The sequence below is a fragment of the Platalea leucorodia genome (assembly GCF_965183815.1).
Source record: "Platalea leucorodia genome assembly, chromosome: 2".
Classification (NCBI taxonomy): domain Eukaryota; kingdom Metazoa; phylum Chordata; class Aves; order Pelecaniformes; family Threskiornithidae; genus Platalea; species Platalea leucorodia.
In genome coordinates, this window is record NC_138824.1 from 30,421,314 (window position 1) to 30,679,990 (window position 258,677).

The window sequence follows — 258,677 nt, forward strand, 5'->3', positions numbered from 1 at the left end:
TCTAGATTGCCTTTGGGAGACCAACCAGAGCCAACCAGGTCTCTCCTGTGTTTCATAGTCCAACTGTAGCCCTGAGCTGGGTATACTGGCTGGTTTGCAGGAGCTTCAGTACCTCTGGGGATGACAGGTCATGGGCACGCATCCTGCCAGCTGGCAGGAGTAGGCTGTGACAGCAGAGCTGCCCATCCACTGCTGAACCTCACCAACACCAGGCCTGGCTGGCACACCCAGCTCCGCATTGTCCACCTTGTGCACACACTGCGACCACACCGAAATGTGCAGTACCATCACCCTGCTGCAAGTGATGCTGATGAGGTCTGACCACAGAGGATTGCTCCAAGCTCACCCACAGTCTCCAAGGTGAGGCCAGATGGTTCGCAGCAGCTGGATCCTCCTCATGCTAGAGCTTACAGGCTGAAATATGCACTGTGGCTGATGACAGTTGTCCCCACGGGCCCAATGGCCATCTCCTCATAGATGAAGAGCAGCATTCTTCAGCTGGGCCCATGAGCTGGGCCCATCTCTTGTGGGATGGAGTACAAGGGGATTGGGGTGGCTAATCCCAGAGCTCCAAAGACAGGCTTTCGCCCGTCCGCTGTGACACTCTCCGCCTCACTGCAGTCTCCACAGCTTGCACAAGGGCTTTGAGCACTCCTTTCACCTAAAGGATGCACAAAGACAGGGTTTCCCCAGTGATTTTGTCACAGCCTGGCACTGCCACGGCTGATGGGCCTGGTTCCCTGGCCAGGAGGGACACCTGGGAAGCCACACATGATCAAACGGTTGACACAGGGCTACCTGCACCATGCCCCCAGGGTCACAACACAGGGACTTGCACCACCAAGGATATCACCCAGGAGCCTTGATTCTCCCCTCCTCTTTGCCATGACACAGAAGTAACCCTCTCCTGCTCCAGAAGGTCAGGAATGTGTTATCCCATGCCCTGTGACTAGCATGTTTAAAGGAGATCTTTATTACCTCTGCAGTTTCCCAAATAGGAAGACATTATTTACCTGGTTGCAGACCACTTCTGCAGTTATTTCCCTCCCAGACATGCTTCCCTCTTGCTGTCTCCACTACTGTATTCTGTGCATCCATAACGAAGAGAAGAAAGAAAACTCCTAATTATGCCAATTAAATTATCCACTTTGAAATATAAACTAAGAGAGCCATCCCACGGACAGTCACTCCCAGGTCCTCAGGGACCTTTCCTGTGAACTGCATCCCTTTGCTGTCTCCTTCAGGCACAGGTAGTCTGTGTCAGGGATTTCCTCGCCCTTTTTGTCTCTGGGGCTGGGCTTCAACTGGTGCATCTCTGGGTTGTCTGTGCCAAAGGCTCTGAGACATGGAGCAGACCACCTGGAACTGTTCCTATCAGGAAAACCAGTGAGTCCATCAGATTTTGATGTTCATGGCACAGGCCAGCCCAGCCTCCCGAGCACCTGCATCCCAAGGCCAAAGCCTAGGAGGCTGGTGGATCCACAGCTATGCAAACGGTATCTCAGGAGCTTTGCTTGGACTGAAGCTCTGGGCAGGATGGCATTCTGGCTGCTGATCAGCATCTGCCTTAAATTTGGGAGAGCTGGCCATGCCTTGGTGTAAGTCTCTGTGACCCCTTTGGTTCCATGGCAGCCTGGAGCTCAGGAGAAAGGGATGTCTTCAGCTCCAGGTGGGTGCCTGGGCCCTGAGCACATCCCCCTCCTCCTGGGCTTTGGGCTGCCTGGGCCCGGGGCCAGCTTTGACAGTGCAGCTGGCTGGCCTTGAATCAAAGAGATTTCTGTTTGAGAACAAGCTGTGAGGAGCCTCAGCGGGGACTCACTCCCCTTATCTCGGGAACTGCTTCTACGCAGGGCTCTTGCCCTTAGTCTCTGCCTGAGCTACGTTGCAGCTATGCCTGTACCTGGCCATATAACTCACCAGTCTGGACCCTGAGGCGACCTGGGATCTCCCTCATCACTGTGGTCTTGTCTGGTGATTAGCCTTTTGACTGACCTCAGCTACCGTCACCCAACCAAGCTCTTCTTGCTTGGGTACCGTGGCAGCAGGCCCTTGTCCATAAAGCCCCTACCCCATGCCCACCTTGCTGTCACCCTCAACCCCAGTTCACCGTCTCATATGGAGCTGCCTGACAGTGGGAAACAGCAGAAGACGAGGAACCAGTGTGTACTTACTCTGGGGTTTCTTGTGAGAATAGTGGAGGAGGAAAGTGATGCTCTGTCCCAGGAGGAGCTTCCCCTAATTCTCCTCCCAGTCAAAGTGTGGACAAAGATGCTGAGACAGCAACTTGGCTCAGACTGAACACAGAGGGCCTATGAATAACCAGAGGTTTTACGGTTCCTCCTTCACTAGCAACATCCCCCAGATTCTGGAAATGCTAGCAGACCAGCCAGCTGCTTCCTCAAGGCTTCTGTTCCTGGTCTGCAGATAATGAGGCATTTATAAACCCCGACTCTAGGCTCTTCACTGGTTCTTCCAAAGCCAGCCTCACACAAGCTCCTTCACCAGCTCTGTGTGTTGCCCCCAAACACGACTTCTCCCAGTAGCAAGGGCAGCCCTCTGGGAGTGGTCCTGGCACAGATGTACTGAGGATGGTCCTCGTTTCCCTAATGCTCTTCATTTACCAGGATTTACCTCACATTCATTACTAAGCCTTAGTTACCATGAGGTAAGAACATAGCTCTTTTCCTATGAAGACAAATTTTTACTTCAGTGGTGGACAGACCTGTGAACATGCAGTAATAGTCTCACTGAAATGATGCCTTTATCTTAAGGGAGAATGAGTGTCAAAGGCATTGTTTGTAGGGGACTTTGCCTTAGTTTGCTTTATGTGTTACTCACCCCTTTCTGTCAGAGAGCAACACCCAATGAGAGGCTGCTCAGCTGGTTGCTGGAGAGTTGTACCTGCAGTGGGGGCAGCTGCAGACAATGCAGGCAAGGACCCTGGCCGCACACATTTGAGCCTGCACCAGTCACGCTGCCTCTAACAGATACGTGGTTTAAATCAACTTAAAGGCTTAAATAACTGTCCTTGTACCTTTCTGTGATTACAAGGTGCATGATTTTACAGACTGTTCTTGACAGGTCACCTATAGCCAAGTCAGCAGTAGTGGTTTAAGATGATACCACCTCACCAGCTGCCCTAGTCCTCTGCTGGGAGCAGCAGGAGGCATCCACACCTCCTTCACCCCATAGGTCTCAGCTTCAGTTGCTTGTGGCTGTGATCAGAGAGACTGACGAGCTGACACATCTTTTATTTGCCTCTCCTGACTAGTCTTCTAACATCCACTAGCAGGGTGGGACTGACAACAGGTAGCGTCTTAAAGCACTGGACCTAAATCTCCCCAATCCTTCTTGGAGGGACTGCCAGCAAGAGCTTGACTCAGGTTCATTACATTTCTGTTACATGCTGCTTTTCTTGTAGCTTTATTGACTGGTGGATATAGACAAAATCGCTGACTTGAAAAAGAGCAAGTGACCATCTACCACAGAGTGAGTAGCCTCTGACTCTGGAGCTGTAGGTGGGGTCCAGAGCTGATCACGTGCATTTCCCAAAATATGGCAATATCACCTGCTGGGTTAATTTTGTTTTGCTGAAGCCAACAGGTCATCCCAGAAACAAGCACAGCTCAACTCTGTTCAGCAATGGGACACCTGAAGAGTTGTTATTGTCCCACACCTTTGAATTTTGAAAGATCTTTCTTCCCCATAGCTCTTTAAGTGATGAAGTTTATGTTGTCAGGGCACTGAAGGCACCCACAGAACTCGCTGGCCCTAACCAGACTCTTTTCCTCCCCTTCATCCCTTCCCACCTCCCAGGAGCCCCATTTCAGCCCAGACAGGACATCAACCTGCACATCAGGGCTAGGGCTGCGGTGGCGTTGGAGACCGGCACTGCTGCAGCGTCACTGAGGCAGGGACTGACAGCCCCAGGGGGCTGAAATGGAGTGTGGGGAGGATGCTCAGGGCCAGTTTATTATAATATATTAGTATTAGTGTGCTCACAGTCCTGACATATATCTTGCAGGTCTTGGTGACAAGAACACATTGATATGAAGCTCATATGATGAGGAAGAATGGCCACCCTGAACCACATGGTTCGTTCAGCTTTCAAAGTAGAAAAGTACTAATTCCTTATATTTTAGTAGTGTTTGTTAATTACAGTGCTAAAAACTAGTATTTGCTGAACTACATCAAAATGTTTTCTCTCTGAATACATGCAAGTTTAATTATCTAGTCAAGGGCTCCACCAAGAAGCTTTATTCAGGCAGTAAAACTAATCAACCTTCCATGTAGCTCTGTCTAAGAGGCGTTCAATTCCTGAGTGTCTACTAAGACTAATGAAATGTACTATAGAAACTCTGAAAGGCTTATACCATGGATAGGAAAAAAATGGGAAAGAAAAGACATCACCACCATTGTATCTATAAATCCTATCTAGTGGAATGGGTGTAGATTTATGGATTGGTAAATTGAGTTGTCCCAGTCTGGAGACACTCCATTTTTTATTGGCAAGTTTTCCTTTTACCTCACAGATTACCCTGGATGGAGCTGAACAAAGCTCTTTTGTTCGTGGTAATGGTGAGCAGCTCCTCCAGAGGATAACTGCAACACCCCTGCCTGGCAGAGACAGGATCAGCATTGCCCTGATGCCCTAGCAGGCCTGAGTAAGCCACAGCTGGCAGTTGTGGCCACCTTCCTTGGTGGGTAAAACAAAGTTTTCAGCTTCTGAATCTGCTTTAGCAGCTCTCTTGAAGACAGCCGGACAGCTGGATCCAATTCCCCTTCAAAAGAGCAAGTGTCAGAGCCTAGAAGCCATCTCTGACATTAGTGATCTTGACAAATGCTGGTACATCGGTCATGCCATTTGGGCTTCGCCTGTCTCTGGCTCCTTCTCTTCCATTGCTAGCAATAATGGTGCAGCACGCCCAGACAAAGCCATTGGGAAAAGGCACGGAGGAATGCGCATAGGGAGCCGAAACTACTTGGATACGAGAGGGATGGAAATGCTACATTGATCCCTCAGATAAGAACATTTGGCACGCAGCTGAACGACAGCAAAGAGCATTAGTCTTCCAGATTTTTATTCATCTCCATCAGGCTGCAAGCTTTATTTTGCCAGAACTGTGAGTTACAAGTTACAGTCATTTGAATGATACAAAAAAGGGCTGGGGGAAAGCAATTAAAAAGCCGAGCTGTCAATTAGAGGGAGAGACTCTGAAAGAGGTCTGTGAAAAGCTTATATATAGCTACAAGGGTCTGTTGCAGAACCTGATGTGGTATAAGATGAGCTAGATATGAACGTTACATGTTTTTGTTATTTTTGATTTTGGTTTTCTTGGATGATTTTCTGCCAAATAAATAATACTGTGCTTTATGGAAGGTGTTAGATCACTGTTTACCATTGTCTACAGTTACCTTACATCACCCCTGCACATCCTCTTTTCCAGCCTGCAAATACTGGGTGTGACTTCAAGGTGCTGTATTTGACCCAGCCTGCTGTGCCCAGGCTACTGTTGGCCTGGAGGTCCTGGTTCTGTTTGCAACGTATACAATTACCACGCCGCTGCACTAATGACTTGGGGGGGTTGCGGTCATTTTGACAGTTTGGGGACAATTTGTTGGATCTGCAGAGACCATTTGTGCTCTGCGTTACGGCAGATACAACACCCCCAGAGGCATGCAGCCGCCATGTGCACGCGTGGTACGAAGGGCGTGTTTGCAAAGCGCTGGATTTGCTTTCCACGTAGGGCTCGCTTGCATGGCGTGGGAGCTGAAGGAGACTCGGGGCTTCCCAAAACATCTGGATTTGCTAGATGCTTGTTGGGCAGCATTCCCCAGGCGACATACAGTGACGTTAGTGCGGTCGTGGGGAGCAGAGGGAGGTGTGGAGCGGACCCCCGACAGGCCCTGGGCTGGCAGAGCCGCCCAAGGCCAGCTTTGCGGGTGAGCCACGCTGGGGAGGTCACCCCACAGTGCATTTGGGGGACAAAACCGCAGCTAACAAGGGCGCAGGGGCTCAGGGAGCTTCCCGGAGGTCGGGGCGGCCCTGAGCCCGCCGCAGCTCCCCTGTCAGGGTTGATCCCGACGGGGCAGGTAGGCACCCGGGCCCCCTCAGAAGCGCGAGGCCACGGAGGAGCGTATGCGGCCCTCCCCGCCGCCCTCGGCGTTTCCCGGCGCCCCACAGCCTTCAGCATCGAGCTGGAACCGCGCCCAAACCGGACCCGCGCAGCCCCGGGCCGAGGCGTGGGAGCGGCGCCCCCCCCGCCCGCCCTGCAGGGCGCGCTCCCGCCCGCTCCACGTGCGAGGCCGCCGCCCGCCGGGCCTACACCCCCCAGAATGCACCGCGGGGGCTCCCTCCGCTCGGGGCGCGGGGCGGGGCGAGGCGGGAGGGCAGCGCTGCCATTGGCGGAGCCCGCCCGCCGTGTCACGTGCGCCGGCGACCGCTCTCCCCGTCACTCAGCAACGGCGCGCGCGCTCGCGCCCCCCCCTCCTCGCGCTCGTCACGGAGCGTCCCGCTTCCCCCCGCCCCCTCTCCTCCCCCCCCGCCCTCCCCTCGCGCGAGCCGCCGGGAGCCGCCGGAGCCGCCTCGCAGGAGCTGGGAGCCGCCGCCGCCGGGAGCCGCCGCCGCCGCCATGGCCGAGAACGCCGCCGCCGCTGCCGCCGGCCTGGAGAACCACCGCATCAAGAGCTTCAAGAACAAGGGCCGCGACGTGGAGGTAGGTGCGGGGCCAGCGGGGGCCCCGGCCGGGCCCGGCCTCCGCCTCCGGCGGGCGCGAGAGGAGGGGCCGGGGCCGGCGCCGGGGCCTGGCCGCGCTCGCGGCGCCGCCGGCGGGCGGCGGGAAGGAGGCGGGGAGCGGCCGCCCGGGGCGGGCGGGCGGCGGCGGGGAAAACGCCCGCGGGGGTTTTTTCTCCTCCGTCATGCGGGCGCGGCCGGCGGGGGGCGGAGGAGGCGGCGGCGGCGGCGGGGGGAAGGGTTGGCGCGGCCGGGCCGAGCGCGGCCCCGGCGGGCGGGCGGGCCCCGCCGCGCCCCCCTCCGCCGCTTTCTCCCCTCCGCGGCTTGGCGGGGTGCGGGAGGGCCCGGTGGGCCCCGCGCCGGCGGCTGTGGCCGGGCAGGGCCGGCAGGATGCACCCCGCCCCCCCCCCCCCCCCCCCGCAGCGGCCCTTTCCCCCGGCCCGGCTGCCTCCCGGCCCGCCCCCGTGCTCGGCGGGATCGGGGCGCGGATGGGGTGGACAATGGTGCCGGCCGCCTTTTGTGCCAGCCCCGCCGGGCGGTAGTAGCCCTTCCGCCGGGGCGAGGGGCTGCCCTGCCCGTCCTCCCCTGCCCCGCCGTGCCGCTGCCGCGCAGGGAGGCCTGTGCTGCTGGCAGGGGCCGCTCCCAGGCTGATCAGCCTTTTTGCAGTGTACTGTGCTGGGCCATTTTCCTCCCTGCGCTGCCTTAAATCAACCTTTTTTTTTTTTTTTCTCTTCTTTTTTGAAAATGCTGGTAGGCACACAAGTAAGCGTCTGCTGGGCGTCTCCATCTGAATCGAGAAGGAGCGTGGTGCTTATTAAGGCTTATGTGCTAGTAGCTTACTCCCCCGAATTTGAGAGATGCTGGGTGATTAGAAGCTTATTCCCTGGAGGTATTCTGAAGGTCTTCTGAATCTGTGTGTCGTTCCCGGAGACATCTTCCATGCTAGTCGCAATCGAAAAGGGAGGAAATCCCAAATCTTGTGTTTAAGTTTCTGTAATAGGAAAGGAAGGAGGAGGGAGTTGTTCTGAAATCAGAGTAGGATTGAAATCGGATTAGGATTCGCTAGGGTGAAAACCTAAATATGAGTCAGATTACTTTGACTTCACCCGAGGGTGTTTTCCATGCTTCTGTTGACACTATCACTTAATTTCACTTCTGTGATCAGTAGGGCTGGAATTTTAGTCCTTTGAAAGCATATTTTGCGTTTTAGCAGAATTCACACCTCTGCTGCTATTGTTTGGGTGGAGACAATTTTATGCAGGTCAGGCTTAGCAGCAGCAGTGTCTTTAAGATGACATTCACGGTGTAAACTAATCTTTATCTTAATTTTTGTTGAACTTGGTGACAATGAATCTTTCTCACAGAAAATATTGTATATAAGGAGTATGATAACTTCAACACTTCTGGCTAACATTAGTAAATGTTAGAAAGTAACTAAAAATTGCCCATCCTTCTGTTTAGCAGTTGCTTTTCAGGGTAAGGAGGAGGCGTGGTGGGTTTCTTTTTCCCCTTCTCATCCAGTGAGACTCTTCCTGCTGCTCCTCATTCATTTTCTCCTTGTCTCATCTCCCCGTGTTGGTTACTGGCTTTGTTGCTGCTTTCTCAGTCACTGGCCTGAATCCATCAGAGTGCTAAACAGGGAAAGGTTAGGTATGTTCATGCCTAGTGTGAACTGATCTGTCATCCATACTTGCTTATATTATAGCATGCCCGAGACTAGGGGAATTAAATATCTGCCTCTATGGGGGGGAAGAGGGAGATTGACTGCCTAAGCTTTACTGAAATTAGTTATACCAGACCAGCTAAGGTAGTTTAGCTCTCGTTTCTTCCTGAAGGGGAGTAATTATTTTGGAATAGGGTATTTGCTGTTACGGGGAAGTGTATCCTCTAGGGTTATCCTCCAGTGTGCTGACTGACTTCCTTTTGTGGCTGAGCCTAAGACCGTTTGGCAGATAGCTCCAATAATGTTAATGTGGTTAAAGCTTTCATCCATGCTTTTGAAAAGGGTTAAAATCTAAGAAGCGTCTTTCTTTTGAGGGCAACAAACAGATGAAACACAGAAGTATGTAAAAATTGTCTACCCATGGAGATACTCTAAAATGAAATGTAGATTCATTTAAAGGACTGTAAAAGATTAGAAATGTGTCAGCGTCTTTCAAAACAACTTAATTTGTATTAAATGTCTGAAATTTTCTACTACACCTCCTTTTTGACTCTTTTCTGCTCATGGTACTTAATTAAAAGTTCATGTTAGAAGTACCCTTCTAAGTAAACTGTATTTAACTTAAGTCTCTAGAAGTGAAACAATGCGAGTTAAGTTTGTAGTGGAAAATGAAGGAGCACAGCAGTGCTATATGATTGCCATTACTTACTGTGCTTTTCTTGAGATACTGCTACACAGACTGACCTGCTGATTGGACAGTTTGTCTGTATTTAGTGAAAGTTATCAGTTCTCCACAAAATGTTTCTTTTCTAAATCAAACATGGTATGTAATTCCCAACTGTCAGCAGTTAAATACACTTGTTTTGGTCCCTGTGCTTCAATAAGGAGTTTTACATAGAGATCCTGCCTCCAATTTTCTGTACTTAACTTCGGAAACCAGGAGGCATCAGTGCTATCGTTGGTATTGATCTGCATCTACACATTATGTCAAATTCCACCAATGAGAAAATAAGTGGTTAGGATGATGGAGTAATAAATCATGGTCTGATATCTAGATTCTATCCTTTGGAAACTCTAAAATGTTCAAAGCTGTACGCTCTCAAGTTCAGTTTGAAAACAGTGACGTTTGAGTCACCTTCTGCCTGGAGACAGTCAGTGCCTTTGAACTCATCAGGCTTGAATACATTCTTTAGTCATCTTCCTTTGGCTTTTAATAAATACTGATGAGTTATTATTGATCCCCTCTGGGTACAGACTCTTCTGGCAGACCAAAATACTTACTCCTTTAATTTGTAGTTAACTCATATTTTATTACTGGGTTTGCTAGGCCATATAATTGTCTTTGCTTTTTGTTAATGCAACTTTAAGGGAAACAAAAGATGAGTAAGTACTTTTGTTTTATCTTAAGACAGACCTCAGTACCCCATGCAACTTCTCACTGTGCTCCTTTGCTAAGAGCAAAGAAACTGATCTGTTGAGCAGAAGTCAAAGCTTCTGAATCCTTGACCTGCATAGGTTCACTCTACTTTTCCTAGTTTCAGGTTTGGGTGGAAGTTTCTTACCTTTTTGTTTGCTTCCTCTGTTAAGGAGGTAGAGATGTGTATATAGAACTGGAATTCTGATTTTGAAGTATTAGTACTTCCAAAAAGTCTTTAGCCCCCAAAAGGGATAATAGTGAAATCAAATGCCAGAAACAAAGTGTTACTCACTTCATACGAGTTTGTGTTCTTGCTTTTATTAGTGAGACTCTTCTATTTTTATAGGTACTGACATGTGATTAGCAGTAGACAGCTAACCTGAACCTGCAAAGCTGACCGATAAGAAGCCAAGACACTAGTGGCTTCATCTGGACAAACGACTGCCAGAACAGTTTCTCCTCACAACCCTCTCAATTTTATATTCTTCAGAGATGTGAAAGGGCTTTTAAAATTGTCCCATATATGAAGAGAAAGCTTTCCTGTGTCAATCATAGGCATGTAGTCTTAAGTCTCAGTGGGTTTCTTCTAAATGTATGGCACTGATTATTCCACTAGAATTAAAGCTTTACAGGACAAGATTAGACAGTTGCAATCACTTAATTTGTAATACCCCTTGTAACAGCTGCATTTATTTGTTTACATTGACATCTAAGCTAACCTAGCTTTTAGAAAACCTAATTTGAACCTTCTGATTTTTCTGTTTGCAGTTCTCCAGCTTCATTCTCTGCCTAGTAACATCCTTCTTAGACTTTTTTACTTCTCCAGCTTCTCGGACCACAAGCGTTTATTGCAGTAGGAGGGACCTATATGTTGGCTCACTGTTCTGATGTTTAAGGTGACAGATCAAACAATTCAGTTCATTTCTTTTTGTCAGGACTAGCAGCATCCCTGACTAAAACTGAGGAAAAATTCTTGATGAGCAGAGATGTTATAATTTGTCGGGCTGTCTGCATGACTTACTGTTGGTTTTGTGTGTGGTGCAATGAGGCTATGTGGGCATGTAATTAGCAAAGTGCATACTGCATCAAAAGTAAAGCTCCATGTGCACTCATTTAAAAAAAAAAACAATAACTAGAGAGGAGTTAGTGCATTATCATCTAAGTAACTTTCTGTAAAGACACTTCAATGACTGGGATTAAAATTTCCTTTTTGTATACTTGTCATACCCCTAATCATAAGTCAAAAGAATACAAGTCTTTGAACTTCTGTTGCTTAGGCCATAGGATTAACCTCCTGAAATCTGTTGAAGGCTATTTACCAAAAGGAGACATAGCGACTCGGTCATCTTTCGCCTACTGCTGCTCTATTTGATTTTAAGCTTCAGAGGTCCTGGCCACTGATGTCTTTTCCCCAGTTACAGTTTTTTTGGGGCAGTTGTATCACCTTTGGGTCCAGGGACTTTGAAGGATCCATTTTTATTCTGTACCTTCAGCATCCTGACCCCAGATGAGGCAGAGGAAGAAACTGGGCTTAGCCCAGATGTCCATCATCAGCTCTGGCAGCTTCAGTGTATTTACTGTTGCTGCTTCGCTAACAGTGTGGATCTAGTTCTTGAGGATTCTTGAATTTATTCACATTTTTCTGTCATGCTGCCATGAATTTTTTTGCAAGCAGAGGAATATCATTCTGGGGAGGCCAAATCTGTACAGTCAGATACAGGTTGACTTAAAGCCATGTTCCCGTCAAATGTCAAAGGCTTATTGCAGTGGAGGTACCATAGCTGCGCAGTGTTAACGAATGAGCAGATATGCTGCTACCAGCTCATTTCTTGATGCTGTTTTGTGCACTGACTAGTGTTTTGGCTGTCTCCCTGTATTCCTCTCAAACACTGCATGAAACAAATCAGGCTTGTAGCAATCCCAGAAAGCCCTTTGCTCCCAGCTACTTTACAACAACCCAGATTCTTTCAGGAGCTCACTTTTACAAATTGATCAGCTTTCTGCCTTTCGCTTTGCTGGCACAGGAACTGATACTTGCAAAAGAAGAGATGGGAGGCAATAAGGCTGTAACAGCTGATTTAGGTTGGCTTAGGGTACTGTGGACCTGCTCTCTTGTTAGCCTCACTGGCTCTGTGAATCTCAGTAGTTTAAGTGAAAACACAGGTGGCAGGTAGCTTCCTGTTGGGAACTGGATTTAATATAAGATCAAGTACTCTCGTGCAGAGTTTCTAAGCTCTGACTCCTGCAGCTTCTTTATCACCCTTTCAGGCCAGTATACTCTTGGGAGAACACAGGTGTACATGTTTGTACCTTGGAAAGAATTACATGGGTAGGTAGTACGAGGTAGATGTGGGAAGCCTCCTCGGTTGCTATTGCTACAGAATTCTCCAAACTTCAGTTAGTCTGCAAGTAAATAGTACAATGCTGTGAAATGTTTGTGACTCTTGGCAGAAAACAAACACCTAATAAGTCCACTTACATATACTGTCTTATATTTTCCTTGTGAGGTTCAGAATCGATTGAATGCATTGCATTTTAGAATGTTTAAAGACACAGATACCTTAGGAAGTCATTGTTTATTCTAGAAATACCTGTGGAGAAAACAATTTGGAGATGGCATCTCATGATGAACATAATCTTCATAAGCTGATTGGGATCTCTGCTTGCTGTATTGAGGCCCAATTATTGCTGTTTTTGTGATATACCAAGCCTTAGCTAATCTTCCTGTAATTACAGAATTTGTTTTTCTTCATTCTTGTGTATTTCTAACACTACAGCAGTTGCTCTGGTATCTCTAAAGCTGCTTCTATTAGAGGATTGATTTTTAAGTTGTAAACTGTCAAAATCTGGTCAAAGTTGATAGCAGCATAACTATCATACTAGTTTTAAGAGCTCTCTAACTATTTTTACATAAGTTCTTTGAAGCTTTCATAATATTTATGCAGTTCCAGCACAAATCCAAGCAGGACGTTTTGTCCTCTAAAACTGTGTTATCTGAAAAGACAGCGATTAGGAGGATGTACCAGCTACAAGTGAGTGATCAGATTTGTATTTATTGTGGGATTGGAAGTGGAATGAGGCATCTAATTTATAAGATTAGGCTAGAAGAGGCAATGAACTGGTTGAAGCTGATGGGGCGTGTCATCAAGTAGTAAAGACAAATTGCCAAGTGAACTGACTTGAAATGAAAAAGACATGTAAAACCTATATGTTTTCCAAGAATAGAGTCTATCAATTGTTTCCAAAATACCCAGCACTGTGAAACTCTGATAGTGAATTGGTATTCCTCATTACTTCTGTAATAGCAGAAGCTGTGGGCTTTGCATTCCATTTCACAAAATTTGACATGGGTAGTCAAAAGAGCTGGTTTCTTCCAAAAAGTTAGTCCTACATCAGAACTGTCTGTGCCTTGGAGTGAATTAGTTGCAAAGCTCTTCATGTTTCTTTAATTTTCTGCTCCCTTAGCTTCCTGAGCCAGCTCTTCATGTCTGGAGAAGACCAGCGCTGGCTCAAAGAGGTCAGTGTGAAGGGGAGAAGGTATACCTTGTCTAGTGATATTTAACTGTTGGATCGTTATCCCTTCACAGTCAGATTGACACCATTAAATCTGCTGGGGAAGCTCCATATCATTTCTTCTGGGTCAGCTGGTACTTGTCTCCTTTCTCAGGTTAAGCAAATGTTATAGTCAGTTTTAAACTTGACTTTTTGTGTGTGTGTGTTTAATAAATACAGCAAGTACAAAATAGAAATATATACTGTATGAATGGCTGCAGAACAGGAGACAAAATTAGTATCTTCCCCATTCAAACACTTATTACTGATACTCATTTCCCTCATACTCCATCATGTCTGACCAGCTGAGGATCCCTTCTTGCACAGTTTTAACCTTGGTTGTTGTCAGATTCAGTAACAGGTGGACTTTGGAGGTAGTGATAGAAAAGCTGATTTGCAAAATCAACTTGGAGAAATGGCTTCCTCACAGTTTGACTTGTTAGCCTTGATGGAGATGTATTTTAATGAGTGCTCAAGCTCCATTGCAAACTTGCTGGCGTGGAACATAGTCAAAGCTCATCTGTATGAGGAGCAGGTGGTTAGAAGGTGGTCAGACAGGGTGCTATGGTGACTCGTGGCCAGGTTTTCAGAGATGCAATAAGGGATTCCTGGCCATGTGCAGTGTGAGGTTTCAGGTTTGCAGCTCTCGGAACATCCTAGTCCTTGCTTTTTCTTAGTCAACTACAGTGTAAGTCAGAAAGTTGATGAAATTATGCAGAGAGACATTGTGCCTCTCTCTCAGGTAAGCTAAGGTCACCCTAACCAGCAGGTAGTGTCTTTGCATGCAGCTTTTTGGCATCAGGTTCTCTTGCTTCTTTTCATGCACACAAATGTTAGATGCAAAGTCAGTGGTAGTGGTTTCTCTGCACCAAAAATCTGACTTGCAGCCAGATATAGAAGGCTTTCCACATGAAGAGAGAATCCTGAAATGAGAGCGCCCTGCTAAGAGTCAGCAGGATCCTATTAACCACTGTTCATCAGGTGTGCCAGAAGAACATAGGCTGCTAATGGGTACTGTTCATAACGCTGAACAAACAGCAGTGAAGAGCAACCTTCCAGACGAGAAGAGACGTTTAAGGAGCTCTGACACAGGCAATCAATGTGACGGTGCCTTTGAGCATCACGAGCTGCCAGTGGCAGTTCAGAATCTGGCAGTACCCTCTTCCCATGCCCATCGCTTATAGGGATATGGCCCACTGTACCTCTGTGCTCAGTGTTTTGGTGGCCCTGTAGCTGTGAGGTTCAAAGGAGTTCTGTATTGGTTCTTGTCCATCAAAACCAGACCACTTTTGATGGTGTAAGTGACTTCTTAGGACTAGCTGATACCCTTTTTATGGAAGGATGTATAAATTGGGATTTTGAGAAACGGAAGGTATCCTCAAGGAGAGAAGTATGATACCCAAAACGTTCAAACGGCAGAAACATGGAATCAGGGCTTATGTTGCATTGAAAAGTGAGGTAGAAGCATCTAGAATTCATGATACTGAAATGATTAAATCAGAAGGGTTGCTGACAGGGTTCATAAAAGATCGTGGGATGTTGCCGGAGTGTATTTTCTAATTCCTAATGCTCCATCGTCTTCCTGGGTTGTCAGCTGGGTTTATTGTTTTCTCTTGCATCTTGAGCAGAATGATCTCTTCATAGATTCAGTTAGGCAGCTAGCACATGTTTAATCTTTTTTTTTCCCTTTTGAATATATCTTTCAAAAAATAGAAAAAAAAAAATCTGATTTCATTTGAGCCATGTAATATTATACCAAAAAAGCTTGCTGTGGTTGAATATAGACTAGCTCTCTAGGGACTTGATTTGTTGTTTTTTCATGGCACCCTGTGAATGTATGCAAATTGCAATTATTGTTTCCCATTTTATAGATGGAATAATAGGACTTTTTTTCCTCACTTCACAGGGAGGTGCTTATAAATACATCATAGAATCATAGAACGATTGTCTGAGGTACTTTGATATTACAGTTGAAGACTGTTTAAGTATCTGGAAAGGGAGTGTCTTTGTTCAAACATAGATTGCACAAGAAGGTATCTGGCTAGTATTTAGCCTAGTAAGTTCTCTTTTTTCTTTTTTTTTCTTTTTTTTTTTTTTCTTCCTAGGGGAAACTAGTATAAATATTTGGCAAGCTTAAGAATGTCTGGTCTTCTGTGGCATTTGCCCCAGAAGTCTGTGAGGCCTTTCTGACCAAACACTTCATTTTGTAATTAGATTCTTGAAAGTGGTTATCTACAATTTTATAAAAGCTTTTACATTAAAAAGAATTTATTTAAGTCTTTATGCTGATCTGAAGATCAAAATTTTAGTCTGATGTTTTTACCTAGTTACCATGAACAGTCATTTTAATTTTGCTCTGCTGTTTTCTGTTTTCATGTACTGTACACAAGCGAAGATGACATTTTGGCTGTGAACAATGGCATTAAAAGTGGTGGATTTGGTTTCTGCTAACATCTGTTAGAAAAAACTGAACCTATACCTCTGAATTGGGGTCTTCTAGACTATAGAAGAGGAACGGGACTCCTGTTCTTTTGCAGTGGCAATCAGCTGTTCTTCTTGAATAGACAGGTCAGCGTACTTTCCCTCCTCAGTAAGGGAATGGGAGGGATGCTCGCTTAGAAATTCTAGGAGAGGACAGAGGTGGTGTCATGTCTTGGGAGAGACGGAGGAGTCACGTAGGTGCTTCGCATGTTCTCCCTCAAGGACAGGATAAACTTCTGTTTCTAGGGGATTCTAAAGCATCTGCTACACTGTTCATGCAATACAGGAAAATAACAAATATCTTTTTAGCTTTCACACATCTGAATAGAAATTTGTGTACCGGCAAAAGCAGATTCCTGTAACATAAAACTGTACCAAATTTCAAATCCTTGTATGTATTTAGAGTGTGTCAAGAAGCCTTAATTGTGTAACTTTTAAAAAAAAGTGTGAATAGGAATCACTTGTAAATAGGCTGTCGTGGTTATCCACTGTTCCTCATGCTTATTTGGCATATCACAGTATTCAGATAAGGCAGAGCTGGCATCATTGTAAAATACAGTATGCCCTTCTGTTTCCAAAAAGTACAGGAAAAGAAGAAAGACTTGATACAGGTATCCTTCGACCAGTAATTTCTTCTGGGCTGTAGCACAAATGACCAAACTCCACAGTTAAGTCCTTCAGGGTGGGCCCTTGTCAAAGTGGAGGTAGCAGCGGCTGCATTGCCGCAGCTCTTTGGAACACTGCACGGACAGGTTCCTTGCCCTGTTAGGACCACAGGACAAAAGGAATACTTGGGATTAGTTGGTGAGCCTTGCTGCCTGCCTCTTGGTGTGCACAGACCAACTGTTGCGCAGTGACAAGTTAGCTTGGGGTGCTGTGGGATTACCTGGAAGCTTCAGTTTGGCTTCAGGTGGAGCCCATATGGCTGCATTGTGGTCTTTGGTCTGATGTCAGTAAAGGTGTGATTAACAGTGTTAAGATCTACATCTGAATGGAAATGCTGTAAAACTTTTGACTAGGTATAATGTCCTTGATTCACATAATAGCAGTAACTGGAAATTACTAAATTCTGTCTTCCTTCCCCCAGTTGAGTTTTGATGTTGAATAGAGAACTCCAGCTCTTCTTTTATTCTATATTAAAACAGCAGATAACATGTTGATTGTATTCTGGACTGCTTTGTCTCCTTCAATACTGGTGCAATTTGTGTTGAATGCAGCCAACTAAATTGCTTTAGGTCCAGTCTCCTGAGGATTGTTGATATGTCTGTACTTGTAAACTGGGTAATTGGTATATGGAAATTAAAACATGAGTGCTCACATCTCACTTCTTTGCTGGTAGTAGCTCAGTATGCAGGTGAAACAAATGCAGAGAGGATATCGGGACCTCAAAGAATATGCTTACAAAAGAGCTGGTAAGAAATAAACTTAGCGATTGGTTTTCGGCCAAGGTCTTTTGGAGCAGTAGAAGTAGGTAATGTGGATGGGCAGCTTTGTCTGCTTCCATAGGGCTTTCAGGTGAGTCAGCACCATGAGCAACAATAATTGGAGGCTTGTGGCTTTCCATATTGGCATGCATGTCTGACTTCGGTGAGTCATTACCCATCACTAACTAAAAGAGTTGCAGTGGATATCTCATGCATCCAGTTTGCTGAGACTAGCCAGGTTCAGATACTCAAATTATCTTGCCACAGACTGGCTAACAAAAAGCAGCTGGTATTCATTTTAGGGGCCCCAATCTGGGGATTAAAACAAACAAACAAACAAACCCAAAAAAAACCCCAAAAACCCACAAAAAACCAAAAAACAGAGTGGCAGCTCTGACTGCAAAAGAACTAGTTTTCCTTCAGTGGCCTTTTATTAACCCTGAGGAACATGAGTCCTAGACAGTTTATGGCATAAAATACGGTAGCGTAAATACTACACTCTGGTCCTAATGTACCTAGTACTGTGTTAAAGGTGACAAGCCAAAAGGAAACTTTATAGTAGTAAGGTTCTGCAGCACGCAGAGAATCTGAACCAAGTTCTAATACTTTCTGCAAAATAATAGAATGTTTCCCTAAGAGAGGAGTAAATACCTTTCAGGTCAAACAGTAATCAAATGAAATAAAACTCTCTTGGAGTCTCAGGTCAGGGTACAGGCACATTGTAAGTGTATTTGGCTGCTTTGGTAGATCTGTTGCTTGTACTGTGGAATCCATGCCCCCTGCCTGCATTTCTAACTGGGTCAGCATAATTTAATATGGAGCTATGATAACAAAGCCAGAGGTGAAGTTGTTCTAACTTTGTAGTCTATATGACTGAAAAAAAATGACTGTTTTTCTGAGAAGGACAATTTGGAGCTTTACGGGAGTTCTTGATAATTAGGAATTGGGTGTGGGAAAGAAGAGTCTGCCTAGAACATACACTGGGGGGAAAAAAAGGCTGGATAGTAGTCCATGATGCTTGTAACTAAAGGAATAAACCTAGCACGGAGGGTTAATTTTGATTAAACATTTGGTTTAGTTTGGCATGGATATAAAATCTTTTTGCATGTCCAAAAGAAATACAGGGGATCAGTGTGCACAGTGTCATTGATTTTAGTTCTTTTAGTTGTGATTAAGTAGCTGCATGCAGACCAACGTGATGCTGTCCCAGAATTTTGATTTAGTAGTCCCAGAATTTTTCCTTCATGTATTGTAATTTGCTTGCAATTCTTGGAGTAAGCTACATGCACTTTGAAAGTGTGAACAGGTAGAACAGCAGTATCACCTGCGATCAGTATCCCTTTGTCTCTTTGGTTTTGGCTGAAGCCAGCTGTACCAGAACAAGCAGAACAGTATCAGTCTAAGCCTCAACTTTACACATGCTAACAAATTATATTCCTGTGCAAATATGGAATATTTAACTTCTAATGTTAACCAAAGATAGACATCTGACAACCGTAATCATCTGAACTATTGTATACAAACAAGCACTTGAATTCTTTTTTTTTTTCTGCCCCAAACCAGCCCAGCTCCTGAGGCTTCTGCATTTTCATGTGCATTGCAGTATTTCATGCTCGTTAAAAGGTGTCAGAGAAGGAATAAGGAAAAAAGGCTAGTAAAGCGATTTCTAGGGAAGAGCAGTGTTTACTTCGGCAGTGCAAACACCTTCTCCTTTCACGGTATTGCACCCACACCTACGTTGTAAAGTATTTAAATTATACTCTAGGGTATGCTCATATGCAAGAGGGGAGGTATTAGTTAAATCCAATCCAGCTGTTGGAACTGGGCCAGTTTTTTTCTTTCAGTTAGGCAGGTGGAAGTAGTCTGGAATTGACTTGCAAATGCTAAGCTCTTCGGGTACACTGTATGTTCAATAAAGCTACTTTACTATCCCAGCTATGTATTCAGGGTAGCTCTTTCCTGTAAGCATGTATCTTCTGGTTTTCTGAGACCGGTTCTTGTAATATTGAGACGCAAGAGCAGAAATAAAGAATTTAAATGACCAGTTATCTTTTAATGAAGTTTGTAGATGCAGAGAAATTAGAATCAGTCAGTGAATTTGTTCTCTCTTTTCCACTTAAGAGCTGAACTTTCGAAAGCAACTAAATGCGCATCTTGCCAAAGTTCCTGAAAATGTATCTTTTGTATCCACAGAATAGCCAAAACTGACATTGGTGTGTGGTGGTCAACTTGTCAAGGTGAGCCTGGCTTTCCCACTTCCATGGGCTAGCTGGAGGCTGATGCATGCTGGTCGGCCTGCAGGAGAGCAGGAGTAGCCAGCTAGCTGCTTGTGGGGCAGCTGGCAGGCCAGCCGTGCTGGCAGTATTGATGTGCTGGCTGGCGTAAAAACATCTCTTTCCTGCCTCTCCATCTCTGATGTTTTCTGGACTTGCTCCTGTTGCAATGGAAGTGGTGTAAGTGTGTTGATTAAAAGACGACACTCCTCAGGTATCCCACTTAATGAGGTGGCTAGTCTGGGTGAGCACCACACTGAGCTCCAGATCTCCTTGTTACAATGGTAGGTAGATTTTTAGTCATTAAATTATGATTATGCTTTAATCTTCTGTCTGACACAATTGGTATAGATAAAAATGGTTAAAATGTTTAAAATTCATACCACTTACTCTTGTGGCATTTGATATTTTTTTTTCTGTACAGAGAATGTATGTTATTAAACACCTGGTACATGAAACTTACTTTTTTATTTCACTTAAGAAATCTTTATCCCAGCATAACAAAGGGAATGTAATGACTTGAGCTTCTCACTTGTTGTATCATTCACACATTTAAATAGTTTCGGTTTTCTGATTTGTACTGTAACTGGGGATGAAGTAATCTTGCCAAGCATCCAGAATTTCTTGTCTCTGAAAGTGATATACTTAAGGGACTTTAAAGTGCTTATAATCAATTAAGATTGATTTTTAGATATGAAGTAAAAATTTCAAATTAACAGAAACCCCAAGACTAGTTCCAATATTTCACTGTGAATGAGATATAACTTGCATAAAGTAGTACCAATGTTTTAAATCATTCTTTCATAAATAGAAGGTCTGTTCTGACTGCTTTGTCTCAGATGTGATTTTTATCCTTTTGAACTAGCCTGAATTTTCTTCTTGTAGTCTCTTATAGTTTTGGTAGGGGTTTGGGTTTTGGTCCTGTTCCATGCCCCCCCCCCCCCCCCCCCCCAACAAAACAAAACAAAACCAAAACAAAACAAATAAACAAAAAAACCAACCAAACAAAAAAAACCAAAAAACCCACACTACATCATGTGTTTGCTACAGAGGGTTTTGGAAAATGTTATCTTGTTCTGATGTACATTAGACAGGTACAGCTGATTGGTTTTGGGATTCCTTGAAGTTTTTTTAGTTTACAGAAGCTATATGAGTTGCCCTTTCAGGTAGTTTAATGTATTATGCAGTTAAATGTTTTTTTATGTTAAACAAAGGCTCAAGAAGCCAGAGAAGCTTGCAAGACTTAATTCTCTCCTTAGAATCTCAATGCTATTGAAAACTTCAAAGTAATCTTTTTTTTTTTTTGTTTGCCAGGAAGGTGTGCATGGGCCATCTTAAGACATCCAATGATAGTATTACAGCAGCGATACTTGCACTTTAACATGTAGTGAGCATCTTGTGCACCTTTGTACAGGGTTTCACAAAGAGTACTTGTGAAGTATGTGTGGTTGAGCCAGAGGGTCCCAAATATTTAGTCACTTAAAAATAATTCTTTGAACTTGCTGGCAGTAAGGCTTACTTATGCTGATAATTCAGAATTTCACAGGGTTATCTTTGCTTTTTGATATCAAGAGTTTTATGTACAGTTGTCTGTTCTGTCATAAACCAAGTATCAATTGAAAAATCTGGAAGACGTTTGCCTTCTCCACTGGCGCCTCTGAAATTGAGCTTTGAGTTTCTTGTCAGCTTCTTGTTGGAAGAGAGATACCAGAGCTGAAACGCTGATCTGTTGAGGATGGCTGTATTCTGTGTCACTTCTGCCCACTGAGTGTGTCAAAGGCAGTTTTACAAGGACTGTGGCATTCTTCGAAGCCTGATTTTGGGCAGTGACTTGAGGCTTGCTCTGTTTTCAAGGTCTAGTGTCTCTTAAATCTCTTGTCTTTTGTCAGCTTAGCATTTTTGTTTTGTATCGCCGTGAAACAAGGTTCCCTTGCAGCCCTTAACACAACAGCCCTAATGTGTGTAGTGATTTTTCTGTATTGGCATATGAAATTAATTTCAGTTTTGATACTTTGAGGGAACGAGGGATTATTTTTCTTTCAAGTGGAAGGTGTTAGGGAGGGATTCTTGGCATGTAATGCTTTGTATGTGGCTTTGGAAGAGTATCCAGAAATTCAGGGTAGAAGTGAGAACACTGATTTATCAAACAGCATCTAGTAGATCATCTGCGTTTTTTCTGGTTTATTTTATAAAATAACAGAATGCCGGGAAACTTGAAACTAGAAATACTGCTGAACATCTCCTTTTGACTTGTTACAAGACTTACAGTACTAGGTGCATTACTGTGGTTATGTCAGTGTGTCAAACACACTGGTAGGTAATTGTTCTTCACAGATGGTGAACAGGGGAGAAGAAATCTCTTGTTACAAAAGCCTTATGAACTTAAGTCTGACTTGAGTCATGCGTAACAATTGAGACGTAATGTTGTAGCACAACTTGGTAAGTGTTGAATGTTCTTGTTTCTTAATAGTACATGCTGGCTCATAGTTACTCATTTTTTACTTTCTGCACCTTGAGTAGGGTGCGTTAATACCCTTGTGTTTAGGAGCAGTCTCACAGTTCAGATTCTGGAGGAATAAACCGTCATCGTTTTTGTGATTTGTAGGATTTTGCCTGTGCCCAGTTTTCCCTTTCTGAGATTTGGAGTCTGATTTTATTCAGTGAAACAGTTCAGATTTGTCTTGGGGTTAGTTTTGAGATGTGCTGTTTCAGCATGACGTGAAGTTACTTCTTTGAGTACATTAAGCTGAGAAGTGACAGTAGTCAGATGCTGTGGATGTCAAACACTGTATTAGATCCATTGGTAACATCTTGCTAGGCTTCAACTAGTATTGGATATATAGACTTTAGCAGATGGTTGTTCTCCCAGCCTGAAAGCTGGTAATGAATCCATAGGGTTAAGCTGCAGAATAATTTGGTCTCTACTCTCTGTTTTAGCTGACCTGTGTTAGCTGGGGAAAATGTTTAACCTCTCTACTGCTGTATAAATCCCTTGTAAATGCCTATCAGTTCCCTGCTGGGGCTTGCAGGTCGTGTAAAAGTGTGGTATTCTGCTTACAGTGGTGATGCTTCCTTAAAGGGAGGCTGGCTTTAGTGCTTAAGACTGATTCTTTTGTATGCTGTTGGATTATAGTATGTTTGTTTATTCTGTGGCTGTAGGAAGGTGCTGATAACCTGCTGTATTTCTAAAATGCTTCATCTGAAACACAAGCTTTAAATACCTACTTTTTACAAAATGCCAAGTCAGGACAAAAAATGAACTGGATCACTTAAGTCTGTTTTTTGGGGAATAAAATTTGCACATACACGTGTTTTTCATGTACAGTCTGTAATTGCAACAATTGACATGTGTTAAGTGGAATTCGTGGTCTTAAATATATTGATGTATAATGGTCATCTCGTATGTTGGGGACATGAAGTGGAACACTAGTATCATCAGGTTAGAATTAATTTCAGCTGAGAGCACTGGTCATGATCTGACCATGGCAACCAAGTTTAACTGCCAGAATGCACCACAGGTTCTTTGGGAACTTCAGTCCCATGTACTTGTAGGAAGACTCTATCCCTAATGCTGTACTACTGATTCTTGGATGACCCTGGTGACCCCAACATGCTGAATTTTTAAAGATGCTGCACCAGCAGGAGACTCTGCAAGACTGGGAGCCCTTAGTTCAGTGGAGGCCAGATAGCACTCATCAGTTCTGTGAAGTTAAGGTTAAGTGATATCCCTGGTTATCAACTACTTGCTCTGTGAATGGAGAAGCAGCTCTGGACTTAGTGGTGAGTACTGCCTATTCTGCCTTTTAAAGGAGGAAGGAAAAAAAGCAAATGTACCAGAGCTGCTTTGAAAGAGAAACTACGTATAATAAGTTTGAAAGGAAATACAAAAGAACAGCTAAAAGGGTAAAACCCAGGTAGTACGGAGATTGCCTTAAGAAGAGTATATAAAGCTCAGAAAATGTATGCTAGTAGTCAGCAAAAACGTTGGCGTAGTTGATAACCTTTTGAAGAATCTTTCTAAAGAGTGGTAGCTCTCTAAATGGGGAGAAGATGGGAGAGTCTTGTACATCAAATGTAAAACCATAATGGAGTAGTCAAATATTTTGAAGATCAGTTTGATAAAAGCAAAAAAACTAGTAAAAAAAAATATCGAAACAGAATTGTAATAGGGTAGGATCAGTGGGGCTGAAATAATGGAAGTATGAAACAAAGATAAAACCCTAATTGAAAAGCTGAGTGAGTTATTTGCCTTTAGAAAGAAGCTTAGAGTCTTCCCAGTAGAGCCTTTATGGATGGATGACTCTGAGTAACTGTCTTTAGTCAAAGCATTGTTAGAGGAGGTTTTAGAGTAAATTGATGAAATGAATAGTAATTCCTTGCCCGGGACTGAACTGTATTTGTTTTTTTTTTTTCTAAACCAAAAATATTAAGCTGCTGAACTGTTGAACACGGCATATAGTCTTTCTGAAATCTGCCTTGCTTCCAGAAGAATGGTGGGTGGCAAATGTTATTGTTGTCCCCTAAGGAGCTTCAGATTTGGTCTGATTTTTCTGCTCAATAGAAACTATTCTAGAGTATTATCACATAGATAAATGAAAAAATGTAGGAGTAAATTGTAATTAAGGAGCAAATTTAAAAGTAAATTGTGCCTTGCATCAGTTAAATCGCTGAGATTTCAAATCTGGCACATACAATACTGGATTTTGGGGAGAAGATGCTAATGGACACTCAAGTTAACTGATTTGTCATGTGATGGAGTAGCCCTTAAAATTTAAGATAAGTAGGAATAAAAGATTAGATTTTAGGGGGAGGTGGGGTGGTGTTACTAGTGGGAAGTTCCGTAAAGGACTTTGGTCTGGCACATTCAGAATGATCAAGAAAAAGAGGTTTTATAGCAGAAATCTAAGACAGCCTTGTCTAACTACCTTTTTTCCATTGAAATGCAGAGTTATCATGGGGAAAGAAGTATTGAAAAACATTTTTAGGCTATTTAGTGCCCTTGCATTTGATGCAGTTTTAAAGATGATTCAAATATAAAATTCTAATATAACAAAAAACTTGAATGACTCGTCTAGTGAGTTACATGCAATGACTTTTCAGGTTCTTCATTTGTCCCTTCCCTACCTACCCAATGTTCTCCCGTTCCTCAGCAATCCAGTCCTGTCATACTGAGCTTTTGCAGCAGGCTCAGATGGTCACAATAATCAAATGGTTTAGCAAAATAATGAGGGGGAGAAGAAAGTGTAGCTCTGGTAGATGCTCTAACGCTAGCGTCCTCTTACTGTAATTTTGTTTTGTTTAAAATAATATAGTTCACGCCTGTAGATGTCAAAGGAGAATTGTGTCCATGTTTACTTGAGTGAGTTGGTTAATCAAGCAGCGGACAGGAAGACAAGCCTTCCTTACTCTCATGTCAACCTAAAATAATTAAATGAAGGCTTCTATGCAAACTGGTTGAGAACAGTGAAGCTAAGGTAGTGTTCTAAGCACTGAAACTACGTCCTGTATAGATTCATGGTGTGAAGTCTGCTCACTTCATTTACCTGTGTTTGAGCTTTAGCATGTTTGGTATTTCCTCTGATGGATGATGGGGAGTGCTGGTGTTCTCTCCATACTGCTGGTTTTCACTGATATTTTTGAGCTTAGGGAAGTTATTTGCCCTAACTCAAAAGGAACGTGATAGTAGCAGTGAAGGTCAGTAGCAAGGATAGGACATAGAAAGTATTTTAAAAGGCTAATTTTAGTTAGCGTGGGTGATCTTTCTAGGCTGCCAGCGGTCATCCAGTCCTGATTTTCCCTGAATTGCATTCTGATGGTACATGTCTTTTCCACTGATTGTAAAATGAACCTGTGGAGATTGCCTTCACTAGGCTAAAATTGTTCTTTCTCAATCTTTTGATCTCTTTTAGCTAGGAGGTATAGCAGCATTGTAGGGAATGTGTCCTGAGTGCCCAGTGTCTTAAAGGAGCTGAGATATTTATGGGCTGGTTTTCCTTTACAGTGTTCAGGCTATAGATCCTAGGTAGACTCAGTGCCACTGTACTACTTTGTTTCCTTTTGCCACAAGCCTAATCTGTCTTGTTTGCTTTGAGCTCAGTCATCTTCTGTCACTCATGGTTGATTTTGGCCAGACAACTGGCCTAGGTTACGTGTTTAGGCTGTGACTGTGGTCATGTGTGAATGTAAGACTGTCTAACCTGGAGAGTCATTCCAGTGAAGCTCCATGGGGAAGTCAGTGTTTTCTGCCTTTGGGATACTTATTGTGGTTTATGAAAAAGCTTTCTGTAAGGTGTATAATCTTTAAAACCAACCAATCAAACAAAATAGAACCCAAAAAACAACTTGTGCGTCTTGCTAGGAAAGATTGAGTTATAAATTACGCACACTGTTTTCCTTATCTTTTTGATGAACAGCTGCACTTTTCACCTAAAAACAACTGGCTCCAAAACAAAACACTTCTTTCTTTACATACAAATTTTTTTTTTATTTTTTATTTACAGACTATGAGAAGACACAGAAATGAAGTTACAATTGAATTGCGGAAGGTGAGTCTGCTTTTCCTTATCAACTGTGTTACTTTGCTAATAATGCTGTGGTGTCTTAGCTAAATATTTTACTGTAAGCTTTGCTTTATGGCCCCAAACTTATATAAAAGAGTTGTAAATTTGTAGACTATTAACTGTGGATTCTAATGTTTTACTCTCCAACTCCTTAAGCTCAGTACAGCAGAACAGTACTGCTTTACTCTAGTGTATCACTTGGAAATAACCCATATTCAGTTTCTGTACCAGTTCTCATATTATTACAGTGAAGCTGTCAGCTGTTTGAATGTTTAAAGTCTCCAAATGGGAAAAGGGAGAGTTTTAGCATTTAGAAGGTGCAGATGTTCTTGTATTTTGTTTTCTGGAAATTACTGCTTCTGTGCTGTAGAGGGAGTTAATTTAGGGTCAGATTATGGTTATATTGGGTAAATGCCAATATGGCTAGGAAGATCATGACCATCAGAGGTGATCCAGTTCAGTGCTCTGCCTAAATAGAGGATTTGTTACACCCGCGTTATTCATAACGCTTCCAACAGCCTTTCTAGGCACTTTAAAGGCTTGCTGCTGGAGGACATTTTCACAAGCTAAACTGCTCTTGGGCAATATGTGTAAAGAGAAGGGGTAAACTTTTATCTGCCTTTGGGTATCTTCAATATGTTTGAGGCCTGATACTGGCCCCTTTAGTTTTATCCTGTTGAGACAAATTCAGTTCTTCACCCTTTCCTTGAACATTCTGTTTCCTAGATTTGACTTGTTGCTGCTGCTCAGATCCAAATTGCCTGTATCTTTCTGGAAGCGTGGAAGTCTGGAAGGATGTAGACCACAGCTGAGGTTTAAATGGGACAGTGAAAAACAATTCTTAGCACAGTATTCCTATTTACATTGAGTATGTTCTTGACTCGCACTCAGTCTGTGATCCATTATATCCTTCGGACACTTCCTACAGTACCACAAAGCAAGGATAGTTGTTTACATTCTCTATTTGCATAGTTAAATAAATGCAGAAGTTTTAAACATGATTGCTTCTTGTCTTTTGAATTCCATTTGCTTTTTCCAGACTTTCTTAATCTGAATTCCCAGTGTGAATTCACTTGAGTTCCCCAGTATGCTTCAAGGCCTCCCCAGCTCGGTATCACCCATGTTTTCTAATATTTTCATTAATGACTTGATGGAAGTGTGTGCTTTGAATATTCTAGATATAGACCAAGCTCCTTTGGGTCTCCCATTTGATGCGTATCTCCAGTTTGTCAGTTGAACCATTGACAGTCTGAGTGGTGCTTGCTTAGGAGTGCACACCTACCCAATTCAATCTAATTTTTTTTTCATTATTTGCAAACCAAGAGGGAAGACAAAAGCCGTGCTGAAGTCAAAGTGAAGGGTTTGTAAATAGAAGTTATCTTGACAGAAATTAGCTTGACTTGTTTTCGAGAAATTTTGTCTGCACTTATCAATGGGTTTTGTAGGAACTACCAAAAATCTTGTGCTAGTATTTTCCTGGGATCCTTCTGCTCTTCTTAAAAAAGAGACTTCTTTTCTTTTTTCAGGTCTTGTAGAAAAACTTCTGTATCTCATTACAATATCAAAAATAAATATTTGTAAGATTCATCCTGAGACTATAAGAATTAGTTGAAGAAACCTAATTAGATCCAGATGACTAGAAAAAAAAATAATCTTAGTGCTTACATGAGCATGATGTGTCACCTAAAAATTGTTTAATGCTTTCATATTTTCCTAATCAAAGAAACTAGCTGAACATGTCTGAACGTGTTGTGTAGCTTAAGCTGGCTATGGCCTCATCAGTACTGGCAGATGACCGAAGTGTGGAGAAAGCTCCTTTTACATACAGTGGCAGGTACCAAGTGAAAAATGAAATTAGCCAGTTTTTGCTTAAAATGAGATTCGGTAATTAATTTTGATATCTGAATTATCAGCAGTTGAAGTTTATGCTGACATGTTAGAGGCCCTCTCTGTTCAGAATTAGTGTGTTGACTCAGTGTAAAACTCGCTGTATAACTGTGAAGTCTGCACTGTGAAGAGTCATTCATAGCACTTGGGCAGCCTATGCCTGCTAGCAAAGCAATGCTGTAAAAGGTGGCTTAGCTAATGCAGCATATCCTCATGCATCTGGTTAAATTGTGAGACTGCATGCGAGCATTCCAGTGCAGTCTTTGAAGAGACCTTTGCAGTGCAAAGTGAGAATTTTAATTTTATTTTAATTCTCATAATTATTTTTTGCAACAGATCACAATTTCAAGGCCATTTTATTACAGAAGCATGGTGGGGAGCAAGTTATATGTTTAAGACAAGGCAATGGATTGTCTGTGTGGAAGGAATCTTGTATGTGCCAGTAATACATGAGTGAAAATGAGGAAGAGGAAGCCTATGAGCTGCTGGTGACTTTTCACTGAAAACTGCACATGCACAGATCAGTTGCACGCTTAGAGAAGCCTAAGCGCTGGATGTAGGTCAGGCTGTAAATCAAGAGTGAGCAGCAGCTGCAGAACTCTTAAAATGTAGGAAGTTGTGTTCTTCTGGAATGTTTGCTGAACATCTTCCACTGCAGAGACCAGAAGAAATCTGCTTTAACAAGAGATGTGTCCGAGTTGTTGGTTTGCAGCAACTGAACTGGTGCTGGTGGTCAACTGGTTTGCTGTGGGAACTCTGTGGCAGTTGTGAGGCCATTGCTTCTGGTACAGCATTTGTTCAGCCTGGCGAAGAGAAGGCTCTGGGGAGACCTTACTGTGGCCTTTCAATACTTAAAGTGGGCTTATAAGAAATATGGGGACAGACTTTTTAGTAGGATGTGTTGCAATAGGACAAGGGGTAATGGTTTTAAAGTAAAAGAAGGTAGATTCAGACTGGATATAAGGAAGAAATTTTTTACAATGAGGGTGGTGGAACACCAGCACAGGTTGCCCAGAGAGGTGCTGGATGCCCCATCCCTGGAAACATTCAAGGCCAGGCTGGATGGGGCTCTGAGCAACCTGATCGAGTTGAAGATGTCCCTGCTCATTGCAGGGGGGTTGGACTAGATGACCTTTAAAGGTGCCTTCCAACCCAAACTATTCTATGATTCCACGATATTTTATTAGGATCTAGCAGTGGAAAGGATAACCTGTAATATAGAATCATAGAATTCTTTGGGATGGAAGGAACCTTTAAATCATTGCTTCAGTCTTCATCTTTATGGCTAACACTGCTACCCTAGCACGAGTATGCCAAATTCAGGAAATGTTTGTGTTGGCATGACCTCAGTAATCCACCAGTGCCTCTTCAACACAAGGGGGTATCTTCCTTTTATGCCAGATATCCAGATGCTGATCGTATACCTGGCTTTTGAAGAAAACAGGCAAATTGAGCATATTCTTGATCTGTACAGTAGAAGCACTGCTTGCCTTTTGAGTCACTTTCATATAAATAGTAAATGAATGGATCTGATGAAGTTGCTTACATCTGTTTTGTAAGATGGAATAAATAAAAAAATCACAGCTTTGAACAGTAGTAAACAATTTCTGCATGCATTAGTGTGAGGTGTTTATTCTTTTGAGATTACAGACATCAAGGTGCATTTGCAACGCATTCTGTGTTTCAAGGTATTATCTCTATTCACTGTCTTCGCAACACACCACAGCTCTTATTCAGAAAGAAATTTTACTTTTTTTTTACTTTTTTTTTTTTTTTCTTTTCCCAGTCACTTATTGTTTGATTAGGAATCGAGCTAACAAAGTTATCTCTGACATAAAAGGGTAGCAGCCGTCTGGCAGAATCCTGGCCAAGGCATGGGTTGGCACTGTGAGCTAGTCAGATGACACTCCTGATGGTCAGGTGCTCTTTTCTGATTCCATATTGGCCTTGCTGTACATCTGTTTTACACATTTTGGGAATGGACCTACTACACTTCTGGAAGATGGTCTTGGTCTCTGGCTATATTGCTAGTGCAGCAATGGGCTTAAGAGCTTAAAAAGTAGGCATCTGACTTTCCAGGCAGACAAGATAACGATGTCAGTTTTGGTGATGGAGGCTGTCTCAGGATTTAGAATTTAAACTTCAGTGTAGTGTCTTGGCGAAGTCTGATTTAGAATGTTTATTGCTTAATTTCAGCATCACAGAAACCCGAAGGCTGCTCTGTTAGCAGCAGGGACCCTGGAATTAATTGGCTAACCTAGCTGATTACTCTCACTCTAAAAGGGAGTGGGGTGGGTGAGCAGTTGTTAGGATTTAGTTTAAGGTTCCATACCTACATGAAGCCTGTAACTCCATTGCTGTAAGAGATCCTTCGGTTCTAGGTACTGGGCCTTCCATGCGGAGGAAGCTTGACTTAGGCTACTTGTGTGCTTTAGGAAAGGTAGTCCTTAGCCAGCTCAGTGCTATGGTCATTGAGTTAGATGCCACCCTTCAAAGGAAGCCTTAATACTCCTAGCCTCAGCAGAAACAGAGGATCCTGTCCTCCTTTAAGGCCTGCTAACTGGAATCCTAAGAAGTTCCAGGATCTCTCACAAGGTTTATTTTTGATTTTCTTAGCAAACTCAGCTGCCTCCGAGAGCTTGTAGACATCAGCTCATGAAAGCTCTAGTTGCCAATTAAGTTTGATGCAAGGCAAAGCAATTATTTGCTAAACAAGTGATGGATTAAGGAGCCATGGGCATGTGTCTTTTTTACCTGTTTCTCTGGCATACTCTACTTGTCCTTCCCCTGATCTTTCTTAAATAAGATTGCTTATGTCCACAGTAGCTCCTAAATAAAGTAGTGAGCCTTGAAGAAAGGAGTCTGTCTGCATCTTGCTGGGAGAGCTAGGGTGGGAAAAATCTTTTTCTGATTCTCAGGAAGTCTGAGAATGCAAAAGAAAAAAAAATGCACATTTTCTGCTTCAGGATAGTAAAACTTGCTTCAGTTGTAAATCTTTTCCAGTTCAATGTGAATGTACTTTTTTTTTTTTTTTTAGGCATAAGTCCACCAACTTTAAAAAAAAACCAAACACTACAGTCACAGGGAGACTGAAGCACTACTAGTATATTCTTCTAGAGGCTTCTCTATCCAGTGTTAGTAGCGCAAATTCTTGGGAAAGATATTGCATCTACCCTGCCTTGATTGATTCCTCAAAGAAAAGACCCTAGGAGGAAAATTATAATCTCAATATATTCTTCTGGAGACTTAGCTGAAAAGGACTATGAAGAAATTCCTTAGAGGCTTGCTTGAATCTATTTGAGTCAGAGCATGCTTTTTGCCGAACTTAACAGGCCTCAATCTTTGCGATCTGTGCGTGGGGCTATTGGGCCACACACCGGTGTACATGTATGTGGCTACTTATTTTTAGTCAACCTGCTCATCTCCTGAGAAAGATGTGCACTAGCCAAACAGGAACATTGCGACTACTCTTTGTTGTCACAAAGGTGAGTTAGCAGAACTCAAATGTAGAAAAGTTGCCTTTGTCTCCTAACCGCATATCTGTAGCTATGCTCTTTATCTGAAGAACAGTCTTGGAATCTTTCACCACCTTTGGATGCAAGGGACCCAGTTCGCTAAGCAAGTAGAATATGATTTTGATATCTGTGGATTGTAGGATCATCAGATTGACCTGTTCAGCCTTTTTACAGGTTTCTTTTAAATCTCTCTAGACGTTAATGAGTTCTAAGACAGTGAGTAGAGCCAACTAATGGTCCTTTCCCAGCCATTAAAGAAATGGAATCTTTCCCCAGGTTCGTATCCAGTTCGTATTACTAGAAATTCGCTCTGGCTAGATAGCCCACCTAAGAAAACTTTCATTAAGAGGGTATTCAGTAGAGGTTTTCAGAGCATCCCTTGGACTGGAGCGGTCGGCATTTTCTTTTTCTTCATGATGGACTGTGGCAGGTGCTCTCGCCTCCCAAAACCAAAATTGGAGATGACATGTAAGTGAAACCTGGAAGTTCAGCTCAGTCTGTCACAACAGTGGTAGCTTAAAAGGGATGTCCAGACACCCTCAGTCTACCTCCATCACTGGCCTGATCCTTTAGTCTTTCCTAGGATGTAGGAGCAGAGGAAAGAGCTGCTTGTTGTCATCTGTGATTATAGCTGATGCTGGCTAGCACTACAGTTCCTAATGCTGAGATGTTCTTGAAGTTCTGCTCTTTGTCCACAGAGGATTCAAACGTCTTAACTTGTGCCAAAAAAAGCTTCTTCCTACTAGCCACTGAGTTCCTAAACCTTTCCCTGACCTGAAGCAGCATTTTATAATGGCGTTTGTTACCTGAGGGCAGAGATTTTCTTGTTTATTTCTTTTCCCTTTTGATCTTGAGGCTTTCCAACAGAGTTGAGACTCTTCATAGAGTTTTCCCATGTGTCAAATGCTGAAAAGCCTGTATAAAGTTATGTTTAACACCTTTCACAGCTCCATTAGAGTATCCTATTGGCCATGTCCTATAGTACTGAGTGGAATGCAGTGTATAGCTTGATGGACATCCTCTTTACCCACAAGGATTCTTCTTCTGTTAATCATGTTGTCTTTGAAACTTGTTTGCATTGATAGGCACTTTTTTAAAGCCTGTGGCCATCTCCCAAGAAGATAAACAAGTACTGGGATCTGCAGGATTTTCATATTCACTGTTCATGCAGCCTGACCTTCCCACTGTCAATGAAGCAAACAAGATGGATATCTGTCATCAAAAACTCTTAACAGATCATCACACTGGACAAGAAAGTGCACTCGTGATATCATTACTGTTGTTTCTAACCATTTGGCGTTTTTTGCCTGGCATATATGTCCACAAACCTTTTGTTCATATGGAAACCTCTGTGTACTGTTGTGGTGTGATCTCTACCAGAATGCTGACAAGCTCATAACCAGCCGGTCAGCTGCTGTTTATAAACTTTCAGACTTTATTGTGCATAGCACATGTGTCTCAGGCAGTGTTTGAGGATCTTCCCTTTTGAAGGAGAACTGCTTAGATTTGTTGGTGGCAAGGTCTTACCCTTGATCAGGGGTTCCAGTCTGATGCCTCTCCCTTTGAAAAGTCTCTCACCAGTCTTCGAGCAGAGCAGCTGTATCTAGGTCTGCTCGTTTGTCTTCAGCTTCACCACAGGAGCCTACAGAAGAAGCTGGTGCTATGATTTAGACAAAAACTTTTGAGTATGTCACAGTATGACAAAATGCAAGCATTTTAAGGCCATGCCAAGGTGCAAATCATGTTCTTTTACCTTATTCAGGGGAGTGGTTGGTGTATCAAATGACAGTATACAGTGGTTTAGCTGTCCAGGAATTGGACACCTTTGCAAATGGACAGAGCTGTTTCAAATAGCCTTAGAGCCACTTTTTAGGACTGGAAGGTTCCACGAACACTTTGACTTTGTAAGAAATGCTAATAAGAATAGTTTTTCCTCGGTAAGAAATTTTTAGTGCTTCTCAAGAAGTACTAGGCTCTCTGCTTCAGGCTGCTGTGGAAGCTCCTCTTTACATATTCTTGGCTTGTTTTTCAGCCCAGCCATCTGCAAACAGTGAGTAGCTGCAGGAACATTCTTGCTTGCTCTTACTTTCCCTGGCTAAGGTAATTTTTTCTGATGCCCATTGCACCATATGACTGACAGCCTGAAGATGTTGCCTGCATTCACAGAAATTCCAGCGTCAACCTGTGGTCAGTTATGTCCTATGAAGTTCAGTTCTCTCCCTTAAAGAGGGTAGAAGAACATCTTGGCATTAGAATATACTTGCTTATTCATACTTATTATGGTTAGCATTAACATTAGGGAGCATTCTCTTAGGCATATTCATGCTGCCAAAGGAATTGGATAGTTGTGCATGCAGGTATAAAAGGCTCTCTAAGGAGCTATTAACTTGCTTGCTGGAACGGGTGAGAACTAGGCTCTTGGTTAGCTCAGTTATGGTATATCTTATGGCCATCTTTAACATGCAGCTACAAATGGAAGTGTTACTCAGTCTTACCATGCTAAGATTTCTAATTAGTCTGGTGAGGTTTTCCTCTTGTTTTTCTCTTGAGACCCTGTCCCATAGTGGAATTTAAACCTAGATTATGTATGTTTGATGGGCCAGAGTTTGGAATGTTGTTCCTTTGTTACCATCTTCACCATTGGTGGCCTCCCAGTGGGATGTCTGCATTCCTGATAGCTGCAGAACAGTTAGTTGAGCTCCGTTTTCACCTCTCAGCCTACTGCTGCCATTAGGAGAACAGTCCTTCAGTGTGTGTTCGTGTAGGGATTCATTGGATCCTTCTCCAGGCAAATGGAGTTTTTGTGAGTAGTACTATGTACTGTTTGGAGATACTCACTGCATCAATGTATGCATGGGCAATTGCTTGAAGGAGGGAGACAAGTTACTTACCTGTTACTGTTCTCCTGTAACCATGTGTTCATTCACAACCTGCGCTTCTTTCCTCTTTGTCCAAGTCCCTGAGAGATTTCTAAGGAATTGGAAGAACTTTAAAAGAAACATGTTCACCACCCATTTTCTGGCCACAAGCAGAGAGAATTTGTGCATGCCCTTCTAAATACTATTCAAGCAAATTATTTCCGCTAACGATACTTGTATAGAAGTGCACACACTGTGAATAAACATGAAGTGCGTATCGAATAATGGCTGCAGGCAGGTAGTTTTTCTGAAGTTCTTCAGGTGAAGTGGCATGGAATAATCCAGTGCTTTGTCCACTGGCATGCTCTAGACTTACTGCCTGGTGTTTGTGGAAGGTGATTTTCCAGCTGTTTGGCTACTGAAGGCCATTGCAGCTCTTTTGTGCCGCTCTGTGAGGACGCTGTTCAGTCACCTGCAGTGGGAATATTGCTTTGTTCCAGCTATATTCTCTGTGTTCCAGCTGCTGCCATCCTGGTATTTCAGGACGTTTGGGAGAGGGTCTCGATGCATCTTCATTCTTGCTTTCCGGAGTAACTGGATGCCATAGCCCTTATGTTACACATTAGTAGAGGCACAACACTGACAAACACTCATCACTCAGAATGATGCAACTGTATACGTTGAAGAGACACACACATCTATAGAGGGATACACATTCATATTCAGTATCACAGTTGTTGCAGTGTGACTTCGCTTTTTGCATCCAAAAACTTGTAGATCTTTCAAGCTAGAAAATGGATGATGTCGTTTCAACTGTTTCTGGTTAATGTCTTTTTGGGAGGAAAAATGCTGAGGGTGGAAGTAATGTGTGTGATAGATGCAGCCCACATGTATGTGAATATCGAATATTCTTATCCATTTTAATAATGTGATCTTCATTCTGAACAGGTGCCATCTATTTAATGTCAACACAATTGAGAAGGCTTTGGCCTTATTTAAGTTTCCACTTACAATAGCAGTGAAGTAATATGCTTTTAAATGGCTCTTGCATACCCTCTGCATTTTGGAAGGATTTCAGTCGAAGCTGTCCGAGGTGCATCCATTCTGTGCCAGCATAGATGCTTTTGTGGGGAGCAACATGGAATGGTGGTGTACCAGTTTCTCTCCCCAAATATGGGGACGGTTCCTTAAGGTCAGAGGATTCAGTAGTGGGGGAATCTGCTGCTACAGTGATGTGAAACACCTAAATGGGAGAATCTACTGTTCGAGCTCTTAAAAAGTTTTATCTTTTTTTACTGACAGAAGAAACGTGAAAATGACAAATGAGATAATGTGACATTTCCTAACTAGAATTTTCTGTTCAGTAAGTTCAATAAAAATAGTTTGTTTGCTAAGTTCTTGACTATTCTAGATATTTCATCATCTTTTGAATCAAAGAATCTGCAAGAGGCCTGCATCTAAAAGGCATTTTACAGAAATGTAAAAGTAAAGATCACCTGTTTTTATTGCAAGATCTTGCAAAACACATAGTTGAGCGCTGCTGATACCAAATCATTTGTTTGAAAAACAAGTACATATCACTAACTGAATCTGTGAATTACAATTCTTGCAACAAGCATATTTTCTGAAAACCCTGTAAAGCTCTTTCCCTGCATTTTATGAGCATGAGATGTAGAAAATCCAGCCAAACATTTCAGTAAGAACAGAATTGGAAAACCCTGCCTCGTACCACAGTAGTTTACTGCTAACGACAAAGAAACTTGGCCCTTCCCAGTAAATGATTTAATGTGAAACGTGTAACTTGTTCCAGCAGACAGTGGTGACAGTTCTGTGCTGAGACCCCAGTTCCTTCAGGCTGCACCATTTCAGTAGACAGGGAATGTCTGCTGGGCCAGCGTGGGCCACCCTCATAACTAAATACATCTCCCTGTACATTCACGCACATGTTGACTTGCTCACCGCCATGAGCTGTGATAATACCTCTGCGTGGGAAGAGAAGGACAGTAGGACGGAAGACATCAGGATGTTCCTCCAGCTTCAGTCCCTTCTCCCAGGATTGGCTTGTTTTACCATAGCAGCACAGCTGATCCTGTAGGAGCCGGAGGCCCTTCCTCCACGGGGAGACGTGTGTGGTAGCTGTGCACTGAAGAAAGGTGACTTGCACATGGAGAGGGCCTCTGGAAATCGGGTCCGGTCCCTGCAGTTGCCAAAGTATAAGCTATGGTTTAGACAAACAGTAGGAAAAGGAATTGTACTCGGAAAGCCAGATTGACTGGGGTTGAATGATGTTTGCTCTTTGCTTAAAATGGCAGTGCCAAGAACTTGGTGTGGAAAAATGAGAGAAATATATTGTAGGTCTTTATGGTGAATGCATCCTTCAGTGTGTACCTACCTGATGCAATTTATCTGCGTAACGCTGTTTTCTCAGCATTTAACTTCCTGCTCATTTCCATCTTCCGTCTCTCCAAAAACACTTGACAACAAAATACCTTTAGTGCTTGTCTATATGGACGTGCTCCGAGTATGCTGCCATTACTGTACAGCTCTGGTGAGGCTGCCGTAGCTAATCTAGGTGATCTTGTGTGCTCTTTGGGGATTTAGTTTCTGTACTTAGACCTGACAAAAAATTAAACTATGCTAAGTTTGTGGAATGTTGTCTTCTGCATTAAAGGGCTATTTAATTCTGGTGCTTTTTTATTGTTTTAGCATTCTTTTATCTGAAAAAAAAATCTTAATGTATTGCTTGCAAGCCTTTCAAACTGAGGCTGGAAAAGTTGTTTTAAATTCTTTTTTAAATGTCTAAAAAGTAAGCAAGTCACAAAAATTTTGGACCTGAGGTTGCTGTTTTTTCTGACATACAATAAAATAAAATATTGGGGACTCCTTCAAAACGTGATTCTATGATTCTGCTTAGAGGCTTTTTTATATATTAAAGAAAAGTATGACATAATACAATCTCTATAGTCAGTACTGTTTGGTTATCAGATAATTCTTTGGAGACCGAAAAGCCTGCCTTTCCTTGCTAGTATAATAGATTTGTTTTAGGTGTTACAGCTGTTTGTTACACCTTTTCAATGTCTTGCTTCATTAGAGATTGAAATCTTAATGTGCTTATTAAAAAAAAAAACAAAACAACAAAACCACACCAAAAAACAATACAAAAAGGTGTTCAGATATACATGCTGGATCATCATCTTCTGTTGCCCTTTCTATCTTTGATTGTACCTCTAGAAATACCAAACAAAAGATAAAGTCTAAAATTTAGAAAAGACTACTTCATACTTTTTGAATAATACTTTTAAGACATTTTAAATTTGTAAAAAAGTGCATTTGGATACAGTTACAATTGATGATTTGATTCCTTTCTTTTTAAATTAGGGTGTTAGGTGTTCAAATATTCTAATTAAGCAAGGAAGAAATGTCAATGGGTACTTTACCAATGAAAAGGTAATTTTTTTCTTTAGTAATTCCTTAAAGGAGCTAAGGCTGGAGGGTGCTTTGTTTTAAGTCGGAAATTAGGCTGACAGTGTGAGTGGGAAATATTACAAGTGTCAGTGTACATGGAGCATGCTACTTTACACACAAGATGAAAATACATGTAACCAGGGAACTTTGAAGTAGGTTGAGCTGAAAACTAATCTTACAGTGGAAGATAATTTCTGTTTTGTGTGGCTAAACATTAATGTCATGCAGATCTATGTGTGTTGTAAATGTCTGTTAGAAAATTGATCCCCAAACTCTAAGTTTTAATACATTCAAATGTCATGGATTGACATAATTCTGTCTGTGATTAGCAAGCTGCTAGATTTTTACAGCTGAAATACTGCAAATTCTATCTGCAGTTACAGATGCCTTTTAAAAAAACCCCAATATTATATGAACTTTTATTTTGAAAGGGGGCATTACATCATCACCCTGTACTAATAAGCACTAAATGTCTGTATTTTTCATCATTCCTTTACAGAACAAAAGAGATGAACATCTTTTGAAAAAAAGAAATGTTCCCCAAGAAGAAAGTTTAGAAGATTCTGATGTTGATGCTGACTTCAAAGCAGTAAGTTCCTTGATTCTGGAATTACTTTTAAAACTTTGGTGATGTCTCAAAACAATGTATTCTGTTTTCATTTTAACACTGGAAGTCTCGCAGTTATTTGAAAGCAAAATTATGAACTGATACGCTGTTAAAATTAGTTTGATTGTATTAAATGTTTAAAAAGAAAATAGTTTAGCAACAAAATTAATAAAACTTTTTTTTTCTTTTCAAGCAAAACGTAACACTAGAAGCTATACTGCAGGTACGTTACATTTAAGGTGTTTTTTTTTTTATTAGCAGTGCGTGTTCTGTGCGTTTTTAGTTTTTACTGTTGTTTTTTTTTTCAGAACGCCACAAGTGACAACCCAGTGATCCAACTGAGTGCTGTCCAAGCTGCAAGGTAAAAAAAAAAAAAAAAAAAGGCACAGAAATATATTTCCTACACATTTATCATGATGAAAGTTACTTATTTTACTTTTACATTTAATTTCACAGAAAACTCCTATCAAGTGACAGAAATCCACCTATTGATGACTTAATAAAATCAGGAATTTTACCAATTCTGGTAAAATGCCTAGAAAGGGATGATAAGTAAGTATACTTTTAAAAATGGTCACCTTTACTGAAAATCTGCATCTAAAAAAACCATCTCATTATTTCAAATGAAACTGAGGATTCATAGCACCATATGATCTGACAAAGTGGATCACATTCTATGATGATAAACTATAAATTTTCCAGGAGTATTTATTCTGCCACTGAAATGTCATTTTATTTTTTAGAGCTGGCATGAGCATATCCAGCTAATGGAGAAAACTTTACTAAATTTCATATTGGTTTTGAATATTGCAGATTTTTTTGTTATCTGTTTTTAAGAAACCTGTCTCAGACTTACTGTGTGTATTTGTGTGAAGGCAGAGAACATGCCTGGTTGTGAACAGGGCTCTTCTCTTTGCCAGAATATACTTGTCGTCTTTTTCGTTAAGGTTATTAGCTTAAGTTTCTAGCTGCTTTCATTCTCAGTGCAAGATGGGTTTTCTTCTGGCTCTGTGCGGCTCCCTCATGTGATGGTGCAACACAGTGAGCCTGCTCACTGTTACCATTCTTTGTTGGAAAACAAGAGCTTCAGTAAAGGAGGTAGAGAACATTGAGCATGTAGTTGCAAGAATTTAATGACATGTAAGAAAAATACCATATTCCACAATCTATGAGCCCCTTATTCGGGTAGATGGAGATTAACACATTTGAGGTAAATGTTTTAGTCTATCTTTGGTCTTAGGCAGCCATAGATGTATTTACAGTATTTCCGTTTTTAAGGTTAGAAATAACCAGCCATGAGGGCTGGAGACTTCAAAAATGCACATTGGCATTTTGGGTATAATTTGGTAGTTGCAAAAACATGAAGTATGTGTAGCTTTGTTTCTAGCTAGTTTAACAAAACAGTTCCTTAGAAGGCAGCTGGCAATCATGTTCAGATTGGGATAGCATTTTAAAATGGGTCGTGAATGTCCGTATGGTCTAGAAATAGATGGTTCAGTGCTGTGAAAATTCTTTTAATTTGAATTTCCTGTATAGTTTTTGTATGATTCACCTTTGTAAGTATTTCATAAGCCTTTTGAAATTGAGCTCAACATTTTCTTAAGCAGTGCTTTTAATTGTGATTGCTATATAATATTTAGTGGAGGTAAATTCTGCAAAGACTTTGTATAACAGATTGTTAAAGCTATTGTTCATGTTATAACTGAAAGCTTTTCACAAAAGGAAGAAAAGAAGGACTCACCTAGAACTAGAATTTTAATGCATTTGATCCTAGAATATGAAGGTGTATAGATAGCTGCTGATGGGTACTATTTGTTTTTACAAATCCTTATTTACACATCTTGGGCCCTCCTATCTAATTCATTTCCAATCCCATCCCCAATAAAACCTTAAAATGCTTTGGAAACTAATGCATGAAAAAAGCTTAAAGGAAGCAGGTGCTACGGCTATATATAAAACATAATTGATAAAGACCCAAAAAAAGCATGGAAATGAAAAATAGTCACCTAACAGTAAATATTCTCTGCTCCTCCCAAAGCCAGACACCTTAGTGTTATGCTAACCCCCATAAGCTGTAAACTCTTTTATAGCTTCTAGAACTCTTAACCTTTAGCATTTGCTTGAACAGTTTTCATGCAAACTGTTTTACTAAACTGCTGTTGGCATAGACAACAGTTGACAGACATCCTGGAAGAGATGTTCCCCCAGCTTTTGTAATATTTGTAACTAATTTTATCTGCATGTAGTAAGTCAATTTTAATACAGGTATGACGCTGTCTTTTGATACTGATGCTAGATCTTTCCCCTGTCCGTGATGGAGCAGAAAAATGTCTTTATCCCAGTACGCCAGCTTACGCTTGATCTGGGATGTAATGTTAGAAGGGCCAAGTTTTTATTAGTTATTGTCAGGCATGGTTTATTTATTGAGAACTACTAAAGGCAGCAAGACAGTTGCACTTTCTTCACTAAATATGAATGGTGTTTGGATCAGTTGGATGTGAAGAGGTCTCTGTTACCCATCAGAAAGGCATAATTAAATTTTATAATGAGGGGTGCTAGAAATCTTTCCTACAGGAGTGTTGTGGTTTAACCCCAGCCAGCAACTATGCACCACAGAGCCGCTTGCTCACTCCCCCTCCCCCTGCCCCGGTGGGATGGGGGAGAGAATTGGAAGAGTAAAAGTGAGAAAACTCATGAGTTGAGATAAAGACAGTTTCATAGGTAAAGCAAAAGCTGCACGCACAAGCAAAGCAAAGCAAGGAATTCAGTCACTAGTTCCCATCGGCAGGCAGGTGTTCAGCCATCCTCAGGAAAGCAGGGCTCCATCACGCGTAACGGTTACTTGGGAAGACAAACGCCATCACTCCCGATGTCCCCCCCCTTCCTTCTTCTTCCCCCAGCTTATATGCTGAGCATGATGTCATATGGCATGGCATAGCCCTTGGGCCAGTCTGGGTCAGCTGTCCCAGCTGTGCTCCCTCCCAGCTTCTTATGCACCTGGCAGAGCACAGGAAGCTGAAAAGTCCTTGACTAGTGTAAACTCTGCTCAGCAAGAACCAAAACATCAGTGTGTTATCAACATTATTCTCATCCTAAATCCAAACCACAGCACTATACCAGCTACTAGGAAGAAAATTAACTCTATCCCAGCTGAAACCAGGACAAGGAGCTAATTAGTTGACTAGAGTAGCAATCAGCTTCACTGGTTGATATGTGCTTCAACAAGTATTACTGCTTTTATTACTAATATGAAGTCAGAATGATAGGTGGTTTACAAAAGGTCATAGAATGTAAAATCTTTTTTTTTTTCTTATAGCTTTTCCTCTGAAATGTCCAGGCTTATGAGGGTTTTTTTTTAAAACTTTTAGCCCAGTGGCGCTGCTTAAATGTAGAGTGTCTCAGAGTGGATACAGCTTGTAATACTGAAATGAACCATAAAATAATCTGCAGATCATGTTTCAACTTATTACCATAAAATTATTTCATTACAGTCCTTCATTACAATTTGAAGCTGCATGGGCATTGACTAACATAGCATCAGGCACTTCTGCACAGACTCAAGCTGTTGTACAGTCTAGTAAGTATTACAGTTTGATTTTTGGGGGGTGGTGGATATTGTGGGGAAAAGGGAGAAGGGGATATTTGGATAAGAAATGCCATTTGTTATCAAAACCATTAAAATAATAAATGCATGTCTGTCCTCCTTCTCAGAAAAATTCTACATTTGCTCTTAAGCATTAATCTGTTTGTCACTAACAATTAATATTAAGGATCCCAGACCTGATTTTGCCATAAAGAAGATAGAGAATGACAGATGATATAATGAGTATGACAAAAAATGTTAGTCCTTTCTAATTCTTGGGTTGATTTCTGAAGTTATGTACCGTTAATTCCCCTGTGGCTAAAACTTATGTTAGGAAGTAGTTCTTTCTACCTCAAAGGTATGTTCATAAATCTTATTAAAGTTGTTAAATACATATGATTACGTAAGGTTGCCCATTTAAATACAGACCTAAGAAAATTACCATCCTTTCCTTGACCATATGATCAGTATCTCCTGTACACGCTAAGTTTGTTGTGCTGCATTCATTTCTTGCTTAACCAGCCAGTGACGCTTCCATTATGAAAAGAGATAGGAAATAAACTCTAAAGTCAATTGAAGATAAATTATTCAAATTAATTTTTCAGGATAATATATATAGCTTTTATGTATCAGCACATTTATCTTAAAACAATCACCTTTGTGCTAAATACAACATTTTGTTGCTAAACAGGAGGCTATAGATAAGCAAATATATAATAAATTGTCTTGGCTTATTTATATTCAGTGTTTTTGTATGGAAAAATGGTGACTTAGTTATTTGATTTCTTTTTTTTTTTTAAGTGTGTGAACCTGCCTTTCAAATCAAAATGCTGTTTTATACGTTTTAATAGCTAATAAAATATCTCACTAATTGTTAGATTCTGTATAGTTAAGATATTGGAGCAATAGAATAAGAATCCTTATCAAAATAAGCTTTGGATAAAAATCCAAAGCCTTTTAAAAAAAAATCAATGTCTTGAATTTGTTTCAAAAAATCGTGACGTGATTTGGGCACCTGTGTTCTTAGATGGCTTTTCTGGTGTCTTAAATATCTTTGAAAATCTATTCCCAAGTTTTTTCATCCTTTCCAACTTGTTCATTGGTTATTAATTGTTTTCTTCCTTTTTCAAGTCCCACAATGTTATCATATTTCAATGAATGAATCTAATGAAAAGGCTGTTTATAGTATTAGCTTTGCAGAAAAATAATCTGGAAAAAATCTTAAAGTAAAAATAAGAATTAGAATGAAAATATGTACTGCACAGACAAAAGCATTGCTGTTACCTGAAAAATTACTAGACGTTCAGGCTGGGATATGTCTCTCCCAAAATCTGTTTAGCTAATGCTTGAAAAGAAGAAAATGTGATAAAATGACTTTAAAGAAGCAAAAAGCATTTTCCAAGCTTTACTCTTGAAGAGAAAGTGGAAGAAGTTTAGTCTAAAAGTCTTGCTGCTTTGGCTGGGAGATGACTAAGGGAAAACAGCCTCCCAGCCCTACTCCCATTAGATAAGGGATGGTTTGAGGAAACAAAGCAATAGACCCTTGCAGCTATAGAAGAGGCTGGTGCAGCCTAAATACAAAAGAAGAGGGCCTCCTGCAATCAGGAGGGACAGATGGCAATTGGAAGGCCCAGCAAAAGAGGAGAAGTACTATATACACACAATAGATCTTGGCAGGAGCCAATTTAGAGCAGAAGTAATTAATTTTTTGAGAGCAGTAGATCAGATAACGTGCAACTCATGCTTTCTCAGACTGTCCTCCTGCTGGAGTGCTGATATGAAATAATTTCATTTTGTGCTTTTGAAAGCATACCAGGATTGCAATCTAATATAAACTACATACTTGACCTTCCTCTCTGAAATATGTTGAATACACATACGGCTGAAGTGTAATCTCAGTAGTCACTGAGAAGGAAGGTAGAATATTCCACTTGAGCTGATGGAAGTGGGGTGATTGTTACAAGAACAGAGAGAGTGTTCTTAAGCAACGGTGTGTTGCTGTCCCTCCTAACTTGTCAGTTGTAGGCAATTGCTGAATTACTCATCTAGGGTGGAGATGGAATTTTAGGTTGTCTTTATTCTTCATCATTCTGTATTTTTCAGGAAAATACATCAGGGTTTTTTGGCTTATTATCACACGTTAAATTATTAACAGAATATTGATTCACAGTTGCTCACAACTCGTGTTGCAATTTTTTTAAATTTCTGAAGCTATTTCTGAAGCTATTTCTACAAGAAAAAAATTTTCTTTCCTTTAATAGTATATAAGTTGAATTATTTTGCTTTGCTCAGAAAGACTATAGGACAAATATGATCATATATAGATTTTAAAAATTGCTGCAAGAATTGCTGTCTTTCAAATAGTATGGGTTGTCTGAAGGGAAGTAGTGCATGGGAATAGTGGAAGGATGGTTTCTTAGCTCTATTAAATTTATTTAATTCAGCAGAGACTGGTATCTAAAATCAGTACCACTTCCTTAATCTGGTATGTTGCCTGCGTTATATAAGAGCAAATTAAAACGTGTCTTAGGACTGGCAGATGGATATAAATCTTCACTGCATATGGAAACTAACTATAGCTACCTCTTGGGAGGAAGCTGTTTTCTTAAAGTCAAGATTTGAAGCACGTTTGCACGAGTAGGCATGTCATTCTGCTAGGTATGTATTGTGATCTTGGATAACTGGAAAAACTGAATTGCCAGGACATTAAACCTAGCACCTACATACTTGAGGCTTTTGCATATCACTTTGAGAAATATGGGGAAATGTTTAAATGTGGGGAGCATTGTTGTTTAATAGTTGCTTGTTCTCAAGTCTATTTTTTCCCCTCTCTAGATATGTATAGAAATGTTTAACTGAGGTTTTGTATGCTCTTCATAATAGAAACATGTATCTTAGTATAAGGCATGGTAGCGGAAGTGGTTTGTATTAATCAGTGAAAGTATTGTGCGTATACCACATTCCAGTAAAAACAAATCCCATCTTTGCATTCTATAGATGCAGTACCCCTCTTCTTGAGACTACTTCATTCACCACACCAGAATGTTTGTGAGCAAGCTGTCTGGGCTCTCGGAAATATTATAGGTAACTCTTGTTGTTATTATAACGATTTGAATTCAGGGAGCGTTTCATTTTAGAATTTGACTTTTTGAACATTGGCATTATCATATGAGACTATGTTTCCTCTAAATTCTGTGGCTTAATATAATTTTTCACGTGGCCAGAATGGCATATGTACATCCTATTTTTTTCTAAAGAATAGTATGACTTGCTGCACAAAATATTAACAGGATAAATTTTGTGTTTCGTAAAATATACATACATATCTGTACGTATGTATATTTAATTGAACACGAACTGTTAGCAGTAGACTATTGGTGAGGAAACATAGAATTTCAGTATCCCGACATGTCATTGCATACATTTCAGGATTTTCCATTTTTAATGTAATTTCTTTTACAACAATTTTCATTTCTGTAGGTGATGGTCCTCAGTGTAGAGATTATGTCATATCACTGGGAGTTGTCAAACCTCTTCTGTCCTTCATCAATCCCTCCATTCCCATCACCTTCCTTCGGAACGTCACATGGGTCATTGTAAATCTCTGCAGGAATAAGGACCCCCCACCGCCTATGGAGACAGTTCAGGAGGTAAATAAAGAATTAAGAGACAGATAATTTTTTTATACTCTGGGCTAGAGGCCAAATGTTTTACATAGTCATACTCTGAATTTTGCATGTTTTTTGCCGCTGTCTTGTGCCACTTAGCAGTTGTTGAATGAAGTAATTTGACCAATTTGATGCTTCTTATTAAGGCTGTAATAAAGGTATTTGTAACATCTGAAACTGAGTAAGACTGAAGACTGATGAGCCGTATATTAACATGGACACAACAAAAAATTTAACACGCTAGAGCATTTCATGTTTTTATCAAAAAAAGGCTACAAACGTGATTCTGTATATAGAAGTATTCAAATGTAATTATTTTCAGTAAGAGGAAAGGTAAACGAACCAGTGAATGTAGTATAGTTTGTGTTTTGACTAGCTGTGAACATGCAGTCAATGTCAAGTCCCCACTTGAGAAGCATCTGAAAATCCTTTTAAACTGGTGAACAGAGCAAATGCGGTGTTTATAGCATCACTTTACTAGCTGTGCCTATTTGACTAGAACTATAGTTGTATTGTACATAAAGTTCTTTATTTTAAGATAAATTCCAACTGTAGATACAGTTTTTGAAGCCACGTGAAGTATAATATTGTTAGCAACTAAACTTTTTAATGACATTTTAAAGTGAAGCAGAGAACAGGGGAACTTTTACAAGTAATACTTTACCAAATAAAAACCCTTGTTCTAAGCAGTCTTTATCATGGCTCAGTTTTATATTTTCTCCATACATGAATACAAAAAAAAAAATTACTTTAATCCAAGAGTTTTATATATTGATATTAGGCTAGTGATTTTTATTATATTGTGTGGTAACAAAGCTTTCAAAATAGCAGGGGGATGTCTTATCTCTGTTGTTGGCTTTTGTTTTGCCTTAAAATATAGTCTGCTCTCTGTGTGTCTTTGAAATACAGTACTGTCTTGTATTTTTACAAATTTTAAATATAATATATATGTATTTTTATGCATACCTTGAGGGAATGACCGGCTGCTGGGAAGTGTGTGAATGCAATATGCTAATGCAGTCTCAAGCTAAGCTTTGTGACTGCAGTACTTGGATTCATGATTGTACGGCCAATTTTATTCTACTGTAATGACTGATGAACTTCTTTTCAGATTTTGCCAGCATTGTGTGTTCTCATTTACCATACAGATATAAACGTGAGTAATTTCTAAAGTTTTGGATATTTAGATTCTTTGTTTTCTCTAGAGAGAAAATGCTGCAAGATTGTTTTAAGTGGCAAACTTTGAGTGTTAATTTATGTATAATTAAGTAGTAAATGCACAATTAAATATGAAGACCAATATAATTGTAGTCATTCAGAGCATGAAAAAGAAAGTGCAAACACCATTTCTGAAATATCTTTTCTAAAAGTTTTTTTTATCCTTTAGTTAGCTTCAGTTTAATTCTGCCCCAATTTGTAATTTTGCATAGATGATATATAATGCATGTGTAGAAAAAATATGTATAATTCTACATATCAGTCCAATCAAATATTGTGATCATATGGGTAAATCTGACTTTTGTAACCTGTTGGGTGCCTGACTTTGCAACCTCTTTCACTAAGAAAATCACATACGAAAATATACTTAAATAAACAGCAATAAACTATTGTTTTGTGGCACCTTTGACAACTTTTCTTCAGGTTTTCAATACTAAACCTTCAGTACTTCCCACGTTCCTCATCCATGGGTTTACATATATTTTCTGAATAAAGTCCTAGAGGGGTGGACTTACCTCTTGAAGTCTTATATTGGGACTTCAGGAGCAAAGGTCTGTGTAACTAAGGGGTACTGAGCTGCTCTTCTCCTCCTCCTCCTGTCAGGACTATGTAATGTCTTTGACTCTTGCTCCCTGTAGTGATCCTTCAATTTAGGGAAGCAGGAATTGAACCCCTGTGGTGGGTCTGGGGACAGAGCATAAGATTGGTGGAACTGTCTTTCGTTACTTCCATGCTGTGGTAGTGGTGTTTCTGCTGCTCTTTCAATGGTGAAGTGGGCTTGGCTCCACAAAATATTTGCAAACAGTTTCATTTGGGATTTTGCCAGGGTTTTCCCAGTGTAATGTGAGTGGGAGACAGCACATGGTGACTTTCCAATTCGTTATTTGGACAAACCTGAATGGTAATTCATAGCAAAACCAAACATACTTCTAACCTGTAGGCTTTTTCCCCCTGCCAAATTTGAAAGCTTTTGCAAGCAATGATTGTATGAGAGCTTCTTGAAGTAGATATGAGACTATGTGATGCCAGGTTTTGACTGATCTCAATTAGGGTGCCCGTCTTTTTGATCCTGAGAGTCAGGTGCTAGTTTGGAGGTACCAGTCTGGTCCCAGCCTCTCCAATACAGGAGCAGCAAACCTATCTTTGGAGATGAGTCAGTGATGCAGGTAGGTCAGCCAACAGTCCTGTGAGTGCTTCTGGCGGCTGCTGCTCTCGTCACCAACAGGGCTGTGGGGCAGCAACCTGGTGAGGCACCATCTCTCACTGCTTCTGCTGCGACTGGCTCCACTGCAGCACATTCTGCTGTCCCTGCGGCATTAGCAGGTGAGGGCAGCAGCAGGCTTTGTCAAGAAAGCATTACGTCTGTGCTGTCTGGTCCCTGGAGCTGTGTGGAAGCAGGCGGTGGGTCAGGACTTCAAAGCTCTTCCTGTGTTTCAGTACTGTAGTATTTAGCTGCCTTAATAGCTGGAAATTTTAAATGGGTCTGTTTTAAAAGTAGAGTAGATCTAGGCACCTCAACAGATGATGTCCTCAGTGGGGTCCAGATTTCTCTTCCTGCAGTTCCTAACTTCATCTCTAAGTGATGGGATATCCCTCTTTCTGCTGGCTTTGTTTCTGCTTCAGATACTTTCAATGACTGTAACTTTTGTACCTTTCTTTTTTTGAGGGCTCTCAAATCATCCTTATCAAGTCATCAATGACTTATTTTCTTTAAGATGCTAAGATTGCCCTGCATGATAGTCATTTCTGTGGGTTTTCGCTTTGCTTGAACAGTTGCCACCTTACAATAGTTGCTAGTCCTTTAGTTGGTATCAGAACTCCTTTCATTTGCTGGGGATTTTAATCTTAATATGAAGGCAAAAAAAGGCATACATCCACAATAGTTGTGGTTTCACTTCAGAACTGCACTGTGGATCAGAAATGCTAAGGTGTAGATGTAGATTAGAGACTAAAGGGACTTAGGTATTCTGTAATCAAAAGATAGCAGCGCTAACAAATTATAGCAGTGCTAGGAGGCTGGGTCGGTATTTTCTTCAGAAAGTTACTAGCACAACTGCTTCTATGAGCTGGTTGTCTATCTTTGAAACGCAAATCAAGCCCAACAGTTTACCTTTGTGAGATGCTATATGCTGTCACTTAATGCACCAACATGTGGTATTTAATTTAAAAAATTTTTGAGAGAGGACATATAGAAATTACTATTATGGAACAAATGGCCCCAGTTGTCACAGTTGTACATAATAATCTAACATTTTACTAGTTAGGTCTCATCATAATATTTGAGTTTTTCCTGTAACTAAATTGCGTGCTCTTTTTTCCCCCCCCAGACCTGTGGAACGTTGTAAATTAAGAGTCCATTACCTGGATTTTACTGTTCAATGTCTAAACCATGTTCTTTCCAATTTGTAGATTCTTGTGGACACTGTTTGGGCTTTGTCCTACTTAACAGACGGTGGAAATGAACAGATACAAATGGTGATTGATTCAGGAGTTGTACCTTTTCTAGTTCCCCTTCTGAGTCATCAGGAGGTTAAAGTTCAAGTAAGTCTGGTTCAGTTGCTATTGAATAGCCCTTTGTAAGCTATTTTCTAAAAAATGTGCCTTAGAGTATTTATTAGTGGACTACCGAGATGAGCATTTATAGCTACATTTGTTGCAGGTAAAACTGAACAAAAAATGCTACCTACGCTGGGGAAAAAAGATTATTAAAATGAAAGAAAACTCAAACAAAACAGTTCTGATATGGTTTTAAGTAAAGTGACAGGTTAAACATTAACTTCCATTGTGTGATTACCAGGGGTGCCTTCCTTTTGTAGTCCTAAGATACTTAATGACAACAGATTTTACATTTTCTAGAATTCAAGTTACATGCACTCTTTTCTGTTGCTGCATACATGGTTGTGCATATTCTGTCTGAATAGCTCATGGAAATCAATTAATATTAGGAGGCCTTTTGAATGTTAAAATATTTGCAGATGCCAAGTCCTTTTAGTAAAGTAAATTTCTAATTAGCTACAAAAGGTAGGTTAACTAAGCTTGTTTGATTAATTTCAAAGAAAAAGGGAAACTAAATTTAGTTAACATGTGATTGATTTTTATAAACCAACTGTTGTAATTGGAAGCTTTTTTATGTACCTGTGCATTTGTCGTGTTTGTTTAGTTTGTACTTCGGATGAGACTTGGCTATCTTGAAATTTGTTGGACCAGTTCACTTGATGAAAAGGAGTCTCTCCAGTATTCTGTCACTTGTAAAGCATTTACTAACCAATACATAAAGATATAAAGTCCATTTCTGAAAGTCAGCTGAGAATCAATAAGAAGAAAAGTAGTTGTGGGTTTTCTAATTCTGTAGTGGAGAGCTGAATGGAGAAATAAGCAATCTTGCAGACATAGTCAAAGCCTGGAAACAGTTAATGTAATTGTAACTCAGATCAGATATATGATGAATTAACTCTTCTATTGTTTCAATATTCTTTTAATTTCTAATCTTTACACTTTTTGAGTTGAGCTGCACTGCATCTATTCAGTAAAATGCTGTACTATGTGTTTCTGTTTTGGTGAAACAGTACCCATTTTTAGGATGTAGCTCAGAGGATGAAGTGCTAAATTGTATTTTGTGAAGTGTTTTTATAAAGACATGTCTTAAAATGATCTTTGTTTTAGCAATAAGTAACAGCAATGTCTTTAACATGCCATTTTTTTTCCTTCCCACTTTGGATATTCAGACAGCAGCACTGAGAGCAGTAGGCAACATAGTAACTGGTACTGATGAACAGACACAAGTTGTTCTCAATTGTGATGTTTTGTCTTATTTCCCAAATCTCCTGACGCATCCAAAAGAGAAGATAAACAAGGTATGATTTGTTTCTTCCTAACTTAATCTTTTTGTTTAAGAAATAACACAGTAGTCTGTAGAATATTACAGAAGAATTTCTTACAGCTATTATTTCCAGCATGTGAGCAATTTTGTATAAAGATGCAGCCTTTGAGGCTGGTGCTTAATTAGGGCTACAGCCAAACAACCATAGTGAGGATCCATGCATTGGTGTTGATGCCTAGTGCTTTTTGGGAGGACTGATGGTTTTTGCTTTGGAGCATGACGCTTTTTTTTTTTTTTTTTTATTTGCAATGTGAGTAACTGGCTAACTTGCATTATAGTTTTTTGGTTGAGTCCAGTGAGTTGAGTAAGATGGATATATTTTTTTTTCCACTCCACCTTTTCATAGTGGAGTTTGTCCTGTTGGCCATCTTCACCTTCAAGGAAGTAGGGAGTACCACTGTCCTTTTCTGAAAACGGTCCCTGTGTTTCCTCTCCTTCCTTTTGGCAGAGGTAACTTTGCTGCTGCAAGGACTGGATGGAATAGGGGGAGTTAGATGAAAGTGATCAGTGCCCTCTTTTCACAGCTGTATTTCATGTTATTTGTCTTTCTTTGGGGGTTTTTTGGGTTTTTTTGGTTTTTTGTTTGGTTGGTTTTTTATCATTGTGCCATCTTCCACTGCAAAGATGGGGCTGGCTGAGGAGGAGCCTTTTTTGTTTAGCTTGTGTGATTCCCCCATTTAGTGTACCATTGAGGGGAAAACTGTTTGTGAGGAATCTGTTTCTTCAGGCCCTGTCAACTGCCAAGAGGTCTGAAGAAGTTATCTTGGACAGTTCAAACTGCTGTGATTTGTTTCTGCCTGCCCTTCTAGCTCTCAGAAAAGAATGATGAAGCTCCTTTTGAATGCCAAGAAAGAAACTATTTTTGTATAAGGGGAATCTATAAACACTTTGAGTTTTGTTTTAAGTGTATTTTGTGAGGGGCAAATACAAATAAAAGCCAGATATACATCCCTAAAAAATGGAACCTATTATGTTTTTTTCCTGAAGTACTTCATAATGGGCTGCTTGCCACACCTGTTTGTTTTTTACTTACGGTTGGAGCCTTTTTAAGATGTTCTCGATTGCCTTGACAAGTCTCCCCCTTTGTAACCAGTAATTAGATAGTAATTAGATTAGCTATGCCGATGAGCCACCTGAAGGAGGTAACTGCTGAGTGAGGTCTCAGGACTCAGAGTCCTGTCCGATACTTAATGGGAGGCCTTGAATGAGATCTCTGAGCTTCACTTCATGTTTCAGGAAGAAAATGGGAGCTGGAGTTGGTCTTCCTTGTATCAGCACAGAAAGCTACTACTGAGCTATTCAGTCAAATATTACAGGATAAGTCCTTTTTTATATGAGGTTTTACCAGTTTTCCTATTTTCTTTGCAAAACTGATCTCAAGTTTAAAACACAGCTGTGACTCCAGCAGTGCAAAGTGGGTATAAGGTTTAAGTCAGTATTGCTCCCCATGTATGCTGACGCTCCTTGTGTAAGTAATGATCTGGCCCTGTGAGTTAATCCTATCAATTTTACATTGATCCCCTGTGTGTTTGGCTTTCACAGTGCAGTAAAAGTTTGTGTGCTAAAAGTGCTATTGCGGAGGAAACCTGGAGGCTCTGTTTAGTGGTTGGTCATGGTATGATTTTAGGTTTTGAGGTTATTTTGTTGGTTTGTTTTGGGTTTTGGTGTTTTGGTTTTTTTTTTTTTTTCATCCATTGACTATTTTTTTAAAAGTGTTCTGCTTTTTTATTTTGTCCAATTGTAGGAAGCAGTTTGGTTCCTCTCCAATATCACAGCAGGAAACCAGCAACAAGTTCAGGCTGTAATAGATGCTGGGTTAATCCCTATGATCATACACCAGCTGGCTAAGGTCAGTCAAACTATCAGCTATGCAAGTTGTCATCCGCTTTTTATAAATCTGACACGAGGAGTCTGTGATTTTTAATAATAAGCTTGACAGATGTTTCCATGCTGGTTTTAATAAGCTATTAATTTTATTTTTCAGGGGGACTTTGGAACACAAAAGGAAGCTGCTTGGGCAATTAGCAATTTGACAATAAGTGGGAGAAAAGATCAGGTATGTGTAGTGGGATTTCAAATTGTCACTAACACGTTGCATATGCAGCCATTTGTAAGAAGCACAATGTTGAAAGCATGTTTTTTTCGTTATTTAGGTTGAATACCTTGTACAGCAAAATGTAATCCCACCATTCTGTAATCTACTCTCAGTAAAGGATTCTCAAGTGGTACAGGTGGTGCTGGATGGTCTGAAAAACATCCTGATAATGGCTGGTGATGAGGCTAGCACAATAGCTGAAATTATAGAAGAGTGTGGAGGTAAGTGCTTATTAGACTTTTAACAAATTCATTGATATTATGGATGTGATTATTATGGATATTGGTCTGTTTTCCCCTTCCTGCTGTTGGTATTTACTACAGCATTTTTTACCATGGGCTATTTGAATAAGCAAGTGAGACTTTTGTACTGAGAGAAATGACATTTTTTTCCTATTTAGTTCAGTTTAGAGATGGTCATGTTGAAGGAGCTTTCTGTAGCTTAGGTATTTTTTAGGTTTAAATGAGAATTGTACTTCTTTTCATTTGATTATTCCATGAACTTTGTTCTGTTCTAAAACACACAATTCTTGCTTTAGTTCATTGCGTTGGAAGCAGTTGTTAGGATCATAATTTCATTACAGACCAAAGCAGGATGAGGAGTCTTGGATATTGCAATCCAAGTTTTAACACGTGCTAATGAATGTATTATAGTAAGATAGCAGTAAAGGGATGTTGAAGAACGTACTACAGTGGAAGTTTTTCCCTTGTATTATTTCATATCCAGTTTGAAAATGGGACTAGTGTTTTAAGCTGCTCTTGGTGTGAGGCTTTGTCACCTTGTTTTAAACTCGTATGCAACACACAAATGTAGCTACTTCCTTTTGGTGATATACAGAAAGCACAATGACTGAAACGAAAGCTTTGTAGTAGACAGAAGTCTTTAAAAAAATTAAATACAGAGAGTTTTATCTAAAAGGAGAGAAGATTCCATTATCCCTTGTTCATAAAATGGGATATTCCATGGCATGCAAAGGTTCGCAGACTACTTGTCTTTCCTCTTACAGACAAAGATAGCTACTGTGTAGATAATATTTGCAAACTGAGCTTCCTCTTTTCTAGTATGTTTCAGTAGTAATGTTTCATTATTTTTCTTAGTTTTTTCAAAGTAGTCAGTAACTCCAGTTTAAACTTACAAAACTCTTCTCCATTTTCTTTTATTCAGGGTTAGAGAAAATCGAAGCCTTACAACAGCATGAGAATGAAGACATTTATAAACTAGCATTTGAAATCATAGATCAGTATTTCTCTGGTGATGATGTAAGTATGCTAAAGATTGAAGAGTATATGTGCTATGCTGTTAGCTTAGTAAGTACATTGTCATTTTTCCTCAGTTCCAGTTGTCATGAACATAGGTTATCTGCAAAGTCAGTTTTCCTGCTTCTTTTTCAGTTCAGCTTCCCTTAATTGAAAGTCTTTGAAGAGTTTCTCAATACCAAGAATTTTCTGTAGCAACATCAAAATGACTGCTTTGGTTTTGCCTAATAAATTGATTGACACTGACCTAATTTTGTCACACTGACATATAAATTGAGATTTAATTACTTGTGATTAGAATCTAAACAGTTCTCTGGCTCTCCTTTTTACTTTCTCGTACATCAGTCTTTGGAGGGGGGGCTGGATCCTTACTTTCAGATAGGTCCCTGTATTTCAGCTCTAACTGCTCAGTCTGGATCCTGCATGGAAGAGTCATCAGAACTGTAACACTTTCTGCAACTGATTGATCTAGATCACCTGATATTTTGTTGCACCCTGATTAGGTATTTTGACCCTTTGTGTTCTAGCTTTTTCTGCTACTGGCTGCTTGTGAGTGCCTCAGAAGCACTTCAGCAAGCGATTTGAAGACAAATAATAATTATCTTTTCTAGGCCACCCAGGGTGTCTGTAGTTCTGCAGCCTAGCAGAACTATGTCTTCAGTTCTTCTCTTAAATTGAACTCTCTAGATACCAGCTCTAACTTTAGGACTCATTAATTTTCAATTCATGGGCCCATCATGTGATTGCGAAGTTAGTCACCAGAATTTAAGATATGTGAAAAGTTCGCTATGGTTGTAATGATTCTGCGAGCAGTGTCTAATAGTCTCCATAATGGCTCTGAGACTTCTGTAGCTAACTGAAGAGCACAGTCTAGTTGGTGCGGGTGTAAAAATAGCCCTTTTGAGGTTAGTACTCCCTTTTGTGCATTTACTTTTTACACAAACTAATGCAATTTAATCTGTGCCTTATTTGCTGAATTTACCTCCTTTACTCAGGAGTGAGACTTTACTTCAGATTATTTTTTATACTGTTACCATGTTTTCTGGGGCTTCTGAAAATTGAAATTGTAGAAATTCCATGATTGGGAGATAGGAGGTAAAACATAAAACCAGACAAATTTTCAGGCAGTAACTATAAGTAGGAAAATAACACTTGTCATTTGAGGACTGGTGGGGAAAAAAGAAAAAAATCCAAATTGCCCTAGGGAGACAAGAGACTGGTTATGTTAGCCTGCTTGGCAGTGTTAAGATTGACTGTCCAGGAGTATTCCCGCCTTCTGTCACTTCAGGATCTTCTGTATTCTCATGAGATATTGCTGACTACTAGATATCCCTTCACTGTTAATCCCATCTGCTCCTTTGCTGAGCCTTGTAAAGTGCACTTTAGGACCAGCACTAATGGCTTCCTGACTTCAGTTTCTTGTGTTAAAGGCATGCGAACTCAGGTAATGTTACTTTGTAGTACCCCTGCAGAAGGCAGAAGTGCTAATTTATCAACTCACAAACATTTTGCAAAGCAGTCTGAGACCAGATTCAAACGTCATTTGGGCATGACGTGCCCCACTCTTCCTCCTGCGGATTGTTGCTGTCACCAAAGGCCTTAACCTCTCCTCCAATTTAGGTATTGTCACCCAAAGTAAAGAGAAACAAAGATTTTAGGTGAGTCAGTTCTGACATCCGCACTACTCCAAGGCCAGGTCTCAGGAAGCTATTTAGACCACACACAAGGGCTCTTCCCTGCTTCAGAATGGCACGCGGTTTGAAACGAGGCATATGGTTCCTGCAGCCTGGTTTGTAGAGGTGGCACGTTCAGCGAATAGATGCAGCTGGTAATTTGGAGGAGGATAGTTGGGGTTTGAAGTTGTGCGTATTGATGCTGCTGACCATGTTGTTTGCTGTTCTTAGAGGCAGTAGATACCTGAATTCTAACAGCTCTGAGGAAGTTGGGTGAAGTTGGATGCTGATCCCTTTCATTCTATATCCATAGAGTAATGAAGTACTTTTGGTTTAAAAAAAAAAATTTCAGATTGCGTTTATGAGAGCTATATAAAACTGCTCTGAAATGCGTAATTCTTAAATCCTTCAGATTCTGATAGGAGATACTGAGTACTCTTTTCAGCTTTATAATAAGTATTTCTATCAGCTGCCGATAAAAACTATTTTCATATTGGAAGAAACGGGGAGAAAGTACAAAACTAATTTTGGAGTTCACAACTAGATTAGCCAACTCCAGCTGTACTAAAAATTGGCGTTTAAAATTAAATCGCACAGCTAAAATAACAACTGCTTTGACCAAGCAGCAACCCAGTCTCTAGCCATTACAATTTTCTGTTTCCCTAATGGTATTAGAACTGAGTTGATGTGGTGGTGGTGTTTTTAAACATATTTGAGGAATTGAATTGGAAAAGCTGATCTAATTTTATTGCAATAATATTTAAAAAAAAAAGAAAATAATCTCTTCTATGTTTACTGAATTGTGCAGGGAATTGGCCTCTCATGTATTTTTGTTGTATTTTATAGATTGATGAAGATCCCAGTCTCATTCCTGAAGCCACTCAAGGAGGTACTTACAACTTTGACCCAACGGCCAACCTTCAAACAAAAGAATTTAATTTTTAAGTTCAAAAAAGTGCAGCTTCTCTGTCCCACACCAGTATGAAGCACCACCAGATGGCTACCAAGTGAAGAAACAAAAGGCTCCAAGACACACATGCCTCTTCATTTTGATGCTTCTAAAGCAAGCCATGTATCGGTCACTTTGCAGTTGCCAAACGTCACTATCACATGGACTGTAAATGCATATGCATGATCTCTTAAACTGTTTCAGAATTCTTTTTAACAGTCCCAACTACCTTTTTTTGCCTTTTTCCTGGTGCCACATGCTGACAACCGCAATCTGCAGTTTTGTTAAGAATATTCCATAGTGGTGGCACATTGGCTTTCCACGGAAAAGTAGCTTCTTTGGAAAATGGTGCGCTGTGGATCAAGACACTTTGGTATGATGCGTACATTTTGGAAGACCTTACAGGGGCCCGGTTTGCTCTGAGCCTCCATCATCGTCCTCCACAAACATACTTTCATATACTTTATGTGGAAGAATAGATTCAAAAATGCAAGCCAAATGAATTTCATTGGTGAAACTGAAATAAAAGTAACTTAAAAAAAAAACACTTGGCAATTGATTAAACACTTAAGTTTAAAACAAACAAAAAAAACTACTTCAGCTATCAGTAATTGATGTGTGTTCATTAACTGCCTCAGAAACCAGGGTTGGAGAATGAACTGTAGATTTGGACTGGTAAAGCTTTTGCCATTATACCTAATTTTTGAGAACAGCGAGCCCTATTTGACCACTCACTTCAGCCTGTGTGTTCCTGCTGTTTTGAAGTAATCAAATGCTGTGCATGGTATTTTACCTGAGCTACAACCTGTTATGGACTTGAACTTCTGTTTAAGCTGAAAGCAAGAGTCCCAGACTGTAGAAAAAAAAATTCTGTCCAAAAACATATTAGTTAAAAAGAATCTTGCTTTCAACTTTCAGTAGTCAATATATTTTGTTTTAAATTGATAATTGGATATGGTTGATTTATATTGGGTTTAAACTGTGGAGCTTTCATGTTTACTGTAATTTAGTCTTAAACTATTTTTTACTTAGTAACCAGTGCTTATGATGATGTGGTTGGCAACAAACCAGCAACTACTTAGAAGCGTCATAAAAGCTTCATTCTTGGAGTATTGGAAGAGTAATGCAGAAATTAGTCTCAAATCTTATTCACATGATTAAAAAAGATACAAACTGGTTGATGTGTGAGGCTGTATGGAAGCTGCCGTTATTCAGCATAAACCTGATGTGCAGCGCACATTAAATAACTTTACCTAAGGTATGTGAGGTCATTGCTTTTGGAAAATCGTCTGACCCAGTCATTTTCAAAGGGATTTTGGTATTGCTGGGGTGAAGATCGATAATTTTGAAATTCTGTAAGCTATCACACAAACTGGTTTTGTTGCTGTTGTTTACTGGGTGTAATTTCCCAATGCATTGATGTGAAGGGATAGAAAAATCTAAACTAATTTAGTTATTGGATGTGGGTTGTATTTACTGTGATGAAGATAAGGACAGATGCCATCAGAGCTTTGTGGATCAGCTGTTTTTCCACTGATGAACAACGCATAGCAGGTGTGCATTCATTAAATATATATCTGCCAAGGTGGAGCCACTTTAAAGAGTGAGTTGTCTTGTATCTCAGCTGGATACAAGCGTATGTTTAAACTGCAAGATTTTTACTTGCTAGATAATCTGTTTTAATATAGTGGTTTGGCCTCTGATTATTTATAGGTTTTATAAATTTTAGAATCAATTTCTCTTTAAGGTGGCTCAGATTTTTCAACTCTTGTGCACATAAAATTGAGTTGAAGTTCATTGTGCCTTTTTTCTTTTCCCAAAAGTTGAGTTGAAGCTTCATATGGTAACTGCATCCTATTCACACACTATAGTCTAAAATCTTGAAACTGTGTGGTGTTCGCTAAAAAACTAAACAATAAAAAGTCAAAGTTAGGTAAGGTCACAAAGTTTTTGTGAGATTAGAGTTCCAGCGGATGTTATTGTGAACAAATATTTCCCCCCTTCTAATGCAATTTAGTCTCCCTATATGCCATATAGACTGACGGATACCCTGTTCAGCCTGCACTCACTGTTGTACTAGAGATTACATACAAATTGATATTGAAACAACAGTTTTCCAGTACTGTGAAGATTTGATCCTTTTCTTGCACTCAATGCATTACATTAAAAGTGAACATCGGAGAACTGGGTAAGGCAGGACAAAGCGTTTGCTCAGTTCTTTCTGTTGTGACCTTATCAGCTTTTGATTGGGATTGCACCATTTCATAGTTAATAAAGGAAACAAAGTATATTGCTGCACTTTTACGTTTTCAGAACAGTGTTTAAAATTGCATTGTTTTTATTATTTTTTTAAACTATCAGTTAAAATAGACTAAAACGTTCTTTCAAAGAGGCATCTAAATGTGTTCCTAATTTTGTATATGGGCTTAGGTTTTGTAACCAATAAAAAGCTGCTATCAAATACTATAAAAAAATTCAAGACCTTATTTTGAAGATTATGAAACTGCTTAGTCTTCACGGATTGACTTAGGGGTTTTTGTCTTTGACTAGATATTAGTTAGCAGAACTCCACATCAAAGTCTGATGTTACGAGAATGAATAAAGTAAGCTAATGCAGTCATCTCTGAAACTTTGCATACTGTTCCAATACGGAGTTTTATACTTTTTAAGGAGCTGTTTCCCAAACGTGTGCAGGAGGCCGTGGTAAGTGGGCTGCAGCTGATCCAGGTAACCGTTAAACAGGGGCTTCAGTCTGAAGGTGCACCGCAGAGTCAAGGAACTTTCACCATCTTTTTCTGCCTCCAGAAACGCCCTTTCCAGGCTGCCAGCGCTAGGCTGGTTGCTGATTCAGCACTAATTTTAAGCTGGGGATGCGGTAGGAGCAGGCCCGGCTCCTCCTGCCCGGTGTGCGTTGGGAGGGGGTGAGTTCCAAGACTGGCTTCAGGCGGGCGGCCGGCCTTCCCCCGTGGCCGGCCTTCCCCGGTGGCCGGCGTCCCTCCCCCCCCGGCGCGAGTGACCCCACTGCGGTGCCGCTCGCTCGGGGATGGATTGGAGCCGTCAAGAGAATTGCGTTGTCCAGCAGCCCCCTAATTAGTACAGTCCTGCTTCAATTACGTGACAGCACCAGTGGAGGAAACCCTCTTGAACTGCTTGAAGGGCGCCTGCAGCTCCGGCTTTGCCGTCCTTGCTCCGTGCCAGTTGGGTGACTCACCTGGGGAAGCCCCTCTCTCTCCATGGGTAGGCTGATGATGGAGATGAGCTTCCAGAGCCGTATTTAAATCTTTGCAAACGCTCTCCCCCGGGGATATAAAGGGTAAAGATTTCAAAAGAGCACAACTCACATTTCCAAAAGCAGTTTAATCTCTTTGGTTCCTTTAGCTTTCAGTTGACAAAATGAAACTCTTGAATCCTGTTGGTTTTTTGCAACCTGTTAATCATCCGGCAGGTCCTAGCTAGATGACTTGAAGGACACTACACTGGAATAAAGAATGCATTATTGTAAGAGACATCTTATTTAGAAAGAATAAAACCTAGAGGATAGCTTAATGTTCCCCATACTTCTAAAAAGATAGACACTTTCATTTTGTTTGGTTGGTCTGCTGAACAGAGAAATGAGTAAGAAGATCTACTGACAGACATTTTTTTAACTTTTTTAAAGATCTCAGTGGACTGAATTCAGGCCTGTTTTGTTACTCTAATCTGACCTATCGTGCCCTCTAGATTCTGAGTGTGTTTCAAACTAGTAATTTCTACCAAAGCAGCCTAGTTGTGTTGTGTTCCTTCTATTTTGTTGCATTAAAAATACTCCCTTTTGTGGCATAATTGCGCTTCTATTCAAACATATATAGGACAACAAATTAGGCCAAGCCATTAGAAAGCACTTTTCAAGAAGAAAAGGAAAAAACAGTGGAAAACCGTGGGCTCCAACAAGTGAAGCCTTGGCAGATTTTGCTGCAGGGGTTTGTTGTGATTGCCACTGTCCACCCCAGGGCAGCGTGGGCAGGGAGAGCTGGAACCGCCCGAGCTGCTCAGGTCTGCCTCAGGGTGGTGGGTTGCTTAGACTGCTCAGGAAAATGGCCTCCCGTTAAGCTGCGGAGTTACGAACTAGAGCAGCTTTGCGCTTTCCCGGTTGTGGTTTGTGTGTACGTTCCCCTGCCGCGGCAGCGGTAACGGGCAGGTCTGGGCTGTGCTGCTGGCTTAGACCCGGGGATCTCCAGCTGCCCCTGCAGCAGCACGAGCAGCATCCTTTTCAAATGCATTCGTGATATAGCTTTCTTGAGCAGCATACAAGTTTATAAAGGAACATAGGAGCTGTTTTTTTCCAGCCTTAGTTTTAAAAAAGTATGTTGGGGACATTACAGCCTTGTGTATCGCACCTAAGAATGTTAAAACCATGATTTTTATGTTTTAAAATGAAGGCTAAAGTCTTTGCTGCTCTCTCCCTTTACCCGTCAGCGGTAAAACAGGGTGAATGTCACCATGCAACCTTGGAGGAAAGATTTTATGAAGGATTTAGATACCCCATGGGAAGGCTCTTCCCTGGAGACGGTGAGGGAGCTGCAGGAGGAGGTTAGTTTTCAGTTTGCTCAATGTACATTAAGTAGGGCCCAGGGATGAACAAAGATGCAGAAGATGGATTAACCATCCTCCTGACTGAATGGGGTCCTGCAGAAGACGGTGGTGGTTGGATCTTTCTAATGTGCTGAAACAAAGCACAAGGTAGCTCATGTTTGCGTCTAAATTATTTGCAAGCTGATCATCTTTAGTGGCTTTTTTTTTCCTTTAGATTTTTTTTTTAGCCCTACCAGATGATCCTCCATACAAATTCTCTGTACATGAAAAGGGAGGATAAAATTGAAATATTTTGCCAGTGGCTTCAGCAAGTTGAGTTCTAGGTTTGTGCAGGGAGATGCTTAGGGAAGCTGCACCTCTTGCTCTGGGATTAGACCCATCGCTGTTCCTTTCTGTTTGATGTAGTTTACAGCTGGTTTCCCCTGCATTTTGTACTTCTACATCCTGGTAGGGCTCCCTGAAATCTAGATACTGCCTGCATTTTATAATATTGAAAATAAGGGATAAAGTACTTCTGTTCTCCTTGCTGTGGTGACGCTAGCTTATGGGAGAAATGACTGCAATGGGGTTTGGCCCCATCCCTGTAATTGTGAAAGAGAATATTTGACATCAGTTCTTTGGGAACAGTTTGTGTGGTCTTGGTTTTTGCTCTTTAAAGCATGGCAGTGCACAAGAAATCTCAGGGAATGAAATGTGTGTAGGGTGGGTCTTTGGACATGTCAAATTCTCATGTTTAAATCAAAGACATCCAAACTCTTCCAAAAATGTGTGGCTTCCTCAAAAATGTAGTCTTCCAGCTTTTGCATCCCTTGATCCCTGTCATTTTTCACACCTCTGAGCCGTTGCCTTTACTAGTTTAGAACAAATATTAAAAATAAAAATTAAAAAAATGAGAGTTTAACAACCCACCTTTTTTCTGCATGTTTGGAAGTGGAAAAAAAATGGTTCAACTGCTGCTAAAGCTCATGCTGATGCCTGCGTCTCACGTGGAAAAATTTCCGTCCAAAGGGCTTGTTTGTGAACGCATACAAGGAGCTGGATGTGCAGACACTGTCAGACGCTTAGCGATAATATTCACTTCCAGCTCTGTCTGTAATCTCAGCGTTCCAGGGCTCTGTGCTGCAACGTTTAATCCTCTGCTGAGAAAAGGGCGCAGTTCGAGGAGAGTATTTAGCAAGGTGGCATCTTGCTTCTGCAGCGGGAGCGTGTTCCTACGCTCCCTGCTGTCAAACTGCTGGGGTTTTGAACCCGACCTCACTGTCAGCAACACGGAGCCAAGGGTCTGCACTGAGCTTTGCATGGCTATCGATACCCAGGGAGGTGCTTCTGGGGGAGCTCAACCAGAGGCCTGCGCTTGAAATACTAAAAACTGATGGAAAGGGAAGAAATCACTGCTTGTAGCGGTCACAGTTTCTCTCTATTTGGTATTTTAGTCAACATATGAGCTCTTGAACTACTTCAGGAGTTTTACTGACCTCAGCACCTGCATATTAGCCTAAATTTAATAAAAGAAAGATTTCACCCTTAAAGATGGGAGAGAAAATTTGAAAATGTGAATCCTACAAGTTTAGAAATGGAAGTTTATTAACTCCATGATTCTTCTTGACATAACCTGGGGACCACTTCTCGTGCTTCCAGTTGCAGGAATACTGCTACAGGTATTCCTCAGAGCCCTTCAGCCCATCAGTTTTTTGCTCTTACCTCAACCCCAATCACCTACTCAAAGAGAAACACTGCAAGCATTAAAGTGTTAACACTGAGAACTCGGGGGCTCTTTTCTTCTCCTCTTTCACTTAGAAGTCATCAAAAAAACAGCATGCAAAACTGCATCAGTGTTCCTTCCAAGCTAAGCTTGTGTGAGAGCTAAAAGTGGTGGCAGAGAGGCAAAAGCTCCTCACTGGGCAGGTTTCACCGCTGGCTGCAGGCTCCCTGCCCAGGGGCTGACCTCCCAGGTCAGGCTCTTCCCCTCCGTTACACCTGAGAAACTCAGCGTGTGCATAACTTGCTCCTGACTTACTCGGTGTGTAGTTGTTCGGAGCTGCGAAGCGGGCGGCTGTGTGGAGGCGGGCTTGATGCTTGTCCCTGGGAAACAACTGACTTGAGGCAGTTTGCTGCTTAAGAGGCTTTCGGTGGCAGTTACCTTGGAGAAGGTGACTGCTAACTTTTAAGAGGTTGAAAACTGCCCCTTTGCAACATCTTATGTGGGCACATTGCTGCGTTAGGAGCTTAGGTTACCGTCACCAGATTTAGTCTGGTGATAAAAGCCAAGTCAGGAGTTTAGCCGGTCTCAGCTCATGCAGGACTGCCACAGTCAGAGCTCCTGTGTGCACTTCTGCTTCATTTTACAGATAAAAAACCACCTGGGAGAAGTAGCTCAATGACCAGCTGCGTGCTATTGGAACAGGAGCTCTGGCTGGCAGCTGCCTTCCTCCTCCGCACTACCCGGCTCCTTGGTTTCTGCTAAAAAACGAGGAATAAACTATTTCACCTTTGCCAGGGGTAAAGGTGGCCACTTGGCAGCAATGGACTGTAAATTGAAATCTAGCTTCCCTTTTTGTAACCTGCTGCCTGCTAATTGGCAGGTATTGGAGTAGGGCACCTTGTCCCCAGGGAGTCTTGGAAATCGTGGTCTCCGTGCAGCAGCCTGAGCAGGTCAGGGAAAACCCGCTCCTCAATGTACTTTATTTGAGTACATTTGGGTTTGTTTCTCATGCTCCCAGGAGAAGGGAGGTGAAGAAAGTGTTTTGGGAAGCTTCGTGCAGTTGGGCTTTGGGTTTGAAGGTCACAGGCAAGGTTTGGAGTTTCCCCTGGGACTCCTCACCAGGAGAAGCCTCCTGGTGGCATCTCCATACGCGTTTGAGAGACCCTATCCTGGCAGCTTGCGGCTCCGTGGTACATGCTCCCCTATGGGACAACAGCAGCCAGGACACTTGCCATTGAAGTCCTTGGCCTCAAACACCGCGTGGTGCAGTGCATTGCCCCAGCACCAAGGACCTGCCACCTTCTAAAGAGCCCAGAAGTCTGCCTCAAGGTGCAACAGCTTTCCTCCAGCTCTGCAGGAATTGTTGTGGTTATCAACACAGCTTCTGGAGGACATCTCCAGCTTTCCAGCACCGCCAGCTCTGCCAGAAAGCATCTTTCCCATCAGCTGGGTGAAGAGGTTGAAGCAAACTCCCACAAGAGCCATGTCCTAGCCTAGGCCTCACCTTCTACCTAAACTCTGAGTTTAAATCCCCCTTAAGTATAATGTCAGAAGAAAATGCTGAGGGGAGGCTTAACATTTTAAATACATGAAAGGCAGCTGCAAAGCTGAAAGGAATAGATTGGTCTCCATGCCCACTGGGAATAAGACAAGAAATGCAGTCAGCAAAGGAGTCTGAGGGATGCATTGGTCTTCATTTACACTATTACCAAAGAAAAGGACTACTGTTAAGTGCTGTCAAAAGCCAGAGGTGTTAAGTGCGTGTCTTTATGAGCAGAACAGACCCTTGCCTGATCGTACGCCCCCGGGAAATGAGGGCCCCAGCTCTGCTCTCAGCTGGTATTGTTCTTCCCGAGGAAACCTCCAGTTTTGTCTTTCCAAAGTCCTTTCCCTCCATTATCAAACCTCGCATGGGCCTGTGCGAGTTTGTCCTCTCACTGCAGAAACCAGTGCCTTTGTAACCCCACCAAGGTGTGGTTAAAAAGCAAATATTGCTCCTACGTCCAAGGCAAAGCGGAGCGTTACCGCAGAGCTGCCGATCGCCAAGCGGTTTTTGTTTGTGTGAGTGGTTGTGGCCTGTTGAAAAAAACCCTCGTTGCCACGTCCAGATGTGGTTGGCCAGCACAGGCCAAAAAAAAAAATTAATAAAAAATAATAAAAATAAAAAAAATAATAAAAATTAATAAAAATCCAATTTAAGAACAGTTCATCAGCTCAGAGCTCCAGGGAGATTGCTTCTCACAGCAATTAGCAGACAAGACGTTGATGGTGCTGGACTGATTTAAAGCGTCAGAGCTTTGGAGGTGATGGGTGTCGGATTGGGTCGGAGCAGAGGTTTATGCTTCTGGTCCGACCACAGAGAGGCAGGCAGGAGCATGGGCAGAGGGAGACGTGCTTGCCGGGTCCGGGTCGGCATCGCCTTTCACAGCAGTTGACTAACTTATCTTTTTTTTTTTTTCCTTTTTGCAGGAATTTTATACGAATCGCATTGTGTGAAGTACGAAGTGGGGGGATGACGCCCTCCCAGCCATGGATGCATCGCTGAGGTCCTAACCCAAACACCAGCCTTCACGTGGCTTTTTTAACACTATCCGGGTGGCAAGGTCAGGGCTGCGACTCAAGCAAATGCATCACAAAAAAAAATCAAGTATCGGAAAGTTTAGATGAAGGCCAGCTAGTTAACCCTTTGACGGCTGTAATGTCTTGAACTGTAGTTTGTCATTTGTCTTAATCATAATTGCATGACTGGTTTTTAATACCATTTGGCAAGGGTATTATTTTTTTTTAAGAGGTGGTGTCACACGTGGTTTTACTCCTTGTTTTTTCTTGGTGAGTTACATGTGGCGAATCTTTATAGGTGGTATTTCAGGGTTTCTTTAAGAGGAGGAAATTAATTTACAGCTCTTAGGTGTATTAAAGTGATAATTAAGACATTCCACTGCATTATACAGCCTGTCTCCTAACAAAAGGGTTTTTTTAGCAATCTTTTTTTTCATGTTGTATTTGAAAAGCTCTTCTTAGACTTTTTAAAAATTCTTATTGACCTTTTTTCCCCCAGGCCTTTCCCAGGTCTCCGGCTGCTGCCTTAACACTCTTCTCCTGGCATTACAGCCGGTCACAGCTCCCTCTCATGCACCCAGTGGCTGCTGTTCCCTCTTTAAATAGTTCATTGGCAACCATTCATGCCCTCGCCCTGCAGCCCCGGGATCGCCTGGTTCCCCTCTGATCTCAGGCCCTTCAGCAAGACCGTGGCGAAACCCATCAGAGAAGCCCCATTAGTAACTGCAGGGCAAATGCCGTGTAGGTCCATCCAAAAACGAAGAAACAGTGCCAAGAGCAGAAATCAGCTAACACACAAGTAGAAACCATTTTGTATCATGGATTGGTTGAAATATGGAAGTCGTGAAGAGACCGGGGAAAAGGTGAATCGCCCTTCCTGTACTGGTGAAGAGAAGGGGAAAAGGTGAATCACCCTTCCTGTACTGGTTTTCAATGATGTTGGTTGTTTTTTTTCCAGCTCGTTGCTTTCCTTCTCTCTGGGGGTGGATGGAAAACTCCTTGTCAGAAATTAAAACATAAACGAAAAGGGTTTGTTGAAGCTGCTTTAAAAACCAATCCCACAGAAAGGTTAGTAAATCAGTGAGTAATTAGCTGTGTCCTTTCATAAACAGTGTGAAAGATGGTCGCGGTGTCTCGGTGTCCTTGAAAGAGGCAGCAGGACCCGGAGGCAGCTCCTGCTGCAGTGATCCCCGCAAAGCAGAGAAGGGATGGGAGGTCCCAGAGCTGGAGGAGCTGATGGCCCTGGGCAAGGGGGCTGCTCTGACAGCTCCAAGCAAGGGCAGACACTTACCAGCATGGCTCTTCTCAGTGGAGTGGTGACTGGGAAGATTAACGCACAATTATGGATTCTGGTTACGTTACTGTAAAGGTTAACGCATACCAGAGTGCCTCTAAAGGTGTTGGGTTGTTGAACCTCCGTCCTTGGAGACATTCAAAACTGCTGCACCAGGCCTCGAGCAACCTGATTTAAGCAGGGTAGCTTTCCTATGAGTCAGCCACTTATGCCAATACGTTTAGCTCATAACCGCCAGATTCAAGATCACGGAAAAGCAGACCACATCATTAACAGCTAAATACTGATCAGGTCAGTTAAAGAGAGCTGATGAAACTGTAGGAAGCTACTAGCAGAGTCTGGAGGTGGGATGCAAGTTATAACCATGGTGGTGGGGGGAAAAAAACAGCAGTGAAACTATTCCCAAGCAATACTTTTCCTTTACAAGAAGAACCAAATAAATACTTGTTGCTGAAAAAAACAAAAAGGAAATAAAAGAGAAACAGCCTGCTGTTCCAAACATCCCCTTTTGGCTTTGAGACAGCAAATGTCAAGGATGGACTTAGCATCCAGAAAAGCTGCTAAAAAGGAATCTTGAGCAACCAGGAAAAGGAATCTGGAGCCAATAACCCGAAAGATACTTCAAATTTGTGAGGAACTTGAAACAAGAAAGTGTCCTAAGGATTCTTCTTTTGCCCACTACTAAGAGAGAAGCTGTGTTATTTTAGGAACCAGTGCAGAGGCTGTGACACCTATCACACACCTAGGAAGATGGAAACTGTAAGTTCAAGGGTGCCCTCCTGGCTGGAGTCCGTAAGTGCAGATGTTTAAGGGATTAATACTGCTCTGTGTGGCAGCGGCTCTCCTGCAGAATTACCAAGAAAAAGAGGCAACAGACTTCCCTCCCTAGAGCTGGCTTCTTCCTGCAACCCTCCACACTGCTCCCTTTGAACCAGGCAGGAGTGTTGACACTGAAGCATTTAAGTGCCGTTGGGTGAGCGTCCTGCAAGCACTTGATTAGAGCAGTGCAGGGTTCATTAGATGATTGACTTGTTTTAACACGCTTTCCAATGCAGGAGAAAAGAGAAAATAATTAGAAGTAAACTCTGTGTTGCTGTTTCAAACATTATGACCCACCATCGCTTTAACAGTCTCCAACAATGGCATAAATGAGCTGAGTAATGTGGCCAAGCATCTAGAAAAGCCTTATTCCAGAAAACAAGGATGGTAAATCACATGATGCCCCATGAGATGGGGTATTTTGCCAAATTACTGCTTCAGGGGAAGTGAGAACACTTCCAGTAACTGGGATGTTGCTTCATCAGTGTCAGGCATTCGGGGTTCCCCCTGCCAAGAACAACCCCTTCATCCCCACCTCCTGCCTCGCTATTTTAGTTTTTAATTGGTGATATCTACCAAAGGCTGGTGGTTACCTCTATTTGCTGCCAGAGAAGCCTATTTTTTCTCTTTAAAGGGCTTAAAAAACACTCACAGGGAAATAGGAAGGCTTCAGTGCCTTTTTAACCACCAGCAGACAATCCCGTAGAGTCAAATGTACACATCAAGAGCCAAATAAGAGTAAAAGATCATCAGGACAACCCTTCAGTCTGTGTTGAGTTTAAACTCTTGCTGATCCCCCACCCTAACGTACAATACTCAGCTTTGTACCACATGAGATGCAAGACCGAAACACCAGCGAACTCAATAAAGAGAATTTTTTTGGCTTGGCAATACGACACAGAGCCTTTTGCATTGTGCCTCTAGGACTGGTGTTCAAAACAGATGCATGGGCCGCTGAGAAGATGTGGCTTTTTCACGTACTGGCAACCAGGTTGCATAGATGACCTGAGCTCGTTCATCTCTGTCTAGATACTAGCATGTGTGCTGTCTCACAAAAACTGCTTGATCCACCTCTGGCAGTCAAATACCCAACACATGCATTGGAGACTTGTGTGTTAGAAGCAAAGGATGACCACCTGCAACAAGCCAAAGGCAGAGCAACCTGCTTGTGTTAGCTGCAAAGATTTAAAGACGTGATTTCGTCCTCCTTACCATGCACACAGCTTTGTCATATAATTCATTATACGATTCAGTGCTGTTTAAGTATACGCATAACCATGATCACTTAGGCCAGATCAACACTGGAGTACTATTTTAGAGCATATAATAGTTCTTATATATTAACACAGCTAAAAAATGTGACTTTTTCCACTGGGAAGGATTTCTTTTATTGAGACCTTCCTATAAATATCATATTCTCTTTCTTCATGACTGTTTAAACCTTGTTTTCCAGCTGCTGCCTCCTATGAAATGAGGCTAATGACAGCACCAGTAACAGCTGGATGATTAATTCCTTAACAACTGTAAAACGCTCTGGTATGAACAGAAGAGGATTTCACCGTTTATTTCTCCTTGGTGTTTCTAGGCTGAATAAGTTCTTCCTTGAAAGCAGCTGACTTCTGCTGCCTGAAAATTTTGTGTCCTTTCTCTCCCCGTCCCCCACCACTTTCATTCATTCCATAATAAAGTAGGGACTACTATGAAATTTCTTAATTTTAACCCTGAATAACAGAATTTTGGGTACAGGGAGCCCTCAGGCACACATTTTACAGGTCTTTCCGGTGGTAGGTTCAGCAGGATCAGACAAAGACCATCACTGCAACAAGGGACCTGGTCCCGTTGTGAGCTGCCAGGGGCATTTTGACTGCCCCAGGTACAGTTGAGTGGGGAGAACCCTTTGGTTACCCACCTGCATATGCCCATAGGAGCCCATGGTTACCAATCATTGCCCATAGCGTGGTCCCATCCAGTTTCAAAAAGTCTGAGAGACAGGGCTTCATCTTGGCTGTTCAGGCCACCATAAGGATATTTAGAGGTTGACTGGCCATGCAGACATGTTTCCAAGCATCTAGAAGTCAGATTTGATTGCTTTATATTTAAATATATTCCAAGGAAAATGAGGTACCATTTTCATGAAATCAGTATTTGATAAAAATAACAAATGGAAAAGAAAGACCCAAACCAAGAAATGCAGAAATTAATATATACACATCCTTGAACTGCATTACACCATCCAATCCTGACTCCGTGGCTCGAAGATTGTAGCTGTAGATGCCGTATTAAAACCAATTAGCTGTCGGCTGTTGGAAGTCCATTGCTTATGATGCTCCAGTTCAGCCATTACCTTTTAGCAGCTGCTGCTTTTCCAGCTGATGAACGTGTGATTCAAGCTGAGCGCAAAGTGGCATGGGGCATGTTCAAACACCCCCCCGTGGGGATCACCCCATCAGGATAGCTGCGTCGGGGCTGGGAGCTGCGGAAAGAAAATAACCTCCTCTGTCCCTTGTGTGCATGTCAGGTATAATTTATATTGCTCTGGCGAAAAGCATCTCTGCTGAAGCACTGGACACACACACAATGGATGAGCAGAGCCTGGTGACTGTGGGACGAGCTGCGGCCAGTGATGAGAATCCAAGAGATGGAGCCAAAAATGCTCCATGGCGGGAGCTTTGCTCAGAGGTCTTCCTGGTGGGTTTCAGTGGCGAGCGGCTGGGTGTTTTTTGGCGTGGCATGTGCCAGCTGCAGGTCTGCTCATTTTAGGGGGCACCTGGAGGCTGGGATCCTCTGCGGCAAACCTGCAGGCAGCGACGAGTGGGAAGGGTCCGCTCGAGGTTCAGGTTTGCCCCTGGGCTTGCCTCCTCCCTGCTGGCCCTGCAAGGGGCTGCTCTCGGGACGGGGAGCTCGACTCCAGACCACGCAGCAGCTCTCCCAGGACGGCCAGGGCTTCCTGCAGGCCCTGGCCAGTGTGGGCGCTGCACCCCCGGAGCACCCAGCGCCGCCCTGCCAGCTGCCCCCGCTGCAGCCTCTCCCCCAGCTCGGCCGGAGCCAGCGCTCCCGGCACCTCCTGCTTGTTGGCCAGGAGGAGGACGGGGACGCCAGCCATGCTGGGGTGGCTCAGCGCTTCTTCCAGTGCCGCTGCTGCTTCAGGCAGCCGGGCTGCGTCTGTGCTGTCGAGCACGAAGACGAGGGTGTTGGTGTCCTCCAGGTAGTCAGGCCAGCTTGCCCGCATGCTGCCTTGTCCGCCGACATCCCAGAGGGTGAAGGATATGCGACAGGGCGTTTGCAGAGACTCCACATTGAAGCCCACCGTTGGGCAGGTCTCCACAGCCCGGCCACTCTTCAGTTTGTACAGAAGGGTGGATTTGCCGGCGAAGTCGAGTCCCAGCATGACAACTCGAGCATCTCTTTTGCGCTGGCCTTTGGAGATCAGCTTCCCCATCAAGATGCTGTCGCAACCGTGGCAAAAAAATTGCAGCCAAAAAAAGAAAGCAAGCGTATTTCCTTGATAATGTCAGTTAATAACAGAGCGCTCAGTTCTGCCTCTCCAAGAGAGCACCTTAGGTTTGCTGAAGAAAGACAAAAGCTTGCTTTTGCTTCTCTTTGTAGCTAAAATAAGGTGAGCTCTATTATTTATAAGGCGTGGAGCAGAGCCAGGGAGCGCCGTTGGAAACAACAATTTCTATATCCCAGCTCCGCTGCCGCTAACTTCCATTTTCATTCACAACCTGAAGTGATCGGTGCAAAAGAGAGCCAACATTTTGCAGGAAGAGGTGGGGAGATGGTGGAGCAAGTTTCCTCCTCATCGCATTCAGAAATAAATGAGCTTTTGTTCATTGGCTTCTCTAGGGGAAATCCACCCCCCGCAGGACAGGACAAGGAGGAACCCGGGTTTCAGACCAGAGTCACTCTGGGAATTTGCTGAATCACAGCTCAAGGGTGTGGATTTAAACATGAGCAACAAGACAACTGACAATTTTTCTGCCAGTCAACCCCCGTAGCATCAGCTTTCATTACCTGTTGTGCAGACGGTAACGACAGCAATTTAAAAAAAAAGCACACAAGCATGTTTTTTTTAACGTCTTATTGAAATATGACCCATCAAAACACCTTCCCTGGGGTGAAAATCTATAAAATCCTTTACATCAAGGTATTTACCACATTTTAAGTGAAGCAAAGTCAGTCTTCTGTGGCTGAGGGGGTAAAAAAAATCCCTTAAAAGAAGGGAAACATGTTTAACAAGACAGCATGACTTGAACTTTACACGCCAGAGGCAAAAATGTGCTGCTGAAACAGCTCCCAGAGTTGCTTGTGCAAGAGCGGCTGATGGCAGCCAGGCAGAGGCCCAGCAAAGCCAGTATTTACCTTCTTTATTGGTTGGGTTTTGCTCCTAAAAGGCTGCTTGGAGGCATGCAGAACTGAAAGCGGCCGTAAATCTCACATCGCGGCGTTAGCACAGAACTGCTCTCCAGTCACTTTTATTGGAGGATGAAGAAGGAAATGTGCTTCATCTGTGCTTCCCTGGGACAGCGGGGGACTTCCACATGTCTGTGGGAGATGCAGTTTCCCCAGCAATGATCTCCGCACGGTGCCTCCATGTCGCAAGCCACCATTGCTGGCGATGAGGTTCAGCACGTGGGAGGGAATGTCTGGTCAGTGACCAGTCACCGGTGGCCAACCAGAGGAACATTTCTTACCCTGGGGGCAGGATGTGTCAGTTTTCCGTCTTTTAAAAAAAGGAAGATAAATGAGAAACAAAACAAAACAAGGAGTCCAGCCCAGATAGGCTGCATGGGATTGCAAGGGGTCCTACAGACCACGCTTTGCAAGATATTTCTGTGATACATATCTCTCCCACAGCTAACCCACAGAGCTGGTGGACACCAAGAGCCTCTACGAACTTTGTGCAGCTTGTGGCTATATAAGATGTGTTGCTATGGTTTTAGGTTAATTCAAAAGCTAATGCTTATTTACAGCAGTTGTTGCAGAGTTAATCTAACAGTATAAATACACCACCACGCATGTGATAAATCATGCAGTATATGTTCATGTATGATCTTTTATGAAACCAGTCTACAAATGGAAAAAGGGAAGGAAGCTCTCTAGATGGGAATAAAAAAAGAGAACTACGATGTGCAGCAAATCCTGATTCCTTCAGGGAACTGTTTGCACACTCTGCAGTGCATGCAGCTGCCCGAGGGTTACCCATCTGTCCGAGTTCTTCATTTTTAAAAACAAGTTAAATTCTTGTCTGGCTCCTTAATCTGCTTGTTCTCCATTTTGGGAAAACCTTCCTCCCCATATCGCATTGTACTGTAAGATCAATGTAGTTGGTATTGTTTGACGTTACCAGTGGGTCGAGTGAATTGTCTCTTGATCTTTTCATGTTTCTCCTGCCTTTGCTACTACTCGTCTTCTCTGCGGCTTGATAGGAGGCTGTGGTACACATCTGTTTCATCTGACCAGCCATTCACAGCACTCAAATTTCTTCGAAGTAAATTAAAATATAGATACAGGAAGCAAGGGTGGAGATTCTACCATCTGATGAATAACTGAGTATTTGAAATATGATGTGATGGAGTCTTCGTTACACCACTCTCTAACATGCTATAGAAGTAGGCTGCTTCTGTTAAAAAAAAAAAAAAAAAAGAAAAGAAAAAGAAGAAATAAAACCAGAATAAAGAATGCAACTAGGGTACAGTTTTATTGAAGATTGCTTTCAGGTTTTCTATGGCACAGAATAGCGTAATTCATGGGCAAATAGAGGCAACTCTATATTTTCTTTTCTTACGTTCTCATACCCTATGTATTGAACTGCAGCCTATTTTCTTTCTTGCTGCCAATTATTCCAAATGTGGGGTGCAAACTGTGCCTACAGAGTCTGTTCCACCCACAGCTATGGTATAAAAGCATAGAATTTCCAATAAATAATACATGGGAGCAATTGCAAGTCTGTTTAAGAAAGAATGAAAGAAAAGAAAGTAAAAGCAGACAAGATGAGCTCTGAGCGAGTCTATTGCCAGAGCACAAAGGCCGTATGCTAAATAATTCAGAAATTGTGTTAAGCGACAAGGACAGCCCCTACCCCAGCTACATCTTACCTGGGCAGAACAAATGTTCTTGCCTTGTGTTTCATGTCTCCAGATTCACAGGAGCAAAGCCAGTGGTTGCTATTTCCATTTATAATTTCATAGAATTTCAGTCGATTTATTTGTTTGCTGTTTGTTAGGCATGCATTTCCCTGTTTCCTAGATATTCACCACAAAGAGCAATAAGGACTAGTACTATAATAGAGAATCCCCCCTCCTCCCCATGCCCTAAATATTCCAGTAACTAGGATTTTGTCCCAACCACTATACTCACTGTCAAAGCATTTTGCCCTCACTCCATGGGGCGCAGACAGGAGGAAGAAAGAGACTTTAAACTGAAAGAGGGTAGATTTAGCTTGGACGTAAGGAGGAATTCTTTTTACAATAAGGGTGGTGAGACACTGGCACAGGTTGCCCAGAAAAGCGGTGGATGCCCCATCCCTGGAAGTGTTCAAGGTCAGGTGGGATGGGGCTCTGAGCAACCTGATCTAGTGACAGATGTCCCTGCCCATGGCAGGGGGGTTGGACTGGATGATCTTTAAATGTCCCTTCCAACCCAAACCATTCTACGATTCTGTGATTCTGTGACCTGCAGCAGGACATGAGACACAGACTTTGGAGAACAAGCCGAGAGTTGATGGTTCCCTAGGGAGACTATGTCGTCTCAGGGTTAGACCACGATGCTCTTCTTAGCATGGCTGTCAAGATAGTCTTCATGGCTGTGATGCCATACACCAAAACAGGGTGAGCTCTGAAGCAGGTAGGTCTAATTCTAACAATTCACTGGAAATCAGTGTTAATCATGTAGCAAAGGTGTGGCTGAGTCCCTCAGAAACGCTTCTCGGGAAGGCAGTGCCCCTTGTTACACATTACCAAACTAACAGAAGTATCTTGAAAAGCAAGGCAGAAACTTCCAGGCAAACTGCATGTCAATCCTTCCCTTTTATCAGTGCAAAACACTTCCCATTAACGGCCTCCCAGGCATTGCGCGGCCACTGCTGCTCTGTCTCTTCTGTTAGACATGCAGTGACCTTTGCATCAAAAAGGTAATTAGAGGCATGTGAAAGCTTAGTCCCCCTTGCCACCGAAACCAAAAGATTACCTTCACTAAAACTATAAATAGTTTTTCATCATAAATAGTTTGTCATCCAAAATTGAATTTCTTTGTAGATAATATGGGTATAAAATGGGTCATTTCTAAATGACCTCAAAAATCTCACCCAAATAATATTCACAATATCCACGCGAGTGTCAGGGCGCCGAGGGGCCTCATCGGCCCTAACCAGCCTCCCTGGGGATGTCCCTGCAGTGTCCCCAGGCAGGGTCCCCAGCGGTGATGCTGTGGAGCTCAGGAGACAGGTGCTTTCCCCCCAGCACACCCCTCCGACAGGCACGACCCGGAGGCCATGTCCCTGCCCAGTGGTGGAAGGAGCTGGGGTGGGGGTTCGGTGAGCCCGTGTCACCTCTTCGGCAGGCAGCACTGGGGCACACAACCCTCAGCAGAGCCAGGAATAACAGAAGTAGATCTGGTCCTTACCGTGAGTGTTCATCCTAATGGCATCTGCTTAGAGCAACAAGTAGATCCCAGCACAGTGAAGGCAGAGTGTACCTTCCCATCCAGACTTACTTGTGAGAGCTCCTTGCAGAGCTGCAGGGGACCTGGTTTGACCTAGGTGGGACCCCAGGTTAAGCCACAACAAAGCCAAATGTGATGGTTCAGGCTTAGGGAAGTTTGGCCTTTTTCTTTTCTGTATCCTGGTCTGTTCCTCTTGTTCTGCCCCTGATTTCTGGCGTGCCCATGGGAAACTCACCTCATGCTCTTCCCCAGTGCTCTCCTGCTAACAGACTAATGCTGGTTCGCTTGGCACGTGGCTGGGAAGCTGCCTGCCCCATCAGGGTTGATGGGTAGCTGTGAGAGCTGGCAGCTGAAGGCAAGCTGTTCCCTCCTGAGACAGTCCCAGAGGCTTGAAAGCTGGCTTAGCGTACTCTGAAAGCTACGCAATACAGCCACGGGCTTTCACGTGCCTTAGAAAAGCCTGCCTGCAGTGATGTCTCTTGACAACGTATGATCGATTGCTCAAAGTTGTTGACCGACGCCAAAAAGTTCAGACAAGATTCACACAACAAAACACAGAGCAGATGTTAAGCACCTGCCCTTCAGGAGCTCATCAAGCACTCTGAGAGAGGTGCTGGTACCTCCAGGGCATTCCTGGTGGGGTTGGACGTAGTTCTGTCAGCCCAGCTCATCTCGTGAGCTCTGTTTTGCCCCTGCTTCTTGGGACAAACATTTGGTGAAGGAAAATGCTTTTTTGGTAGCATAACTGGCGGTGGATATGCTATCGGCTTTGCACTTGCCTTATCACAGTTAACTCTGCCCAGAAGTGTATGGCTCTAGCCAGAGAGAACAAAAAGTCACCTGCTACGCCCTCACTGATGCCACGTCACAGTTTTCAAAGGAGAAAGCTTGGTCCTTGTCTCTTCTTAGTCCCCACCTGTCCAGCCTGCCGTGACCCCTGTGTTGAAGGACGGCAGCCACTAGGACACAAGCGTGCCCACAGGTGTGAGGTCGTGCTCCCCGCTCAACACAGTCGGATACCATGAAAGGGGCTGGATGTTTGTTTGCTTTCCATCTCAGAGCACCCTGCTGTCAGTGAGATGGACAAACTGCAAAAGAAAAAAATACAGCTCATGGTGCCTACCAGTTGCCCGAAGGTGTTTGGCCAGGAGCACTGAACTGGCCGTGGCTAAGCTCTGAGAAGAACTTACTTCGGAGCTCTGTCTTGCAGAATAACCACACAAGTTTCCCCCCACATCACAGGTTTGGATTTGAAAACTACAGGATGGGAAGTCTCAAAGACCCTCCCTACATGTGGCTATGGCCTCCAGCAGCCTCCTGCTCGTGATGAGTTCAGTGGCATGACAGAAGCTCAGCTCCTTCTGTGGTTAGGCTCAGTGTTGACAGCAGGTTGAACGGACACAGTAAGCTGGTCCTCATACCTGGAAATGTCAACAGTGCCCAGGACAGGTCCAAATAGAGTCTTCATTTGAACTTCCATGAGCAATGTTCTCATCATGACCGACCAGCGCTACCTGAAACAGCATCAACCATGACATGATGTTGATATGTTTGTCCTCAGCACTCTTGAAAAGACATTGTATACGCTCCAGGGCATCTGGGAAAGATTTGATGCTTTTTTTGGTGTTGTTCAGTGAACATTCCCTTGTTGCTGAATTTCTGTATGCCTCATACAGCTGGAACAGAGAGTTGTTGAGAAGATTTCAGGGCCCTGAGGGCCTCAGGCCATCACCTTTCTCAGGGAGGTGCCCGATGCCCAGGGCTGGGGCTGTCCCTGCATGCCCAGCAGCCTGCCTGCTCCCTGGCTGGGGGCAGCGGGATGGCTCTGGCTGCCAGGCCCTGCCCTGACAACCCCTTGGGAGCCCTCACTGCACCCTGACAACGAGGCAGATGTGGAGAAATATGGCACAGAGCAAAAAGACTTTTCCCTCGTGTTCTCATCCCTTAGCTGGCAGATGTTGCAACAGCTGACGAGGAAAGGAAAAGTACTTACCGTGCTTTGATTTCTGTTTGAACTACTACATCTTTTGTATGTGACTGTAGAATGTTTTTCAGAAATATTGTTACTCCAATCTCTGAATTTATAATTTCCAAAGCTGTTTAGAATTTTACCGGGATGCAGGTCCTCTCTGTAGACTCATTTATTCAAGTGCTACCCAAATTGTTCCAGTTTTTGCCACATAAATTGGCAATGCTCAGTACTCTTCTGTCTATACCACTGGAACTCTCATTCCAGGTCCTCCTTCTTACATCTTCATTTCACAGATCTCTTCCTCCTTGACTCCTAACATCTCAGCTTTGTCTCCTCAGGGCAATTCAAAACTGAGATTCTTTGGCTTCCTTACCTATCCTAACACCATCGCTCCCTTTTCTGAGACTACTCCTGAGCTCTTCCTCTTACGGTTGGTCTCTATCCCAGTTTAGGTCATACATTCATCTATGCTACATACCGCATACATGCTGTTTTTACCTTAGAAACTAGTTAAAATACAGCTCTGACTATCTTGAAATGCCTTAATCTCAATTCTTCCATCATTCTTAATGTTTCCAGTTGAAAAAAAAAGAGCAAAAAATGGGTACACCTACAAAAATATCCATGTTATGTGTGCCAAAAAAAGGCTTTTACTCCATCCTCTCATGTATCCTAGTATTTGCTCCTCCATCTGTTGAATGGAAAAGCTATGAAGCAAGGACTGTTGGTTTTTTTTTAACAACTATTCCTTCAGTTGCTATCAAGAGGAAGCCCTACAGAGGCTATCTGACGATGCTTAACCATAATGCCGACCTGCACTATATATAATACAGGTAATATCTTACCTGTTACCTCTATGGGAAGTAAAAATTACAGCTTGAAGGTACGCCGACGAAGCTCATCTCTCCAGATTAGTCTGGAGGAAATTCTGCTTTGCAATATCCAAATCCAGTTCCCCTTAAGGGGCCTTCCCTTTTTCCAGTTCCACAGGAAACGTGGTTAAAATGACGATGTAAGCATGGACCTGGAAATGCGCTTCGTACAACTTGCCAATTTCCAGAGCAACAGCGGAGCCTCACTCTCAGCGCTCCTCAGGTTCAGGGGTTTTGGATGCAAGGTTTTGTTTGATCATTTGTTTTTAGTTTTTGTCTTAGCTTACATGTTTAGAACACCTTATAACAATAAAGGAAATGTATGGAAAAGATACGGGAAATTATTAACAAGAATGAAAGCTACAAACTGATCTTTACCACCTTTCTGTCTGCTAAAATGGATGAAAGCAAAGAAAACCTGTGAAAATTCAGAAATTGAGTTTTATCTGGCTGGCCACGGGGTGTCACTGTTAGCCCACACATTTCTCAATGGAGCGCCTCTCTCCAGAGGAATCAAACCGCTCCTGCCAAACCACAGATGTCAGAGCTCCTACTTTGATTAGGGGACTTCCCTTTGTAGAGCCCTCAGGCCTTTGGCACCGTTTTGCGGCAGGATCGCTTTGAAACAGGTTTTCTGTGCGTATATTTTGTGTACCTGTTCCTTCACATCCACAGAAAGCTGATGGTGAGGACTGCCGAACAGAGTTGGAATAAGATGCCAGCTCCGTGCAGGTGACATTTAGCTCCAGATTGTTTTCATAGCAGATTTAGCTGGCATCGTATCCGAGGACTCTGCAGTTTGAATGAAAACAGTTAACCAGCTGACGGAAAAAATAATGCTGAGTGAGGAAGAAACACTTTGAAGAATTTTCTTCTTTTAATGTCGTTTAATAGGCACTGACAGTTGTCATTGTGACTCTTCACTGTGGTCACTTACAGGGCTGCAGATACAGAACAGACTTTTTAATCTGCAACTGACAAGACCATAAATTCTCCTAAACTTGGATTTATCTATGACTACGCACACCTTTGGGATCTCCAGTTTCGACAACGTATACTTAGGAATTAAACTGCTGATTCAGGTTGCAGTAGGGTTTGGGGTGTAATTCCATCCCACGCTATTGTCCGTTTCCAGTCTCAAATGTTCCCAGTTTGGTCACCTGAGAAAAGCACTTCATAGTCACCTGCTACTGTTGTCAAGAGAGGTAAGCGGAGACTGCCAGTGTAAGAGAGGGAGATCAGCATCTGAGCGAACCCACCGAAGTCAGCAACAAGTTACACACATGATCTGTATACTGTCTTAAGTAATAATTCCTTTCATTCTACAAAACTTGTGTCTGAGTATCATTGCTTTGCCTGGTTGACCTATTTAATGTTTTCATAACATTTCCGGTCTGTCATAACTTTTCCAAGAGGGATATAAGGTTTCATATCCCTTTCCCTTCTAGAAAAAAATGATGGGGAAGGTTGCTTTCTGTTATTGTTGGCTTTTACAAAAAGCCAAACCAAAAGAACTGAAATTCGTTATTTGCAAGATTATGAAATTAATTCTGCTCCATACAGAGCACTTTTTTAGCTGTTTCAGCCGATTGTAAAGCTTAGACACGGTATAAGCTGCCTGCAACTACTGTTTAAGGACTTATTTCACATGGTAAAAACTAATTAGTGATAACTAATAACAAGAAACTTAAACCCACGTGAGTAAAAAACGTGACTGGGGGCTTGTGTTCCAGTACTTGTTAAAACAACTGGGTTTCTGTATATTGTTACTAAGCAGCAGGTCTGTTCTACAGTACTAAATACGATCAAAGTTCTGTTTACGTGTCTCCACCTTTGCACCATTTCCCAGCGATGCCAGGAAAGGCAGTTGTTCTTGACAGACGATTCCTTTGCAGAGCCACAAACACAAGCTGAAAATAAGTGTTGTGTATGGTCCATTTCTGGCTCTTTTCGGGCTTCCCGTGGAGACTCTGATGACACTTTCCCACATATCTTCTTATTTATGCCTTCTCTTTTTGTTGGCACAACCTATTCAGCAGTGCCTTCCTGATGCCAGCTAAAGTCACTCAACAGCACAGTAAGCAGGAACTTGGCAGGGAGAATCTCTTTTTACCCTGGACCTACTGCTGTGCCTTCCTAGCCTCATATTACAGGGCAGAATTTCTTCAGCATCACTGACTCCCTCTCAGAGAAACCCATCCACACTTGATTCCTTGGGTACTGAAATTGGTTTTGGGTTTTTTTTTTCCTCTTTTTTTAAAATTATAATTTCTTCTTTAAACAGCTTTCTCCTAAATTGACCACCCCCAAAGACAGGTTGATACTTCCAGTGGGCTCTACCCTACGGCTTTGTTTCAGATCGATCAGCTCCCCTCTCACTGCAAACCCCAGCTGTCTTCTGACCCTGTGCACAGTCAGGAAAGTAAGTAAATTTTAAGAAAAGCGGAAGCCATTTCCTGGCAACAATTTTGTGTTACAAAAGAGGTCTCTTGGGAAGGCTGGCCTCCAGTCTTCCCTTTCCTGGATTCTCCCCCACAGCTGTGCCTCCTACTCGATCTGCAGGTGTGAACACAGAGAGAGAAAGAGACAAGATTATGCCAATGGTAAGCTTTAACTGGTACTCGCAAATTGGCTAAAAACCTTTGAAGGGAGAGAAGTCTTTATGTGACTGGCTCAGAAGACGGTTAACACTACCTCTAGCAGCCAGCTGGTTTCAGACATTACAGGCGCTAGCCTGAAGTGTAATGGATAACAGCATGGATCCTGCCACAGCCCTGCGAGATTCTGCTGGATTGTGGGCAGGGCGGGAAGCCCGGGCTGGTTGCAACCCCACCTCAAAGCCTGGGCCGGCTGCAACCCTACCTCGTTTTCCCCTCGGCTTCACTCCAGTGAGGATATGGGGGCAGAAAGGTGCCGCCCGGCACAGCCCGTGCCTGCCAGCCTGCCCCTGCCGCGACGCCACCGAGCGAAACCAGCCCCCGGAAACGCTCGCTGGGCCCGGTCCGCCACGGAGCCCCGCTCCGAGACCTCACAGGAGCCCGCGGCGCGACGGGACAAGCCCCCGGGCCCGTCTCAGCGCCCTCAGGGTGATGCCTGCGGGGAGGCCGGCCGGGACCGGGGGGCTGTGCCGGAACGGGAACGGGAGCCGGGGCGGAGGGGCCGAGAGGGGCCCGGGCGCCACCCGCTGCCCCCTCACGACGGGGATGGACGAGAGGCGGGTCGCAGCGCCGCGCGCCGGGCGGCCGAAGGCGGGGGTCACGTGGCCACGCCTACAACGTCCAATGGGCGGTGAGGAAAGGGGAGGGAGAGTCACCCACCGTCGGCCACGTGACGGCGCGCGCGAACGGTCAAGCGGGAGAGGCCCCCCCGCTCCCGAGGCTTGGCGTCACGTGACGCGCTTCTCTGCCCGCCCCCACCCCGGCCCGCCGCTGTCACGTGCGCGGTGCCGGTGCGCGCTCCGCACCCTTTCGGCCCCTTGACGTGCGGCGCCGAGCGGCCGTAACGGTCCTAACGGCCGTAACGGCAGCGGCTGCGGAGAGGGCCGCTCGCCCCGTCGCAGAAGCACCTTGGAGGCAGCAGGAGCGCCCAGCCCGCCGGGCGGAGGGGCCGCAGGGAGCCTGGCGGGGGATGTGGCAGGGGCCGGGTGAGGAGCGCGCGGGGCGGTAGCCTGCTTGGCCGGGTCGGCGCCCCGCCGTCGCCAGGCTGGGCGTCCCCTGCGTGGGGCTGCCGGTTCCTCCCGCCCCTTGCGTTTCCGTTAGGGCGCTGTGAGGGCTGCGGCTTGGCGGGGGCGGGAACTGGCGGCGGTGGGGAGCGGCTGGACGGAGGTCACCGCGGAGACCCCGGTGCGGGTCTGTAAGGCTGGCGACACCCAGCCGGAGGAGGAGAGGGTCCTCACCTAAACAGGGCTTGGCTGGGGGTCATCATCCGAGTGACTTGGCGAAGCTTTCTCTTGGTCCGCCTGTGACTTTCTCCCACCCAGCCCTCTGGAGTCTCTCTTCCTGCTTGGCGTAGCTCACAGTATGTTCTTACAGTTTTGCTTTTCTGATTCACGGTGTTTCTGTTCATCCTTCCCTTTGTTGTCTGCTTCCTGACGGCTGAGATCTAGCTTACTGAAAAAGCAGGGCTCTCAACAGGTTTTTTTTTTTCCTAACTGGGCTGTGTATAAAAAATTAGTGTTTCTTCAGTTTTTAATACAATTCTTCTAAATTAAATATTAAAGGAATATTTACTTTTTAAAAGGAACTTTCAGAGTTCTAATTTAGGCAGTTTAAGTGTTCTCTTTCCAAAAGCATGTTGTCTACTGACGAAAGGTAAAACGGACTTTAATTGTTTAAAGTAGGGGTGGGGTTATGAGAAAAAGATGCTAAACATTGTGAATGGAAATGTGTTTGGAGCACAGAGTTCTTTAGGAAAAACAGTGTTTGGGAGAAGCAATAATGCTTTAGAGCCTTAATATGAATGTTTTCCTTTTCCTGCTTATCTCTGTAGGCATCACATTGAAATACGGGTATTGCTTTAGAAGGTGTCTTGTCCTGAGCGAACGACTTCAATAAGTTGCAGTAATGGCTCAGCTTAAAAAAAAAAAAAAAAAAAAAAAAAAAAAAAAAAAGAAGGTGTATCATGATTATAGTTTTGTTATTGTGGGTGGATGACTGTCATCCTACTCAGGGTTTTTTCCTATGGCTAAAACAGTCTTATGTTCAATAATATTAATGTACGTGGTGATTTTTGCTTGCTTGTATCTCTTTCAGCTGGTTACTTGAAGCAAATAGGAGGTCTGGTTGTCAGTTCTTAGATCAGCGGTTTTTCTTTCCCTGTATTGCTCATAAAAGGCATCCAAAAATAAATTGTGCAGAGGTTTGAACACACAGATTTTGTCATAGAAATCTTGCCTTATGTAAGGTCTATATGAGTTAAGGCATGTGATTTCAGGGAGTGCCATATCTTTTTCTTGGCAGGGAGAAAGCTGCAATAAAATCACTTGGTTCACACATCTGATTAATGTCAATAGTATGTATTGTTTCCTTGTTCTTTCTCAATACTGAAGTATGAGATTAAAAAACCAAGCATGACCTGGAGGAAACATGGGGAAGATTGGTGTTACGTCTAGGATTTGACTCTTTCTTCGTTGAGGTTTACTTAAAATTAAACAAGGATCAAGTGTGCCAGTCATTTTGTGTTATTCTAAAGCCAGATATCCTAGCTTTTGTGTTCTCACTGCTGTTTGTAATTCCCGTTAGACAATTAGGAGAAATGAAGGCCTGAGCCTGCAGTTTCTTTCTGTGCAGGAGTAAGTCTGCCCAGCTAGAATAAACCGCAACATTGGAGCCTGCGGAAAGAGTGAAACAAACAAACGTGCAATTGTGTTCAAATAGTCTTTACAAATAAGGGGATAATCTTTGAGGAGTTAACTATAGTTTTTTGTTGCAATGACAATTGGTACTGTTTTCCCGGTAGGATGTTGTGTTAGGCTATTGTTCTCTCCAGCATGGATTTGTTTAGCTGAACTATAAACTCTGTACAACTTTATCTAAAATCATTTAACAAAACATTTTGTGAACACTGTCTTTTTTTTTTTTTTTTTTTTTCTTTCCCAAGGCAGGGATTTGTGTTTGCCTACATGTATCACTGAGAATCAGCCTGCACACTGTTTCTTTAGAAAGCAAACTAGTGAGAAGTTGAATGCATAGGCAGAAGTTTAGCACAGAATTTTTGAAGGGCTTCTGTCTCTGAAAGCACATGGCTTTTTAAAATTGTGAGCAGATCTAGATTTTTTTTCCCCTGTTAGTGACCGCTCTGAGTTCAATTTCTTTTTATCACAATATGTGGCCAGTTCAGTTTCCTTCTCTACAAGTCATCCTTTCTTGCTTATTTTTAGCCTCACTGAAATTCAAACAATCATCTTTGTTTCTGTTCCTGTTTGTATACTGATATTGTTGGATAACTTCAAAGATGTCAAAGCAGTTAGAAGGGGTATTGTTGATATAAGCTCCCTCTGCTGGTTAGTTCTGCAGTAGAAATAAAGCTATATGGTGTATAGTTGTTTATCACTGAATCATGCAGCCGAAATGAAAAGACAGTTAAAAGCAGTGACATACAGCGTTTCTAAAAGCAGCTCTATACCAGCGCACCAAGTTTAAGCTTATGACTTTTATACTTACAAGGTTTTAATTGCAGTTAGCTTAAAATCTAGATGTTGATATGTAAGTGACAGATACTCCTTAGAACTGCTGCTGCCATGTTGCGTACAGAATCTAAACAATAGCTTGAGAGCTAATATATTGAGACAGCTATTTGCATACAGATTAAAATAACTTCATTACTTTGGACTCCATCTGGTACATTTGTTACTACATTGCACTTACAAACTTTCAGTTAAAGTGCAGTCATCGCATAGTAGCGGGGTCCAGGCCTCTCCGTGATTATCAGGAGAAGTAAACAATAAACTTTGCTCTTTTATTGATGCAGTACAGGAAGGGCGAGTGAAGGACACTGTTTCTTTGTGCAACTGCTTGCAGTGACATGACTGAAGTCTCCTAGATCAGCCTTTCATAGCAAGGATTTGCCCAGAAGAAACTCTGCACGTGCCTTCCCTTCCCCGTATTCGGACAAATGTTGTGCAAGGATGAAGTTTGAATGTGATTGGTGTGAGAGGTCAGTTGCAATATTGCAGAGTGTCTACCTGTTTGAAAAGTGTGCAGTATGTTTTAGAGGATGCTAAAATTAATTGGGTTTCTATTTTGATAACACTGAGTTACTTTTACTGACATCTCCATTTACGGTACTATATATAAATATGTATTCCCCAAATATTTTTTTCCCCACTTTACACCTTTTTTTCCCCTCCTGTGGCAGCTAGAACTTTTATTGGAAAACTAGGAAAGTGGCTAAGGTTGTTAAGAAATCCATCTTTAGAGAGGAAAAAGGTGGTGCTTATGCTTAGGTTCAGCATTTATTTTCTGTGGAAAATGGAGAATAAGTAGTTAAGACAACTTTCTATGTGTAGTTAAAGCTAAGAAACAGTAGTCTGTGTATATAAACCCCAGAACTTTCAGATTTGTATGTCATTTCACGCATTTAGAGGTCAGCATAAACAAAAATAGCTACTGTAAAAATGTTGCAACTGAATGGTGATAGGTACTCCAGCAAATGGCAGCATCCAAGGACAATAGTTCTAGAGAAGGGAAAAAGGTTGTGTGTTTGGGGAGAAACAGTACATATTATATAAAAAGCAAGAAGTGTTTTTTGTTGTCAAAAATTGTAAGGTTCTTCATCTGTGGATGGAGTTCGTTGTTCGCGTTTTCAGTCTGGAAAGTCTTGTGTGCTTGAAAGCTTTTCTTTTGTCTACCTTTAGAGTAGAATAGATTCTCAGTATGCTGTAAAACTTGTTAATGTTAATTTACTAGGGACATTCTCCATCAAAATAACATTTTGTCTTCATGTCTTAAATTGAAAGGATGTGTTGAAAAGAACTTCAGGGAAGAAAACATTTTCCTTAATGTCCAGTTTATGACACATTTGTGCCTTTCCAGTTGTATATTATATGAGGCAAATTAAATAGGTAGAGTCAGAAGGGGCAATTACTTGGTCTGCTCAACAGAACAAGTCATCACTGTCTCCTTTTAACTGATTGATAGTGTCATATGTTAAAAGATTTGCCAAAGTGAGGTAGCAAATCTTAGCAGCTAACTAGCCTAAGTTTGTAACTGGACTAGAAATTAGGAAGGCTTAAATGCATTCAAATCTGTTTAGCTGTGTAGAACGTGCTGTGGTCTTGGCATCAGGTAGACTTTCAAAAGCTGTTCTACAAATACATCTATTATGAATGTGCCATCTGGAGACTTCAGGTGTTTTCAAGACCTGCTTCAAATGTGAAATGTAGAGTGAAGTCAGGCTCTTAGTGAGAGAGGTGCCTATAGAACAGAGCTGGATTTGCTGGAGCAAGGTTATGAAATTTGATAAGGAGACAAGTCTAGGTTTTGTTTGTGTTGGATTTTTTTGTACACATATTTCCACTGTGACCTCAGTGTTTCTCTCACTTTTTAAAAATAATAATAATAAACCCCCTCCTTCCAAAAAACATCTGCACTGAACAACCTGTATTTTAGGATTGACTGCTGCTCTTGAATAGCTTTCTGAAGCCATGTCTTGGTTGTCAGCACAGTTTTGAGAACCAAGCATCAGAAGCAAAGGAAAGAGGCTCTCTTGTGTTCTCACTGTTGTCCGTATCTGATACCCAGGCATCATCAAGAAGCAGCCTGACTTGAAAGCAACAAAGCAAAGACTAGAGGGATGGGATAGGGCTGGAGCAAACAAATGAAAAGGAAGGAACTAAATGTTGATGAGAGGATGACATCTGGATAGAGACTGCATTTCTTACCCATTAAATGATTCCTTAGCCTTCTTTTTTTTTTTGATCGTTTATTGTGATTTGTATCATGTCACTGACGTTCTGGGGAATTCTCCACCTGGTGCTTTTCAGATTTCACAAAACTTGCTGATACCCCTGAACGTGGGGGTCATAGATTGTCAGTAGCAGAATCCCTTCAGGGTATTAGCAATGTTACAGTTTTTATGTGCAGGATTGAAGGCCTAAATAAGCTCTGTAGGTTTGTGTTGGCTGTCAGCTTTGTTCTTGAGCTGGTACAATTGCCCTGAGGAGACTGGGAAAAAGGAGCATTGTGGAAGGATGGATTGTATACATCTGTGTTCATTGACAGACAGTGTATATATACCCAGTCATGTTTCCAGCTTTTAATGTGGTCCAGCTTGTTTCTAAATAAAAGATTATGACAATTTCACTTAATCACATTTCTCTGATGTGTTTCACTGCTTAATTGTACAAAATCATGAGTTTGTCTTGTGCTTTTGTGCTCTCACAAATAGTTTTTGACCATAATAACAGCTTTGATTATGCAAGAGATGGCAGATTTGGGTCATATGCTCAACAGCCCCAGCTTTATTTTTATTTGCAGGTTTCACATATACGTCAGCAGCTTGCTTACATGGCATATATAAGTTGTAAGACTACAAAAAAATTACACAAGTGAAAATTTTACGAATGGGAATTCCAGCTGAAATTCCCTCTGAAAATGCCCTCAGAAATCCAGTCTGCCACCAGTGGGTATTTATTAGATCACAAGCTTTTAATAAGTTTGCTTGTACAACAGCAGATGTTCAGTTGTACTGAATGCAGTTTACTTAAATATCATGTTAAGAAAAGATCTGTACTTCCAGTGTCCTACCAGTGACTTGCTATTTGTTCACCTTACTACATGGGAATATAATTATGTATTTCATATACAGTAGAATGTTATACTTTCAGAGCCACAACACGTCTTTTCTCTCATTTAAAGGAAATTATCTTATTGCCTGTTGATGAAAGTGCAAAATACACTTTTAATAAGCTTTTGGTTTTATTACAGCAATGTCATCTTACTTGTAGAAACATCATGACACACAGCAGCATCATGGTGGATGTAGGCAAGTGGCCAATGTTTACCTTACTGTCAGCTCAAGAAATAGCATCTATTCGGAAGGCATGTGTATTTGGTACATCAGCCAATGAAGCTATATACATAACGGACAATGATGAGGTAAGTCTGTAATAAAGTGGAACATATACTCTACAATTAGTTGTTTTCACAGTCCACTGAATACTTGTAAAATTAATAGCTTCTCAAAAGCATTGTGTGAGATTTGTATATTTAAAAACATGTTGGATGTAACTTGTAAGGTGGTTTTTGTTGTTTTTTTTTTTTTTAGTCTTGTATGGGGCCAATATAGATGGAGTATTTAGAAAACTTACAAATGACAAAAGCCAGGATGAATTACATGCACTTTTGAAGACAGTCAGAATTCAAAAGAAGTTGTGGTAGGTTGAAATTAAGTGCAAGCACTCCAGGTATGAAGATATAAAATGAGATTATGGCTTGCTAAATAACAGTACAGCAGAAGATTATCTGTGGATTTTAATGATTCAGAAACTCAGTGTGAGTTAGCATTATGCTGCTGAAAGAAAACAAGCCAGATGTTCTGGGATGTATTAATGGGAGGGTTTCTTGTAAGACTAGGTAGAGTAGGATTTTTTTTGTTTTTCCCCTAAGTCCTATCAAAGCTGCCTGTAGGATGAGCCTCTCACAGTACAGCTGTGGCTGCTGTTTACAAACTGCTTTTAAAAGAAGGTGGTATCTTCCACTTTCACAGTTTCATACTTTTTATAGTACAGTTCCTGCAAATTAGAAGCCTAGCTTCTAGGCCTGCACAGATCTGAAGAATTCAGACTCATCAGTTAACTTCCAAAGTGTCCCCGTGCTGACTCTTGAGCTTGTTAACTTCCATGAAGGAAGTCTCCAGCCGTCAAGAGTCCGTGGCAAAACTGTCATGGCTTTATGAAGACCCGGATATTACCACATCTGTGCCTACCTGAGTATGAATCACTTAAAATGAGTATTCCTATGTTTTTCAGGTATTTGTTTTTGGACTGAATTGCAATAATTGTCTGGGAACTGGAGATAATCAGAGCACAATAGTACCAAAGAAATTAGAAGCCTTATGTGGAAAGAAGATTTCCAGTCTCAGTTATGGAAGCGGACCCCATGTTGTACTTTGCACCGAAGGTAGAAAATTAACATTTAGTATAGAAACATAAGTTACAGATTTTAAGTTCCACTTGCATTTAACAAGAATGGATTAAGGTGTAATTGTATTAACTTGTTAATTGGTCAATGTACACTAAGGGGTTCTCATTGGTCTTAAGTGGAACTAAATGTATTCTGTAACAGGTCAAGTAAGTTTCTGTTGCATTTCCATTATGTTGCAACTGTAGAGTTTTACTCTATCATTTATGACATACTCAGTCTTACCTGTGCACTTTCGTGTATTGCCACAATAAATCTAGAGGTTATACTGTGATGTATGTATATACAAAGTTGTATACAAAGTACATAAATTTTTAGTGTACAGATGATTTTTGTAATAGTTTCACTATTTGTTAATGTCCTTTCACTTTCATGTTGGCATTTGCTAATTTCTTAGAGTTCTATCTATCTTAATTTCCTTGGAATTTTTGGTGGTTTTTATCACAAACTTAAATATTTTTGCAGATGGTGAAGTGTATGCTTGGGGACATAATGGTTACAGCCAGCTTGGGAATGGCACAACCAATCAGGGCATTACTCCTGTTCAAGTTTGCACAAATCTGTTAATAAAGAAAGTGGTGGAAGTAGCTTGTGGCTCTCATCATTCCATGGCACTGTCCTTTGATGGGGATGTAAGTTGAAACCTGTTCAAACCTCTTAATCTCCTTCTTGAAGTGAATAGTGCAGGTGACCTTGCAATCTGAAGTTCTCTCTTTCTCTACAGTGTAGTTACAATATAACATTTTCTCCTGCTGCCTCAAACTAGGGTCTCCCTTTCTTCAGAGCAGGCTTGGAAACACACCCCCCCCCCCCCCCCAACCCCAACAAAAAAAAAACCAACCCAACCACAAGAACAAGGGAATAAAAGGCTAGTAAACTCTTGTGGCTTTCATGTTTCATGTCTCACAGGGATGAGACCAGAAAGCTGTGCCAGTTGGAGGTGAGAGAATGGTTTGTAAGGTGCAAATGTAACATTGTTATTTGCTTGCAGTTCTGTTATTTAAGGGGTATATTGAGTTGTTTGTATTCACTGGTTAGCCTTTAGTCTGTTTCTTGTAGTCTTCGTGATGTCCACGCTGGTACTGTGAGAGAATGTTGCTCTGCACACCTCTGAATACCTTTGCGTGTAGCTGATGAAAGAGCACTTGGTTTGTATCCAAGTCTCCTTTGTGCTATTTGTTGACATGGCTTAAGGCTATGTGTCACGGGAAACGTGTACAATTAGTTTCCAGTTAGTCAGATTTGACCAGCGTGTGTGTACTTGATTAGAGTTGTGTGTTACTGCATGGAGGAAAGCCTGGTTTCAGCTCTGCTTTAACAAAAGAAGAGTTCTAATTTTAAAACCTTCCTAACAATGAAAATGGAAACTACAGTTCTTTCCATCCTCGTAATCTGAGCATGTCTGTGTTATGATTCAGTATGGAGTCATAGTGAAACAGTAATACAAAGTAGCAACTCAGTATTTTGAGGGTAGGAAAGAGACACTGGGTTAATTTAAGTGATCTGGGTTGTATCTGAAAGGAGAGCCTACACTTAGGAAAGATCTTCATGCTGTCACGTTTGACTTGGTTAATCTATAAAATCTGGTTTGCATGTGGGAAGGCAAGGGTGATCATGTATTAGTTAAACTAGTGGTTCCAGCTGCTGTGATAGCTGCCTGTGATGACCATGCTGTCTCTTATAATAAACGTAACATGCTTGAAATCTCAATGGAAGCAAGGAAGTTTCCTTATATTTACCATGGAGCTGATATTTGCAGCTCGCTCGCCATTGTGGCTAGTTAATGTACTATAAATCCATCCCTAGTGTACCTTGCAGTGTCTTAGTCTATTTGTGCTCTGAGGTTTTATCTGTACCAGAACTGATTATACTGAAAGCAGTGAAATGTGTTAAGCAGAGTTTTATTTACAGAAAGATTTGGCTGCAAAAACCCTTGTGACTTGATATATCTGGATGTCATGAATGTCATGGTCTGGATGTCATGGTTTATCTGGATGTCATGGTTTGGTCTCTTCTCCCAAGTAAGAAGCGATAGGACAAGAGGAAACGACCTCAAGCTGCACCAGGGGAGGTTTAGGTTGGATATCATGAAAAACTTCTTCACCGAAAGGGCAGTCAAGCCCTGGAACAGGCTGCCCAGGGAAGTGGTTGAGTCTCCATCCCTGGAGGTATTTAAAAGACGGGTAGACGTGGTGCTCGAGGACATGGTTTAGTGGTGGACTTGGCAGTGCTAGGTTAACAGTTGGACTCGATGATCTTAAGGGTCTTTTCCAACCTTAATGATTCTATGATTCTAACCCCAGCCAGCAACTAAGCCCCACGCAGCCGCTCACTCGCTCCCCCCAGTGGGATGGGGGAGAGAATCAAAAGGGTAAAAGTGAGAAAACTCGTGGGTTGAGATAAAGACAGTTTCATAGGTAAAGCAAAAGCCACACACACAAACAAAGCAAAACAAGGAATTCATTCACTACTTCCCATCGGCAGGCAGGTGTTCAGCCATCTCCAGGAAAGCAGGGCTCCATCACACGTAATGGTTACTTGGGAAGACAAATGCCATCACTCCAAACGTCCCCCCCTTCCTTCTTCTTCCCCCAGCTTTATATGCTGAGCATGACGTCATATGCTATGGAACAGCCCTTTGGTCAGTTGGGGTCAGCTGTCCCAGCCCTGTCCCCTCCCAGCTTCATGTGCACCCCCAGCCTCCTCGCTGGTGGGGTGGTGTGAGAAGCAGAAAAGGCCTTGACTGCGTGTAAGCACTGCTCAGCAGTAACTAAAACATCCCTGTGTTATCATCAACACTGTTTTCAGCACAAATCCAAAACACAGCCCCATACTAGTTGCTGTGAAGAAAATTAACTCTATCCCAGCCAAAACCAGCACACTGGAGTTTCAGAGATGCATTGTAGTTGGAAGTGTTCATGGAAATACTTGGCATAATTGATTTGTACAGTTGGTTCAGTGCAATTTTAATGCAGTGCAAATTTGAAAAAAAAGTATCTTAATGATAGACTTAAAGTACTGCAGACATTTGTGCTTCTCTGAGAAAGGAAACTGATTAGCTCTTTGGCATTTTGATCTACCTTCTGAGATGCTCTACCTTTAATTTTTTTCCATGCTATTGAAATTAAGATATTTTATAGAGCATCTTCAAATATTCAGTAGGAATCGAAGATCCAGCAAATACAAGTAACAAAAAGCAAAGGACTAATGCTTTCTTTTGTTCATATTACACATGGTAAATGAGTTGTGTTGCTGGGAAGTTTTTTTGTTCTTGTCTTTGGTGGGGGTTTTGTTGGTTGGTGTGGTTTTTTTATTATTTTTTGGTGGTGGAGGAGGTGTTTGTTTCTAATGACTGAGTTTTGGTTTGGTGTTGCAGTTAAACAGGAGGCTTCTGGCACCAAAGGATGTGCTGACTTCACATTAGGGTATCTCTGTCAGTGTGCTTTTACTGACTAGCATGTCTGTGGCTGGGTGTTTCCAAGAGGACAAACTTTTTAAGTGGGAGAAGTGCCAGAGGATGAACTATCAGAAACAGTTTTTTGCCAAGCTATGGGTGTATATGCACATAATAAAAATTGAAAGAACTGAAAATACAAAGCTGTAAACATTTTTTTTTTTTTTTTTTAATAGCAAACTACTTCCCTGTCTTCTGGAGTTTTAGATGAAAGGAACCAATATTTTTGGTTTTATTATTATTGGTTTGCCACTGGCAAACTTTGAACTGTCAGAGATGGTGCTTTTTTGTTAATGTCATTGTGTAACAGAGTTTTGCTACTGTGAAGCATGGGCTGACGAAACCATCTCCTTTCACAGCTCTTGAAAGATAGAAAAGATGTATGATGAGTGTCCAGCAATAACCTGGTTTAGAGTTCTGTAAAGAAAACTAAATAGCTGTAAACTGGGGAGTTGAGCTTGTCTGGGAAACACATAACATTCTGGCTTGCATTTCTTTTTCCAACATCATGAAAGTATAAAGACAGTCCACTCACTATGCTCTTTGTCTTATAGTCTAACTTATATTTAATATAGAAATATGTTCCTTTTGTTTCCTCTTGTAGTTAGATGCTCCAGTTCTGTAGCAAGAAGCTGAAAAAAGTGCTATGTTCATATTTGCTAGATCAGTCCTATTGCTGTTTACAATTTTCAGCTGTTGAAAATAATTTTTAAGCATTTTAGCTTGTTAAATAGAATAGTTTACCCAATCTGATGCTGACTTCAGTAAGATAATTTATTACCATTTACTATTATTAAGGCCTAAACTGCTGGGTTTTGTTTGTTTATTTTTATGGACAGCTGTACGCTTGGGGCTATAATAACTGTGGTCAAGTTGGATCTGGATCTACAGCAAATCAACCAACTCCTCGCAGAGTTTCGAACTGTTTACAGGGTAAAATGGTAGTTGGCATTGCTTGTGGTCAGACTTCCTCCATGGCTGTAGTAAACAATGGTGAGGTAAGCATTGCTGCATTCTCATGCTCTCTCTCTGTTACCCGGACTTACTAAGTTAATGTCTGAACATGGAGAAATGCTGACATGGAGTGCTCAAGTGATAGAGTTATATTGATAGAGTTATATAGAGTTACATCGATAACTTCTCTGAGACCAATTTAAGGAAAACTCTGCAATTAACTGGAGAGGCTATCTTTACACTAAACGTTCCTTCTTATGGCAAAGACTGTATTGGAACATAATTCTGTCTGAGTCTGCAACTACAAGAATTTGAACAGTTGTGATAAGCATGTATGTCTTCCTTATTTCAATAGATCATTTAACATATGTCTTAATTAGTTTTTTGAAAGCGTGCACAATTAAACAGTTAATCTTCCTGCAAGAACACACTGACTGATCCTGGTCCTTAAAAACATTGCTTAATTGCCAGCAATAAAACCAAATCAAGCTTTTAAACATTGCCCTAGTATTGTGCAACTGTTCGTTTCACTAAGTTTATGGTGCTATCTTGTTTCTAGGTATGAAACCTCAATTTTACTACATTTCACCAAACTTGGAGCATAGCATTTCTTTGTGACTGGAGTGACTGTAAAAGTCCCTGAGGCTGAGATGAGCTTTCATTGTATATACTTTTGTCTTGATGTGTCCACCATAACAAAATTAAAGGAAAAATAAGAGCTAAACTGGGGACTTCAGTAATTAGTGAACTAATTCAGTAGCTGATCAGCTGATCAGAATAACTAATTTCTTTTTTTCTTTAAAAAAAGAAGTAATAAGGAGCACAGAAGGTGTAAAAGTCAACTAAAATGTTGATGCTATGGGAGAGATTTTGGTGTATTGCAAGTTTATTGCAAAATTCCTAGTACTTCAAAGACAACTATATTTTAGAAAGCTTCTTTAAAAGGTAAATGCAGGATTGAAAAGTTGAATACAGTCAGTCATTGCAGTATATTTAATATCTTTCAGCCTTCTCTATATTGCTCTTCAAATAGTGTATAGTTTTTTAAGAAGATGTGCTTTTTTGACTTGTATTTGATACTAAGTCTTAAATGTTCTATTCTTCTACAGAGGAGTGGCTTAATTTTATTTTCCTTTTGCAATCAGGTTTACGGCTGGGGTTACAATGGTAATGGTCAGCTAGGTCTTGGAAACAATGGCAATCAACTAACGCCGTGCAGAGTGGCAGCATTACATGGTGTGTGTATACTCCAGGTATGTCTAACACGGAAATGAAAATGCATTCCTGTTGCTAGCATCTGCTAAAACTGTATCTTTGGAATCTTATACCTGCTTCTAGATTTCACAGTTCAAATACTGATTTTTTTTTTTTTCCTTTAGCTCCTATAAATTATATTAGGTTTATAAAAAGTGCAAGTAAGCTGTAAAATACTTGCTTTTGTAAATGTTCTGAATGATTTAAAGTTAGCTAGTGGACCTATAAGTACATTATGACATGGATACAAATTGCATCTTTGTTACAAAGCTGAATGAATGAAACCCACTAGGCAAAGACAAGAAATGAAGGGGAACAAGAAAACCAAGATGTTCAAATTAGATTCTACATTAATATCCTAATTAGCCCTTCAGAAGTGAGAGTAGAGGCAAAATGAATGTCATGGGTGTGGGGTGGGTTGGTTGGTGGTTGTTTTGGTTTCTTTTCTTCCCAGCTAAAGAATGAGACTGAAAATTGGGATTTCCTAGGTTTTTAGTAAGGTTCTGTGGAGTTTCATGTGGTAATTTGGGTTGAACGGTTGTTGGCTGTTGAACTGCAGCTCTCATAGTTTGTACAGTATTCAAAATACCAAATTCTCAAAGTATTTCAGAGTTGCAAGGCGTGATGATGGAGTTTGCTGTTCTTCATGTGAAGAGTCTGCAACTGAAAGCAAGTAAAGGCTAGGGAGGCTTTGCAGTAAATCATTTAGGAGTAACCAATGAACACTAAATTAATGAAGCTGGGACTTTTCCAGTACTTAGAGTTAATGTATTTTGTGTTAGCTTTAAGTACTGAGAAATAACACATTGTAGTGCTAAATGAAGAATGCCTGAGATATTTAACATCAGCTAGACTAAGGTAATGTGTGCAATAATTTTGTTTCTCATCTCTGTTTTGTTTAGTAGTAATGCTTATACATTTACTTACAGATTGCCTGTGGCTATGCGCACACACTAGCACTAACAGATGAGGGTTTGCTCTATGCCTGGGGAGCTAACACTTACGGGCAGCTAGGAACTGGCAATAAAAGTAACCAGCTAAGCCCGGTGCAGATCATGATGGAAAAAGAAAGGTAATCTTGCTGAAGCTGTTTCTGGATTGATAAGTCTGAGCATGTGTTATGCGGTGTGTAGTGCTGGAAGCATGCATGTTTAGGGCTTTGTGGATTGTTCTTCTATCGCTAATGTTAAAAGCATAGGAAAGGATGGTAACTTACTGTTTACTATAGATTGAGTGCTTTTTGCTATCTGTAGTGATTATTGAAAGTATACATATGTTAAGGTTGGACCAGATGATCCCTGAGGTCCCTTCCAACCTGATATTCTATGATTGATTTGTATTTACCTGATACTGAAAGACAATAAATGACTAAGTGTTAGGCTATTCTAAATCTGGTTCCTTTAATTAAAAATTTGGAGCTATGAAATTGATAAGCCAAGCTTTTAAGCTGTATTGAGGCCTACATTTAAAAAAAAAAAAAAGGAGGGGGGAGGGAAGCACCACCTTTGTAAGAAGTGACCTGTGAGGAAAAAACAATTTTCTGAAAGGCTGACCATAGCCAACCATGAAAACAGGACTTGATTTGCAAGGTTGCTGGAGCTAAGGGCAGATACTACTACTGTTACCAGTGGTACCAGTCAGTAGTTTGTAGTTTCTTAGCTTCCTAGAGTCATAAAACAATAACCCTAACCCTTGTCCACCCTCTTTCAGCACCCTTGTCATCCTCATATTTGGGATGGCTCTTCTGCTGTTCACCTCCAAACTTGGACCTCAGTCCCATTCTCTGGACTCATGTGTATACCTATAGATTAATGTACCTCCGTTTGGAAAGCTCTTAGTCTATAAATCCCTTAACTTGTAAATCTCTTAATTTATAATCTCCTCTTAACTAGGAAACACTTGTGGTTGGTTTTTCTCCATTTCCAAACTGTATCTGTGGGAAGTCATTCCTATTTTTTCCTGTTTTTCACACTAACATTAAATTAAATTTTGCACAGTACTGAGATTATTTAAGAGCTTAAAAATGGGGGGGGGAGGAGAAGAAAGGAACCATCACAATAGAAGCCACTGAGGTGAGGCTGGCTTGTCTGTGAAGGAACTGACAGTAGCAAAGCAAAATGAAATATTCTTTAAAAAAGCACTGGAAGAGGAATGTGTATGTTTGCAAATAGATCAACTTTGTTTTCTTAGCGATTTATTTTTTGAGTGAACTAAGAAGAACTGTTGCATTTAGAATTGTATGTGAATTCAAGCATGGGATTATAATAAAACTGGCATTTGTTCAATGACTAAAGGAGGGAGAAAATATCATAGAACTTCTGCTTGGAATCTAAGGGAGAGATAAGTCACTTGAACTTACTCATCTTGCTTGACTTGGCTCCCTTGGAAACAGTGCTATAAGTGGGTGAGCTGTCATTTCCCATGAAGCATATTAATGCTGCTTTTCCTGGTCCTTTCATTTATATAACTCTTTTGTCATTTATATGTAATGCTGGTGACAGTTCCTTAGGAGGTGGCATTTGATGCTGTCTTGAAGAATATTGCACATATAGCTTGTAAGGAACTTTTAGACTTTGTTTTGTCAGCTTGGAGGAACAGTTGTGAAGGTCAGCTTCCTGAATTTTGATATCAAGTATATGCTTAACATGTTATCCTGTACTGTAAGTACATGTGTTATGGTACATGTTCTACTATGCTTCTTAAGTATACTATAGTTACTCTAAAAATAAGAATCTGTTCTGCTAAGGAAAGAAAGTTTGGGGAAGGAGGTAGTTCAGGTGGATAGCTATGATGGACAATAAGTTGTCCCTAAAATAATTACTTTATGATGTCTCATGCAGAGGTGCTGAAAGATCTCAGTGTTGCATAGAGGTTCACAAGTTGATAAGGGTGTAAAACAACCCATTAGTCTTTTATGTGCCAGAAATTATCGATACATATACTGAAAGTGATTATAGATTCTTTCTGTATTTTATCTTGAAATAATTTTTGCACTTAAAATGTGGGCTTTGTGCTAAAAAAGCTCTTTGCCTAAAAAGCTAACTCTTTATGGATATTGTTCTCTAAAGGAATAAACATTTTGATATGTATATTCTTAGACTGCTTGGAAGGACCTTTATTTGTCCCAGTTGATCTGTTTCTGGCACAAAAGCATGAAATCCTATGATGCGTTTTTAGCATGGAGAAAAAAGAGGAAAGCGTAGCTTTTATTTTGAACTAACGCTGGAACTTCCCCTGGTTTTTGCTTATCCTGTGAAGAGAGACACTGGAAACGTCCTTGCAGTCCTTTTAATGGAAGGGCGATTCTTCTCTGTTTTTATGATGTTTCAGATAGCAAGATAGGGATTGTGTGAGCAATGGGAGAACAGAATAGATAAGTGTGCATCAGCAGCTCTAATATTTTAAGGAAGTATGTGAGATAGATGAAAACACTATATAGACTTTATTTAAAAAACAACCCTAGCTTTTCAAGAATGTGGAGTTAAATGCGTGTAGTCACCTCTCCTCAAATGAAGCACTGTCCATGTTCCATGCTGAATCTCAGTGCTGAGGAAAGGAAACTTACAGCAAAATAAGAAGTCAGAAATACAGGCAGTAGGTCAGATCTCTGTCTACATACAAAAAAGCCACATTAAAGGCAGGATAGAAGGGTTTCATAATAAAGGATTTATTGAAAAATACACAGGATATAAATCTCAAAATGAGAGAGTTTTTACAACATCTGTTTGAATGAAGTTCTGAAAAACACTCTGCAAAAATCTTAGTAGTATAACTTTCCTGCCGGTTCCCTAACTGGAAGTTTCATAAGCTCCATAAGTATTTCTTCCTGAGCATAAATGTCTGATGTGCATTGGTTTTAAAGGGGAGAAACAAAACTTTGTTTTGCTTTGTCCCTTTCCCATGGTTATGGAAGAAAAGAAGGAATGTCAGCTGATGAGAATGACATAATTAAAGCAATATCTGATTACAATAAAATCTACAAGCAATCTGAAAATGTCATTGCAGTTTTTAAATACTGATCCATTCAAACTATCATATTCATGCAGGACAAAAAGAAGTACAGGAGTGTAGATGCATAGTTTGGTTGGCTGTTATTTTGGTGAGGCATTTGGAAAGTCACTTGATTCTGTACCTGTAAGTATCTTACAAGGTTTCTTCTGTTTCCAGGGTTGTGGAGATTGCAGCCTGCCACTCTGCTCACACGTCGGCTGCCAAGACCCAGGGCGGCCAGGTGTACATGTGGGGCCAATGCCGTGGGCAGTCAGTGATCCTTCCCCACCTCACTCACTTTGCCTGCACTGATGATGTGTTTGCTTGCTTCGCTACCCCTGCTGTTATGTGGCGTCTTCTGTCAGTAGGTGAGAACAAGCTCCAATACGGCAGTCAGTGCTTTAATCTGTGTACATTACACAGATACGACTTCTGCGGCAGGATGGTTCCTGCTTTAAGGAGAACTGGCAATTAAAACTAGCTCTCTTAGCTAGTTTTTTTTCTTCTGAAGAAAACAGTCTACTTCAGCAGCTAAGGATCCAGAACAGGGTTAACAAGACTGATTGTTTGCCAGTATACATCTGGAGAGAACCCAGTTTTACCATTGCATTGTGAATATTGTGTATTTCCTACATTTGTATTGTTTGAGCTCCAGCTCAGGACTGGGAAGGACTCCTGGATCATTCAGCATAACTTTTTTCTCTTAAAACTATTCCTTCCTCGAAGATGCTTGCTCCTGATGCTTGTTCCTTTGGCATCTAACAATTTTGAATTACAAGTGTTGTCTCTAGCTTTCCCATCTTAGTATTTACCCTTCCAATCTGAATATGAAAGAGTGAATCTCTCTGCTATGTTTCATGTTAGGAAAGTAAAGTAAAAGAATTACAAGTTTTCATTTTGTCAGATGATTTCTCTCAACTCGATTTAGTTTGGCTTTCCCCAAAGACAGTCAGACTTGTAAATAATAGTCCCTGTATAACAAGACCCTAATATAATTGTTTTCTCTGTTGGAACTCTGTTCTTATACTGCCTTGGATTACACTTTGGGATGCAGTCTCTGTGACCAACAAATAAGCCCAAGCCTTTCTTCTTGATTATCTTTGATTCACATGCTGCTAATTCTTATTTGACCCCAAATATGCTATAAAGTACTTAACTTGCACTTCCTTGAAAACATGAAGGTGTTTTCATGTTCAAAACATGAAGATATTTTCGTCTTAGATCTGCCACTTCAGCTATCAAGATCATTTAGGAGATCTAATCTGTTTTCATATTGACAACAGATCCCAATTTTGTTAGTCGCAGTACAAAATTGGGTTTGTGGAGGGATCACATCCTAAGTAACCTTTCTCCAGATTCAGACTTTATCCTAACCCAGCTTCTCCATCTTAACTTCTCATTTAGCATGTTATCACATTTATAGAGGTCCAGATAACAGCATCTCTCTGTAGAGGAAAACTGAATAATTTTACCAGAGAGAGAGAAGATTATCTTGGAGTGATCTGCTTCTGGGTAAATCCAAGTCTTGTTTTATCCTACTTCTCACTTTCTCCATTCTCTAATCCTCTGCAATATGTGTTAGTTTTGCCCTCTGTAGAGGTCTGATGGTTGTTCAGGTCTGTTGCCTTTTGCTAATAGTGAAGGCTGTTTAAATGACATCTCCCCAGTGTCAGTACCTTTCAAGTTCTTGATTTTTATGAAGTATTCCCAGACTGAGTATGACAAAGTATTCGAATTTGGTACCTGCATTTTAATTCCTCTTAGCCTTTGGGGGTTCTTCCCCTCTTATTCTGATAATCCTACTTACTGAATATTTAAATCAAAAGCATTAATTCTGAGAGCATTTTTAATCTGTATTTTCCATATGCGTTTTTTCCTTCCCTTACCTTTTTTATTCATATAGGTTAAAAAACCCCTTTTTTCTTTTTGTTTTTTTTGGGGTTTGTCTCAGTGAGAGCTAACTCTGCATAAAGGTTATTGTTCTACTTCCAGTTATGATGGCTCTGCCAAAAAAATGAATCAGTCACTCAGGATTGGCTGTGGTGAAGTACAAATCTGCAGCATTTTTTGAGGAATGAACTTAAGGTATTTGGAGTGAAAGTTGATCTACTGCATAGCTTAAGCTAAGCTGATGACCTAGAAAAAAAAATCACATGAGCAAATGGAGGGGGATTGGAGCATGGTTTAGTTAGCCCTGATGAGATGCAGGTTCTGTGGATGATCCATGTAAATCGGAGGAGTGTATGGTCTTTTGTGGCACAAACACGACTTGTCTGTCACAGCAGTTTGTTATAACAGTATTTCTTTTCAAATACCAACTAATTTAGCTGTCCCTAATGGTGAAGAGTAATTTGTGGGTTGTATACAGATGAAGAATATGCAGTCCTGTGGGACACAGGAGACAGGCCACATCCCATTATAGTGGAAATCCACTTATTTTTCTTTTCCATACTTCGCTTCTTAGAACCCATGTGTTTTGAAACACACTTTTAAGATGCATCAACAGAAGCTTCAAATAGCAGGTTAAATTAGGTTTTCTAAAACTTCAGGGTCCTTGCTTTACTACAAGCCTTAGCCAACTTGTGCTGCAACTCTCATATGATTTTTAGAGACACAGAATGGGACCTCTGTAGGACCAGTGCCATAGGCCTTAATGTAAAGAACTGTCAAAAAGCTGTGATATCTCAGCTTTAATCCACTTCCAAAACTGCTGAAGTCCTGTGTCCTTGGTAGTAGATACTGTGTTCTTGGTACAGTCTCCCTTCTTCAGCAGCACTGCTGCTGGATTTTGTGTTGTCATAACTGACTAATAAACTGAGTTTAATGGTGTCAGTGATAGCTCATGTTAGTGAGCCCTGGCAAAGACCTAACAGACAACCTGCAAACAATATCCAATCTGCCAGCACAAAAAAGCGGCCAACTGGTGGCATGTTTTCTTACTATTTAGGCTCAGATCACACCGTGTCAGTGCAGTTGAAGTAGTGTACACCGTGTCTCATGGGAGTTGCAGGTGATGCTGTAGATTCTCATTACCAGCAGTTTGCAGGTTAACCGCAGAGACTAGTTTGCCATTTGCAGAGCTGAGGTGACCCAGCACTAGCACTGAGCTGCCAAGAGGCTGGCAGTATCATGGGTGGTGCCCAGGCTGAGAATGAGAAAGGAGGTTCTCCAGGTACTTTCCCTGGTGCTGTGCTACCTCTGTGCAACGAGCTGGGACGGGAACTGCTGACTGCTGCTGTCTGTAGCTGTTGCGGAGCAGCCCTTGCCAACAGGAAATGGTATGGGATTAATTCATTCTTCCCATTTCACTGCTTAAGCCAATGGACCTCTGATACTGACCTATTTTCCTTGACATGCTCTTAGTTGAGCTGCTAGCTTTAGGTAGTGATGTGTGTGATCCATTTAAGATGCTTAACATGGGTTTTTTTGTTTGTTTTTAAAATTGTTTCTGTAGAGCATGAAGACTTTTTAACAGTAGCAGAGTCTCTGAAGAAAGAGTTTGACAGCCCAGAAACCTCAGACCTAAAGTTTCGTGTGGATGGAAAGTACATCCATGTCCACAAAGCTGTTCTGAAAATCAGGTAGTGGTCATGTTTCATAGCTCTTCTTTATAGAGAATAACCTCTTAGTATTGCATCTGAGGGGGGAAAAAACGTAAGGGGTAGGGAGGGACCCTTAAACCTGCAATATATAGCATCTATGTATCCATAATCACTTTAAATGAAGTGATTGTAAAAGGAGTTGAATTAAAACTCTGTCTTAAAATGGTCCATATTCAATTTTCATCAAGCCTATTTGTTGTTCCCAGGATAATAAATTCTGTTAAAGTTGGTCTGATTGCAATGTATACACAGACATTTCTGTAGCATAGATCAAATAAGAGTTTTATCTTGATGCACAAGTATAACAATGCCCACGGTATTAGGAACTCAAATGTGGACCACTGGCTGTGATGGGGTATGCTAAAATATTTGTGAATATTGCAGAGTGCCCCAAATACGTGTTTCAGGGGGACTGTAATGTAATAATGTTCATGTGTACATACAATAGTGTTCCAGATGATGTCTTTGTCTCTTAGGTGTGAACACTTCAGAACCATGTTCCAGTCATACTGGAATGAGGATATGAAGGAAGTGATAGAAATAGACCAGTTTTCTTATCCTGTGTATCGTGCCTTTCTTGAGTACTTGTATACAGACAGTGTTGACCTTCCACCTGAAGATGCAATAGGTATTGCTTATGGTCCAATTATGTTAGAAAGCAGCATCCAGAAAAACTGAGACAGGGGATGCAGGATAAATACATTAATATAGGCTTCCAGTCTAGCCTATAATGCATTTTACTGGTGATTAATTAAGCTGTCTCTAAAATACTGTTGTAGCAAACTTACTACAGCAAAAATGGTGCATATTCAGAAATAAACTATGAGCAGTTTTTTCAAGGTTGGGAGAGAAACTATTTCTCTGGGTTAAAATACTTGTGTATTTTACTAAATTTAGTCAATTATTGTTCCGGATAATACGAAAGAATCTCGGTAGATCTACTAGGGGAAACTTGGACGGCAGAGCAAAGAGCAAGCTGTAATTCCAGCACAGATTTTTATAACGGTAGCTTTTTGCTCGTGTTGTGGTGCCTGTTTTGTGACAGTTCCACTCTCGCAAGCAGTTAGGTATGCAAATCGGTGGAACAGCTTGCGTATTTACAGAGATTAACAGGATTGTGGCATGAAGTAATAAAGGGCCTTTCTTCCTGTGTAATGGTAAAATACATTTTTCTGAATAGTGACCTACTTGCAAAAAGCATGTTATAGACATATAGAACACTGCATGCAGAATACGGATGCAACCTGTGCCCCGGGAGCATAAACTGTTGTTGAAAGAGCAGAGATCATCACAAGTGACTAATACGATGGCATTTTAATTGCAGGACTTTTGGATTTGGCTACTTCGTACTGTGAAAATAGACTGAAAAAACTGTGTCAACACATTATCAAGAGAGGAATTACTGTGGAAAATGCATTTTCATTGCTCTCTGCCGCTGTCAGATATGATGCAGAGGTAAACTTCTAAACTTCAATCTCTTTAAATAGGTGGCTGCTTTCTGACTTAAACTATGGAGAAAAGCAGCGAGTTATATTTTCATATAAACTCTCTCTAGCTTACTATCAGATAATACTATTTGCCATTTTCAGAATTTGAGAATGTTGGAATTCTAAAAAATGTATTTGCTATGAGAGATGTATTTTTTTTTTCCATAAACTAATACTGGGAAGGTGAACTAGTACACAGATACCTAAAGATGACTTAAGTCCCAGGCTGAGAGTCAGTATCTGTAAATGTTTACATTGCTTAATTTCATGGTAAAAGGTTATGAGCTGTGCCAGGCTTCATGAATTGCTATTTCTGGGGGTGGGGCGGGGCGGAAGCCTGTAACAAAAAATTTCTGAGGATGAAAACACTAACTCTGAAACAAGGGAAGGGTTTAAATACAAAGCAAAACCCATAACATTACGAAAAGCAGTCTTGTAAGCCTTAAGTTACTTATTTATAAGGTTGTGTGGTGTGTGTGATGTCATATGGTGGTAGGTTTGGGGACTGAGTGCATTGGGGTTTTTTTTTGGTTGGCGGGGTGGTTTTTTGTTGACTTTTTGGTTTGCTTTGTTTCACTACAGTCAAATACACTTTCAGTCTTCACAGTATGCTAATGAAATGACAGGATAAGAACTTCTTTAGGGGCCTAATAAATTTTGAAGACAGAGAAATAGTGTGTGGAAAGGGGGGAGGCTAGCAAACTTCCCTGCTGCATTATGTCTGATTTCTCTACTAGATCATTAACCTGCTGCTTCATGAACTAATCAGGAAGTATTCCTGGGCTTGCGTCGGCTATTAGTGTTCAGCATAGTATCTGTGCATCGATCATGTTTGCAGCTTCGCGCTCAGTTAGTTTTTAACTTGCTACTTATGCTTATAAAGCAGTTTTGGTACTCAGTAAATCAACTCATTGCTTTTACCTGTACTTAATATCCAGCAATTGGCATGCAGATGCCCTAACTTATTTCAGAGCTTTGTAGCGTGTTGCTTGTTTGATACACCTTACCCAAAGGGCTGTTTTAGTGTGTCTGAATTGTGGCTTCAGCAGCATTGTGAATAACGACTTCTTTGGTGGGAGTTCATGGAAAATAGGAAGATTTCCATATTTTAGCCTTAAAAGATTTTTTTGCAGGATGGGTCTTCAGTATATGATTGATTCCGCTTGTAAGGGGTAAAAGAAATCCAGTTACTATGCCTTGGCTGTACCTCACTAGCTAAATGAGGTTAGAAATGAGGTTAGAAACGTAGGCTTCAGTGCTACATCAGGGAGAGAATGGGTGACACTGAGGGATTGGTTTTCAGTAAAAAGTGGTTTTTACCACTTTTTTTGCAGTAGTGCTAGATGGGGGCTCGGAATTGCTTGGGTGATGTAGTTTATTCAAGGGACTGTGCGTCTGGAAGACAACAGTTAAAAGAAGCTGCTTCACTAGTTTAAAATACCTCCATGACATGAAACTCTCCTATACTGTCTTTTTTTTTGGTGATTGACTGAATTGAAGTGGCTAGAATTAGGTCAGGTCTGGCTTCTTATTGTAGCTTTTAAAATAATCATTGGATGTACCTTGTGCCTTTATTCACTTAAGTCTCTATTAACTACGGTTTGCTGGGAGTGCATCCATCTGCAAATGAAATTCAGCCTTTTTTTATACAGAACTTTAAATTTTCCAAAGTTACTTACTAATACTACAGTATTTCCGTTTATTGTATGCTTCTGTTGCATTGACTTGGAATATGAATTTTTTTAATAAAGTAGTACAAAATATTGTAATGTGTATGATGTAATTTTGTTTAAAATGTTAGTTCATTCTGTTATTTAAAAAAAGAAAAGAAAACCCTCAGTGTTCAGTTCTAATAAGCTTGTCTTTTTTTGTTGCACAGATGCCACACAAGTCAAGATCTGCAGCTTCAGAATGCTTGGTTTTAGGCCAGGATATATTTTTGTATTATTGTTGTGTCAAGAACTCTCACTGGCACACAGTTGCGCTAGCTTTCAATATTGACTTTGAAAACATGAATATTAATCAGTCTTTCATACCTCATGTGGCTTAAAGAGCTCTGCGAATTTGTTATGCCTTACTGCAGCACCCAGTCTGCTGAGCAGCTAAGGAAGGGTGTGTTCTCACGTACAAAGTAGTAGTTCTCCAAACTTGTAATAAAGAAAAGAGAACAGGGTGGGCAGCTGCTAGTTTGCAAGGGCTGCAGCATCCTCCTTACAGCAGCTTAGATCTGCGCCACAGAGTTGATTTCCTCCTCAAAAGAGGAGCTGGAAACAAATAGTCTGAGTGGGAAGCATTCTGTGGTCAACCTTATATTGATGACTGTCTCTTGGTTTTTTTTTTAGACATCCTTTCTCTCTGACATCACGTGGGTGCAATGATGGTTGTCTCTGAGGTTTTTCTAATCCTTAAATGGAAGGCACTTCCAAGTAGACTCAAATATCCAGAGCCCACTTTCTGCAAGAATTGCTATGCTGTATTGCTATGCCACAGTGCTTCTTTTGAATCATTTTTGGGACATCTGTGAAATGCTTTGTAACATGAGTCTGTTTCTAACGCACAGGAGGGCCGCTTGCCTAAACTGTGCCTTAAAACTACCCAGTTAGTATACACTTGCATTGAGCCTGGTGACATGCACCTTCAAGGCTTTAGTTAAGCCCTTAACTAAGCAGGACGTCAACCAAACTTACGTATAGACTTGAGTTTATGTTATGGAACAAAAGAGCTGAGTTTTCTTAATCCATGGTCTTGGTTATATCTCATTACCCCAAGATCTCCTATTTGTATTGGATTTTAATAGCTGTCAGTGAATGCAGATCAAACTCTTCAAGTGGGGAAACCTTTAAAATATATATTGCTCAGAATAGCTGATTTTTGTGACTGCAGCTATATAGTGAGAACCAAATTATAGTTACTTTTCCCCTTGTAACCATGTTACATGGGTAGAATTACTATTTTCTGTTGGATTTACATAGTGGCTGTGTGGGGGAAAAAGATTGAGCGCCACGGGGTTAATGTGTTTGTCTAATTCTCTGCAAAACATAAAGCATATACAGGCATTTGTGCCTGAGTGTAATTTTCTGTGGTGGAAGCAAAGATAATAACACTTTTTTTTTTTTTTTTTTTTTCTTTCCTGTTTAGGACTTAGAGGAATTCTGCTTTAAGTTTTGTGTCAATCATTTGACGGAAGTGACACAAACTACAGCATTTTGGCAAATGGATGGTCCCCTGCTAAAGGAATTCATTGCTAAAGCCAGTAAATGTGGAGCCTTTAAGAACTGAAATGAGGCTGTAAGTTATGGGTGTTTGGAGGGGTTTTTTGCAGTTATAAGAGGATGTCATAACCGTACGGGTAAAAGCGAGTGTTACCTGTTCTCTGGTACCAGAAGATGTGAAAGGGCACAGTGAAAACAAATGTTTTCTGTGCTCAGGCGTGAACTGTTGTAAAAATGTCAAGCAAAATATTCACTTGCATTTAGCAAACCTGGATGGTGGAACCAGCTCGAGATTTCAGACGGAGAGAGCAGACACCGCCGTGTGCAAAGGATACCGGCCGGTGTCGAGGACTTACCGTTTTAGCCTAGGAAACCTCAGTTCTAGCACCACCTGTTCGTATTTCCAATTTACTTTTTGGGGTCGGAGAACAGTCTGACCTGAGCCACTGAATAGTGCCACTTAAATCATTAATGCCCTGGGATTATGGAGAAGCAAATGGCATGGATATCTCTTACTGCATCTGCGTGATTGTGAATGAATTTGCCATTTGCTGTTGTGTCATTAACCAAGTGTATTCGGTGCTTAGAAAAGTGTGTGAAAATAATATATCCTCAAAGCCTACGCAAGTGACTTGGGAGAAAGGGGTAACTAGCAAATCTGATTGGAAGTAAATCTCTATGTTTGCGTATACCTTACTATGAGTTGTAATGTGTACTTTGTGTAATCGGTTTAAGCAATATTTATAATGGTTAATGGAAAAAATTCCCTCTGTGATGACTTCAGATTACACTGGTTCCCTTGGAGGGGAAGGGATACGCTGTTCTGAAAGTGGGGGGTTTGCATTTAAGTGTTGTACAAATTTAAACTACATGTAATAAAACTCACTTTTTTTGTACTCGTTTGCTTGCAAACTTCTTTGGACTTTGAAGAAAATTGCAAGCTTTTTGTCTTAACCGCATAAAGTTGCTTTATTAAAAAAAAAACAAACCCAACAAAAAACCAGAAAAACCAAACCAACCCAACCCCACAGCCGATGTGTTACTGAATCTTCCTGACTTCACTGTGCTTGACAAATACTGGTCATCTCCATTTCAGAAAACAGCAAATTTATCCGTAAGCACTACCATAGACCCCAGATCTATCGATCTGATTTTTTTCACTAATAAGCCCATCTGGGACTGTAACCTTCCAGCAGGTGTGTGCGGACATACACACCTACTGGTTTTGTTGTGCGCTTTTCAGGTGTTACATCCCCACCAAATACAGGTAGAGCAGAGAACCTGGAACTCCAGATGTGAAGTTTAGGTTAACTACAGGTCTAATTTGGGGGTTATGACTTTGCTAAGTTTTGCAAAGCCTAGAATTTTGTATTGTTGATAGAGGCAGGGAGCTTCTGTAGCACGACGTTGGGAGTTCAGTCTAGGATAGTCTGACAAAATGCTTCCAAATGTGTCATAACTGTTTCCGATAACCAGCTTGTTTTGGGTGGCAAACGTAGACTAAAGGTTCTGGGGCGGAACAGCAGAGTGTAGGACTCCTCCGCTAAGCTGCTCTGGAGCTTGTCAGGAATTCAGATTGCTGCTGTAAGGAAAAAGAGCTCACATGAGCTTTTACGTCTTTCCCGCGATGGTGGATTTGCAGCATTCTCTGTCCCCTAGTAACAGCTAAATCCACGTTCCATGTTGATACCCTTTTGGTTTAGGTGGGAGTTTTCTAGGGAGAATAGCGGTGAGTGGAGCGAGTCCGCAGCTCCAGGCCGCAACTGTATCAGCAAGTAAAAATAGCGGTATTCTGTTCTATCAGGCACAGGTAAGAGCTCTACCCCAGAGGCTTACGTTTTGAAAGCTGGTATTCTGCGCTTACTGATCTCCACCTTCTACATAACAAGCTATGAATTCTTACTAGTCACGGAGTGAGGACAGCTGTTTTCACAGGATGGTGCTGTAGCCCACCATGACGTGGGGCGTTTGACATGATCATTAGGGTGATGGATCACTCTGGGCCAGAGGCGAGGTGTAGTCAAACGATGGTGTGACAGCATAGCCCCTCCTCGGCCGTGCCCCGTGCAACGTGACTAAATACACAGCTTTCTTAAAAACATTTTATTTCGTTAACTTACCCTTTTGTAGCTAAACAATGCTTCTCTGTATTCAAATATTTTTTTTAAGACAAAACACATGGAAGTCATATCCTTTCTTAATGGAGAAAGGAAGGTACAGTCCATTGTTTGATCCATTTTACATTGTACATATTATTTAGAGTATGATGCATACCTGGTTCTGGTCTGGCTGCAAACACTGTTTCACCACTGCCGTTACAGCAGAACTAGTTACACGTTAAGCAGTCAATCAAGAATCATTTAATTTAAAAACCCAAACTCCTGTTTATAGTTCAGAAGCCTTCTTTGAGTGCAAGTTCTGCTAATTTATCTTCTTTGGAAAGCCAAAGCACCAATGTGATCCTTAAAACATCACTCTCTAGATGCAGACAGTGAAGCAGCTACCACACAGAGTCAGGAGGGGGCTCCCACAGTTAAAGTGACCTTAAAGAGTGCTCTGTGGCAGCTGAGGCTCCTCCCTTGTCTTTCAGAAAAAAAAGTCTTCATTGGAGGGTTTGGTTGAGCTTTATCAAAAGCTAAATTTGGTGTATAATGCTCATTGATCCATGGTAAAATTTAAAGAAAGGGACAACTTAAAAATATTGCAACAGTGAGGTATAAAAATGAGTAAAACACCCAGTTCTTGCTCGCGTCCTTATCTTGGGAGGGGAAGGGGGGAATTACGTAGACACTGACCACACGTGCTCTATGGTTTCTATCATTAGAAGATCCTAAGTATTGACACCGTTACAGACAGCCTTGGGGGTTATTCGGACACGGTACTAGACGTACTAGCAGTGTTCTCTCGGGTAGGAAGGACGACTTCTTTTAAGTCCTGCAGTAGCTCAATCTTGTCATCCAGTCTTTTCCTGCTTTCCAGAAGTTCCTGGATTTTTTCCTCCGTTCCTATTATAAAAAGGATAAAAGCTTTTATTCATATGTAACTATTATTAATTTAAAATACATATTATATATGCATTAACGCTGCAGAGGCTACCAATGCTTAGGTTAGTCTACACTAAAACCTCTGCCTTTCTGAAGCAAAGTCTTTAGCCTAACGCCCCGTACACTTGGTCTGTTCCTCGAGAGATGGAGTGTGTGTGGTACGAAAGAGACGAGCTGGAGCGTCAAAGTGCCAAAAGAAAACACAAAGCGGTAGAGTTCCATACTTTGGCATCCATGTACTGTCATCTCAAAACTAGCTACAGTATAGATTTAATTTAAACCATCACAGCAAATGTAACAATTCTTAGTTTAGTTACTAACCCAACGTTATTTTGCATACGAGCTTTAACAGTTCCATTTTCAGAGTGGGGACTCCTCCAATAAAGATGCATTTTAAATCTTTCAAGATAACATCTCTGAATTACACACTTACTTAAAGCAAATTTACAAGCCTAATGGATTTTAGCCAACACCACCAAAATTAAACCTAAAAAGGGAAGGTTTGGACAACTGCATTCAACGGCGAGATTCTCAAAAAGCATGACTCGAGCATTTAATGTTCCTGCTCCTGGCAAAATAGTTACTGCCAGTATGCTGTGGGATTAACCAAGGTAACAAGCCTGGCTAGCGTTCAGAAGCATTACCGTTACCTTGTACAGTAACTAAGTTTGAAATGAAGCACCCGCTTTGTTCAGTCACAGAACAGACGGCGGGGTCGGTCACCTCCGAGCAGCAAAGTCAGTCAGTGAACAGCCACCAAGTTCTCCTCACAGTGCGTGAGGATACCAGAGTTAAGATTTTCGTGAGAAGCAAAATGTATTTTTCTCTTTTTTGGGGGAAAGACATTGAAGGGGGTCTCCGAAGTTGTAACGGGGAGAGTGGGGAAAGTAGCTCCAGACGTTTACCCCTGTTCGGTCTGAATTACAGAGCCTGAACCATCCTTAACTGTGATTTAAAAAAAAAAAAAAAAAAAAAAAGAAAAAAAGGAAAAGCCTTTGGCCTGCTGCTGTTTGTACGTGCACACAGATGATTATGTGGCACGTGGATGTTGGAAACGGGCAGCCAGAACGATGGTGGTGTCCACTGCCCCTTGCAAATTTTGGGTGGCAGCTCATTGCAGAAGGACTTGAGGCTTCACTCGAGGCCAGTTCCGACTGAAAAAAGCCAGGTGACCCCCTCTTCTCTCCGCCTTCCCCTGCGGCCAGGTGTCAGGTCCCACCAGTGCCCCACCGCAGCCCGTGCCCGCTGCTTCACGGCGGCAGCTCAGCAGCTGAAGAGGCTGCGATGGCAATCGTCGCCCTCGTTGCTTGCCACAGGCAACCTTTAGGGCCTCGCCTTTCCCTATCAAGTCTACGTGGTGAAAAGAACGAGCGGGCACGTATTCGAAGAGAAAGCTGGACATGTACAAGTGGGAGCTGGAGAAAAAAACCTCTTTGAGAATATTTGGAGATGAATTAATAAATTAGCAGAAAAGAACAGAACAGAGCAAACGTGACGATTGTGTCACCGTGTTCAGCACGCGGGTGACCTGCAGATGGAAGACGTACGGCTCCATTGCTCTTCCAAAAGGATGTGGCAGAAATAGAAACAGCCCAGAGACAGATGTCAGTGATGGGAAGGACTGGCCTGTGGGAAGGCAGGTAACAGCTTGGGAACCTTCCCCCTCACGCAGGAGGTGACCTAAAGGGAAAGAGTCTGTATTTCTGTAAAACCGGGAACAGCCTGAGGAACGCGGACCTGGCACGACTGCACTCGCTCTTCCCTAAGTGCTAAGGGTGGTGAAGGCACTGCACCACAGTTTTACAACCAAGCGTGGCCGCCTTTGCCGGCACAGCTAAATTGCAGAATTCACTGCTACAGATTCCTTGAAAACAAACGCTTCCGAGGAGCTTAAAAGCTACTGGGCTGACCGCTGCCAGCAAAGAGAGGCGGTTACAGCTGGCGGAGGTATCGCCCCAAGCAGGACACGCAGCAACGGAACAGAAAGCAAAAGGAAGTCACTTTTCCTTGGAGGAGACAACAAGAATCTCCAACCTAGAATTTTGAAATTAGCAGGTCCCATATGGAAGGTTTTAAATGCAGTCAAGTTTGCAGTAAAGCTGCATGCTGCAAAAGAACCATTCATCCCTATATAGAAAAGGGACTCACAAAAGCAGTATCGGCAAGTCCAGTTCAGAGTAACCTTGCTGTGCTGATGCGTAAGGCTTTAGAACAGGTTTTGCACGATGATCCAAGAGGTGAAAAAAAGAGAAAATGTAAAAATGGACTGAAGATAAAGCATGTCAGATGACCCAAATCATCAGTTCCACAAAACAGATCAAAGAAAACAGTATTTATACCAGTCCTTCATACACCATCAGAGAAACTCAGTAGCTAGAGCTTGGAGGGCAGATCGGGACCAAAAAAAAAGAAGAAAAAAAGGAAGCCATTTCCTTCCCTCCTTACAGATCCTCTTGTAATTAACACGCTTATTGTTCCTTTCTGACTGATTCATTTTAAGAGCTCCTCTTGGATCAGTTTTGAAACCAACCTTGATGTGTGTTTTCATTATTGACCTTGAACTTAAAATTAGGCTGATGGTGTCAGGAAAGGAGATTGTGTGGTACAGGAAGAACTGAGCTGCTCAAGTCGTGGGGAACTGGAGAGAGGAGAACTTTTACACATGAGAATCACATGGTTGTGTGTACGTAGGTGCCAATATCAAGAATTTCTCCTGTAAGCCGAGAAGAGGATGCAATAATTGATGCAGCTGTGAAAAGAACCAAGTGTGATCCAAGGCTGTGTCACATGAGGAGTTATGAGTGGAGATGTATGGACGCCCTCAGATGAGGCACTGGCGGAACCTCGTGTCGGACAACTCTGCAACACCAGTCACTCCCATTTCCCAAAGAAGAATTTAAGGAGACTGAAGAGAGGGTCTGGCTTTTTCAGTCGAGTGAAGGTGGAACAGGGGAAACAGCAAACATCACCTTCACGCACTGAACCTCAGCGTTAGCTAATTAAAACCCATTTCCCTTTTCACAGGGATAAATTAAAGCAGAAGTTCGAACAAGGCTGCTAACTGGTAGCGAGGGAAATGGGAGCAAGAGACTTGCCTAGCTGAAAAACAGCTTTAACCTTGTTGCCGAGACTGGAACCCAAGCCCCAGTTTCCTTCCACACCGGTGGTCCCAAGCGACCGCTCCTGCCCTCGTTTTCATTTCACTCTGAGCACTCTCAGCTTGTTTTTCAAAGCACGTTACAACTGCCGTCAGCTCCGGGTAAGTTCTGCTCATGGCATTTAATGCTCTTAACTGAAACACAACGGCCAGTCCGAACAGCGTTCCTCAGACAGGGGCAAAGCTGTAATGCAGGCAAGCTGCTGACGGGAGGCTGCGGAGGAGGAAGGGGGATAGCCTGCAGAAACAGGACAGGAGTGCGCCCTGCCGGAGAGGGAAGTTCCTCTGGGGCAGAGACCCTTTGGCCTTTTAAAGCCTCCCCCTTCAGGTCAGCCAGCCACATTTGACACGCTGTATTTCTAAAGATTCAGGCAGCAATGGCTTTTATTCAATTATTTATGTAAAGTTGAGGAAAAAGTTCCTTGGAATGTTCATTTTAAATGGGCATTTTATCAAAATGCTCAGAAGAATAACCTCAATGCCAAAAACCATACCGACTGCTACGGCTCTGACCCCTTTTTTCACGTACCTGAATGAATATTTGTCAGTATATTTTCAAACAGTCCACAGTCAAAGAGTGACATCACTGTCTCTTCGTACTCTGGGGGAAAGAGATAATTTGATTTAATATGACAGGGTAAAGCTTTACAAAACCCTCATGTTAATGCAGAGCCCTACATTAGAAGTAGCACAAAACAATAATTACTTATTTTATATCATACTGATTGCTTGAGGTTTTAAGATGTCTTCCTTCTCATATAGTCTATATTGAGAAAGAAGGATCAATTTGTCAATTCTACTTTTTTTTTTTCCCTGTTGTTTCATACAGAAAATAGTAAAGGGGACCTACCTGTAATTCCCTTTTTGGGTCTGCACGTGAACGGTCCGTTTAAAAACGAGCAATATACTTATGTCATATTTCATCCCATCGTGTCAGGACTGTACGTGCAACGGCAGGGCTGACCACGCCAATTCCTCTTGACAGCCCGTGTGACAGGCGGGGACAGTGCTATCACTGTTCGATGTTAAAAACCAGCCTAGAATGACGCCTCAGTTTCATAACTGAGGCTTCTCACGAAACAAAATACAGAACACCTACAGAGTTTGCATGGCCATTAAGAGGTTTGCTCAACGGTGAAAACTTTTGAACCCCTAATGTGTCCCGGACTTCATTACTGCTTCTAGCAGCTGCTGTTGTGTTACACGCAAGCTGCTCCTGAGGAGGATTTAGCCAGGCGGGACATTTTACTTCCCATGCGTGTGCTTCAGTTACTTTGCATAAATTAGCATTCTTTATCTAAAGATATTATTCATAACTTTGTAAAGCTGGGAGGACAACAGGAGAAGAAGGTTTGAAATTTTCGTTTTTAACTGTGTTGCGGACAAAGCAACGGCAGAGTGGAATCCTCCAAGAACAAAGTGCTTCATACAAGCTGACACTTAAACCCATAAAACCCCCAAATACACACTTAACAGCTGACATTAAAGTTCTAAGTAATCTTCCAAAGACTTAAAATGTACATAGTCAGGGATGTTTCCCTCAAAAGAGAGTGCTGATATTAACAGATAGCTGGTCCCTCTGTGAAGCTGTAAGAACACCACAGACTTATGATCCAAATAAAACCTTCCAGTTCTCTTCAGGACCTCTCTCTTCAGTGCCTGGGAAAAGAGGTCAGGCTGGACCTACCTACGCTTATGGCAACGGGTAATAGGTGGCTTCAAAAATTCAACATTAGAAGGCCTTACTAGAGCGTGCTGAGTTGGCAGCTCTTCCCCTCTGCTGACACAGGTATACCAAAAAAATACTCACTCTCCACCTGCTGTACAGCTGCAGAAATAAGACAGGACCCAGTTATTTGGCACTGAAGAAGCATCCTCGGGAAGGTGACCCAGGGCCGAGCGCCTGGTATTCGGATCAGCATTTCTGCTGCGAGAGCAGAGTCCCCCGTGGGCCTCCATACCTGTTTCTGAAGTGTTGTCATCCATCAGCTTTTCCTGCGCCAGGTGAAGCGTGTCCAGCATTTCTTCAAATATGTCATCCAGAAGCCCGGCTTGCTTGCATTTCCTAAGAAAGTCTATTCGGACTGTTAAAACACAAAAACATACACTCTTATACAGAAGTGATCCTGAACACAGCTGCATGGGCTTCACTCGCTCGCTTCACAAACAAAAGCTTTGCTTAAGTCCCCCTCCCAGTAACAAACACGTATGTAAATCCCTGGCTCCTCCAGCCACCCACTCGTGGCCAGGCAAATGTAGGCATTGCGCTGGGTATAAAATTACCTAAGCTCTAGATTTGGCTTCATTCATCAAAAGCAAATATCTCCACAACTCTAAATGCACCATTCCAAAAGCCTCCTGATACCTGCAGGACAGGAAAGCAGGCGATTTGTCTTGCTTTTTTTTTTTTTCCTTCTATCCTTGTGACCACACTGTGGACTGAACAGGCTAAAGGATAGAACACAGTGCGAGAAGTGAAGCGGTACTGGATTTGGTACGAGAATTAAGGCTACTTTTACTCCAAGCGATCCAGGCATTAAACTCCTTCATTACAGCCCACGAATATACACCTACTTTGTCAGATTTGGATTGCTAGGGAAATAACTCCCTATTTTTTTTTCATCCCAGAGCAGCAGGTCAGTGACAGGTTTCAGTAAGATCCATTCAATGGGCTGTTCAAAAGGAAAGAGCTATCAGGCAGCTCACAGAAGTCTGCCAGTCTCCATTAAAAACAATGTTACTTTTTTCTGGAGACGTTTGTGAGAAAAGAAATGCCATTTCACTTACACTAGATGTCCTACAAGTATTCCAGGATTCTTTACAGGTTCCCTGTTCTTTATAGTGGTAGTAAAAATTCAGAAAAAACATTAGGGAGCCACCTGCTGTTACAATGCCGTGCCCATGTACGAAGCACAGAGATTCATTTGCTGCACAATTATGAAAACCTGCACAGTCAGTCAGCAAATCAGACTCCTGCTCCCTTGCCAGAGCTTGGAGAGTCACTCGTCTCGGGAGAATAAAAAAGATACAGTTGTAGCATCGCTGCTGTCAACCATCTCCACGCTCTGAACTTCAACATAACAGATCACAGTATCTCCTAGTTGTTCCATAAAGCGAGTCGCACCTTTATGCCTGTTTTTTCTTTCTAGTATTTGTAAACTGTTTTCTTCTGCTGTCTCTTCTGTGCTCTGTAAGAAAATCAAAACATCATACTGACATTTACTGCTTTGTTTTCATTATCTTATCTCTATATTAGCAGAAAGATTAAAAGCAGCCCATATTTCTGTGACTACAGTCAGCTTCTCTGCACAGCTAACGATAGTCCTCTTCCAGACATTCAGTTTTTAAAAAGGGAAGCAAAAATTGTTTCAAAGCAAAAACTCTCTAAGAAAAGGCCAACACCTGGGACACCACCCTCCTCATTATTGCATTTGCAAATAGCACAGATGTTAACAAATGCCTACTGCTAACTCCCAGTGCAAATGACGTTTAGTCCCCTAGGCCTGATGTAATACCAGAAGGGATGTGAGAAAAGAGGGGGAATATTTTCCTTTTCCTTTGGACAGGACGCCATCATTCCCTGCTGTTCCATGTCATACCACAGTACTACAAATAATTCTTAAGCTCTGTCACAAAACTCCACCAGCTTAAAAATGCATTGCTTACACAATGGTAAACAATTTATCTCGCAGTGATAAATCCTGAAGCCCCTTAGCTTCTTATTTGCAGTATTTGTATTGATTTCCGAGATTGCTAGCACTGGAGAGCGGTAGAAACAGCACATTACCATGGGTAACAGGTGAAATGAATCTCAGTTATAACATCAGGAACTTAAATGGATTTACAGCTGAGAAATTCTTGGAGACAACCAACCTACCCTTATGAGGGTACTACATAAAAGCGGCAAAGATGGTCCACGTCCACTCACATGACCTGCCTTTAATCTCAAAACCTGGGAACGGCAGAAGTTTTCCCCAAGGAAAGCTGGATGCTAATTCCTCTAGAAAGGAGAAATCCTGATCCCCCCAAGAGTCAATGGGAGTTCCCATGCATACTTCCGTGGAGCCAACAGAATTACCTCAAAACTTAAAATAAGCTGTATTTACAGGTTTTCTAACAGCAGCCTCTAAAACAACTGCCCCTGTAACCAGAGGGATGCTCTGCTTGACAGCTCCTGAACCCTTGGGAAGGCCATCTTCACCGGCAGAGCCCAGAACTGCCTGATCTGCAACGAAAATCTGCCACATTTACCACGAGCACAGGCTCACGAACGAGTAAGTGCCAGTTTAAAAGGCCAAGTGACTCATCAAAAGCAGTTTTTCATGGAAACTGTGTCAAGCCCTAAGCAAATCTGAGGGACGTAGTACTTCTAAAGAAAAGGAGCCCCCAAAGGGAAGCTCTTCCTGGTCACATCAAGATCACAGCCACCGAGTCAGCCTGGTTCGGAGGCTCCTATCGCATTCATGCCACGTTACCCGAGGGCAGCATTGGCTCTGCCTGAAGCAGCTCCACATGCAAACATTTTTCTTTTGACAGAATGACAAGATCAACCCAAGGCAGCTGTAAAGGCAGAGTTACTGCTTCTGCGAGGAAATCTCTTTCTGAATGCACTAAATACTTCACTGAAGAAGTCCTTTGCTGTAGCAGATGTGGGTTCCTGTTTTAGAACTACTTAATTCAGAATTACCATTTGTTCCGTGATGGTTGAAGATTTCAATGCGTGTCTTCTCCTTTTATTAGCTGCATCTAGGAATCAAGAAACAACAAAGCAACAAATGCGTCAACCTCAGACTGATGATTTCACATCGTTCAAATTCTCTCTTTTCCCAAAAAGCTACGACAGTGAGGCACTTTGGGTGGCAAGGCAAGAACTGTTTCAGCTTCCCCAAATACCTGACATTTCAGTGGAACTGACATTATTTCCATGCTAGAAAAATTGCAAGCCTGACCCATTAGGAAGAAGTGCAAATCACTGTAGTGTTAGGACATCACTTGGTCTTTTACAATCAGTATAAAGCAAACCCCAGTTTTTAACATAAGGTTTTTGATTGTGGCAGAGTGAACTCATTCTCCCCGGCAGCAGCACTACCTCTAGGTGGTAAAAACTTCAGGCAAATTTATGCAAGATGACTGTTTTTTTTTTTTTCCAGGCAATTCTTGTTTATGCTAATACACCATCAAAACTAAGACTACATAAATATTTTAGGTTTCCCAAAGATATACAAATGTCATTAGGTTTTTCATCCATATAATGACCCTCCTAGAAAGCCTCCAGAAGCAATTTGACTTGTAAGTTCAACATCATTTACGCTACAAAGCGTTTTTAGTGACGTGGTAGGAGATCTCTGCAAAACCATCTGCTTTCACCCTGTCCTTCCTATCAGCATCCCCCAGCCTCTCCCCAGCGTCGTAACTGGCAGCTGCCGAAAACAGCTACAGCATCACAAGCGAAGAAGGATAACTCTGGCAAGGAAGACAGGGCAGGAGCAGAGAAAGCTAGGGAAGATTTCAACCACCCACCAAACCCTGAGGGTTTTAAATGCAGTGGGGTTATATGCCCCCTTCCTGTTTCACTCTACATCCTTTGGGCAGCACTTAGTAAGGTTATTCCTGTTAGGAATCATCCTATTAAGAGGAATGAAGAGTCACTGTTGGTACAGGAAGGCTGTTGAAACAAGTTTGGGTTTTGGGTACTGGTGCCGTACATTTGCATTTTTCAAGGCCTCAAAGGAAATCACAGCCTCTTACTTCATCCAGAATAATGCTGGGTGGCCTAATTTGGAGCCGTCCAGGAGACGCTGGTGTAGGCACAACGTGTTCCTTGCTGTCTAGCACAACGCCTTTGACCTGTGGTAGGATTTTCTCAGCTCTTCCTGATGTTTGCTTTAGGGATGACTTATAAAACCAGAGGAACACAGTCCGAAGAGCAGCCCAGCTCTTCCTGCTCCCCACGGTGTTCTCCGCTCTTCTACGTTTGTCAGCCTTTACTCTGGGCACATCCAACGTTTCCAGTTAAGCAGAGGTTGGAGCCTGTTTCCAAGTCCAAGCTGCCCTCCGACCCCTGCTGCACAGAGCTGCGAGGAGACCTCCCGGCCCCTAAGGCACCCTATCTCCTTCCAATCACACAGCAGAACCCTGACAATTCCGCACAGGAATGTTGTCTGGACCAAGAACAAGGGGATGCTCCTTGACCCCATTTTCTGCAAGCTACAAGGGAAAAGAAGCCTGGAGCAGCAGCCCTTTTGTACCAGCTCCTGCTCCCACGCAGCCCAGCGCTGGCTCAGCCTGCCCCAGGGGAACGGCTGAGCTACTGCACCCGAGTTGGATCCTGAAAATCAAAACGCTACCGTGGAGCCGTAGCGCTTCCATGCCAGCCTGTCTCACTCCCCGCCCCGTGCAGACCTGCAAGCACGCTCAGCACAGGTGTCCCTGCAAGTGTCATTTACCCAGCTCTCACAGCTGCTCCTCACCTCCTGGGGTACAGCTCCTCTCTCAGAGGTGGGAGAAGCTCATGCAGGAGGCAGGGCAGACACTGCCAGCAGAATCCATTTACCCCTCACAAACAGAGGGTCTCCCAATTAAGAGATCTTAATTTGCAAGATCTCCCTGCAAGATCTCTTCTAGGAGAAACCTCTCTTCTCAGGGAACAGGCCATACGTTGTATATGCAGCACTTGAAGACACTAAGACCTTCAACCTCATAAGATTTAAGCCTTCTTTATGAAGGAGGTGGTCTACAGGGCTGGACCTAATGCCTTAATCTCATCTCATACTGGAAACGAAGGAATCCTGGCCCTGTCTAGTACTGGGGCGGGAGACTACCTGGGACCCTGGACAGACCCAGCAGACCGACAACTACTAGACCACAGAAATCAAATTAATTTTAAAAAGGCAGGGAACGTCAGGCCTCAGAATTATGGACAAGTAAAAAGCAAAACTACTAAGTGAAATAAGAAGCTGCATTTGGTTAGTGAACCACAGCAATATCAGGTGTTAAACAGACTGCATGTCTGGTAAGAAGCCCTAGACCCTATGACTAAAAGTTTAAATGATAACCACCTAACTCACCCCTTGAGTGGCATCAGGGTGGAGCCAGACCTTGTGAAGATTAGCCAAAGTTGACTAGAGTTCAGCGGGAGCACATCGCTCTTAGCATCACTGCTCACAGTTCAGCTGAGCTTAACTTCAAAGTGAAGGCCAGGCTAGGACCCATTCCATTTTGAGCAGGATTGTACGCATTACATTAACAAAGTCACAGCTTTGCTTGGTTAATTCAGCGAGATTCCTGACTACCTCTGAATCAGCAAGGACCAGGACTGCCAAATTAAGCTGCATTTCTGTAGCAAAGGAAGCAATCCTTAAAACGGGGTCGTATAACCCTTTTGTTACGCTTAAAAAGCTCTTTGGGATCCTTCAGAATGAAAGGCCCTATTTAAAAAAAACACTGCAGTGAATATGGAAGATGCAAGTGTGAACATTTTAACGTATCTACACATAAAAATCCCAAGGTGACCACTCCTGTAACAGCCCTCTCTTTGCTAATCAAGTGCAAGCTTGTGCATCACTCATTAGCGTGGCTCTCATCTCTCACACGAATTCTACAAGCTGCTTGGGCCTACCTGCCCGCCCACAGTCAGAATTAATTCCGTGAAGGATCAGGCCCACAGTGTGTTAAGTCAGTTTTGAGGGAGATTCAGGGAAGATCAAATATAAACATTTCCTATTTCAAAAAACCTTCTCGATTTTTCTGCATACGAATGGATCTCAACCAAACCACTCCTGCAAGATTAGAAATCCACCGCTCAACTAGAAAGGTGGAGTAACACTTATTTTGTTCAAATGAGTTATTGACTGTAGGATGCAAACTTTTAAAAGAAATGAAATCAATGAAGCCATTAAAGAAACTCACCATAGTGATTGGTCCTATTGCCTGGGTCATGTTTTGGGCAGAACACTCTAAAATTTAAGTTCAATTTTAAGAAAAAGAGAAAAAGTATTAATAAATACATAAACAGAGTTATGCTGACTGATTTTAACAGATATTTTCCCCTCTTTTCATTGAACGTAAACTGAGAGACGCTTAAAAAAATTATCAGGATTTTTGTTCAGCATTACCCACCTAGGAAAGCACCTGCTGTAAAGTCACATACATGCACAAGCTTGTATTTGTACTTTTAAGAGCCTCGGTGGACTCTGAACACTGAAGCTTTAAATTATCAGTTCCATTACCCCACTCTCTTTGGACTTGCTCGCTGTTCAAATCCTGAGTCAGACACATTTCATCAGGTGTGGCGATCAAACACTGTGGCAGAGGTACCCTTACTGAAACACCTTATGAAAACGAGATTCACGCTGGCAAGATGAAATACCACAGTACTAACGTTGCTTGATTGTAGCTACTGCTGCTCTGCCCCCTTGCCCTGTACCACTCGGGCCAGGTCCAGAATCCCTTTAGATGTATCCGCTTACCAGTCAGCTTGAACTTACAAGCCCTGCCTGAGATGCCGGCACAGCCACGCGGCACCGCGCCGCCACGCACAGGACCGGTTACTTGCTTGGACGCCCCTTGGTGCCCCTCCCTCTCCACTGCCCGGTGGATGATGAGGCGGCCCCCAAATCCTGAGGAAGCAGGGCACCCCCTTTGAGTTCCAGTAGCTTAAAGCTGTTCAATCCATTCATGCCTTAAAGACTTCAGTAATATGTGAGATGGGAATATTTTCTCTGGTTCTAGGAGAGCAATGTGAATTCCTTGGAAGAGGCAAAATGCAACAAATACACCTGGAAATATTCCTTATCTTCTGGATACAATAATGTGTAGAGAATGTGAACCAGCTTCTATACTAAGCCTTTCTTACAGAAGGATCCCAAATCACTTTTTAAGCAAAATTGCCTCATCAAGCGTGTGGTTTAGCTGATCTCTTCATTACAAATATATTTGCCAAGACTAATGCTGAAGTGTTTGGAAGCAATTTTTAAAGGGAACTGCATTTGCTAGGACATTTTCTAATTATTGTCTTTCTTTTATTTTAACAAAAAAGAAGCACTGACTTTAGAAACACAGTCTGTTTCCTTGATGAGCCAGCTTTTTTGCATTAAATTCATTTTGATGCACAAAAAAACAGATTTACGCATGCATAACAACTCAATCAGAAAGCTAAGTACTGGTGGCACCTTATTAACATCTCTGAATTTCTAATACTGCCCTTCGGACGTTGTTTTTTTCCTCCCCTCCCTTTAATTCTATTCTTTCCTAGTTAAAAAAAAAACCTTCCTAAGTACAAGAACATCTTATAAAGAACGGACAATACCTTTTACTACTCAGGCCGCTTTATTTGGAAGCACTTCCCTACTACCATTTTTGCAAGATCGCAATACAAATTACGCTTATTTCCCCACCTCTGCTCTTACTAGCCACTTCCATAGCACTGTATGCCTTCTCTCTTTTGTTCTACTCTATTTGTTTTGATAATCACTGCTCATCATCACAACGATGGCAACTCAGAATTTAAAAACATCAGCACTCTCTCTCTTGAAGGAATTCTCTCTTTTGATCTGCTTTTCGGTATTTTATATTTCACCATGAAAAAGTGCAGGGGGCTGTCAATCCACGTTCACTGTTTTTCAAGGCTTGTTTGTTTTGGTCCTTAAAAGACTAGCTTGATAGCCAATAAGGACTGATTTCCTCAGTTTTGGCCTAGCAATCTTTCAGGCTCAAACACTGAATAGATTCCTTCCCATTGCTGTGATGCTTTCCTGTGAAAGGAAAACATTTCCCCTATTGCTTGTGAACAGAGAATCAAGCATCACTTTAAGAGAGGAGAACATGTTTCCTTTTTAAAAAACTTTAAAAACCACACAATTTTGAAGTCTCTCTTCCTGACACCACCACCAAAACCTTGGCAATAATTAGTTAGAAAATACTTGGTTAAATACCGGTAGACTCCATTTACTTCATCCGTTTCTATTGCTGCATCATCACAGAGCGCACAGAAGTAGTGATAACTTCTGCGGCAGGCTCTTTCCTCGCATCCCACAGTGGCTCCTTTCTTGCGACAGAAGTTGCACACCTAGAACAGGACGAGGTTTAGCAGGTAAGCATTCCAGACAGCTACTGAAGATCTTGCCATACGAAGCAAATCCTATCCTCTGTGGGAAAATCAAATCTTTTATTGCAAGTCGCCCCTGTACAAATCATCAGCCAAGTTCACTCCTGCAAACTCCTACCCTGGTCATTATTTCAGCCACCTTTTTGCTACCTATTTCATACTGATGAATTTGTAAAATGATGCAAAGAGCCATGCGAGGGCACTGGGCAACTTTCCCCCCTCCCCTAAATCTCGCCCAAGTTATTTCAATACCTATTGGTATTAGTGCTTGTATTTATGTTTTCCAGGCTAACTTCATAACAAAAAGAGTTCCGCCCAGGATGTAAGGGAGGAGGGCAGCTGAGGACAAAGCCAATAAAAAAACCCTCATATAAATAACCTTCAGAAGGTGTTTCCCTTTACGCTTACGGATTGCATAATTTTGTTTCAGGCACTGGCTTAGTCCTTTACCAAAGTCTCTTAGGAAACTTATCGACTTAAGGACTTAAAGGCCAGAAAAAACCAACACATTTTAATACAAAATGAACTGAATATCACCAAATACAATGCCAGATCAATGTTTCTAACTCTAAATCTGTAACGTCCCTAATTTTAGGAGAAAGAGTGCATTTTTTTTTCAGGCATAAACCAGGCCAGACAGCCTTCAGTACTATGAGACAGGACTAAGTACAGATTCAGAAAGAAACTCCTTACCAGCCGCTTTCCTCTCTTGAGTTCTTTCAACACTGAAGCCACATCGAACCTTATATCCAGATTATCTGGGTTATACTCTTCAGATTCCACAAATCCTGAGGAAAATAACTGAAGACAAAAGAGATGATATTAAGAACTAATAGAGGGACTCAGTCACCAGTGCATTCCAGAGAAAAGAAGGGAAGGGTACATCTTTTCTTCTTGCACTTGCCCTACCTAAAAAAGGCTGATTTTTCTCTGTGTTTTTAAGAGGTTTCACCTACACTGAACAAGGAGCTGTGCTTAAACCTTTTCCCAGTCAAAAGAAGTTCCTCTGTCTATATAGGAGATTTCACAAGACCTGAAGGTGAATTAAGAAAAGACAGCAAGGTGAGAAAGTGAACTTAGTAAGCTAACTGCAAAAAAGCCAAACAACGCAGAGAAGACTAAGGCAGAGAAATTGGGGGGGGCGAGGAGAGAAAAAGCTTCAAGATTGAAGCAACATTATAGCCCTAACAAACCTTTTCAAACAAAACATCCAAGTAACTCTGTAAAATAGGTATCGGATTTTTCTGACACATTCTGCTAAAAAAAAAAAAAAAAAAAAAGGTAGTAGAAAAATAAAGATGTAAACATAAAAACTGCAAGAATAAGAAGGCTCCAACGGTGAAAGCCAGAAGGCTGTTCCAGCAGCAATCTCCTGCACTAAGAAACCCTCACTGAAGGGAGAATATGGCATCTGTAATTGATTCTGCACACCAAGAACCAGCTCTACTCAGATGCCAGAATAAAGGGGAGGCATTTTGACAGCAAGAAGAGTAAATACATTCTAGGATCACAGCACACTTAGGGCTTCCCAGATGTTTTTATATCATCAACTTCTGATATTTTCATTCCTTATTTTATATAAGGCACAGACTGGGAAGTTTTTTACCTTGATATATCAAGTGATGTGAATATTTTCCTGCAAAGGTTTAATTAAATACACAACTTTCTGTGGTCTGAGAGGCCTCATTCAATTTAGCGTCTCAAGAAGACCCATTCCTACTGAAAGACCGTATGTGCGTCTAGAACCGTTGATCAGGAACAGACACACATGAAAACACCACAAATCCACGTGTCCAGCTGTGCAGCCGTGTCCTCCAACTCTCCAAAACTCTGGCCAAGGCCTGTTGCTTTTCATAGCTTTTCAATCTAATATAAGCTTGCTGGTTTGGGTAACCAGCCTTTTAATTCAGACACCATTGTAGAGTCAAAAATAGACAAGCAGTGGAAACTTCCCCTTTAGCCCTTCTCCATTCCTCTTAGGTACTGACCAACTAAAAGCCACTCACCAGACAATCCTGATGAGCTGCAATATTTCGCTCTTTGGCAATATACATTACAGAACCAGCCTCCCCTTCTGAACAAAATGCACACGTTCTTCTCACCATCTTCGCCATTATCCGGAAAGCACCTAGAGCAGGAAAACTGGGACAAAACACAAAGCAATTGATGCAACAATCATATGCCAAGCAGGACGAACAGAGGAAAGCAGAGTTTGCTAGCACTTGCCCTCTAACTGCTCCTTCACCTACATCCCTTGAACCTTGGGGCTTTGCTCCTCCAGCAACAACTACTAGTAGAATAGACAAAGCCCACTCTTGGGACAGCAGTGGGATGGAAACCAGCTCCCAGCAGCTCCAGCAGCTAGAGCAAGAGGAAAACTGGTTTATTTCCTCTTGGAAAGTCACTAACAAGTCACAAGGTTTAATACAAGTTTTCAAGCTTGCTCAGCAATATCTGCTCCAACAACAGGCCCAAGAGCGGGCCAGCAAATCATGGCCTAGATGGGAAACCCCTTTTATTTGGAGGAGGCCAATCACTCACAGCAGTCCTTTCCTTAAGCTAGTTCTGCCACACGCGAGTCTGCAAGTCAACGGAGGAGAGAAAATTAGCTGTCCCCAAATTTCTCCAGTGCCTTCCAGGAGTTAACAGAAAACAGGGAAGAAACACTAATTCCTTAGTGTAAAAAGGATGTAGCAAAGAAGCATGGAGAGGCTTGCAAGTAAAAGGGAGCAGAAGACAAGAGTCAGAAACGAGAGATTTGAACATTCTTTCTCAATGAGGTGGAGCACTAACATGGCCGACATAATTTTCTCTATACCCTGGGATTTGCCCCATGGACATCTGTTCTCTTTTTCTGGCCATATCCACTCAAGTCTTAATTGTTCTTCTTCACACAGTCTCTCTTTTCCCCTAGCAGCTGCAAAATGTTAAGGCCAGCCACTTATTTCACAAAACAGTCTAAAGGCTTCTGGATAAGCCTTTACCCACATCCCCCACCAGTAGTTTAGAACATCACACCACACATTAGTAGCAGAAGTTTTACTTTGTCTGTGGTTTCTCTGCAAGTCCACCGCCAAAATCTTCAACAATTTCCCGGTCCTACTAGGTGTGATACTCCAAACTGCCCTTTGCTGGAGATGTCACCTCTGACAGCACAAAATCCTGTAGGATAAGGGTAAGAAAAGTCGGCTTTTACTTTCAAGGAATAAGAAGATTTGACGTTAAATTATTCTAGTGAGAGAGAGGCAATAAGGTCTAAGTACAAAACAGGCAGGAAATCTCACAGCCCAGCAAATCTCGCAACATTTCTGTGGCTTTCAACAGCCAACCTCTGTTTTCATTAGTTCCCATCTCCCTTCCATGAAACAGAGGGGGTAGTCTCATGTGAGAAGAACACCAGAGTAGAAGGAGATTTTTTTTTTTTCCCCCTCCAGCTCTGCCACTGAGAATTTACTTAATCACAGCAAGTCACTTTGCCTCCACGCACATCTGGGCTTTTTCACCCTGTCCTTCTATTTCTTGTAAGCAAGGCAGGGTAGAGACCCACTTCCAATATCCATCTATACAGTGACCATCACATCAGTCTCAGAACTTAAGCATTAAATAAATATGACAGAAACAAATAGAAATGTATAGAAATAGAATAGAAAACAAAGATGGAAAAAAAATTAAAAAGCAGAACAAACTAGAGTTTGAGTGGTCTAGAACTCAGGAAAAGTTCTCTGCCGCAAGCTAATACCTGGAATCGATGCAGATACATAGGCCCTGCTCAGGCCCAGTCACAGGATCCAGCTTCAGGGGCTCTGGGAATTTTGTGAGGAAGAGGCTAAAGGTGGAGTCTACAGCCCCTGGTGTTCTTACAGGCTCAGGAGAAATCCTGGTGCTGCAGGAGAACAGAGGACACTCTGTCAAGGTCTGCCTTTGGGTTACTCCAGCACCTTTGCCGGAACCCTGAAGCGGCAGAAGGACAGCTCTTGGCCATTCCTCCCTGCAGAAGCGGCCAGCCTGCAGCCGCTGCCCCGTTTAGCTCAGTATCCTGTCCCCCACAGGAACATTGCTTCGGCCCCGTGCTCTTCCCTAGCTTTCTGCTACAGATTACTGCCAGGGAGAGGATACTGAGCTAACTGGGGCAATGGATCCGGCTGGCTGCTCTCAAGGGAGAAGGGAGAGGCTAAGGGCACGGTTCCAGTTCCATAGTTTAACCGCACTTTGCCTAAACAACCCCTTCCTTTCGCAGGTCTTAATCCTGCCACTCACGGATTCCATTTGACACCCCAAGGACAGGATCTGCCTGAAAAGCCAAGAAATCGTTGCTCCTTACTCAGCTCCTCCGGTAACACTCGTGACAGCATAGATCTGTTATTATTTCTCCTACTGTCTCTTTTTCAAGTGGAAGAATCTGAAACTATTTAGTTGTTCCTTGTAGAGAAGCTGCTCCACATCTTTGATCATCCCTGTCACTTCTCAGTCTCTTCTCCACTCCTGCTATGTTCCAAGAGGAGAAAACGACCTTCAAAAGGGTGGGCTACCATTTACAATACAAAGTCACAATGGCGCTCTGTATTTTTCTCATCTTTTCTTAGGAATTCTTAATATTTCAATCACATTTTAGACTGCTTCTGAGCATGGAGCTGACACTTTCATAGAACTATGCATTATAGTCCCCCAGATCTCTTTCCTAAGTGGTATCAGATGGTATGGAGGGCATCAGCGTTAAGACTGCTGCTCCGACACGTGCATCATTTTCCACTTATCAATGCTGGATTTTTACCTCCTATTTTATAGTCAGATCACTCACTGTCACAAAGTCCTTCTGCAACTCTTCACAGCCAGCTTTCACCTTCACTGCCACAGCAGTGGACTGTGGAAACCTAAGGCGACTAATTCATCTGTAAGAGCTGGAGGCCCTTCGACTGCCCTCCGCTAATGACAGAGCAAATGAAGCTGCAAAACAGAGGACAGAAGAGAAGCAGCTGAGGGAAAGCAACAGTCACACGCCTCTGGCGGCTTCTCTGGTACCTGTCGTTTCCTACAAGCACTTTCTTTTTCTGCAACAGTGACAAAATGGAAGAAAACTGGAAACGAAACAGAAAGTAAAAAGGGACAAGAACATTGTTGGCAAGTGCACAGGGATTGTGCCGCTTCCAAAAACACCTTGCTGAAACATGACCGGTTTGTCTAAGTATTTCCTCTCCAGAACCAATTCTGAAAGCATCCTTGCACCAAATGGCACCAAATGGCACCAAAAGGCACCAAAAGGCACCAAAAGGCACCAAAAGGCACCAAAAGGCACCAAAAGGCACATCTGCAGGGGAGTAAGGAAAAGAACCCAAGTCCCCTGACTTCCAGCATGCTACTGAAACCCACTGCCCTAGCTCCTGCTCTGCTCTCCTCTTCATCCCAATATAGTGAAGGATTTGATCTACTGAAGTAGGGAGAAAGAAGGAAATTACCCATGTGTTACCCCACACTCACTATGTCCTCCATTTGCACGTTGTGGGAAAAGATGCACTGCTGGTCATATGCTGCGCATGACTTGCACAAGCCCCCTCCCCATTCTCCGCCAAGTCATTAGCAGCATAAACACACCCAGCCTTTGCAAGGCTTTCAGAACAAAGCCAAAGAAATCTATCTTTCTGATCACCTTTCACTTGCTACAGGGGAAATATTTTTAAGAACACAAAAAAAATATTTTATTTAGAAAGGTATATGTTAACACATCTGATCCAAGTGATTGGGGTGACTGGAGGGTTCCTCATTAGATCTAAACTCTCACCTATTCACAAGACTGCAGAATCACAGAATGGTTGGGGTTGGAAGGGACCTTTGAAGATCATCCAGTCCGAGCCCCCTGCCACGGGCAGGGACATCTTCAACTGGATCAGGCTGCTCAAAGCCCCGTCCAACCTGACCTTGAACACTTCCAGGGGTGGGGCATCCACACCTTCTCTGGTCAATCTGTGCCAGGATCTGAACACCCTCAACGTAAAAAATGTCTTCCTCGTGTCCAATCTAAACCTACCCTCTTTCAGTTTAAAGCCGTTGCCCCTTATCCTGTCACAACAGGGACCGAGAAAAAGTTTCAGTCTTTCTTATAAGCCCCCTTCATATATTTAAAGGCCACCGTAAGGTTTCCCCGGAGCTTTCTCTTCTCCAGGCTGAACAACCCCAACTCTCTCACCCTGTCTTCAGAGGAGGTGTTCCAGCCCTCTGACCATTTTCATGGTCCTTCTCTGGACTCGATCCAACAGATCCATGCCTGCCTTGTGCTGGGGACCCCAGAGCTGGACACAGCACTCCAGGTAGGAGATGTTTGGACTTGTATTGTTAGAGATCCTCAATCGCTGATGCACTTCATAGAGGGACACCTTACCCTCTACTGACAGGCCACTTCCAGCATTTTAAACACAGCAGTACCATTTTTAGGAGATTAACAGTTCCTGCCTTGCTACGTCCACTAAGCGCCACACGGCAGAACTTGAAGAAGAAGGACGCGGATCGACTCTCCACCCAGTTGGACACCTGGGCGCTGAGGCGGGGCTGCGATGGGGCATGCTGAGGTGATGTCTTCCCTCATACCCCAGTGCTTCGAGGCCTAGCGGGCCAAAGTTGGGCCTGCCTCGGCCCTGAGCCTCCCGGGGCGGCAGAGCCGCCCCGGGAGGCTCAGGGCCGAGGCAGGCCCGGTCGCGGGGGTCCTCCAAGGACAACGGCCACCGCCGCTGAGGGAAACCCGGTGTCCCCCCCACAGCCCCTCTCCCTCAGCCTCCAGCCGGGTCCATTCATTGAGACTTCGGGGGGGGGGGCCAGGTACCGAGGGGGAGGCGCCGAACACCGGCTGGCCCCAGTTCCCGCCCGCCCGGTTTCCGCAGTGAGACTTACCGCGGGGCGGCGGGAACCATCCACCCCCGTCCTCACAGCCCGACCCGCACCGGCCGCCACTTCTCCGCTCGCTCCTCTTTCCCCCCCCCCCCCCCCCGCCGCCTCCCAACTCTCCCGCCCGGAAGTGGGCGTGCCCAGCCGCCGCATGGAGCATGCTCAGTGCGCGCTCGCCGATGCCCGTGCGCCTTCCCCGGCGCTGATTGGCTGCGGCTCCGGCGTGGAAGGGAGGGGGGTGGAGGCGCGCCGACGCTCCGCCGGTTACGTCGTGAGGGAGCGGCGCTCGGCCCATCCCCCGCGCCTTTGGGCGCGCCGCGGCCGGAGACCGCGGGTTCGATACCCGCCCCCGCCACTCCCGGTAGCCGCCGTCCGAGAGCTGTTTCCCAAGGGATTTCCCCGCGGGGAAGGGGACATCTTGTATCCTCCCATCGCCCCCCGATTCAAGAGACGGGCAGGAAAGGCCTGCACAAGGCGGAGTGCCTCCCACAGCCGTCAGGCCCTTCCTGCAGTCGGTCCCTCCACCGTGGAGGAGGAGGCAGCTGCGGCGCGCCGGCTTCGTACCCGGCCGTCATGGCGCTCAGCCAGCACACGGAGGACGGGACCGTCCCAGCGCCGCTGGTCAGCACTTTCCTTGGTCAGGAGGTCAAGGACAGGCTTGTCCTCAGGCGACCAGGGATATGAGGCTTCCTACGGCCCCGGCTCCTCGCTGCGGGGCTTCGCTGGTCCCTCCCCGCCCGTACGCCTGACGGTTCATGCCGATCCCCTCCAGCTGCCCGCGTGAAGAGATGGCGAGCGCGCACCAGCTCACTGCAAAGCGTAAGCGGCACCGGGAGAAGCTGGTCGCTCTGCAGGTCTCAACACGACAGCCACCACCGGGAGATCTCCTCCTCCTGCTTCACACGGGTGCGACGTTTCTGCAAGCGCTTTGAACACCAGCGACTCACGGCTTAAGGCAAAACCATGCCAGTGAGACCAAGGTTTAGGCGTACGTGAAGTACCTCGGCGTTGCGTGGGATAATTAAACAAACCGTACATTTCCACCCCCGTACAGCTCACCAGCCACAGCCTAACAACAGGCACATTCTGGCCCGTCAGGAGGCCACGCCAAACACAACCTGGAGCTTTTTAAGATCATTTCCCTTCACCGGCTAGAAGAGCTTTGGCTTTTCAGCACTGCTGGCGTTATTCCAGCTGGTTTCCCAAATCCCTTTGCGCCTGCCTGGATGCAGCATTTCAGAGCTAAGGTCAGCCCCTGTGCCCAGGCTTGCAATTAGATTGCATCTATTCGCCAGATGCTGCTACACACCACCGATTCCCGAATCTACTAATCTAGATAGTACTTGAATGAGTCAGCTGGATTCAAGCACCCTCACACATGCATAAATCATAAACTAGGAAAATTTTCCTAACACAAATCTGTTCTTCAACACAGAAAAAAATAATTCTCTGTGGAGGAAAACCAATTGCAAGTCCCTTGTGATCTCTTCTTCCAAACCTCTGCTCTACAGAGCCATATAGTTCTGCTGAAATAGGTGAAGCTGGAAATTAGTGCTCAGTAATCTTCTGGAAACAAAAAAAAAAGAGTTTAATGTGCTCCAGACCAGTTTCTTTTATACCTATGCCATAGGTGATCTTGAACTGTCTTTGCATTTGTATGCTCACCTTGGGCGCTAATATTTATTTCCCTGTAGGTCATGGAGCCCTTATATGTCCTCACATCCCTACTGTCCCTCTGTTGGGACAGTCCTGCTTGCCATCCTGCTCACCATAAGAGAGTCAGCAATGTCCACACTGCATGGCTGGACCACACCGTTTCACAGGAACAAGGTACCACCCTGAAAAAGCCTAAATTTGTTTCAGAATTCCCCTCTGCTGGTCCTCCATCAGTGTTGTAAAACCTATGCTCCCCTGCAGGTCAACAGAAACTGTGAGTTCAGGGCATCTTCACAGCTCTGCTTCATGTCTCAATGAGACTAATTCCCATCAGGCACTCTTCTTCTGTTTTGATATCACTAACAGGCTGACAAGAAGTCCCAAATGTGTCATTCCACCGGTGCTTTCGAGTGCTTCACTTCGAACATTTCCACCTATTCTTCCGTCGGTGCTTGTGCTCGGTGCTTTTGCATGATACTCTGCTAAAGCACGAGTGGCACGAGGGGCTACGTTCAGAAATCCGCCCATCTCTGAGCTGTGTAAGGGCAAGCAGAGGAACTGATAGCTGAGCAGAGAGCAAGCTCAGATGAGAACTCTGGCGATGCCTATTGAACTGGCACAGCCATTATCTGCAGAGGATACTTACCAGCCACCTTCAGCAGAACCCATTCTAATAAAATCACAAAAATGGGTGGAAAACATACCTTGTGAGGTAAGTTTTCACGAGGATAGGTTATGATCTCTGGTCTGGTATGTTGGATTCACAAGCAGTAAAAGCATCAGACTGCAAGGGGACTAGAAGCTGGGTTGCAACCGCTATATCTAGTGTATCCTCGCGTGGAGGAGGAGAACGAAGCACCAGCCTGAAGACAGACCTGATGAACACAACTAGCCAAAGAGCCCCATCTCATACACATACCTACTGTAAAATCCACACTGACAGCAGGCTCTTGGATAGTTGCAGACCACACAGAGCAAGTAAGCACTGTATCTTTTGAAACATCAGGTCTGTTTTCTGCAGCAAGAAATAGAGCTTTTCCTCACCAGCTCAGTACCGTTATTCCTACCACCAATGTGGGAAATACAATCAACAGCAGTAAAATGTACTTTTTCCCCCCTTGATGCTTTAAGGACATTCCCATCTGCTTTTCCACGTTCAAGTTGAGCTTGGAGACAGACATTTTCTGCATCCTCACTTGTTTAAAAGGCTTACCAGTTGGCCTGCCGTGCAGTCTGGCATGTGTCTGCAGGTTTTTACAATGCACGATGTTATCATAAGGCACATGCCCTCCGAGTAGAGGCGGATCTTCAATGAAGCAAGAAGCCAACTGAGCTGAATGCTGACTTCTGCTAACATGGTGGTGCCCCTCCGTGACAGAGGGGTGGAAGGGGACTGATCAGGACAAGAGTGGGTGGTTCTGACCCTCTGAAGGGGTACTGCACCAACACTGGGGGTAACCCCACTCTTCTGCATTTAGCTCTGAAGATGCATGATGAAACCACACACAAACCTGTACTGCGATGACTGGGACAAAAGCTGAGGAGGGGTTTGCTTGACAGATATGCCAAACTGTCAAACAGGGCCATGGGAGAGAAGAGCTGAGGTTTCATTGTGAGCAGAACAGTTCACAGGTCTGATATCTCTGTTAAAGGTCCATTTTTAACAGGCTTAAACTCCTCATGCATGCTGAGACTGTTGAGAAATGTGAGAGCACTGTCTGTTGCAGCACAACCCCATGGTTTTTAAGCTTGAAGCATCCAAAACAAACTCAGCTTAGGCCCACAGGTACTATGTTTGTCCACAGTTACAGAGCTGAGATGCAACCCAATTAAAAGACGACTAACCCTAAGCCATATGGACGTAAGCCATCTGTTGCCTCTTGGCCTCAGGGCCGAGAACTGGTTCCTGCTTCTCTTTCATTTTGCAGTATAGCTGTAGGCTTGAAATCTCTATTCCATGGCTGTGGCAGTCTCTCACAGGCATATTTCATTCCCATATACAATTGCCTAAATCATCACTAACTCTTGCAAATAGTATTTCTGTCTGCTCTGCAAAACAAGGAATCCAATGACAAAATGTGCTAATGGCCGAGCAAATACAACAAACAATTCTGCATGATCTGCCATGCACGGCCTCCCACAAATTCAGGAAGTGCAGGTAAGGTGAATGGCAGGACCAGCTTTAAATCCACCTGTGACAGATGCATTCGACTCCTTGACCAAACTAGCGGTAGTTGGGTTCAGTCTCCCAAGGAAGCAAAAGCCTAGGCTATAACTGGGCCAAGAACTTCTCTAGTTCCAACCTGTTCTCTGAAAACCCACACAGGAACAGGGCGACACGGTGAGCATCGATGCATATGGGCTTAGAAACTGGAACACCGATCATGCGGTTAGCACATGAATAGCTGGGGGTTCTTCCAAGACTCACTTATCAAGGAACAAAGAAAGTTGTGGGTACAAAGAGTCTCACGCTTATCTTTTCCATCACAGGTAATTTGACTATGAGCCAACCACTTTATTCCATATATATGAAAGCCTGAGTGAGCCTTCTTTGAGCTTTCCCTGCTAAGCAGCTGGCTGCACAGTGGTGATCTCCCCTTGAACTGGGACACCTCTCAAGGTTGCTCCTTGAGGCTGAGAGACCCCTTACCAGCTGCCGATCTTTGGTGAGTGACTGATATTGCACATGACCTTGAATTATAGTGCACTTAGATTTTGTATTGGTAAGTTTGATTTTGTATTGGTAACTTTGAATCATTATTATATCCTCTGCAGTAAGTAACAGAGTGAACCTTGCTGTCGAACTTTGTTAAGTCTCAACTTTCATAACACCTTACTTCAATAAAACCACTTTTGCCGATACCTTTGGCAGTGGTTCTTCAAGCGGTCTAAAAGGCCTGTCCACAACACCACCTTCTTTGCACAAGGTTCCAACACATTCAAAAGCCACACACCTGCACACCCGTCCCTTGCTCCATTTCAGAGCCGCCTCCTGCATCTGCATTCAGTTTCACCTAATGTAGCTTGTTTCTCTCCTGCCAACAAACCACATGGCAAGGACTTCTGTGGCCCACTTGTCCCCCACTACACAATACGGCACTGAAATGAGGCACACGGGATTTCTCAAGGATTTCTCTGTGTGTCACAAACATGGGGAGGGATGCAATCCAACAAAAACCAGTCATTCCTCTCCTGCAGCAGCAGGACTTGCCCGGCTCACTTTGTAGCATGAACACAGCTCTCCACACTGTTCTGATTAATCTCATCACTGTTCAAGACTATCTGTCCCCCTGGATCCACCAGGCTTCGGTGCATTTTAATAATTCTTAGCCCCCAAACAGGCAGACTTGCATTCATACGACTTTCAGAAAACAGAGTTTTGCTAACTCAGCATTGTGAAAGGGCACAGAAAACATCAACTAACTGTTGCTCTGCATCAGTCATGTTTCTGCTGCAGATGGCACAGAAGCATGAGTTCTTCCAGTGCACTGTGAACTCTGCTTGCAAATGAAAAGAGAGGGGGGAAAAAAAAGACTAGGAGCAGAGAAATTAGCTAGGAAAAGTCTGATGCCTGTTCTTACGACAAACAGTTCCAGTCCTGCAAACTACAAAAGTAACATTTAAATGTAAATTTAAAAAATGATCAGGTAAAAGGCATTTTAGTTGAATGTAATTAGCACCACAGACTTAAGTGTACTATTCGCCGTGCAGTAGTCCCTTCCAGCATATAAATCGCCAGGTACATGATGCGTTGACAGTAGGAAAGCTTTGCCTATAAGGTTTTTTTCCTGCACTTCTGAACTCCACACTGACAGGAAATCTCTGTCTCTGGCATGCTTCCAGCTTCATAACCATAATCCCACGTGAGTTCAGTTCCAGCTTTCACATGCCTAAGAAAGTAAAACACTCAGTCAATTTGTTTGAACTAAGTGAAACAGTACTGTGCTTACAATTTGTCACCAACGACTCACATGCAAACCCCAAAATCATAAGGGGCAGGCAGCATCACACAGGCAGCTTGCTGGGAGAGAACCAAGAGATATAAGGAGTCTCTGGCACACGCATGCTGCTTTGCCTACCAGAGCTATGGAGAGTGCAAATACCCACACCTAGGAGAAAAGACTTTTATCAAGGAGTGCGATAGAGTCAGAGTCTAAACAACCTGCTCTAACTTCGAGGCAAATTCTGGGAAACAAAAAAATCAAGCAAAAAAAGGAAAAAACACGTAAGTGAATACATCTAAATGAAAATGCAGACAGTTTTGTTATTTTTACTACGTACAGTGCATCATTGAGGTTTGAACAGATCTCTAGATACACTGGTGATGAAGACTATCATCTTTGGTCTGACAAGCTATGTTTTAATGCAATTGCACTGTCTATATGCAGAAAGCCTAAGACTTAGAATTAAATACATGCTCCTCATGAACCAGCCCCTCTGACAGTACACGAAAGAGAAGACGTTTCTAAGGTAGGAAATTCATTGCCCAAAATGAATGCCAAATTAAATACTTGAGACTAAGATGCTGAGGGACAACTGAGGGAAAACACAATAAAATACGAGTATTACAAAGAGGAGAGTAATTGCCTGATATTTCTCACTGGATATGATGTAAGGAACATCCAGTGAATTACCAGGCAGCAGGCTGAGAACAAACAACGAGGACTTTTCAAACAGCATGTAATTGCAACCTGGGACTTTCTGCCTTAGGATGTTCTGGAGGCCAGAACTGTAAAACAAATAAAAAGGTGACTGGGCAAGTTCATGGAAGATAGATACACAATTAAGCTCAATGATCCAGATGCAGTCCTTAATGTAGAAAAGTTGTAAAAGGGTGATTGCCAGAAAGCAGGAGGGCCAGCCAGGTGAACATTCTTTCCACAATCTTCTTCCCTAAGTGTCTTCTGCTGACCACTATTACCTCTCTCCACTGGCCGCAGTCCCCACTAATCACTTCTTTACCTAGTACCTAAGCAAGAAAGACCCTAGCTAAAACAAAATCTTTTTTCTGACATATTTCAAAACATTGTCTTCACAGTTCCTGGAAGCCCTCCTCACAGAGCAATCCACAGCATCCCTGTCAGTATGGACCAGGGTTGCAAGGCTCCCCAGAGGATCAGTGTTCCCTGGGGTTGGTTTGTCTGAAATGAATCCTCTCCTCTCTATTGTAAGTTCTCACCTAGTACTCCCGCTGTCACGTGCACCAGCTAGCTTCATTCATACAATTAATCTTTCCCCTCCTGGGTTTATCTACCGCTTTCTTGTGTCTTGCTGGCACCAGCTCTCTGTACCTCCCTTTCTGTCATCCATTAAGGGAAGACCCACATCTTTTGCTTTCAGAGGAAGTTTTTACCTCTGAGTATCCTAGTGCCACCTCCCCAGGACATGGTGGGCTTCACAAAGTCCTGCTTCTCTTGGTAGCTGCGAGGAGAAGGCCTGAAGCCAGCTTGTCTGGCCCACAAAGTGTCTCAGCCTTAAGACTCTGCAAGGTCCAATCCTGCCCTGTGAGACCCAGATCTGCTGGCCCTTCCTTGAGACACAACACTGGGATCACTGAATCTTGGCTTTCAAAATGAACATGCTGAGTTAAACCTATTTTTTCACTGAAGAAGATTATCACTGAAATAGATGCATCAAAATTAAGCTTCCCCACTTTACGTTTCTGTGCAAATCTGAAAAAAACCTCATTAGTCATAATCAACAGCTGTATCTCTTCAGTCTTTAGTGCACAATAAGAAGTCACCAATAAGAAGGTAGTTTTATGGTTTCAGTAACAAGTGATAGGACAAGAGGAAACGGCCTCAAGCTGTGCCAGGGGAGGTTTAGGTTGGATATCAGGAAAAACTTCTTCACTGAAAGGGCAGTCAGGCACTGGAACAGGCTGCCCAGGGAAGTGGTTGAGTCTCCATTCCTGGAGGTATTTAAAAGATGGGTAGACGTGGTGCTTAGGGACATGGTTTAGTGGTGGACTTGGCAGTGTTAGGTTAATGGTTGGACTCGATGATCTTAAGGGTCTTTTCTAACCTTAATGATTCTATGATTTAAGTATCTGACCCCCCTTAGCATAATTATTTGCTAATAACTAAGCACTGCTTTTTCTCCTAGTGCCTTGAATGAACATTAAACTTCCAAAAATTCACCTGTTTGTGAAGAAAGCCACCCATGGGAAACTTCTGTTGTGAGTCTCTACAAACACGCTCTGTGCAAAGAGATTTGGGCAGCAGCTGTGCTGTAAAACAGAATATTTGAATTAGAAACAGTGAAACACCTTGTCGTTCGCTGAAAAACCTATTTTGTGTCAGATATCTGTCACTAGTAAAGGTAATTTCTTCCTTCCCTTCTCCAGCCTACACAGAATCTCTACTACTCAGTGCCATTGCTACTTATTTTTGCAGTAACTATGTCCCTTTAAAGTATTATTTCCATCGTATTACGAAAGTACTTTTGCCTAGGAAAACCAAGTTCTTCTATCAAGCTGTTCTCCAGAAATTTATGGTGAGAATTCATCTTTGATTCAGGATGCACCACAAATAATCAGTATGCGACAGACATATCTCGCTGTCAGCCAGGGGAGCAGTGCTAGGGAGCAAGCAATAGATTAAATGATTGTGTATGTTGGCAAAGAGATACAAGATGTGAAAGGTCGTTCAGGTGCAGGTATGGACACGTGTATGGTCATGGATGCAGAAGAAAGGTTTCATCAAGACACACTACTAATCTTAACACCATATTACCTCTGCAATGAAGAACAGCTTAAATGTATACACGGATTTTGCTGTAAGAGACATATTCATGCCAATGAAGAGAAGTTACTCGCAGACGTGTCTATGGAACATTTATCTTAGTTGGAGGTACTTAGTAATCATTACTATTTCTTGGCGAGTCAAAATTGAGAGACTTATTTAGCAGATATGTACACAGTATGTTACACTTTCTGAACCTATGATTGAATGGTAGAGAAATTTCCTACAATATCACAACACTTATCCTAAATCAGCACAAGCTAGAATTTACAATGGTTGGGGAACAAAAAACGAGGATGGGAGAAGGCTTGTGGTTCAACAAAATGTGCCATTTGCTCTCTGGACCCCCAAAAAGGCTGTTCAAAAATTCAGGAGAAAGATGTCACTCGTTACTGGGGAATATTTCACTCAGGAACCTAGTGGTGCCAAAAACTACAGCTAGTATGTAGCATGCATCATCTTATGGAGGCACTAGCAGCCGGTGTGACCCAACCTGCTGTTCTGTCACTTCAGAGTGCAGGGAGCACCATGCAGACTGCCTTGTCATGCACCTACCACATATATGGTTCATGTGCAAAAGCCTTCTAGTTTATGCAAATACATCATTTATTTATTTAAGCTAAGACAACTAAGAGAACACATGCAACTTTTTACTTACGTTAAGAAAACGACCCACATTTCCTTCTTTTGTGGCATCCAGTACATAAATATTTTCTTCATTAGCATTCTTCAGAAGCATCCTGTCACCATCAGCCTCCTCACAAAATGCAGCTTGTTTTGTCTGCTCGTGATTTCCTTCTTTGCAGTCAGCTTTTAGCGGTACATTTTTGGATGGCCTCACAACACACGTGTCATCCAGCACACCTGACTTGCCACAATCAATGCCCTGCAGAGACAGACTCTTTCTTTTGCATTCTGCACTGTCCACGTCAGCAGACTCGGTCTGTCCAATTTCCATCAGATGTTCTTCCTTCTGCTGCTGAGTGGATTCTGTCAACGGACACGTAAGTTATTGTTCAACGCCAGTTTAAAGCCAAAGCCTTTCCTTTGTTTGGCCCTGAACTCTTATCGACCCACCCTTCTTTGTTCTGCAAAATGTATGCAACTTCCTTGCTATTTACAAGTCCATAACACAACTACTCTTTTCCATGCTTCTCATCAATCCTCCTGCAAATGACTGTATCCTGCTGCAGTGCCTAAAGCACTTGCTCAAGTCTCCTGCGAGTGACCTAGCCTCTCCCTTCTTCTCAAATCCCACTCCAAATTGATTTCTTCCACATAGCATTTTATCATCATTCTCCACCTTAATTCCTGAGAGAATCACAAACTGTAATTAAGACAGAAACAAGATGACGTGCAAATAGCATCAGTTTCACACTGCCTCTTCAGCTTGAGGCCCCCCCACCCCTTCATTACATCCTGTTCCATTTTTGTTGACCAGAACACGTATTGGGTGTGACACAAGAAGATTTGCAAGACTGACTTTCCCACAATTGCACTGTATTTGAGAAGCTGCTGTCAGGACTGTTCAACATGTCCCAAGATCAACTTTGCAGGCAAAAGATTGCCCGGTACCAGTTAATGCACTGTAATATGCAAGGCAGCAATAATTTCTGTACCGTTCAGCTCTCTTAAGACAGCCTAAGCGTTATGCTTATCATTCTACTCCGAGAACAGGCCTGCCCGCATCTGAAGACCACTTTCTACATTTTAAGTCTATCACCTGATGGGGCACAAGCGTGCTAAGAGCGCAGTATTTATAGCTCTGTAAACCTACTTTCGTTTCCTTTCTTTGTTCCACTGGTTAGTTTTGTTTTGCTTGACTGATGAATCTGAGAACTATTATCTTCATCTGAGCTGGCACTGTGCACCAGTGCATCAATTTCCTTTAAACAGAATAAAAGATAATGAAAAGGCTGTGATGTATTGTTGCTGTATGGAACTCTGGGTCAACACAGGATAGCAAGTGGGTTTTAGGACTCTAGGGTTGAAGTTTCAAATCTGCTGTAATGCATGGCTATGGCTGAGTTTCAAAAGTCCATACATTTACTGCAATGCAACATTTATCTTAATTTCAAATTATCCTTCGGAATAACCTGGAAGGAGCTCCCCACTCAACAAAACATTTAAGTACGTGCTTAAGTCCCAACAATTTCACCAGAATTTAAACATGTTTGTGTAAGTTGTAAAAAACACAGTTTCAATAAGATGGACAGAAGTGGCAAGACTTCTCCTCTCCCACCTCAAAAAGGCTCCAGAATGGACAGCACTGCCGAACGTTAGCATGAAAATCCCACATGCATTTCTTAAATGCAATGAAGAACCCACAGAGTAAGTTTACCCCAGTTTCCCTCCTTTGCACGTATTTGCAAGCAACACTTCACACCCAGGTCAGATCAAATTCTCCCAGCTGTGCCACTGCATGAGAAATCTGTGTCCAACTCCTGAGATTTTCTTCTCTCCCTGCTATGTCATTCTTTGGGGACACATCACAAAAATATTATCACTCTAACGCCCCAACTCTGCAGTTAGTTACAACAGGGGGTGGAGGGGAATAATGATTTCTTAAGACTCTCAAGGCTGGAGTGTAAGTGGAGGGTGGAGAAGGGAAGGCTGTGAGAGCAGTGTGTGCTGGTCTCAGGGAACATGTTGAAGGACTGATAATGGAGAAGGGATGGTGTATAGCTTCCAGCACGCCAGCTTAGTTCACAGTGTGACACAATCTCATGAAGAAAGATCATTAGAACTATTTAAATGTGTAAGATGAAAAGGTCAAAATTAACATACATATTCAGCACAGTGAAAAATGAATCTAATAAAGCCACTTACCATTTTTAGCTGGTGATTATGAAAAACAACTGCTCTAGTTCCAGGCCTTCTCGCGGTTGCAATACTTAAATTCCTTGGATGACCCCTGTACAGAAAGGTCAAAAGGAAATTATAAAAGACAAAAAGACCCATAAGTAACTCTCACAACACACATTTCTCTAAGAGTCTCTAGTTCATAAAGAACAGACTACACGAGAGTCCGCAGTCTGGCCTTGCCCCAAGTTTTGTGACTATTTTGCCTTTAAGAATGGAGGACCTAGGTTAGGTTCTCAATAGTATTTGTAAAAAAACAGTTGCTCATACTTTTTTGAGAGATCAGCAGCTGCTTTTACATCCTTTCCCAGTTCTCCTGCTGAGAACCAAATTCTCTGTTGTTTTACTATTATTATATCAGATCATCTCAAAACAGAGCGCCTACAGAGTTTTGCCTTTTTCCTGCTACCACTTTCAGCAGTTTTGACAGTGCAGCTTTCAAATAGGAAAGCAAAGGTGTTGCAGGGGCAAAGGATAGAGAGGGAGACAGAGGGAGACAGTCACAAAAGAACCTCACTCCTTCACATCAGGAGAAGGTGGAGGAAGGATGGGAAGCAGTATCTGGCATACACATTTAAAACAATCTAAAAATCACATTTATTTGGATTATGTTCAGAGTGCAGTAGAAAACACCAGTTTCAAAACTAATATTAATATCTGTACAATGTCTAGCAACAAGTAACAGCTCTTATTCACGAAAACATTCAACCTAAAACATTTATATGTGTTTTCTTGCCACAAGAACCATCATGGTACTTCTTTGGGCTACTAATAACGGCAACAAATGTTACTCTTTAAGGCTTTCTTAAGATTTAAACCCCTTTGTAAATTCAAAAGGTGCAGTAGCCACAAGAACTTGTGACATTATTACGTGATTACATTGTTTGTCCTTTTAATGGCAATCTGTTCGGGTGAATGACATGTCAAGCTTAGCACACTGATGTCCTCTCGAAGGTTTCTCAGATCAGCTGGACTGTCATTTCTTAAGAGGCAGAATAACACAGTCTTTTTGTCTGTCATATTTTTTACACAGCCTATATGCAAAATATTTTCATTCTCAGGAAAGGAAATTTATGAGATTTGAGGTAGCAGTGCAGTAAACGCAACTTTAAAACTGTGCTTCCCTGCAATTTTTAGTAACACCACTTAGTAGAAGTAAACTCTAGCTGATTGCTGACAATTATGTAATTTACAAAGTTAATAATTCGTTAGGTTTCCAAGATACTGAAATGCAAGTGAGAATATACTGGCAGGTATTTTAAAAAGTTTCCATTTGCAATTTCATGGTACTTCTCAAAGATCCACAATAATCTTCTACTATGAAATGAGCAAGAATTTGCAACCATTTCTGAGTAGTACAAAGAAAGCGTTTACAAAGTAGCATGGCAGAGCAAGGAATAAAGTTTAAGAAAACAAGCTCCCGACTTCCTTCTGAAAAGACTACAGCATGCTATTGACAAAGCCACATGGTTATTTTGAAGTAATTTTATTTTAGGAATCCTGATAGGCAATGAGACCCTGAGTGCGAAATGAAAACAGGACCAGAACTTTTGCATAATTCTCTGCAAAAGCAAGGTGTTGTCAGACTCCTGACGGGAAAGGTTAAGACTCCTAGCAGGAAAGGTTATGTTACAAAGAACAAGAGGTTTAGAGACTGGGAGCAAAGGACAGGACGGTTAGTGGCTAATTTGTTATCAAACCCTTCGGTGTCATCAAGTATCTTTAAATCATTTATCTCAAGCACCTTTTATTAATTCTTTCCAGTTAGCATAATGATTAATGCCCTGAACAGATCAAGTACACCCAGGAGATGAACTGGATTTCTAGGAAATGCCAAGTGGTACGCACATGAAGTAAAATTAATATAGAGGAAAAACTCTGTCCCACTAAAAGAAATAATCAGGAATTAACAAAAAAGTTGAGAAAAAACCCCCACCACCCTCAGCTGAGGGACATTCAGTTCTACTCTAAGTTTTACAAGGGACTTTCTAGAATAGCGGAATATTAGTTTTGTTGTGCTTAAGTTTGCTTTGGTAAACTTACAGGGTTGATTTATTTTCATTATCCACAGTCCGAGACAAAGATTCCTGCTTCTTAAGAAGGTCATTTTTGCCAGTCTGCACTAGTTCAATCACAGAGTCTGAATCAGTGTCAAGTTTTCTTTTTTTGAAAAAAAAGCCAAGGCCTCTGTCATTTACAGCACTCTTCTCTTTCAGGTTTTGACCAGCATCTCCCAATATTTGAACTTCAGCTCTGCTCATTAATCTGCCTGGAAGAAAAAGGAAAGATTTTTTTTTTTTTTTTTTTTTAATTGTTTGCTAAGATGGGTCACACTTACTATCGCAGCTCAAATTTACATTAAAAAAAATACAAGGACATTATTTGGGAAAGCAAAATATGAATGCATTTATACTGAAGGAAAACTAGCTCTGGCACAGGATGCACAGACCTGCGAAGGAAAAACGAACAGTCTGAGACAGGCTTTGCTCCAGAATGTTTTGATTGTTTGTCTGGCACCATTGCATTGCAGAATTCTTCAAGGTTCTTCAGCCCGTTTGATCATCTTGCAAACTAAGATTATATTGACTCACTTCTCTTCCAACCCCCATATTTCCCTGTTTGGTTCTCAAAAAAATTCCAGGGTGTAGGCCACAGGAGAGGGAGAATTATGCTATACATCTTCCACAGGTCACTTTCCGTTACCTGAGTAAGTACACACAAATGTCCCCTTGTCGATATCATCTAGGCAGCGGACACCCCAGCCTTTCTTCTCTGTGTTGAACACTTGCAACCTGACCTGAATGCCATGCTGTACAACTCTGTTCTGACACATCATCTTGTCACACCTGCACAACACACTACACTCATAAATTCTGTCAAGAGGAAGCAAAACAAAACACAATATAAAAGAATGCATTACCAAAACAAAGTTGCTATTATTAATTTCCATTCTGAGCATTAATAAGGCAGCTGACTGAAAAGATAAAGACTCTGGCTAAAACTGGTTGTGCAGCAGTGCTCTGAAGCTCACAACTTTCTTGATTGCTGATTCATCAACTTTAAAAGTCTGTCAGCCACATTTTGGTATAAGTAGACAAGAAAAATAAATGCTACCTTTTTATTTTATAGGAGTAAATCACACAGAAGCAGAAACCCCTATGAAGCACCTCATTTGATGCTGGAACAGATTTTAGCAAAGACAACCTGTCTGCCCGGACCTCACTGTAGCTGTCATGAGTTTTAGGATTTAAGTAAATATTTCTAAAAGAATTCACAGTTGTGCTATTTTTGGATTTGTTTCTGGGTTCGCTGGCAGCTTTAATTCTGCATGCCAACCATAAACTAACATCGCACAGCAACAAAGGACTGGAAGGGGCTCCTTAAGCCTCTGGGTACAGTCCTTGGCTATTGCAGAAAGCTACCTTGCACAATTCCGCTCCTAAACAACTGAGGTTACTGACACCTTCCCCAGGCCACATATTGATCCATGGGACCTGAATAAGAGAAAGAGCAAACGCTTGCAGCACTGGGACGGCTTTGGAGACTCTTGGAAGAGTCACACGTAATCAAGTCTGGCAACAGCAGCTGGCTGATACTTCTTTAGGACTCTGGTCCTACAGAGCAAATGGACGGACAAGATGTGGCTACTGCTTCCCACTTCTTTGGCTGATATACGCTGTAATGGTCTTGCGATACACCTCCTTCCCTTGTGGCAGGTTTCCTTTCCCTCTCCCTTCTCCCCGTGGCATGCCTGAACGTACCACCACATGGGCCAGATATGGCCTGAGCTCCTGGACCAGCTAATACTATGTTACTCTTCACACTCTTCTTGGACTTTGAACTAAGCTGTGAAAATTGTAATATCCGCAGTACAGAAGTGTTTTTCCCTCTCCTACTACTCAAGTCACATTAATTATTTGTTATCATCCTGATCTGTCATTAAAATTGTGACAAAAATGGAAGTCACAGTAATCCAGAAACTGCAATTATTTTAGTCTTGTAGCACTTACACTACAGGAGTAAAATAAGAGCATACAAATAAAATAACAGTTAATAAGTTCTGTCTTTCTTACCCACTAGGAACAGGTCCCTCCAGTCTTTTGTAACTGTATCCATGGGATGTTTTACTACTTGAAGACAGAGTTTTACTACAGCCTCTTGCAGTTAGCTGTAGGCATGCACATTTTGACCTAGAAGGTAACAGTAAAACATCTCAGAATGTATTTGGGGCAGCATAAATCAAACACAAACCTAGATAGTTTAAAATGTACTTGACTATACACACACATACACACTTTTATATATACCTATTTCCCCCCCCCCCCCCCCCCCCCCAACACTTTTACTCCACAAGGCCATTTCAGGCACCCTACCCTTCTTTTTGTCTCTTGCCTGGTTATTTGTGCTTTACAATAATCATGTTCTCTCCACCCCAACCCCATTCTTCTGCTAAGCTCTGTAAAAGGCACATGTCAACAGCTGAAGTACAACAGAAATTTATTATAAGCAAGGCACTGTCAAATGGATTGAATGAATGAGAATCACCTGTTCTGGCGCAGCATCCTGGCCTGTTAGCCACTACGTCGTTACCTTCCTCCCACCCTAGCCCCCAGGAAGTGAAGAGTTTCACACTGCGGATTGGAGACCTCAAGCAATAATGCTGGTCTTTGCCATCTTCTGTCATGACAACTCCAAAGACCCACAGCGGTTGTGCAAACTGCAATGGACCAAATCCTGAACCCCAAAACCGCACATCAAAAGCATCTCAACTCTTGGGGAAGTTCACTGCAAAGAGGCAGCATGCTATGTGCTTGCTGTTCCCCACCGCTCAACTGAAACTAAATAACTTTAATTACTGAAGCTTCATTATACCAGGATGTGATTTCAAGCTTTTGTTGGGTCACGGGCAATTACACTGCACACCAGCACATGCCATATCAATAATACAAAATGGATTCAAAACCAAGTAACACCTACAGGTAGAGATCAGGTCAAAGACAAACACCCTTCAAGAAAGCAAGACAAAATCATCACCAAACTCGCATATGTTAACAGTGCCAGGTTCCCACAGAGTAATATGTAGCCCAGAGTTACTGGACTTTAGAAAAAGACAGTGGTGAGCAACACCATTGGAACTGCTCAGAACATAAATGTGTTCTGTGACCACAGAGTTTCATAGTTTCTGTTTAGGCAAGGGGAAGGATGGGATGTAGAGGTTGTGAACAGGGACATTTCTTCCTCTGCCCTCAGTAACCTTCCAAGTCCCAAATGATCTGATCTCTCCAGGCTGTCCCATCCCATCTCCAGGATACCATCCCACAGCAGGAGCTGCAGCAGAAGTTGTCATGCAGGATCCTTCCCTGCCTGCCAGGAAAATGAGCCTTCCTCTGCTGGCAAAAGTCTCCCTTCCCCACTCTTTTCCCAAAGCTGAGAGATCTGCTTGCCAGCTCCACTTGGAGAAGAAGCACTGCCAGTTTGGGAAGAAAGGGAAAGGAACACAATAATCCACCTGTTGCTCGCTTCCTTCCCTACAACAGAGGCTGGATGGGTAGGAACACCCAAGTTCTGGAGAAGACAAAGACACAGTGGTGTCAGAGCAGGACACAGGACAACTACCACAGATATTCCAGCAGCGTTGATCCTTCATTATTTGGCACTGTTTGGTGCTGCGCACCTTCACAGTTACACCACCACCCTACTATTGAGGCATTGCGCGTCACTTGTCTGGAATTAGATTTTTCTACCTACCTATCAATGCAGCCATCTGTGCAGTCACATGAATCAACAAATATGCTGGAGAAATTGTTGAGATAATATCCACGCGGCCACGATGCCCTCCGATACTTGAAATAAGGTAATCTTGCGCGGTCAAGATCATTACAGAAGGAGACGGGCACAGACTCGGCTCCATTGCTAATATCAAAATCAAACACGAGGGGTTCGGGATTTACAGTGTTCCTGCCCAACAGTACGTATGTGTTGAAGGAGAAGTGATCAACAAATAAGAAATTGCACTCAGTTTCAAATAGGTAATTTTGCACATCTTGGAAGCTTCTCAGACTTCGGCCACAAGGAGCTTTATAATTCACATCCAGTGTTTTTGAAAGGCAGTCTGCTTTTGCATGGCGTCTTTGAAAGTGAAACAGGATTGGTATCTTAAGAGGATTTTCACCCTTGTAGGAGCCCGCTGCTCTGTTGGCAAGACATGCACTAGAGCACTTGTGGTTCTGATACTGCAGGTTTAAAGGTAAATCTTGAATTTTACTAGATGCTTCTTTACTCCCTGAACCTGTTTTCTCCATCTCCTCCTGTTTGCTATTTGGAATAAAAAAGACAAAAAAGAAAAAAAGAGCAGCATCTTAGACAACCAGTAAAACGCTCAGGTTTTTAGTGGTTCAATATTATTAACGCGGGAAAGAAACAGCCCATTGCTAGAAGTTCAAGGATTTCACTGAATCACTGTTTGCATTGCGTTACTGTCCTAACATCATATGAAGACATGTTCAGTGGCATTCAAAACACAAACAAACAAAAAAGGTAACAGCTTCTTCCTAGAAAGAACTTACATACTAAAACACAGACAGGACATTAAAAAGAAAAAATAAAAGAAAGGAATGATATCTTTGCCCCCATCTTCCAAATCAGTATCTGAGGGTAAATACAGAGAGACTAAGTCATGTGCCTGACAATCTGCACAGTCTGTGAAAGCCTGAGAACTAACCCTGATAATCCTGGCAATACTCATGGATCTTTATTCACAACCAAATGCCCTCTTTTATTCTGCAATGTTCTCACGTGGTAAATTAGACAAGTCTACTCAAAACCTCAGGTTTTGCATGTAGGGCAAGGTAAAAATATTTTCACTTTGAAAACTGTCAGGATTCAAAACTGGGTTTAAAACTTTGAATTTAGAAACAGAAGAGAGGGCTTAAAATGTCTCTCAAATGCACTAACGAATATGTCAAATAAGGAACTGGAATAAGCTATTACACGCACTGACCTGCGAGAACCTTCTACAGAGTTTGCAGTGTTCCCATTTGTAAGAAGACGCTGCAGTTTGGGTTTGGTTTCCTGTATGCCATCTCCGTCAAACACATCACTTACTGAAAAAATTTGAACGCAAGCAAAAACTTCAGCAATCCACATTTCAATTTATAATCAAACTTACTTTAGTTACTAAAGAGATAATTGCCAAAATACATTAAAAACAACGCACTGCTGTGAGCTACAGCTAACAGAGTATGCTAGCAAGCGCCCTACTAAAAAAACAATCTGCTTTTTATAACTGTTACAAAAATCATGTGTTTGTATATTAGGTGTGCAAGTGACTGACTAGCTGACACGCAACACACACTGTCACGCTTTCTCTCCTGCTCCTCCTCTCCCTCCCTCTCTCTCTTTCCCTTTCCCCAAAGGGGAAAAACTTTGGTGTGCATCAATGAACTTGAGGCAGAAATGCCCTTTTTCACAGACCATCAGGTGATTTGCACGTTAAAATCTTCCATGTAGCTTTCAAAGTGCACTGAGACAAGACACATATGAAACACACATACAGATTTCTCTTTGTTATTTGAGGTAAAAGGATGCCAGGGTATGACAGCGAGTGGAGCCATGCTGTGGGGGATTGACCCTGGCTGGACGCCAGGCACCCACCAGAGCCGCTCTATCACTCCCCCTCCTCAGCTGGTCAGGGGAGAGGAAATATAACGAAAGGCTCGTGGGTCGAGATAAGGACAGTTTAATCAAAGCAGAAGCAAAGGTCATGCGCAGGAAAGCAAAAGGAAAACAAAAAGATTTTATTCTCTACTTCCCATCAGCAGCAATGTCCAGCCACCCCCCCAGAAAGCAGGGCCCCAGCATGCCTAGTGGTTGCTCCGGAGGACAAGCACCATAAAACCATGAATGCCCCCCCCCCCCCCGCCCCGCTTTCCCCCAGCTTTTATTACTGAGCGGACGTCATATGGTATGGAATATCCCTTTGGTCAGTCTGGTACAAGATGACTCTGCTTGCAGCCAGCTCGGGTTCATCAGGGCTTACTAGCTCAAACTCTCTTCGCTTGGTACAAGCCATATACACATACACACAAACCACAAAAGTACAGATCCAGGTGAGAGTCCACAGCCCAGTACCTGAGGACACTAATAATTATGTTTTTTCCCTTGTAATGCTAACAGGCTTCTCAGATCCATTTTATTGATTTCAACAAAGGGAAATAAGCTCCTGGTGAGTAAAACAAGACAAACTAAATACATATACCAAATAAATACAATCGAGATGCACATACCATTTGTCAAGGTTAAGAGATCACCTAGATTAGCTTCATTCACCAGTGCCCAAGCCTGCCAGCATTCTATGGCAAAACCCAAAACAAAACAGATATGAAGCGTCATTTAAGTAATGATAATAGGGACAATGATAATAGGGACTACTAAAAGGGGAAGCAAAGTGTAAGGCCTTCAGAGACACTTGTTTCCTCAGTATTCTAATCTAGAGCATTGCAAGATTCATACTATTAGAAACCTTTTGCACAAGTCCTTAATAGACACATCTACAAATTACAATAAAATTACAGCTCATGCTAGTAGTTGTGAATGAGCACCAAACATCTTCCGGCTTTTGGAAAGCTGCTGGAATGTTTCCAAACACACACAAACCAGTAACCTCCAGTAGCAGTAATACACACAAACACAATTTAGTGTAAGTTGCTCTCTTTACTTTGTCATCAGACTAGTCATCTTCCAGCTAAGAAGGGCTGGATCTTGGCAGACCAAATTAATGCTACTCCTAAACTGGTGGAAATGGCCTTCAGATAGTAAGAACACAAAGGAGAGACCAGTTCTGTCTCAATCTCTTACCACATGCAATAAATATTAAAAGCTGTCAGACAAATGTCAGAAAAATCCATGCTAATACTTTAGTTTGAAATCTTTACAGAACAAAGCACAGAAAAATTCAAATTTAACTATGTCACAGATTCATGGTGTCATCTGGGGATTCAAGTTCAACTTTTACCTATGCACTGCTGTAAACTTTTGTCATAAAAATCAAGATGTGGGAGCTCAAGTACACAAAAAATTGTGCTACCAATTTAGAGCAAGCAGTATAATGCAGAGTGTGTGGCTATACCAGTTTAAAAGCATCTTACGCTACTGTACATTTTCTTGCACAAAACCAGCAATAAGATCCATAGATTTCATTTACATGGGTCACTTAATAAAAAAAAAGTAATTTTTCTGAATTAAATAAACCAGTAAAAAGAAACCTGCGTACTGCTCCAGCCTTATCAGACTTCTGATTTTGATGTAGACAAAGGGAACTTATTTCCATGAAAATCAGGAACAATCTTAAATGCATTGCTGTCACATTTTTCTACTAATGTTTCAAGTTATAATGGTGTCTCTGACATGAAATAATACTTATATGATTATAATCCCACCCCAAAACCATTCAGTTCTCTGAGATCAGCTTGAAAGGCTAAAACTTCTGACGATAAACAAAACACAAGGCACTGCAGATATTTCATTACTTCTCAAGAATAAACACTTCAGTTCCATGTGCTTAAGAGCCACACAGTGTTTGAAAAAGTATGCAGGCAAAACGAGAAAATGGCAAAATGCACCTGAAATGCACCCTTTTTTTTTTTTTTTTTTTAAAAAGCAGATATATTTTAAAAGTGCTTAAAAATGCCAACTACTAAGTAATTTAAATTCAGAGGTATCTGAATTGTGGCAGATATCACACAGCCCTACACAAAGCAGGCCACAGCTCCCCTGCAGTCCAGCTTAACCATTATAAGGATTTCAAACCTTGGTTTGTGGCAGTTCCATTCTTGATCTTTTGCTTTAGCAACAGCAGCACATTTTGCACCTGCTCAAATATGACATCCACTCTTCTATCTCCCAGTTGTGTCCAAAATGTCTTCAAATCACCTGAAATGCAAATTTCCATTTACAAGTCTGTACAGCTCCCAAGAAGTCTAAAAATACAAGTAGCTCCTAGTGGACTTTTCAGAGACTCCCTCTCATTTCACTGGGAGGCACTTCTGAAAAACCAGCAAGGACAGCTGTCTTCTTTTGCAGGTTTTAACCTTCAGAAATCTATTCCTAAGCCTAATCATGAAAGTGAAATAGAAGTCAACTGACAAACTGGAGTGGCTTCTGATGGTCCGTGATGCTCCCTTCAAGTGACTTTTCTAGCATGTCTACAAAGGGTGCTGTGGAAGCCTTCCTCCAAACACTAGCAAATTAGTCCCATTATAAATTTATCACTGCTGAAGCTCATAGAAGTGACACAGGAGAATATTTTCAACTGAATGAACTGAAAATATTGTTAAACAAAAGACATTTGGAAATTTTTTTATAGCTGTAACCTCCCTTAGCTACACAAGCTGACTACCCTGTCCCATCGATATTTTTGGTATGTTTTCTAGGGAAAAAAATGTTCAAAATATTTTCAGATAAAAGCAGTTTGATAAATTTTGTTCACCACGTGGTATCATTTGCAATAACTAATACATCCCTTATATCGTGCCTCTTTCCTCCACTAGAAATATTTATAAAGAACATTTTGTTTAAAGAAATGTTTTTTAAGCTACTGGTTCAGAACCTCTTCTCTTCCAAGCGTATGTACCTTTGAGGTACTAAGCCCATTCATGAAAGCTCTTGTTAAAACATTAGCAGTGCATCTTTGGCAAGGACTCTGGAGAGGGAATATGGTTCAGTGTTGTCAACAGACGATGCCAGAAAAGACAACAGGCTCTCTCTCATGGTTAATGTTTCTCTTCCTCAATGATCAAGCACAAAAGAATAAGTAAATCTGTTTTCCTAACTCTGTTTCTAGAAGCAGAGTCCACCATCACCATACTAGGTTTACATTCCACTTTCAGACAGTAAATCTTGCTTGGCAAACGTATAATAAGAAATAAATATATTTAATATCTGTGTTTAAAAATACACATTCAGAAATTCTAGTAAGAAGCTCCACTGCTGCAGATAAAAACTGCTGTCGTTATTTCTTATCTGTTCTCAGATATTTCAATACATTTACTAAGTCTGGATATCACTGGTGGATAAATTACTTCAGAGGATGGGTGACAGAACACAGTTTTTTAATTTCTGGGTCATCAGTTATCATCTTGCGTAGGCCAAAAGGAAATAAAACATATACTACTATGTGTAGTGCTCAAACCACTCACTCACCTTGGAAATGCTTCCCCAGTTCTCATGCTGGAGTGCCCCAAAACTGCAGCGGCAAAAACTTGGTTTTGCACAGAGAAGCAAAGATTGCCTATGAAGTTCATAGTAAAATTTTTGTTTCAAAAAAGACAGATGTCCACATCACTAATCTCCTCTCCAATGTTAATGCTGCTATTATCAACCCCAGCCACAAGGACAGGGAATGAACAGACACAGGATGCATCTACCTCGTCAGCATTCAAAATGATCTCACCAGCTGGTGACTCAGGGCGTGGACTGGCATCTAGTGGCAATAGTTCTAAACCTGGCTGAGGCCATGACCTCTGGAGGTATTTTATTTTCCCTTTATAGGATTCTTGTGGCCATATACCTCTTTTTTCAGCATTGTGCAGGGGAATGATGCTAGAGCAAGAAACAAGCAGCCAAGGCCAGGGCTACTTATGCCAGCTACTGGAAAAATACTTTGGTGCATGTTTCCTATAAAGGACCTGTAGTGCTGCCGACTAACATCTTACACACACACCATAAAAGGCAAAACGATTGTCTTCTGGTTATCATTTTCACACCAGAAGTGGTGCCAAATATATACTACCTTCCCCCTTCCCTCCATAAATCCAAATTATACTACCTTCAACCCTCTCCTCCCTGGAACTGGTAAGGTTCTCCACTTCAAAGCAGTCACACAGCACTGCAAGAGATACAGAATGGACAAGTAAGGAAGAGATCAGGTGAGAAATTAAAATGGTTGTAGCTACTTAGTTTTACAAAATTTATACAAGTAAATACTATAGCAGTTATCAGGTGGAGCACTGTGTGACAAAGTATTGTGGTGAAAGTCATTCCACTTTCAAACAGTCATCCCATGTCTTGTCATGACCTAGCTGAAGAACATTCAAATGAAATAAGCTGTATGAGGAAATTTTTTTTACATGGGTCATTTCTTATTATCCCTCAAGCATGAAGCTGTTATGAGATGACCCATACTTTCCAGCATATTCAGCTGAGCCTACATAATTCCCACTTCCTATTAGAATCATAGAATCGTTTAGGTTGGAAAAGACCTTTAAGATCATCAAGTCCAACCGTTAACCTAGCACTGCCAAGTCCACCACTAAACCATGTCCCTAAGCACCCTGTCTACCCATCTTGTAAATACCTCCAGGGATGGGGACTCAATCACCTCCCTGGGCAGCCTGGTCCAGGGCTTCACAACCCTTTTGGTGAAGAAATTTTTCCTAATATCCAATCTAAACCTCCCCTGGCACAACTTGAAGCCATTTCCTCTTGTCCTATTGCTTGTTACTTGGGAGAAGAAACTGACCCCTACCTCACTGCAACCTCCTTTCAGGTAGTTGCAGAGAGCGATAAGGTCTCCCCTCAGCCTCCTTTTCTGCAGGCTAAACAACCCCAGTTTCTTCAGCCGCTCCTCATAAGACTTGTTCTCTAGACCCTTCACCAGCTTCACTGCTTTCTTTGGACACGCTCCAGCACCTCAATCTCCTTCTTGTAGTGAGGGGCCCAAAACTGAACACAGTATTCAAGGTGCAGCCTCACCAGTGCTGAGTACAGGGGGACAATCACTTCCCTGGTCCTGCTGGCCACACCATTCCTGATACAAGCCAGGATGCTATCAGCCTTCTTGGCCACCTGGGCACGCTGCTGGCTCATATTCAGCTGGCTGTCAACCAACACTTCCAGGTTCTTTTCTGCTGGGCAGCTCTCCAGCCACTCTTCCCCCAGCCTGTAGCATTGCATGGGGTTGTTGTGACCCAAGTGCAGGACCCGGCACTTGGCCTTGTTGAACCTCATACAGATGGCCCTGGCCCAACGATCCAGCCTGTCCAGGTCCCTCTGCAGGGCCTTCCTATGCTCCAGCAGATCAACACTCCCACCCAACTTGGTGTCATCTGCAAACTTACTGAGGGTGCACTCAATCCCCTCATCCAGATCATCGATAAAGATATGGAACAGAACCAGCCCCAATACTGAGCCCTGGAGAACAGCACTTGTGACCAGCTACCAACTGGATTTAACTCCATTCACCACAACTCTTTGGGCCTGGCCATCCAACCTTTTTTTTACCCAGCGAAGAGTACGCCCGTCCAAGCCACAAGCAGCCAGTTTTTCCAAGAGAATGCTGTGGGAAATGGTTTCAAAGGCCTTACTAAATTCTAGGTAGACAACATCCACAGCCTTTTCCTCATGCACTAAGTAGGCCACCTTGTCATAGAAGGAGATCAGGTTAGTCAAGCAGGACCTGCCTTTCATGAACCCATGCTGACTGGGCCTGATTCCCTGGTTGTCCCGTATGTGCAACACGATGGCACTCAGGATGATCTGCTCCGTGACCTTCCCCAGCACTGAGGTCAGGCTGACAGGCCTGTAGTTCCCCACATCCTCCTTCTGACCCTTCTTGGAGATGGGCGTCACATTTGCTAACCTCCAGTCAACTGGGACCTCCCCGGTTAGCCAGGATTGCTGACAGATGATGGCAAGTGGCTTGGTGAGCACTTCCACCAGCTCCCTCAGAACCCTTGGGTGGATCCCATCTGGCCCCATAGACTTGTGTGTGTCTACGTCGTGTAGTGGATTGCTAACCATTCCCCCTTGGATTATGAGGGCTTCCTTCTGCTCCCCATCCCTGTCTTCCAGCTCAGGGGCTGGGTACCCCGAGAACAACTGGTCTGACTGCTAAAGACTGAGGCACAGAAGTCATTAAGTACCTCAGCCTGTTCCTCATCCTTTGTCACTGTGTTTCCCCCCGCATCCAATAAAGGATGGAGAGTCTCCTTAGCCCTCCTTTTGTTGCTAATGTATTTATAGAAACATTTTTTATTGTCTTTTACAGCAGTAGCCAGATTAAGTCCTAGTTGGGCTTTGGCCCTTGTAATTTTCTCCCTACATAACCTCATGACATTCTTGCAGTCCTCCTGAGTTGCCTGCCCCTTCTTCCAAACTTCATAAACTCTCCTTTTTTTCCTGAGTTCCAGCCAAAGCTCTCTGTTCAGCCAGGCAGGTCTTCTCCCCTGCCAGCTCGTCTTTCAGCACATGGGGACAGCCTGCTCCTGTGCCTGTAAGATTCCCTTCTTGGAGAATGTCCAGCCTTCCTGGACTCCTTTGCCCTTCAGGACTGCCTCCCAAGGGACTCTGTCAACCATGCTCCTAACCAGGCCAAAGTCTGCTCTCCAAAAATCCAAGGTAGCAGTTCTGCTGACCCCCCTCCTCACTTCTCCAAGAATCAAAAACTCTATCATTTCATGATTGCTATGCCCAAGACGGCCTCCAAGCGTCACATCACCCACAAGTCCTTCTCTGTTCGCAAACAAAAGGTCCAGCGAGGCACCTTCCCTAGTTGGCTCCCTCAACAGCTATGTCAGGAAGTTATCTTCCACACACTCCAGGAACCTCCTAGACTGTTTCCTCTCCGCTGTATCGTATTTCCAGCAGACATCTGGTAAGTTGAAGTCCCTCAGGAGAACAAGGGCTAGTCATTGTGAGACTTCTCCCAGCTGCTTATAGAATATTTTGTCAGCCTTTTCATGCTGGTTGGGTGGTCTACAGCAGACTCCCACCACGATAGCTGCCTTGTTGGCCTTCCCCCTGATTCTTACCCGTAAACACTCAACCCTATCGTCACCATCCTCAAGCTCTAGACAGTCAAAACACTCCCTAACATACAGGGCTACCCCACCGCCTCTTCTTCCTTGCCTGTTCCTTCTGAAGAGTTTATAGCCATCCATTGCAGCACTTATTATATCAGCTCACATTTCTCTCTTTTTTTAAAAAATTAATGCTGGCAGTACAGCAGTATTGCAACTAAACTAATTTATTTAGGAAAAATGAAGGCTTTATTAGGTAAAAAATTTACTGAATCTGTTTATCAACAGATGCAAGGTAACACAAGATATCTCCACTGGAATAACACTAAGGAAAAGTAAGGCAGCATTTTTCAACCACATTGAAGATGATACCAAATTTCTGACTATCACCACTAATGACAGAGAGAGCATAAAATGTACCTTACTTACAATCGTTTCTATCGTTTCTAGCTACTTAATCATTTCTATGCTATAACTGAAAAAACATTTCCATTCATTCTGGCACAGAAATTTCATTCAGCTGACTGGGAAAAGAGGTTAGGACTGTTGATTCCTGTAAGAGTTTTTCACAAGATCTGCCTAGTGACTGTTCAAAACATTTTTTTAAGGCTTACTTCTTTTCTCATCCATCTTCTGGGGCAGCTGCATGGAGGGCTGTTACTCTTGTTGGGATATCGCCAGCGCCGAGCCCAGCTCAGGTACGAGAGGGGTGCGTTGATCTCGCTGTCCTCCGATAGCGCTGCAGGGCCAGGGCCAGGGGCCTGCGGGCAGGAGCCGGGCTGCCTGTCAGGCTGGGAGCGCTGGGCCAGCTCTTGCCAAAGGCTAGCATGGGGTGAACCTGGGGGGGGGGGGGCCTGTGGGGGGGGCGGGGGGCGAACCTCGGGTTGGGGGAGACTCTGGTCAGGGGCGGCCGTGGGACACGGGCGCACCAGTCGGGGCCGGGCCCCAGCACCTTCCCCCCGCCTGCGGCCAGCGTCCCTCAGCGCATCTGGGGATGGAGGAGAGAAAGGGAGGAGAGCCGCGCGGCGCCGGCGGGACACGCTGCGGGGCGGGGGTGACCCGGACCCCCCGGACTCCTTCAGGCAGGCGTTCCCTGCGGCGTAGGGAGCAACGGGCTGCGGCCCGGGGGAGGCCGGGCCGACCCCCCCCGCCAAGTGACAGGCCCCACGCGGCTCCGCCTGCAGCACCCGGCGTTAGTTACCGCCTCCCCGGGGGCTTTGCCGAGCGATGGGCGCGGCCCCACGGACCGGGCCCCGGCCGCTGCCCTCCTTCTCCTTCTCCTCCTCCTCCTCCTCCTCGCTCGCCCCCGCCCCCAAGCCCGCCCCCGCTTAACGGTACCTGTGGGCAGCGCACGGCCGGGCCGGGCCGCGCTCCCCCCCCGCCCCGCCGGGAGCGCGCAGTGCAGCGCCGCCCCCGCCCGCCAGGGGGCGCCACCCCGCCAAGGAGGCCCCGCCGCCCCCGCCCCGCCAGCCAGTCCTTGATGATTGGACGCCGAGACTTCCGGGTGTTGGCGTCGCGCCAGCCTCTCCTCGCTAACTGCGCATGCGCAAGGCGGGGCCGGGCGGCAGGAGCGAATGGCGGTGCGAGGGGGTGAGCAGGGGGCGGGGCGAGCAGGGGGCGGGGCGGGGCCGTAACCCTTCGGCGGCGCAGCGGGCGAGGCGCTGTGGAAGCGCCGCCATCTTGGCGGGGCCCCGCCCGGCTGGGGAGGGCGAGGGGGAAAGGGCGGGGTCCGGCAGCTGATGCTCCTGGGTGAGCGTTAGGCTGCGGGGATGACCCCGGCCGCGGTTTTGGGCCTGGGGGTCCCGCCCGGCCTGAGGTGGTGGGGGGTGTGGTGCCTCTCTCAGCGTGTGGTGTGGGCCCGGTGTGGGGTGAGGCGGCCTGTGGGGCTTCCCACAGCTGGTGTGGAGTCCGGGCAGTTGCTAGGCCCCTGTGTGGGAAGTCGTCTTGGCCAAAGGGTTCCTGGCAGCTGGCAGAGCTCAGTGGGGCTGCAGGCACACGGGTGGGGAGCAGAGGAGAGTAAAGGCAAGTGACTGAGGGGTCTGTGGGCCTTTTAATTCCAGTCCACCAAATTAAAATATTTGGTAAGCGGATGAGTTACTTAACTCCACTGCTGGCCCCTGCCATTTGCTTTTGCTCATTGTAGCTGTACCCTACGAAGTGCTAAACTGCTGCCTTTTTGATTCAAAGTGTGAAAATAAAAAAAGGTTACATTGCCCTGAAAATTTTCAGCATCGTTATTTTTACAAGTGTTTATGTTGTGGCTGTTTAAAGGGATTTTTCAGAGAGGCAAAAATTAACCCACTCTTAAAAGGTCGGAAGCGTGGTTTGTCATGACTTTTTTGTCACTTCTTTTTTTACCTTCACTTTAAACTGTAGAGATAAACATAATGTGCTCAAATAACTGTCAAAGCATTTCCAATCTTGTGGATATTATTAAAAGTATTTTAGTTGAGGGGGGATAGAAATTTAATTTGTCTGTAGGGGAATGCTATATTTACATGACTTGGAGCTCTGGTCAGATCCAGGATCCTCCAGAAGATTTTGATGTCCAGCCTCTGCTTTGTACATCTATAAAACCTTTTAAATGTTTACATAGGCACGCCTCCATCTGTGCCTGTGTTTGAAGTTCACTGATTAGCCCGTGAGTACTGCTTAACTACAGAGAGAAAGGAGACAACTGACGATAACATTGTTGGGCACAGGGTGGCTCAGCATTATGTAAAACCAGTAGTTCATGTTTTAAAAAGAGAGATTTTCCCCCTGTGAAAGTTAAATTAAGTGCAAGCTTTTTGTGCATTATAAGATGGTGATTGCAGACTAAGTAATTACATTTTACTGAATTATATATAGGCATGAGCAAGTGAATACTGAGTGTTACGAAACACTTGTGGTGTTACAAATTGTATATGAGGAATATGCCACATACAGAGATGGAGCCCAGCATCGCAATGATTGCGTTAATTAGAAGTTATTTTAAAAGATTTCCTCATGAAGTTTTCCTCCTTGAAATAAGTGTCTCCTAAATGGCCTCCTGTGTTTGCCTGCATGCTTTGAAACTACGCGATAAGCATTAATCAGCAATAAGGCGATGGTGTAGTAATCTCATAAACAATGAGTGTCGTTAAATAATCATATTTACGGCTGGATAACAGGATTGTATATGTCTGCTTGCCTGATATGGTTAGGAAATGATTGGGGTTTTGTGATGATAAAGTTGCCGTATGCCAGCAGCTTCTGCAGCCTGGACGTGGACTGACTAAGTGTACCTCGAGGTGAGGACAGCCCGTTCCACGTTTGCAAGCACCTTGGTTGGGGTGACAATGAAAGGGCTGACTGTCCCGGTGAATGGTGCCGTTCACTGAGCTGCTGAATTACGCTTTTGTGTTACATAGCTCTGGTCGTATTTAGAGACTTCAGATGAACGATTGCATAGGCAGGCAGACCGCAATTGGCTCCTTTGAGTGGGAGGAGATGAAGCTGGTCCAGAAGGAACTATCTCATCCAGTTCTCTTCTCCAGGGTTGTTTTTATCGTCTTGAATGCGATGGGGATTTGGGTGTTTCCTCATATGGCCAGATAGGCTTGGGAGAGGTACAGAGACATCGGCCAGACTCCAGAAAATAGCAAAGCAGTCAAAGCTGCAGACTTTCGGGAAGCCGTGGGCATTCAGAAAATGTTTTCTAATTCTCATTTAGCTTTTTGTCCTTTTCTGATGGGATTGGCTCTTTGTTTTATTGACTCTTTTCTTCTTAAAGTATCTTCATATCAGTGGAGTGCTTTTACCAGCTCCTCCTCTGTCACATCCTCCCTATTACCTTTCTTGGTGATTTAACTTGCTGCCTTATAGATAAGTGTCCCCACCTCATTCTTTCAAAATGCAACTTTAACATAATATTCTCTTTTATTACATTGATTAGTTTAAGTATGGTTTATATGTAGTCTCTTGGTTTTCCACACATCTAATCTACCTTGAGTAAGGTAACAGATCAGAGAACAGGCAATTTTATACAGGTCATAGATCTTCTTTACAAAGGTGTTCAGTGGGGCATCCTTTGGTTTATCTTAGAACTTTTGCTGTAACACATCATTATTTATGAAGACAAAGACTAATATTCCCTGTAGGTGTGTTGCATACTAATCGGACTTATCATAGACTATTTACAGGCCGTCAGTACGTTTTATTATTACGTTTTGTAATTCTGTTGCTATTGTAGATATGTTAGGTTTTAATTAGGTTATTTGGATATTAATTTGTACAGCTATTAAATCAAGGAAAGGGGAGATTTGGGATCTCTGAGAAGCCTGTAAAATGATTTTTTTCTACCTGTGATGTAAGCATGGTTGCATTCCTGGCAACTAAAAGTCAAACAGATTGTCTATTTGAGAAGTGGAGCTTCTAAAATCATAGACTGTTATGGTCCTAAGGGAATCTTAAAACACAGGCAGAGACCAGCTATGAAAAGGAAAGGAAAAATTTGTGTCACTGTTTAAACAATAGGCTTCTTTCATGTGGAGGACCTAGATGTCTGTTAATTACCAACTGGCTTGAGGGGTTTGGAGTCTGGCCCAATATGCTGAAATTCTTAACCATCCACTAGCTGGCATATTCTTCAAGGTCTGCATTTGGAGACTGGTAATGTAATGGATTGCATCTTTATAGACTGTTTATGTAGTAGAAATGTTTTCACTTTTAGCTGTATTTCTGTCTTGCAGTCTCAGTATTCATTGCCGACGTAGATGCCAGACAGTTGCATGAACACAGAAAGAAAAGACCGGTTTAAATGTTAGATAGTGCTGGACTAGGTCCAGCATGCGTTGTCCTTGCTGTGCCACAGCCCCACCACGATACATTGATCAAGACCTAAAAGTGTGTCCTCTAATTTTGGGTGACTCGGATGAATTAACAGGATCTGAAAGCCTGTGATTACAGTTGCACTTGAAAGGGCCTGAGATCTCTGGAAACCAGGCGGTAGATGTGTGTGATGAAAGGAACCCAAAATAAATGGATGCCTAAAACCCTTTTAATCTTCATTTCTCCCCGTGAACGTAACTATATATTTATCTGAAATAAATTTTCACTGGTATTTTCTGAAGTAAAGCTAGTTGTTGTAAAGTATTCTGACCCTTTTGATGGGCTCTGTTTGTGGCTTTGCGTGCAGATTAAAGTATGCGCAGAAAGTATTTTCATTAAATGAAGATGTAGCAGACAAAAATTTCGAAGCGACCTTCAAGATTTAGTGAACTTGCAGTGTTCCCACTCTTAAGAGATGTTCTGTGGCGTGCTCCGCAACTTCTTTTTGATTTGCCTTTTATTTTTTGAATCAAAGCGTAGAGGAAGCTGTCGTGATGCCAGCTGATGTAAGGCTGATCGGGTAGCGCTCTTCTTGGGAGCAGCTGTACAAAGGCAACGGAGTGAGGGCCTGGCACAGAGTTGGACCTGACCTAATGAAAGCCATCAAAGGGATGCATATGGCAAAAAGTTGAAGTCATCATTGTGTGTAGATAGAAGAACCGCTTTCAAATAAAACTGAAACCTGTAAGGTTTGAAGTATACTAAAAGGGATTTGACTACATCCATAGAAAACAGGGAAAATACATGTCATGGTATAGAGGCTCAGCAATGGGGCTCTTAAAAAGAATATTCTGGACTAAATAGCCCTTAGTCACAGCCTCCTGTGGGAAAACTAATTTAGCTGAAGAAAACCCTGTTTTTTTAGTGGATCGTTTTTCCTCATCCACTTCACTGTGCTGCGTCAGCAGTTGGTTTGGCCTGACCTTGTAGAGGTGTGGAAACCTGGAATGCCCCATCCCTGGAAACATTCAAGGTCAGGTTGGACGGGGATCTGAGCAACCCGATCCAGTTGAAGATGTCCCTGCTCACTGCAGGGGGGTTGGACAAGATGACCTTTAAAGGTCCCTTCCAATCCAAACCATTCTATGATTCTATGAAACTGGCAGTACGGTGTGGAGAATAGGAGGAGCCAGGATGGGAAGCAGTATTGTCCTATTAATCTTTATTGCATTTGGTTTTGTTAATAAGCATTATGAAGGGTCAGGGAAGCCACAATCCTCTGAACTTTTTAAATTGGCACTGGCAAAGAAAGACTTCTCTTCTCCCCGTGCTTCTCAGCCCTCCCGTGTTCATTTGTGTCATTGCTCAGGGAACTGGTTGGGGTTTTAAAAAAAGAAGTTTCTTATTTGGCTCAGCTAATTTTATCTGAATAACTTTCCCCATCTAATTTCCTGTGCAGCCACTTGGTATTTCTACTTCTCTCAGGGAATTGGGGGTGGCCTAGGGGCAAAATGAGCATCTGGAGATAGATGGATTGCTTTCTAATTTTATTGTTGGTGTCATTTATCCCAGTTTGAAGTGTTTGTACAACTGCTTCTTTAGTATGAGCAAACTGCTGGTATGGGTTTACTTAATACAGATACGCTTAGTGTATCTGGGTTATTGTGGACCATCTTCATGGCACAGCAGAGCTGTCCTAAGCCTGGACCTCTCTGTGTTCTCAGTTGTGCTAGACCAAAAATCCCTCCTGCTTTTTACAGGCAGTGGAGATGAATGGGTTTCTTTTGGGGGCAACTGAATTTAACTTTGTTATTATTTTTTTCTGTAAAATTCTTGAATGACTGGAGCCAAAGAAGCTATATTGAAAATGCGTGAGACATCCTTTCAGCAGCACTGAATAAGCAAAGTAAAGGGCCCAAACCTTTGCAACCCTTTTTCGTAAGAAATGTCCCTTAAGTGACTCTAATGTGTGAATTTGGCACTTCTTTCACAGAAGTGGGTACATACGCAAGTTAGATTGCATGCAGATTGAGTGCTGCTAGACAAATAGATTTCATGTGTATCTGCCAAAAAAAAAATGTCCACCAAATACTGCTGGTTAGCTTAGTTTAGTGTGCAGATATGGTTTCTGTCAAGTCTGTGATGAAGCATTTCAGTGAGTTGTAGTTTGGTAGCATAAGTTTTAAGTGAAGGATCATTTTTAAGATGAATTGCTTTTGTTAACGAACTCATAGCAAAGTGTTAGAAGCCTCGCAATAGCAGATCAAGACGTGTGGTTGCAGCCTGGGTATAGGAATGAGGAAGAACGGACAAGGGTTTTTTTTCTTTTTTTTTTTTAAACTGTTTTTGCCACCACATATTGTAGAAATATTTTAAAATTGCATCCCTTCTCCTCCAAAAAAAGTGTTCATGGGTGGATGGATTTTTTTCTTTCCTTTTGTTCTTTTAGTATTGTAGCCTGGATTGTCCATTTTAGAAATGACTGATAAAGGCAGTTCCAAAAATTTTACACAAGTTGCATTTAGTAAGTCCCTCCACAGTTCCTCTCGCTTCTCCAAAAGCTGCATTTTTAAGGGAAGTAAGAGGAGTTTGGTTTTTCCCAGCTGTTAAATTTTCAGGGTGTCTGCCACGCTGATCTGTCTCCCTCTTCGGTTATGCCATTCCTAGAACTGGTGCAAGGGAGGTGATGGCAGGCAGGGCACGACCTCCCTTTTTAGCAGCAAAGTAATCTTAGAGCAACTTAATCAATTGTGAAACAATATCTTTAAATTATTTTACCGCATGAGTTTAAAAAAACCTTCTGATATCTCAGCAATGTTTGTGCCTTGTGTTTCCTGTTGCAAGAGACAATAATTAAAATGGAAGAAAGCGCTGCTGCGTAACTGGACTTTGAAATGTGGGGATCGTTGAGTGATGACTATTTTTGTTAAAGACGTCATGTCAATCTAGCGCAAAGGCACTTGTACAAATTTATGCGTACAAATTTATCGCAGCAAAGAGTGCAGTTCACTTGCTCTTAAGTGTTGGAAGGAAATTGTGTGGGGCTTTTTAAGTAAGGGCACTGGAGATTACTGGATACGGAGAGATTAAAATAATGTGGAAGGAGAGTTGACTTCCAGCATCTGTAGTGATCCTAGCAACACATAACATTCAGCTCTTTGTTATGCCTTTTTTTCACATGTCAGGAGGGAGGCATGGCTGTATCAACTTTCCCTCCTCAGGTGTAACTTTTAATTATATACTCTCTCTTTCTGCAGTTCATTGGCAGTCAAGCAGCTGTCTTTCATGTCTGCAAATAAGCAAAATACTACCTGTTCATGGTGGTTGCTCACTACCTGTTGGTTTTGGATACAGGAGAAGCTGTCTGCAATATACAGTTTATTTGTTGTTATAAATAAGGCACCAAATTGAAATTTATAGGGTGAGGGCAGGGGTACAGGGTGGTTGTAGTCGTCTGTTAAGGTAAATATCATGTATAGCATGTAATCAGTCTCTGGGAAAAGTGTAGGTTTGCTTTTTTTTGTTCATTTTTCGTTGGGGGTTTTGTTGTTGTTTTTTTTTGACAAATTGCTTAACGTATCTTAGCAAATAAGCTAAGTAAGGCTGAACCTTCTGAACGCAAGCTTACTACATAGAAATTGTGTTGACCTTTGGTTCTGCTCCTCCTCATCTGCAGGCCATTAATAGGTCTTGTCTTTTACATTACAATCCGTGTTTAGGTCTGTAACTGCCTGCAACATCTGCACTCCTCTGTTGCAAGCATCGCGCACAGCCTTGGGCAAAATACGAAAGTAAAAGACAAAGTGCTTTTGGTCAAAGGCAGTTTGAATGAAGGCAGGTTTAAATGAACTCTGAGGTCAGATTGTCTTGGTAGTCTTTAGGATATGTGCTGTTTGGAAAACAAACCTTTCAAAAAAAACAACATTAATGTGAGGAGATACATGGCTCTACATTTCATCTGTGTTCCACCCTCTTTTGTCAGGGAAAGGAGGATGTTGCCAGAGGATTTCCCGAGATATCTTCATGGTATTTGGGTTTCTTGGGCAGCAGTTAAACGCTAAGAAAACACGCACAGAGATGCTGCCCGTTGTTTTTCCTCTCTCTCACTGAACTCTCTCTACCCTGTAAACCGAGAATCTCCTTATCGCAGTTCATAAGGTCATGGGAGAAGATGGCTTGAAAAGCATGTGATGTTCCTGTCTTTGAGGATGGAAAATATGGGGGACGAAGCAAATCTTCAGTTCTGCATGATGTGATGTGCTGTTACATCACTAATGTATTTCTAACATCATTTACAAGAGTCTCTCTCAAAGTTGGGGGGGGGGGGGGGGGGGGGGAAGTGTGGCTATCTACAATGTGCAGAGCCAAATACTAAAAGATAGTTTAAGCAAAGGAAGAGTCCCATCTTCATTTAGAAGTGGTTTAAGGGCAGCAGCCAATATACAGGAATAAGTATAAGTCATTTTTTAAAAAGACTATTAAAGAAAACTCTTCAGATTTTCTTTAGGATCTGGGGCTAATGAGGGGTTCTAAAAATACCAGGAACAAAAAGAACAGTGGCATATGTCTGATGGCTGCACTAAAGCTGTCAACAACAATGCTGAAAAGACAGAACTGTTATGTACATCTGTAGTGAGAACAAAGCTGAATATTACGAATAATCATATAACGGTAAACAAATCTATCACATTACAGCAATAAATAAAGAGTGAAAGAACACTTCCGAAAATTTGTGTTACAAATTTATGGAGACTGAGGAATATTTTTTTAAATGGCTAATGTAAAACTGTCCAAAATCTTAAGGATTGACATGTAGCAAGTGCTATTCAATATGATTAATAGAAAACAGGTATTATAAAATGTCTAGTATATCAGTTAGATTAATGGTTTGATCTCATCTGTCTAAGAAACTAACTCCTGAAAATGTTACACTCGATGAAGAATCATAGAATTAAGGTAAAATTTTCTCATGTTCAGTTGTTGGATGTTTGTTTGTAAAAAAAAAAAAAAAAAACAACAAAAAAACCCCAAAACAACCAAAAACCAAGAACCCCAAATGAACACATAGTTGGAAGAAAATGCAAAATCCTTCCTGACAGTTTTATCTAGGCCATGTAGAGTAGAAAAATGACAAATGATGGCATGGCCTTATGTATTGGATTGAATTAAAGAGCACATTAACTGACTCGTTTGAAAGCTGGACTCAAACCTTTGGGAAGCGGATCACCATGAAAGAAGGCTGGATGCACCTTAAGGATGAGGATCGCTATCCTAAAGAACAGCACTGCAAGGGATCCAGGGTCACAGGCAAGTCAGTGGACAAGACACTCCCTGTGGATAAGTGGCAGCCAAGAGCTGATAGTAGTTGAATACACTGAACGCAGAATGGGAGATTTCCTTCCCAATATTATTGACCTCCCTTCTGGAATATAATCAAGTTTGATGGATTCACATCAAGACATATTTTCAAATTGAAGTCAGTACTGGTTGCAGGTGTTGGAAAAACGTATCTATACACTTACTGTAGATAGTGATGAAGAAGTAAATTCTGAGTTTGTTGAAATTATTTGATCATGTAGCTATCCATGAACAAAATGGAGAGCCTTCAAAGAGCATACATTTGCAAATACAGGAGTCACAGCAGCAAGAAGCAGTAAGTAAAAAAGAATATGAACTTGCATAAAATGAAAAAATCTTGTAAACGATAACTAGTTAACTATTGCACTAGCTTATTGATGGACTTCATAGATTCTCCAACACTTGAAATTAATGTCAAGATCCAAGATCTTTTAAAAAACTGCTCTTATTCAAGAAGCTGTTGAGCTATGTCAGACAATAATTCATGCTTGTGAGAACCAGAGTAGATATTTGCAATTTTTAAATTCCTTCGTTGGTTGTAACAACATTCATTTCTTGTTTTGAGAAGAGAAAAAAATTCTGTTTCAAACTTTTTTTCCAAATAAGATCTTATTTCGTAAGCCTGTAGGAAGCAGTGGACCTCTCTGCAATTTAAGTTCTGTGTAAATTGTCACAGTTCCTCATTATGTGTTAATTTTAAACTTCCTGACCGTGTCATCTATATTCTTTTTAAATAGAAAAATGTAAAAATAGGTAGTGTGGTTGCTGGGTTAAATGACAAGGTATTAAATAGCTTAGGTTTATGTCTTTAGTTACTTGGCTAACACGCGACTGTTTGTTTGGATACAGGTCTTTGTGTGCTGAAATCTTTCAGTGGAAGTTCTTATGCTTGTGAAAGTAATTTCATCCTGTGATGACAGCTAGTAGAGACTGGCTTGCTGTGGTCATGGAAAGTTAAACTGGTATGATTCTTCCTAGGTGACCTTCTCACAGGCTTCTGCCTGCTCTCAGAAAACAAGCCATTTATTTTCCCTGGTACTTGAGTGGAAACTCCAAAGTCGGCAATAATGCCAGACATAATTTTACATCCTTATGAGCACTGCTGTTTTGAAAGAAATGTTTTCGTGAGTTTTCTCTCTCAATTCTGCTATCAGGCCTACAGCTCGGACTCCTTGGGTTTGGGAATCTCTGCTCGATTTAGTAGATATGAAATTTTGTCTCCTTGTGATGTTAGGCTTGGACGTGACATTGAGGTATGTCATGAGAGAGAGAATTAAGGTCTTGAATGCATATTTGATACTAGAAAATGTGTTCTGCTGGTGTTCAGACTCAGATAGCTTCTGACTATGATACAAACATTTTTTTTGCAAAGATACTGGATAACTTCTCATGTCTGGGCTGATACAGCTTGAGACTGCTTTTTCATTTGTGAGGGGGTGCACCTTACTTTCTGTGCTAATCATGACTTTTTTTCTTTTTTTGTATTGGACAGGAGCAGTCTTTTACCCTTCAGAAGTGTAGATTTTGATGGCAAATAAAGTTGTTTTGTGAATGCACACTGCAAATACACACGCAGAGAAGAAAAATTATCAGTTGCTGCTGTAGGAAGAGAGCAGATATGTAAATGACCATTAGCATGAGAAAACTGTCACTTCTTAAGCTATTTCCAGAGGGTGTGACAATGCTTGTAAGTATAGATCTGTGTGCTGTGTAATAAAGGAGCTGTCAGATTTCATTGAGAGATGTGTAAAGGAGTGATGTTTACCAAGAAGATTTCTGTCAGTATATTTGACCTGATGTAACCTATATATCTCGAGCTTGTCACTTATGTCATGTAGGGAGTTATTTTCTTCCAGGTATCCAGAGCCTGTCAGGAATCTTCACTGTTGAGGCTCCCCAGGAGCAGAGTTGAATCAAAGCACACCCAGGTGCCTCAGCTGCGCTCCCTCCAAAACAGAGATCGTCCTGAAGACGAGCACACTGCTGGGCGTTGGTCCTTGTTCAGGACAGGCTTCCTGCGCTAAAAAATGCCAGCCTGCAGCCGTGCCTGCTGCCATTTGAGGAATTCAAGGAATGACCCTGGTTTATTAATTAAAACAAAAGGAACTCAGCCCTTAATTGGACACTTTGTGGTTGTGCGTGTCTGATATAATAATTAATTGGTAGTGTCAGTCATTGGGCAACATAGATGGCGAGAACAGCAGATGGCTTTTTAGTAAGGTGGAAAAGTGCATGGTTAGGTTTTCCCCAGTGGGGAGTAACAGTATTTGACTTCATAGAATACCAGACAAGTTAATTGACTCAGTATAGTCAACTTTTGGCCAGGATGGACTACATACCTCCTTAGAGAAGCACTGGAGTCTCCATCTTGGGACCAGAAGGAATATGACTAAAATCTGTGATAGGGGATTCGTGACAACGGGGACCATTCATCACGTAACAGGAAGGGTGATCCTATTATAGTCATGTTGTGATCCTTACCATGGGACAGACAGCACAAGCATCCAGTGTTGCATGATGGACCATGTATCTGCCATATAAAGGCAAAGATGTTTGCAATCTGACAAGTGATGAATATACTTAATTGTTTGTCAGGGAGAAGAACTTTGGCCTACTTGTGAAGAAAACATCTCCACTTGCAACTTGAGCTCGATGAATTCTCAACATTCCCTATCCTGATCTAATATTTTAAACTAACATTGTTGCAGGACAAAAACTGGTAAAGAGCAAAAATGTGAGAAGATCTGGGTTCTCTTTCTCCAGGGGAACAGTGTTGACTGCCGGCGATTTTCTTGGGTGACTTTGGGCAAGTCGGTTTAGAGCAACACTTGCTTAAAAATAACAGCCGTTTTTCATGAATTCTAATAATGCTTAGGTTTCATTATTTGGCACTGGAAAAGCCTGTAATTCTTCATCTAAAAGCAGCAGTTTAGACTCTTTTAGCCTAATACTATTCTATTTTTTGTTCAACCCTTCTGCTTTAGCAGGATTCTTAACTTGTGTGAGAAGAGACTCAGAAGTTTGTTCTGTCTATGGGTATGGTTCCTGGGGACGTACATCACACAAACTGCAAGACTGTTATCCCGATCTGCAAGAAAAGGACACAGCAAGCTGCGTACTGCCTAGTAGGTTTGTTTGGGTTCCATCACTATAGTGTCAAGCACCTTATGTTCTTGAATGCATTTGTTTTTCCCATGGGGAGACTAAGTGGCTTTCCCAAGATCCTGTAGAAATGTGTGACAGAAATAGGAGCTGACTCTTGGTTTCCTTGGTCTGAACTCATTTCTTCATCTGTACAGCAACCTACCTCCGTATGGGACTTTCTGGTAGCAGTTGTTCTCTTGTCTGCAGCAATCACTTGAGAAGTACAATGGTTCTGTGGGTAAATCCTGGCCTTTGCTGCCCTGAAAAAGTAACTAACTGGGATGCAGTAAATCGTTGACGGTGTTGATTTCTTGTTTGAACTCTCATCTAGAGACAGTAGCAGTCTCCGAGCTCTCTTGACTGCTCAGTCTTGAGAATCAGAAGCCATCCGAAGCAATCTATCTGTTGTATCTAAGTACTGCAGATATGATTTCAAAGTCTCCTAAGAAAAGGAATAATTTCTCTTTTAGCATCTTTCAAGTGAACAAGTGTGGAGCCATTTGTAGCTGTTTAGCATGGTGATTTTGGATGACGCTTCAGCAAACCTCTAAGGTGCTAGTTGCCAGAAGCTGGAAGAGTAGAGTGGTCCTTCTTCTGATATATAGTTCTTTTATACTTTGCATTTGGCGTCAGCTACGCTTGGAGATGGGATTTGATGGAGCTTTGTCTGATTCGGAATGACGGTTCCTACCTACTGACATTCTTTAATGATACATTTTAGAGTGCACATCTTTGGGTGTTTGCTTGGTGCCACCTCAATTGCCTCATACTAAAGTGGGTGTTGTGGTGTGTGCCTCACAAGAGTGTTTAACTTGCATTTCAAATTAAGCTTAATTTTGTTTGTTTGCAAGTCATCTTGAGAACATCTGATGAAAAATGCCTTAGACTTCTATACGAGTGGTTAGTAGAGAAAAAGTCATAGTCCATTGGTTTTTTATTTTCCCAAACTGCCTTCTCCTTTCTCAAAACCAGAGCTACACGTTATGTATAAAGAATTATTGTCATCAAAAGCCAGTTGTTCTGCCTAGTATTTTTATTGCACATCACCATTAGTGAGATGAATATGCACTAACACAGCTTTCAGCTTCAAGCACTATTAGGAAGTTTAGAGTTCTGGTTAGGGATGCTCTGTTGTCTTTCACCACCAGGGAAGTTGTAGGGAACATCATAGATGGTTTTTTTTGCACGCGTGAGCATGTTGGAAGGGGATGTCTTAACTTGCAGTACCCCATGCTGTCTTACTAACTCATGCCTAACATTAGGAAAACTGCTTGCCGAACTTATGTGGAAACCAGCAACTAAATTCAATATTTGCAAGAAGACTAAACAGTGTTAATATTGTTTGGATATTTCAGAAATGGGAGATGGCAGATAAATGCCCTTATACACATGAAAGAATTTTGCAATCTAATGAAGAAAAGTGCTATTAGTGATGCAAAGACTATCTTCCAGCATACTAGACAGTGAGGGCTTATTTGGCTGTGTATAACTTTTGTTTGTTGCTACCGTAAATAACTTTTTTTTTTTTTTTTTTACTGTGCTGCGATACAAACTTTAAGATTCAGCCTCTCATGATACACGTGTGATGAGAGGTTAAATTTTAGATCTTTAGCAAAGCTTTTTTGGTTGTTCCTTCTGAAATGAGCTTTCCTTTCCACATTTTTCATGCTGTGAATGGACCTTAAAAAAACATGGCCCCTGAAGTGGTTAACTATACAGAGCTGGGGTAGAAGCAGTTTGGAGAGGTGAAGGCTTTAATTATATTAAAAACACCTGCTCAGCTCTTCAAGGAGTTACTGATTTGGAGGACTACTTTCTGTTTGCATACCTCCGCAGGTAAAAAGCATGATGTTGTCATGAGTTCACTGTTCCTCCACTCATAAAAGTGGGAGTGCAGGTATGGTTCTTAATTGTGCTTTATGTTGGGACACAGTAGATAAAGGTTGTGATTAACATTTTATATGTGACCCTTTAGAGCAGGCATTAAATTTTAATCTGTTTTATTTTTCAGCGGTTGGGCTGTAGTAACCTCGTGTTTACATGTAATTCCCATTTGGGGTGGGAACGTGCAGGGAAAGGGGTTCATTTTAGCTGACTTTCTCTAAGGATGGAGCTGATGGATGCCTTTGAAATGAATAAAATTTTAAATATGCTGGCCCATACGTAAAGTATTTAATACATAAAGGTTTCTGGTAGAAAGGCTGCTGTCAGCATGTGATTGCTGGAGTGACATACATGTGAATAATATGTTCAGTAAAAACTCCTGAACAGTTCGTAAGAGTTAATGCAGGTCTTAAGAAAAAAAATCATCTTAGCAATTGTTTATATTTGCATTAAATAAAACAGGAAGAAAAAGGCAGTATGTGCTTAAAAGCACTAGAGGGAGCCAGGAGGAAGAAGAGGGGAAAACCATTGAAGACATGTTTGCATTTTTAGGAGTAGCTTATACAAAGCATCCATTTAAATCCTCCCGCTAACTTCAGCTAAAATGCAGCTACAGGTTGGCCGCTGCCTCTGGCTGCTCTCTGTTCCCTCACACTTCACTAAAGAATTTTCAATTTCCTAGTCCTGAGAGAGGCCAGGAGCTTTTTAAATGGCTGTAGGGAAAACCGCCTGCCCCTCTGTAGACCGTACTCCTTTTTTTTTGCCTTGTTTCATATGTGGATGAGCAGCCAAAGGTTAATTTGCCTTTCAGTGCTGGTGGCTTTTTAAGGAGGATCCATGTATAGGCTCAGTTCTGAGTTTGTCTCCCTCTGAGATTATATGGAGAGAAAGTAAGAGGGGATGTTTGTATTGGGGATCAGTTAGATTAAGAAGAGTTTTAATGGCATTGATTTGGGGTGGCCACATTGCTCTTGCAGGGAACCTAGGAAAATGAGTATCTGTGAGCTTGTAGAATAACACACAAGCATGACATTACTGTAAAGTCTCTCCTCTTATTTTATAAGGATTTAGAAGTGGTGTTGGGCACACTTTTTATATTGCTTTGTCATAAAGCTAAATGCCTTGAGTTAAAGTGTAACAGCTTTATGATGTAGATAATATAAGTAATTGGGTTTTAGTTCCCCTCCACCCTGATAAACTGCCGTAATGTTAGTATCTTGAGATCTGTAAAAGTAGGGTGAAATCCTGTCTGTGTGTGTGGATTCTTTAGTTTTCAGGTTTTGGAGGGAGGGGGAATCTTTTTAGTATTCTGAAGTTTCTCCTCTTGATATCCACTACTACACAACTAAACCTGTCGCTGTGGAGAACTGAATTTTGATGGCCTGGGGCCTTGGCATTGAGCAATTTTGGGGGGAGGAAGGAAGGATGTATTATTATTATTATTATTATTATTATTATTATTATTATTATTATTATTATTATTAATCTGAGGCTGCTTAGGGCTTTGCAATGCTAGAATTCATCTCGGAGGAGGCAGACAGACTGGAAGTGGGTGATGAAATGAGCAGAATTAATATATATATGTACAGTGTGTTTATCATCTGCTGCTGTAATTTATTGCTACCACGCTCATTGTTAAAGTTCCCTAATTTCTCTTTTCCACTTTAGAAAATAAAAGGAAAGGGCAGGAATAATGCACTGGGGTTTTCTTCCTTTGGTCTTTATTAGATTGAATGATTTTAAGTTACAAAAGCAAGGACAAACATTTCTCAAAAGTACTCCAACCATGCTTTAGCCTGAGGTCTCTGCTCACTTTAAAGGAAAAAATATAATGGAATTTAAATATGTGGAGGCTGGAGTCCTTTAGCAGTGCACAGAGATTTTTTTTCAGTGTACTTTGAGACTATAAAGAATTGTTGGCTATTTATAATTACATCATTCCAGATTTGAGATGGCTACAAATTAAGAATTGAAGAAAACATTTCTTTTGAAATATTTAATAACCTCTCATCAACAAAAAAACAAACAGGTAAAAGTACTAAGTAATTATGGCATAATTCCTGTTGGATGGATGGTTCAGGGCCTTTTCCTGTCATCTGAGAATTAATTGCACTGAAGATGAAACACAGTATTGGAATAGCAGAGAGATTTTTTTCTCCCTGCCCCTTTAGCTACTCTGCTTTGCACTGTTTCTCCCGCTGCAATGCAGGGATGGCGGCAGGCATGCTTCTTGCTCTCCTGGTGTGTAGAGGGCTCCTATTAAAGCCCAGAAGTGTTTCCTCAGGTAGAAGATGGGCAGAGTCGAACTGTAAATTGAGTGCATATTCCATTTATTCATCAGAACCAGGAAAACAGGCATATTTAGTCCGAAACAGAGGATAGCAATTTTCTAGATAAATTTCATATGCTTCCAAAGGGCTCCTTACCCAGAATGGTCTGTGAATACTTGGGAACTCAGTGATACACAGATTATCCAGTGGGGCCCCGTAGTGTGCAGCTAAAACAGCTTTTTTGTGATTATTCAGTCTTTTTTGTGATTATTCAACTGCAGGGCAGCACCCACCAACGTTGAACTCCATGGGGCAACAGAGGGGTGTCTTTTTACCTGTTGAAGCTGCAGTGGATGCTCTATGGAAAGAATATAATTTCCCTCGGGAGAGTTAGAGGGGGAAAAAAAGTATTCTCTTAAAAACACACAGTGGAAATCAATGACATAGCGTACTTAGAATTTTGTGTTGCCTTAGGAAAAGCCGGTACCTTCAGTAGTAGCCCAAGGGCAGAGTTTTTATCGTTTGACTTTCGCTGTGATGTTTACCCAATGGCTGCAGTATCCGATAAAAAAGAAAGGGCCAACGCCAGAGTGGGTGTAAGGTGCCGCAGTGCCCCTTCCCTCTCCCCGCAGAGCTGGGGCAGAGCAAGGCGCCCATGAAATGATGCCCGGCACCAGTTCTTCCCCCCAGGTCCTTCATGTTGTGAGACGTCAGCCTGCGCTGGTTGTCCACGTGCCCGCTAAGCTTCGTGGAGAAAGATGCCACTTCGGAAGGCGGTTCGTCCGGCTCCAAGCTTGGCATCCACAGTGTCCCTCACTGAGCTTTCTCTGGAGGTGGCCTGGAGAGGAAACCTGGCTGGCGGTATCGAACGTGAAGCTTTTAATTCTGTGCTGGAGGAATATTTCGCTATGGGTTTGGAGCAGAAATTGCTACTTGGTGTCACTTGTTGCAGTACTTTTGGGTGCAGCGGGAGCAGCACTGGTGCCTGTTCCCAGTACTGTTCAGGGCAGCCCAAAAACATGGGGCTGAGGTATCTCGATGATCTGTTAGGTAAAGCGTAAGCACAAATGGTGGCACGCTTTACAGATAAGTCGAGAGCACAAATCTGTTGATATGAGGTCGGCTTGGCACCTCCTGTGCAAACGCAGGAGCAAATGCAGCGAGGTTAAGGGAGCAGGGACAACTTCTGCCTCTCCGGGCCCGGGAGGGATGAGCAAGTTGCTGATTCTTGGCTCTTCAAAGTGAGGATTTGGGATACTCCCGTTTGCCTCCGTTAGGAGCTGGGATCGCTAGCAAAGGATGTTAGCCCTTTAAAAGGTGGCTGTTTCATCTGTATTCCTCAGAAATGAGGTTTCTCATATTTTTTTGGTTGCCTGTAATGTATGGCTGTGAACAGCTACTGCAGGTGAGCCCTAAATCAAGATCTGATGCAACTGTAGTGCTGGTATGCGGCGGGGGCTGAGATTAGCTCCCAAGCAAATGTAGCATACAGAATTATTTTTAATAATGTAGGACTTTGGCTGAGCTTTGCCCTGAGGAAGAGGGGACGGGAGGTGAAATCTCCCCCTGAGCTGGTGAGTCCAGCAGAAATACATGCTGGGCTCTCATCCCTGCTGGGGCTCAGCCGAGATTTAAATCCCATCCTGCTGTGCCCGCGGTGGCTGGTAAAGCATCCTCCTTTCCCTGCTCTCAACGCCTGTTAGACAGCTGGAGGGGGGGAAGGCACTTGCCATTCCCTTTGGGAATGTGTGGCGCTTGCTGAGCAATAGCTGCTGAGAGAGAAAAGTGAAGCATTAACAATTCCTTTAATTGCATTTTGCTGTATTTGTGTGCTTGATAATAGCTGGTAGTACTTGTTTCAGAATACTTTAATTGTATGGTTTTTTTCCCCATCACATTAGCCTTTGAAAAAATACTTTAGGCTAATGTTTTTCTTCAGTGGGATTTAAATTTTGCTTAGAGTATATCGCAGTTTTTTTTTTTTTTTTTCTGCCCCTCCAGTATTATTGTGGAAAAGTATTTGGATCTTTATGTTACATATAGTCAGGCAGGAAGCAGCTTAACTTTGGCTTCTCTGGGCAGGACTCCGCTGAAAGATGTGGTGCGTGAGGATGTTGATTTTGTTATTATCTTGTAACAACAACCCGCTGTTGGGCTCCCTTATTTGCATTCTCAGCAGGACGGCAAGGTGAATAATTTAATTCCAGCAGCCTCTGCCACGTGATGGTGCGAGGACCCGTCAGCGATGCCTCCCCTACACTGACAGACTTCGGAGGGGAATGGAAACTTACAGAAGTGATGCAAAATCATTGCATCTCCTCCCTTAACCCTGGAGAAATCTCTCGGCGGAGCGATCGCTTCTTCCTCTGCTTTTCCACGCGTTCCTCTGACGTGGAGACTGGGAGGTGTGTGAGCCTGCGAGCAAGACGAGTGAGGGAGTGGGAAGCAGGGAGGGCAGTGGGGAAAAATGCACACCCAGCCACGGAGCTAGTCGGAGCAGGAACTGCGAGGAGCCGGAGCGAGGCCGGGAGTCCGGCCGCAGGCAGCGGGGAGTGGAAATTTACAGCTGCTTGTGAGCGCCTGTGCATGTTCAAGTGATCCTTTCTGCTAACGCTCTTCCAGAGGCTGACGGTCGCTCGGCAGAAGACGAGCAGGAGGCCGACTCGCGGGATCCCTTGTCTCTGCCACGTGTCGATAATCGGCGGGGGTGGAAAAAGCTGAATTAAATGGAAGATAACTGAAGGTGGCTGCTAGCGGCGTGGGCTGCGGGGAGGTGGCAGAGCTGTCTTCAGCACCTGGCCATGGGGCTGCGCAGGGCTGCCTAGGAGCCCCCACCTTTCCACACGCAGTAAGTGTCAGCCGAGACGATGTCCTCCGAGTGACAGAAAGTTAAGTGATTTAATAAAACTTTTCTTTTTCCAGTTAGCACCAGCCTTTTCGTAATAAGCTGCTTGCCTGCTTGTTCTCGATAGTTACGCTGTTAGCTTTTTATAGCTTTGTAAACGGTGTTACCAGGAGTGGCTTTTCAAAGCAGGCAACCCTAAACAATACTCCTCCTGTTACATAAGGCGCTGGCTCCGCGACCAAGCGCTCCATGTCCGTGGAATATCTCTGGAAATGGCTTTATTTACAGTGCGGTTTCCAAAAATAAAATATCTGCAATATATCATTTCTCTTGCTCCTCTCCGCTGACTGCCTGCAGCTGCAGACTGGCTCTTGAGATGCAGAGGAATGAGAGCATGGCCACTTGCATAAGACATCGGGAAACGGTTAGAGATGAAGGGAAGATGAGCACGCGTGTGAATTGTCACAAGAAATGGCATATGTAAATTAACCATCTCGTTATTTACAGTCAAGAGGTCTCACCAACCTGAAATGCTAATTCTGTGGAATGGGCTATTTGTGTAGTCGTTATCAGGCAGAACTTTCATTGAGCTAAAGGGAAGTTTTTTTTCTGAGCAAAGACTCTTGGACTAATATTAGTAGTAAAGTGAAATTACTGCTATAGCATATTATTTTAATGTGTTATGAAGCTATTGGAAGTAACACAGCAGGCTTGCTAATGACATGGTCAAGTGAATACTGTGTAGCGAGGTAACTTCCAGTAATATTGAGCAAAAAGCAAAAATAGTATTCATGTTCCTCGCTAATGGGCTTAGAGGAAGTCCTGTTCTCGCCTGGCTGCTGCCTATATTATTTAAATTATATTACCAGTTTGCATTATTTCTACAGTTATTATTACTACTAGAAATGGAAATTTAACTTGGTTTCCCTTTTACTTAAGTAAATGAAAAGCTGTTAAGGGCTGTTCTGTTAGAATTGTGTGTGCTTCAGAGACATTAGTTGAGACCTCTTTCTGCATAACTCAGCTTGTGCAAGTTTCACTATGGACTACAGTTAGGAATGGAATTGAATTCTTAATTTTTTAGGTTTGAAAGACCTCCATGGTGACAAATGGAAATAGGGATCCCAAATATTCTTGAGTCATCAATCCTGTAAATTTGGTGGCTGTAAAAACGCTGGTTTCTTCTCTTTCTGGTTTTACTCAACATAAAGTAATAACCTACTACTTCTAGCTAGTTTATTAGCATGAGTGGGAGAGCCTGTGTAATCCTGTGATACAGAGATGATTGATGAGGGTGTGAGTATGGTGCCACAAGATGCTGCTTCTGCATGGCTTTAGAACCTGAATGTTACCTGGCATTGCAGCGTGCCAATGCTGGTTTGTAATAAATATTTTATGATAATAATAGATGTGGTAGCACAGGACTTGCTGCAATAAAAGGACACTAGGCAGCAAAGTCAAACACTCAGAAGGATCCTAACTTGAAGTCTGGCATTTATCTGTGCCAATGTAGTCTGGTCTCTGTACCCTACTCAGGATACTTTCATTGAGTTTGTATCATCACACATTTACACCCCCTTACCCATCATCACTGCCTCATTCTGGGTTTGGTGAACACCTGAGCTGTCGCATCTGCTCCAGCAGCCCTGTCTCTACCCTCCTTTCATCCCCTTCTTCCCTTCTTGGGCTGGTACAGCTCTTTGTAAGACTGTGGGGAGAACTGGACTGGGAACCAGTGTGACCTTTTTTTCCCCACAGGCTATTTTTTGTTAACCTGGGTGGGTTCCCAGACCTGGCCCACCTCGTGGTCCTGCAAACAGCTGTACCACCCCAGCGGAGGCTGTAGGGGTGTGAATAGATGTGGAGCAGCGTGGCACTGTCACGGAACAAAGCGTTTATCAAACTGTGGCCTCAGTGACCAGATGGCTAGCTATTCAGTGTTTCATTTTATCCCCCATGTTTGCTGAAAGACTATATAGGCTTTTTGGGTTTTATTGAATGGGCATTCAAGCACTCAATTAAAAATAGAATTATTAATTTCTTTGAGTGCTTCCATAGAGCTACACCTCAGCACTTAAGTGGAGCATCACCATGAATGCCTTCAGTTCCATAACAGTATTGAACGACTATGTGATATTATTATTCTCATTCTGTAGAGGTGATCAGATTAAGGGCAGAGCTGCCTACTTATTTTCCATGTCTGATCTTCAAGATGCTTGCCATCTGCTAAAAAAAGATGTCTGTGGTGATGGTAGGCGTTACTGCAATGTTTTGTGTGTTCAGGTGAAGTTTCAGCCAATATCCACCTTCATTCCAGGTAATGCAACAAGTAGCCAACAGCAAGGCTTATGATGAGTAAATTCTTGAGTTTTTGGAATAATTTTGTTGCCAAGCAGAGATGGCATTCATTCACACTAACCATAAAACCGTCCTCTCTTCTGTTAATCTTTTGTCTCATTTGCAATGTACCTTCCAAAATTTGCAACTCGTTGAGGATTTGCAGAGAAGTTACTTGTTTTGTAGCCCTGATTCCTTCTGCGTATCGAATGAAATGTGGCTCTTGTGAGGGGACTGCATGGGGGAGGGTGGATTGGACTTCTCCAGGTGATCATCACACATGGGGACTTCCATCCCCTGGTTTGAGTACATGACTCTCTTAATTGCAACAACTTTCCCAAATGTGGCAGGGGGGAGAAATGACGAGGGAATAAAGCGTCTCTTCTGTTATGTAGAGACTGAATTAGGCAAAATTATGAAGAAAGTGTGCTAATGCAGGCCTCAAATATATGGGTCTTAGGCACACTGGGGTGAATGGAAAAGGAAGGTCTTTTTCCCATTCAAGAAGCTCTCACCCAGTATGAATTATTGAAATGTTTTGAGTCTGATCAGTAAGTCTAAGACAAGACAGATGCCTGCTACTTAAAGGGAAGGAAATTTTTGCGCTCATTCATTTTGGAAGACCGAATGGCTTGTCCGGAGGAACGTCTGCAAAGAGTGCGTGGATGGGCTCACGTGCTCTCTCCCATTCTTGCCTTCGTGGGCAGGAGGAAGCATTTGTTACTGAGCTGCTTAACTGAGTCACTTCATAGTGGGATGGGCCGGTGAGTAGAGTGATGTTGTCGTCTGCATTTTGCCTTCATTGTACTTATAAGCTCAGCTGTGCTATAATCTTTCTCAAAAGTATATGATTAAGAGCAAAGAAATTGGGGAGGGTGCCTATAAACAGAGCTAGATCTCTAACTGTACTTCATAGTTGTATTAAAGAGCTTGAGTTGCTCTGATTTTTTTTTACTGCATTCCCTTTATGAGCAGATAAACTGGCAGAGGAGATATTTTGAAGACTGATAAAGCATAAACTTTGGTGTCAAATGATCTACGTTTCATTCCTGACATAGCCACTGATTTTTTTTTTTATGTGGCCTTGGGTAAGTCTTCTAATCTTCTGTGCTTCAGCTTCTCCCTTTGCAGAGGGGGCAGAGTAACAGCAGCTATATAGGTTTTTTTTGAAGTGTGTTTTCCATCTTGGTTAAATGTTTGCAGAGTTGGAGGCCTCTGAGGGAAGGCATGCCCTGAGTATGAAGGGATGTTATGTTAGCTTTGACAGGCTACTGAATACCCTAATACTCGTGGCTTGTAAACCTCGTCCACCTCTGGATTCAACTCACTGCTTTAGTCTGTGTGATATATTTTTTTTCTTTTTTTCTGACTTGAACAGAAACAGCCAAACATTTAGAAAACGGTGCTTTAAAATTGCCTTTTGGTGTTTCTGTCACTTACCTAAAATAAAATCAGTGCCATTTTTTTCTCCCAAACAAACATGGAATTATATTCCCTGGAAGTATTTCTGTAAAAGTAGGGCTTGTAAAATGCACTGGAGACTCTAGCTCTGGTGGCTGAAACGTCCTGTTCATACTGATGGCAACAGCAGGCTTTGGAAGCCGTCGTTGCTGCTATAGCGCTGCCGGGGCGTTCCCTGTGCGACCAGGAGAGACAAGCTCTGAGGCCGGGAGTCGGTCCAGTGAGATACAGCTGTTTCTTTCCTTGGTCTCATAAGCTCTTCACAAGAGTACCAGTGAAATAACATCATCACAACTAAATGTTTCAGAAGTTGGCTGGTCCCCCGTTACGAATTCAGGAGTGTCCACAATGCATTTCTGATGTTATAAAAACATATGTTGAATAACCATTAGATGGAAAAAGTTTTCCTAGAAAGCAGGAAAGAAAGGGGCTCATTGAGCCCTGTCCCTTGCTGCCAGACAGCAGTGTCAAAAATTTATGAACAGATGCTCTGTAGTGTGCCTGGTAGAGCAGGTCATTTCAAAATCTCAAAGCTCCAATGGTTGGAAACCTTTACTTTTTCAGCTTAAGTTTATCCATCGGCAGTTTTATAGCCATTTGCTTCTGCATAAATAAAGTGCTGTTGTTACTTGAGCTGAAATAATTTCTTCATCTTCCCTGTATTTTTATTCTAAGCTTACCAAGGCAAGCCTCCTAGACATGCTGGTCTTCCCATTTTTCTGGTCAGCCTAGGGTCCTTCTCTGCACCCGCTCTAACCTCTGTTGATTTTACTTGGCTGCGCGTGTTCAGGATTGTGTACAATGTTCCATATGAAGTTCCATCAAGACTTTGTACAAAGACATGAATACCTTTGTATTTCTACTGGCAATTACTTTCTCAGTTCATCACAGATTTGTGTCTGTCTTTCTCCTGTCCATAGAATATGGGTGTAGTCACCAGCTGTCTGTCTTTGTAATTTCTCATGGTAAGTCCTCAGCTTGAAGCAGATATTCCTAGAAAGGTCTGGGTTGGAAGGAACCTTTAAAAGGTCATGTAGTCCAACCCCCCTGCAATGAGTAGGGACATCTTCAACTGGATCAGGTTGCTCAGAGCCCTGTCCAACCTGACCTTGAATGTTTCCAGGGATGGGGAACCTACCACCTCTCTGTCTCTTCTGCCATTCAGCATTATCTGATACTTTCTACTCCTAATTTTTATCCCATTTTCATTATCTCAGTCCTTGAGGCAAGCACGTTTCTTAGGTAATGGTATTCCAGTCCTCTTCTGTGTTGATAATATCTTCCGATTTTGAGTCACCACAAGTTTTGGGTAGGCTCTTAATTCTTATGCCTCTCTAAATACGATCCCGTCCCCAAATTGCTCTTACCTTCTCAGACAATCTGTCTTCCTTTACATGATAATTTTCCTTCAACTAGTTTATTTTCTACTATATTCAATTTAGTGTATTTCCATGTTAGATGCATGGGTTCTACTGTGTTTTCTCTGTCTAAAAATATATTCATAAGGGATTGTAGTATGAGCTACCTTTGGTAAGCCTGTGTTGCTTCTTTTCAGTTGTCATTCATCTTTGTATTTCAGTTATTTTTAGACTGGTTTCTTGAGAAAATGAAGCTTATGTGGTCACACTGTCCATCTCTCGTCCAACTTCTCTTCCCATGGTAACTTTTTAAATTACTGGCCAATTTCAAGCAACCTTGACAGAGGGCTAGATGCCTGGAAAATACGGAGTTCCAAAAAATGGATTGAAAATAAGTGATGAAAGGAATAGGGAATTTAAACCAAATTAGTGCCTCTACCAAAGAGAAGACCTTCCAAGTAAAGCTGAGAGAGCAGAGAGCTGATAGAAGGAGGAGGACAAGGCAGAAATGCCCAGCTGTGTTAAGAGCTTTAGCAAGAGCTTTTGCTTTCTTTGGTGCTGGAGAATCCAGTCACGAGGAGCAAAGCTGGAGGGGAGGAGTCCTTGTTTCGCCATGTGCCTTATGGAATAGCCAGCCATAAGACTAAGGAGTACAACTCCCAAATCTCAGCAAAGTGACTTTACCCCCATTTGCTTCTACCTGTAATTGTGAATAGCACGTGGTCCCTAGGAGATTCCTGCGTGGAGAAGCAAAAGGGACCATAACCTGCAGATGCCACTATGTATTTTCTGAAGTGATGGATCATCTTTTGCCAGATGCTGATGGGTTAAAAACTGTGTCCTGAAAAGGGGTAAATCCAAAAACGTTCTTTGATGCATATCTGGGGCTCTTCCCCTTTTTCTCTCGGTCTCCCTCCACTTGCTTATGGCAGATGCTTTGCTTTGTATGTAAGACTGATAAATGAAGTGAAGCAGAGACTTGGCTCTGTTCAGTGGAGGGATGAACTAAACAGTCTCTTGAGTCCCTTCCTGCCCTATTATCAGTGATTTTGCTGTTGTGATTAGGACACTGGTAGGGTATGATTGAAGAGAAACGGTACTTTATCACTGAGCAGTGCTGTGGTGACTTGGTGGTAAGACTGGAACTATATACAGTGGAAAAGTGCTAGCCTGGCTGTTGGAGTTTTATGGCAAAATTAATGATTATTTAAATACAGACACCATACTCTTGACAGCTATGTAAGCTATTTTTTGGGAGGAAAATGTGTTTATAATTTATAGTCAACATTTCAGTTAGAAATGTGGACTTCATTTTTTTTTTTAAATCTCAGAACCTCTAGCTCATGAGTACTTCAATTTAAAAATCAAATTATCTCCCCCTTTGCTTTTCCTTGTGCGAAGACTTCTAAAAGGGGAAGATGAAGGGATGGCTTCAGTAATCTGAGTAAACCTACCCCACCGTGGATGAAAATACTTCTTTTCTGAAATGCAACGTGCCTGTTAAGCTCCTGCTCTCAGACTCTCTCTCTGTCTTGCATCCTCACATGCTCATGGCATGTCTTCACGGATAATAAAAACATGCAGAATCAGGTCCTTCTTGAAGTGAGTTGTGAATTATTAATCTTCTAATTGCAGCACATGCAGGATTACGGGGTGCTTGGTGCTTGCTAGGAACCTTTAAACAAATTTATTATATATTACTGGCATCCCAGTCTTTTCCAGTGCTTGTATGTAGCTGAATATGCTCAAATGAGTTAGTCGTTAGTATACCCAGTCTTCAGTCTTGCACATTGTCAGGTTGAGGTGTGACCTGCTCGGTTGCTAGTTGGATGGTGCTGCCAAAGCTTGCAGTTGTGAGCTCCATGGGAGCAAGGCTCCGCAGTTGAGAGCTCAGCCAAGGAGTGAAGGTTATGTAGCCAAAACTGCAGAAATAAAAATGAGTTTAAGCTGAACCATGAAGAGCTTGAAAATGGAAATCTGAAAGTGGTTAGCTTTCAGACGCTGAACATGAAAATATTGCTGTAAAACTGACCTAGCAACAAATGAGAAGCTATATACAAATTCACCTACTCTGGACACTATAAAGGAACTTTTCGTTTAAATAAGACATCTGAAAATATTTCCTGTATGTCATAGAATCTGTTCTTGTAAAGATAATCTGCAAAAATATTTTGAAATGTTTTTAATAAGATGTTAGGACAGAGTCTGTATAGATTTTTTTTTTTAATTTTTTTAAAGTACTTCTCTGTGGTTTGAATTTTGTACTTGGCTATTTTATATGGCTGCTATTTATAGTTGTAATAGAATGTATTCATTCCATAGGATATTTGGGGATTAGTAACACATGGATGTATAGCACAAATGGGGTCATACTTACTGATGGACTCTGTAGTGTGTCAGTAGTAGCAACGAAGCATGAGAGGAGTGGGTTCTTTGGGACCACTGGGTTTTCTTCTTTATACTGTGTGTATTGTGCTTGTTAATTCTCTCCTTTAAAACCTCTTGTCTAATGCTTTTTTAAATTGTAAAAGTTGAAGAAGAATAAGGAGATTGAAGTGGTTTGTGTTATGTTTTCACAACTAATCTTGCAAATGTGTGTGGGGAGGTATGGTAATGGTTGTCTTTTGTTGTGGAAAGAGATGAACGTTTGAGATTATTTTTTGCTTTTGGGTTTTGTTTTTTTTTACCTCTTCTTTGTTATTGTACAAACTGGAATGCAGTCCAGAATGGTGCTGTACTCTCCCTGGAAAGTGGTACGGCCTTAACCAGAGCATATTCCCATCTGTAGTCTGTCCATTGACTTCAGTAGATCTTTGTATGGGACCCTCAGCAAAACCCATGGGAAATCACAACTTAATGCTATGTAGGATCAGAAACTAAGCTGCTCGGTTTCTTTCATGTATGAATACAGTGATGTGGTATTTGCCTTTCTAACCATACAGAGGAAGAATGTTTTAAATTAAACAAACAAAGCCATTTTCATTAAAATGCTCGGTCTTTCGTTTAAATGTCATGAAAACATTTGTGTCCGTATTTGGGCCTGATCCTCTGTTCCTTATTTAATTCAGGCGACGTTTTACACAAGTGAGATCTGACCCACAGATTCTTGAAGTCTGTCAGACTTAGGGGGTAGTTTAAATGGCTTCTTCTCGAGAAGCTTTAGGCTGAAAAAGAAAAGCAGCTGCAGAAGAAGGAGCAATGGTGGAGAAGCTGGGACCTTACCTTGTGATGCTCTAAACAAAGGATGCTTTTGGTACGCTGGCATCTACAGTTAGTTATCTGCATCGCAATGAACCCAGTGAAGTTTGGCAGAAATCTCTATCAGCAGTCTAGCGGAGCCTGCCAGATATGCAGTGTCCAAAAAATGCTGGACATAGGCATAGACTCGCTGGAGTGCTGACCTCTAAGTCAGGGGCTTTAGGAAGCACCCAGCTCCTGCGCAGGTGCTGAGTAGTTGCTTTCCACGTGCTAATGGTGCCTTGTGATTCCTGGATGAACTTGCAATAACTGTACGTGAGAACTTTTACTGCTTTACTGAGTAGCTGAAGCAAAATATAGTGCCTGAGGCATAGCCTTTTATTGTTCATAATGTCTTTGTGTGGTTTTATTGCATTTTTGTATAAACTTTAAAAGCTATTTTTGTTTCTCATTTCATTTAAGGCAGTCCTCTTCTATCCTGAAGGAAGAAATCCAGGTGAAGAAAAATCATGCCTTTGTTTAGTAAATCACACAAAAACCCTGCTGAGATTGTGAAAATTCTGAAAGAAAACATGGCCATATTGGAAAAACAAGAAAAAAAGACAGACAAGGTATGAGGTAATGTTGTAGAAGACCAATATGGTTTTTATGCCAGGGAAACACTAGAATAAAGGGAATAAAATTGTGTTTGCTCACTGCCCTGGCTCTGCAAGCGCTTGCACGTGTCAGTATCTTTGTGTTTGAACAGTCATGCTGAAATCAGGGGGCTTTTGCATAAGTAAAGTACAACAGATCTGGGTGTCAAAAAGAAAATGTTGAGATCCAGGAGCCTCAGCCAAAATGAAGGATGATCTCCTACTACTTCAAATAGTAATGCGTCTAACAAAACAGCTTGGAATGCTGTTTGAAAACTATTACACCATTAATTGTTTTAGCAGGTTAACAAATGGGACTGCCAATTAATGTGTAGGTACCTGCAGAGCAAAACTTACTTCTGATGAACACTGTTCGCATAAAACAGCAAACCTGTATGTATTCAGATGTATATAAAAGAGATCTCACTCTATCAATCCTTTCCAATCTTCTGTGTGCTAGTGCTTCCTAAATGAGCTGCGCTACTCCTATTCTAATTATAGTGCTAGGTATTTGCTAATGCTATTGCTCTCCTCTAACTCTGTGACACAGACCTGAGTTACTTTTGCCACTCTTCCAGTGGCCAGTTGAGAAGATGCACCCCAGCATACAAAATGCTCCCAATTAGGAATTTGTGCTTACATGAAATCAAATAATTTAACTTTTTTTTTTGCACCTGAGACTCTGGCCCTCTATATTATTACCATAGTAGAAGTATATGATTTTAATTAACAACAAACTAATTTTAGGTTAAAACTGAATGTCAGTGGAAACAGAAATAGCTGATAAGCGACATTAACACAGTTTTTGTGCAGCTGATGTTTGTGTGTGCATCTTGTGCTTCCCCCACCGTGTGCAGGAGCCCGCATTAGAATGAACCCAGCCCAAAAGGTAAGCACAGAGCCCTTTGTGCCCTTAGCAAAATCCTCTTGAAACTTTTCGGTTCAAAGCAAGTAGCTCAGAGTGTTAATTATGTAAGATCTGTCACACAGATTTCAGGGAGGCCTCTGGTATTTGATGTCTCATGCTGAAATACCTTCGGTTAACTGAAAAGCACTGAAAGAATTTGACTCTGAACTAAAACTTAAAATAAGTAACTAAATAAACCAACAGAGTCTGCCTTCCCCTGCTGAATTCATCCTTCGGAGCCTGATTAAAGAAGACGTTCAAAGCAGAAGCTCTAGACTTGGGTTTCTTTTCGATTTGCTTTGCAGTATGACTCCTCTGGGTTGTGGTTTTGAGGATTTTTGGCTTTGAGCTGGTTTGTTTATTTGGGTGTCAGTGACAAAGGAGGAGAAATTCAGACTTCTTAGAATATTGAGAACTCAATGTAAATTTTTCATAAAAGTCAGAACAGCTGGTGTGTGTTTTCCTCACAAAGCAGAAGATATGGGAGCGTTCCCCTGGCGTATTAGGATAAAAACAGCTAATTTAACGATGACGCTTATTTTACAGAAGGTTGGGTTTCAGTATTTTCTGCTGTACTTCATTGCTATGGGATGGAGGCTGTTCCTAGGGTGAATGTGGGTGAGCGGGGAGAGGAGGGAGGGGGGACAAGGCAGTCGCTTCAGCAGCAAGGCAGAAAGTGAAGAAAGCAGCCTTTTTTTGGACGGTATTTACACATATGCTTTATGTGGCTTGTTGACTCAGGACTTTGTGCTGCGATGTAGACGAAGCACATAGGGCCTTTCTCCCTTCAGAAGGGAAGATGTGAGACTCCTCAGTAACACAGACTTTCATCGAAAGTGTTACACTGAGCTGTCCTGAAATAAATACTTATTAAAGAAAATAGCCGAATTAATTCTCCTGAGTTCAGGGAAGTAAATCATAAGGAATATCTTTAGTACTGCGACAACGATAAACTTTAAAAAATGGCAGAAAAAATAACTCTTGCAAAAACAATCACCCCATCACAGCTCTTACTATCCATACAGGTTTGTGGGCTTAGTAAAACCATTTTTAAGTGGTGTTTGCATTTTGAATTGGAGAAGAAAAGATGATGGGGAGACCTTCAATGGCACACAGGTTTTCAAAACTTACTCACTTAGTAATACTAATGAATAACATCTTGTCTTTTCATGAGTATGATCAGAGAAATTTAACTGAAAACAAAAGCAAAGAAAAACAAAGCACAGTGCAGCACTCTGTGCTCTTCAAAACCTGGCAAGGTTTTTAAGTTTACCTCCAATTTGATTTCCAAAGGGAGATGAACTGTGTCAAACATTCATAAAAGGACCCAGAGGTCTGGCTCCTGCAAGAGCGCCAGGTACTGGATATCCCAGAGCTGGTTTTGGACCCTGTGGGCCTATGAACACAGAAGTTTGGGAATCAGGGCTCTCCAGTTTTTCAGATTTCAGGCTTCTTGTCATCTTCCATGTGAACTGGAGAGGTGCCGTTTTGCCTCACCATAAACCTGAGGTTCTCAGGACTTCTGGGGTACGACTCCACAGCATCCCTGATTTTGCTCGCACGCAGAATAGCTTCCAACTAGGACTTGCCTCAGATGCTTAAACAAGAAGATTTATCCTGTGACAATTGAGCTGTTATTGTAGCACAGCCAGTGTGGTATGTGGGCTGAGACAGCTAAAAGCTGCTAATACAGCCGGAATTGGCAGAGAAGTGTGGCAAAGCCTAAATTAACTGCAGGGCTAGCGGAGAACCTCCTCGTTTCTTTTCCCAGTTGAGAAATTGTGAGTACGAGGTGAAGATGCCCTGGGAAGCTGGGGGGGCGTGAGGTCGGACAGGGAAAGGCTTGACGCTTCTAATACAACTTTGTGCAACTTTCTGCAGGAACCATCTGTGCCTTGGAGGGGCTGTTTTTAGATAATGCAGAAATGATCATTCCTACCGAGCTATGCAGTGGGCACGTAGAGGGAGCTTTACAGCAGATCAGTTAAGACTTTCTGAGTAATGGGAAGAGGCGGGAGGGTACAACTTGGTAGATAGGATGCAGAAAAGCCACTTGTAAGTATAAAGACAATTATACATCTTTTCTGAGACACATTTCCATGTACATACATAATATACAGAAGTTTTCACTCTTTCATAATGGTGCTTTTTGTTAGTCCTAGAATAGGACCTAGTCAGACTCTGACTGAACTCTATTGACTGTGCTAGCATCTGTCTTCTTAGATAAGGATTGAATTTGACCCAGTTCCTCCATGCATCTTTTTTTTTTTTTTAAACCTATTAATGTGTGTAGTGTTGCCATAATGCTTTTTAAACACTCTCAACTGAAAAAGAGGCTAAGTTTGAATGTTTGGTTCTTTTATTTTATGGGTGGGTTTGCTTGCTTACTTGCTTGCATGGATGTACGTGTGCTTTGGCATTTTCTCAGCTACGTTCTGATGGTTGATAGACGACAGGTTGAGAAGTGCCACCACATGTGGTTCCTTTTACTCTGAAATGCTCTTTCTAATACTTCCTTTTAAAAATAACATCTATTTTAAAGAATGTATTGCAGCACTGGCAAATGACGTGTAACAATTGGAGGATTAAGTAGGGTAAGACAGAGCTGGAAAAGTAGACTAAAGCCTTCTTTATCAAGCATCCTCCTCTCTTCCAACATCTGAAATAAATAAGGTGTTCTTGTGGCATGTACAGTTGCTGACATCCTATTCAGGCTTTGATGCAGTGAAGAACAGTTAATTACATTTTATTACAGAATTCTATAAATGCCATAAAAAGTTAATCTCGGTCATGTAAAGCCAAACTGTGCTTGAATTTAATGAGAAATACCCATTCTGGAATTAACTAGAAAAGCAAGGAATACCTAGGAAATGAAGCCTTCAGAGCTTAGACTCTCTTCCTTCTTTCTGGCACGAACTCCTGTAGAGATTTGTTGAACCTGAGGAACAATGGACAGTATGCGACATGCTGGTCCTACTGCTTCATTTATTACTGACATGCCGCCATGTTTTTTGTTGATGGATGTTGTAAAAGAACATTAATAGAAAGGACGCCTGACCCATCTCACAAAAAAAGGGGGGTGACATCCTGACTTCTCGAAGTCTTGTGTTCAGCCACTGAGTCCGGTCAGCACAAAGCAGTGCAGGTGGCATCCAGTATGTCACGGAAGGATGTCCTTGAACACATCACCCTCTCGCTGCTAACCAAACACCTCTGGGTGCGGCACCCATGAGTCAGTGCCATCTGCGGTGCCTACAGGTTTGGTAACATTTTCTGAACCCACTCTGCGACAAAAGCCTTCGAAGTGTCACAGGCTTTTAATTTAGAGTAGCAAACGGATCTGGGGTTGGTTGAAACTTGGGCCTAATCTCTGCGCTTGGCCTAGACGGGCTGAAAGATTTGCAGCTTCTGGCATAGCTGGTCCAAGACTTGGGTTTGTTGTGGAATCTGAACCCAAGTGAGTTAGAGCTGGTTCAGGGCGCCATGCTGAATGTTGTCCTGGCAGGCAGAACCGCAGGCTGCAACGCCCTCAGTCAGTGGTCAGAAACATAGTGAAGCTAGTTGTAAAATAACCTGAAGTGTCTCGCTTCTTCCCCTTTCACTTAAATATATCTAACGAGACTGCTTGTTTGGGTAGGTCGCTGTAATCTGCCCTCTGTTTCGTCTCCATGTACTGTAACAAATTTGGTACTCTTTAGAAGGGTCAGGAGAGCAGCCTTTAAATAAAGCTACACTTAAAAGACTTAAGATTTCCAGAACAAATATTTATATCAATAAATCCTGCTTTTTTACATAGCAACAATGAAACCATTATCAGCTCCTGTTCACCTTGCTCAGTCCCACGCTGATAAAGCGGCTGGGGACTGGTGTGGGAGATGAGGTGCGTGCGGAGGATGTGATGTGCGTTTGCATGGAAGAACGGTTGTGTGACTACTGTGAATGCAAATACCCATGGATGCGATTCTGCAGCTGCCAAAGTCGGTTGCAAAATTGCCTTCGACTTCATTGCTGCACTCTGAAACCGAGGGAGTGAGATAAGAAGGGCTTGGCACCCCTTCCTTCTACCTCTGCATGTCCTGGGGTTTTGTGGAGCGTTTCATGTTTCAGCTTCCCCATTCTGCGAAGGCCTGTTAGTGCTCTATAGATGGGAGAAACTCCAGATACTATCAGGTCCTGGTGCCAAGAGTTTAAAACCTGTCTCTTCTGGTTGCCTTTTTTTTTTTTTTTTTTTTATTTTTAAGGGCCTTACAACCTTTAGTTCTGTCTTAAGTGCAGGATCAAGAGTGGGAAAGGAATTTATGTCCAGGTGGGGCAAACCTGTCTCTTCCATTTAATCATATGTCCTTTTAGAAGGCGTTTCCCTGTTGTGCCTGCTTGGCCAAATTTTCTTTGCCAGCTTCCTTGAGTACTAGGCCATAATATTTTACTAAATGACAGAGTTCATGCCTCCTAATCCAAAATGTCCCCAGTTTGTTCCTATATATCCATTTAGCATGAAATTGTACCAAGAATAAGTCAGTTGGGATGATCCTGAAGCTACATAGATGTTGTATTCAGATTCTGCTAATGGCTCTTCTTGGGAGTCCTTACAGTTGCATGCAGAGAGAGTTGTGTTGGCACTATTCTTTTAGGAGAAAAATTGGTTTGAATCACACAGTGCAAATATTTTTAAGCAGGACTGTGAGCTAAAACAAGACAAAGCCAAAGCCAAACCAAGGAGCCTTATGGTTTTGGTTGTAATGTATAGCATGGAGTACTGGCAGTTCACTGAATCACACATTGGAGTATTTAACATCATGCTGGCAGGCATCTGTGTGTGTTACTGTCTGCTGCTGTGTAAGACAGCAACAGTTTAGAAAGATATTTTTGCTCTGGAAATGTGCTGGGTACACAAACAGAAGCTGTACAATCCTCTTCACCATATTCTTATGAATAATTGAGGATTTCCTGATCACTATGCAGATGCCAGATGTCAGGCATCCTGTATTTTTCTTATGTATATTTGGTATCTGAGTTTGGAAAGGTGGAAAAAGTTCATGCAATCTGTTTTTTCTTATATTAAGTTCCTGGATGAATAAAAGTAAGAATAAGCCCTTCTGACCTGTAACATATGTGTGAAACCTCTAACCTGTTGGTGAAACAGAGGTAAAATAGAGACAACCCACTGAGAGCTTTGAAAAGTTGGAGTTCAGGTGTAGGAGCTCGGACTGTTGATTATTCAAGGCCTGATACTTTTCCCCTTATGGTTTTTGTAATCTTCCTTGGAGAGGAGTAGAAAAGTGCAATGAATCTACATTGCGTAATAGGAGATCCATCTCTCTGTCTCTCTGGCAAGCACCACAGGCCTGGATCATGAGCACTTAATATCGGTGCTTTTAAGATAAATGTGAAATTGCCGTAAGTAGCTAAGGAGAGGGGAAGGGCAAGGATTGTCAGTAGAGGTAACTTTTATTAAGCCAGTTGGAATAGGTAGAAATTTAAGTTGCTGAAGTTGGGGACTCTTGGTAAAGTATCTCTGTGGTGTGCTAATAGGGTTTTTCAAAAACTGCCTTTATGAAATTTTGATTTCTGAAGCAGAAGATCTTTGTTTATTTTGCTATATCACGCACAAGCAGTGTTGGAGATAAAACAGCTTAGCTTTTGAGTACGGTAAGTCCCAACTCATATAATTATGGAAATAAAAATTCAGCTTTCTGCATGAACAACAGATAAGACCTCTGTTGTAGCCTTCCATGCTACTCTTTAAAATCTCTCTGGAAGATTTTAAAAGAAAAGAAAAATTTTTAGACTTGGAGGATTTACTTGTACTCCCTTAATGAAAAAAACAAGAAAATCCTTATGGAACTGTCTTGTATAATTGTGGAATATGGAGAAAAATTTAACTGTTTTGCAGCATTCCTTAATAATGCTAAATTACTGCCCTAAGAACATTGTCATGCTCTTAGGCCCTCCTGTAGAGATCAGACAAAAAAAATTAGATAAAAAATTAGATAAAATCAGAAATTGTCTTCTAGACCTGGCAAAGCAAGTTAAACTGAAGAAGCCAATATTAGCATTGTGGGCAAGGAAGATCAACACTGGAGTACGGAAATATTTCAGTATAGGCATAGTAATGTTACCCATTCTTTAATAAAGACTGGACCTTTGCAACAAAATCGGCTGGTCTTCACATGTGTGTTACGCTGTGGAGAGGAGAGTTGTGAGGTCTTTCAGGGAAGATTTCTTTCCATCATTTATCAGCAGTCCTGGTCAGCCGGGGAGGTCCCAGCTGACTGGAAATTAGCTAATGTGACACCCATCTACAAGAAGGGTCGGAAGGAGGATGTGGGGAACTACAGGCCTGTCAGCCTGACCTCGGTGCCAGGGAAGGTCATGGAGCAGATCATCTTGAGTGCCATCATGCAGCACATGCAGGACAATCAGGGGATCAGGCTCAGCCAGCATGGGTTCATGAAGGGAAGATCCTGCTCAACCAACCTGATCTCCTTCTATGACAAGGTGACCCGCTTGGTGGATGAGGGGAAGGCTGTGGATGTTGTCTACCTGGACTTTAGCAAGGCCTTTGACACTGTCTCCCACAGCATTCTCCTGGAAAAACTGGCTGCTCATGGCTTGGATAAGTGCACTCTCCACTGGTTAAAAAACTGGCTGGATGGCCGAGCCCAGAGAGTGGTGGTGAATGGAGTGATTTAACTCCAGTTGGCGACTGGTCACAAGTGCTGTTCTCCAGGGCTCAGTATTGGGGATGGTTCTGTTTCATATCTTTAGTGATGATCTGGGTGAGGGGATTGAATGCACCCTCAGTAAGTTTACAGATGACACCAAGTTGGGTGGAAGTGTTGATCTGCTGGAGGGTGGGAAGGCTCTGAAGAGGGATCTGGACAGGCTGGATTGATGGACTGAGGCCATCTGTATGAGGTTCAACAAGGCCAAGTGCCGGGTCCTGCACTTGGGTCACAACAACCTTGTGCAACGCTACAGGCTTGGGGAAGAGTGGCTGGAGAGCTGCCCAGCAGAAAAGGACCTGGGGGTGGTGGTCAACAGCCAGCTGAATATGAGCTGGCACTGCGCCCAGGTGGCCAAGAAGGCTGATAGCATCCTGGCTTGTATCAGGAATGGTGTGGCCAGCAGGACCAGGGAAGTGATTGTCCCCCTGTACTCAGCACTGGTGAGGCTGCGCCTTGAATGCTCTGTTCAGTTTTGGGCTCCTCACTACAAGGATATTGAAGTGCTGGAGCGTGTCCAAAGAAGGGCAATGAAGCTGGTGAATGGTCTGGACGACAAGTCTTATGAGGAGCGGCTGAGGGAGCTGGGGTTGTTTAGTCTGGAGGAGGCTGAGGGGAGACCTTATCGCTCTCTACAGCTACCTGAAAGGAGGCTGTAGTGAGGTGGGGGTCGGTCTCTTCTCCCAAGTAACAAGCGATAGGACAAGAGGAAATGGCTTCAAGTTGTTCCAGGGGAGGTTTAGATTGGATATTAGGAAAAATTTCTCCACAGAGAGAGTGGTTAGGCATTGGAACGGCCTGCCCAGGGATTGCCCCTGCAATCACGGTCCCTCGAAGTATTCAAAAAACGTGTGGATGTGGTGCTTAGGGACATGGTTTAGAAGTGGACCAGGCAATTAACTTAACAGGTTGGACTCAATGATCTCAGAGGTCCTTTCCAACCTTAACGATTCTATGATTCTATGATTTTTTTTTTTCCATATAGAATTTCAGGAATAATGTCTTCATAAGCTCCTTTCTTTGTGTTATGATCCCATTAAGTCAGCGATGACAAGACTTTGATCTATGAGGAAAACAAGCTTGAGACCAAGTATCTTCAACTCATAAAGTTTCCAGCTCTTGTTGTTGAAGCCGTTGGTAGGTTTGGAGAGACACATTAATGCTGACAAACTCCCAACTTTCTAAGCAGGGGTGATTGAGCGTGTTTATAATTTAACTTAGAGAAGTTATATAAGCTTATCTATACTGCCACTTCTCAAGCTCCAAGGCTATTGTACATCATCTAGTCCAGTAGGGTTAGCAAAGTAATCCAAGAATTGTTAGATTTCAACGTTTACACAAAATGTTATATTTCAAAATGGACCCAGAAACCTCTTGTGGGTTGCCAGCCACTATAAATGGCTTTACCCACTCTGTGGGTAAAGAGTTATTTCTTGTTGGAAATAACTTGTTAGTCCTGTGTTGGGCCAAAGTAGAGAAGAAATGGTCGGTACAGGTTGTGGTCTCCTTCACTCCCCTTACCCAGCTATTACAAATCAACCTTGTAACTCATTTGTGACTTACCCAGGTACCCACCCTGAATTTTATTGTTCTGCGGTGGAATTGAATCCTCCCAAGTCTGGACGTTGTGAACTGAGATGCCTGTAGACTAGAAACCTGTGAGTTGCTCCAGGAGGTCAACATCCTGACATCTGTGCAGTGACAGCAACAGTAACGTTAAATTGATGCGTGTGCTGGGAATCAGCTTGTATTTCGTCTTGTGCTTTGTTGTCCTTGTCTACAACTTTAATTGTCCAAAGTTCAGCGTATCCCACTTTTGGCATTCATATGTAATATATACAAGCTGTTCTGTTTAGGATTCTGTGTTCAGTTATCTCCTCTCCCTCTTTTTTTCCCCTCCGCTCACACCGGCTTCTCTAAATATAATGGCATAAATTCAGTCATGATATAAAGGACTCACAGCTCGAGGACAGAAGGAAAATCTTCTGGAAAGAAGATTGTGCTTAATGGCAAGAATGAGACAAATGGCTTAAAGTGCTTAGGTATTTCATGAAACGTTTTCTTTTGCTCTATAACTTGTGCTGAAGTGAGAATTGCAGCACTTTGCTATTGTTGCTGTTGCCACTGATGGAAAAAAAATAGCAGTATGGAAGTCACAACAGACTTTGGAGTTTCTTTCAAATCTCTCTTTTTTTGTCACTGAAATTCTGTTTGTGGCATCGTTGGGGGGAAGGGTGTCTTGCTGAGGTTTTTGTTGTTTTTTGCAAATTTTCCTAAAGGGGGTCAGGGCCAGTCTGGCTTCTTACGACAAGCTGTTCTGCAGCTACGTTTCTGTCATCTCGTATTTTCCATGTATTTGAGTGAATTTATTTGCTTTGTTGTTTGTTTTGGACAGATCTTGGGTCTTTGGATCTTGGAATGTCTTTTTTTTTTTTCCCCCTCCTGAGTCCTGAGTAAGTTTCCATCCCAGAAACAGTGCTTATGTACTTAGGGTATTATTCTAAAACTGCTATAAGATTAAGTGGAAATGTCAAAGTGGAGGCTAGAAGTGGCTGTTAATTTAAGAATCTGTGTTTGGGATTATGTTTTTCCTCCAGATAGATTATGAGGGACAGGCACAGAAGAGCAGTCCTTAGATTTGACCAGGAATAGCTTTTGGTGGCAGGCTGAATGTCAAGCCACAGACTATCCAGAAGATGTGAAGGGGGACGAAGTTAAACAAGAAATGTAAATTGCATGTAGAAAAGATGGGAAGATGAGCAGCTGGGATGGCAGATGATTAGAGAAATACAGCTGTGGTGCCCAGTTCTGCCCATCAACACCGCAGTGTTCTGTAGTTTCTTTTTCTCCTGCAGCGCTTTACTTCTTGGCCTCCTTTTTGAGAATTAAACCTAAAGCTGAGTCTTGCAGACATTTTTCTGCATATCAGAAAGGACTACTTATACTTGAAAGGAAAGGTATTAATTTTTTTTTTTTTAAACCACAGAATGCCAGAGATATTCACACCCTGCCCAGCAGAATGGGTGAAAAGCCAAAAATGTATGGGTTTTTCCTTTGATATGAAAATATTTGCACAGCTCTGATAAAGATTTAGAGCCTTAGTTTCCAAGATAGCACCCCTGTTGTTAATCCCATCTGTACTCTGTGGGATATCTCTAGTGACATACCACTAACATTGGAGGTAAAAATAGGCGCTTTTGCTGAGCGACGGTAAGGAACAACAAGACTTCTGCTGTGGTTAAAGTTATCACATAGTCATATTCATTTACATGCTGCTCATGCTGACCTATCTCAACTCACAGAAAACTGAGAGTAGGTACAAACAGATTCGGGGAGAACATTTTTTTCTGCTGTGCAAAATCAATGCTTGAATCTTCCAGGTAGATGCAATGTGAAAGTGGCTTTTTATTCATTTTTTTTTTAGGATTTCTAGGCTTTTTTGAAGATTTTTATTCACTAATGTGAATAAAATTTGTGATTTAAATTGGTATTAAAGTGTTGGGAGATCTGCGGCAGTTGAGAGATGCCTCTCCGGAGCACTGTGGGGTTATTTTATGCAGATTGATGGGGTGGTATTTGAAAGCGCGACATTTTTCCTTTCAGTTTATGAGAGATGTATTGAAATTATTGATCTGGCTTTGAACATCCATTAATGTCCAGTTAGCTTTTGCAAATGACTCTTGGGTTTTCTGTGTGTGTCTTGATTTCAGCCCTACCCCCTGCTAAGCTAACGAAATGCTAATTTCAAATAAATGTTTTGCAATATAGATGTGAAATGCTGTCCTATCTTCAGCATCTTTAACCATCTTGCCTGGCACTTTGCTGTCATTCTGAGCTTTGCTTTCAAAGCTGTCCCTTCCTTCCTTCCCAGTCCCTGCCAAAAAATCCAACCAGCCTTGCTGCAGGTCACACATGTATTAAATATACCCTGACCCAGAAAGAGCCATTGCTGCCGTAGCCCCATGGCTAGAGCAGGTGGGATTTAAAACACACACACACACACACGAAAAAATAACGCCTTTGCTCCATGGAGTCTTTATTTATACAAAGTGGAGCAAACCTGGGAGAAGAGCATCAGCCAGAGCTGCTGCACTGTGGCCAGCAGTTGTTTCCCTTGGGAAGTGGGATGTTATCGTTCACATCCGATTTAAACCTGTTGACTGCCACAAATGTAAGCTCTTACCTGTTTATATGCGTTTTTCTTTCATTTTCCTGTTGTAAGCTCTCTGGTCAAGATATTCTGCAAGGTAATTCCTGATCTGTTCTCTACATTGGGTACCTGAAACATTGCACAGAGTTAGTATACACTAGGTGGGAGCAAAAGATGAAAGACTTAGTTCACTTGGTGGCAGCTGTGGAGCTTTACTAAAGCAAATTCTTTAATGTAATTAATTTCCCAACCTGAGACTGAAGTGCCTGTGAGCTCAGTAGGCAAATCCCTTGTGGAAGATGCTGGCTCAAACCACACACAATGAGGAGAAAAAGGTGGTGGCAAAGCAAAGCTGGCAGGGGTATAAGGATTTATTTGGGTTAACAGTAGAGGAGCGGGAATGGTCCATCAGCAAGCAGGTGATGGGGAAGCAGCACAGCGGCCACCCTGCCGACGGGAGGAGCCGGCCGGTTCGGTACCTCCGTCTGGCACCTCTCACCCCGTGGGTGTCAATGGAACCACTGGGGAGGACGGGGGAGCCATGCTGAAAGTCCTGCCGCTTCTGCGGGGCAGCGCCGGTCTCCAAACCTGTAAAGGATCTTGCTGATGCTGGTTGGTAATTGCACTCCTGCCCCTATTTCATGCCCATGGTCTGTAAGTAATGGCATGCTATGTTTAAATTGAATATATTTGTGTGCTTGTGTAGAACCTGCAGGATCTGGTGTGGATGTTCCAGCCTCAGTGATTACGTGAAGTTATTAAACCCATTTTACAACACATAATGATCATCATAGGTACAGTTAGAAGCTTTTGTTTTGAACTGCTTGTCTTTTAAAATAAAACGCTTTTTTTTTCTTTTCTGTTTTCTTTTTTTAAACAAAACCCTTATCTGCTGGTGAACAGGCATCGGAGGAAGTGTCAAAATCTCTGCAAGCAATGAAGGAAATTCTGTGTGGGACCACAGACAAGGAGCCACCTACAGAAATCGTGGCTCAGCTGGCGCAAGAGCTATATAACAGTGGCCTTCTAGTGACACTCATTGCCAACCTGCAGCTGATAGATTTTGAGGTAGGTCAGCGCCCATAAACCTTTTCATCTCCTTGGTCTCAGTGTCGTCAGTGAGTAGAGCTGTATTTTTCTGAAGTCCAGATAATTTTATGGCATTTGAAAGTGTTTTTCACATGCTGAAGAAAGTAGCTGCTGTAGATTGGTCAGAGTCCTGGTAGAAGTGCTTATACGCTGGAAGTAATGATTTGGGTTTTTTTTATCAAAACGAAAAACAATAAAGAAATATTGCCACGTGTATCCAAGCAAGATAGGAAATGATGCTGAGAATACTGTCTATGACCGACCTTAAAAGCTACAGTGATGAACCTCTTACTTTGGGACAGTTCAACTAGAGCCAACTGCCATCTCTGAAGTGTGTCTGATTTAGAAGGGGTCCAGGGACATGGAATAAAAATAATTGGAAGCATGGGAAAAATCTCATGTGAAAAAGACTGAAAAAAATTAGGATGGTTTAGTTGAGAGGAAAGGAGTTGAAAAAGGTGTTAAGAACTGACAGCAGGTGGTAAGGTAAATTGGGTTGCCCCCACTTAACTCTTTGGATTAAAAGAAGAAAGGAATATAATTTTTTTTGCCAGCAGAAAGATTAATATGAATATATATGTATATATAAATTATTTAATTTTATATATTAATATAAAAATTATTTTTATTTTTATACATTTATATATTTTATGTTTTTATATTATTATATAACATATATTTTCTATTATGTATAATATTTATATATCTTTATATATTTATATATAAAATTATATATTCCGTGGAACTCCTTGCCAGTTTTGTTGTTAAAGCCAAAAACTTAGTAGACAACTATTAAGACAACTGAACTTGCTTATAAGTAAGGAGAAGAAGAGTTATGGTAGAAAAGATTGCAGTAGTTCAGGATAAATATAAACCCTTTTAACTGACCTTTGATTGGTAGGGACTGGGAAGAAACTTCGTCACTGGCAGGTCATTATAGTATTCCTGTGGTCTACAGTCAGCCGGGATAGCGGTCCCCAAGGACTGCTGTTATGAGTCCTGTGATTGCTATGGCTGCCGGACGCTGGTGAATCGTCACAAGTGTCCGAGCATCTCTGAGCAGTGAGAAATCTCAGCTCCCAGGAACCTCCACCGCTGAGGTCTGAAGCAGGAGCAGTACCCAATATATAGGGCAGGGCGGCCACTGAATTTAAAAATTGGTTCCCCGGAGAGATCGTCTGATGCTCTCAGAGCCACCTTTTGTGGGAGTTACTTTCTCGTGGAAGTTTTCTCCCCTTATTGAAGTTATTTGTTGTTACTTTACTTTTCTTTCCGTTTTGTAAATGAATGAAAGGGAGGAACGGCGAGAGACTTATGTTTGCTTTTTCCCCCTCTTCCCCCCACCTCCCGTAAAGCCAGGATTCAAGGGACTGATTTATTTATTTTGTATTAATTTTTGAAAATGTAGTTAGTGGAGTTCTGTCACTCTTCCTCAGGTCTTAAGTTCAGGAGATTTTTTTTTTTATGCTAGAATTTACTGAGATCCTTTCATTTGTCTTCTCCCTTCCACCCCTGGTTACTGTTAAATGTCTTAATTACAAAAAAAACCCACAACCAACAACCCAAAACCCTAAAAATCCACTAATTTATTTATTTGTTTTTAAGAAAAAAGGAGAGGGGGGAGGAGAAGATACTGTTAGCAAATACACCACAGAAAGGAAACTACTGCATTTTTTTAGTTGCCCAACAGTCTGTATTGCTTTTGTCAGACAAAAAATTCTGTATGGACAAATTGAACCCACAATCTTCAAATGCAGGCACTGAATGAAATACCTAATCTGTTGCTGAATTACCGTTATTGCAAACAATTCTAATAACTCTTATTGCAAAATAGATTTTTCCATGATAAAACCTTTTCAATCACTTAGCAAAGCTGTTATACGTACTCTTTTGGCAAAACAGTAGAAACGAAATGTCATTGAACAAGAGGATAGTAAGAGCCTGTGCTGCTTTGTCTTCATATTCCCATTGACTTTTTCAGTTTATCAACTCTTCTGCTTCCATTTTGTTATATTGGTGGCCACATCTGGCATTTAGGTTTCTTTGTTAAACAAGCAGTTTCATCACTTTATAACATGCAAATTAATTTTTTGACCTGTATGGAATGGTAGAAAGCAAAATCATAAATTACTTGAAAATCTGATTTCTGAAGGGAATAGTGTTTATGTAGGTTACTTTGTTTTGTCCTGACTCCCTGTCTCCTCCTCACCAACTCACTGCCTGCTTTGATCCCAGTTTTGCACAGCTGTGCTTCTCTTTGAAGATATGTTTTCAAAGACTTCATGAAACTTGATGGCTGTTTGGAGGAGCGAGACCAGAGTTAATGCCCCCACCAAGAAAAAGGCTGAAGCACAGACTCAAGTCCTGTCTCATTTGTGTTTCATCTGCCAGTACACTTACAGCACGTGTGGCTGGGGGCGGGCGTGCGTGTAGGGGAGACTTGCATATATCCATCACACGTCTATAGAAAACACAGGTTTATTGCTTCTGCCACTCAAGAAACGAGATATAATTTTGGTGATGATATTGTTATGAAGCACTAAAGTTAGGTTTGGGCAGGAGCCCAGAATCAAGATCAGACTGGATTTTTGGAAATTTAAAATATGAAGTTTATTGTTGAACTTTAAGAACTGAAGAAAGTGTTCATACAGAAAAAGTCAACTAAAAAAATACATGTTACTAACTGTGTGTAAGCCTAAAGGTTCACAAGCTGTAAAGCCACTAAAAGAGGCAGAAAATAGGCAGAAGCCCAGGACTGGTGACATTAGAAACTCTCCCTTACTTTGTCTTGAAATGAGCTAAATTATAGTATAGGTATCATGCAATTTGTTATTTATATAATGGCATCCTTTGCAGTTTTTTTGTTCTTGTCTAGCCACTTTCTCTTCATGCTGCCTTATCTTGTGCTTCAGTGGCCATATGTATTTCATTATAAGGCAAAATTGAATCACAGATCCAAGTAAGAAGCATTGCAAAAGTATTCCTACAATTTTTATAGATGTCTGGTGGTGAGGGAAGTCTGCCTTGGTTCCCTCCTATCTGCCTCCATTCCCTCCAGGAAAACCCAGAGGGACCAACTTCTCTGGCTTTCACCATCGCTGGTCTCTAGAAAATTGGATATAATTGGATATATATAGAGATATATATATATAGATATATATATCTCCTCTCTGCTATCGGATATAATGCTGCAGTGCACCTAATATTAAGTAACTAATATAAAATCTGTCATAGCAGAGAGGATCACTTAATTTTTGGCCATTTTCACCTCGCCCTTTCAACAGCTCTTCTCTGTCTGGATTGTTTTCGTCTTGGAGTAACTGCTGAAGCCGCTGGGGATCACAGGATTCCAGACATACGTTACGTGTTGTAAAGATAGGGAAGAATGGGATGACTTTATAAAGAATTAGCCTAATTAAAAGAATGTCCAAGGGTCCAAAGTGTTGCAGACAAAGGCAGATGGACTGGCCTGCTCTGATTTGATTCTCCTATTTAATTCCCTGAGTCCCCGAGTCTCCAAGCCAGCTGGGTTGGAACGAGTAGGAAAGCAGAATATTTTGTGTTTCTCAGCAGTGATTTATTTGTAGAGGTGAAACCAGGGAATTTCCCTCTGTGTGAAACTGTCTGCTCCTTGGCTTCAAATGTTCAATAAGTTATCCGCCAAGGAATGTTTGTCCTCTCGAGACAGATCAATGAGCATGTACAGATTATAAGTAACCTTTTGCTTTAGCTTGCCCTGTGCATAGTGACCCGCTGTTGACTCAGTGCCTTGGTTACTGGTCATTAGTGCAGCAGTCTCCCCCCTTCCATTAATTTCACAAATCAATTTGTCTCCTGTGGCCAGGGGAGAAAGCGGTGGGGGAGGAAGAGGACTTCTAATGCAAGATGTATTGGCAAACCCTGTGGCTGAATAGAACATAATTTGGAAGGGCCTTCTGAAGAGCTGTTTGCACGGGGAGGCATTCAAAGACAAAACGTGATTGTGCAGATGTGTGTATATAGGAGAAAATTAGGATAAAGTGAAGGATCTTAGTTGTGACTGATGCAGAGACATGTACGTGATGCAGCCTTTCTATCAGTAGTAATTATTTCATTCTTCATGATGAAATAATGGGTGCAGATTTAAATTTAACCCTGATTTTCAAAAGTGCAATCACATGTGGCGTTGACTGCATATGACTAATGAAAAGCTTTAGCTTTGTAAGTCTAGGCTGTGGGGCTATGTACTTGGTACTAGCTTGACAGCTTAAATTTGGAGGCTGTGGGAGCAATAGTACAAACATTGCAAAAACATGTTTAGCTCAGGATAGTGGCTTGCTTTTTTGGTACTTTAATGTTGCTATTTAAGATAGCCAGGGACTTGCTTGACAGAATAAGAGGGATGCACATCTTCATTTAGAAAGTGAGAGGTGTAAATGGGAGTGGGGGAATCGGTAGTCTTCAGAGCCACCCAACGGAAGAAGCCTTCTTGTGATGTTGAAGAAACAGCAAGTGTGAGGTAGTGGGACTGTGGAGAGCCCAAAAAGAGACTGACTTGTTTTGTTTTCAAGTTCGTTTCTACTTTAGAGATTATAGTAAATGGTCATTTGTTCATGTTTTTCCAGCTGAAGATATGTTTTGCTTCTTTAACAGGGCAAAAAGGATGTTTCCCAGATATTTAACAACATCTTGAGAAGACAAATTGGCACACGCAGCCCTACTGTGGAATACATTAGTGCCCATCCACATATCCTATTCATGCTTCTAAAAGGGTGGGTGCTTTAAGCTGATTTTCATTAAAGAGCATTGCCTGGACCATGCTGGCATTGCAGTTGATCTACTTTCTTACTTTTAGTTTAAAAAAAAAGGATTTTCAGATTTTGTACCAGATTTCTTATTTTGTTTCTTTCATATTGACTTTCTTTCTACTTAACTGTATATTTTTTAATGACTGGATTATTTTATTTGGCCGTTACTTCTTCACCAAACTTCATGTTGGAATAATTATGTGCTGATTGTTTTTGACTGCTCCCCACGTGACCTGTACTTCGGTTCTTGCCCTAACTCTTGTGTATCTTTGTTGATGACTGCTGACTTTCATTTAGACTTTTTTGCATTGCAGGAGTGACTTACAGTGGTGTCTGTAAATAACTGGAGTCAAATGCTGGACCACCATGTGGTAGAACAAAGAGAAGCAAAAATGCATAAAAAGAATAGTTGTCTCTGTTGGGCAGACTTCTTCAACGCTTGTAGCCACATGTGAACTTCACCTTTAAATTAATTCAGTAATGAACCCCATGAGTTTCAGCAATAAATCTTTTTTTTTTTTTTTTTTTTTTTGTCTTTTAATCTTTGAGGGAGTCAGTGCTCAACTGTAACCCGGTGGTTCCCAAGGTAAGTTGGCCAAGGAGGGGGAGTAGACTGCTGTGTGGAGAGGACATCAGCTGTAGTTGCATTCAGGGGTGCACGAGTGTTGGCCTAAAACTCTTGACGTTTCTGTCCCCTTTACTTTTGGCCAAAAGCACCTTCCGTTCAGTGAGAAGCTTTGCTTTTCCAGCCCTTGAAGTCTACTGTTTTCTGCTCAGTTTTCTGTGGCTTGCTAAACCACAGATGCCAAAGAAGCCAAAACATCAGGATTTTTTTTTAATTTTTCCCTAAGGAAAGGAGAATATACGTGATTGGGATTAAAGAACTGATGTAGAAATAAGTGCATTTATTAGCTGATCAGTATGAAGCAACGTGGACTCTCATAGTAGTTGTATGGTCACACTAGCAACAGCCATTCAAAAACATGACATAAGCCTTTTAAACTAATGGTTCTTAAGAGAATGATTTTTTTTAAATGTCTTTCTTGCTCTTGAGGCTTAAGATTTGCATTTTTACCATTTGCTCCACAGCCAGAGTTAGGAAAATACTTAAGTACCATCTAAGGTTTGTACATGACAAGGCTGCAGCCCCAAGGGTAAAATTCTCTTCAGCCTCCCCCAGCTCCCAGGGGCAGACCAGAGCTAGAAGAGAGATAGGCGCGGGAGTCCTCTAAAATAGTTATTTCTTTCAAAATTGGCCACATTCCAGCACAGCTGAGCAGGGAAAAAAAATAACCGAGAGAACTAGTCAGTACCAGGGATTTCAAGAACAAGCTTGTGGTTGACCGTGGCGGCAAAGCTCTTGGTTGCTGCGGTAGGAAGAGGTGTGGACTCGCTGCCTTCCTCGCAGGCAGGGTGGCTGGGCTGAGCTAGGTCTTGCTCTTACAAGTATAGTGATTTGTCGTGATTTAGCATTAACTTTGAAACTCTTGACTTGTTTTGTGTTACTGAACGCCAGCTTCCTCAGAAAGCAAACCAATAAGCTAGTTAAATAGATTTTGATTTCATTTGTTTATTAAAATTCACCATTTATATAAACCTCAAACTAGTTGTTTCAGGACAGTGATGATAATTGTCTCAGTTGTCGTTAAGTTGTACAACTGTTTGCAATTTCATGTATAGATACAATAATTTTCCTCCCGCTTCTCTGTCTTTGCTTTTGCAATCTCCTCCTCACTTTTTAACTCATTTTGTTTTAGCACATTGCGCATGTATCGCTACCATATGTCTGGGCTTTATTTAAAGCTGAAAAATATTTTTGGATCATGTCCCAGATATTCTTTGGCATCTGTAACAACCAAGAATATTAAGATGATACTAAAGATTTTATGTTATGCCTATGTACTGCTGACAGACATTTTACTGTAGGTGACCTGAGCCAGTGGATGTATTTAAATGGCATCACTTAGGTGCTTTTTTGGAGATTGCCGCTGTGTGCAGCAGTGTGTCCATGTTCGTTTGGTCCTCAAGCTCCTTGTTCTTGATTTCTTGGCTGTCTCTTTGGAGCACTGCACTGTATCAGAATTGCCATTTCTGGAGTTTCTCGTTAGAAAGTGCTGTTAAATTCAGCAGCAGCAGTCCAGAAGACAGTCCTATCCAGCCCTGACGGTATCTGAGCAGCTGCTGCAGAACAGCGTAATGGTGTCAAACGCAATGCTGTCTTATCTGCCTGTGTCCTGCTGCCAGGACTGTCTAAAAACGATACTTAAAATACGCGCCTAAAGCAAGGGTAGGGTCCCAAACACGCGGCTTGCCGTGTGCAGGCAGAGTGCGGGGCTTGTGTGCAATCAGCTGTGAGACTGAGAAACACGCCCTTCGTGTTAGACACCACCACTTCAAAACGTGAGTTGAGGGTGAAGTTAAATGAAATATATGATACCGAAATCTGATTAAAGGAAAGGAAAGTGGATTTGGCTGGCTTGTACCATTCAGTGTTTTTTATATGGCATTATTTGGAGGGAAAAAAAAATTTCAACCATGACTATAAAAGAAACAGCCTGGGACTATTGCGAAGGCTTGTCATTGTTTTGCTTGTATTGGATGCAAAATTTCCCAACCGCATCAACAAAAGGTTGCTTTTTCATTGCATAATGTGAGCTCTGTTGAGTGGGAAGGATCCTGAATCAGAGCTCCCGCCCGGTGTTTCCTGCCTAATACTCCAGCGGCACTGCCAGCTTGAGATAACTGTTCTTACCTTTTAGCCTTCATTTTACTTGTTCGCTACTTCCTTCCAGCTTCTCAGCTTCAGAAAAACATACAGCACATAGTTCACTACTTTTTTTTTTTTTCTTTTTTTTTTGTAGGTTAATTGACCTTCCTGCTGCATGAGGACTTGCTTTAATAGTATCTTATTTTCTGTGTGCGCAGGCTTTGTGTATGAATACGATTTCAGATGAATACAATGTCTGGTGTATATAGCGTACTGGATATATTTGGGCCAAATTTTTCTCCGGTGTCAGCATATTGCATTAGCCCAGAAATAACTTTCGTCCTTTGTAATTTAAAATATTTTCGCTCTAGTACCGTGACCATAGAGGACTTGAAGTTTGTGGCACTTGCATTGTTTCTCACAAGTGACAAATTTATAAGCTCCTTTGTGAATATATATGATGCCACATGCTATCTAATGTACTCAGTCACTGCCCCAATCTGTTTTGTGATGATCTCTTCGTATCACAGTGCAGTTGTTAAAGCTTTAATGTTATATTGGCTAAAGTTGCAGAATTCCCCTTGAGTTTATCCAAGGATAAACTCCTTATCCAAGGATAAACTCCTTATCCAAAGATAAAGTCAAGCTATAGAAGTTAGTGTAAAATCAGATCAGAATATAGCTTTTGTCAAGACCTTGTGTCTCCCAGGCTCGATGCCTTCCTAATCTGCCTGTGCTCCTTACCTTGTACCATCTTCTGCACTAGCCGGACAAGTATGATTCCCTTTGCGCTGAGATGCGTCTCTGCTCTCAGTCTTGCCTTTTTCAGGCTCCACACTAAGTATTTTGAAATATTTCAAGTCCATTATTTCCTTTTCTGGTTGCCCCTGGTAGTCAGTATGTAGGCATTTCTTTAGGTTGTAAGCTCATCTGAACAGAGGAGAACTCTGTATTTTTTTCTGCTGCAGGAGTATGTCAGCACAGAGCACTAATTGCTCCTTAGAAGTGATTTTGAAGCACATCTCTCTCATTCCTGCCTGGTGGCTTTGCATGTAAGTGTGGGTGCAGAGAACATGCCAGTTATGACCAGGCAGCCCGTAAACTTCTTCCAGGCATATTCCAGGAGCCAAACCCAACTTCCCTCGCCTATGTGAACAGCCAAAGGTCCATAACCCACTTCCAGATAATGGAGCATTTGACTAAGAATGATTCTGTTGATACTTGTGTTTTAAAAAGTTATTGTGCTGGAAACAATGTAATTTGCTTTTATTCCAACCAAAATATTCCGTAGCCAACTATGAAATATTTTCCTGGCTGCACTCCTAGGAGCAACTCCGCCTCTTTTTTGCTTGAAAATTAGTATTCCTGTTGATGGAGTCGAGGAGAGGTACGCCTCAACAGAAAACATCAGCGAATCTCTGTTGTCTAAAGAGTTATAAATTCACGTTTGCAAATGTTTCCCAAAAGGAAACAAACAGGGGCTTGAGTGCCTGCATTTCCTTGAGGGTGGGAAGTTTCATTTGCCTGTTTGGAATAGCAATTCATTTTTCATTAAATCAACTATTGTCGACATCAGGTTGAAGTATGCAGCTCTGGTATGCTCGCAAAACACTACCATTCTTTTAAATTGCAAGCTGGTGGTAAATTTGAGGGCCCACTCACTTACAGCACAGATGGCATTTTGTGCTTTTCTTCTTTTTTTTCCTCTTTTGGCCTAGTGATAGGAATTAATTGTGCAAAGGAAAAACGATGCTGATAAGCTCCGGGTGATAATACACAGTTCTGATATAGTATACCCAGCTCATTGAAACAGAGCGTGCTTTCTGTCCCCTTGGACTTCACCGCTTTCACATGACTGAAGATTGCTGGAAGAAGTTACTTTTAAGTCCTTCCTGACTGTTGGATTTCATCCTTTCTTTTTCTGTTTTAAATTGTGTTTCTAACAGTTTTGTTTCAGATTAATTTCAGCTTTAAAGAAATCAAGACTTTATAGAAATAGAAAATGATCTGAATTGCCTCCCCCCTCCCTCCCTCTCCAAGATCGAGAAGTGTGCCGACTCCTGCCTATGGCAACGTGCGTGCCACAACCGGATTGTAACTTGAGGAACACATACTTGTCTCCCGAACACAGTCGTAGCCTCTGCAGAGGAGGAATTGAGCAGAATTCCTCCTAAACTGCAAAAAAGATCTTCAGAGCTACAGAAAGCTTGTGTAGACTGCCTGGACAGACTCTTCCTACCGTCCTCGTTAGACATTAATATTCTAGAGCAATGTTCTCTAGAAGAGGAGTGGGAGGTGGTGGATGGTCATGAGGTGTTCTGTTTTTCTTGGATAAACTGAGGAGCTCAGAAGTAAATCTGAAAAGGGACATTGTTATATTGTATGGGCTTTGCTTTCTCATAAATCTAAAAGGGTGAAGGAGCTCTGTTGAAACATTATGCACTCCCCATGGTCTTTCCGCAGAGAGGAGGCGTAATGCACATTTACACCGAAATGTGTTTTGCCTTGCGAAGGCAGAGGTTTGCGATGGGAAACACTGGCAGCCTTATCTGTGTGTCTGCTCCTTAGCTTTGGGCTGAGGTCCTGAAGCTGGGTACAGTGCTCTGGCTGGGAGCTGCCATCTGCCTGTTGTGTTCCCTCTGGCACACGCGTTTCTTATGCTACAAAGTTCCCCATTGCTAGAAAAGTGCCTGTTTACCTTTGTTCTTCTGCGTTTTGATCTCTTCTGTTTCTTTTCATTCTTCAGATATGAATCCCCAAATATTGCCTTACGCTGTGGAATTATGCTGAGAGAGTGTATCCGGCATGAACCCTTAGCCAAAATCATACTTTTTTCGGAACAGTTCAGAGACTTTTTTAAATACGTGGAAATGTCAACATTTGATATAGCTTCTGATGCCTTTGCTACATTCAAGGTAAATTATTCGATACCTGCATCATAGCGTTGTGTCAGGAATGGCACTCCATCAGTAGTCATCACTGAATGTTGCGTTGCCTTTAAACTGGGTGGCTTTTTTATTGTTCCGTAAAGGATATAATTAATCCTCGGTCTGTTTGTAACAGGATTCACAACAGTGATCAAGTCTGCAAAGAATCTTTAATTCAATGCAGATTTACATTTCACTAATGTTCTTCATCTTGATAACCCAAGGCCTTTTATGCAACCATTTAAAGCTCAAATTAATTGTGTATTATGTACAGTTCTTGTAAAAACCTTTTTCTCTCCCTACCTTCCCCCAGAGACAAAACCACTACCCATCGTGACCACAACCAGTAAATAGAAGGAGTCATTTAAAATTCAGTTTTAAAATCCTCTAGTTTTTGCTGCCCCTTCTGAGTTCGGCAGTCAAGTTTAGACTAATGCCGTGCCTGCTGATTATTTTACAACTTATTTGTATGCTTACTTTCGTGACCCATGGTTCAGTGTAAGGACCATACTGCTACGAGTGAAAGCACCGTGTAGACTCTGTATAGAGTCTCTGTGTTGTATTAAAAATGAAGTTGGGTGAAGCTTGCCAAATTTCTTGGAGTTTGTATGTGATCATCACCTTGCCTGCAAGGTGCTAGTATAGTCTTTGAGCAAAAAGGGAAGATCAGTCTATTTCTGAAAAATAATTCAAGAAAGCTGGGGAAAATTCTTTTCAGGTAAAGACTCTTCTAAATATAGACATAACTCCTTCTTTCTTCTATCACTGGGTTCCTTGCTGTCATAGAAACACGTTCATTCTTTCCTTTCAAAGCTAATTAGAAACATGATTAGATAGACCTTAGGAATAACTGTAAGGAATGAGTTCAGCTCAGTGATTCAACACATCCTGAAACCTGGCCTCAGTTTTTACTAACCTACTGAATGTGGTAAAGATTTGCATAATAGAGATAACCTTGCATTCATCAGTAATGAGTTGAGCAGGATTACCAATTCAAACACTTGTTAATCAATAGCAGCATCTTTCAAGTATTTTAAATTGCACTGTCATTGTGTTTCTTAGCTAAATGTTATGAAAGTGGAAGTAGCACAGAAATAAAGACAAGCAAAAATATATGTGCAGGACTGTATAAAAATGTAACTGAGGTCTTTAAATCCTCTGTCTCTGGCATTTTACCCTGTGCTCAGAAGAGTATTTGTCTCTGGTCAGAAAAAGTGCTCCTGGACTCTTCCCAGCTTGGCAGAAGAGATCTGCAACTTTTGTCCAGGTCCTGCTTTGAGCATGACAGCAGAGTGTGTGGTTGGTGATGGACAGTCTTCATCCCAGGCAGGATGGGGACAAGGGTCAGTTAAGCTGCGGCAAGGACCACAGACTGCTGCAACCCTCCCCAAAAAAGAGGGATTGATGTCGTTCACAGATCTACAGCTGTGGTACTTACTTCTGTCCCCTGTGATCCGAGTGTATTTTTAGCAGGATTTAAAAATAGGATTCTACGTCCTCACGTGCACTGGAAAGAGAGGAGTATGAGGGCAGATCATCCTCAGACATAGGTCAGAAATCACCTTTTAAAATGCTTGGGGAAAACCTATAAACTGCATTTTTTTTAAATTGCCTCTTATTTTAAATTGCCTTACTTGATACATGGTCAGTTCTGGAAATAAACCGGCTGTTCATCTCATCTCCTATTTGTCTGTTACTCTGAATAGCTGGAACAGCAAGAAGTGATGTGGAAGCAACTGAACGATGAAATATGGAGCTACCTCATTTCTAATACTGTAAAAATAAGTGCTATGATTGCTCGCTGGCTGGATTACTGAACTCATGTTTTCAGTTCTGTTTCCCCCATGTTGGGTTTGTAGTGTTGCCACCAGGGTGTCTGGTTCAGAGCTGAAAGCCTTGGATAGTCTATGCACCAGAGGAGGGCTTAATTAAATGTGCATTTAAGTCTGAGGATATTTATAGTAGGGAAGTATTGGAATTTTTGATGATCTGGAGATGTACTTCTTAATTAAACTCAGCCAGGTGCACTGCAGAGAGGAAACAGAGCTGCTAAAAATGCAGAGGAAAGCAGCTTGTATTTAGAGATACATTTGGCTGTGGAGGGTACCAGCAGCAGTTGGGAAGAGTGCTGATTGAATACTGCTGCTCCAGGCTCTCTTGTGATTTTGTATGAAAAACTCATTTTGGATTATATTCCATTTGTGCCCCCTATTGAAAAATGTTGTACTTGCCTCTTAAGTGCCCTGCATAAAAGCTTGTGAATCACATTTGTTGCACTCAGCCTTTTAAACTGCTATCATTGCAGTCCTGCTAAATAAAGGAATGTATTAAAAACATGTACTGGATTTTATAGCACTCTGCTTTCCTCTTATAATTGATGGTAAAAATAAATTAAAGGATTAGTATGTAAAGGATTTCTTTCATTTGTGGTGCTGTAGAGGATGTGTCTGTGCATCTGCTTCAGCTACTCATCAGCTTCAGTCTCTGACTGTGGGTAAGGAGACCAGGGAAAAGGTGATGAAAAAGATAGCAACCGATTCACCGAAAAAATACCGACTTGAATAGACTTCATCAGGCATTTATTGTGATCAGCGTTATGTTTTAAAGGAGGCAATAAGATAACAATTAAACTTAAATGCCTCAAACTGGCCACTTTATTTCATAGCTATTCATCCAATAAACAAACCTGATTTCTGCTGGAGCTGAACATTTGCATCTCTGTCGCTGAGCACCAGCATTCTCGCTCTGTGGGAGAGGTTGCTTTAATTTAAATTCGAATTAGTTGGCCTTTTAGGATGGGATGCCTCCCATGAAGCTTCAGCTGTCTTAAAGGTCTGCTGCTGCTTGTGTCAGTAAGCCCACCCTGGGCAGAAAACCAGCCACAGAAGAAATTCATCCCACCTCCCTGAGACCCCTTTCTGGGGATGGAGTGGCTGTGGAGGGAGCCTGGGTGGCTAGGTTAGATCGGTGCCTAACTTTTAGGTTTGAAATAAATGAATAAATATATCCAGTAGTTGAACTGAGTCTGCATTGTATTCATTGGAGATGAGCAATAGCAACTGATCAAACTTAGCATAATTTTCCAGCTGTGGGGTAGCATGTAGATCACTTTTGGCTTTGGGACTATAGCTGATCCCTCCATAAAGGGTTAATTTACTGTCTTCCTTTCTGCCGCCCGAGTTTATTGTGAGTACTGTGCATGATGACCTTAGGAAAAGGTGGGAGTCAAAAGGAATATAAAGAGTGAGTGTTAGAATAGTTATATATTGATTCTGTGAGCATTCACTGAATTCTCCTTAAAATCCTAATAAACACACGATGCAGTATTGTTTTTAAATGCTTTCTGTCTATAGAAATCATGTTGTAAATACCTTCTAAAAGATGACCTGGTAAAAAATGCTAAAATACATTTGAGAATCAAGGGACAATCAAATGAGCATGCTCTCTCAGGTAACCTTTCTCTGTTCTTCCCCAGGACCTGTTAACGCGACACAAATTGTTGGTAGCAGAATTTCTGGAACAAAATTATGATGCGGTAAGTGTAAATGAAAGAACAATTTTTTTTTAAATCCGTTTGTGCTTAGCTGGAAAAAGTTTCATGCTTCACATAAAATAGTCACATAGGACTGCAAAACTAAACATTGCTTTTACTAAAGCAGAATCCTCCTGTGGCGTTTGAAATACAGGTACCCCCTCTGCACACACACGGGGGCACGTGCCAAGGTTTCAGGAGCACTCATAGTTTAAAAGCAAGTTTTGCTCCTCTCTGCATGCATCATATCTCCTCATATGTGAATGGAACTGTCAACTTTGTATTTAAATAGATCATGGGGAAAAAAGCACGCACATTTTTAGTTTTGTGATATTCTAGCACCGATAGGACCATACCTATATATCATATATAATACTTTGGCACAGAGGAGGAGAGTTACTGGAAGAAGTTTTAGCATTTCTGGAAATTACACGTACCTAACTGGGGGACTGAGGTGTGAGTATTCCTCTTACTATCCTAAGGCAATTAGTCCCTTGGTTTCCTGCCATTTTTCACTTTGATTTTTTGGCTTGGTTTTGAACCAAATGTGGGGCAGAAAAATTCCATTGGAATCAACTAAAATTGGACTGATACAGATCATGGAATTATACTACGGGTTATGTTCTCATGTTACCTGAGGTATTCTTTTATTTCATTGCCAAAGTGAAAAGGCCAAAGTCTATTTCTTCCATTCTAGAGTTACCAAGAAGGTTAAATAAAGATCAGGCTTATTATTGCTGAGTCACAAATGCAGCTTAACTGGAGCAAAATTAGTGTCTCTGCTAATCTTTTCTTTTAACTCCATTGGAACAGTCCCCATTCTACCTTTATTTAACATTTAAAATTTTAAGTATAAATTGTGGAAGTGAGCATTTTTTGATGATTCTTGGACAGTAGTGTTGGGGTTTTTTGCTTGTTTGGTAGACGGTTTGAACATATTGTGGCATTCTCTCTCAGTCATCTTGACCACAAGATTCCCTTGGCCCAACCCTGCAAAAGCCAGCACATGCTTGGCTCCTAGCGACCCTCGTTGTGCAAACAGCTTTAATGAACTGCTCAACTAGGAGCGGCTGAGGGAGCTGGGGTTGTTTAGTTTGGAGAAGAGGAGGCTGAAGGAAGACCTTATTGCTCTCTACAGCTACCTGAAAGGAGGTTGCAGCGAGGTGGGGGTTGGTCTCTTCTCCCAGGTAGCAACAGGACGAGAGGAAAAGGCCTCAAGTTGTGCCAGGGGAGCTTTAGATTGGATATTAGGAAAAATTTCTTCACGGAGAGAGTGGTTAGGCATTGGAACGGCCTGCCCAGGGAAGTGATGCAATCACAGTCCCTGGAAGTATTCAAAAAACGTGTGGATGTGGTGCTTAGGGACACGGTTTAGAGGTGGACCAGGCAGTTAGGACTTGATGATCTCAGAGGTCTTTTCCAACCTTAATGATTCTATGATTCAAGGCAGGTGGCACCTCACAAAAGGAGTTTTTGGGATACGCCAGTATGGGATGCACCATCACCCGTTTGGGGTATTGCGTTGAATCACAAAGCAAGTCATGACCACGATGTGAGTGAGTGGACATTACATGCTGGACCCATGTGTCCTGGCAGCAGATTCACCCTCTTGTAAGAGAAGGCTGTACCGGCACTGGCTTACTTCTGTGCTAGTTGGCTCGCACTAGCTCCTGTTACACCAGTCCATATGTGGTATCCCTCTCTGCAGTATTTGGAAGAGGAGAGTTCCTGGGCATTAATTCACTGCGTGATAACCAGCCAAGAAAAAAGGCCACGAGATCTGGGCCTGGCATTGCAGTGAAGCGTTAGAGGGTGGCACTGCTGCAGCCTCTGCTGTTCCTCTGGGGCGGGAAGGACCAGGAGGAGGAAGGATGGACATGAATCAGATGCATTTGTGTTTTCTTGTTACTCTAGATCTTTGAGGATTATGAAAAACTCCTTCATTCTGAGAATTACGTCACAAAGAGACAATCTTTGAAGGTAAAGTAAAGTTTCTCAGCACTTGCCTTCTAAATTTGAACTCCACATTATGCAGAGTATCAAGATGCATGTATGGCAATGGAGCAGCCATGTACTTTCTGACAAAACAAAATAAGTGTTTGGGGATGCTGCTCCTACAATGCACAAGAGCTCGCTGTGACTTTTATGTCCTGGATCTCTTGTGAAGCACTGGGCCATTTCTATGGAACAAGCACTATCATTTTTTTTCTGACCTCAAATCTGTACTTTGGTTCAGAACGTAGCTTCAAATGAACCTGAGAGTAATGTGATAGTCTCTGTCTGGTGCTGCTTGCTGCTACAGCACCAAGTCTGACATGACCTGCAGATGGGACCAGATAGGCGTGTTAATGTAACATCCGAATGAAATGAAGGTGTCTTTGTGGGACAGCTGCACTGCACTTGCTTCTGCCCTAGCTGGCTCACACCAGCTCCTATTACACCCAGCCCATATGTGGCATTCCTCCCTGTAGTATTTAGAAGATGAGCATTAGTGTGCATTAAATAACTCACTGCGTGATAACAAATCTAGTTACTTTTTTTTAAAGGTAGTGACATTGAAACCTCTTAGGCAAGCATTAAAATAAGTTGCTGCTTTCTTTACATTCAAAAATAGTGTGGTGGACTGAAAAACCTGTGTTTTAATTGTCTCTATAGCTGCTGGGTGAATTGATTCTGGATCGACACAACTTTGCCATCATGACAAAATACATCAGCAAACCAGAAAATCTGAAGCTGATGATGAACCTGCTGCGAGATAAAAGCCCCAACATTCAGTTTGAAGCATTCCACGTGTTCAAGGTGAGCTAGTATGAGCTGTAGAGGTGGAAGGCTTCCTCTTTTCCCCATAAAAGTGTCTTTTGAGGTGGCCAAGGGAAAGCCCAGAAAATTAAGGCAAAGGTTGGGGTTTACAGTCACTTCCAGTATTTGTGAATGCCTTAATTGAAAACCTTTCTACCACTCAGCCTCTGATTTCTGTTTGCCTTCCTTCAGGTGAGATCTAAAGCAGCATCATTTTGGTTTGGGCTGAGGGTAGTTACTCAAGTAGCGATGAGGTGGATGCTACAGGTAACAAAATGCACAGCTTCTAGGTCATATCCAGGGTACCCTCCCCTAACTCTTAGGTCATTTTACCATGTGATTCTGGGTAAAGATTAAAAAAAAAGTCTTAAAACTCTACATTAAGACCAAAAGTAGATGGTGCTAGCACTTTGCATCAGTAGGAACACAATTTGCTTTTAAAAGTATTAAAAAGATTCGGTAAATCTGAGCTTGAAATGAGTTTAATCCTTCCGTCCTTTTGCAGTGACCATTAATGCAGTCTTAAACAATTATCAGACCCAACCAGTGTCCCTCTTCTCATGATGATTAATGTTAATAAGTGAAAAGTTTACCATTTTCCTGTCAAAAAAGTTCTCTGCTCTGGGACAGAGGGTGAGTTGGATTGTTATTATGCAAAGCTACCTTTAATTTGGAATGAACGCTTAATTTCAAGCTATGTAAATAGAGTTGTTAATGATTTTCAGAAGAGGAATATTGAGCCTGTAAGGATAGCCTTCCCCAAGATGGTTAAGAAAGATACCAGATCACACCAAAAGGCATGCTATTGCGAAAAGGTTACATCACCCTCCACAAATTCATGGTGACTTGTTGAGTTTTGTACTTCTGCCATTTCTGATTTGGAAAAAAGCTTTCAGATCTTCAGTGTGGAGGCTTAGAGGATGTGTGGCTTCTCGAAAAAGCTTTCCGATTCCAAAAAAAAAAAAAAAAAAAAAAAAAAAAAGCTTCAAGGAGGATTAAAAAGAAAAATTCCCTCCCTGAAATAAGCAGCTTGGTAAGCTGTTCCCTTGCTGACTTCCTCCATAGTCAGCTGAACCACTGTGAGTAACTTCTCCTCCTTATCAGGAGGTATGTGGCTCCAAGATAAGAGAGCAGTCAGGCTCCAAACACTTCCAGCCTTTGAGATGCTTATGGAGGGAAGAGATGAGAGGATTGGGCTCTCTCAGCCACTCTGTGAATAAATGCCAGATTTTTATGTATGAAACACATGAGCTGCTGTTCCTGAATTAATGATAGGCATGGCCTAGGCCTTGGGAACAGCTGATTTTGCTTATTTTAAGAGGCATTTGAAAGGATTTGGAATCACTTGAAAGGATTCCAGTGTGCAACCGTGTCACGCAGTGCTGTTTCTCCCATTCTGCCTTCCCATTCCTCCCTTCCTTTCCTTTTCCAGTATGTTGCATCCCATTGCCAGTTAGAGCGGAGATATTATAGGCTCAGCCTTGCTTGACCGCTTGCGATTGCTACCACGTGGACATAATGCTGAGGCCTTTGGGTGGCCAGCAAAACAAACAGTGCGCGGTGGTAATGTTGTGACTCTTCAGCTCAAAGGACCAAACCCTGTCCTCAGACAGTAACCTCATGGGATGTTGTTGGTTTTTTCCAGCAGTACCCATCAGCAGCATTTAAGCGGTGCCATGGCGTGCCTCACGCTACCTCACGTGCGTAGTGCTTGTGGTGGGGAAATTGCAGACTCAGAGAAAAAACTGATCAGCTGGAAATTGCTCATTTATAACCACCAGCAGTGTACTAGAGTAACTCAAAGGTGCAGCAGAGCTCCCCTTTTAGGTCCTCACTAAGGAGCTGGATGCAGAAACACAACTTCTCCCTGGTGGGCAGAGTAGTCATAGGGTATGTTATAGAAAATTGCATTGTGAATTAGCTTTGTAGAGCAGGTCAGAGAAGAGCGTTTTCCTCTGATCTCACTTCTTAAATTGAATTCTAACTTCTGGAGAACTACTAAAGGAAATCCTCAAATATTTAACAGAATGGGGAGAAGCACTACTGGCTGGTTGTGCCCTGTTCTGCAGCATCCCTACCTCCTGTTTCTGGGTTAGTGTCCCTCAGCCCGGTTCTCTTGTCAGCTGTAATAATTCCATGCTAATGTAACTGGGAGAGGAACCTTGTCCTCAGCTTTCAATCTCATAAGTGTTAAACTGTGCCTGCATTTTTAAATTGTGCTTGCAAAATACCTGTGCAGTCCTGGTTGAAATTACAGTAGACTAACCACAGTGATTTGAAATCAAAGGTCTGCTGAGAAGTGGATACTTGCTGCTCTGTCTGAGCTGCCAAAAGATTTGGGTTTAAATTACCTGATTTAGATGTTTCACCAGTTAGACACAGTTGAAATGAAAAAGTGCTTGTTTTGTAAGCATCCAGATTCCAACACTCCCATGCCCCAGCTGACCCAAAAAAAAAGGCATATGACTCTTACCTCCCTGAGGCAATTCTAATTATTGGATTCAAAACTGTAAGATAGAGATGACTGTGATGAGCACCTCTAGTGCAAAAATATTTTGCAGGAACATTTTGTGGCTGAGAATGCCAGTACCCCTTCAAGCTCTGAGAACATTTCACTCATCCAGGATGCTTTGGGTGGGAAACTGAAGACAAACAGAGCGCCCACTTGCAGTGCCTCCTTCCATTCTCCATTGAGGAGAGATGCTTGATCTTCCTCCTAGCTCCAGCTCCTTCTCTTTCTTTTGACTGAGCAAAATGGAGCTTCTGCCTCGCGGCACCATCCTAAAGGTCTGCGGCTGCTTTGTAAAGCTGGATGTCCCAGGCAATGCATGCATGAGTATTAGCCAGTATTTAATCATCAGGAAAAGCTAATACACCTCACACCTTTCCTCCTCCTCCTCCATAAATAATCCAATGGGGTCGCCTAGAGTTGTAGACTTTGAGAGTCACCAGTTCTTCTCTGAACTGATTTCAGTGGAGAGGCCTCAGTCTTGAGCATGCACACTTTGAGGATCAAATACTGGGAAGGGCTCTCCAGCTCCTGTGATGGATTTGTGACAGTTATTACTGGAGCCTGCTTTGAGTTTGCCTGTAGGGGAGACCAAATCTTTCATACGCAGGTGAATGTGGTGCAGGTATTCCTTTGACCTTACGCAGGCTTGGGAAAGACTGGCTGGAAAGCTGCCCAGTGGAAAAGGACCTGGAGGTGTTCGTCGACAGCCGGCTGAATATGAGCCAGCAGTGTGCCCAGGTGGCCAAGAAGGCCAATAGCATCCTGGCTTGTATCAGAAATAGTCTGGCCAGCAGGACCAGGGAAGTGATCGTCCCCCTGTACTCGGCACTGGTGAGGCTGCACCTCGAATGCTGTGTTCAGTTTTGGGCCCCTCGCTACAAGAAGGACATCGAGGTGCTGGAGCGTGTCCAAAGAAGGGCAACGAAGCTGGTGAAGGGTCTGGACGACAAGTCTTCTGAGGAGCGGCTGAGGGAGCTGGGGTTGTTTAGTCTGGAGAAGAGGAGGCTGAGGGGAGACCTTATTGCTCTCCACAACTACCTGAAAGGAGGTTGTAGCAAGGTGGGGGTCGGCCTCTTCTCCCAAGTAACAAGCAATAGGACAAGAGGAAATCTAAACCAGGGGAGGTTTAGGTTGGATATTAGGAAAAATTTCTTCACCGAAAGGGCAGTCAGGCACTGGAACAGGCTGCCCAGGGAGGTGGTTGAGTCCCATCCCTGGAGGCATTTAAAAGACGGGTAGGTGTGGTGCTTAGGGACATGGTTTGGCAGTGGACTTGGCAGTGCTAGGTTAACGGTTTGCCTTGATGATCTTAAAGGTCTTTTCCAACCTAAACGATTCTATGATTTATAAATAAAGGCTAATAACAAACTCTCTTGGCTTTCACGTAAACAATTAGATTATTTTGAGGAAAACACCCTGTAGTGGTGAATTGGGATTATGCAACTTTCTTGTTCTTAAGAAGACATTTAGCAAGATATATTTTAATGTTTAAATCTAAAAATAGAATGGGTACACTGTGTTTTGTGACCTTAGTTTCATTTTTCCATTCTCTTTTGTGCACATTATAGAGCTACCTCCTGCAGCTTGCTCTGCAAATGGTCTCACATAATTTGACCGTACTGACAGTTTCCTCTTGGTACGAAGCTGAAACCATGTCTGGGGGGATGTGTCCTCTCTGTTTCTTAGCTGGAGAGTTTATAGGGCAAGAAGTGTTATGCGAAGTGTTGCACTATAAGCAACACGAACCGTAAGGCACTTCTGTGTGCAGTTTCCTGACGCAGTAAGATTGTGCGTGATCCCAGAGTAAGTCTTAAAATACCTAATCCAGGGTATCCAACCTCTGTCATCGCTTTTGCTCTGCTGTAGTCCCAGAGGGTGGTGATGCCTGGTTATTAATCATAAGGAAACAAGGTCAGATTCTCTAATCAAGTGATTTTGGTATTTGTTTGAAGAACTCCAGTGTATGACTTTTAATGGAGAAGAGAGCAACAGTTCCACTTTGGACAACTTTTGAAGCTTCAGAATTTATTTTCATTCCAGGCCTTTTGCAAATATTCACAAAATGGAACTGTGCTGAAACAGCTATTTTTAGAGTTGGAATTTTAATACGAGTACTCTCTTTATTTTGGTCTCTGTCTTATATATCTGAATTAAGTGCTCTAGAACACACAGCCTTTCATAATAAAACCATAGGTTAAACAAAGTTCTCTGTGAAGTGTTTTAGCTTCAGTTATACTTCATTTTAGTACAAATGTGCCAGATAGCGTTAATAATGATTTCTGTTTTCTGAATGTGGGGGGGTCTTTTAAAAATAAAGTCTCACGGTGGTCCTAATTCTGGGCTTTGTGAAGCTGATTAGTTGATATGGGCAGAATTGATTCCGTTTGCTTAGCCGAAGTATTGAATAACATTTCAGGAATTTTCTGGTCCTTTAACACTCTATCTTTATGAGTCCCTGTTGACACTGAGCAAGACTGGCAGTCAAGATGATCTTTGTTTAAATGTTCAGTTTGACAGTTTTGCAAGGGGAAGGTTATAATCTATAAATAATCGAGCAGGAAGATAAACAGGATGTGATGTCTTCTATTAAACTAAGTTCTTTAATTAATTGCTCTGGTAATACTAGTTCTAGGACCAATATGAAATGGTGGTATTTACTAGGTTTACCACTAAAACCTTCCAGTTCTGTTTGCAGATGAGACAGCTTTTACAAGAAGAATGATTTAGCTTTCTTAATTTTGAGAGTCAGCCTTCAGTTATCTTTATAAGGAGGCCTAATATCCATTGAAGGAAGATGTTCAGCACTTCAAGGTCAGGCTGTAATCAGATTATTTCTGCAAACGTGGGTCCTGGCACTTTACTTCATCGTTTTCTTCTCCTCGTCACAAAGGGGGAACTGAACTCCAAAATTAAAAACTTTTAATGATGATCTGTAATGGTTACTTTCCTCATCCCTGCCTGTAGTCTTATGTACTGTTTTTCTCAAAGGAAGCTTGTCCTGACAAGTTAGGGCTTAATCACAGTCCAAATCCTGGAAGTATCCAGCCTCCATCAGCACGGTGACCTGCTGTGGGTCAGCGCATGGGGAGCTGCATCGTGGGGCTGCTTGAGCTGAGAGCGTGAACTGCCGCAGACTCAGCCAGAGCCAAACATGCGTACCCACGACACTTCAAGATTTGTATTCCTTAGATAAGGCACAGACTGGAAGCTGTAAAGTACATTCAGCAGTGATTTACATCCCCAAACACTTTATTTCTCATATGGGAAACCAACGCATCAATAGCAGCATATCAAAGTTATTTGCAAGGGAAGGGGTATTGCTTTCAGATGCTGCAGGCAGCGACAAAACAATCAGCTATCGACAGTCCATCAAGTGTGGCAAGAGCCGCGAACTGGCTGTCCAACCCACTGATGGATGTGTCCCTGGTAAGGTGTTGCACTTTGAGTGCTTGGAGCATCTCGCAGGAAAGCTGTTATTTTAGAGTGGCTGCTCTGAAGGGATCCTTAGGAGTTGGGGCTGTTGGTGCTACTCTTGAGAAGTTTTAGGTGGCAAGTAGGCATAAAAAGAAATTATTTGAGCTTATAGCTCAGGGTAATCAGAGAAAGGTAGTGTGGAGGCCTGTGCAAAGATGGTGTGAATAACTGTAGATACTATACTGTCACTGGGACCAAGGCCTGGCCACTAGATCAAGGAAAACTTTGTAAAAGACTTGGGGCCTGGGAGCGTTCACCCAGCACGGCAGAGGCTGCAGCTCTTTCCCCAGACCAGAGGGTAAAGTACCTTGAAGCAGGGACTCCTAGGAGCGACCTGAGGAGGAGGGATCCAGAGGAGACAAAAGCATAGGCAGGGATCAGGGCTCTTATGGCATCAGGACGCCAGGATTTAAGAGTCGATACTTTACCTCACCTTTATGGAATAAAAAAAATAGTCTTACCTTCCTGTCTGGGCAGAAGTACTTAGTGTGGCACTGTTGATGTGTGCCGAGCCCCATTCCTTCCACACATTCCCCATGCGTGGCATTTTTCACACCACTCGTATAACATCCCCTAATTGGGATGTACAAAGCCTAACGATGGGTCCGGTCTGAATCCTGTCCCAGGCTTTACCAGATGTTGTTTCTGGGGGCAAGGGGCTGTAACGCACCCCCCGGGACGGAGTGTACGTGTTCCTCATCATGTAACGCGGCAGCTCCCTGCGCAGCTGGACGTGGCCCAGGTTGTCGTGTGGGCACAATCTCAGCGGAGATAAATGAACCTGCAGAAGAGCCCCAGGTCTGGACCCAGCGGCCCCGGGGCTGGGCAAGTGGTGGTGCCGCCCGCGCTCGGCAGGACAACATGCCATTCTGTACTGTCAGCAAATGTTTGTTTTCATTCTGGTTTGAACAGGCTTGGAGGGAAACTGGACGTTTTCCAGTCCTGTCCATCCTTAATTTCTTCTCATCGGGTAGAGAATAACTAGAGTTATTTATGTCGTTGCACAAGCGCTCGGGCGGTGTTTTGTTGACCAGCCATGGTAACCTCAGCGCGAGCCAGATGTGGGAGCTCCTCCCGGGGTGGCCAGGGGTGTGCTGCGCATGTGTTCCCTGACTGATGTCTGCAGAGCCCGCATCTCCACGGCATCCTGAGGTCCCTGGGAAGAGCTTGTCACCGCTGGCCTTTACAACCGGCCTTAAGTTTCCTGTCATCAGCCAGCGCGTAAGGCAGAGAAAATGTTAAAGAAACAGTGTCACAGCATAGGGGGTCATGTCTAGAGCTGGAAAACTGTGCAGCTGTAGACATTAGAGGAGGAGGAATCAGAGCACAGCTAGGTTTATCCTTAAGAACTGCTATTTGAGAAGACCAGTAAGCTCACAGCGCTGGGCTGGCTGCGCCGGGTGAGTATCTGTGTCTCCCGTCACCTCCCTGCATCGCCACCCTCCCCTGCTCGGCGAGGGCAGGGAAGGCGCCGGGCGCACCACGCCGCTCCTGCTGCTGGAAATTCCACGCTCCCATGAATGGATTAGGCAGAGGGAAGTGGAGCCTCTGACATATTTTTCCAAACCAAAACAAAGCTGGCAAATCTAATTTTAGCCCTAGTTTAGTATGGAAATGATATCAATACTGACACAAAGCTTTTCCATTCTCCTGATAATTAATTTCTGTGTATTTAAGTCTTGCATGTGGAAGAGGCTGAGAATTGGTAGCTCACTCTCAGCAGCTGGGTTTACAATCAAACGCTTTTATCAACAAAGAGCAAAATTAAAGGGAAGCAATACCACACACAGGCATAGCTTTGCTTCAATTTGCTGTTGGACCAACATGTTTGTAACTAACTCCTCTCTCTCTGCCTTGGGACAAGGTGTGTAGCAGCAGAGTATCTACCTGCCAGCCTTCAGCTGACTTGTTAGAAAATACCTTATGGGGATGATGTGACTGATGTTCCTTTCTCTCTCTCTCTGTGTCTCCCTGTGCCTGGTTTTGTTTGCATGTTAGGTTTTTGTGGCCAGTCCAAACAAGACACAGCCTATTGTGGAGATCCTGTTGAAAAACCAACCCAAGCTAATTGAGTTTCTGAGCAATTTCCAGAAAGAGAGGACGGATGACGAACAATTCACTGATGAGAAGAACTACCTGATTAAGCAAATCCGAGACTTGAAAAAGCCGACGGCATGAAGAACTCCTCTCGTTTTCCACTGTAGGCATTAATCTCATTTGTTAAGTTCCTCTGTGTCCCTTAAACACCACAATAGTGCTTGAGAAGGCACAGCAAGTGCCTGGTTTTTATTTTGTCTTTGTTCCTAGATGTCAAGAGTATAGGGGTTTTACATGAAAACTAAAAAACCAAAAATCTAGAATAATATATTATTTTTAATCAAGACTATAATTATTTATGTCAGTTTAGAATCTCTCTGTCATAGAAGCTGGTGTGATGGATTTTTCATTTGTGCTCAAGAAGAATGAACCTCTTTGCTTAACTTTATCAGTAAACTCAAGCTGTTGGTGAGTGCACAGAGTAGGTCTTCTGCGGACCGTAACGTTGTTCCTTCGCACCTGTAGTTGTGACTTTGTTCTAGTGCTGCACACACACAAGACTGTGAAAGAGTACGTTTGTCTCTGGAGTTAGCTGCACTTATAGATCGGGTTCTTCAGTCCAAACAGTGGGAGATGATGAAAGAGCAGTAAAGGTCACATTTTTGCTTTATTTTTGTGTTCTTTCATCTTTAAGTTTTCTTTTTGCCCAGATCAGAGGTTTTCTATTCAGTGCTAGGGAATGTAAGAAGACATCAGCCAGATGAGCTGTTTCTGCCTGCCTCCTATTTTCCTGTATGTGATCTACCTTGTGCTAGAGCACAGGCTATTCCCACCAGAACCCAAGCAGACTGATGAGGAGCAACCCCAGGTACGTGGTGCCCATGTACCCCTCAACGGGAAGAAGGCAAGAGCAACCCCCTTCTGTTGAGGCCCATGCTCTATTGCTAATAAAGTGATCCCGCACCTACTAAAATCAGCAAGAAGTCTGTCCTCAATTTCAGTGGGAATAATATTGGGTGGTGGCCAGAGCTATGTGGCTGAATCATGCCCAGCGCTGAGCCCCAGCACCAGTGCGGGAGGAAGGTGCTCAGCGTCTTGAATCCATCGGGATTCAAATCCCGGCTGTGCGAGGCGGGGTTGAGCCGAGTTCGGCAAGGGGATGCTGAAGTGGCCTCATCCTGAACCGCTGAGTGGCCTGGGGTCCCTGAGTCTGCAGCTACTCCCAAAGCTGAGAGCATTTATTGGAATACCTAAATCAAGCGTGGGAGGCCATTTAGCAGCCCCAGGCACCAGAAGCTACTTGTAGTCTGGCATTCTCTGTCCTTGTTCATCCCGATGTGAATCCAGGTTCTGCCCTGAAGTTGTACAGGGGGAAACGGTTGCACTGTTAATGTTTTAAGTTTAATAAGCTCTGTGGTCCAAACAGTGTTTCCCAGGTGCGTTTGAAGAGTTTTTGGGGTCTTTTGTTTTCTAGCGGGAAATGGAAATGTTACTCTGGTGCTTTATTAGAAAGTGGAGTTGGAGAGCAGGGAGTGGAAATTTCTTGAATTTTTCTGGACAGCCTAAGTTCTGAGTTTTCCTATTTGTTGTAAGAAAGACAGTTATCTAGCTAAAACTCTAGCTAATGCTTCAGATAAAAAGGCAACACTGAATTGTAAAAACAGAACAAAACTTTTTCCTTCATAAAACTGTTGTATATTGGGGTGACTGATACTTTAATTTATGTGCTGTAGAAAAGGGATGAAACGGAACAGATTGTGGACTCGTGGTTTTTTCAGATGTCACACATACATACACAACAAATGTACATCTTAGTTGCCTGGAATTTAAAAAATAATATTTACAAGCTATTAAAGGCATGATTACTGATCACCCTTTATTTCTATCTCTGTCTTTTCCCCTCTTGCTTTTCTGGATAGCCAGATTCCACCCAGTGCTCAATTCTTTCTCTCCTTTGCCAGCCAGTTTCAGCAGATGGAGAGATGAGCACTTTCTTCAGAGCTAATGCACTCTGCAAGCATCACATCTGCCGCCCTGGCTGGCAGGAGGCCTGGCAACCCAGGCTGCAGTCCAGCTTAGCCTGACTGCGATCGTCTCCCCCAGCCTCGTGGGCAGCGCTCGCTATCAGTGGTAGTTTGTGGGTCGATAAAGGACCGTCTCCAGAATCACAGTCCTCAGAGCTAGTCGTTTAGGTCTGATGTTCTGAGATTTGGAGCCTGAAACCAAAGGGCGCTTGGCTGTGCTCTGAGCTCCCGGGGTGGGGCTGTCTCCAGGGCTGGATTAACACAGAGACACGTGTCCATTGCCTCAGCCTCTGGAGTCATGTGAAAACATCGGGCTTCCAGCCTGCGCTTGGAAAAAGTGTCTAATGGTGTATTGCTGGGGAATGCCTGCCCTTGACAATGTGAGTGTAACCCATGCAGAGGTGCCCTGCGCATCCGTGGAAATAGCGCTGTAAGCCGCTCTCGTCTGCACAGTCTGGACACAGAAGAGTAGTTGAAGACATCAAAACCTGGCTGTAATACGAGGAGTGAGGTTACACCCATACCGCGGTGTTTGCGTAGGCAGAAATGTGGCAGGTCAACAAGGAACAGGGCGATGGGCCCCATCCCTGCAAAGGCAGCCTTTTTCAGTGTGAGCAGGCCACAGGGCTAAGCGGTGAGGAGGGCTTGTGAAAAAGGTGTGCGTGTGCACGCGTGTCTACCAGAGATGAAAAAAAGGAGTGGTCTTAGAGTAAAAAGACATCTGCACTTTGCAGCTTATCATACAAGAAGCTGATCCTGAAGTAAATATTGCCACCACACCTCAAAGTAATTGTCTTCCCCAAGCTCAACTTGTTTAGCTTTTTGAAAGAAGAAAAAAGCAAAAAATGGTGAAGGTGAAACTAAGCACCATAATAATATTTCACAGCAGGTGGGGACACATCCCTAATTAAATGAAAATGAGGTCTTTTCTAGTGCAATTTTGAAATAATGATAGAACTTCCAATCTCTTTTGGTGCATTCAGTCAAGGTGGTTTTTCTGCCTAAGCAACTGCTCCCACAAGAACTCACAATTTCTCTGAAATTAATATCTGGGGGAGCTGTGTGATTGCAGGACACGGTTCATCAGAGTGAGGAGAGGGAAGAAGACTGTAGTCTGGAGAGAGAAAGAAGCTGGAGGACGCTTGGGCTGCAGTCTCTCCATTCCAATCCCCACCCAGCATTCAGGGGGGTTTGGATCGTACGAACGAATCTCTGCCAAGACGCGATGTTTGATCCTGCACATAAAACCTCATTGGATACAGCAGAGTGCCAGGAATCTTTGAACCGTAAGCTTCTGTCCTGGGATTTGGGCAGCTTGTGCCACTAAGAGAAATCTGATGAGAAGCTGCAACAGCCTCCCCTGTCTGTAATGGCATGTACGCCAGCAGGTGTGAACCCGGGGGGACGATGCAGGACTCTGGCCTTCAAGAAACGTGGGCGTTAAGACCGCTTGAGCCTCTTAATCTGCATGCTCCGGGCACAAGATCAGATGAGAAAGAAAGAATGACTTGGACCTTGCAACCTAATGATAAAAGCACTCGCACGAGGGAGAGGAGATCTGGATCCCATTTGTTCTCTAGGGCGTCCTTTGCTCTTGTCTATGAAATTGGAGCAGGGCTGAGAGAACCCAGACCTCCTTCCAAAGGGTGCAGTGATGTTTGGTCAGCAGAGAGGCTTTTTCTCTGGGCCAACAAATGCTTCATTCTTCTGTCTGAAGTAGAAGCACTTCAACATTTTGGCTGGAAGCACCGTCCTGCAGAATGTCTTATGCCTGGCGGTAAAGGTGGTTATGAGGCAGAGGGGATATGGGTTTTGGTCTCTGACATGAAAGGGAATTGTACCTAGCTGTCCCCTTTCTTGAGTAAGCATTCTTGCATAAAAATATAGGTTTCCATGGCCTTCCACCGGTTTTGGACTTGCATTTTGGCACCTGCCACTTTCCCTATGTGGAGCTCATGCTGCGTTTGCCTTGAGCATCACCCACTGGACTTGTACACGCTGCCTGCAGCTGAACAGCGTCAAGCAGCTGAGGACTATATAGACCATAAGGATTCATGGCATTTACTGCCAAATAGTGATCTGAAAGTCTGCTTCATAGCTCTTACGCTGATGAACCTAAAGTGGCCAGTTTCTTTTCTGTCAGAGCAGAGAGCTGGCTCCTAAGGGCCTTCACTGCTGGAGCCTAAGTCCTGGAACTGCTGGGTTATGTTAGTTTTTAGCGTAAATGCAGGCCCAGTCTCAGGAACTGACACGTTCCCCTTTCCAGCCAGCACCGTAACAGAGAGCTCAGCCAGTCTTCCTACCTGTTCAGAGCAAACCCAGGGCCCCGCTCCCACTGAGCGACAAGCCCAGTGAGCTATGGAGCTCCTGGCTCAGGCCCGCCGCACAGGTATTCCACACCCGTGTGCCAAGCGGAGCAGCACCCGATGTTGAGACTGGACGTGAGGCGTCCCAGGGCCTCCAGTGAGAGGTCCAGCCCCATAGCGAGAGAGGCAATCCCTGGGGAAGAGAAGAAGCTGAAGTCACTGCCAGCCCAGCCCGTGCTGAAGGGGAGCCTTGCCTCCAGCAAAGGCTGGAATCCCTCAGCCTGCAGTGCGTGAGGCCACAAGGCAGCAGCAGTCCGAGCCAGCTCCGAGCATGGTTGGTGCTGGGCAGGCAACGCGGGACAAGGCTAAGGGAAAACCCAGGACAAAGTTAGCAGTTTTGGCTGTGTGGTTCAGCTGTAAGCCAAGCATCTCACAGGGCCGTGACTTGGCCCGGCTGCCCCGAGAGCCCCAAGGAGAGGCAGGCGGCGAGCCCAGCCCTCCTGACTCACCGCCCTGCACCACAGCGCGCTGGCCCCTCTTTCCAGGAATGTGAAAGGAGGAAAAACAATCAAACCCCTTCCTATGACATCGGTTGTGAGTGGCTTTGCAAAGCCACAGTAAAAATAACCTTTTCCACCTCAGGCCGTGTCACAGCACAAGTGGCAGGAGCACGGGGAAAGCCTGTGCCCAGGGTGCAGCGCCAAGCTATGGCCGTGCCCAGCTCTGCCACCGCAGGGAGGGGGCTCCCCCCAACACCCACACCTAGCTGGCTTAGTATTGACTGGGGTTACTGGGCATGGGGACAGCTGAACACTGTAATTCACCATTGCTACAAAAGCCCCATGGCTGTTTTTCATCACTGTATGGCACCAGCAACAGCTGGGAGGGCTTTGCCACTGAGCCTTAGCCCCAGGAAAGTATGGCACTGCCCTGGCCATCTGCGAGACTTCAGATATCCACTGTGGTGTAGCACATGCGGTACGGTTCAGGTGTGTGCTTCACGCCGCCTCAACCTCCTCCCTCCCTTGGTGTGCTGGTTTTCCTTCTTGCTAGTGCTGCTTGTAGGGGCTATGAGCCTCTCCCCCATGTGCAAATTTGGGAATGAAGTCCCATTGTCCCATGGCCAAATGTGTAACCTGCTTGTTTTAAAAGTCACGCCATGCCAGCAGGCACCTCCAGCATGTTGAGGTGTTACAAATAGCTGGGCAACAAGCACCTGACCATCAAGGTGACAGGCACGAACAAACCTTTGGCTGCACAACAGGCACCGGCCCAGTCACGGCACCATAGCCCAGCTCCTTGTAGTTAAAGACACAAAAACCACCCAGCTCCCCAGTGCAGCTCTCCTGGGGAGAGCTACCAGTCTGCTAATGAATGGAGTTATTTCTTCTGACGGCACAGAGAAGACAGGAACACGTCTTCGAGGCCATGAAAGCGCCTTGCTCAACTCTTACGAATACAGACCCTATATTTCCAAATTGCTGGGTACATTACCTCGACTAATGCACGGCTTTGGCAATGCCCTTCAGCTCGCTTGTAGAACAGCTGGCTTGACAACGGTTTGGAGCGGGTTTAAAAATACCCCTGTCAAAGCAGGGCCCGTTGCATCTGTTGAGAGCTCTGTGCAAACACGCAGCCGGGCTTAGCTTTTCAGCGGGCGGCACACCCCGGCGCAGCCCTGCCCCGGCAGCCAGCAGGGCGCAAACGCACGCCGCGTTTGCTCCGGCAGGTGGTCAGATGCCCGAGGGGCTCTGCCCGCGCAGGACGAGCGGGAGCCTGCAGGGCGCAGGTCTCACGAAGTCCCGTGCGGGGAAGTGGAGAAAAGCACCTCCTCCCCATTTTAAAGCTGGGTGTGGGGGAAGAATAATATTCACGGATGGTCTCGCCTTGTGCCCCAAGGGCAGAGCCACAGTTAGCTCATGGGATAGAGCAGGTCCTCGCTACGGGCTGACAGCAATGGCTCATGCTTCCTATCAGCGGCTCAAAGGAAGGAGACGCTGGGGACAAGAAAGCGGCATCTCCCAGGGGATGGCAGGCGTTGCTGAGGGAGGAGAGGCATACGTTCATTCCAACCAACGACCCAGCTCTCCTGCAAATACCACACTAACTCTTCTTCTGCCATTTTTTGCTTTTGCTAGATAAATCTGTCTTGCTCCATGATGGGAATGAAAGACCAGGTGAATGTACTCGCATTTGTACTATTTGAGATATATCTTTCAGGTATTTCTGAAAGGACATTGGGGGGGGGGGGGGGGGGGAAATGTGTCTATGCTGGCATTTGTATGACATGTCCCTAAGGCCTGGCTTCGGCTAAAGTTACTGTTCAAATGCTTCATGGTTTCCTCAGGCGTCTTCAGCCCCTTATTTTTCCTCCAAGTTAGAAATTCAGCTGCCCTGGGGGAAGATTTACTGGTAAAGCAGTGAGGTGACCTCGCCAGAGCCACAGTAAAGAGGGCTGAGCGATGACGGCAAAGAAGGAAAAAAACGCAGGCAGACTGCAAAGGCTTCAGTTTTGTTAATACACCTCTATAGTTCCAGTGAGGAACATGTTGCAGTACCATCTCCATGCAAGCTGGAACAGACACCATCCCTTCGGCAGTGGTGGGAATGCACTGCGGTCCTGTAGCTCCAGAATGACCACCCGGTGCTGAGGCAGAGCCTGGCTCCTCAGAAAAACGAAGTGGAAAATTTCAGGTACGAAGAGCTGATACTTGGAGCGCAGGAGATAAATGTCACGCTGCAACATACCCCAGGGAAAAGCCGTGCTCAGCGCTCTCCTCTGTGTGTCTGTTCCTAGCCCGAACACGGCTAAGCCTGTGCTGTTGCGAGTCGAGCAATGCCCTTTGCCGACACGACGGTCACGCCAGCCTCGTTTTTTTTGCTCTTCCTACGTCGGCGTTTCGCACCGCCTCAAGTGTCCTGGCATTTACAGCGGGCATCGGCACACCTTTGTCTGTTGCTGTCTGCAGCAGGAGGGTTTTTCTGGGTGCCTGTCGCAACGTTTATGGTAAGACCCATCCCTGCCTGGCAGACGGACAGACACCGGCCCCCGGGGCCCCCGGCGGCCATTTTCCCGCTCGCTGCGCCCCCTCACGGCTGCGCTCAGCCCCGCACCCCGCCGCCCTGTGATGGCTGCGGGTAAGGAGCAGGCGCTCTTTTCTTTTGCAGCAGCTAAGGCAAAATAGCCCCAGTTTAGAGCTCGGGGAGCAAACTGAGGGGACTTCACTGGCCCGGGCTCCTTAGGGCAGCTGCAGAATCAGCACAGCAGCTCTTTGCCTCTTCTCTCCCCGCAGCGAAGGCTTTGCAGTGCTGCCCTTCGCCTCCTCACCCGGGGGCTGCAGGATCAGGCCATGGCTGCGACCAGCAGCGCACATCGCGCAGGCACATCAGTATTCTGGATTTCCAGGGAGTGTTTTGGCATGTCATGAAGGTAACGACCGCTATCTTGGCCCCGCTTGTATCCGTCACATATCACATCACAGAAGGAGGTGGGCTGCAGTGGAAGATGGCTTGTGCTACCTGTCCCTTTCCCCTTCAGAGGGGGAACAAAACTGCAAAACGCTGCGTACCACGTTCTGCCTAATATCTGGAAATGCTTAAGGCTAGATGTTGCCTGCGTATATGTATGCAGCATGCAAAACGGGCGCCTTAGCAGATAGATAGCTATGCAGGCCTGGGAAAACAGAAGGATCCCAAGGAAGATCAGAAGCGTCACACAGATCACACACCATCTTTTGCTAGAAAAGCCTTTGCTTTTCTAGCCTCTAAACAATGTCGCTTACTGGATCTAACAAATTAAAGCCAAACAGATATTTGAAGTCTGGTTTGCAGGCAGAATGGCTGAAACAAAAAAAATCTATTATTTAGAGGATTGCAAAGCTTTTCAGAGTAGTACTGGCATCAAACATGGCTCTGGGAAGCCTGTCCCACTGCCAGCCCAGCTGACCACGTCCCACTGACTGCTCGCTGTGTATCTACAATGACATTTCAGTTCAAGAGCACTTCTGAAATGCATCTCCCATCTGTCCCCGCTTACTGCGTGTGGCTCCGTGACACGAGCCAGTCTTGAAGTGCATTGAGTGGATTCCTTTCAGATGAAGTTAAACAGGAAAATGAACTGTAGGAATAGCCCTGTTGCACTCCGCTGGCTAACAGGCCTTCAGCCCACATGCCCGGGCTGGAGCTGGTGGATGTAAAACCCCCGATGGGCCAGGCCTTCAGCATCACTTCTTCTTGCTACGGACTGGCTCGCCTTCAGCCACACCGCTGGCCAGCCTAGCCCCGATGGCCACAGCAATCCTCCTCTGCGGCGACGACGAATCAAGACGCCTGCGTGTGCGCCTGTACAGGCAATCCAGGGCAGCAAGGCGGGAGGCGCGGCATGGACCAATTTTACTGCTGGGCAGTCAAAGCTTCGCCCGCTTCCATCCTTTCCAACCAAGAAACAGGCTGTGGAGGTGGCAGCTGATGCAATGCTCCCTGAGGCAGTTCTTCTTACTCTCCTGAGGAAGAGGGAATTAACACTCATTAACGCTGGCAGGGCTGAGGGAGGGGATCCCAGCCCTTCCCCTGGGCTGGCAGGAGGGGCACAGTCTCATGTTGAGGCAAATTCTTCAGGCAGAGCAGAGGGAGGTGATGCAGCTCAGCAAGCCAGCTGGGACTGCAGGAGCAAGGACAGCACTGGGCTGGTAAAGGGTGTGAGCATTTCAAAACACTCTGTAATGTTTCTAATAACCCAAAGCACTTATAAATACATTTCAGTACTTACTGTCGGATTAATTTATTAGCAGAAAACATGTTTTGCTGTAAGGCAGACAACTAACAGAGAATTCCTGTAATTCTCAGTCAAGAGGCCAAATTATTACTGATAGTTAATACCTGCAATTAAAATGACTGCTCTGAAATGAATGGGAGAGACCCAAAATGCATATGGAAATTTCATACAATATATAAAATATATAACTTTTACATTTCTTGATTTTAAATACATTGTTCTTTTTAGGTAAGAAACAAACATTCTAGAGTTCATTTGCAAAATAAGCACTGCAGATGTCCAGTCTTCCGTGGCTCTCCCCAGTAAGCAGATGACGTGCGCAGCAGCGCCTGCAGAGTCCATGGGTTGAGAGAGAAACCCCATTCACATTGTTTCTCTTGTCCAGGATAAAGACCCTACTTTGTAATCCCAGCAAGAATTAAAAGAAGTAGAGTTACACTGATAATCAGAGCCTACAGAAACTTGTGAGCCTCTGGAGGAATCTGTAGAAATATGGCAAGAAATAAAGCCAGACTTCCAAGCCTTCAGCCCTACAAGCAATTCCAAGTTTCATGGCAAGTATTGTACAAAAATCCTCTTTTTAAAAACCGATAAAAAGTAAAGGTAAAATCTTAACTCCTCATGAAGTACAGGTTATCAGCAGCATTCGCTGCAGCGTGGTTATTTAATGTGTGCAATATTTGACTTGCATCTTGATTTACCTCTCCATGTACCCAGGCCGCCTATGATGTTTCAGAGACTTCTCAACGTCAGCTGCTCCTATAAAGACACAGACTTCTTTACCGATTTTGATACCAACTGACTGATCGGCACAAAACCTGAAGGGGCCTTAAATCCACCCCTGTTTTTTTCCCTGCTTCTACCTCAAGTAGAAGAGCATTGCCAATGGATTATGGAAACAAGGTTTCAGTGGGTGGGGTGGACTTTTTACTCTAATCTGGACAGTGTTCTTCTGATCTGTAGAAAAAGCCAGGAGTAATTATTCTAACACAAGAAGTGGGAAGGGGGAAATATGCCAAAGTAAAATATTTATGATTTAAAACCAGATTATAATCTTGTTTATGAAACATCAACATTTGACTTTAACCTTATATGGAAGTTACAAACAATGAAACTATATAATCCTTAATGAGAGGAAAAAACTGTCTTTCTGAGGTTTGTACTGCATCCAGACCAGTAACTTAATCCCCAGGCCCTGGACTCTGAATCTGACGGGTGAGGCATAGAGCTCTTGCAGCTGGATCTACTGGTCCTAAATTCAGAACCTGGGTTCCTCCGCACTAGATTACAAGACCTGGTGAAGTGTCAGTTCAGCTATCTCCTCCTGAGCTATTGTGAAAAAGCACTCTTTTTGGGTGTGATGCAAAAATAGATTTCACCGTCCTTCCCTTAGTTGACAAACAGTGTCAGATTCTTCTCCTTCATTCACTACCTGGTCCTGGGAAATGAAGCTGTATGCACCCTGCTTAGCAAGACAGCAGCGGTGCAGGAGGTCAGCCAGCTGCCTGATGAGATTGCTGCTGCTAACGCTGCATGCACAGCACTCAACCAGCAGCCCTAGAGTAGCCTTCAGCCTAACCAGGCTCAGAGAAACAGCAGCTTCTCCAGCTCCAGTGAGAGTGAACTCTCATGGTGGTAAGAGGAGAGGAGCATTCCCCAGTTCTGAAGCCCAGGTACTCAAGAATGAAGTTATGCTGTGAGTCATGGGGAATCACAGCTCCTTGCTGCAGCTCCAAGCATCAAGAACTGTACCTTAAGTTACAGGACCAGTAGCCAAACTGGGTGAGAACAGACTCCATATAATTAATGCCACGTTAAGGATGCTTTGCACACTATGCAATAACAGCTTCGCTATCTAGTTCCAACATTTTCCAAAGCCGAAAAGAAACAAACAGAACCTACAGCAGCATATTAAGACATGATTCCCCTTCCAGGACTTTAAGGAGGGCAGCAAAGACAAGATGCACGGAAGAACAGGGAAAAGGCCGTTTATATATCCTACCAGCAGCAGCAGAAAAAGGTTTACGGTGTTCGCACTTGAGAGCTGAGCAGAGGAGTGAACAGAAAGTCTTGGAACGCCTGCTCAAACAAACAGCTAGAGGTCGTATTCAAAGCAGCAAACAGATGGGAGTAAGGAGAGTGACCTCTCAAAAACTGCTGGGTACAACTCGCTGTTCTGGTTACCCATTACCTACCCAGCAGCCCCTCAAAACTAGCAACAACATCAGACTGCAGTTTCACTGGCTGTTTTAAAGTCACCCTTGCTCCACGCGTAGTCATCCAAGAGATTGGCACCTGAAAAGATTTGGGCTATTCCACTGGTTCCATCCTATCTAAGAAACAACAGGACATCTGGCACTTTATTAGCTTCTGTAGTCCTAGAAGCCTGTTAGTGAAGATTAACAAAACCTAAACACTAGCAATCTTCACATAGTATGTCGGGGCCAGTGAGATGCATACAGCCAAATTCTTTCAGGCCTGCATCCAGAAGCTGAGAAAAAGCAAAGCTAACCTTTGTCTACATTAATTCAGATGGGACGCATTTGAGAGCGCACAGAGCAGCAATGCCAGTACCACAAACAAAATAGCTCTGCTGCTGTGGTAGTTGGAAGAGGGTATGTATGAGACACAAGCTTATCTCGATCGCTTACCTAGCAACAATTGCCATCCCAATGGCTTTGTCTTCTTTATACAAGCAGCCTGAGAAGCAAGAGCCACTTTCAGGAATAATTGCTAGCGATTATTTATCTGCCATTTCCTAGAAGATTCCCTTGACTATTGTACTGGAAGAACTAGGGCTTGTTTTTGCATTCTGCCAGCTGGAACTTAGAAATCCATTCCCTCAATCCATACACCAAGCAAAAAAGATACCATTTTATTATTATTCTGATCTACCAGCAATAAACTTTCAGTATTTTTTTTAATATGTTAACAATGATTAGCCACCCAGTTACTTTCACAGAAAATATAAGCAGCATTTTTTCCCCAGAAACTTCTAAATTAAAAAGACCTTCAGGTAATTCTGTAAAACATTTAAGACATCATAAATAAACTTATTCTAAAAGTCACTTTCCAAACAATAAATAAAACTCTTCCTTATTTGAAAGTGCAAACAGGCTGCATTATAAAAAGTACAGAGCAAGACTGCAGAAGTGCTTAATGATTCAGTAGTGACCAAGACACAGTTTCTTGTTTTGGTGCTGTTGGTCATCTAGTGATTTTGTTTTCTGGACCCCATCTAAAGAAAAAAAAAAATGTGTGAAACATTAATACAATAGGTAAGCATAGTCTGAATACTCAACACATATAGGCACACTGGAATAACACTGGGTGGGGGAGCTTATCTTCTTCCCCATAAAGAGGAACATGCAATAATCATAGTAAAAGAAACATACTAAGGAAAAATAGCAACTTAAAATGGTTCAGTGTTGAAAATGCAAGCATACCATCTTGAAGAAAACACTGTTAGAAAAATGAGCCCTGTTAAGTGTTGTCAAACAAAGTACCCCAGGCTGAATCTTTCTCCAGCTGGGTCTAAAAACCAGTAGCAGAGAGAGGGACAAACAAGCCCTAACATTTTGCAGTGATTACTAATGCAGTAAACACTACTCTGAGCCCTTCCCTCCCCGCTTTCCCCACAACTCATAAGGAAATCGCTAACAAAGAGACTTCCCCACTAATCTACCTCACTACATGTTAGGAATTAGCTTGTAGTACGTGGCTATTCATGTGCTACAAAAACCACCTTCAGTCTTTTTTATGCTCCTAGCATGGTGCTCAATGCTTTCAGTAACTGCCAACTCCCTGTCTTTAATGCTCCAGATCTTCATGCTTGAGGCACAAAAAATATTTAGCTTCTTTTTCCACATGATTTTCCCTGCTGGATGAGAAACATTTTAAGGACTGGTAGCTGACAGTAGATGCCAATGGTGGGTCCCTTTTGTAGCATAAAACAGTTTCAACGTAAGACTCATCTAAACTCTGTTTCCAGAAGATGACAGCTCCCTTGCTACAGGGGTGCAGGTCGACAAGGATTTTGTGGCCTTTATATTATATATGTGTATATATACACACAAAAATAAATGTTGATTGAAAAGTATTGGCATAGATTCTACTTCATAAAAGAAGCACTGAAATGTTCCATAGAACATATTTGCCTTTGAGGAGTCCAATTTCTCTTGAAAAAGAATGGCACTCTTTATAGAACGCAATATAAAAAGTCTTTATAGAACAAAATTTAAAACATTATAAAGTAGTCTGAAATGACTATGTGCAAAACAGCATATGGCCGACCTTGATAATAGCATTACTAGATTTTGTAATGTGTGTGCCAATGCCAAGCATCTGTTAAAACAAGCTTGGTTTTGACTTACCATTAGTTCATCTATTCAGAAAGCTCAGAGAAGTTTTCATAGCAAAATTTAACTAATCGAAATCAGATTAATTAAGACTAATCAATCCCAGAGGGATTCAGGTTTGTTTAAAACTTGATCTCACTTATTGACTTCAGTCATAAAATGAATTAATGAAAAAATACTTACTTTCCCTGGCTGTGGGGTCATGGAATTCAGGGGCATTAGTGTGCAATGGATTTGGTTGCCACTGGTAAAAGAAGAAGAAGAAGTTTACTTATTCCAGAAGACAGAAGAAACAGCAAAGGGAGAAAGAAAAGTACCCTACAGTCCTTCATTGTAAGGCATGACTAGGGGTGAAACAGGAACTGAAGGGCTCCCCCTCCAGCACACACTTGCTTTGAGGATAAAAAGCTATTAAGGGACGCGTGGCCATTTACTCCCTTGAGAAGGGGAAACGAGCCTGCTCAAACCGACAGTGCTGCAGTTTGTCATGGTGAGCACCCTGAGTGCAGGTGCACTTGGCCACCTTCAAAACCTACCACAGCTCTTTCAGGAGCTCTGGAAGGGCCTACAAAATCATAGTGATCTCCCACATCAGGTGCCGTGCCACGACAGGGAGGCTTGGAGAGAACTTGAGAGTGTGAAGAGACCACCTCCAACAACAGCAACGAGTTGGAGGGAAATCTGCAGGGCAATCACAGAAAACAGGCACGCTTGGCCCCACCGTCTGGCATATGGCACAGCACTTCTCCCCAGTGTTGTGACACAGCGCCTCTCGGTTCCACTCGCTTGACTAAACAGCACAAGAAAACACTCCTCTATGCTGGCTGCAGATGACTGCTCACTCCACCCTCCCCCCAATGCTGCCCAGAGTTTTTAGAATATAGTACATTTAGACACTTACTGTAAATTTGCTTACGCCCTCAAGTTCACCAAACTTCATATAAGATATGTCTGCTTTCTTTTTTCCAGCATCAACATCTCCCGCATAGATCTGCTTGATACCGGCCCCTTTGATTAAAGGGACGCATTCGTCACACGGACATTTCGTCACAAATATCATGCTTCTCTCATCTGGCTTTATTTCTCGACACCTACAAGCAGTCAGAAAACAGGATTTCAGAGTCTACATCTTGATAGTTTTGAATGGTGACAAACTTGATACCTCACAAGAGCAAGCAAAGAAGTGTTGTGTTATCTACTTTCAGAAGCAACTTATTCCTAATCAAGTGCACAAGTACACAACGATATCTGGTTTGGTTTTACTATCTGTGAACAAAACACCCATCCCACCTCTCCACACATATCATTGTTGGAAGCCTCAACAATTGCGACGCTTCCATACTTCAGGTTATAGTGTGGTCCTAGCAGGAAGCAGAGGCAGCAGCTTGTACCTGAAGGATAGCTGCCGTGCATTGGAGTGAATATCCTTTAAAAAACGAGTTTGGTTAAGAAGTCTGAAGAAACCCCAGGAGCTGACTGTGTCCATGCACATCCAAGGTCTGCATCATAGGCATAAACAAGACCATGACTGCAATCCACACGTCATCAGAGTGACATCACGCATTTGTCATGGAATTGTTTCTGAACCATCTCATTCTTTTCTGTGGTAAAAATAAACCCATTACCTGAATGTCAAGGCGTTCTGCTCCGCATGTATAATGTATCTGAACTTTCTGATTTCACGATCTTTTTGTTTATCATCCATGTTTGGAAAATCGGCATATTCAGACCCAACAGGAAAGGCATTGTAACCACAGCCCACAAAATACATTGCTCCTGTTCCATCACAGCTTCTCTGCAACAGTAAGCAAAGCATCAAATTTGGAGACATTTAAACTCAGTACTAAGTCAAAGTGTTGTGCAATGTATACCTTCACATGATCGGTTCACGCCAAGTTACAGCAGTTAAAAGAACTCAGCTCTTGCTCCATGTCTGTATGGAGCTTTTCCACTAAGCTCCAGAGGAGCCGCATGGGCAAACTGCAGCACTGCAGACAACACACTGCACCAGGCTTTAGAGGCTTTCCTTTTAGCAAGTAATACTGATAGCAGGAACAAAAATTCTGAAGGATTTAGTCCTTAAGCCTTTCTGCAACGTACGGAATTAAAGACAGCTGGAGTTAGTGTCTGCTGTGCCGTGTTTCACCTGTCTCTCAACAGACCCAGTGACCAGTGGGCTGACCAAGTAGCAATCGGCGATTGAAATCAGAACAAGAAGGAAAACAGCAGTAAGCAGCTGATGACTGAAGCGCTAAAAACAAATGAAGAGTATGTTGCAGCTGCATGAAGAATGAGGCTTCCTGGGATTGGTAACATGCACAATCAGAGACATAAAGAACTAAAAATTTTATGTTTGGGTGGGAAAAAGCACAGTAACAATATTTGTAGAAAAATATTGCTTTGATCCAAAAAGGAACGCGCTGAAGCCAGTACAGCATTTCAACTGCAACAAAAATCCTCAAGAGATTGTCAGGCTGTGATTGCACTGAGACCTCTCCAAAATAGAGCTGCAGAGAGGAACCATGCAGAGTAGGCACACGCTGCCTGATCAGCAGCTGCGGCAAAACTTTGCAGCCAGGACACCTGGAATAACTGACAATGACCAGGGAAGCAAGCACACGGAAAAGCTAGGCAGAGACACTGTGGCAGTTACTAAACTCGTTTATACTTCCCCTTCATCTTGACAGCATAACAATGAAGCAGTCATTAACTTAGTTACTAAAAAATGACAAGTGCAAGCTTTCTATAGCACTGTGTGTGTGCATGAAAAATGCACGTGTATAAACTTAAAGCAAAGTAACAAGCTCAAAGCAGATACAAGTGTATGAATTGTGAGTGCAAGAAAAAGTAACTTTTTCAGTACTTACCGATTTTTCTTCTGCCCAAATAATAGCTCCAACTCCTGTTTTATGATCCTCTAAAATACATAACATTTTAGCAGTAAATAACAAATAAAGCACTTCTGAGTTACCTATACATTAACATATGACATCCTAGAGTAAGGAATAACATTCATTGTTGCTTCGTGGACAGGAGATAAGAAATGCAGAAAGATTAAGAGCTTCAAAGTCATATGAGTCTAGTCCAAAAGCTGGGTGTGCTTTAACTGCAAGGCCAGCCATTCTAATGCTACATACATTTGTTCACAAATGCTAAGAAGCAATCAATACATATATCAGATAAGAAAATGCGTGCCAAGAATATACGTCGACAGGTTCGCTGATGTGAGATGGCAAACTGGTAAAAACCTTCTCGTTGTTTACTACTTAATTTAGTGATTTAATTTCTGCCATTCCTTAAGTTTGTGGTTCTGTGGTCTGAATTCCTATCAAAATCAGCTGTATTTTATACCTAATTCAGAGACACAATGTTAACAAGTGGATTTTGGGGGGTATTTCCTATCACCACCACAGGAAAACTGGAACAGAACTTTCATTATGTGACTTGGAAGATTTTTATGGAACTTGGAAATCTTCCCCAGTAGCTATTGATGAGAGTCTTGACCAGTTAAAACAGAGCATATCAAGGAGAAAAAAAATGTTTCAGGCTTCCAGTGATTAATATTGTAGAAGATGCTGTTTCAATTAACCATTTCCATCATCCTTAGTATCACAACCATATATAATCACTCAAAGAGGGTCTTTGCTGCCAAAGATAGGTTTTATGAGGGCTGACTTTATTTATTTTCTGCACATTTATTAGTCACTGATGTATATTAAGCCAGCACAGAAAACATCCTATGATCTTGCTTCCCTTATATCCATCTATATAATAATGTAAAGCTGCTAAATATCTGTGTGTGCGCGCTGTTATTTATTTTAATGTCATTACAGCACAAGAGTGGAATGAGTTTCCTCAAAAAACAGACCTGAGTCCAGGCTGAACAGTGCAGCTAAAACTGAATTTTGCTGCCCCAAGAATGAGTACTCAAGCTGGGTCATTCTATCTTGCTCTGTACAACAGTAATTGTACAAAAACCTCACAACTGGTTCCATGAAATTTCTGAATTACTTCTAAAAACGCAATCCCCTCTGCAACTTGTGGTGACCAAATTTGCAGAGGGTACCCGGAAAAGAAAAAAAAAAAGCAACTAAAACCACAAAACCAACCCGAAAAGGGAAAGGTTCTAAACTATGAAGATTCACCTTTACAAATAACGAAGTCTGAGTAAGTCAAAAGGCACATTCAGCACCTGACTTGATAGGTTGGTTTTGTGATTGCGTGTTGGGGGATTAGTTTTGTTTTAAGCTTTAAATAAGTACTATTTATTTGTTTACAAGGGTTTTAAAAAAAGCAACTATCCTATCTAGATGAAAAAACGATCACTAAGGAGTAACACCAAGTTTTAAGTCTTCATATTGTGTTCTCTGGAAGAACTTAACAGTTTACTGCATCTCTACCCAGACAGAATAAAGCAGCTGACAGAAGTCATCTGTGTCAAAAGATAGTCAATAACTACCCTTCCCCCCTGAAAGCCTGTACATCAAAACTCCAGCATCTTTGCAAAGAAAACCCGCATCAGATATATAATCACTTTCACTAATAAGATTGGAACTAGGAAACTTAATATAACTGTACTTAATGCCCTACTGGAAGGATATTATTTCACTGCTCTTTTCTGAAGAAGTGCACATAATATGCTTAAAATATTGGCACTTATTTGATAACAGATACATCTTGTGAAACCTCTGTAAAAAAGAGCCTCAGAGCAGCTTGAAGAATTTAAATGTCACTGTATTCCATTTTCAGATAGGTGTTGGACATGTTGTCAGGGCAGGCTTTGCTAGCACTGTATGTGAAATACCCACCCTGATATTCTCTTGGAAAGCTCAGTGCTTTCACGCACAATACTATGTACCCCTGTGGAGCTTTTACTGCTACTGCTGCTCCCGTTTCACAGATGTAGGAACAGAACTCAGCAGCTTGCTCAAAGAAGTAGTTGAAAGAAGTAAGACGGAAAGCAGGAACTCGCTCTACTCATGAGATCCATTCTTCCTCTGCTACTCTAACAACTCACCTGTCCGGTATGCAAGCAGCCTGGCTTGTATCATGCAGTGCCTTGCAATTTCTTGGGGCAAACCCTGATGGTCTGTTTCATTTGTTCGCCGGGATTCATTGTTGTAAAATCCAAAGCATTCAAAGACAGGGACACTGGCAGCCACTGTTGCCAAGACCAAGACAAGATCTTTCATATTTTGCCTAAGGTTGCTGAAGTATGGATTTTCACAGAGGTTCTCCAGTCCCATTGTCATCAGTATTTGCTTGTGCGTTTCCTCATTTGCAATTAGGAATAAACTTTCATACTCTTTTATTCTCTCTTGTCTACATGCAGTATAAAAGTCAGTATTCCAGTTAGGCTGAGATTTTGCTATTTTTTGAATAAAATCAAACTTGGTGGAAGTTTCTTCAACAAATTGCACCATATAGCACACCAAGGGCTGAAGCAACACACACACACGAGCACGACTGTTTGACTTCAGTCTTTCTACTGCTTTGGCATCTAGCTTTGCATCATCAGTAGTCATGGGATTGGACGCCTCGGTCTGCAAGCTGATTTCAGGATCTGCAGGCCAGTAAGAAATCCTGTTCACCCCAGCTGGAAGAGAAGATAATGCAGCAAGAGGAACCATGCAAGCACAGTGGAACATAAACCTCATTTTTAACACATTATTGCCTAACCCTGTTTTTACTCAGGCCGTGAGTGCTGTTTCAGTGGCATCTGGACAACGAAATGCTAGCATATATGAGTACCAAGAGCTTATCAGACTTGATAATCAGACTATAAACAAAAATTGGAATTTCCTAAGTTCTAAGATCTTTGTGGCAGCCTCATTTTGAATCTTACCTACAAAAGATACAGTAACACCACACAAAAAAGTTAGCACTAACAGAAGTTGCTGTTGAGATTAAAAACCAGTATTTGCAGAAGGGCTGTACCAGCAGATCCCACTTCAGGAAGTAAATAATCTGACTTGTCTTCATCTCACTTGGAAAAAGGAAAGCCGAAAGTGCTCTCTGTGATTTCTGCATAAAAACCACCCTTCCTTTGGTGCCACTGACAAGCAATGGGAGGGCAAGGAAAAATGTAGCAATCTAGGCCTAGTCATCAGGCTCAGGGCTGCTCTGGCAAAGTGCAACAGGTATGTCAGAACCTCAGCAGTGCATCCCAACCGAGAGACAAGCACCACCAATAATAATAATTACACAGAGAAATAGGGTCTCAGCAGCAAACCCTGGTTTCTTGATCATCAGCTCCAGGAAATGCACATTCAATACTGTTTTCAGCCTTGTGGAGAATACCAGTGCAGGCTACAAAAGTTAGGGATTGGCCTTCACAACTGGGACAGTCCAAAGAGAAAACAAGCTTTCTGATGCCACCAATCACAAGCATAACATTTACTCCTGCTCTACTACAGTCATTGCTTACCATTTACAATCATTTTTAAACAAGTCGAACATGGTTTTCTGGAAAAATAAAGATCACAGTTTTTAAGTCTTGATCCATGTTTAATGAGTGCAATCTGGCCAGCATGCAAGTCTGTACTGGAACAATGAAGACCAATAATCTTCATGTTTTTCACCACAACTAGACCACTCTTCTTTACCTACAGAAAAATGCATTACTATTATTATTGTTTTACTTTCTTTCAACATCAAGTCCATAGAGATGTTACAGCTCTTCCTTGGGTAACAGTAATCAGCCAGGATCAGAGCATATAGCTCTTCAGTACAAATTGTGATATGAATCATTAAACAATCTCTGTTACACTTCCCCTAAGCAGTACTTTTTTTTTTTTGGTGGTTTCTACATGTGCCTGTTAATATCAGAGTACCATGCCCCTGTCAAACTTCAAACAGGGACTTGTCACAAATTCCTGATTTTTCTGGTCATTGCTTTGCCTGTAACAAAACCCAGAAGCAGCATAGAAAATTCTGTCAATTATAGCTGAAAACCCATCTGAATCATCCAGCATCTGGAAAAACTCATTAATTTAATTTCTGTCTTAAGCTTGACCATCCTGGGAGCCAAGAGCTTCTCTAGCTTTATTTCTGTCTCTTCATTTATAGAAATGAATCCTGGTTCTAGAAAATCTTCCATGGAAAAAGCCTGCGTACCACAGACGAGCTCTTACATATGGATTCCCATGTATTGTGAGGAAACTGGATACAGGCTAGTTTGATGAAGCTGGTGAAACAGATCTCATTATGCAATCCAGCTGCTACCAGAACACTGTTGCCTTAGATCTGTAAATTATTCAATTTCTTTGCAGTTACAGAAATGAGGCTGTACTAAAGCCCTACATATAACCCAAGTGCCATTCCTAACTAAATTACTAAATTTGAAACTGCTTTTGAAGTCTGTATGGTGCTGCTCATCTGTCCCTCTTTCTGATCTAGTCTGGGACATACCAAGCTCTGAAAATTAGGCCTAATTGTCACTCAGATTATTTTCTTATCTTTTCTTGTCCCCGCTGATACATGTGCTATGGATCTTAGCACATGGGTATGCTCTGCACAAGGTAGTAATCATTATAAAGAGCACAATAAGAACTCTGATCGCAAAAGGAAACGCCCTGTTCCAGGACACTCTGAAAATGCTCCTCTACTTTGAAGTGTAACTGGCAGCTATTTAGAAGACCCATTCTCAAGGACGGTTTCTTTTCATTGTCACTAAGGTAGTTATCTACAAGTTCTCTATCAGCAAACGTTTCAAGTAGTTCTGTGCACCTCCACTGTATAAGGGAGCTCTTCTACAATCATGAACATCGGCATTTTAAAGAATATCTCTACATCATCAACCACACTGATTTTAAAGTTATAATTAGTATATACTAAGAAGTGCACGCTGTACACCGTGCCTCCTTTGTTAGGCTCTTCAAAATACCCACCAGCATTTTTTACTGTTTGCTTCACCTGTCACAGTTATACCTTGCCTTTTTAAGTTTTTCAGAAATAGTGTGCTATTTAACCATTTTGCTATTTTTCTCCCACCAGTGGATTTTTTTCTACTTCTAAGAAATATCTGAAAAACGTTTATCAGACTTTTCTGCGCCCCCCTCCCCCCCCCCAACCCCCCTTCCCCTGGCCCCGGACTATCTGTCATGTAGAGCAGTTAGGTTAAATTCACTGCAGGACCTATTAGCATCTGTTCAGAAAGACCAATTAATGGTAAATGTAGACATTTTACCTGTGATTTTTTCTGTTGCTCAGCCGAGGGAAAGAGCTCCATCCAGAGACTGAACAAAGTAAAAAGATTGACCTTAGAAAGTCTTGGCATTTGACCTGTCATTAGAAGAAAAAAAAAAAGAAATATTTATTACTTAATATTTATAAAGAAACACCACGTTGTCAAACAATATTTTCCAAGTCTTCTACATCACAGCTGCTACAGAAGCTGGTTCATCGACCACTTCTGCTATTAGAGCAGCTAAATCCACGCTCTCCCCTTAAAGGCAGTAGTTGTCAACTCAGAATGCTCACATCTGGATGCAGAGAGAAAGTGGTGAAACTTTCACTGAAATTCAGTGAGTTAATTTTACTCAGAGGCGAAGAGCAGAAATCACAGATCAGATCCCACATCACGTGCTCAAGTGATTCACAGATGCTTACAGAAATTTGAGACATAGCTTGTGATTCAGCTTCAGGCTCACCACAGAAGAGAGCAAAAGAAGTGTCTAGGCACACATCATGATCTTACACTGACACCTGCAGCAAGAGTCAATAAGCCATTGTGAAACCTTCTAGTTACATCAGTTCTGGAGAAACCTGCTTCTGGATTTTTACAGTCTGCTTAAATTTTGGTTAGCTTTTCACAAAAATTTAAACCTATTGTTCAGGCCGTCACTTCTGACTAAATAACCGAAGAGATAGCGAAGAATCCCTTCTCAGACCACCACCTTGTGCTGTGTTGTGCTTCTACTCAAAATCTGGACATTGTCCTGTGAGGGCCAGCGCTCAGCATTACTGAATGTCCCACAAATGAAAAAGGAGGAAGTACTGCATTGCTCACTAATGCTTGCACAATTCCAGATGTAAAGCTGTCTTGCCTCACACTTGGCAAGGCGTTAATTAAGTCTTCGAAGAAGCTCCAGTCCCTATTCCAGGGGTGTTTACAGAGAGCTGTAATGAACACATATTCCTCTGAAGGTCTCACGTGTGCTGTCTGACAATAGTATTATTTCTGTTTTTATCCCTTCCCGCAAATGTTAAAGTTTTTGCAAAGGAGGAAAAGGCAGAGGCAAGAATAGAATAGAGAAAAACATTTCTTTAAGTAGTTCCAGTAGTTTGGAAGAGATATAATCAGATACTAAGATTGCTTCAGTGGGGGAGAGGGTTAGTTTAATGACATGTCTGTGAATCCAAACAGTTAGGACAGCACATAAACACAGGTAATCCATGACTGGAATACCATTTTCAGACAGTATTTTAGTATCTTTTTTCACACAGAAGTGAGAGCATAATTACTAGGGATTTTGGAAAGCAACTATAGACCTCTCAGTGGCACCATCTGATGCCACACTGTCCACTACTCCTTAGGCTGCCCAGCTATGCTACCCTACTGTGCCCAATCAGACACATGTGCTAGAAATGTACATGGCAAGTAGCACACATGACGATTTGTTATCACTTGTACTAAAAACAAACTGTAAAAGTAAGTCTACAAGCCACATCTAAACAAGTAAAACTTATTTTTTTTAAATGGGCATTTGAATTCGTTCTCATTGCAGCCCCTGCTCACTCCTGTTGTAGCACACACATGTCCAGTTCCCAAATGGCAAGCTAAAATAAACAGTGCAATTGATACCAACTCACATGTATACCATCTTGTTTTCTAAAATGGATTACTATTTGGCATATAGAGTAGATCTAAAACAGAATACACCAGAAACAAGTGTGAATTACTGTTTGTTTTCTTGGGCGTAGTCTGAGTGTGACCTGTCAAACACATGGGAAACAAACTGAAAAAATTTACCAGTTCACAACACTGTTGTGAATTGTCATGAATGCATAATGAGAAGCAGGAGAATATTATGATGAGAAAGGAAAGACCTGTGGCCACAGTTATCGTATCTATGCATCCGCATCTTTATTCACTTACGTAGTTAAACGTTCCCTTAAGTTCAACAGAGTGAAGAGATTAAAGTGGCCTGGAAAAAAGGTAGAAGACATCTTACAGAATTTAAAGCAACTACAGAAGATTGAGGAAGAAAAGGAATCAGGCTCTTTGCTACCGAGAGCAAAACCGTATACGAAAGGAGTGCTCTTTTCAGGTGCATCAAATCCTCACAGCTTCCCTACTTCACAGAAAGAAGGTACAATTTTATTCCTCCTGGTTAGGGATCTTCCTCCAGTGAGGCAAAGCATGCTCCAGGGAAAGCACGCCGTGAAGGCCAGTGTTGAAAACCCTGATGCTCCTGCACCTGGAAGCAAAAAGGAGCAGGGCACTGCCCATCCGGACATGGCTCAGATACAGGATTATGCCATGGTTGCAACATAGGAGTCCCTAGTCCAAAGTCTGAAAGGCTTGTAAGAAGTCATCTTACAAGTATGAAACCAACACTGGGCTTTGACAGCACCAAGGAGGAGGAAATCCGTGACATCACTCTCCTGCCTGGGAAAAGGAAACTAGAAACTATTTTCAGAGTTCGTATTCTCGGAAGCAGGATTTTCATAAAACTAGGATGAAACAAAACCCATTTACCCATCAAGGAGATCTGGCAGCCCTGTCATGGTCCTCGGTCTGAGAGCTATATATACAGCCCACGGGGGATCTGTATGGACACACCACTCCCCTGGGACTGCAGCAACGGGATAGATGAAACCTATCAAAATCCACTTCGTCTGGGCATCCCCAGCCTTATGAGAAAGTTGCTCTCTACTAAATTCGTACGTGGGCCCTGCTATGGGGGTTAGTAAGAACACCCCTCAGAAGGCAAGCATTTTTATGCACATTGCATTTTATACACGTTAAATACGCATGGTATGGAACTGGAAAAAGAACTCATTTTGACGGGGGGGGGGGGGATGCAAAATGCAAGCATCTGTTATCAAAAGGCCTTATGAATAAGAGCGCAGGCAAGCAGGGGGCGGGGGGGTGGATACTGTATTGCATTATCGGTAACGGGCAGGAGCGCTCTGTGAAGCAGCGGCTGGGGAGGAGGAAGGCAGGAGCTCTCCGAGCAGCCCCGGGGAAAGGACAAACGGGGCGATTCCGGGCATTTCGTTAAACACCTCAAAGCACCCGGTGGGCGAGCAGAGACCCGCGAGAGGCCGGTCACCGCACACCCCCTCCCTCCCCTCCCGCTTCCCTCCCCTCCCCGCCAGCCGTTACCGCCCGCTCCCCAGCGCGGCGGGGCCGCGGCTCCCTCCCAGCCGGGGCAGGCCCCGGCCCAGCGCCCCCGCCGCCAGGCCCCCCCACGGCGGGCACGGGGCGGTGCTCACCGGCCATGCTGTCGGTCTGCGTGCTCGCCGCCCTCATCCGCGGCCCCCCCGCCGCCGCCGCCTCCTCTGAGCCGTGCATCGGTGCGGGTCCCGGTACGGGTGCGGGTGCGGTGCCGGTGCGGGTACCGGTACCGCCCGGTGTCACCCGCCCCCCCCCCGCCCCGCCCTCATGGCCGCCCCGCTCCTCCCTCAGGGCGTCGCCGCGGCGGGGCGCCCGCATGGCAACCGCCGCTGACGGGCGGGCGCCTCGGCCAATAGGAAGCGGGAGTGGAGGAGGAGGGTGGGGCTGGGCGGGCCGGCGGCTGGGGCGGGCCGGCGGCTGCCGGCGAGAGGCGGGCTCCGTCCTCTGTAGCGGGATTTTAACGCTGAAATGCACCCCACCGCCTCGGTCTTCTCAGCGGCGTTTCTTCCTTCTGGCAGCTGGGGGGCCTCGGCGGTGGCGGTCGCGTTGAACCCTGGAGCGTCGGGCCCCGGCACCGCGGCCCTCAGCCCCGGCCTGGCCCTTGGTGGCCTCCCGGGTAAAATCCAAGCCCGCGGGCACAAAAAGGATCCGAGGGGACACCCTGGCCGCTCCCCAGCACAGAAGGTGCTTCTGCAGCCGGCTTGCCAAACAGGTGGCTTGTAGCATGAGGCTTTCTGTTTGTCGGGGTCATCTCTGTTGTGCCCTGCTGAGTGTTTTGCTAACTTCACTGCCTTGGCTAAGCGCGTGAAGAATCGCGTTCCTTTCTGTCATTGCTGCAGCACTGCTGTTCTTCAGGTGAGATGTTACACCTGCAAAACCCATTCTTTCACCCACACCGCTTGCTTCCTCTGGGGAACAAGAGCAGAGCTTCCCCAGGCATCGTTTTGTTGGTAGAAACTGTGTCTTTCCCGTGTGGATTTATTATATGGTGATTACACCTGTGTAGGAAAATGAGCAAGGCCTTGTTTGTATAGAGCAAGTTATGGAAGCAGATATTTTTTCATCTTCAAAGATATGTTGTCGCTGCCATAACTAGTTGATGACAGCCAGCAGAGATACCAAAACTTTTTGTCACGTATGAATCGACGGTCAGACTTGGGAAGACTGGCTCTGGGGTTGCTACTTTGGCTATCTAAGGCCATGGTGAGAGAAAGGTTGGAAGAGAGCAGAAAAGGGCTGGGGTTTCTTTTTTTTTTTTTTTTTTCTTTCTTTCATTGTTTCTGTGGTTTGTTTATTTTATTGTTTTGAGTGGGTGTTTTTTTTTTAAACAATCTTTATCTTGATTTGAGTCAGTAATTAAGGGTGTATTTGCCTCTTGGATATCAAGGCACTGGGCTCCTGAAAGATGAGTTAGTTTGATGGGATTTGACTGCCTCTGTTCCTGGGCTAACAGGTTAATGGATGTTAAATTAGAATATACCTAGACTTCATATTTAATATCTTTTCTTTTATGAAGATCATTACTTGTAATTAACTGGATAATCCTTACTGATTACAAAAGGGCTGTAGTATGCAATAGCTTCAAGATTTTGAAACTTAATACAAGGGAGTTACTTCATCCCAAAACCGTGTACATTTATAAAGAAACAATGGTTTGTGGAAGAAATGTGATACATCCCTGAAAATGGTTGAGGTAGCAGTTGAAAGTACATGAAGTCTTATGGTCCCAGGAGGGCTGTGGGCAGAGTCTGGAGTAAAGAAAAAGTGGAGGAGAATCAGCTGTATGTTGCAGTCATTAAAAATAAATGCCCAAATCCTTTTCCAGGAAATAATCCTCAAAGAGCAGGCTTTCAGAAAGAACCCAGTGCCCACAGAAGGTCACTCAGACTTTTTGCCTTGTTTTTGTGGGTCAAATCTCCTGACAATGCTGTGGAGAGACGAAGAACAGACAACGGTGCTAGCAGGCAAAACTGCTGCACGGTTGAGGTGATGTTCGCATCCCCTAATTAGTTTGCTACTTGGGTTTCCCCTTCTTTTTCTCTGGCAAGAGACTCTTTTCCTGAAGCAATGCGTGTGGGATTCAAGACGAGTAGGGTTTTTTCCTCCTTGGGAACTCTATTAAAAATAATTACTATTCAGAGAAAGATCTGAAAATGCAGCTGAAGTTGCCCTTGTGACGTTTCCAGGAACGTTAAATCAGGATGCCTTTGATGGAGTTCCTGAAGTAGCTGGGCCTCGCTGCAGAGGCAGTATCACCCTGTCTCAGAAGTGTTTGCCCCAAAGTGTGGACTTCTTGCTGGGGAAACAGTGCGGCGAAAGTATGCTTGTGAAAGTCACCTCCCTCTGAAAGTTATGGTTGTGGGTGTTTGTGCAAGTACCATGTTTAATATAGTTTAAGTTCTTTGTACTTAACTTGGATGTAGTTTAATTGTACTGGTATTTTACCCTCTGAAGAGAATTCAGTGTTTGTATACTGCTGTAAAAGTGTGAGAGAAGCAGGAAGATGCCCAAGACTGACGTACCACTTCATGCCTAAGCAAAATTAACTGTTTGTCTGCTGTCTTATCTCCCTGCTCATGCTGTAAAGCTGTGGTGTTTGGGTTGTGTTGGCTCTCTGAACAACTGTGGTTAACTGAGAAACAATTTTGGCTGTCTTATCTAGTGGCTGAGAATATAGTTTGAGACTTCAGTGGTGTTTACCCTTGCAGGAGATGGCAGCTACCTGCCTGGACATGTCAGCCAGACTGGAAGGGGGTCCCAGAAAGTTATTTTCTGCAACAGGTGGCTCAGCAGCAAATGCTGCAGCTGGAGCAAGAACCAGAGCCTCTGCTACTATGCTCTACTTTCTGGTGTTATGACAGATTTGGGGTTTGTGCTCTGGCAATTTATTCAGCTTTCACCATAGGCATCTGGAGGGATCAGCCTTCATTAATAAGCTCAGCTGGGCTTCATGGCCTGTATAAACCAAGGCACCTACCAATGACCTATGGGTGTTCTGACCTATGGGTGTTTTGACCAGAGCCTCTGTGGTGATGTGTTTAATGTCTCTGCCACTTTTTCTAAATATCGGGATACGTAAAAGCTGTTCTGTGGCTAAATTTTCAGAGATAAATCCGTAAACTGATGTCATGTATGAAAAACCAAAATAATTATTCAGAGCCAGTGACTATAAAATCCCATCTTTACGAGTTTCAGAAGTGAGTCCTAGACCATCTAGAATTAAAGGACTAAAAAGGACTGAAAAGATTCCTGAGGACATGACCTAAAGCAATACAGAATCTTTTGTGAGTCTCCAATAAAGTCAATATAAGTTTAGAAACTAGATGAGAGCATGAATTAAGTTATGAATTGTTTCTTTTTGAGGATCCTTTTGTTTCCTCTGTGATTGAAAATGGATTCCGTTGTTGTGCAAGTTACTGCTTGTTGCCTGACTATCTAAGATGAACTCTTTTCCCATTTGGAAAAATTCCTTTCTAGACCCAGTCTTTATGAAAGACTACAAAAACATGTGTGCATTTCACTTACCAATCTCCCAAATGCGTCTGGACCATTGCTGAAAGCAGAGGAGAGAGATTTTGTGTTAAAATAGACCTGCAGCAAGCTAAAGGGTGACACCTTTCAGTACGATCATCCCCTGGTATCCTAAAACCAAACCAACGCTTGCAAGAAGTCTCACTGCTCTGTTAAATTTTGTAGTGTGTTTTCCACTGTGTTGGATAACTGGTTTCTCTCACCAGTAGCTTGTTGATTCAGACCACAGTATTTGACTTAAGTGCTTCCCCTCACAGCTGGGCATGGAGGTGGGGTTTTCAGGGGTCAGCAAGCCCAAAATAAGTGGAAATCAAGTTTACAGCAACAGTCACCTGTAAGTTGAAGTTATCTCATTGTTCAGGAGTCTTCCTCATAAGAGGGGAGGCAGCACGATCTATAGATATGTTCCATCCTATGCTGGTTTTTCATCTGATTCTGATCTTGAATTTGAAAGCTGTCAGTGTACTGGGACTAAGGGATTTGCTGCTCCTGTTTGCTTCCCACCAAAAGCTGCAGCTAAAAGCTAGAGGGCAGCTGACAACAGCATCTGTGTGGAGCGTGAGGAGGGTGCTCATTTACTCCAGGACCGGGAGGGACCATGTCAGTCCTGAAAATCTGTCAAAAGGAGAACGGCACCAACCCTAATGCAGAAAGCATCCCTGCCCAGGGACTAGGTGTGCTTCTTTTGGCAAGGTGTCAGTGGAGAAGAAGGTGGTAGAGGAACATAATGATGAAAAGGAGTTTTTAGCCTCGCTGTCCCTTTTATATACAATTCAAGGCAATTCAGCCTTTCCAATCAACCAGCACGTTAGCCTCCGAGCTGCCATTTTGAGTATGTGACTTTACAGGTCGGCAAGAATTTCTGGATGAGCCTTTTCTGCTTAAATCAGACCTGCTGGAAAAACCTACTGCATCTCTCAACAGCTGCAGTTTGGTCCTGCATCTGTGTCTTAAAAACCCAATTCATTCAAGTGACTGATTGCTTAACACACCTCTCCCCCTGCCTTTTTCTTTACTTAGCAGACCCATTTGCTAGGATTTCTCATTCTAAGTGCCCCAGAAGGCTTTCATGTCTGATGTATTATGTTTTGATCTGGTAGATGAGAGAAAGCCCATTCCTAAAGCTGACTCTGCCAAAATGTGCTTTGGAAGTTGTCATGTCAAATTGTCACATCACTTGTGTTCTCAGACCTCTGACACATCTCTGTCTGTGAAGGTACCCTGTGGTACCTTCAGCGCCACAAAACTGTGATTGTCTTGGCTCACGCGCTTAAGGATTTTACCCTTTTGAATAACTTAATAGCCGTTCAATATAACAGTGTTTGCAGTGTTTACTCAGAATTTACTGAGCTGTTTTGCTGGGCTTTTCTGGTGCTTCTTGCATCACCTTCATCTCTATGATATCCATGGACTGAGAATCTCGTTTCTCATCACTACCTGTTTGCATATCTTTTGGGGTTGATTTGCTGAGCAAACTTATTCCTGCATTGCAGTTACCCGCTTTGTGGTGTCTTTCTGCATCTGTGCACTTCAGGTTTTAGATCCTGAAATAAGGTTTCCTGCACTACCATTCACCCTCTTAATGCAGGTGACTTTACACTTATCCCAAGGTCTTAGCTGGGGTATAATGATCTGCAGTGAAGCTGATTTATCTGTTTCAAAACTAGTAAGAAGGGAGTCCCTGAGAAGAACTTACTGTGCTTAATTCCTGGAGTTCTGAATCTTTATTCATCTCTAGTAGTTCTACGCTGACCTTTGGTTTGGCTTCTGGATTTAAAAAATAAAAAAGAACCCTCCTCTGAGAAAGCTTTATCAGTGAGCTATTAAACATCACTGTAACAGCTAGGCCCATCAGTTCATACAGGAGATATCTGCTATTTGTTTATACCATGCAAATGCAACAAGCATTTTTTTTTTTTTTTTTTAATTTCTGCAAGCCATGCTTAAGGAGTTTCTGCTGGTGATGTGTTTTTTGACAACTCATTAGAAGAAAGTTTTTTGCGCTGCTGTCAAGCAAAACCGGGTACATCTTTCAGCCTCATCAGTCTGTTAAGTATGAAAAAATATCTGTTAATCTAATAATTGAAATGACATCAAGCAAACAACCAGGAATTAATTACATTAATGAAAACAATTGAGAGGAAAATAAATCAATTTATAAGCAAGATGGGAATTTCTTCCTTCCAGTGCCTTGCATTAAGAAGGGGTTGCATGTACCCCTGTTGGAGGACAGGCCCTGGCCTAGGGACGGAGGCATCTGCTGCACATCAGCTCAGCTACAGCTCAGTGCACCCATGGGATGTAAATGTGGGAGCTCCGATGCTCCAGACTTAGAGTTGAGTTTGCTGGTGCTCTGTTTTCCACAGCTGCCATGTTTCATCGCTGTGACGGATGCGCTCAACTCCTTGACCAAACTATTGGCAGGTTGGTTCAGGCTCCGAAGGAGGTAAAGGTCTCGGCTGTAACCAGGCCAAGAACTTCTCTAGTTCCAACCTGTTCTCTGAAAACCCACACAGGAACAGGGCGACACGGTGAGCATCGATGCATATGGGCTTGGAAACTGGAACACCAATCATGCAGTTAGCACATGAATAGCTGGGGGTTCTTTCAAGACTCACTTATCAAGGAACAAAAAGGTTGTGGGTACAAGGAGTCTCATGCTTATCTTTTCCATTGCAGGTAATTTGACCATGAGCCAACCACTTTATTCCATAACTAGGACAGCCTGAGTGAGCCGCCTTTGAGCTTTCCCTGCTAAGCAGCTGGCTGTACAGCGGTGATCTCCCCTGGAGCTGAGACACCTCTCAAGGTTGCTCCTTGAGGCTGAGAGACCTTTTACCAGCTGCAGATCTTTGGTGAGTGACTGATATTGCACATCACCTTGAATTATAGTGCACTAAGATTTTGTATTGGTAAGTTTGATTTTGTATTGGTAACTTTGAATCATTATTATATCCTCTGCAGTAAGTAACAGAGTGAACCTTGCTGTCGAACTTTAAGTCTCACTTTCACAACACCTTACTGCAATAAAATCACTTTTGCTGCAGGAGAGGGGGAAACAGCCTCTCTCCAGATTCCTCTTGTGTGGTTGAGGACAGCCTCTGCTTTCACAGGGTTAAAACACAGCTTGCAATACAGCTCAGACAAAGAGCAGACAGAAATTCAAATTGGGGAGCTGATTTCCTTGTTAAGATGGGCAAAATTTGTTGCACAGGAGCTACACACTTGTTGGGCCTTATGCTTCCCTTCATAATCAGTTTAGCTGCAGGCCGGTCCGTGCTGGTATCCTTGATTTATAACAGAAGCCAGGCTGGTTTTTTGTTGCTTTTACAGGCTTCCTGGAATTGCTTTGCAACCTCTGCAGAGCTTCAGAGTGCAGAAGTGCTGCAGAGTCCTGCAGTGCACAGGTACCCCTGATATAACAGCAGGCAGGTACTGAGTCTTGTGGAGCTGTCATGGGCTTCATGACGCTCAGCAGGAGTCTGACATCATAGCTGAGTTTCTGAGAGCACTGACATGGAGGTGACTCACTTCTGCTGTGGCAACTATAAGACCTATTAGTAGTGGCTGCTGCCTGGGAGGGCAGGGTATGAGGGCACCTGGGATCCCACCTTGTCATGTAGGATATCTTAAGTAAGTTCTGAGGTGGGGGGGGAAGAAGTTACTTTTATCCTTTTGCTGCCTTTTATCTCCTGGTCTGGCCAGGGTGGCTGTCATCTCTGATACAGCAACTGCACCACCCTCCAGAGGGATCGGAGTGCCTTGTGTGGTTGTGGGTACTGCACTGGTGGTGGTTCTCCTTCTGTTCCAGGTAAACACACCCTCTCATCTTGTTTGCATTTCTGCCTCTCCATACTGGTTTCAGTGGTTTCTGGGTGATGTGTCTCAGGCTGGTTTACTGTGCTGAGTCTGGGCTCTTTATTGCTAATGACTGGTATTTGGTGAAGTCCCAGGTTTAAGGCACTGTACGTTATATCTGACTTGAACCCAGCTCTGGCTTTGGTTTGGAGATTTTACAAAAAGCATCACAAGAAAGGTGAGCTCTTAAGGAGAGATCTGAAGGATGATGATGATTAGCTTCAAGGGCATTTAGGGGGGACCTCTTCCCAGCCATGCAAGTGGCCTGGGGCACCAACAGTATTGTCTGGGAACTCCCTCCACCCGCCCGCAACAAATGTGGATATGGAGATGGGCACCACGGGGTGCTTGGCAGCACTGTCAGCCTCTGGATAGCAGAGAGAGTTGACTGGCAAGGAGAGGGCAAAGCCATGAAGTGCCCAAAAGGTAAAGAACAACTTGGTTTAAAACTGACATATTTATGTCATGTCTTGTGTTTTTGTTTATTTTTTTATTTTTATTTGTGTTCACTTTTATTTAGTGTTTCTATTTGAAGTCCTCAGGCCCCACCAACTTTGCTGGGGACTGAGCATGACTTTCCCCTGCTTCTGTGTCTGCCAGGGTCACCCGATTTCTTAGTTTTAATCTATGTTCTTCACTGCACTTTAGGGGGCTCATTTCTTGCCCACTTAATTGAAGTGTATCTATTACTTTTTGACTTCGCGACAATGGTATTATAAATGATCTATTGCATTTAAACATGTCTGAGAAATTGGTTGAGGCCTCCTCGCATTTTTGCTGTGCTCAGGCGGTGTTTCATTGTTCTCGGAAGATTCCCCGGAGGGTTCATGGAGTCTCGGAGCATCTTCCCTAAAACTACGCTCTGCCCTGTTATTTCTCGATGTATCTCAACGTATGGCATTGAAGAAGTGGTAACCCAGAGTTACGTGGTGTCATGTAGTTAGGACAGCTCTCCCCGTGAGGCCCAGACAGCCCTTCTCCGAGGCAGCGAGGGAAGCCATGAGCCCCGCGCCTGCCTCTGAGGCTGGTGGGCTGTGCTTGCCGGGAAGGGAAGGAGAGCGAGGGCCTCTGAGTGAGCCTCGGGCACCTCAGGAGGCTCCAGCTGGCCTGTCATAGCACGAGGGCACGAGGCGAGACCTCCCCGTGCAGCAGCTGGGGTGCAAAGTAGAGCCTCTGCTGAACATTGACCTTGTGAGTACGTCCCTGGCTGCACCCAGGGGATGTGCTGGGGCGCGAGGGTGGCTGTGGAGTGGGACGAGGAGACCGGCAGCTGGTTGCCCACTGGGGAGCTCCAAGAATGACGTCGTGCTTATTTTCCTTCATATTCCTCTCGGAAAGAAAAATGAGTCTAAGGAATCTAAATGTGTGGCACTGAGTGAAACCTGACAGGCTAGATCGAGGGAGGCAAATCCGCTCCCAGCAAGAGTCCTGAGTCTTTCTATGCTCAGCGCTCTGCGCTGAGACCTTCTGGTGACAGCAAAAGTGGAAACCCTGGCCTGAGATGAGCTGAGTAGAAGGGACTTTGCGTATTGGCTCACAGTTTGCCTTGAAGTGTCATGGGAAAAGGGACGACACTTGGAAATTCATCTCCTGCCCTGCCTTTTTGCCTGAGCCATGCTCAGTTCTGGGGGCCTCAGGACAGTGTCCACCGGCGGCTGTAGGGGGGGATGGGACCCATGCTAGTGCAATGGCTGCTCTTCCAAGGTGAACTTTCCCACATTTAACTGCTAACCCAGACTGAACCGAGATTTGTTGTGGCCACTAGGAGTTTGAGGTTGGGTTTAGTGCCTCAAACCTGAAGGCACATAAAGCAAGGGCTTCCTCCCTCTGTGTCTTGGGGGAAGAAAAACACCCAGCTCTCACCACCAGCTCAACAGCAGCCCCTGGCAGCCTGGACGTGACCCTTGGCAGAAATATTTGTCACAGACAACTTCTGAAAGGGAGATAAATGAATCTGTCTGAGTCCTGGCTGGAAGGAGGAAAGGGAAGAGAAAGGAAGGCAGGCAGACAGGGTTATCCATGCTCCACACCAAGGGGAGGAAGATGCCAAATCGAGTCCAAAGGTGGAGACAGAAGCAGGGGGGCTTACCTCGGAAAAAGGGTGGCATGCAGACAGGGTGACCTGGGGAAAAGACAAAGCAAGCAAGGACGGAACTGTCAGCCCCACTGCTCTCTGTCTTCCCCCTGGGTATGTGCCACCCCCACGCCGGGTGTGTACCACTGGACTTCTGCTTTCCAAGGGGACCTACCTGGGTGCCCCCCAGCTGAGAGGGCAGGTGACACATGGAGGCTGGGGGAGGAGGTCACAGTCCTCACACCCAGCCCTGATGCCAAAATCCCCCAGACAGTGGCAAGCGGGAAAGGAGTTGTCCGTGGGATGCCCCAGGGCTGCTCTGTGCATCCCCAAGTGGGTCTTTGCTGCTGCCCTGGGCTTGCTGCAGCCTGGAAGGATCCCACAAAGCTGGTGCCGCTATCCAGTTTCTGGCAATTACTTCTTGGAATGGTGGCATTTGGAAACTAATATGTTTAAAGGTTTCAGTTCCTCGCAGGAGATGCCTTTGGAAGAAATCTTGTTTGCTTGGTTCACAGAACTTCCAAAGAGACAGGGGAAAGGAAAATAGGATTTGTTTGTCCTTTTGTAATAAAGCACTGTGAAATTCTTTGTAAATTATAAAGCATCTGGTAAAAAAACAAATGCAGAGGCTCCACAAGGACCAGAAGAACTATTTGTTTCCAATCCAGAAAAAGTTTTAGTTTAAACTGAGTACATTATACCTCTGTATGTATTTTGCTGCATGGGAAATAAGCAATAAACCCTGAAGTGTCAGCTTAACTAGGAGTAAAAGATGCTTTGACTCCCTTATGAGCATCAACACATGCAGATCAGGCTATCTGATTAAATAGAGGGGAGAAATATTGGTTCTTACAGTAAGCAGCAACTAGTTTTCCATGTTTATTTTAAAATACAAATTCCATTTTTAGAATAGATTTCTAATAGTGATTGTCTAATTTAGATAGTCTAATACATATTTAATTTAGAGTCATGTTAAGTGAAATGGTGCCATAGTGTTACCACGCTGCAAATGAGGTTATGTTAGAGCCAGGGAATATCATACCCCTAATTTATTGTGGAGTTGTATACGCCATGTACCGCTGTTTAATGAATATGGAAATTAGAAAGAAAATAGGAAGAGTGGCAGGGAGTGACTTTCTGGCACTTGCCCCAGCGTTACCCGTTGCAGTGGCTGCTGCTTTCCCTGTTTCTGATACGTCGGGATCGTAAGTATGAGAAAACTTGACTATAGTTAGAATGAACCTGGGTCTTATCAGTGGGAATAGTTAACTGAAGTTAACAGAATATGCAAACGTTTTCCCAATAACTTCAGCAGCTTTGTTTATGCCTGCCTAAAGGGACAGCCTAACTGCTGTGACAAACTACGGACTTAAAAGCAGGTATCAATAAATTTATTAAGCAGTCCCAACTGCCTTCAGAGCGGGCTCACGGGAGGCTGGATGCA

General features: G+C 42.8%; 7 protein-coding genes across 29 annotated transcripts; 3 read left to right on the top strand and 4 right to left on the bottom strand.

Annotated features, from left to right (window-relative positions):
- The first annotated feature begins 6,570 nt into the window (after positions 1-6,570).
- On the top strand, positions 6,571-59,236 carry KPNA3 (karyopherin subunit alpha 3). The gene is made up of 17 exons (XM_082304087.1): positions 6,571-6,716; positions 26,044-26,088; positions 38,328-38,417; positions 38,629-38,658; positions 38,744-38,796; positions 38,892-38,987; positions 41,927-42,012; positions 45,016-45,102; positions 45,499-45,668; positions 46,798-46,842; positions 49,314-49,445; positions 50,630-50,758; positions 52,529-52,633; positions 52,769-52,840; positions 52,938-53,100; positions 54,044-54,138; positions 56,655-59,236. Exons 1-17 carry the CDS (start codon positions 6,633-6,635, stop codon positions 56,751-56,753), a joined length of 1,581 nt encoding a protein of 526 aa, XP_082160213.1. The 5' UTR covers positions 6,571-6,632; the 3' UTR covers positions 56,754-59,236.
- Positions 59,237-70,536: 11,300 nt separating this feature from the next.
- Positions 70,537-71,142, bottom strand: ARL11 (ARF like GTPase 11; the record flags this gene model as incomplete). Its single annotated transcript, XM_082337980.1, has 1 exon — positions 70,537-71,142. One exon carries the CDS (start codon positions 71,140-71,142, stop codon positions 70,537-70,539), a length of 606 nt encoding a protein of 201 aa, XP_082194106.1.
- A 10,489-nt stretch (positions 71,143-81,631) lies between these two features.
- Positions 81,632-111,313, top strand: RCBTB1 (RCC1 and BTB domain containing protein 1). Of its 11 annotated transcripts, none has more exons than XM_082304172.1 (13): positions 81,632-81,852; positions 84,678-84,863; positions 87,635-87,805; positions 88,678-88,828; positions 89,315-89,481; positions 93,143-93,301; positions 94,403-94,510; positions 95,441-95,583; positions 98,679-98,869; positions 101,956-102,082; positions 102,580-102,731; positions 103,428-103,558; positions 106,729-107,604. In XM_082304172.1, the coding sequence occupies exons 3-13, from the start codon at positions 87,662-87,664 to the stop codon at positions 106,867-106,869; spliced, it is 1,614 nt and encodes a 537-aa protein (XP_082160298.1). In that variant the 5' UTR covers positions 81,632-81,852; positions 84,678-84,863; positions 87,635-87,661; the 3' UTR covers positions 106,870-107,604. The 11 variants fall into 11 exon arrangements, 8 of the variants coding, with proteins under 8 accessions (XP_082160298.1, XP_082160295.1, XP_082160299.1 ...); XM_082304170.1 differs by lacking the exons at positions 81,632-81,852; positions 84,678-84,863 and adding exons at positions 81,875-82,226; positions 111,052-111,313 and having other exon boundaries at positions 106,729-106,878; XM_082304171.1 differs by lacking the exon at positions 81,632-81,852 and adding an exon at positions 81,875-82,226.
- On the bottom strand, positions 108,928-130,074 carry PHF11 (PHD finger protein 11). 8 transcript variants are annotated; one of them, XR_014227432.1, is made up of 13 exons: positions 129,988-130,074; positions 126,848-126,991; positions 126,152-126,270; positions 125,115-125,250; positions 123,802-123,909; positions 122,936-123,069; positions 120,912-120,958; positions 117,691-117,749; positions 116,128-116,191; positions 114,965-115,087; positions 114,750-114,831; positions 113,533-114,662; positions 109,734-109,807 (listed from the first exon to the last, which is right to left on the bottom strand). XR_014227432.1 is itself a non-coding variant. In XM_082304176.1 (12 exons), exons 4-12 carry the CDS (start codon positions 125,220-125,222, stop codon positions 109,668-109,670), a joined length of 855 nt encoding a protein of 284 aa, XP_082160302.1. In that variant the 5' UTR covers positions 125,223-125,250; positions 126,152-126,270; positions 126,848-126,991; positions 129,988-130,074; the 3' UTR covers positions 108,928-109,667. The 8 variants fall into 8 exon arrangements, 3 of the variants coding, with proteins under 3 accessions (XP_082160302.1, XP_082160303.1, XP_082160304.1); XM_082304176.1 differs by lacking the exon at positions 114,750-114,831 and having other exon boundaries at positions 108,928-109,807; positions 113,533-113,604; XR_014227433.1 differs by having other exon boundaries at positions 113,533-114,831.
- A 5,216-nt stretch (positions 130,075-135,290) lies between these two features.
- Positions 135,291-157,430, bottom strand: SETDB2 (SET domain bifurcated histone lysine methyltransferase 2). 5 transcript variants are annotated; one of them, XM_082334265.1, is made up of 15 exons: positions 157,376-157,430; positions 156,652-156,798; positions 153,067-153,126; positions 151,050-151,172; positions 149,528-149,593; positions 148,243-148,345; positions 146,991-147,557; positions 145,316-145,432; positions 143,946-144,088; positions 143,286-143,511; positions 141,210-141,294; positions 140,158-140,266; positions 139,039-139,370; positions 137,778-137,866; positions 135,291-135,527 (listed from the first exon to the last, which is right to left on the bottom strand). In XM_082334265.1, the coding sequence occupies exons 2-15, from the start codon at positions 156,683-156,685 to the stop codon at positions 135,410-135,412; spliced, it is 2,172 nt and encodes a 723-aa protein (XP_082190391.1). In that variant the 5' UTR covers positions 156,686-156,798; positions 157,376-157,430; the 3' UTR covers positions 135,291-135,409. The 5 variants fall into 5 exon arrangements, with proteins under 5 accessions (XP_082190391.1, XP_082190389.1, XP_082190392.1 ...); XM_082334263.1 differs by having other exon boundaries at positions 143,946-144,115; XM_082334266.1 differs by lacking the exon at positions 153,067-153,126 and having other exon boundaries at positions 143,946-144,115.
- An 18,854-nt stretch (positions 157,431-176,284) lies between these two features.
- CAB39L (calcium binding protein 39 like) lies at positions 176,285-223,105 on the top strand (the record flags this gene model as incomplete). The annotated part of the gene is made up of 9 exons (XM_082337235.1): positions 176,285-176,332; positions 185,146-185,294; positions 198,004-198,168; positions 202,822-202,940; positions 208,430-208,598; positions 212,086-212,145; positions 214,057-214,122; positions 214,798-214,941; positions 222,926-223,105. The coding sequence occupies exons 2-9, from the start codon at positions 185,193-185,195 to the stop codon at positions 223,103-223,105; spliced, it is 1,005 nt and encodes a 334-aa protein (XP_082193361.1). The 5' UTR covers positions 176,285-176,332; positions 185,146-185,192.
- A 9,251-nt stretch (positions 223,106-232,356) lies between these two features.
- CDADC1 (cytidine and dCMP deaminase domain containing 1) lies at positions 232,357-247,996 on the bottom strand (the record flags this gene model as incomplete). Of its 2 annotated transcripts, XM_082337951.1 has the most annotated exons (9): positions 232,357-235,306; positions 236,610-236,670; positions 237,328-237,517; positions 238,052-238,221; positions 239,294-239,343; positions 241,444-242,022; positions 242,854-243,031; positions 244,615-244,709; positions 247,869-247,996. In XM_082337951.1, the coding sequence occupies 9 exons, from the start codon at positions 247,945-247,947 to the stop codon at positions 235,233-235,235; spliced, it is 1,476 nt and encodes a 491-aa protein (XP_082194077.1). In that variant the 3' UTR covers positions 232,357-235,232. The 2 variants fall into 2 exon arrangements, with proteins under 2 accessions (XP_082194077.1, XP_082194078.1); XM_082337952.1 differs by lacking the exon at positions 247,869-247,996 and having other exon boundaries at positions 244,615-244,716.
- Positions 247,997-258,677: the final 10,681 nt, after the last annotated feature.

What these genes read in the sequence shown, in the direction of transcription:
- KPNA3 (XM_082304087.1), top strand. Translation starts at nt 6,633, where the DNA reads ATGGCCGAGAACGCCGCCGCCGCTGCCGCCGGCCTGGAGAACCACCGC. An exon ending in TTGATGCTGACTTCAAAGCA is followed by an intron (nt 38,418 to 38,628) that starts GTAAGTTCCTTG and finishes TTTCTTTTCAAG; the next exon opens with CAAAACGTAACACTAGAAGC. An exon ending in AGTATTTCTCTGGTGATGAT is followed by an intron (nt 54,139 to 56,654) that starts GTAAGTATGCTA and finishes TGTATTTTATAG; the next exon opens with ATTGATGAAGATCCCAGTCT.
- RCBTB1 (XM_082304172.1), top strand. Translation starts at nt 87,662, where the DNA reads ATGACACACAGCAGCATCATGGTGGATGTAGGCAAGTGGCCAATGTTT. An exon ending in ATCATGATGGAAAAAGAAAG is followed by an intron (nt 95,584 to 98,678) that starts GTAATCTTGCTG and finishes TTCTGTTTCCAG; the next exon opens with GGTTGTGGAGATTGCAGCCT. An exon ending in AAAGCTGTTCTGAAAATCAG is followed by an intron (nt 102,083 to 102,579) that starts GTAGTGGTCATG and finishes TTTGTCTCTTAG; the next exon opens with GTGTGAACACTTCAGAACCA.
- PHF11 (XM_082304176.1), bottom strand. Translation starts at nt 125,222, where the DNA reads ATGGCGAAGATGGTGAGAAGAACGTGTGCATTTTGTTCAGAAGGGGAG. An exon ending in CAATAGGACCAATCACTATG is followed by an intron (nt 117,750 to 120,911) that starts GTGAGTTTCTTT and finishes CTTGATTCCTAG; the next exon opens with ATGCAGCTAATAAAAGGAGA. An exon ending in TGACAACACTTCAGAAACAG is followed by an intron (nt 113,605 to 114,964) that starts GTATGGAGGCCC and finishes TCTTTCCCCCAG; the next exon opens with AGTACGAAGAGACAGTGATG.
- SETDB2 (XM_082334263.1), bottom strand. Translation starts at nt 156,685, where the DNA reads ATGCAGCTGCCCCAGAAGATGGATGAGAAAAGAA. An exon ending in GAGGGACCTGTTCCTAGTGG is followed by an intron (nt 144,116 to 145,315) that starts GTAAGAAAGACA and finishes TCCTCTTGACAG; the next exon opens with AATTTATGAGTGTAGTGTGT. An exon ending in ATTTGTGTGTACTTACTCAG is followed by an intron (nt 143,512 to 143,945) that starts GTAACGGAAAGT and finishes TTTTTCTTCCAG; the next exon opens with GCAGATTAATGAGCAGAGCT.